Here is a 218,006-nt window from a genome sequence, read left to right on the forward strand (position 1 = left end):
CTGGGGTTTTGAGAGAGCTGTCAGTAAAAGCTTTGTGATGCTTCCTGGGTTGAGTGTTCAAAACCTGTACAGAGTTGATATGATGGGCCAAATTTGATTGGAAATGTTCTCCGCTATCGAGAGAGCATGGCACTGCTTTTGGCATAGCTGCTAGGTTTTGGTGCTTTTTCAGGGTGATACACTCACAGTCATGGTGTAATCTTAGTTCTGGGTGAAAATGGGTACTTAGAGTAGACCCCTAATTAAACCATTTCTTTAAACGTTTTAGCACATTGAATAGCTCCAAGCAGAAGCCAGTGCTGGATGGCTAACAGGTTTTCATTTGCTCTTTAGCAAACCTGTTTGGGATGGTTTATCAAAGCATCTCCTCAAAGCAAGATGGTCTGAGCTCTCTTATAACTGTTCAGCTGCTGATTCCATCAGGATGATCTTGGGTAAACCACTGAATGTTCTGTGCTTCTGCTCACTCTCTGTGAGGTACTTCCTTCAGTATCTTCCTTTGTCATTTACTGTCGTGTGCTGGGAGAAGCCGTGATTCCCCTCTGTTCTCATTCAAGTTCCCCATGAGAAACCAAGTGCTGGGAAAAAAAAACCCACACCAATGCCCGATCTGCCATTCAGAGGAAAGAGTTTTGATGGAAAAAAGGAAATTATTGGATGCCTCTTCCCGCCTCTCATCTCAGTTCGATGTACAGGTAAGTCGCTTGAGCTGCAGTGGGACATGTGTTGGTGCTGAATGCTAAATGGCTTTGTGATCATTATTTAATGAAAACCAGATGTAACGAGTTGTCAGACAAGATGCTTTGTTCTTTGCTGTGGAACGTGGGAAGCAGCCCTTGCAATCTGTGAGCCTGCTGCTGCTGTTTGTCTTTTTGGAAGTAGCTGTATCGGTGACAGTGGGCTCCCGCTAGTCTACATTTAGCAGTTAATGGCTATTGAATTCCTTCAGCATCGGTAATAATAGCTGCAGGCAGAGGTTGACACAGCAGACAGTGATTTGAAAGGAGGGAAAGTCGAAATTAAGTGATGCAGAAGCATTGTGGGTGTACACAAGTGGGACGACATGCTTTCCCTAGCTTTTGCTGGCAAGGGATGCAATTAGTTATAGTCAGACCCACTGCGTTTTGCATTGTTCCTTATCCCACAGGACTGCTGTTTGTTCAGCAGCTTTTCCACTTGTCCTGTCTTTCCAGCTTGAAGAACTGACCATAAATCATGCTGAGATGTTGAGCTGACATAATTTCTATAGCTGGAGACTGAATTCATTTGGGAATCAGGTGACATTCTCTAGCTGTTAAAGTAGGCTGAGCAAACATATGGGATGCACAATCTTTTGGGGGTGCCATCGTGGCCCGACAGGACTTGGAGATGCTGTCATAGAGGAACCCTCTCCTGGCTGTGGGGCCTGCTGGGTATACAGTCCTCTGTGCAAGGGGAAAGGTGTGTAGAGCTCAAAACGTGAGGTGAAGAGGCAGTCCTCCTCCTGGGATTTCCTCAGTCTAGTCCTCTGTAAAAATTCATCTGTGACTCAGACTTGATTGCTCTGGACTTTAATAAGGGCTGCTTGCAGTATCCAAGAACCCTGTACCCCTGTACCCAGTGCTCCCACCAATGTCTATCAAGTGGAAGACCTTTCTGAGGTAATTGAGTTAGGACTAAAAGATGCTTTATATTGCTTGTGAGCACACGTGGAAACTCTCCAAATGTTGGTATTCAGAAGAGCTCACCAGAAAACCCATTGGAGCCAAATACTCTTAATCAGTTCTAGTATCAGAATCATAGAACGGCTTCGGTTGGAAAGGACCCATCCAGTTCCAACTCTGGGCTGTGGGCAGGTTGCCACCCACCTTCCAACCTCTCCTTGAGCACCTCCAGGGATTGGCCCCCACAGCTTCTCTGGGCAGCCTGTGCCAGCACCTCGCTGCCCTGTGAGTAAAGAATTTCTCCTGACATCTAATTTAAATCTCCCCTCTTTTGGTTTAATGCCATTCCCGCTTGTCCTATCTCTATGGAAGTGAAAGGCCAGTGAGAGACGCTGTGTGACAATTTGGCTCTGAAGCCACCCTCTGTTTCCTTGTATCAAAGCTGTCCTCTTGTTGTTGTAGGTAGTAATTGTTGTAGCTGCTGTTCACAAAGAAAGGATTGACATTTTGAAGGACGTGGCTGTTCTCTGATGGAGTGAGCAGTGGGGAGCCACTCGCTTGGCTTCCCACCAGTGACCTGTGCATCCTAAGGAAAGCAGCCCAAAGGGAACCAGTCTTTGAAATGCAATCACCCACTTGAATTGTAGCTAAATGTTCCATAAAGGTTACAGATTTCCCATCTGCCTCCATTTAGGATTTAGCTTGGCTGGGAAAAAAAGACAGCAGGGCCTGCTGCCTTGCTCTGACTTACCTTGCTTACAAGCTGAAAGGACCCAAAGCCTCCTGCTGCCAGGCATGCTATATCTGGCTGAGATGGATGGCCGGCTGTCATCACCCGGGGATGCAATTGCACCCTTTCCCCTCTTGTGAATGAGCTGTAGCTTAAACCAGGAGTAAAAAGTATCCAGAGCTAAGGGTGCTGAGTTTTTTCCTCCGAGGTGGGAGTCATGGATCCAGATTTCATCATGCCACTCCAAGTATGGAGGAGGTAACTGGGGAAATATAACACGGATACAGCTGAAAATGAGATGACAGTGACTTAAATTGGGCTGGAAGTTTGGCTGAAAGTCAGCACCCCGGTCTGGCTGTGGGCATCCCTGTTTGTTGCAGGGCAGTTGGCGTAGATAGCTTTTAAGGGTCTTTTCTAACTCAAACTGTTCTGTAATTGATTCTATAAAGAAGTCAGTGATGGATTATTCTGGTTTTATGAGTATAGCAAGGGTTAAGAGCTCAGCCCTCCTGGCCCTGGATGAGCAAGAGCTGGCTGTGCTGTTCTCAGGTTGTTTTCACATTAATATCAAGCTATTAGCACTTCCTGGATGTGATCATGTCCTTTGAAGCCATTCTCCTTTTCCAGCATGTTCAGAAGATAATTTTAGCTCTGATTAGTGCTATAATTAAATAACCGAGTCTCAGGCTGGAGCAGCAGGTGCCACCACTGCTTTTTCCACCGCTCGTCCTGGGGGGACGTTCCCAAGGATGTGTGTGTTTGTGCACTGCAGCAGTGTCCTGAAAAGCATCTCCCAGAGCCCGGCCTGCCTGACTTCTGCTCTTTATTTGTTGGCTGTTTTCTGATATGTTCGTGATCGTCCCCTCTGCGCTGTGCGGCCTCTCCTCAAGCGCTGGGTGTAGGTTTGGGAACCACAGTACATGGAGGACATGAAACTATCAGAGAGCATCCAAAGGAGGGCTACAAAAACGGGGAAGGGGCTCCATGGGAGGAACCTGAGGTCTGTGATGTGCTGAGCCCAGAGCAGAGCAGGATTTGGTGAGACCTCGTGGAGGCTGCAGCTCCTCACTGGGAGTGGAGAGACAGCACTGAGCTCTGCTCTCTGTGACAGCCACAGGCCCGAGGGAATGGCACGGAGCTGTGTCAGGGGAGGGGCAGCTGGGGGTTAGGGACAGGGTCTGCACCAGAGGGCGGTGGGCATGGAACAGCCTGCCCAGGGCAGTGGGCACAGCCCTGAGCTGCTGGAGCTCAAAAGCTCTCAGACATTGGGTTTGGATATTGGGTGGTCCTTTGTGGAGCCGGGAGTTGGACTCGGTGATCTGTGTCGGTCCCACAAACCTCGGGATATTCTGTTTCAGATGTGATCCAGGGCTCTGGTGTCACTTGAATGCAAACGCTGGAGTTCTTCAAAGGCAGCAGAACCTGTAGGGAGGGGAAGCAGAGGAGCAGGGAATGTCATTTGGGTGTTCTAGTGCCGTTTGGTTTATGACAGGGATGGTGACAATCATCTCCAAAGCACTGCTGTTGCTCAGCACCGGCCTCCGCATAGCGCTGGAGGGAGCAACATCTCCTTAAGCCAAAAGTTCGGGGGAGAAAAGGCCAAAAATGAAAGCAGGGAGGAAATCTGGTGCTCATCGCTGTGCTGGCTTTGAGCCTCTCTCTCTCTGGATTCTAGAGGAATAGTTAGAAATGTGCACGGTTTTTAGCATAATGAGATGTGCCGCAGCTATGTCACATCCCTTTCATTCCTCACAGCTGTTTACAAAAGAGAAATAAATAAATCATCCCAGTGGGATGGGAGCAGCTGCAGTCACTCAGCTGTCAGTGCGGGACAGGCCTCTTTCTGCTCCGCTTTTATTTCCACTTCACTCTGTTCTGCTGCGTGCACTCGGCTCTTCTGTGAATTTGCAGATATGAAGGTTTTTTCCCCAGCTGCCTTTGATCTGTACAGAAAGACTCACCCAGATCTGCTTTGAATCCATTAATGCATCGAGTAGGCATTTTAATTTTCTGTTTCCTGGCTTGTTTCCCTTTGTCGTGTTACTGAACTGACAAGTTCTCCGTACTCTGCCTCACGTTTGGCTTTTTAAGTCTAAAACGTTTCCTCTTTCCTGAAATGCTATGATAATTTTTAGCCAACTTCTCAAGGTGTGTTTTCACTTCTGCAGAAGAAGAAACTGAATTGCTCTCAGCGTTGATTACTAACAAATCAATCCCAAAGCACGTAATTCTTTTTACACTGCGAACAAAGTACATTTTACACCGTCATCTGCAGCGTGAATTGTAGTTTAGAAGCTGACTGAAGCCCTAAAAGCAGCATTTTGTTGGCAGCTTCCATGCCAGTGAACTCACAGCATTAAAGGAATTTCCTGGGCTGGAGCTTTTCCCACACATTCAGCTGTTCTGCAAAGACCCGCTGTCTTTTCCCCCAACAATTGTGAATTTAGCACAATGTACAGGATTCTAGCAAGAACCCTGGTTGCTCAAATGCCCTGAACACGTGGCCAGAAGGATGAGGAGTGGACACGCTTCTTGTTGATCAAGCACAACCATTTCAGTGGAGAGAAAGCACTGCACTCAGTCGGGTCCCTGGGATAGCACTGCCTTTGGGGAGGAGAGGTGTTAGAGGTCACCAAGCTGGGAATCGTGGACTGTTGCAAGCATTGGACCCGTCCGTTTATTTCTAAGTTCCCGTTGTCAAGTGTGGTACAGTGGGGTTGAGAAAGGAATGTATTTTGGCTGACCAAGATGATGAATGTATGATGCTTCATGTTTATTTGTAATGTCCTTTTTATACTTAGAAATTGCCGACATCTGTATCTGTATGTAAATAAACGTTTAATCCTTTCCAGCTGGTGTTTTAAAGTGTCTGATTTGATTGATTTTCTTAGCTTTGATCTGCAAAGATGCCTTTAACATGGACGTGAGACAAACTGCTTCCCTTTAGGATGTGATTTAATTCAGGTCTACAACTGCCAAGGATTCTGCTCGAGTTCAGCACCCCACGGCACTCTCAGCAAGGGCACGAGGTACAGATTTCATCCATGGGAGCAATGTCCCTTTGCATGAGAGCAGCAGAAAGTAATCTATTTACAACTGAAGTGTTCACAGCTACATTGGAAACACCAAAGAAAAGACCACTGCAGTCACTGGAGGGTGGTGTGTTTGGCAGAGGGAACATCTGCACGCAAAGTCATGGACAGCCGGTCCAACTCCTGCCCTAGCAGGGATGCTGGGGTTGTGTGGATGAAGGCCATGTTTGAGTTGCCTTATGCTCATTGGCCTAGTGTTTTGCTTTGTTTATAATGCTAGTTCTTCAGCCTTCACCTTGCCCTTTTCATGCCCACATGATCAGCCTTTTTTAGAATCATAGTCTAGGCCTGGGTTGAAAAGGACGTCAAATATCATCTATTTTCAACCCGCTGCTATAGGCAGGGTCACCAACCACTAGAGCAGGCTGCCCAGAGCCTCATCCAGCCTTGCTTTGAATGCCTCTCCAGGGATGGGGCATGCCATTCTTGAGCAGAGAGAACCCCTGCCAAGCACACCTCCCACTTTTAAGCCTTCAGCCTTTTGGTCAACATGTAAAGTTTGCACTCAGACTCATCCTGGGGATCAGATGTCTCCCTTCTGCTCACACTTACACAGAGAAATGAGCTGTGAAGCCTGAAGTTACCATGTGTCTTTTATTGCCTCTTCCACTGACTTTGAAGGTCTTTCCTTGGTAAATGGCTGGCGTGAGGGCTGGGACATCTGCTCCACATTTCCCCAGGAAGCAATAAAACAGGAAATACAATTTGGAGAGGGAGAAGTTGCTGCGAGCTTCTAGGTAGGAACTGGAAACACTGGAGGAATACAAAGGCTTACAACAACAAGGGAACAACCTGCACAGGGGGAGAAATCCATCTTCACGTGTACAAATCCTTCTTCCAGAGCACCTGGAGCTCTCTGCCCAGGGTCTGACCCACAAGGAGACGTTTTGCCCTCACTGGTGTGCAGCCCTGCTGCATAAAACAGAAGGCTCTGACAGCTCTGCATTCATTTCAGTGGTATCTTAGAGACAGTCCTATCTGAAAATCTAATCTTGATTTATGGCTTTCTAAACTTAGAGATCCAACCATGGACTTGGGTATTGGGTTTTTTTTCCAGTTTTATTACCTTCAGAGTTAAACATGCTGAGTTTCACTTTTCTGGTGTTTTGTTGGGTTTTTTTGCACACAATTAAATCATATCAGCTTGTACCAAAGCTACTGCTTACTGTAGTATGGGGATATATTTACCACTGAAGAAAAAAGACTCGTGCTGGGTGAAACATTGCACACCGTGGTGCTGTCAGGTCCATGAAGCAGAAGTCCTGGCAGTGGTTTAGCACTAGATGCATCAGTTCTGCTGCATTGCTCCACGAAGATCAAACCCCCATGGTACAGTGGGTGTTTGTCCAGTCCATCACGAGCCGAAGATATCATACTCTCATAACATGTGGGAGGCTGTAGCTTTAAGCATATAATCCATTGCTTAGGATACCAGCCTCTTAAAAACCCTTTCAGTGGTGCCTTCCCTGTGCTGAGTGACAGGAGTTAACGATTTTTTTTCTCTTCATTTCTTCTGCATAAGATTTAAATTCATCTGCCATTTCCAGATGGGCTACATTTCCTCACTCCTTTGAGGAAGAGTGGATGCTGAATGTTAAAACACCTACACCTGAACTTGAGCAAAATGAAACTGGGAAATGCTCACACATTTACATGAGTCTTTATTGCATTGTCTAGAGTTAATTTACGATAAAATAAAGTAACTGCAGAATTCTCTTTTCCTCATCTCTGTGGTGCAAAGCTCCACAAATAAATATTATTAATCTTAGGAAGACAGTTGCCAAAAAGCATACAAACAATATAAGTGTTTTTAAACAGCTCTCTCATCCAACCGAGTCCTCCCAAAGACCGTATAAATAATTTACATTAACACAGCACAGAAATACCATCTTTCACAGTTTTGGCTTATGGAAAATAGGGCTCTGTGCTTGGAAGAACAACTCAGGAGACCAGCCTGTTGCCCCTTCCATTATAACCCCTGAATAATTTGCAGATGAGCAGAGATTCTTTCCTTCTGAAGAACAGCTTTCCAGGACCACGTCATTTAAAAACAAAGCCTTGGCAATGCCTGCAGACACAGGAGTTGCAAGAACTGTGGCTGTATTCAGAGGGCTGAACCTCTCACTCCTGAAGCACGCATCTTTATCACTGTTCTCTTCACTTCCAGAAATAGGGCTCTTGTCAGCACGCTCACAGGTCAATCGTGTGTCCCAACGAACTGGTTTTATGCTTAAAGATGCAGCTGGCATAGATCTCTTGTTTGTAGATGGAGAGATCCACTCCTCAAAATTGGCCGGTGACTGGCTGATATGGAACTGCTTTGGAACAGAGCTCCTACCTGCTGTGTCTTCACTGCTGCTCAGCCGCTCACGTTTCACGAGCCTGCCAGTAAGCTGCTGTAACAGAGTGTTCTGAAAGGAAGATCGAGATCGCTTGCACTTGGAATGGATTTTAGTGGGATTTTCAGGGGTGAATAGAGTGACACAAGGGCTGTGCTCCCCAGCAGGCCACGGGTTTTGGAGTGGTTTTGCCACGGGGGTTGACTCTGAATAAGGAACAAAGTCTTGAGCACGAAATGAATTGCAGTCTGAATCACAAAAGGAGTACGTTACTGGCGTGCTGTGCTTACGAAAAGCAAGAGGGGTTCTGTGTAGGGAGGATGTCTGTTTTGAACTGTTACAGGAAACATCTCCAGGAAAAAGCACCAATTTGGGAGTTGTGACCTTTTCTGTTGAAGGATCTTCCTGTATCAAAGAGTTACATGACTTATTCAAGGATTCTACAGTTTTTGCTACCTCACTCGCATTCACACCAAAGAGATCATCAGAAGCATTGTAGCTCCCTTCAGGGCAGCCACCGTTCCACATCACCTCTCTCTTATTTGTACTTTTGAAAGCATTTTCATGTAGCTCTGTCAATGGTTTTAATTCTCTTTCATGTAACCTTCTCATATCGCTGAGAGATGCTGGACAAGGGTCCCATGCTCCTGTGAATGTAAGATCTTTTCTTTGGTTTGGTGTACAAGAAGAATTTTCTTTGTTCTCACTACCAGCTAAACAGCTTTTGTGTGCAGAACGCACACAGGTAGCTCTCTTGCTCCTTTGTAAACAAGTTTCTTCACTTTCAGCAGAACAACGAGGGCTGGTAAAAGAACAGGCTGACTTTGAAACTTCAGCATTTGCTTCTTTGGACTGTCTGCTTCGTTTGGAAGCAGAAGTCTTGGGTGTAACCTGTAGGGACTGTGATGGAGTAAGTAGATGAGGGTGAGGTATAAAGCAAGATGCTCCATGTTCCTCGTCAGCTGAAGATAAAACACTACTGAAACAGTTATGCTGCAACATCTCATCACTTGGAGGATCTGGACTGGCCTTTAGACAAGCAAGTGATATTCTTTCGCAGCTGTCTTTCTCTGCTGGTGGCAAGAACCTCCCTGATACACTCACTTCAGGTAAGGCACCAGCTTCTGGGGTTTGCCTTGGATGAGATCTGTTAAGATTTACACTCAACTTGCTGCTTTCAAGAAGGCCACATTTACTTGCATCAAGATCAGGTGATGACACAAAACTCTCATATTCTATTTTGGCCAAAAATTCATTTAGGCTTTCTGAGAATGGGAGCTCATCCCAAAGCACTGAGTCTGTCTGAGATACTCCAGTTAGATTTACATGATTAGATGGTGAGGTTTGTCTCCTGCAAAAAAGCGACATCGGAGACTTTTCTTGGCAAGAATAAGTTCCACTAATAGTCTTTGGGTAAATGATTTTTACTCCAAAGTCCAAGGGATTTTGTAACAACCTGGAACTGATTTGAAGTGAACACTTGGTCTTTGAAGAAGAAATTCTCTCTAATTTATCAGTGGCAGAGATTCTGTCAGCTTGATTAGGCTGTGAGCTTAATTCATTATCCTCCTCTTTATTCCCTTCCTTCACTGAAGAGCTCCAAAACTGTGAATCCAAAAGAGTCTGATTGTTAAGGTTTTCACTGCATGAATCTGCAGACACAGGGCTCCCCTCTTCTTCATGCTGTTCACTCACCAGCTTTCCCACTTCCAGACTGGGAAAATCTTCTGCTGTTACCCAAGCAACAGATGAAGTCAGGCTGAAGGATTGCTGCCAGGACCCTAGAAAATGTTCTCTGCCACTAGACTGAACAAAATAGGAGTTTCTGCTCAAAACAGACAAACTGCTGAGTTCACTGACAGGTTCATCTACTGGAGCTGAAGACACATCAGGTAAGTATGAGCTACTGTTCCTGAATGTCACAGACTGCAGGAGCCGATGGAAGTAGCTGATAACAGTAAAGCCAGTAACAGCAGCATTTGGCAGGAAGATCTGGCAAGCTATAAGGTTTTTTGTACCTCTATTAATTCTGGAACAGTTTTGGAAGATGCTGCTGGCAGCAGAACACGCTCCATCTTCACTTCCATAACCCTGAGGAAGGAAAGAAAAAAAAATATATATATAGCGCTTTGTTTTAGGACAGAGCAAATAACTAAGGCATGTCTTCTAAGTCAGGCTTAAATGTAGGTCTCCCTTTTAGCCAGAAATGCAGAAAAGGGAAGACCAGTCTGTCAACAAAGCATAACTCCCCAGGAAATAAGCACTGGCAAAAGCTATAAAGGGTACCACAGTAAGAGGTGCTTCCCTCTTTGCAATTATACAGTTTTGGAGCTAGAAAAATGACCAGGAATTCTAAGGAAGGACTTCACAGAAATTTTCTACCTCCTATTAGGGCACTGGGTGCCCCAGGGCTTCCTCCAGTTCAGCTCTGTGCAAGTGGGCAGCTGCCTAATGCTCTTCTTTTATCTAGGAGGCACTGCACAGTACTTGAAGCAAAACATTCTGGTACCAGATACACGACCTGGCAGCTCAGCTATCAAAGCCAGCGAGGTCTTTTCTATGTGCTACCTCTACCCCTTGTGTTCAAGAAACATTCAGATGTTGTACTAAAGGACATGGTTTAGTGGGAAAATCCCAGTGGTGGGTGGGTGCTTGGACCAGATCATCTTGGAGGTCTCTTCCAACTTTGGTGATTCTGTGATTCCATTAAATGGAAAATAAACTACAACCTTATTTTTCCCCTCAGATTTATTTGGAGAAGAGTATTTCAAAGGAGTTTCAGATACAATTCCTTATACCACCTGCTCCACCCTCCAAAGATGTTGTGGGTCGAAAATGACATTTAAACCAGAGAAAATTATCTAATGTTTTGAGAAGAGGATAAAACACCTTTTACCTCTCCCTCGAGGTCTGGCAATGCCAGAGAAGACAAAACCCATCCTAAAATTCAGCCATCCTCCTGAGTCTGCACAGGGTGCAAAGATCGAGGCTGAAGGCTGTTAGCCAAGGACAACACCCTTCTAGCTGTAAGGCTTAAAAGTAAGACTTGTCTTAGAAGTTAATATAAATGAACACTACAACAGTATACTATGTTGTTTCTGAGTTTTATCTGGGAGAGTGCAACTATGTGCACAACACCACCACACAGAAATGTTAGAGCCAAAGGCTGAACAAATGGTCTTAGTGTATGTGTTCAGGCAAACGAACAAGCTTATGTGTGCAATGAGCAGCAACAAGGTTACTGATATGCAGCATGATTTCTCATATCTGTAAGGGCAGCAAGCAGAGATAGGGTGAATGGCTCCAATAAAGAAATTTAATCCAGAAGGTCTTCAAACTTCCACTGCTTATGCACAACAAGAGATAAATCTCAGCTCAGGTACAAGGCTTGCATCTACAGGAGATTAAAAGCACCTGTGCCAGGGAGGATTTATTATATGAACAACTCTCTAGAGCACCACTTGAAGAGAACTTAAAATACAGTTCCCATGCATTATGTAAATATTACTAAGAACTAAGATTTCAAAGTCTGTTAAACACATGGACAAGCCACAGATCATATGTTGAGCAGCTGTACTTCATCAGCATTTTTAAAGACTCTTAAATCCAGAAATGTTAAAATGCTGCAAGGGGATGTGTGCATTTCCCTGTGTTTTAGGAACCAGGAGGCAACGCAGCGTGGAAAAGGTGAGGCAATGCTTACAAATAAGGCTGTTTCATGCTTGAACTGTACATGCTGTTTAGCTTTTTTTTTTAATATTCTGATTCCAAGCTGTTACTGACAAGCACAGGAGCTGGCATTGCTCTGCCTCCCTGAAAAGCAGCCCGACAAGCTGTCAGGCTGACTACTGCCATTCAAGATGACTTTTGAACATGACTCATTTATAATAATACACGAGTCTGAGGAAGAGGATAAGAGTAATTCCCATACCCAGGCCCTACATTTTCTCCTCAGAATAACAGCATTCCAAAAAGATGTCTTGTTTATGACTCTGACTGGATACAAACTAATGAAAAACTCAATACAAGAGAGTTATGGGGATTAAAACTTACCTTCACTCCAAATATAAATCTTTTTCCAATGAAACAGGTTTCAACTGCTTGAATTAACTCTCCTGGAGATTCAGTTTTGTTTGTTTCTTTTGATAGATGATTAAAGTCTTGAATGCATCTTGAGTAAAAACACACAGAGAAGTAATGCACCAGAGGAAGCCTTACCTAGCAGTTCAGCTGTAGTACAGGTGGGACTATAGGTAGCTACTGTGTTAAGAGTCAGCTAAACAGAATGAAAACAGGCAATTGTGAGCCTACAAACTGTTTGCTTCATTTAACTTATTACAATGAAATACAGACAAACTACTCTAAAAGTTAATTAAACATACAACTTTTGCATTTTTCTGTGTCTCTCCAATTTTTTATCAGCACAACTGTACAAAGGGACATGGTTCTGTAGGGAAATATTGGTGGTAGGAGGGCTGTTGGACTGGATGATCTCAGAGGTCTTTTCCAGCCTTGGTGACTCTGTGATTTATATATTACAGTACTGTCATATATGCTGCTATGTCTCATACATCCTTTCTGCCTACATATTTATAGAGATGGAAGCATCTATATTAAGATATGCAAATAGTTTTGGTGCTCATGGTAGCGGGGTGACTTAGTGTAGAATGGAATATTAACGATGTTCATATGAGAATTGAAAAGTATTCATCCATGACCCAATGATAACTCTAGTCAGTGGGAAAGAACATTCAGAAACAAGCAGTGAATGTATGTGAGTATCTTACTGCAGCAGTTTCACATATCAGAAAGTCTTGATAACATGGGAGGTCAGGCTCTAAGGACTAACAGCCTTTCTTAGATACCCCTCATTGCTATAGCAATACCCTAATGTTTTTTTCCTTAATACAACCAGCTTTACACCTTTTTCTTAATCCAAACTGTAAAACAAATAAACAACAAACAAACAACAATAGCAACCCAAAGGCTGTTTACTGTAGGAGTTTTCTTCTGAAATCTTGAGGAAAAATTATATTTATGTCTCTGGAAAAGGCAATTCACTTTTGATGAAGAAAACGCCATCTTCTCAAATTTAGGAGGCAGGACTCAAGCAAGAAGCCCAACCAATCAAACTGTGAAATCTAGCTGTCTTCAAGAGATCAATGCAGGATCATTTATGTAGAAGTAATCCATCTCAAAATATCAAGATTTCAGGAAGAAACCAAACTTGAGCAGTTTCTCAAGATGACTGGTACTAGGAAATGCTGACAGGGAGCACTTTTAGCAGCTTCTTTTACTCACCTCCCCATCATCCAAGCTCATCTTAAATGCTTTTCAGATGAAGAAAAAGCAGCAGCTATATAATTAAAAGCAATTAATTCCTTACCTCTGCAGATTTCCTGCAGTGATGCCAAAGAACGGATCTAAGCAACTTCCAAATACAGTAATGTCAAACAAATCATTAGTGTCAGCAATCTTTAGGGCCAATCTGTATCTGTAGCTTGCATCTTCAGCTTCACCTGTGCAGCCACACTTCAGACAGCTAAACCTGACAGGAGAGAGGAAAAGAATAAAAGAAGACTGAATGCATGAACTTCTGTTTACCACTGCTGAGGTAAGAACTAATCTGCAGTTGTAAGTGCTACTAAAATAACAGGTCAAATATTCCATTTCAAATTTTAGGATTTTTTTCTTCATTCTTGATCCCCTGAGGCATTACTATTGCTATCAGCTCAGTAAGGGGCCTGTGTTACTACAGAATCCCTATAGCTTCTTTTACAGATTTATTAAATGCTAGCCTGATGTCAATTCAGAGATACAGTGGGCTCAGAATGACCTCTGGGAAGAGGGGCGTCACTCTGAATTCCTTAGCACCTGTCTCTGCTTTATCCTCTTCTCGAATTTTCCTTTCTATAGCTTTTAGCATAATACCTAGATTAAAAATAATAATAATAAAAGTTGTATGTTCAACTTCAGCACGTGAAACAACAGATATTCTTACTTTGCAAAGCAGCTCCTTCCATTTTGTGCTGATATTCATTGATTTATTCTCTGTGTGTCATTTATTTGACATAACAGTGGGAGGAAAAATAAAAGCTCATATGTTTCTGGACACAAAATAGGCAGAAGTGTCTTAGGATTGGACAACACATTGAACATACAGAACAACAAGAAATAAAATGTAGAATTTGACTTACAGAGGCTTTCAGCTAATGCTTTCTAACCTAAGAACAGCACAGGATGCAGATGCAAGCTGTTAACACACATCATTCTTATAGGTTCATAGGTTCATAGGTTCACCCTTCAGTATTGCATGGCACTTAACACAATGGAAGCTTTGATGCACAACCATCTCCAAACTGCTACAGGAATGCAAAGAAACCCACATAGCATTAATTTCAGATATTTATCCTACTGAATTCTTTGATTGCTCAGTTATTGGTAACATATTGTTCAGGCCTGAGACAGTTCAGACCTCTGACAGTTAAAAGGACAGATGAGATACAGGACACACCTCCTGGAGTCCAGGATCAGCCTGGACAAGCAGCTCTGACAAGCAGGGTAGATGAAGCAGGAGTTCTGGACAGAGATCACAGAGGCAGCCAAGAGTCGTCTTGCACTACTCATGTGCTCACAGGATCACCTGAAATGGGGAAATCAAAATGGTCCACCCAGTTCTCATGTTCTGAGATGTTAACAAAATGCTTTCAGTTGGGTTTTCCCTATGCTTTGAAAGACATCCCTCAGGAAAGGATGGTCTCTGTGAATGGCAGCCCCATTCAGACACGTACCACTAACTTTAACCCTTTAAAAGAAAACGAGGTGGAGAAATATTATAAGAAGAAGCAAACTTTCATGACATTTGCATTCCGTTTCAGCTGAATCATCAAAATTCCCACTCGTTTTTAGGGAACCTTTATTAGAACACAGCTTGAGCACTGCAGCAAATCTATTTATGACTTTTTTGTTAATATAGAGTGAAGTCACAACATGACTTATAATGTGTTATGTGTGCAGTTCTGCAATCACCTTCAATACAAGTGACTTCGAAAGGAGAGGATGCCCAGAAAACCTCAAAAGGGCTGTGATAGTGATTCCAATTCCCATCCTTTGAACCTTTGAACTCTGCAGTACTGACCACTGGTAAAGAGATCGTGCAGATCTGACAGATACAGAACCATAGAGTCCTGATAGTTGGAAGGAACCTCTGAGGGCCATCTCATCCTACTCCCCTGCAACAAACAGGGACACCACAGGTCGCCCAGGGCCTGATCCAGCCTCACCTTGAAAGCGATACATAAGATGAACTGAAAATTTGTATGAAGAAGTTGTGTGTTCTTATTCATTCCTCTTTTCCTGCAGAATTATGTTGTCTTTACTATCAGCACGTTGTACTAAATACTGACTTCATAAAGTTCCCAAGTTTTAGGGATTTACCTTTTTTCCTCAGCACACGGTAGAAACAAACATTAAAAAGAACAACAAAAACAAATAAAGACCATTTAAAGACCATAAGCCCCATGAAAGAAATGCTACTGAGCTGTTCTGCAGGGGGCTCCTGCTTTAAAGATGTTCTTTAAGGTACTGGCTGAGATGCAGCTCCAGATATGCACAGGACAACGTGGCTTATATAAAAGACTCAAGAGCTGAAAACACAACACAGCTCCCTTTTCTTCTGAGACACCACTCTACAGATATCCTTGGTTTGCTCAGCACCACGGGATAAGCCATGAGATGAGCCCAAAAAACGAAGTCTACTTCTGTTTTTCAAACAAAATACCACTGCTTAAATTAAGGACTTCGGTCAAAACAGCGTACAGTTCACCCAAGACAGCTGAGATCAGCGTACAGATGACTGCATATGCTCACCACGAAGACTGTCTTAGCAACAAGGCCATCGCTCAGGTGACATTAGGGATCCCCTTCAGAGTAGCAGAGCCAACCCCACCGCCAGCGACGCACCCAGCAGCGCCTGCTGCCCTCTGGCGTGCACAAACAAACACGGGGTTGCGGATCTTAGGCTGCCACGTTTACCTTACGGCTTCGTCACCGGAATAGGGGCTGCTCCACCTCCCCGCAGCCCTCGGGGTGGCACAGGAGGCCGGAACGCAACCACCGTGACCGCGCGGCAGCCGCGGACACCGCACACCCACGACCACACCGCACACCCACGGGCTCGGAGGAGAACCCGGAAGGCGGAAGGGGCTAGTTGCTAAGGTCCGTTGCTAGGGGAGGGGCGATGCGGCACTCACCCAATCGCGTCGCACCGCGGAGGCAGGGCTGCCTCTCATCACCAATAAGAAGCGAGGAGCTCATCACGTGCGTCTCGCAGCCAATCGCCGTTTTCTCTACCGTGTCCAAACTTCCCGTGTCGCGCCTTCCACCTCAGCCAACCAACCACGAGAGAGCGCGCGAGTTAACCGCAGCCGGCGACCAATCGGGAGCACGCGTGCGAAGCCACAACCCCTCCCCCTCAGGGCCGCCCCTCAGAGCGCCCCGTGCGGGGCTCGGGCGAGGCACCTCCCCCGGCTGCCGGGCGGGCGGGCGAGGGGCGGGCCGTCTATAAAGCTGCGGGCCGGCGGCCGGCCCCCGTTCAGCCTGGCGATGCTACAGATGTTGTGTGTGCGGTTCCTCCTGCTCCTCCTCTTCGCCGGCTCTCTCGGCGCGCTCCTCGCCCCCCGCCGCCGTCGGGGGCTCTCGCCGCTGCCCGCCCCGTACCTCACGCGGTACCTCACGCAGCAGGTAGGGCCCCGCCTCCCCGCCCCACAGCGATCAGCAGCTCCTTGTGACATGTACAGCGAGCGTCTGCATCTTGATCCCCTGCCTCATCGTTAGGGGAAGTAATTATTATATTGACTGGGAAGCATGTGGAAGGGACGCTTGTAGTTGTGTCTGCCTTTGGCTGGGGGCTTGTGGCCTTGCTTTGAATCTCGCCCCCCTGGGCTAAGTAAGGATTGCTGTGAGTGTTTAATTCAGTTATGTGAAGAAAGCATCCCTTGTTAATTTTACAGGAGGTGACTTCAGTGTGGATGTTTCTTCAGCGTGGAGAAGTGAAAGCTCAGGGGAGACCTCATTGTGGCCTTTGCAGTACTTGAGAGGTGCATATAAACAGAAAGGAAAACAACTTTTTACATGGATGAATAGTGATAGGGCAAGGGAGAATCAGTTCTAATCTAGAAGAGAGTGTATTTAGGTTAGATGTCAGGATTTTTTTCACCAAGAGCTTTAGGGAGGAATAATTGCATGCACCAGTACAGGCTGGGGGATGAGCTGCTGGATAGGAGCTCTGCAGAGGGGGACCTGGATGTCCTGGTGGACAACAGGTTGACCATGAGCCAGCAGTGTGCCCTGGTGGCCAGGAGGGCCAATGGCATTTTGGGACGCATTAAAAAGAGTGTGGCCAGCAGGTCAAGGGAGGTGATCCTTCCCCTCTACTCTGCCCTGGTGAGGCCTCATCTGGAGTACTGTGCCCAGTTCTGGGCTCCCCAGTATAAAAAAGACAGGGATCTCTTGGAAAGAGTCCAGCGCAGGGCCACAAAGATGGTGAAGGGCCTGGAGGATCTCCCCTATGAAGAAAGGCTAAGTGAACTGGGTCTGTTTAGCCTTGAGAAAAGAAGACTGAGAGGGGACCTGATCCAGGTTTATAAATATCTGAGGTGTGGGGGACAAAGAGGTGAGGCCAGACTTTTCAGCAGTGTGTGGAGACAGGACAAGGGGGAACGGCCAGAAACTGCAGCACAGGAGATTCTGCACGAATGTGCGCAAGAACTTCTTTATGGTGAGGGTGACGGAGCACTGGCACAGCTGCACAGGGGGGTTGTGGAATCTCCTTCTCTGGAGATATTCAAGACCCACCTGGATGCCTACCTGTGTGACCTGGTGTAGGGAACCTGCTTTGGCAGGGGGTTGGACTCGATGATCTCTAGAGGTTCCTTCCAACCCCTACGATTCTGTGATTCTCTGATACTGCAGATACCTTCTGCAGTCTGTGTTGGCCAGGATTGATATCACTGATATGTGGTCTGGTAGTAGTGTTGTAACTTAAAGCATGACACATAACTGTAGCATGCTGGTTGTTACCTATTGCTGCCCTAATATTGGCGATTGTCATTCTGTGCTGTGATCTGAACTGCCCTTTGTCCCTGTGCTGCCACACTTCTGTTCTCACCCCCATTCACTTGTGGTGCCACTTGTTTTTTGTCGCCAGGTACTGGTAGAGGCAGCCTGGTTGCTGTCTAGCTGACAACAAAGTCGCAGAACTGCTGTGTGCTTGAGGTCTGTGGATTTATGGATAGATATATGTTGAAAGAAGGGAAGGACGAATGTCAGTGACTTTGTTTTAAAGATGATAGCAGGTCTTGCTCCCTTCGGTCTCTCCCAGGTTTCCTTCCCTTACTGCAAACAGAATCATACTGTATGTGAGTACCTACTGTGGGAAAGAGGGATCCTACTGATAGATCCTGGATGGAGTCTTCACTTTTCTTGTCCGAGTGCTTGGTACTGCAGAATGTGGTTGGAGACATCTGTATATTCATGGCTTGATTTCTGGGTTCTGTTTTAGTGTATTCCTGTGTCAGATATGAATGCAGTTGCCTGTCACTTGAAAGACATAGCGCTAGCATAAGAAGTCTAATCACAGGGTGGGATGTAAGACTTTCTTATCAGTAGCACAACTTGGAGGACCTGTGCTACCTATAGGTCAGGCAACAGCTGAAGGCTGGGGCTGGAAATTCATAATTGCATGATGATTCTGTAATGGAACATAAATGCTGTGATTACTGTATTAAGTAGGGGTGATGATACTTTGCTGCCTCTCAGAGTTGTTGATGTTTAATTGTTTACTTTGAAGTTGCTCAGGGGTTGAATCATCTGCCCCTGTTTTATGCTGCTGTTTCTCCTGAAGCTGAAGTTTCCTCTTGTTTTTCCTGTTGCTGAGTTTAATTTAATTCAGTTGAATTACTTATACAAAGTCATGCACTATAAAAACAATCTGACAGTTCAGCAGAATGTGCTGTAACAAAGGAAACATTTCTTACACCTATTTATATTTAAAACACTTTCTGAACACTATTTAAATATTTAGTAGTTCCACGCTAGACAACTTTGTGAAATATAGATAGTGGCTTGCTTGAATCCTGTTGCTTAAGAAGTTACCCATTGAACACTGTAAATAATTACTTACTGTTGCACTCTGGAGAACAGGATTTCAGAAGCTGAAAGCTTTCATGTAGGATCACAGTGTAAGTGGAACTTCTTGGCATTAAGACCTTTGGCATTGCTTGAAGGCTTAGTGTCAGCACTTCAGAGTTAACTGTTGCATTGGACTTCCTTCGTTTACCATGCCAAGAGTCCAGCATCCCAACAACAGGGTTGAAGTCTAGAATGTGGAGGAAGAAATTAAGCAGTGCCTGTCAGTGTGACTGGGATCTTTGTGTGTGCCCTGTGTGTCCTTAATGATCTTTATTATTTTGTCTTTGGAGTGGGACATTTTTCACTGGTGCCTTTAAGGCCTCTGCTTCTCCAGTGCATGAGTGATATTACCCTGACAGAAAGATTCCTCATGCTGTCACAGATGGGTGTGCAGCTGTTGGATGAGGGGCTGCCATCACCCATATCTTCAGTCAACAAGTTGTATCTGTAGTGGGGAAGCTGATCTCCTGTACAGCTTTGAGGCTAGTGTGACTTCTTTGGGTGAGAGCAGTCTTATGAGTATCTTGCTCACAAACTTGTGGTTGGTGTATTAAATTAGTCCATTTTTAAATGAACTTAACAGAGATGTAAGATGTGTGGAGCTTCAGACAGAAGGCCAATCTGAATGGCCCTTTTGTTGGCAGCTCTGGCTGTGACCACGATGAACAGTCACTGGGAAGACACTGAAGCATTTGAGAGCTATCTCCTCCAAGTAGAGATAATCTCATGATGGGATGATGGGGAAGGTTTGGACTCGGGCAGCTTTTCTGACCTCTGGGGAGCCTTGACTCGTACCTCTGGATTCTTCAGTGCACATACCCACGTATGAGAACTTCTGTTGTGGTAAATGTGGTACTGAGTGGACAACTGCTTGAGTTTAGTGAAATTCAAAGGCTTCTCAGGGATTAAACTGTCCTTCTAGAGGAGTGAATCACAGAGTCATTGAGGTTGGAAAAGATTTTCAAGACCACCCAGTCCAACAGGTCCATGTCTGTTTATCACCAGTACTTCCCCACTAAACCATATCCTTTTATACAATACACAAATGCTTCTTGAACACCTCTAGTGATGGTGACTTTACCACTTCCTTGGGCAGCCTGCATTTCCTAATGCCCAACCTAAATCTCCTCTGGGGAAACTTGAGCCCTTCCCTCTTGTCCTGTCCAACCTGATTTCACCAAGAATCAAGAACTGAGTGCACATGTCCACTTTTCACTCTGTTTGATAGTTGAAGCTGTGTCAGACTTAACGCAGTGGACCCTTCTCCACAATCCCACTTTGTGTGCACATCACTTATTCTGTAAGCAGCTATGAATTGGCCTAAAAACCAACTCAGCAACACTTTCTTTGTACGTGCTCAGCAAATTTCTGTGTCTGTTCCTCCAGTCAGATTCTTTCAAGCAAGACATGCCCACAGTGTGGCCATTGCCAAAAGATTGGATTTGGTAGCATTTAATCACTTTTTAGATTTCATAGCCTAGTAAATGCATGTAAAATCTGTGCTCAAACATATCTGTTTCACGTTGTGTATATGTAAAAGAAAGTTCTTCACATAATGCAGAATTAATGCAGTTGGATCTCTTCTGGCTATATCAGGTTTCTTTAATGGCCCATCCTATGTTACAGACTGAAGTTTTGAGGCATGGAAAATGTAAGCATTGATTGAAAGCACAAACAATTAGCAAACTGTAACCTGTAAAAACAGGAGTGCCAATTTCAAGCAAATAAAATCAGAGGCAGAGTGCAACAGAGGGGAGAAAGTACCTCTCAGAGAAAAGGGAGAAGACTCTTTTGGGAAGTGCAATTAGAGGAAGCCAGTGAATCCTAGAGTTCTCCCACGCTCGACTGTGATACTCAGATTTTCTTAAAGATATTAAAGCAGATTGAAATGAACACTTTTAATTCTGGTTAGCAGCTTTTTGGCTGCCTGTTGTGACTCAGGTTGGTGTCTCAGAATAGTAACAGATGTTGGGAATGGTAAGAAAGGTTTGTTTGGCACGTCTGGCAACACAACACAATAGCACTTTTAACTTCTGGTAAAGGAAAAAACAAGTGATTTTAACATAACTTTTAATTGGTACCAGGGGGCTGTGTCAGTATTCAGAGTAGTGATGCTAATGATTGTTTTTTGAGGAGAATTACTTGGCACATATGTTTTACTCATCAAGTAGTACAAGAGTACTTGGCAGCTCTTACTCTGTGATTTCATAGTGTGATTTAAAACGGGAGCTGTAAGCTATACACCAGGTCTATAAGCAGAAACAATAGCACTCATTCAGGGCACAGGAAAACAGGGAAGTACTTGTTAGAGCTTGTCAGTGAATTTTTATTTTTATGCACTACTTATCTGGGGGTCACAATGCAGACATAATCTGCTCAAATTAAGCAGGAAACACTTAATTTCCTCACAACTTGCAGTCTCTTCAGCCAAGTGAGCAGTTCATACGAAGGGCTACAAAAAGCATTGGTTGCTGCCCTCTCTGAAAATAAGCATTTTTATCTTGAGCTTTAACCATTGAAAAGTGGGACCCTGAAAGATATGTCAGTCCTTTTTTTTTTTTTTTAGTAAAGAAATAAAGTGCTGACTTCTGGAGTTGGTTCAGCCCTTCTGAAAAGGTGTTTGTGGAGTAAGGCCTGGGAAGAAACTCCAGACAAGAGGTGTTCACTGAAAGGCCTGGATGTGTGGGATGCAAGTGTGCAGGGAGCTCAGGTACCTGCCAGGCCTTCTGCCTCTCCCTGTCCATAGGGACACACTCAGTGCTTCTTTCATTTCTGGTGAACTGATTCTGCTTCCAAAGGGAGTACATCTTCTTGCACTGTGAATCGAGTAAAGGACCTGGTAGCTTTCTAAAAGCATCCGCAAAGGGATCGAGTGTGTAGAAGAGGTGTTTGTAGATGGCAATTTCCATGCAGTAACTTCCTGTTAAGACAACAGGAACAGAAAGTGATGGGTATTAGGCCCTCTGACTCCCCAGGACTTGGACTGAGGCCAGACTGAACTCAAGCAAGTGGGTGAAAGCAGAACGAGCACTAACACATCTTTTGATTTATGCCTCAAACCAGCAGCTTGTTTTTCCTTGTTGCCTGACTTCCTGAACATGAGTTCTTCCACAAAACTGCTCAAAACCACGGGCTGCTCTGACAAATGCCTGTCCACCTACAATTGTAGTTTTCAGTCCTTTGAGTCACACTTATGAGGGATGAAATATGGATTTACTATAGCTCTTAAGCAGTGGCTGCTGTCCTACAAGCTAATGGCAAATAGCTTTCTGAAAACGTCTGTGGAGTGGTTCCACCTGTGCCAAACAGAGTAGTTTGTAACCATGTTCCAGCCTGGTTTTAAGTGGGAAGACGGGAAAAATGAAATGTAAATAGAGATGTGTTCTTGAATTAAAATCTAAGGGTCTCTATTTAGAAAGGAAAATGCTGGCTTTGCCATGAGTAGAAAAATGTATTCCATTCTGGGAGATAACTGGATGCACTGGAATCAAGACCCATTGTGTATCCATGTGTTTGCCTCTCAGCCACTGGAGCAGACCTGGATGTTTCTGCTTTACAGCAGAGCAATTGGTAAATACCTTTTTACCTGCGGAGACCAAAAGGTGTTAATTCCCTGAATGCTGCCCATCTTTCCACCTCCCAGTGTCTGGGAGCCCAGCGCTCACAAAGTTGCCCCGCAGTGCTCAGATGTGTTGCAAACTTGTTAGAGGAGTAATTGCTGCCTGATACTGTTGCTATTGCAAAAATGCTCTATGACTAACTGCAGCTTTCAAGCATTGCTTTCCAGAGTATTTCTTCTTCCCCTTGCTCACAGGTGCTCAACAGAATTGGTAGTTATTAAAGAAATGATCCACAGTGGCAAGTGTAAAATCCCTAACACCTCACTGGTCTCAGTTGGAGCTGTTCAAGGCCTTTTAATTCAGTGAATGGTAGCAGCTCAGTGTTTTATGGGGGTTTTTTGGTCAGTGTTTTGTATAATTAGAAGAAGGGCTGGATGGAGAACAGTAGTTTTTCTGCTTATGTGCTCCTCATCTAAGTTTTTCTGTGGATCCCCTGGGTAGTGTGGGATTTGCTGTAGAAAATACTACACAGTAGTGATTGAGCTGCAGCTCAGAGACTAATAGGAGAGCAAGTTTCCTTGCAGCTTTGGAAGTGTGGGAAGTAAGATGCACCTTGAGGTGAACCTCTCAGACAGTGGCGGCTTAGGTTCTTGACCTTTCTGGAGAGGAGTAGAGATTAATTCAACCAAATCAAAAATGTTATCTCTAATTTATTTTGGAAGATTTGTTTTTTAAGAAATTTTTTTAGTTGCATTTGGAGCTGTAGGACACCATGAGCAGAACTGGAATATGTGTTTTATACTGATTAACCTATGATGCATCAAAAGGATGTGTAGATATTTTTCTTTCCTCCTAAAGTTAATCCTCCAGGTTAGTCTGAAAGGCAGATGGAAAAAGTTACATATAACTTGCTGTGGCAGTTATGGATCTGAGAGACCTTTCACAGGAGTGACTTCAGCTCTGCTGGCACTGTGCACGTTGGTGCATTTCAGCTTTATGCTTTGGGCGATGGAGCTTGGACCTGTTTGTTCTGTGCTCCTTACTCTGTACCCTGTCCCTGTGAAGAATTTGGCCAGGATAATAGTGCCTTGACTAGAAGCATCAATGGTGTCAGCTCTAGGTGAGTGGATTGCTTATTTGTTCTAAATTTGTGTAGCTGATTAATTTTCTGCAACACAAGAGCTCTGCTGCTTTGAGCTGAGAGCAGGGTTGCAGGGTTAAGGGGAGCAGGCAGGTAAGGTGGTTGCAGTGGTTCTCATCAGCTGTTTTGCTCACACATTCCCTCCAAAGCTGCAACTTTGCCACCCTGGAGTGTGGGGCTGAAAATGTGGGGAGGGCATGAAACCTCTTGGGTTGTCCTCTTGGATAGCATCCTGTGATTGCTGGAAGGTTCTGCACCTAAGTAGTTGAAGCCTAAATGATTTGTGGAGTTCTTCCTGGTGGGGAGCACCTGGAGTTTCAGCTGTGGTGTGATGCTACTGATTGTTTGTGGAAGTAGAAACTCATTTGTTTGTGATCTCTGTAGTTGCTTTGGTTTCTGAAATAAAAATAACCTGTTTAGGAATGGTTTATTTCTAATGAGGGCTGACCTGAGCAGCCTGGTGCTTTCCTACAGCATATCCTGTAGCTGTTTAAGTGTTCCTTGGTCTTTTTCATCTAAGTGCTTCGTCCAAGCTGTGTGTCACTGGGCAGGGGTAGAGTTCCTGTCTGAAGCTTTCCTCATCACTGCTTTTTAATCACTGAAGTGATAAATGAGTGCCAAAAGCAGACTTCCTTATGTGGTTTCAACCTCCCTAGAGCAGATGACATGGTTCCTGCAGGGCAAAAGAAGCTTCAGTAAAATACACAAAGCGTGACTGGAGTCAAAGGGCAGTGCGTTCACAAGGACAGAGTCACAATGGGGGAGATCCTTCCATTACAAGGATTTTGAAACTCCCAATGCAAATCTGGCTTTGCTCAGCTGGGAGCAAGCTCCAGCAGCTGAAAAACTGCTGTTTTTTCTACATCACAACTAATAAAATGGTTGGAATCCATAGACAAAAAGCTTGTGTATTACATCTGCATGTTTTTATTAAATGGAAAAGATAAATTAGATCTAGTGACAAAAACCTAAATTGTTATAAAACCTCTGAATTATGGGAAGTATAGAAGATTGCAGTGATGCCGAGATTGTCTCTGAATTCCAATTTGTTTTATTTTGAAGTTAGTGGGTCAGTGTAGCCTGATGTAAGAGAGTGCAGTTTCCATCACTGAGCTCTTCCACGGAGAGCATCAGTTGATTAAGTATGTCAGGTCTGGTGCTGATCTTCAGTCTCAGGTGTCCCTTACACAAATAGCAGCCTATGGAGCAGAGGATGCAGAATTCAACTGGTGAGCACTTCATGGAACATCTCATTCTATGTTTTTAAAGTGGAAAAAATAAAGCAGAGCTAATGTGTTTTTTTTTTTTTTTAAGCTTGTTAGGGCAATCTGAGAAACCCATGTCTGAGATGAAACTCAAGGGATGTACTACACAAACATTTACAATAAGAGGAAGTAAAGCAATAAGAATGGTATAGGGGAGACCAATATTTTAATGTTCTATTTAGTTTTGTTTTTGCTTGCATGCAGCCCTAAAGAGGTAGTGTGTGTATTTCTAGTGGTACTCTACTGCTGCAATGGTTTTTAGGAGCTTGGATATTTAATTGCACATCACAGCTCTTGCAGCAAAACTTTGGATTTCCTTGAATATAACTGTACAAGATGGCAGGGCAGTCTCTGCTTTCTTGAACTTCCACCTTTGATTCCTGCATCTCAGATGCTAAGAAGAAACAAAGCCAGGAGTCCCCCATCCTGCCAGGAGTCCCCCATCCTGCCAGGAGTGAAGCTGAGCATAGCAACACGATGGTGAAATCCCAGGGAGGCTGATGCTTGCTGCTGTTCGTACAGGAGGATATCCTCAGCCTATCCTGCATCTTCCTGTCCTCAGGAAATCATTCAGACAGGATGAGCACTCAAAACAACTCCATCAACACTTGGAGAGTGGAGTGTGCCTCTTAATCCTCTGGCTTTACACCAGTGAAACAACTGACTCAGTTTCAGATGACACATCTAAATTTGGAGAAGTAACTCTATCGCGTAGAAAATTGAAGTGAGGCATGACAGGAAGGCTTTGCTTGAATACTCACCAGAGTCTCAGAAGCGTAAAACCATCAGGGTATATATTTTCCATCTTCGGTAATGTTAAATGCTCTTTGTTAGATGCTACTCTACAAATAATGGTCCCTTTTTCCCTAAAGAAAGAGCCTGAGCTTTTTCTTTAGGGCCACAGAGATGTCTGGGGGGGCTGGAGCACCTCTCCTATATGGAAAGCTGGGGTAACTGAGCTTGTTTCTTCTGGAGAAGAGAAGGCTCCAGGGAGACCTCATCATGGCCTTCTGCTACTTGAAGGGAGCTTATAAGCAAGAGTTGGAGGAATAAGACAATTGCAGGAATTGGAAAGCACCTCGAGTCCAAACCCCCTGCAAAGGAAGTTCCCCACTATAGGTTACACAGGTAGGTGTCTGGACAGGTCTTGAGTATCTCCAGAGGAGGATCCTGCACAACCTCTCTGGGTGCTCTGTCACCCTTGCTTTAAAGAAGTTTGTATGGAATTTCTTATGTTCAAGTTTTGCTCCTTGTCCTATCACTACACACCATCTAGAAGAGCCTGGCCTCGTCTGTTTGCTTCCCGCTTCCCTTTAGATATTTATAAACATTAATCAGTTCCCCTTCACTCTTCTTTTCCCCTGGCTGAACAGACCCAGGTTACTCAGCCTTATACAGGAGATGCTCCAGGCCCTTCTTCATCTTTGTGGCCCTCTGCTGGACTCCTTCCAGGAGACGTCTGTCTTTTTTGAACTGGGGTGCCAAGAACTGGACACAGTATTCTAAATGTGGCCTCACCAGGGCAGAGTAGAGGGGGAGAATCACCTCCCCTGATCTGCTGGCCACAGTTCTGTGTGCTCTGATAGCAGTAGGACAAGGGGGAATGGCTTTAAATGGAAAGGGGAGATTTATGTTATGTGTTAGGAAGAAATTCTTTGCTCACAGGACAGTGAGGCCCTGGCACAGGTTGCCCTGAGAAGCTGTGGTGCCCCATCCCTGGAAGTGCTCAGGGCTGGGTTGGATGGGGCCCTGGGGGGCAACTAGCTCACAGCAGTGGCATTGGAACTAGGTGGTGATTGTGTTCCCCTCCAACCCAAGCCACTCTGATTTTGCTCTCACATCTCTCTAGTCATTAATGACCTTAAGGTGCTGTTGAGAAGGAAGTGAGTTGTAGCCCACGTGTCCTGTTTTGCCATTACATTTCACTCGATACCACAGGCTCAGAATACTTTCAGAGTATATTAAGCAAACATCTGTATGACAACTATTGAACATCTGCTGTGCCTTTTTTCCTCTTCCCTGGAGGATGTGTGAGTAGCAGCATGTCTTGTTTTGGAAAGTCCATTTAGAACAAAACAAAAAAGCTTTTTTTAAGAAGTAGTCCTCTTTGAGAGGTCTGCATAAGCACAGGACACGTGCACATCCAAGGTAAGGTCAGAGAGCTGTGCCATGTCCTTTGAGCAGATGGCAGAGAGGTGGAACAAACTGGATATGGCTCCTCATCCTGAGCAGATGAGATGTGCTGGAGGAAGCTTGTTTGAGCTGAAACATCAAAGCTGCTGGCTCAAGCCTTCAGTCTGGAGCTCTGGGACAGAGTGGCCTGAGTGGCTGTGATTTTAATAAACCTGTGTTTTTAATAAACCTCAGTGAGTGCAGTTCTCAGCAGCTGTGGCCGCACTTTGCTCAAGGGGCAGCTGGCTCCAGGTTGCACCCATTTCACTGTGTGTTGTGTATATGTTTATCTTCCCCAAGTGCTTTGCAAGATGCTGGGAAGAAATATGGTGATTTCTTTTTAACTGCATTCCTGGAACTTCCATATGTGGAAATGAAATTCTCTTGTTGCTCACCAAAATATTCTTCTCCCACATATTGCAGGTGACAGAAGCTTGCCTTAAATTTATTTGTGACTTCTTGCTTCCAGTGTTCTTCCTTTCTCTACTGGAAGTCTGTTATCAGAATCTGGTTTAGAGAAATTAAAAGTAACCCTCATGTATGTTAATACCTTAACCACTGTTAGTGTTAACCAGCATTAAGTATTGTACATAGGGGGAGAAAGATGGAAAAAAACCCCAACAAAACAAAGCAGTTTAATGTGCTTGTCTTCGTATGTTCTGTTCTACCTAATTGAGCTTGGTTGCACAAGTCAGCACTTTTGTCTTACTCTCATTGCTGAGGAGTGGAAAAGAAATCTTCTGGTTCGATTTTTTTAATAAAATCTGATGTAGTCTGGGTGTTAGCCTGTGTGTCATGTACAGTTTACATGGAGTTTGACATATTTGCATTTGATACAGGATAGGGAGAGAAATGACCTGCTGAGTGAGAGCAGGCATCCCTGAGCAGTGCTGTGGCTGCACGACAGCTCCATCTGCTGTTTTTTCTCTTCCATTTGTCTGTTTTTTTTTTCACTAAGCTGCCTGCACTGAAGCTAATATTGCAAGTCAGGAAATCTGATATGGTTTGTCTAGCCTTGTAGTTTGTACTCTGGTTTCAGGCAGGAAGGATGGAGAATCAAGCTTTAAGGCAAGATGTGTAATTTTAGATGATCCCATAAAAAGCAGATCGGACTGCTAAGCCTATTTTTCTGATGTGATTTTTTTTTTTAACTATCTAGAGTCACAGAGGAAGAGACCTTGAAGATATCTAGTTCCAACCCCCCACTGTAGGCAGGGACACCTCCCTCTGGACCAGAATGCTCACAGCCACATCCAGCCTGGCCTTGAATACTTCCAGGGAGGGGGCATTCACAGCCTCACTGGGCAACCTGTGCCAGTGTCTCACCACCCTCACAGTAAAGAATTTCTTCCTCACATCTAGTTGTACTTCATAATACTGTTGGAGTTTATTAAACTTCATTTATTTGCTAGATCAGTCTTATTGAATCACTCTTTAATTGCCTCAAGGTCTTAGGATCAAAGATTTTCACTTGACTGAGCTTGTTTGTCTGATCTACAAATCACTCTTGAATATGGCTGATGTAGAAAGTGAACTTAAAATTAACAGTAACTGTGCAAACAAAAAGGGAGCAGGTGAGTTGCTGGCGTAAAATAAGCTCAGTGTATGTTGTTAGTACTGGAATTCAGTGAATCGACCTTAAAGGGTGTCCATGATAACATTACCATGTACTTACATGTGTAAGTAGCAAACTGTAAAGCACAGGAAAAAAAACACATGTGTAACTTAGCTGTATTTCAGTCTGGCAGCAGTCATGAAGTTAGCTTATTTAGGATGAGGCATCTGTCCCTTGTGTCAAGGCAATGCAGTGGTAAGGCACTGGGCTGTAGCACAGCTGTCCTCTTGCTTCAGGCTCACCAAGGTTCTTCCTTAACTTTCAGAGTGGGGAAAATACACTTTGCAGCAGTGTGTATTGTGAATTTCTGTGCTCTCTGTCCCAAAGCATGCACCAATATGTGGTGTGGGGTGGCTGGATCCTGCTGGTCAGGAGTTGGGCAGCCCTTCCTGAGCTGCCAAGGGGAATAAGTGCTTGGATTTGTGCGTGTCTTGCTTTTTAACACTAACTTGAAGGTGCTCTCCAAATGAGATGTGGTTCTGTGAGCATTTGAGGTTTGGCAGAGTTATCAGTATGAAGGCAGGTGGCTGGGCAGAGATTTCAAGCCAGCAGATGTCAGGCTGTTACCACAGGCAGCAGTATGAAAGGGAAGGAACGATGCTTTCTGCTGATGGAAGTCAAATTTGGGAAAGTAGAGATCATCTTCAGCTGATGACTAAAAGTAGTGTTGATTTGGGAATATGTGGAAATTAGACAGCGTAGCTCTGCTGTTTAGTAAAAGCTTGGGTGGGCCTCTTCCTTCCAGAACAATCTGAGAATATAAATTTGTCCTTTATCCTTGTGAAACTCTTCCTTTTCTTTATTTCCCCTCTGAAAGTGACTGTCAGCACTTGCACTGATCAATTCTCTCCTTCTGAAATGGGTGTTATCCCTTATTTTGGCAGATCGATCACTTCGGGTTTGATGAAAATCTTACATTCCAACAGCGATATCTGATAGCAGATCAGCACTGGAAGAAAGACAATGGGCCAATACTGTTTTATACAGGCAATGAAGGAGACATCACGTGGTTCTGCAACAACACAGTATGTACAAAGCAGGTCCTTGATTTTTAAGTTACAGCCCTTCCTTCCAGCAGTGACCTACTGAAAAATAACAAGAGGCCATCAGTCATCTAAAGAGAACTTTACGATAGTGGTTATGAAAGCTTCTGGAGAAAAAGTAAGCTGAAAAAGCATAGGAAAGGTTTTAAGGGATTCAAGGTCCTGTTTGAAGTCCACAGAAGTTAAAGGGAAGCTCTTGCATTAACTTCCTTGAGTCGAGAAGAAAACTTGAGGAAACTCTCTATGATGTCTGAAGCTAAGGATGAAAGAATTTGGGCCAAACAATATCAATCCCATTATTTACAATGCTTCTGAGTAAAATGAGGGAGATTGATTGCTTTGTTTTGTTTTCCTCTAAGAAAATTTAAGAAAAATATTAAGTGAAATGAAGGTGCATAGTAATTAAGAATAGATGCTTGTTCCCTCACTAAATCCTTGGAAGTTTTTACTTCCCTGATAAATAGTAGAATCACTAAGGCTGGAAAAGACCTCCAAGGTCATCCAGTCCAAATGTCCACCTGTCACCAATATTTCTCCACTAAACCATATCCCTCAGTACAACATCTAAACATCACTTGAACACCTCCAGAGATGGTGATTCCACCACTTCCCTGGGCATGCAGAAGGGAGTGTGGGTATTTTTCTCCTACTTCAGTATAAAATCCAGTGGTTCAACAGGAGCAGGGCCTGAAGTATCCAAGGATTACTTATGTACTTTGTTCTGGCGGCTGGTGAGCTGTCTGCCCCTTTCCACAACTTCAGTGATACGTTAAAACCAAATTGCAGTCTGTCTTTTTGGTTGTATTTGATTGTGATGTCTTCCTAATCGAAGACCAAAATTCAAGGTGCAATAGATTAGAAGTAGAGACTTTTAAACAAGGCGAGTCAGTCACTGTCAATGTCTGTTTTTCTCCAACCAGGGTTTTATGTGGGATGTGGCTGAAGAACTTAATGCCATGTTAGTATTTGCTGAACATAGATATTATGGAGAATCCTTGCCCTTTGGAAATGAATCTTTCAGTGTAAGTGTTGTCTTTACTTTCTTCTTTGGATGTGTTCTATAAAAACAAAAAAAAAAAAATCTGCTTATTCTTGTCAGTGCAGTAACTTTTTGGCTGAGTAAGATATGCTAGAAATAAATTACTATCCTATTTTTGTAACTACTAGTTATAAATTTTAATAAAATCTAGGATTTTCTAGCACCTGAAAGGACACTGAAAAGATTACTCAGTTTGTCAGGCACAATTTCATAACTCAATGTGTAGTCTGGGGAGAGAAGACAGATACTGCTGTATAAAATGCTCCTGTGTTCTCTATCTCAGGATTCCAAGCATCTGAATTACCTGACCTCAGAACAAGCTCTGGCAGACTTTGCAGTACTAATTGAGTACTTAAAGGAGACCATTGCAGGAGCCCATCACAGTCCTGTCATAGCCATTGGAGGGTCTTATGGGGGCATGCTGGCAGCCTGGTTTCGGATGAAATACCCCCATGTGGTAGTTGGGTGAGTTTACTGTTCTGCTGTCACCTCTGTGCTATCACTGTTACAGTATACTGTAATTCAAACTGGCTTCATTTCTTCACTATTGGGAGGACAAACTAAAGCACTTGGAATTTGGGAAGAGATACTGTCTACCTCAAAGGTGACTGTCGGTGAGCAGGTACTGGATAACCTACACTTTCACAGATGTCTTATTTCGTGTTGGGTTTTTTTTAAGCCAATAGTTTGAAACATTGTCTCTGCACCTCCTTGGGACAGGAGGCAAGTTTTTGATCTCTTCAGTGCCTTGTTTCCTCTGTAGGATAAACAGTAGTAATTCCGTTACTGTTGCCTGCTAGGGAGTAGTTCTGTGTAAACGCTGTCTTCAGATGATTTTGCAAGTGTTTAGTGAGAGGATTAGTTGCTAGATGATACTTAGCTCACTTTACTATTTGTCAGAATTTCCACTTGATGTATTTACTGATGTCTTTGCACTAGCGTCCAAGACTTGTAATTTTCAACAGCCTTTGCATGCAGACCTACAGAGGAGTTCTGCAACATTATGGGTTAGCTTAGCTAGGGATGGGTTGAATTATAAATGCTGCTTAAATAGTGGCTGTGGCAGAAGTATTGCCCAGAGGGCAGATAATCACATCGCAGGGGTTCAGAATACATGTTTTTCTCCAAGCAGTCTTGGTTTTGTATTCATTTGCAGAGCACTGGCAGCCTCTGCCCCAATCTGGCAGTTTGGTGATTTGGTTCCCTGTGGTGCTTACTTTACCTTAGTAACTAATGATTTCAAAAGGAGTGGGACTGGCTGCTCAGAAAGCATCCGGAATTCCTGGAACGCAATTAACCACCTTTCTTCAACAGGTAAGACTTTACCACTGTGCCTTCAAATGGCTGTCATGTTTAGGATTATGTTATGATATCTTCAATTAGTGTTGTTGCATCACTCCTTTAACGTGGAGATGTATTGTTGCTGGTGGTTAGTTTTTCTTTTTTAATTAATTAAATTAATTCTTGGATGTGTTCAGCATTATTTTTGTAAGTGCTTGTTTTATTGAAGCATGTGCTTTATCTGCACGTGGTTGGATTTGGAATCCAGAGGTAAACAATCAAGATCAAATGTGCTGACAGTCTTTTTTTTTTTTCTTCTTAAAAATAAGTAAAAACTGGTAGGATGAGTTGGCCAATTCACATCAGGAAGGCTGAACTGGAGAGATAAAATAAAGCAAAAACAAGAATTCTGAGGTCACTTTTATACGTTCTATTTTGAGCTAGCTGGATTGAAGTTTTTCATTTGTTGGTAGATAACTGCTTCTTATTTAAAAAAAAAAAAAGTCAAATGTCCTGTCAGTCTTTGCAGATCCATAAGTATAGTATTCAGGTTGCATTTCCCATCAATTTAGCAATGTGGACTAAATTTCAATCTGCTCTTGTATCCCACATACTTGTATGTGAGATAAATTCCCAAATCAGCTACACTAAGGTCAGTTGTGCTGCTACTAAATATTTCACTATGTGATAATGACACAGACATATTAACTGTATTTATACATTTTTTCTTTTTGTGTTAAAGATGCAGGTTTGCAGTGGCTTTCCAGGACGTTTCATTTGTGCAGCCCATTGAGAAGTCCTCAGGATGCCGCTATGTTGAAAAGTTGGCTGAGTGAAACGTGGATAGATTTGGCTATGGTGGACTATCCCTATAAAGCTGACTTCTTACAGCCTCTACCAGCGTGGCCTATACGGGTAATCAAGGACTGGTGCCTTGGAGGAGTGATTAAAGCCTGGGCTTTTAAAGTCATTTCCACCTGGTTTAACTCTTTCTCTCTTGGTTTGACTAACTGCCACAGGTTACATCAAGAGCCAAGAATTTTAATCAGGAATTGTAAAGTTTCAGGTTCTTTGTAATGGCGTAGGCTGTACAAATGGAATGCTCTTTAATGATGATGCTCAGGGTATATAATAACAGAAAAGGATTCTGATAGTATTTTGAATTTACTCTGAAAAGAAAATGATTTCCCATTAGGTATTGTGTGTTTCTTGCAGATTTAGACTCCTATCTCTCCTCTTCGTTGCAGGAAGTCTGCAAGTTCTTAAAGGACCCCAGTCTCCCTGACAAATTGTTGCTGCAGAACGTTTTCCAGGCAATAAACATCTACTACAACTACACAGGAGAAGCCTCCTGCTTTGACATGTCTGAGACTGCAACAAAGAATCTGGGCCAGTTGGGTTGGTACTATCAGGTGTGTGTTCTGTCCTCTTAGAAATGCAACTTAAGTTCTTTATGGGCTAGAGGAGAAGAGAATTCACATAGCTGTTAAGGTATCGGACCAGATATAAATCGATGAAGCTGTGTAAGCACCAGTAAAGACCCTTCTGTTTGTATATTGCTTTAAACCTCGTTCTTCAAAAACAGGGAAAATGAAAGGGATTGTAACAATATTTAATAGACAGTGTCATTTATGATCCATGTTTGGAGAACATCAGAAAACAAAAGCCCAAGCTATATCTCTTTTTCTGTCTGGCTTAGAACTTGAACACTTTCTTATGCACTTTTTTTTAATCATAAACCCTATGAACTTTTGAAGACAGGTAAACAGGAATTAGAGTTAATTGCCACAGTGGGAGCTACATTGGCTTCCAGGCTAAAACTATTTTTCTAAGGTCAGGAAATGTTTTTGCATAAAAGATGAAGCTTTTACTTGATATGTGTTGAGATAGCTTGATGGTAATTGCCAATTAAATCCTGTGTGAGCCTCTTTATTTTAGTACTGCACAAATAGCTCTTGGACAGTCTGTCATTAACACGTCTTGTTGCTCTGTTCTCTCAGGTCTGCACTGAGATGGTGATGCCCATGTGCACAGATGGAGTCCATGATATGTTTGAGCCTCAGAAATGGGACTTTGAGGCACTTTCAGATGAATGTTTCAAGTTGTGGGGAGTGAGGCCTCGCCCCTCTTGGATTCTTTCTATGTATGGAGGGAAAAACATCAGTTCACACAGCAACATCATCTTCAGGTGAGCCTTGCTTGAGTTGTCTTTTACTGGGTTAGTCTGTTAGTGTTCTGTTTGCAGTGTTCCAGCTGAATAAATTGGGTTCTGTCAAATGTGACTTTCTTCCCCTGTGGATTCCTTCTTATCTTATGACCCAAGTCCAGGTTTCCCATACTGGTAAATCTGTAGCTTTTAAGAAGCCTAAGTATTGTATCTTCCACATGAAAGTCTAAAGTTCTAGCTGTAACACAGGATCTTGATCACTAGAATTATTGTGCTGTGTGACAGCCCTGTGGAGTGCTAGTGTGATGTTCCTCTTTAATTTTGATTAAAAAAAAAAATCAGGGAGCTTTCACTTCTAGTTACTGCTGTCTTTTAGTGACAGATAAGCAAATTTCACCAACATCATGTAAGGTCCCAATGTAAAAAACTGTTCCTTTTGTGGGAAGGCATACAAGTAATATAACACAAGTTCATCTAACACAACTTTGTACATGAACAAAATGTAAAAGTGTTTCAGTATACTACAGAATTGTTCATGCTTCTTGCTATTCAGTATTTTCTTATTCCTTTATTTCAAACTCTGCTCAGCTTTCAATAAAGTGAGGTTCCTCTATCTGTACTTGTGCTGTGAAGGGATTCTAGCTCAACACTTGGCTGTTTATAAGGATCTTACGTGGTACAGAGATGTTCAATAAACCCAGCTGAAACCTGTGCCCTCAGGAGCTGTGATTCTGTACTCACTGCCTGTGGCAGGCATCCCTTGGATATACTGCTCTGTGCAGTTCACATTGTGCAAGGCCTTTTCAGGGAGGAAAAAAACCCAACAAAAACAACACTTAAAAATTAGAATTAATGTCTTGGACGTAGTAAACTGTTGTCTTATTTTAAAGTGAAAGTTGTCTTGAATTGGGAGTTCAGCTGTTAACTTTGGTTCATTTGGCTCCAAAAGCCTGTTCATTTCTTTTCATTTGTCTCTTGCTGTTTCTGTCCCAGCAGGATATGTGCTCCAGAGTGAGAAAGTCCACCCTTTTTGGAAAGCTTTCCCTTAAAACAAAAAAAAAGAAAAAGTTGATCTAACTTCATTTTTGTGGTGTTGCTGATTTCCAAGGTTTCACAGATCTGTTCAGTAGAAATTGGTTTTGTAAGTGATAAACGAGCAAACAAATCTAAAGAATTGTTTAAGAATTTTTGCCTACTGAAGGAGATGGAAATGAGAAAAGCTTGAAAGCAACTGCATGAGTGAAGTAGTGCTGTACACACAAAGCTTTGTGTTCAGGCTGGGTTGCCTCTCTGCAAACGAACACATTGTCAATGCTGTATGTTTTATAGAAGAGCTCTTTATCCTCAAACACCAGAGCACTTAATAAAAAATATCCCTATGTCTGCTGGGGGATGTGGCTCCCTGTGGGTTGAGAAGCTTAGTGTTGAGGAACTTGCACAACACTTGTGCACAGGAGGGGAAGAATACTGCATCTAAACAGAACCACCACAGGGTGGGTTTACCCAGCTGTGATTTGGCCAGTGTACTCAGTGTTCGTTGCTGTTCCTCCCTCTGCAAGCAGCACATCACTCTGCAGATCCATGTTACGTTGGACCACTCAGGCACCTTCTAAGAGGTGTCGAATTAAGCTGGGTGGATCATACCTGGGGGTTTCAGGTTCCGAGCTGAGGTACCCATCTATCCAGGTCTGGGTGGCAGGGGGAGGCTGACAGTGAAGGCTCTATATTGAGAGATACTGGAGCTATCTGCAGAAGAAGGCATCACTGGAGGGGGGGGGGGGGGGGAAGGAATAAAAGAAAACAGACCAGAGCAACTACAGAGGATGGGCATGTTAGAAAAGCATGCACAGTTTTGCTGAGAGTATGCAGAAGCCTCTTGTGTTCTGGGTACAGCTGGAGAACTGAAGAGGCTCTAAAGACACGTTAGGGAAGGAAACTGCTTGTGGGATAGGCAGGACCCTATTTGTGCTGTCAGGAAAGTGTGATGAATTAAACTCAGGACTAGTACTGATACTATACATTGAGATAGCTTGTTCTGAAGTCCTACTTGCTTGACTACTGCAGGAAAGAAATTTGTCAACTTTTTTCTAGTTCCATTTGCATCTGCAAGCTGTTCTGTCAGTTGAGCAACTGCTTCCTCGTGTGCTTGCTTAGCTTTAGTGTAGGAATAATCCATTTCTGTTGGCACTCAGTTACCTTCTTCTGAAAGACTCTAAGCCTTAGGACACTTGGTGGTGGTGCTCTGTCCTGCCTCTCCTGGGCAGCTCTCACTTCTCAAACTGTGTCCGTGCCTCTGGTGCCGTCATTTGGCAGGAGCTGCAGAGGATGCAGCCAGCAGCTCCCAGAAAAGCCAGGGATTGTTGTTTCCTCGTGGCATGCTTAGTTTCCATGTGACTGGGAGCCAAAGATCCGAGTCCACGTACATCTTGAGTCTCTCAGCAACTCATCCCCCTGTTGCCAAGGTGCTCTGCTGATTCAGATGACCTTTTAAATCAAATGCTTTTTGCTTATTGGGCAGCTTTGTGTGCTTTTTGTCTTCCAGATGCAAAACGTTCCTCTCCCTTGCAGTCATATTTTAAACCACTGAAAATTAAGAGCTGTGGAGATTGAAGACATTTAGTGTTGGTTTGGGGTTTTTTCTTTTTTTTTAGTGGAGGAACAAATGAAATCATAGTTTCCATCAGACTTTTTCACTGTTATTTCTATACTTTTTCACTTGTTACTGTCTGCGATTTCTGGTGTTGCTGTGTGTTTCGATTCTTTTTCTAGCATGTGTCTCTGTCCCAAGGTGTTTTCAGTCCTTAGATCCTTCTAGAAACTTTCACTGACTTACAGAAGCCAGTCTCTAATGTTTCCTTTTGTGGTTGTAACCACTGAGAGGGGCCCATCTGATGGGAGGTGGGCACAAGGCATAGAGGCAGAATAGAGGACTTTCTCTGTCATACATCTGCCAGCTGGTTGGAAGTCAGTGTGGATATGTTGATGTGAACTGCAGCCTCACTGTGGGAGCCCTAACAGAGCATTAATTCCTTACAGTAATGGCGGCCTGGATCCGTGGTCTGCAGGTGGGGTGACCCAGAACATCACTGATTCCCTCGTGGCCATCGTGATCCCAGATGGAGCTCATCACCTGGACCTACGTAGCCGCAACCCTTGTGATCCCAAATCTGTGCAACAAGCTCGGGCTTTGGAAGTCCACTACATGAAGCAGTGGATTAAAAAGGCCAGGCACCAGCACTGAAGTGGTACTCCACCAACTGTGGCCATGATACCTCTGTTGGCTTTGCAGGGAGCAGGGCCAGGCCTCATCGTGCATGCTGTCAGTGTTCCACTCCTGCTTCCTCATCTGTGTTGCAGCACTTGCTGATGCTTGTGCCCACAAGAAAAGTTGGCAGCACACGGATAACCTTCACTCAAAATGCATGGATTGAGCTGCCTGCTCTGTGTGGCTTTCTCCTTCAGCTTTCTTCCAATGCTGTGCCTTAGGGTAGAGTTCCTGTTCTAGGCTTGATGCCTTCCTTGCTGTGCTAGATGACAGTCCTTACTGGTGGTATATACAATGGATTAAAGGGCAGTACTGTTCATGTTGATGCCAAACTCCCCTGTGTTCAATGGGATTGAATTTCGGAGATCTCTGCCCTTAGCTGGTGTAATTTGTCATAAGGGCACAGAGAATGAGGGAGCAGAAATTGTGTCTTACTGCAATTGGAGAGGTAGGGAAGGCATGGACAGAAACTGGCTGTGCAGTTTGTAGGGAAACTAAATAGCCCCTGTCCTTCAGAATAAATATATCTTTATTTTTTAAACTAGTTTTCTGGAAGTTTATTAATCAAAGCTGCCTTAAATGGCTTTTCCATTCTATTCCACACTGAATGATCAGGGCTGGACCCGGACTCCTTCTGCTGATAACTGTCTGAGCATGCACAGTCTGCATCAGGGATTTTATTTCTTCCTTTACAGTTGATCCTATTCCTGAAATGCCACTGCGATAAGAAAACTCTGGGTGTGTTTTGTGTGTGTATATGTGTGTGTCTCCCACAAACACTTGGCTTTTTTCAAATCAGGAAGCCTTCAAAGCCATTCTTTCGAAGAGAAAGTGTGACACTTGTGCTGGGTAGATCTTACAAAGTGACAAATAATTGGGGCTGTGCCTTGTGTGGGTTCCTCCCTCCCCCCCATTCTGTGTATTGTTCAAATTCTGCATGATCTGTTTGCTGATGGCTCTTCAATAAAAGCCTTTTTACAAAAATTGTTTGCGGGACAAACTATTCAAAACTCAGAATGCAGCTATCCTCTTGGAGCAGGCTGGAGCACGGTGCTGAGCTCAACAAGCCAGGTGCACTGGGCTTTCTGTAAGGCTTCCAAACCAGACAAACTGCCCTGATTCATGAGACAGCATATTTGACATTAATAAATGGCTGGGGCAGTCCCCTCATTTTCCAGCTTTAGCTTCATTCACGCTGAAGCCCTTCTTCAGAAAGGCTTCTTTGCAGTTTAAAGGACAACTGCATTTCAGGAAGGCTCAGGGCAGAGCTCGTTGTCCACAGGCTCCTAAAATTCCAGCTTGGGTGAAAAGTTTTCTCAGCTTGGCTGATAGGCCTGATGGTGCCTTAGGCAAATACTGAACTAAGTGGTCTTTTCTGTTAGCAGTCTCCTCCTGCCCTCAGGGAACAAAGCAAACCCAACGTTGAAATTTCATCTTTTAATACATACCTGTGCATCTTCTTTCCATCGGAGTTCCCAGTGTTGTCTCACCTTACTCTGTGTTCAATCAGCACAAACACTGTGTGAATCTGAATGTCTTGTGCTCTTGTCTTGAGCAAAGCAGTTAGAGAATGTAGAATTACATTAACTGTTTTGAAGAAAATATATTTTAAACCAAAAATGACTCTGTTTTATTCAGTTTCTTTCTAAACCTTGCTGTCTGCTTGGCTTCAGCAGTGAGATTCTTTGGCTCTAGAACACTTTGGATCAGTGTTTTGTGACTTTGACCAGCTTATGAATTAGGTGACTTGCTTTCTGTTATCAGTTGTTCTTTTTTTTTTTCCCTTCAAGTGGCTGAAAACAGGAATATGAATAACATCTTAAGCATTCAGACCTTGTCTTAAATTTTATGTGCACATTAATGTATGCTGGTGAGGAACTGCCTGTGTAACTACCTCATCTAAATATTAGTTCTACTGATTGCTTATGTAGGTGAGAACAAAATAGGCCTTGGGAAATGGCTGACTTCTTTTTCCAGGCGTATAATGATGTACTTCATCTCAAGCCCTTGGTGTGTGTCATGAATGTTTTGGATTTAAAATGTATGTTTGCTGCTGACCGTGGAAGACATTGAAAAGAAGAGAAAAGGGATGAATGACTTACCCAGCACGTGAATCTTACTGCTGCAATTGCAGTTTGTATCAAAAACACATTAAAAATCTGCAATGCAAGTTTCTGGAAGTGAATTTTATTTTGAGAGGACAAATCTGTTTGTGCCTGAGTGGGATGGAGCAGGAAGAGAGCTAGTGAAGGTGATGACACAGCCCCACTCCAGACATTGGGAGCATCTCTGCACTCATTTGGTTGTGTTGCATTTCAGAGTTGTTGCTGCGCAGCGAGGAGCAGATCTGTTCACTGCTCGTTCCCTCTGGGATACAATCCAGTTGCACTGAGGATAAACCATCTTGCTTTTGGAAGCTTATTTCAGTCCCAAGTATTTCTTACGTAGCAGAGACAAAAGTGATTTTAACTGGCAGCAGCGCACAGCACTCCGTGACTGTTGCTGATGGGGGCTGACTGTGCTTCGTGGGGAGTTATCAGGGAGGGCTGAGGCTGCAGCATCTTGGGAAGGCACCAAGTGGGTCCTGCTTGTAGCTTGCTGTACCTGTAGGCAATTTCAGCTTTGCAGACTGTCAAATATTGTATCATCAAAGGAAGCTATAGAAAGAAAAGCCTCCTCTAGGAGCCAGGAATGTGATGTCTAAGTGTGTTGCAATTGGGAACGCAGGGCAAGCTTTGCCTCCCAAACTGTGCCCTGGCTATGATGTCAGTGCTTGAAATAACACATTTTTGTTTGACTTATGTTTCTAAAAAAAATTTAAGAAAGCTGTTTTGTTTTGAGTCTCACCTCTAAATGAGTTGAAAGTAATCATAGATTACCTAGAAGCTTTCTGTGCGTTGAAGACTTTGCATGCTAGATGCATTAGTGCTCTTCCACAACGAGTGGTGGGATCTTTGTCTGTCTGATGGTCAGGAGGAATGGCATCAAAACAGTGAACAACTTTGCTTTGCTGCTCAGGTAACACCACACCAAAAGTTCTGAAATTAGGATGATGTCTGGGATAAATTGATGAAACATGTTAGCATCTACTTGTAGCTTCCACTGCTACCAGTATGCTCGTGCTCCTGTGTCATTTTGATTCCTCAATTTCACTGCCCCACCTCAGCCTGCACTTTGTAAGTGTCCTTTAAATAGTGCAAGTTCAGTAAAGAGTTTGCTTTTTCTAGCATTAATTCTCATGCTGACAGCTCACTGTGCTGCTCATTGGAGCCTAACCACAGTGGGGACCTGCTGTGCCCAGGAACATCAGCTGGCTGCTGGGGTGCTGTGGTTGTAAGGTGTGGGTGTCTCCACAGCGTGCTGGCTCTGGGACTCTGTGTTATCGGGGTGTTTCCTCGGTGGGGAGCAAGTGCTCCTCGGGCCACCATTTGCAAACCACTGACCATTTGCAAACTCTTTTAGCTCAGTCCCCTGGTTTAGAAAGCAGAGGCAGTGCACCCCAAAGAGGGGGGGATAGCAAATCCCTTCCGTTTGTCTTGTTGTTTTCTAATGTATGCGACCTCTCTGGGTGGTTTAAGCGGTTTAGGTACTTTCTATAAAAGGGATCTTTTAATGACAAAACTAATGTGATTATCTTACCGAGTGTGAGAGGCGTATTCAAGGTTTAAAGAAAATCTGTTAGAATAGCTGAATGTATCTGCTTAATCCTTTCTCTAATGTGAGTGGACAATGCTCTGGGAAGCAATTGGTCTTTCTTTCTTGGAGTAAATGCCTGATCTCCAGAGGTAGGAACTGTTTGCAGCTTTTATACCCGTAGGCTTCACCTTCTAGAGAACACAAAGACACAGGAGAGAGGCAGGGAGCTCTGAGAGGCAAAGATTTTCCTCAAATAGCCAGGGGTGTAACCAACCCTGGGCCCATCCTGAAGGCTGCTGAGCACCCACTGCTCCCTTTGACCACGGTGTGAACGAAGGGCCCTCCTTTTGCCAGTGTGCAAAACCTAATCTCTGCAAATCAGAATGCAGAAGGGGTTAATGAGCAGCTGGGGAGGCTGAATTGCATCTAGCATCCAGGTCTGTGTCACAGGGCAGCACTTCCCATGCAAAGCCATTGGCTTTGGGGAATTCTCCAAAGGTCGTGTTTTCCACATCAGCACTTTGGAAAGGTTTGGATGTGTATGGGGTGAAGCTTCTTCAGGGGGAATGTGACTGTGCAGCATGGAGGGGTGATGCTTCAAGGTGCAGAAAGTTTTGGCTGGTACCAACCCAGCATCACTCAGCTGCTCTGTCCTCCATAGGGTTGTGCTTGTGGATCGCTGATCTCCCTACATTCAAAGAGTTTGTTTGCAATCTACAAACTAGGCTGTGTCCTGAAGTGAATTTTCTGAAAGAGGGAAGAGCAATTTGTAAAAAGAGGCCTTGTCATATCCTCAACAGGCTGCTGTGTGATCAGTAACCATATGATGGCTCAGGTTGGAGGTACAGCAGGGCCAGACCAGGCTGCTCAGGCATGTGACCAACTGGCTTCTGAAATCGTACAGGGATGGAGCAGTCTCTGTGGGCAGCCTGCTGCATGTGGTGGAGAAGTTTGACATCCAGTCTGAACCTCTTTGGGCAGCTTGGGTGTCTCATCTTTCCACCACATACCATAGTGATGAACTAGCCCTGTCTCCTTGACAGCCCCTGTAGGTTCCAGGGGCTGCTGCTGGGTGCCTCCAATGCAATGAATTATTCCTTCCCAGGGCAGGACTCTGTGCTTAGTTTGATTGAATTTCCTGAGCTTTTGTTGTCTCTTTCCTTCAAACTGTCTGAACGGAGCCCTTCCTTGAGAGTATTAACTGTTCCCTCCAACTCAGTGTCATGTGCAAGACTAAGAAAAGCTGGAGAATGTGAAACCTGTGAGCAGTGTGTTTTCTTCTCTGTTACAGATGACTGTGGCTTGGACTATTCTTAAAAGCTCTTCCTTTCTGAAGTACTTACAACATAGAAATAAGGCAGAGTGTCATCTTTTCTGTCTAGCTTCAGCTGGTAGGTCAAGCAGGACAGCCCTACACTTCTCCACTCTCAAGACCCCGCTGACCAGAAGTCATAGTGATGAGTGTTAGAAGTGTCATTCAGTCAGCACAGTCTTGGTGTTGTGATGAAAACAAACCCAGTAATTTCTGCAAGGATCTGTGGACCAGCCTTAACAGATAAGAAAAAACACAGAGTGCAGAAGAAAAGCTGCCTGTGTTACCTCCTTTCAGGCAGCTAAGATTTAGTTTTTGAGGATCACAGAGCCGTAGAAATGTTTGGGTTGGAGGGGACCTTGGATATCACCTAGTTCCAACTCCCCCTACAGACAGGGACGTGTCGCACTAGATTAGGATGGTTCATATGTTCAAATGAGTATTTGAGAGAACTGTGCATCACCATTGCTGTGTCACAGGTATAATGCAACCATTTTGAAATTGAGGAGTTTTGGATCAGAATAAGTCCAGAGAGGCCTTGATTTCTTTCCTTCAGGAGGAATACTACATCTTCTTGTGTTCTGTCACTGCCCAAATCCATGAGTGATGCTCCCTGCTCCCAGGGAAGTTACCCAGCACGTCTGGCCTGATGCTGGGGGACTTTCAGGAATGATGACAGACACGGTCCCATGGACCACTGTTTCCAGCACTGGTTCCTCAAGGACCCAGAGCTTTGCTTCCACTCCTGTGTATGCATCAGTTTGATAGGAAGCAGCCCAACCTCTTGCTGTGTGGGATGCCTGCTGGTGTTCCTCCCAGCACCCCACAGACCTCTGCCCAAAGCTTCTCAGCTGAGGCAGGCTCTGGTGGTGTAGAGCCATATCACTTTAGTCCAAGGGCAGAACGGTGCCCTCAGCTTTATGAAATGTTTATGTGTGTGCAACCATGCGTGGGAAAAATACAATTCCTCCCTGAAAAAGAAAGGAGTGACGTTTTCCCTGGCAGCCTGGGAAGACTGAAGACTTGGGGTTGAAGACTGGGGTCCTTGGCTGCCCCTCAGCGTTTCCCTGCATGTCCCAAGAGTGGGAGAGGAAGCGAGGGATGTTATTTCCTTGCAAAGAGCAGTCCCTCGTCTCAATTACCATGAACAGGGCTACTAAAAAGGCCAGGCCCTTCTGGGTCAGGCTAGAGGAGAGCATAGGCTCCTGCTTTTCCTCCCAGCAGATGAAGTCAGCACTTGCTACGCAAACTAGACTAATAAATGTCAGAGCAGCAGGAGGTGAGTGCAATCAAGTGCGAGAGCCTGAGTTATAGCAGTAGCCTGCTGAATTCCAGGGTCACAAAGTAATTTACAGAACAACCCAAATGTCATTCAATAATTATTCAGGCAGCCCGGAGCCCAGGGGGCACAGCCTCCTGCTGGGTGTATTATTAATACCATCAACAAGCAGCAGGATGTTGGTGTGAAGAAAAGAGCCACAACACGAGCGTGTGAACCTGTGGAACAAATGGAAACCACTATTAACAGGATATTGTACTGCTGCCTAACGAGTGAAAAATCTCTCCATCTCGTCCCAGCAAGTTGTTCAGCAAAATCTGAGCCTTTCCACTTCTGACAGTGAAAACTGCTCTTGGTGGTTTGCAGCAGAAGGAAGGAAGATTGGTGTGCTGGTGGCCGCCTGTTTGTATCTCCCGGCCTCTGAGATAGTCTCCATGGAGACTGACAGGGGGAGGTGGTTTCCAAGCACCCCAGAATAATTTAAATTAATATCCAGTGGACAATGTAAACCTTCTCTTTGACGTGGCGTGGGAATAAGCGATCACAACGCTGGAAGTGGGTCAGCTGAGAAGGAAGGTGGTGACCCAGCCCAGGGTGTGATCCAGTGCCAGCTGCTCAACCTCTGCTATCTCCCTCCTTCCCACCCCTGTCCTCCAAAGCCCCCACAGTTGGCTGCAGTGAGGAGATACATGGGCAAAGTCTGAAGTTAACTGAATCTGAATCATAGAATGAAATCATAGAATGACTTGGGGTGGAAGGGAGCACTCCCACCAAACCAGACTGCCCAGGGCTCCATCCATGCACATGGGACAGAGGTTGTCACTGGTGACTGGGAAGTACCCTGGGCATGGAGCACTCCTGGAGCACTGCTGAGGTTCACAGAATTGCAGGGGTTGGAAGGGACCTCCAGAGACCATCCAGTCCAACCCCCTGCCAGAGCAGCTCCCTAGCCCAGGTTGCACAGGTAGGCGTCCAGGTGGGTCTTGAATGTCTCCAGAGAAGGGGACTCCACCACCTCTCTGTGCAGCTGTGCCAGTGCTCCGTCACTGCACTGTGAAGAAGTTCCCACACACATTCGTGCAGAACTTCCCATGCTTCAGTGTGTGGCTATTTCCCCTCGTCCTATCACCACACACTGCTGAGAAGAGTCCACAGCCTCATCCCTTTGCCTCCCGCTCCTTAGATATTTATAGACATGGATCAGATCCCCTCCGAGTCTTCTTTTTTCAAGGCTGAACTGACCCAGGTCTCTCATCTATCTTGTATCCCTCCGCTGGACTCTTTCCAAGAGATCCCTGTCTTTTTTGTTACTGGGGAGCCCAGAACTGGACACAGTACTCCAAGTGAGGCCTCACCAGGGCAGAGTAGAGGGGAAGGATCACCTCCCTCAACCTGCTGGCCACGCTCTTGTTAATGCACCCCAGGATCCCATTGACCTTCTTGGCCACTAGGGCACACTGCTGGCTCATGGCCAGCCTGACATCCACCAGGACACGCAGGTCCCTCTCCTCAGAGCTCCTCTCCAGCAGGTCATAATCATTCATCAGGTTGTTAAAGGAACAGTAGCATCAACACTTTGACTTGGGATACGTGGACTCAGTTGTTATCCTCAGTCCTTCAAAGTGCAGAATGAGTAAATTGTAAAACTGGCACAAGTTGCCCAGAGAGGCTATGGAGCCTTCTCCTTGGAGACCTCCAGAAGCTGCCTGGATATGGCCCTGGGCACAGTGCTCTGAGTGCCCCTCCTGGAGCAGGGGTTGGGCCAGATTGACCCAGAGGTCCCCTCTAACCCCAGCCAGTGTGGGATTCTGTGAAATCTCAACAGAACTGTACAGCAAAAAGAAGCTGGCAACATAGAGCTGCCCACACTGGGCCAGTTCATCCTCCCCCAGGAGGACTTGCAAAGTCACCAGACCAGGGAGCCCCAGAGGTCCATCAGGAAAGCACTGAATGTATTTTGGAGGCACAGGGCTAGGCAGTCCAGGAACATAAGCGGATGGGATCTCTGTCTGGAAACTGGAAGCATGAGAGCTCTATCCTGCAGCCACAGAGAGCAGCCCAGCCTGAGAAGCAGCTCAGCCATACAAACTGTGTCAGTGGGCAGAAGTGGCATTTCTCAATGTTTTCCCATTTTTTGAAGATATTATTTTGCTTTGCTTTTACTCTGCTCATGTGGAGGTGATGTACAGAGGACTCTGATGTTGCTTCTATACTCTAGGTCCTTCACCTCATCCATGGGTAACCAACACATTGCTTATGACATCCATCGCCCTCACACCTCCCTCCTTGACTTCTCCATCCCAACACAGTGCATCCAGAAGTCACTGCTATTTTGTGCCTGTGCTGTTGGTGGGACCCAGGAAGAAGCAGCAAGTGATGTGTTTTTCTGATGTTAGCAGCTAAGAACAAGATCACCAAAAACACTTTGGTTTTCCCTTCTGTGCTCATGCACGGATGTTGCTGCTGATATTCAGAGAATCACAAATTCATATTCTGTGGACCCCACTGGAAAATAAAGTGTTTTATCCTTGTTCCCCAAGTGCCCAATACAAATGCAAATGAGCTCTGGGCGTAGATGTTGGTTTGTTGTTTTTCCTGGCTGCCCATCAGCCTGGTGGGGCTTTTCTCACTTGTTTTGCTCCGCATGTTTGTGGTGAGGGTCAGAGACCTGCTCCATTCCCACACCTCTGCCCTCTTCCTCCTGCTGCTGCTGCTGCCTGGTTAAAGCCCCTCTGGTTATTAACTCTTTAAAAGGTTTCCCCCCTGCAGTGGGGAGAGCTGATGGGCTAAAATCAAACTGGTACCTGCTCAAATTAACTAAAATCACAGAATCATAGAGTATCCTGAGTTGGAAGGATCACTGGGTCCAGCTCCTGGCTCCACACAGAACCACTCTGAACCCAAACCTGACGTGTGAGAGCACTGTCCAATGCTCCCTGAGCTCCGGCAGCTCGGGGCTGTGCCCCCTGCCCTCTGGGGCAGAACCTTTTCCTGATGTCCAATCTGAACCTCGCTGTGGTCAGGTGGGCTACTGAGAACATCAGAGTACTTCGTGTTATTGCTTTGCTGCACCCTTGCCATGCAGGGTTTGGCTCCTGGACTGAATTGGGTAGGAGGCCATGGCAGTGGGTTGCAAGCCAAAGTCTGCATGGAGGAAAGTGGCTGTGAACTTGTCTGTGGCTCTAAATAGGTCAGCACTATTCAGGTAATAAAATAGCTGAATAAGGGACTCCTAAATGCCCCCACAGAGCTGAGAGCAACCAGTGCTTGGCCAAAGCTGGTGTCCAGCCACCTAGTAAATTCACACCCTATTCAGACAGACACAGATTCTCTGTGCTGCTTGGTTTTTTGGAAACAAATGATTTCTAACTGTATTTAAAGCTACAGTTGAAGAGACCCTGATGCTGCAAAGAGAAGTCACACCCAAAGCCAGGCTGCAGCATCCAGACAGCCCCAGTGAAGCAGCCTGGCATAACCTGGTTTGATGGCACCACATCCTCCTGCACTAGAATACTGATGTGTCCCTGCAGTGAGCTCTGGAGGGAAACCCTGGCAGTCGGGCCTGCCCCATCCCACTTTGCAGGGCTCCAGCAGGACGTTCCCACACACTATCTGTCCCTGTGTGATCTGGGGGCTCAGGGTTGCTGCCTGGGATGAAAGGTGAATGCTAGGAGCCACCAGACCCTGTGTGCCACCCTTCATCCCCCGCTCTGCAATGGATGCTGCAGCTTATCTAGCTCCTAAAAAAGACCTCAGAGTTTCAAAATCCATTTGTGTGTGTGCTTCCTCTTTTTTTTTTTTTTCTTTTCATCTTTCCTGCTGCTATTCAGTTAGCATGAAACAACCCTCCAAATCAATCACGAAGAGATTGTTTCAAGCTGTTGCTGTTTTCCTATTGCTAATTGCTGCTCTGAAATCCCATTCGACACTGCAAGGCTAAGTACCTGCCAGGTATTTTCCCCTCACAGGCTTTTATTTCCCTGCAAAAATCAGCCCTGGCTCCTGGTTAGCAGTTAGTGGGACAATAGCATCCCCTCAGTACGTCTTGTTTCCAAAGTAGAGCCATGTTTTGGCAGGAACCGAATGCTGCAGCTTTTCACGGGGCCAATGGCACAGTCTGGGGCTCATGGACCCAGAGATGAAGCAGTTAATTGCCCTACTGGGAAGGAGGAAATTTCTTGTAAAAATCCAGAATCTGGTTAAACAATGTGGCCTTTTATTTTTCAGCCTTGGAATCAAGCCTGGCTGCCCTTGTAAACAAAGAAAGGAAAGAATCACTGAACCAACCCAACCCGACACATAAAAACTGCCCATGTCTGTCTTTGAAGTTCCCTTTATGTTGTTTGGAAAACTTAGGATTATAGAGGTTTCCTTTTTTTTTTTTTTTTTTAAGAAAAAGAGGGATGGGAGCTAAGAGAAACTTTTTTTCTTAAGCAGAGCAGAAGTCATTAATTAAGTATCCCATTCAGCCCTGAGGCACCGGCTCATCAATCAGATTTCTTATTAGCATTCTGATGACCCGTGCGACCCCCGTCTCTGTACTGTCTGCAGGAGGACACGGAGCACCAGACCACACACCAAACTCAGGGGGATTATTCAGTGCTTGTCCCTGCTCCGGGGGTACCAAGCAGGGAAGTGGGATGCTGCCAGATGTTGCTGGTTTGGGTTGAGGCAATCATAACGATAAGTGGTGGCTGGAGGAGGAGCAGCCCTGGGAGCTGGGAGGGGGAAATTGGCAGTGGCATGTGGAGCTGGGACATGGGGATGGTGGCATCACACGGTCCTCCCATGCCTGCTGTGGTCACAGTAAGGCCAGCTAGAGCACAGTGAGGCTGAGCAAGCAGTGACAGTGTGAATCCAGAATGACTCTGAAGGGAGAGATGAGGTGAGGGGACATGACAAGCTCCCCTGTCATGCCCACAGAGATCTCTGTGCAGCCATGTGTTGGAGTGAAGGAACACAACCTGAATGATGTTCCTGTGCCACTATGTTGGTGCTGGGTACAGGACCATGTCCTCCTTTGAGTCTCACAATCCTGCATACCACCACTGTCATAACTCGTCTGAATTTAGGTGATATTCCCTGAGCTACACCAGAAACTGATAGGGATTCAGCACCAATGTTTGGTCCGACATCAAGCAATAAATGTCCCACTAGGCAGGGAATTAAATCTGATCTTCTGCTAATACCCAACAGATAAACGTCCTTCTCTTTGAGGCTCATCCTCAAGGCAGAGAGCTGCTGTCACTGTGTCAGCCAGAGCAGAAGGAGACACTGGGGGATATCCAACAGAGGTCCTTCAGAACGACATGTCTGCTACAGCAGCTTCATGTCCTCTCCTTGGCAGAGTTCAGAAGTCAGCTTTGGGAAGAGCTAGAAGAATTGGACAAGCAGAGTGATGCATGCCCCCTGAGAATCCCCATCCTCCTGCAGTCTGTGCCTTGGGAACCCCTGACTGCACAGCTCTCTGAGCTCTGTGTCCCAGATGGTGCCTTCTGGTCCCGTACAAAAGGTGACTGTAACACAAGAGCTGTTTGAGGCATTTGTCAAAACAATTTTGACTGTGGCCGCAGATATGCCAGTATAAAAGAGAGGGAGGGAATAATGTGGTATATTGGGTAGATAATGCTGTAGAAGAGATCAGATGGGGAGAAACTCGCTACGTGGAAGAACAAAAAATGCCCAGTTTTGAGAAAGAAGGCTCACATCTCTCCAGTGCAGCAAAGGAGGATGTCAGTCTGTTTGGGTGCAAGTTTGGCAGCTGCTGAGCAGGTCCCTGGGCCATCTGATGCAGTGATCAGATGTTGTTTGCAAACACTGCATAAATTAAATTCCATGTACACTGAAAAAAAATTTAAACAGGATCCCTGGTGCCAGCAGCTCCTCTTATCGCTTTGAAGTCTGTTTGCATTCCCTGGCAGATAATCACCATGACTAACAGTTATCTGACACAGCCAATTTTACCAACAAAATCTGTCTTCTGACCTTAACTGACTATTCACTGAAATGACAGTTCCCACCCTCCAACAGCATAAATGCTAGCAACGTTCTCAAGTCTCCCAAGGAAATAGGTGGGCTCGGGGGACACTTGGTCTATTCAGAATAAGATGTAGTGAGTGCTCCAGACAGCTGATGGAGGGGCTGAGTGCCTTTTGCTTCTCTGCCTCCGTTTTCGTGGCAATTTCCTTCGTCTGATTTATGTCTTTTGTCTTTGTGTGGTGCCTCTTCAGATATAGAAAGATTTGTCCCCTAATATAGAAAGATGGAAGCTTCTAATATAGAAACTGATGCCTTTCTCTGCTGTTTTTCATATATTTTTTAATTGTCCCACTCCTTCCCATAAATTCATACCATCCTTCTAAGGAAAATCCACATCTACATAGTGAGTCTGAAGCCGTGTGTTTACTCTGTGGTGGTCCATATCTTATGGTCCTTATGGAGAGCAGAGGGGAGGGCTCAAGACTGCGGAGTCTTGAGGATGGTCCCTCGTGAAAATAATCAGCATCCTCCAAACAAATTGCCTCAGGTACTGGAACAGGCTGGCGAGGGAGGTGGTAGAGACAGCAGGTTTTCAAGAGTAGATGTGACATTGTTTGATGGTACGGTGGTGGTGGGTTGATGGTTGAGCTAGATTGGTCTTAAGTGGTCTCTCCACACGTAACTATTCTTTGATTCTATGAAACCTGGAGTGCACAGTGTTTGCACTCCTGTATCTTGTGCATAAACAGTTACTGCCAGGGAGTTTACCCTCTCAAAATGGAGTGTGGTGATCTCTGGATGGATAAGAAGCGTTTTCAGGACATTTGGGCAACTGTTTTGTGTTGTTTTGATGCCTATAGCTCCAAAGAAAGGCGGGCAGAGTTGGCAGATGCACTGATTGAATAATACGTGAGTGAACGTAGTTAGTTGAGATTGATCCTGGGACTCTCTTCCTAGTAGAGAAAACAGGCAATTACAAAGCAGGATTCAACTTCAAAGCAGACCACTAAATTAGGGCAGAAAAGTTATACTGGAACTGCCTATTCCCCTCCCTCAACAAGAAGAGCTGAGGGTGAAAATCTTACCTGAGGTTCTCTTTGTCAGACATAATCAGTGGTTTTAAGACGTTTTTTTAGTTGCTCATTGGAATCTGTGTTTGGCAACCTGGTGGGTAGCACCTCACGGACTTTCAGAGACAAATGAAGGCTACAGGGGCAGCAGTGCATGTGTGCAGGCTGGAGTAGCTGTGTCCTGCTGCAGCTCTCCATGGAGGGAGCACTGAAGCCCTTGTGTGGGTCGCTCGAGGAGGGCGGGCAGTGCATAAATCATAGACTACAATCAGAGAATCACAGAATCATTGAGGTTGGAAAGGACATCTAAGATCACCTTGTCCAAACCCAGCCCATCCCCGTCGTGCTCACTGAACCACGCTCCGTCAGTGCCACATTTCTATCCTCCAGCCAGGATCCCCTCGGGAGCAGCAAGAACAGCACCAACATGCAAAGAGTGAAAAGCCTGAACATCATGATGGAAACCCAGGCCCCTGCCAAGATCCAGCCAGCGTGTCACACGGATCCCCAGCACGCATGGTGGTTTGGACACACTAAGCAGGAGCAGCCGTGTTCCCACCACCGGGCACGTAGAGATATGCCAGCATGCCAGAGGGGCTGCAGGGGCTGAGGGGGGTAAAACCCCCTGACGTAGAATTTAAAATGTGCTCTAACCTTTTCTGCAAACTGAAAGCAAGAAAAATGCTCATAAAACAACTCTTTGTGCACAGAAAGAAGTCCGTTTTTATACTGTTGCTAAGTTCCTTATTGTTTTCTGGCTGTTTTTTGTGTTTCTGTGGCAGCCTTTTCTGTGGGCCTCTTTCAGTGACTTAGCTATATTGGCCTGCAGATAATTAGATCAGTGCTATCATTTTCACTGTCCTTTTTCCTCTGGGGTGATTTGCATGATAATGGCAGTTTGTGCTACTCTCTCCCTCTCTCTCTCTCTCTCTCTCTCTTTTAACAAGGCACCATTTCTAAACATGAAATAATTCAGGGGACAATCTGTGAGCGGCTCTGTTAAGAAAAGGCTGAAAACATCTGTTTAAGAAAGCATTCCTGGTAACGAAAATGTAACGTTTTTGTCAGCTACAGCTCCCTAAATGAATTCTTTTTTACAGTATTTTCAGACTGTGTGTATTTTCTGTATGCAAACACTACAGAATGCTCCCACTCTTGGTGTGTGTGTGTGTGTATAGTGATTTATTATGTATTTGTTTAGGTATTTTATAGTTACTATGATTTCTGCCTCAAACACTAATGAATACTATGAACACTCAAAAAGTAGCTCCGTGCCACCAAACGGTCTTAAATGCTGTGAATGAAGACTTCTGTCCAGCAAGATATGCTCAAATCCCAGCCTGAGAATAATCCCACTGAAGCCCAGGGGTTAATTCAGGTGGCTGATACTACGTGCTGCCTTGTGTTGTGCTGATCTATGGTCCGGGGCCTTATGGGCAAGAAAGATGATCCAGTAATGCAGATCTCATAGCAATTATAACACACTAGAAAAAAAGAATTTCTTCAGTAAATATGACCATTTTGGTACCTGAGCCCAGAGCCCTAGCACACAGTGCAGCAACAGAGCAGCTCCAGAGGTGCTGGAGGTAGCTACACTTTTGCAGATGCACTGGATGAGCTGTGGCTGTGCCAGGTTTGCTTAAGAGACTAAAAGGACTAAAGATAGCATTGCCATGGGCTCAAATACCTGAGATCATCTCCAAATTAGGGGCTTATCTGCATGGTTGAAGCATCATCTTAGAGACAGCTGGAGCTGGAAGAGCCCCGAGGAAGAAAAAGCTATGCTTAGATCATAGCAACACCAAGGGAAGATGCCACACGTCGTAGGAAGATTTTGGCATGGGGTTTCATGGCTCAAGAAAATCAGTTATTCCCAAATGGAGGACAAAGAGGTTGGGACTCATTGAGTCACTCAGTGACAGTCAATGGGAATGGCTTTACTGGGAGTATGCCTTCCGTTTCAGTGACCACCTGGAAATAAATGAAGGCTATTTTGGAATCATTTCCTAAATCGTCACCTATTGCATTAGGTAGGCTTCAAGGAGCTCCTTTCCCCTCCAAAACCACACAGCACCTTCTGGCAGAGCCTCTCAGGGAGCCATGAGGTCACCTACACTGGTTCCATGAATAATTACGCAAAGTTTAGGTACAAGTCTGATACTTCATAGCTAATTCTCTTCCTGAATGTTCCTGTTTTCAGAAAGTATGAAAAATATATCGACTCTACTAAAGGTAACTTCAGTGATGTCCTGAAAGTTTGCTCTCATAACCTTCACAGTTCTCAAATCAGAGAATTGTAAGGACTGGAAGGGACCTTTAGAAACCATGCAGTCCATCTCCCCTGCTTCCCTACAGTAGGTTGCTCAGGGAAGTGTCCAGGTTGCCTTGATTATCTCCAGACATTATCTCCACAGCCTCTCTTCACACACAGATAATAAATAAAATGTGTAACATGGCCGTGGAGCAGTACCTAGGACTGTTCAGGTGAGAGAGGATGAGATGGCCACCGATTCACCACTAAGCAACCCCAGCTACCTCACTGGAATATGGAATTGCACCCCTAAAACCAGGAGGTGAGTCAGGCCCAGCTGAGCGAGGCACCATTCTAATCATCCAGGGTGATGAGAACACGTGGGCCATGTTTTGTCTGAGTCCTGCACTCCTCACATGGGCAAAACCATCCGGATGTCTTGTATATAACATGATCCCAGAACTGAGCTCTGTGGGACTGGAGCAGAAAAATCCCAAAGAATCCAGAAAATATCATCAGTCAGGAAATGAATTCACTGATACATTTTTGAGCTTGGTTCCAGTGGAAACCTTTGATACATATAGTGAACTGGATGAAGGCCTAAGCAAGCAACTATTTCTTCACCAGAAATATCCCTGCACTGTACTCAGGGAGGAATATATTCCAGAATAATATGAAAAACACAACAAGGTGAAGAAGGGGAAACTGGCAGGGGAATGCAGAGGCTGCAGGAAGGAAACAGGGCTCCGCCTGCAGGGTGCTGGGTCTGTGTTCCCATGTCCACTAATACATTAATTTGAATAGAAGAGCGCCTTACAAAGCTGAGCTTCTATGACATGTAGTGGCTTAAGGCAGATAGGGACTGGGTAAGCCACACCACCTTGTATGTATGCACAGATATTGAATGTAGGTAGGTACAGGCTTATGTGGAATGTGCCCTTCAACCCCACTTCTGATTTTACTGAATATTTTACCATCGGTTTTTCTTTCTTTATCATCAAGGAAGCAAGCTGGTGTGGTTTAACAATTCTCTGACTGTGGTCAGCATAAACTTCCTGAAGATTTTATCCTGTTTGCAGAGATTCGGTGAAATGAAGATTTTTTTAGGTCAACATTTTCTTCTGGCAGACTGAGCCTGAAGTGCACTTTATTTCCCTTTAATTTAACAGCTCCAGCAGCTTTTCCAGTTAAATCGACTGTTCATTATTGAGCCCATTTATGAAGGGCTGTGCAGTGCAGTTTAATGAATCCCTGGCACAAAGCTCCCTTTCAGTGTAGGGAAAGAATAGCAGCCTATTTAGGTCCTGTAGGGCTGTATGTCAAAGGCTGCCTATAATACTTGTCAGGGAAGGGCAGAAATTCCCACTGATATAAGAATGTGCAAGAAATCAACTTGCACAACCAACTTGCAGATTAAGACACGATCAGGAAATGAGACTGTGGGTTTTGGATAGTGACACCTGTTCGGGCAGCGAGACTTTCCCATACCTTCATAACCATGTGGGCCTGCATAAGGGGGCAGGAAAATAAATCCTCCCTCCCCAGCTGCAAAGATGCTCCTGCTTTCACGCTGCCTTCCTGATGCTGCAGTGAAAGTAGTGCTGGAGAGCAGGGGGGCTTGGTTTGCCTTCTGCCAGAGGAGGTTTGGCTGGTGATGGGATAAAGCTTGAGATGCTCCTTGCTCGTGTTCTTGGCATGAGATGTTTCCTTCGGGCTGGACCCCACTGCCCATCCCTGGGTCAGGACTCCACAAGCATCGAGAGGACTTCTGCACGTGCTTGCAAGCCGAGCAAGGCTTGCTGCTTCACTGTGCCCAAGGAAAGCTTTCCTGGCCTGCTCAGTCTGCAGGGGTAACAAACAGTTTCCTCACCAGAGGCAGATTGTGTGGCTGAGAGCTGGACCTGCTGTACCAGCGTGCACCATGCGTCCCTGCCCCTCCCTTCAGCTTGGGCTGTCAGTGTGCTGCTGGCAAAAGCCAGCTCTGCTGCCTGCACAACCTTGGTTTCATCTTCAGAGCGGACTGGAAGCGCCAGGACACCTCCAAGCATCTCCATGTTCGATCCAAGCCTGCAGAGCAAAACTCAGTGCTTGCTGCCATGCTGGGGCTGAGTGAGCCCAGGCAGAAGATGGATTGCTGGCTGTCCTGGCCGCTGGGCACGAGAGCAGTTTTGTGGGAAGAACCAACCCGCTACTTGCTTGGAAGGGACGAGATTTCTGTGCAAGTTGTTACATCATGTGGCTTAGCAAATTTCCCTCCAGGCACTGCCCAACTTGAGGTAATCAGCTCTGCTTGAGAGAACATGGAGAATAAGCATGTTTAATGCAATTATGAAGGCTTTCTAAAGCTCCAGACCTGGTCTAGAATACGTAAATGTGGCCGCCTAGCATGACTGAATGCAAACTTTGCTTTGCACGCCTGGTGATTATTTTAATACTCTCCAATTTTTCATTTATTTATTTATTTTTGGAGGTAATAAAGTTTCCCACTAAGCCATCTCTGAGCTCTCGCAGCTGTTTAATTGAGTGAATTCAGCCTTACAGAAGACGAGGCAGGGCTCTCAGCTCCTTTCTCTGAGCCACCGGATATTCAGCCACTCTGCATACAATGCCACCCCGCCTCATTAGCAAGCCCCTTTAGGGCCGCGATGAAATACTGCTGCAGTAACGCCAAAGCAGCTCGCAGCCTGAGGATGGCTCAGCTGCTGGGTCACGCTGCTCGGGTTAGAAGCGGCCCCGAGCTGGACAGATAGTCACGTCCCATTTTCCAGGCTCCGGCGCGATTTGAAGCGGCCTCAAAGCTGCCCAGAGGAGAATGCAGGGGATGTGTATGTCGTTCTTTACATTTCCCCATCAATAAGGGAGCTCGGAGCAGGCTGCAAAGCTTGACAGGGCTTGACGGGACCCGAGGGTAGCTAATCCGTGTCGGCCGTACTCGAGCTAAGCAGTTAAATCCACCTCTTATGTCGCCATTCTTATATGGAGAGAGATACGTTTCCCATAGCTCGCCCTCTGACGCGGGGATCCCTTTACTCCACGCAGAGATCTTGGCTGCAGCCAAACCGTGTTGGAAGCAGACCCTTGGAAACAGTCTGAGAGCTTTAAGTCTGCGCTGAAACTTGCAGTGAGCAAGGTGCTGCAGTGAGGAACTGCGTGAGAAAATCACCACTTTGGTTTTGTGGAGATACTGAGCCTGTTTTATTTTTTCTCACATGAAGTATGTGATTTCCCCTCTTTTCTCATCCCAATACCTGTTTGCTTCGCATTCAGCCAGGGCTGGAATCCACAGCGGAGTGAACTCGGCGGGACTTCTCCCTTTTCCCACTAAGCACAGCCCGGGGAAGGAGCCCGCTTCCCTTTTCTTCCACAGGGCTTTGCCTTCTGGCTTTTTTGTTCTGCCGCATTTATAATGAATTGGGGCAGATCGAGGAAATTCATTCCAGCCGAAACCAGACACGTCTATTTGGACACACAAACCTGCTCAAAACGAAATCAAGAGCTCAGAGGGCTGAGATGAGCGCTAAAGATCTCCACCTCCCGGCTCTAACCCCAAACCAAAATCCAGCCCGCTGAGCACCCCACGGACCTCAACCGCTCCTCGCACCCCTCGCCCTCACACCCTTCCCCATCCCTACATCCCTCCCGTGCAGGCACCACGCGTGGCCGGACCGCGACCCACCCGCCCCACGCCGCCGCCGTCCCCGCCCGAGCGCTCCGCCCGCCCGACCCCGCGCTGCCGGTGGGAGGCGGGGATGATGCCCGTGCCCGGCCCCGCGCTGGGCCCTCCTCCTCCTCCTCCTCCTCCTCCTCCTCCCCCGCCGCTTTTTCCCCACCGCCGCCGCCGCCGTGCCCGTCCCGGTGCAGCCCTGCGGAGCTCGGCTCATGGCCGTGCCCGCCGCGCTGCTCAGCCCGCACCACCTGCTCTCCTTCTGCTTCCCCGCCGGCGGCCTGCTGGGCTATGCCGACCTGGAGAAGGGCTACGAGGGAGGAGGAGGAGGAGAAGGAGGAGGAGGAGGAGGAGGAGGCGAGGCGGGGGACTTTAAGGAAGCCACCCGGGACCTGCTGAGCTTCATCGACTCCGCGTCCAGCAACATCAAGCTGGCGCTGGACAAGCCGGTGAAGTCCAAGCGGAAGGTGAACCACAGGAAATACCTGCAGAAGCAGATCAAGCGCTGCACCGGCATCATCGCCCCTCCGCCCGCCGCCCCTCCGCCCGCCCCCTGCCCCAAACCGCCGCCTCCGCCGCGCCGGGACGGCTCGCAGGCGGGCAGCAGCTTGCAGAGCCGGAGCCTGGCCGCCCTCTTCGGCTCCCTGCGGCCGGGCCGGGGCTCGGCGGGCTCGGACGGCGGAGGGGCGGCGGGAGGCGGCCCGCGGAAGGTCCCGCTGCGAGACCGCAACCTGCCGCCGTCCTTCTTCACCGAGCCGGGCGCTAAGGAGGCGGAGAAGGCGGGCGGGCAGGAGGCGGCCGACTTCTTGGAGCTGCTGGGGCCCGAGTACGGCGCGCTGCTGCCCGAGCACGCGTGCCCTCCGCGGGACGCCTTCCCCGCCGCCCGCCCGCCCGCCGAGCTGGGGATGGAGCACGGGATGTACGAGGCCGCCCCGCACCCGCTGCTGGGCGGGCTGCCGTACCCCGAGCCGCCCTGGAGCCCGCCCGGGCCCTGCAGCCCGGCCAAGAAGGCTCCGTCCGAAGCGCTGCGCCCGCTGTACCCGGAGCCGTCCGTCGGAGGCGACGCCTTCGGGCCCTTCTTCCCCGAGTGCCCCCTGCAGCTGCCCTACGAGTACGGCGCCGGCTTCCATCGGGCGGCATACACCGGGCTGTAGGGCGGGGCCGGGCCCGGGCACCTCCGCGGCGGACGAAGGGAGGGGGCAGACGGAGCGGCCCGGCCGGTTCGGGACCCGGGGGACCCGCGGGGCGGCGAGGAGAGCCGGGCTCGCCCGATCGGGGCGAGGCGGAGCCGCGGCCGCCGCTGGAAAGGCGCCGGCGTCGGGGATGTCCCCGCGCTCGTCCCGCAGCTCGGCGGACTCGCCAATAAAACTGAACCGTGTGATTCCTCCAGGTGTTTTTTTCTAGCGAGCGTTAGCGTGCGGTAGGGCCGCGTGTTGTAGGCGGGCGGGACGCGGCGGACGCGTCCGGCGTGACATCGCGACGGGCACCGCGCTGGGAGGCGGCCGCGACCGCTTCCGAGCGATTCGGGTTCGGAAGTAAAGCTCGACTCAACCTCCGTGCTGCGGTTTAACGTCGTTCCCGGCCGCCCCGGTGGATTTGCAGCCGAGGACACGAGAACGGGTTGAAAACGAAGCGAAAGCGAACGAACGCAGACGCTGCCGTCAGACCCGGGGTGTCCCGCGAGCTGACGGGGGATCGTGCGAGCAGAATTTAAGTGACAGCGTCGGTTCTGCGTAGCGCGGCCGCCCCGGCTACGCCATCCATCCCCGCGTCCCCTGGAGGTCTTTCAGGAATGTGTCAGAGCTCGGAAAGCGGCGCGGCTCGCTCTCATTGTGTACAGGAGATTTGTTTGATAATCGTTTAAGTTATGTAAAAGAGTCTGCGATAGGCCGTGCAAAAATAAAGCTACGCAGTAGATCTAAGAGCCGTGCTCCTTAGCGCTGCTGAAACGCGGCGCTCCAGTGTTTTTCACCGCGTCTCCGTCCTCTGTAAGGGTTTCTTGGCAGCGGTTAAGACAGGCGGTGCTTATTGTCTTTCCTAAATCTTTTGAAACGCTGTATTTTATCCGCAGCGCCCCGTGCTTGTTTCGCCTTCGTTTGTACCGGCTGTTGCTTTAACTTGCTTGAAAGCGGGGAATGCTAATATGCCACATAAAGCCCGGGGATGGGAATGGTTACAGTTATGAAAACAGCTCGGAATCGCTGCGAGCTTTCCCATTGAGATGCGGGTCTTGGAAGGCGGTCCCGCAGCCTGGCTCCCCGCCAGCCCCGAGCGCCTTGTTTGTTTTTGAGACGGGGTTCACAGACGGATAAGGCCGAGGTTTTCCCCTCGGTGCTGCCGATGGTGAGAGTTACGAGAAAGGTAAAGCTTTCCATTTTTTTTTTTTTTTTCAGCTGGATTTAGGCTCTTAAGACTTAGTTCGGGTCAGGATCTGGAAATAAACCGTTGAGATCGTTTGTTTCTGAAACGGCCTTAGTTTTAAACAGAGAGAACTGCAACCACCCCAGAAGTTGCCCGAGGGGTGTGCAGCTCTGTGGAGATGAACCACGACGGACGAACGCGGTGCTCCTATGTCCACTTTGTTCGCTTCACAAGCCCGGTATGCCAATGTGTATTTCTCAGGGATCTCACCCTGAAGACCTCGTGGCCGTCCTTGTCTGTCAGCTGCCTCGCAGGCTTCAGTGGAATATTGCTCGGATAATGCCTTAGAGGCCTTTGGGAGCGGCCTCAGGGATGCGCCGTGTGGAGGCCGCAAACCTGAATGGTTTGGTTCCCCGCAGGCCTCGCTCCCTCTTTGATTTGAAGTAGCGACCTGATGGAGCTCTAGGTGTCCCTGTTTGTGGCAGGGGACGTGGACTAGATGGCCTCAGAGGGTCCCTTCAGCTCAGGTGATTCTCTGACTCTATGAAGGGGAGATCTGACCAAAGGTGCTTCTTGCTTTTGGGCGCTCTGCTGACGGTGTGGTGACCTGGGCTGCTCTGATGGAGAGCGTCAGCCTTCTTGGGTTGGATCTTGTCCCAAAGCTGTGGGAGAAGCAGCTGTGTGACTGTCAGTGGGGCTGGGCCAGCTTAGAAGCACTCAGAGGTGTTCCTCTCTGTGGACTCGACTGTGCCATACCTGGGCAGCGCTGCACGCTGTGCACCGCACCTCCAGCCCCTTGTTCTCTTTTCGAGTGAGGAAGCTCACCTTGTCTTTAATGGTGTTTGATTGACGAAGGGTTCACAGTGAAAAGCCACTGCTGCAGCTCAGTATTTTGTTACTTAAACATCTTTTTCAAAGCACCTTCAAGAAAAAAGGATTCTCTCATTGTGTTTGGATGGGTTCGCTAACTGAATGACCTGAGTTTAGGATTGCTCGAATACATTGTGACCTCTGATGGTAACAAGTCATAGAATCGTTAAGGTTGGAAAAGCCCACTAAGATCACTTAGTCCAACCTTCGTCCCACCCCCAGCATGCCCACTGACCACATCCCTCATTGCCACATCTCCACAGTTCCTGAACACCTGGTGACTCCGGGGGATGGTGACTCCACCCCATCCCTGGGCAGCATGTGCCCATGCCTCACCACTCTGTCTGAGAAGCAATTTTTCCTACTATCCAACCTGAACCTCCCCTACCACAACTTGAGGCCATTTCTTCTCACCCTATCACTATTATATTGGAGAAAAGGCCGACCCCTACCTCACCACAACCTCTTTTCAGGCAATTATAGAGGGCGATCAGGTCTCCCCTGAGCCTCCTCTTCTCCAGCCCAGACAATCCCAGTTCCCTTAGCTGCTCCCCATAAGATTTGTGCTCCAGTCCCTTCACAACTCCGTTGCCCTTCTCTGGACATGCTTATCTTTGATGAGCTGATGTAGTTGTCCGAACGAGGCTAGTAAAAAAGAAGTTTACTGTAAAGTCTGCTTGTTTTATGTCTTTGTCAATAAACTGCATTTGTCAATGGTGCAAAAAGTGAAGGTCATTCTGTAGCTACTGGCAGCAGGAGGGAAAGAGTAGCTCTGCATTCATGTGCACACAACCAAGGTGGAAACAGGAGCTGTTCATGCCTACCAGCTTGATTTTCTGAAATCGGGGCCAGGAATGTCACTGCACTGGAGAGTTTCAGCCTTTTATGCTTTCAGATCCTCCAGTCGTATATAAGTGTGCTGTTGAAGGCTTGTTTTTCCCAGTCCACAGACCTATGGCTGTCTGTAGGTCACGGCGTCACCACCACTGCATTGGGGCAGAACCTTTCCCTGCCCCCCAGCTGCCCCTCCTCTGTCACAACAGAAAAGTGAAATGCAGTGAAAAGGAGTTTTTAGCATTAGGTGGGCCAAGGGAAGCTCTGCGGTGTTATTCCTAAATGATCCTTAATCTCCTAAATGATCCTTGATCTCCTAAATGATTCTCTTAGATGGGGGTATAATGTTTTATCTGTGATCTCTTTGCTACCCCGCCAGGCAGATTCGGCCCGGCCCTGTCAGCCAGAACTCGGCCAAGCACATGGGTCTGTGTGCTGGGGTTGAGTCACAGGCCGACGACAAGGATACTTAACAGTACCTGGATGTTCTTTTCTTCAAACTGTTAAATCATAGACTCAAAGGATATCCCGTGTTGGAAGGGACCCACAGCGACCATGGAGTCCAACCCCAAGCTCCACACAGGGTCACCCAAAATCCAAACCCAATGTGTGAGAGTGGTGTCCCAGTGCTCCCTGAGCTCCAGCAGCTCGGGGCCGTGCCCACTGGGCATCCTGTTCCATGCCCACCTTTCCCTGACCCCAGCTGCCCCTCCCCCGACACAGCCCCCTACCATTCCCTCTGGTTATACAAACCCAGCCTGGATGGCTGTGAGTCGAGCTGGACAAATCTTGTTTGAATATTACCAGTCAGTGTTGGAATAAGTGTGATCAAATCCCCTCCTTTCCAGCTCCAGCTCCGTGTCATTGGCTCGTGAGCTAAATCTGTTAGCTCTGGAGTAAACATCTCTTTTGTTCTCGATATACAAAGAGCAAAGAGAGGCAAAATTTTGTGTCAATTACGAATAAAAGTGAAATTCCATCCTCCTGCCACCGTTCCTCATCAGCTGGTAACTAATATGGAATCTTTTTTGGCATGGTAACGCTTCACAGTACAACGAGGCTTTGAGGATGAGCGATAATTGCTTCTGTGCACTCAAATAATTGAATATAAATCAATTACCACCATTTTAGGTATTTTAACAGCCGAGTCTGCTCTACAAAGAAAAACCTTTCTCTCTCATCTAACAGCCAGACCTTCAGCTTCTTTGTTTATCCTCCTATCTGGGACAAGTGATTCAAAGTCAGTCATTAATTAGTGATTTTATCAAGATTTTCCTCTCAGGACTGAAAGGTCAGCACACCCTTTAAGTGCCAGCAAAGCGAATGTCTCTGATTTGCACATGAAGTCAAAGCTTGTGAGGACGAAGCCTCATAAAACTGTAAGAACAGAGGTTTCATTTGGGGCAACTGCGCAGGGACATGCCAAGCACCAACGTGCTGGCTAGGTGGCTTCAATTTCAACTCAAAGACTTCAATTCCCATTTCTTTAAGGGTTGGATCAGCCCCACGGGCTCAGAGCCAGCTGACAAACACCGGGCACAAGGTCTGAAGTAAAAGGAGCACCAAAGGAGCACGGCTCTGACCTTGATGTCATTTATTTGTGCGGTATTGTTCGGGGCCCCTTTGCTTGGCTGAGCCGTGGGCTGGCTCCTGGGTGCCGTGGAGCAGCTGCTGCTGGCTCTGAGCTGCGTGCTGGCTTGGCTGATGGATGGCCACTGTGCTGGAAGGAAGAGTTTGTCATCTCACGGGACAAACTATTGCTGTATTATTGCATTTATCCCATCGTTATCCCCGGTTTCAAGTCACCTCATTCATTTTGCAGAGGGGCAGAGGATTTCGGAGCACACACAGCCGGCAGCCTCGAGTCCCGTGGTGCTCAGCTTGTGTTTCTCCCGGACAGATCTGCTGTACCAGTTACTGCATCCCACACAGCAGCCACACAGCGAGCTCAGATGTCAGAGTCACCGCTTAAGCCCCGGACAAAACGTGGAGTACCGCTGCCAGTCCTCTCAGCGAGGAAAACTGCCGTGAGAAGTCCTCTGCGGCCCCCACGTGGTTCCCGGAGCAGTTCAGCTGAATGGGGCGGCTTGCTTCAGAGACAACCGAAATGTCACCCTTCACCTGCGTTTCTCTGTCCTCTGCAGTACTCATTATACCCCACTGCCCACCCGTTACCGTACCGCCATGCATTAACACTGGGTCGTAGCAAACATGCACAAATACTGCAGCTTCTGTGCTATCTGCTTCATAAAAAGAGGGGGCTCAGGAGCAAGACCCCATCTGTAAGAAGAAGCTTCATGACTGAGCCAGGTGCACCATCTTACTCCATCTTACGGTGTGCTGCAGGACAACAGGGGACAGGCACAGGGGAGGTTCAGAGCTGCTAGGAAAGCTTTTCTGCCATGAGGACGGGCCAGCACTGTGTCTGGGCGCCTACAGAGGACATGGGGTCTCTGTCCTTGCAGGTTTTGAAGAGCTGATGGACACAGCCCTGAGCTCCACCCTGGTGTAAGCTGGTCTGATGGCAGTGGGCTGCACGGCAGTGTCTCCCTGTGAGCAGGGATGTGCCTCTTGAGGTTATGCCTGTGCAGAGATCCCTTACACCCTAATGCCAGGATGCCTTTGCTGATACAGATCCTTGGTAAGTGACTGATTTGCTGAGATCACATCTTACACTGATGGTAAGCTTTGTTAGCTTTGCTAAGATCACATATTTGATTGACTGTGCGCATGAAATCCCTTAGACATAAACCCACTGTCACAGCAGGTCCACAAGAGGGCCACGGGGGTGACCAGAGGGCTGGGGAACCTCTCCCATGAGGAAAGATTGAGGGAGCTGGGCTTCTTCAGCCTGGAGAAGAGAAAACCTGGGCAACCTGATCTGGTGGGTGGCAACCAGCCTACAGCAGGGGAATGGAGCTGGATAGGCTTTAAGCTGCCTTCCAACCCAAACCATTCCTATGATTCCGTGATTCTATGACAGGAGGGGGCCTGGCAGGGCACAGGGAAACAGTGCTTTCTGCCACCAGGAGACAGAACTAGGTCATTCTGCACCAGCAGTTATGGACTTCTGCTGGGACAGAGAAGGGTCTTGTTTTCCACTATCACCCCTCTGCTTGTGGCTCTGGCATTTAGGCACGTGGCCTTTGGGGACAGGTCTTGGTCCCCAGGGCTCAGAGACTTGCTGAGAGCTTGGGCAGTGGTAACATCCACGTGTGGTGGGATGGCAGGAGGCGCCTTGAGGGGATGGCTCAGGTTTGGTGTTTGGACAGAATCCTTGCTGTCCCCTGGGCACTTGGGTTAGCAGATTGCTTTGAGCAGTGGAGGAAGAAGCTACAGAGACTTTGTTTTTTTCAAATCAGGCAGGGATTTACCAGGTGAAGGTGCTCACTGAGCAGCTTCTGCTACTCCTAAGGATGGGTTAATGCTAAGGCCAGCAAGCTCTACCAGAGGAAGCTTTCTGCCTGCGCAGCCCAACCATTTGCTGCCTTTACTGACGAGAGGATCCCGTCCTGGCCATGCTCTCACTCAGGGCTGCCCTTCTGCAGAGGCCAAGAATCATGGATTCAGCACATCTGGCAGAAAAGTGCCTTCTCACAGAGTATTTCTGGCTGTGTCATCATCTTTCCCAGTGGCATAGGTTTGGTGCTATGGCCCCTGGCTGGCTGGGATTGGAGGAGATGGAGGGAAAGGTTCCCTCAGACACTCAAGGTACACTATGGAGAAGATGGGAGCATCAGAGGTGAAGGAAGACAATGAGAGAACAGGGAACACGACAGCCTACTCCTGGCTGTGCCTGTACATGCAGCTGTTGCTGTACCTATAGAACTGTCACCTTATCAACCTGCAACTTTTCTCACCATCGATCACCCAGCCAATTCTCTTACCCACCCCACCAAAAGGAAGTGAGCAAGCAGCTTTGTGGGTCATCTTCCTTCTGGGCTTGACTGACCAGTGATAGTGACATTGTTCCTTGCTGACCAAAGTTCTGGAAGATCGCTCTATGTGATTCTTGTTTTTGATAAGAAGTGATCGAGCATCTCTTGTTGAGGAAATGAGCCACATGACTATTTTCTGCTTCTGACTTTCCCTGGAGGATTCTGCTTCCTACTGTATCTGCTGTTGTACAGCCTAAATGTAGTGTTTTCAAATCTGGAGAGGAAACAGTGCAGACTGACTGGGATGGACTGGAAGTATAGCCTCTCTCTCTCCTCAGGGTACTGACTTCCCAGTGTGGACTCTATTTTGTCCCCTGTCGATACGCTCCCACAAAGAAAAAACAGTAGCAAGTAAAAAATGTACTTTGACTCAGTTATTTTTATCATTTCACAAGCCTGAAGTGCATTTATATCAGCAATGATATGGACCATGGGAACTGATGGAAAAAACCAAGAAAGCAGTTCTCACAAAGAGTTATACATCTTGAGTCTGCATGGCTGCAGCAGGCCACGTGTAATCATCCATGACGAAGGAATCGTAGTCAGGACTATACACAAGCTGTTTCACAAAGGCTTCTTTGTCTGCTGGCTCAGGGTACCAAGAAGCAAGACCATGCTTGTAGGCCCAGTTAACAATCTGCAAAAAGATAAGCAACATGAGCTGATGAAATAACACTGACACATTGAGAAGCTGAAACCAACTACAGTTCAGCCCCGATTGCATCGTTCATCTTTTTCTCCCTCAAAATCCTATCCTGTTTTGCTTATTATTTTTCTGACCCCCCAAGCTGTCTGCACTTCATCCACTGGGAATGCAAGCTGCTTGCAGCTCCTGTCTGTTCAGAAACGCACCCTGTGCCCTTGCAGAATGGTTATGTTGTGCAACTGAAGAAGGTGAGCAGCCCTTCAACCACTTCCACTTCTACTCTAAAGCTCCTGAGTTACAGTGTGCATCCCTCAGTAACTCCTCACGGGACAAGGTGATTCTCAATGGGTGTCCCCTGAATGGGAATTACAAATCTGATGTACACAGGGCACAAATCCCATCATTAGATAACAAGCCCCGATCTGAAAGAATATTTAGGTGCTTAGGTCTCTACCAAATTCAAAAGAAGAGGCTCCAAAATAAAAATTTGGAACCTAAAATCTTCTGGCAACTTGCTTTGTGTTTGATGTCAGTCCCAAACCTGATTTTTCAAGTGCTGAGAAGTCACAGCTCCAAGCAAAGAAGCAGAGCTTTGAGAGCTGTGAGGCATCCAGAATCAAGAGGTACTTTTCAAATGTGGGCTTTAATGAAAGAAGAGATCAAAGCAGTAATTCTGGCTGGAAGAATTCCCGAGAACCATTGCTTCAGGCTACAGAATAAGAAGGATTAAAGACAACACAAAACAATAACAATGCCAGGGCAGGTCCTGCCCTCCTTATCACAGAAAGTGAAAATAAATGAGCACTTACTTTGACAGCAATTTTGAAAGACACCTCTCTGATGCTGTTCAAGGGGGGATAGAGTCTTCCTTCTGCAAGATTCTGCTCTGTCACCTCAGCAGCGATGGACTAGAAGCAAGACGAAGGAAGTTTATAGAGATGGTCATTTTTGCTAGGATTATACAACACATGGTTGAAACCTCAGCAGCAACAGTGGAGCTGGGGGGCTAGTTCTTAACACAACCTGCTAAGCTATTCAAAAATGCATGTGTTTATGCACTTCAATGGAGCCAGGATGATGGAGATGCTGTGCCTGGGCAGGTTATAAACAGAATCACAGAATGATTGAGATTGGAAGGGGGATCTGTTGAGGCCATCTGCTCCAACCCCTGCTCCAGCAGGGATACCCAGGGCAGAGTGCCCAGGACCATGTCCCAGTGGCTTTTTGGAGATCTCCAAGGAGGAGACCCCACAGCCTCCCTGGGTAAAACTCCTGACAAGGGGAGTAGCTGTGGTTATGGCATGTGGATGATGGAATGAGAGGAAACTTACTGTCACTCCTGTAGGTGCAAGGAAGCATGAACTTTTTTTTTGAGACTGGGAAAAGCTATGGCTTTTTTCTGATGCTGTGCCATTTCCTCAGGCCAATTTCTTGAATTGCATCAAGTAGGTACACGTGCCCCTTACAGCTTTTTGAAAAAACAGTGGTTATTAGCCAGTTGGAAACCTGTGCTGTGATGAGGAAGATGTCATCAGAGATGTGCCGGACTCCACAGGCTATGACTCCCAGTGCCACTCCTGGGAAGACGTAGGCATTGTTTCCTTGGCCAGGGAAGAAGGTCTGGCCGTTGGGCAGGGTAACCTTTGAGAATGGACTCCCACTGGCAAATATACCCCGGCCCTGATCAGGGAGAGAAAAAGAGGCATGAAAATGCAGGAGAACTATCTTATATTTCTGCTGCTCTTCAGAGATATATTCAAGAAACTCAGGTGATCAGGTAGAGAAATCTTTAACAAAGCCATCCCGTGCCATTGGTACTTCAGGAGGGCCTGGTCCCCAGAGCTACACACGAAGTCATGGACAAGGCCACTGAGTGCCGAGCAGGTCTTTGCACTGCCCAACTCCAAGTGCTTTAAACTTGCTGGAAGACATCTCTCTTCCTATTGCTGTCAACCATCTATGCAGTGTGAAGAGGGACTTATGTATGGGGTGAGGATATGGGGGCTGTGTAACTACCCCAGCTGGCAGAACTGAGAGAAAGAAGCAGCAGGTGGCAATGGGGGACTAGATGATCTTATAGGTCCTTTCCAACCTTATGAACTTATGAACTTATGAGGCAATGCCTTCTCTCTCACCCAAAATCAATTCATGTGACCTTTCTTCAGTGATTTCTTCAGCTATGGAGCATGAGCGGGCTGACATAAACAGATAAGGTGGCAAACTGTAGGGGACAGCAGCCTGGGAGGCTGGGGCATCTCAGTCAGCTTTACAGTCTCACGATGTATAGGCTCACATTGTAATTCAGGCTGCTAGGGACACTAAGGATTTCTCTAGTCCAAACTCCTGCTTGTGGCAGGGTCAGCTGTGAGGTTCTCAGGGCTTTATCCAGTCTGGCCTTGAAAATCCCCAAGGACGTGCCTGGAGCACCCATCCTCCCTACACTGACACCCAGTACCTCGGTGAAGCGATAGCACTGCTCTGCTGTGCACTCTGCTTTACTCGTGGGGTTGCTCAGGGCAAACACAATGGGCCTCTCGTTGAAAGCTGCCATGTCCTTCAAAATCTTCTCCGTGAAAGCTCCTGCAATGGCTGCGACACCTGAAACAACAACAACAGAGTGAGCTGGTGCTTTCTGACATCAGTGCGTTGGACTGATCTCTCCTGAATGCCTCTTATCACCATGGGAGGAAGCCAGGATCCATTTCTGGAGAGGGAGGTGCAGATGTTTCTTCATTACGTTCTGAAGAATGAAAAGCCTGGCTCAAACTGAAAGACCTGCCTGTTGTCCTTGTCCTGCCCTGCTTGCCTGGGCCCCACATCCTGATGCAGTGGCACCTCCATTTGCAGCCTGAATGGAAGGGCTCTTACAGAGAGGAAGACCATCCCACGGCTGAAGGGAATGATGTAGAGAATTCAACTGGCTAAAGGACACTGAGGCCCTGGAGCGTGTTCAGAGAAGGGCAACAAAACTGGTGAGGGGCCTGGAGCACAAGTCTTATGAGGAGCGGCTGAGGGAGTTGGGATTGTTCAGTCTGGAGAAGAGGAGGCTCAGAGGAGACCTTATTGCACTCTACCACTTCCTGAAGGGGGGTTGTGGTGAGGAGGGGGTGGGCCTCTTCTCCCTGATAAGTAATGACAGGACGAGAGGGAATGGCCACAAGTTGCGCCGGGGAAGATTTAGATTAGACCTGAGGAAGCATTTCTTTTCTGAAAGAGTGGTCAGGCACTGGAATGGCCTGCCTAGGGAGGTGGTTGAGGCACCATCCCTAGCGCTGTTCAAGGAGCGTTTAGATGAGGTGCTAAAGGACTTAATTTAGTAGTTGGGTAGAGATAGTGATAGGAGGATGGTTGGACTAGATGATCTTATAGGTCCTTTCTACCTTATGAACTTATGAACTTATGAACTTATGTGGGCAGAAGAAACCCACCAACTCATTGCTCATTGACTCTGAGAACAAAAATAGGTCCTGGAAGAAAGACAGAAACTCTCCTCAAAATAGAATTGACATGGAGAGGTCACGTTAAGGGAACTCCACCTATAATTGCTGTTGGCTTCACTTTCTCCACAACCTCCTCTAGTGTGCTCACACTGGGGTGGTCCTGGGCAAACATCTCTTTCTCATGGTTCAGGTGGCTCCTGCCCTGCGAGAGAAAAGAAGGAATCAAACTTTAGAGTGCTGGCAAAAGGTAGAGACATAATGAAGAAACTCACCAGTTCATTTCCCCTTCCTGCCCTTCTTTTAAGCAGGGATGGGAGCAGATGCCCCAAGGACGTGGGTGAGTGGGCATGGTGGTGATGGGCTGGCAGTTGGATGGGATGATCTTAGCTGTCTTTTCCAACCTTAATGTCTCCCTGAGGTGCCAGGGAGGGCAGAGCAGGGCTGATCCAGGCTGGGTCATCAAGCTGTTGTGATGCCCCACATAAATGACATGCACAACCTCCAGTGCTAATTGAGATCAATGCCACTGAGACAGCAGTGTACCATCGTACCACTTAGAGGCCCAGCCCAAAGTGTTGCCTCTGGGACAGCCAGTGCTGCTGTTCAGTGCTGCTACCATGAGATCCAGCAGGAGCAGCTCTGCTGACACCAGTGACACCACAGCCTTTGTGGTGGGGCTGAGCAGGGTTCAAGGTGTCTGCCTGCTCTGGCCTCTCTTTAGCGTGCAGGAGGTGCTGAGGAAGTGGAGGATAGCTCTGGACACAAATTTACCTTGACTATCAGCCCCTTGGAGTCCACCATCCATATTTTTTTGATGGCATCTTCACGGGAAATTCCTTCCTTTTCCATGGCCATGAGGATGAGATGTGCTATGCCCATCGCAGCCTGAAGTACAGTAAATAAACATTTCAGTGGGGTATCAATGTCTTATGGGGGAAGATCTTAAATGGAAGATGTGTTGGGTCATCCCCCAGCACTGCTTAGAGCAGGGAGAATTTCTGCTGTGTGACTGCACAGGGACACACACTGCCCAAAGGTGGGAAACTGCCGAGCCAGGACGTGGACCAACTCTAGTACACAGTCCAGGCTTTAGGTTTTTCTTCCTTCCCACTCTTTGTGCAAAGCACCAGACAGACACTCTGACTTCTGCTCTGGAGGCAGTGCAACTGACTGCATAAATTGAGGCCATGCTCTCACAGTTCTTTAAGTTTTAAATCCTTTTGACTATGTCATTAAAGAGGGCCTGGTTTACTCTAAATACGAACCCCGAGGGCTCATGCCAGCCTCAGGCCTCCTCATAAGGGAGGTGCTTAAAGCCCTCATGACATGTAGGCAGCCTTGGAGCATCCATGCCACTCAAAGATTGTGTGGCCCACTCCTGACCTGTGACAAAGAACCTGCTTCTGTGCTTTGTGTCTGGGAAGCCAGACCTTGTAGGGTGTTCCCTGGTTGACTTTATTTCTCACTACATTTTAATTTAGATGATATTTAGGAAGAAACTCAAGAACATTCTTACCTCTCCAGCTCCCTGGAAGACAAACTTATGGTCACAGAGCTTGTTCTTTGTGATCCTTAAAGCTGCAAAGAGGCCAGCAACTGCAACAGATGCAGTGCCTGAAAAGAGAAAACACTGTGAGAGGGTTGGCAAAGGGATTCCCCATCCTACTGACAGCTGTAAGAAACCTCGTGGAAGGAACTACGCTCTTAAATCCTTGGGGGTTTGGTGTTATCTTCTATCTGAGACTCAGTGTCTCTTTGGGAAACCAATATTCTCCTGCCTTGCAGATGTCTTCTGAGGATTAGCATTTCCAAATAGTAGTAAAGTTCACATGTAGTGATAATATAATGACCTATCCCGGATGAGGGCACAATGAGAACTCAAGTAAGGCACAGGCTAGGGAGGCTTCAGGCTCTGGTGGTGCCTTTTAGACTAAGAAACCTGATTTCACCAGTTTTCCAGTGTTTCCTATTATTCTGGCCATTTAATCAGGTTTTTAATCAGATTTTTAATCAGCCAGCAGCTTGGGAGCAAAAGCAGAGCAGCTCAGAAGCAAAACATGACCGTGAGCAGTGAAACCAGCAGATGGTGCTGCTACATCTCTTGAGATTCGAGTAAATGAGCTCTACCTGCTCCTTTTCTTTAGTGCCACAGCCACAGCTAAAGCAGAAATCTGCTGGTATGTCATGGCAATGGGCAGTGGTTTTCTCTCTCGCTATTTCCATGCGAACACAACACCTAGTGGGAGCACAGTTATCCTGGAGGAGAAGTAATTTCCACTGTCACGGGTAATTTTGCATAGGGAACCCATTTAAGCTGCAAAGAAAATCAAGAAGTTTTTGTCGGTACCATTATCTCACAGAGCTTTGCTTCTGAAGCTCAGATGAGTTCAGTTCTCCAAAAGAGTTATTGCTGCCACCTGGTTTCTTAAACCTCTGTCACTGAAACTTGCTCTGGCACCAAGGACGAGGTCCTTCTGTTAGCTCAGAAAACGAACACGAGGAAATTTCTCTTGCTTTCCCTGCCTCTTTAAGTTGTATGCACAGTGATACGTTCACCTGGCAAAATGCTGCGCCATCTGATAGAAAGATTGCAGGAGGAGATGGCAAACAGCCAAGGAATTGACAGGGAGAACAGATAATGGCTGAGTTCTTAGATGTTGCTCTTTTTCTGGGTGTCACACAGTGTGCCCATGCGCCTTCTCCAGATTTTGGTGGGTCTGCCATCAGCAGGACTGCCCAGCTTCTTGCCGTGCCACTGCTAGGGATGGGGCTCCTCAGAGAAACACGGACCCATGCTAAAGCAGACACATGAAGTCTGATGAAATTGAGTTGGAAGGGACCCTTAAAGGCCATCCAGTCCAACTCCCCTGCAATAAACAGGGACACCACAGCTTAATCTTGTGCTCAGAGCCCAGTCCACCCTGACCTTGTGTGTCTCCAACCCCCTGCTATAGGCAGGGACATCTCCCTCTAGACCAGGTTACTCACAGCCCCATCCAACCTGACCACAACACTTCCAGGGAGGGAGAATTCCCAGTTGCTCTGGGCAACCTGCTCCAGTGTCTCACCACCCTCACAGCAAAGCATCCTTTTAAAGGTGTTACCTGCAAGGATTTGAGAAGTGAGGTGTACAGGGGTCACTGCTTCAGCCATGCACTGTGCAGAGCAGAGCCTGGTGGGACAGGGTGTGCCTTTGCTTGTCCCCTGTACACGCACTTCAGAGAGACCAACAGCAGGGCTCTCCTCAGTTCTGCTATTCTTAATCCTTCCTTTCTGTCCCCAGTGTGCTTCCAGTCCTTCCACATCTCCCAAACCACATCTCACCCCCATTACTCAAGTAACAAAGTTACGGTACCTTGGCTTCAGCTCAATATTTTTCTTTGATAATTACAATTTCTGAGCATGTAACAATAGAAGCATCTCTCTATGGAGGTGAGTGCACAGCTGGCTTGCATAAGGAGTTGGCTAATCAAAGAGTCATTGAATCATTAAGGTTGGAAAAAGACCAGAAAGATCATCTAGTCCAACCATCAGCCCACCCCCACCATGCCCACTAACCACGTCCCTCAGTGCCACATCTGCATGCTTCTTGAACACCTCCAAGAACGGTGACTCCGTCACCTCTCTGGGCAGCTGTGCCAATGCATCACCACTCTTTCTGAGAGTAAATACTTCCCAGTATCACAGCAATCACAGTGCTTCAGTTCCAAGAAGACCACAAAACGAGATGGGGGAAAAAAAACCCTGTCACTATGAGTTGTGGCAAGAGAAAACCAACTACACACACTCCAGGGCCTCAATGTCCTGTTATGAACTTATGAACTTATGAACTTATGAAAACCAACTACCCTTCAACACATCAGTCATTCACTTTTCCGAAGAGATTCAATGCTGCTATTGCAGAAAACTGCTTCCTTGAGTAATTAGCAAGAGCCAGCTTGGCTGCTCTGTGTGGGAGGTGAGATAGGGAAGGGTGCACAGAGGAAAATGCTCACAAAGCACCCTGTCTGTCTGAAACTCAGTGGATGCTCTGCACTATGTTACAGGTTAGTAGTGAGCAGCCCTCAGATGTGTCTCTGGGGACTCCAGATGAACAGGGCCAGCAAAGGAAAGGGCTATTTGAAACTGAGGTGCATTCAGGAAAACGGTTTTCACAGTAGGAATTAATCTCTGACGCTCAGGCATGCTGAGAATATTGTAAACATTAGAGAACCACTCTCTTGAGGCTGATTTTCTGCTTGTTCTAGTGTAAGGCAGAACTAGACCCATAGATGTCAGTGGAGCTACACTGGAGCAAATTAGAGAGAAAGGATCTGTTCTACAGCTTAGCAGAGATGGAAAAGGCAGAAGCACTCATTCCTGCTGATGTTACCCTGCCTCCAGAGCAGGGGCAGCATAGAGAAGTGGCACAGTGCTGCCCTGTGATGATGCCAAGGCTGTACTGCATATGGCAGCTCCCAGCAGCTAAGCAGGGAACATGTGGGGACACGGGATCCCAAGGATGCGTGGGGATGGGAGTTGCCCCAAGTAGGGGCAGAGCAGAGCAGAACATCACACGCTTGGCCTCTGGGCTGAACCCAGGCCTTCTAACAGAGAAAGTGATCGTAGGATCATAGAATCATAGATTCATTAAGGTTGGAAAAGATCACTAAGGTCGTCTCGTCCAACCATCAACCCATCACCAGCACCATGCCACTAAACCATATCCCTGAGTGACAGCAGCAAGCAGCCACATTGCTGCCCATTTCTCTTTCCAGCATTCGTGTGGATGGAATTACAGTGAGGGAAGGGATGGCCAAATTCAGCCCCATCTTCCCACTTTTACCTTTGCTCTGCCTGCTTACGCTTCTCCCATTAAAACCACGCTAAGGGTTAGGGCCCAGGCAACAGCAAACACCCGTTCAACAGCTCCAGTGAAGGGCAGTCAAGAAAATATATTTAAATTTATGGATGCAGAGGAAGTGTAGAGCTTTTCCAAATCCTGGTTCACATGAACATTCAGCTTGTTATTGGAAAACAGAGCAGAGCTTTCCAGATGCACTCCAAATGCATCATCAAAAATCAAATACAACAAAGCCAAAGCAAAAAGCTGTTGAAGCATTTGCAGCTCAATGCCTCACCCCTCTGTCTGCTGGCTATTGTTATCCTTCCCCCACGGGGCCTCTGTAAGAGATTAAGAAAATAAACCTAGAAATGGCATGGGGCAAGTCATAGAGAACAGCAGTGAAATGCAAAGTATCGGTGCTTGGGGAAATAATTCACTACCTCCATGAATAGATCAGGGACAGTGGAGACCCAGAAGATCTGTGGAGGGAGTGAAAAGCTATAATCCCCGAAATAATGTAACATAAGGGCAGATCTTTAGGGCCCTTCACTACAAAGCCCAAGGTGCTGAAGTCCATTCCTACACAGGACTGTGGACTGTTCTGATCCGGCTTGTTTTGCAGCCAATCAAGTGATTTGGGATGAGAGATAATGGCCTTAGAGCAAGAGGGAATGGCCTTATGTTGCTTCAGGAGAAGTTCAAGTTGGATATTAGGAAAAAAAATTCTCAGCAAGTGGTGAGGTACTGTCACAGGCTGCACAGGGAGGTGGTGGAGTCACCGTCCCTGGAGGTGTTCAAGAACTGTGGAGACGTGGCACTGAGGGACGTGGTCAGTGGGCATGGTGGGCGTGGACTGGATGATCCTAGTGGTCTTTTCCAACCTTCATGATTTTGTGATTTTATGATTTTGTTATTTAGACACAAGTCTTGGCACTGGCCTGTGAATAGTTAATGTAGTAGCAGCAGGGAAAAAATACAGGAGCTTCTTCTGCTGCAGAGCACAGCAGGTCCTAAAGGCCTTGACAGTGGTGAACCCCTAGAGGACTGAGAACATCTTCATGCTTGTCTTCAGGCTGGGTGAACCCCCTTGGGGGGAGCATGCTGCTCAGGAGCTGCCTGGCAGGACACAGCCTGCTTTGTTCTGCAGCAAAACTTCATCCAGCGCTCCCTTCCTATTGTGCTCCCCCCTCCTTAGTTTCCTGTGTTAATTACTGATGCATTTTCCGTGCCAGCTGAAACAACAAAGTAAGATACTGCGACATGTTCATCTGCTGAAGTTTGTCGTTTGCCTCGCCAAAAACTAGCCCAGCTTCTCAAAACATGAGGAAATGTGCAAAATGGGCCCAAATCTTTGAAGTTGCTCAGATTTGCAGTTCTGGAGTCATCCTGTTCCCAACCTCAGCTACGGTAGAGAGCAGTGTTCTTCCAGGCTGAGGCACTGCTGCTTGAAGTGTCCTGGAAGGCTGATGCTACGTGGGGCTTAGTGGGTTAAGAGATATTTGGAGTCACAGATTCATGGCCAGGTTAGATGGGCCCTGGGCAACATCATCTAGCACCTAATTTGGTGGTTGGCAACCCTGCTCAAAGCAGATGGGCTGGAAGTGCATGATCCCTTCCAACCCAAGCCACTCTATTATTCTATGATCCAGTAACAAATAGAATAGAATGGAATAGAATGGAATAGAATAGGATAGTTCAGGAATCTCAGATCTCCATCCATGGAGATACTGTAACTAATTAGACTGGGTGAACCTGACCTGAAGTCAAAGCTTGATCTAACTTTGTGGGGTTGCACTGGGTGATGTCTAGAAGTCCAATCCAAATTAAACTCTTCAACATTTAATTTGTGTGGAGCAGGAAGGCAGAGATGCCTGGCTCAGGGATACACAGGGCTTGACACTTCTATAACCATTTTCAGTTGCCTACTTTCTGGTTGGTGCTGGGCACAATTTAGTGGAGCAAAGTTACAGAAGGAGCACAAAGAGCAGAGTTCAAGGCAGTCATGTCCCTCCAGTTTCACACGTGTTGCACTGCCTGCCCTGGTACCTCACTGGGAAACAGGGAGAAGGGCAATCAATTTTCTCCCACATAGCTGAATTTGAAGCTGTTGTCCCTTGCATGAACCCAGGCAGAGTTGGGAAAGAACTGATGTCATCACCCCACAGAGGAAGGGGAACCTCTTCCTTAATGGGGAGCCCCCATGTGTGGGCACTGCGAACCAGCTCCTGCTAGCTCCCAGGCTCATGGCTTTCAGAATAAGAGCAATCACCTCACCCCCATTTGTGGTACCTGGCAGGTGTCCCAGCCAGCATCAGCGGGCTGGGTTGAGCTGGAAAAGGTCTGAATCACTTTAACTCTGCTGGGTTTTGACAGATTTGGCAATCCAGTCATTTGTGTGACCAAAGTTAAAAAAAAAAATTAGGCGTTAATATTTTAAACTGCTTTCTGTTTGTGTAAGGCCCTGGGGAGGCCTGAGGGAGATGAAGTGGGGTGATTTATCTTTTCTTCCCACGTCTTGCCTCTGTGGGTGCGTTGGCTCACTGCACTCACAAACCAATGGACGAGGACTTTAATTAGTACAGCTCAGGCCAGACACACCTTGTGCTGCTGTGCCTAAGAGATGTTTTTAAGTCAATAAACAGTGCCAGCTCAGAAGCTGGGGTAACTCAGGCTTCAGGAGGTCTGCTCCTGTCTGACTTGAGTAAAATGAATGCAAGGCTTTGCATAATTCTCATTAATCATTTAAAGCACAGTTTGCATTGAAGTCTCTCACTTCTTTTTTTTTTTTTTTTCAGTTGTCAGGTCATGAAACGCCAGCATGTTAGAAAAGAGAGAGCCTGAAGGAAAAACAAAGAACAGGAGGGTGTAAGTGAGAGAAGGCACTTGCTACCCTTCTCCTGTCAGCTAAGGATACAGAGGGGCATATTAGCGTGGGTGAAACAGACTACTCACCCCAAATTCAAGTCCATTAACGTCTGATGTGACTCCAAGACAGAGTTAACTGAGCAGATCCAAGTTGTGTCACCTTCCCAAAGGTCCCCCAAAACTCATTTCTGACCCTGGCTCGGTGTTCCCTTTTCTTTCTGACAGCTCCATAAAAAAGCCTGAAGCAGTGCCTTGCTTCCCTTGACTCGTTGTTTGTGTGCTCAAAGGATCAGCATGACTTCTTTCCGTACCTACTACTGTGAAACCAGTGCCAGATAGATGCTTTATCTGAGAATACAAGGGGCTTTAGTAAGATGCAAAATCCTACTGTTCCCTCAAGAAACCCACAGATCTGTCACATCACCTGGCCTCTTTTCTTTTTAACTGATGAGTTCCCTTCCACCCACACAGAAAGCAACTAATCCAAAATAAGCTTTTGCATTGCCTGCTTCTTATTCTGGGCTTCATCTATTCAGCTCCTAGAAAGTCTGAGTTTTTGGCTCTTCCATTCAAAAATGTATCCCCTGTACTCTTTGTCAGTCCTCCTCTCTCCACTGAAAGCCTTTCTGGGTAGCAAGAACAACTAGCAAGTCTACTTGTACAGGAATATATCTCACCTTCTGTGAAATGCTTAAATTCTGCTTCTAAACCCTGTGAATAGGACCATGCACCCCACTGCACCACGTTCCCACAATCCAGTTTTACTGCTTTTTGTGATATGACAGATATGAGCAGTCTGCTGCACGCACTGCCAAGTGTTAGTAGATGGGTGACAGATGTGGAAATGCTGCTGCAGAGTCTGCTCACAAAAGAGCCATCACTGTGTAAAAACACTGGCATTTGTTTCAGTCTCTCGCAAATACAAGCGAGGAGAAGCCCAAATGACTCAAAATAATTAGTTCAACAAACTGCTGACACATCTACAAGGAGGACTAGACAAAAGAAGAAAAGGTGAAAGAACTTCTTAATCACTTGGGAAGATCCTGTGTCTGTCAAATGGGCAAACACAACTTCCAGTGGTTTGAAGCAAAGTCAGCACCAGGTAGGGATGCCACCAGTGTACCAACTGCATGCTTCTGTGCGTCAGCAATTCTGCTGACAGCAGAGCCTCCCAAGGCCTGAGAGAGATGCTGCTTCTGATCCCAGCTGTGATGGTGTCATTGCTCTTTGGTGCTGGAAGAGCAGTGTAAACCAGTCTAGGGATGTTCTCAGATTACCCTGGTGTTAGCATCCACGGACAGGAAAGAAATTGGTTTTACCTTATCGTTTCTGCACATAATGGGGAGGTTAACAATAGAGGAATGTTGCCAGGATCAGCTAATGACCACCTGGAAACTGAAAGGCTTGTATAACTGTTAGAATGTCAGTATTGTTTTAGATAGCTTATAAGAAAATTAATGGGTCTCTCTACATTATCTTAACAACCTGAAGCACATGATCCATTTTCTCCACAGAACAACACTGCTGCAGAGAACAACTAAATTACCAAAAGCAACCGAGACTCATTTTTCAACTCAGACAGCTGCGATTATCTTTTTTTTTTTAATGCTCATGTGCAAATGCTAAAACTTATCACACATCTGAGTATTGTGTAACAAACACTTGTGTGATCTTAATCACTTTCCTCATGAGAAGGTGAAGTTTTCATTTTTCTACTTACCCTGAATATCATCATTGAACGTACAGTATCTGTTGCGGTATTTGTTGAGGAGACGAAATGCGTTAGCATTGGCAAAGTCTTCAAACTGGATTAGGCAATTCATACCATACCTGCAAGAAAAGGGGTAAAATGCAAAAAGATATTTCCACAACCTAGATTAATACGTATACCTTTAATGAGGACAGTGCAACTAGCAGAAATTCAAGTGCTGAGATGAAAGTACAGCAAGAGAAAGGGACCACAGTAACATCAAACAGGATCACACCCTTTCCAACTTGCACGCACTCAGAAATACAGAACCTCTAACTACAAGTTAGTTGTATTCACAATTTGCCCACTCGAGGGACACAAGGGGCTTCTTAATATGTCTATATATGTCTTTATACATATATATGTACATATGTGCATCTTTGGACTATTGTTATAACAAATTTTCAGTGGTATCATAGGACCATAAGAATCAGTTGAGTTGGGATAGACCCTTAAAGGCCATCCAGTCCAACTCCCCTGCAATGAACAGGGACATCTGCAGCTCCATCAGGTGCTCCATCCAGCCTGACTTTGGGTGTCTGCAGGGACAGGGCACCCACCATCTTTTTGTGCAGTGCCTCTCCACCCTCAATGTAAAAAGACTTTTTCCTTATATGCAATCTAAATCTTCCCTCTTTCAGTTTGAAACCATTTTCCCTTACCACAACAGACTGCTTAAGTCTGCCTCCTTCTTTCTTATATAGCCCCCCCTTTATTATATTTTGGTATATTTACTTTTTATATTTATTTTTGGTATATTTAGTAGTAGTAGTGTAGGAGAACATGGAACTGAGCACGTTGTTGTGTGATTTCATAGTCACGTTTTTGTGCTTTGGAAACACATTTCTCTCCACTGCAAACCAGAACACAGTGAGAGCTAGTCACCTGTGCAGTCCAAAGGCAAGAAATAATTCCAGTCCTGCCATAATTATCCAGTAATAGCAGAGCAAGTGTGTAGTCTCTAAAAACTGGGAAATACTCAGACTGCCACTTATCTACACACTTCCAGCACTTGCATGAAAGCTTTGCTAATGAAATCCAACCAGGCCATAAATACTCTGCTCCTACATAAGCACTGTGAACAGTGGGATAGCAGAGGGAAGGAGCAACACACCAATTAGCGATCCCTGGGCTGCAGCAGAAGGGCTCTCAATCCTGCACTCTGCTGTGGCCCTGAGCCTCTCTGGGACTGACAGCAGTGCAGAGGCAGCATCACCTTACATCCTTCCCATTCAAACTGAACACCTCCAATTAATTCTTCCAGAAGGGCAATCATGCCAGGGCAGGTGCTTTTCTTCCCAGTTAACATGAAATACAGTGCCCAAGGCCAACTTTGACTTATCTCTTGTGAGGTCTGGGGGCTTTCCTAGCACCTGGGTACCACCAGAGATGGGCTGCTATGCTCAGTATGTGGTCTCCCCTCTTCTGAAAGAGATACAGCACAGAGGGGTTAAAAATTGCTTTTGAGATGAGTCTGTGATTATTGTGTGCTCTTATTTTAGGAGGTACATTCTGCAATGTCAGAGTGCAGTGAAACTTCTTTGGACAGGTGGACAAGCACAACTAGTCATACTGGCCAGCAAGGTAGCAGCTTCTTGTCTTGCTGGAAGGAGAAAGAGAGAACCCTGTGCAATGTCCCTCTTGCGGTTACACCCTTTCTCCCTTTGTAAATCAGCAGGATCTAGACACTAAGATGGGGAAATTCCAGCTTGCCATGTGTTAAGATGGAAAAATCCTGGGCTTTGTGCCATTTTGCAAAGGGTCTGCCCAATGGCTCCAATTGGTTTTTTGACTCCGAACAGGACAAGTTCTTTCCTGCACCCCATGACAGATTGTGTTACACAGCTCAAAATCACAGAATCACTGAGGTTGGAAAAGACCTCTCAAATCACCTAGTCCAACTGTCAACCCATCCACACCATGCCCACTAACCGTGTTCCTCAGTGCCACATCTCCATGGTTCCTGAACACCTCCAGGGACGGCGACCACCACCTCCCTGGACAGCCTCACAGCTCTGAAAGATTTTCCCTACTATCCCACCTGAACCTCCCCTGATGCAACTTAAGGCCATTCCCTCTTGTCCTATTGCTGTTACCTGGGCAGAGAAACATCAAGTGGTGCATATTAAAAATTTACATTTCTTTTCATGAGATACTCTTTAATTGCCCACAGCCTCCTGCTAACTACCAGTTACACTGACTATCTGAGCAACAGAGAGTTTATGTGCTTTAAGCCTCCTCACTGCAGATTCTAGAAGCTATTACAAAGTCAACCAGTAGCAAAATTTCTTCTGAAATGCTTGGCGACGCTCTGAATAGCAATGTATGAGGACTCTCAAGTCTCTTTCTCTCCATGACATCTTGGAACTCAAAATGAAGACTTTGAATATCCAAGGATTTTGTGCAAAGAAACAATACAGAAAGGACTCAGAAAGCCAGTTTTCTAGTGGATGGTAACAGGGAGGAGACACACCATATAGAATGTCTGCAGCCATCTCACAAGCAAAGCATTAGCGGATCTTTAAGCAACTTATGTTGCTAGAGGAACTACTTCTCTAATGTCTTATTACACTGAGGAAGTAAAAAAATAGCAGCAGACTTGGTGAATAAAATCAGTGACCTCAGTCAGCATGAATGTGCATATGACAAGCTCTCTGAAGAACCTAAGGGGAGGTGGGTGGGTTGCCCTGACTACTGTCACTTTGATAAGGATATCAATCTGAATATTACTTTCTTTCGAGTAGAGAACTTGCTCCCGACTCCCTGTACCTGGTCTGCAGCATGAGAAAGCACCGTGAATTCTATTTCGTCTTTCATCTTTTTGATGAAGCAGAGCACTGGGAAAGCATGGTGACCCATAAATATTTCTCTTTGTGCCTCTCGGTATGCTGAGACTTGTGCTGGAATGCAGAAACTTTTCATTGAGCTATTTTTTTAAGATTATTTTCTTTTTCTCTGCCACTGAGTTCTTAAAATACAAAACACATTTCTGAGCCTTGTTTTGTAACATGAGATCTCAAGTTTTCATTAATAAAAATTACAAGTTGGTCATGGCACGACCCTGAGACATGATACTTTCAATGAAATTCTCCCAGTTAAATCACATATGAAAACCTAGGGATGATGTTCAAATTCAAGTCCTCAGGGACTACTTATCTTACGTGAGTTTTGAGAGGATTTTAAAGAAATTGTGCTGCTTTGGGTCACTGAAGTTAAACATGAAGTTAACTGAGCTTTGCCTTCAAAATCAACCAGTTCATTCTCATTGCTTTATCCTAACAGTATTTGGGCGGCAATGCTCCTTTCTAGGATGACCTGATCAGCTCAGAGACTAATATAGCAACAAAACAACTGCTGGGGCTGTTTGCAATAACATAACAGACTGAAGCATAGGAAGTTCTGCACAAATGTGCATGGGAACTTCACAGTGCAGTGATGGAGCACTGGCACAGGCTGCACTGAGAGTTACTCTGCACTCTGGAGACATTCAAGACCCACCTGGATGCCTACCTGTGCAACCTGGGCTAGGGAGCTGCTTTGGCAGGGGGGTTGGACTGGATGATTTCTGGAGGTCCCTTCCAACCCCTGCAATTCTGTGATCCTCCTAAGCAGCAACATGGTGAGTCAGTTTTTCTGTCTGTTCTTCATGGCACAGCAACTCAAGGCTTGTGTGACCTGCCTCATCCCACAGGAATTCAGAGTACTCTACCAGGAATATTTGGGTATCATACAAAAGGAAATCGTAGCCAATTTAGGACTGGGGGGTCAGAATTGCTTTAATATACACCAATGTTATAAAACATCCCGTTTGGGAGATAATATGGAGAACAGTTATTACTACAGAGTGAAAGCGTGGTCAGAGAGCTGCTGCTTGCACTGGAATTCAGCCAAGAAAAAGCAGTGCAGATTTCCTTCACTACTTTTACATAGCTAAAAGTTGGCTGAGTAATGCTCAGCTAGATAACTTCTCAATGGAGTGAAAGAGGCACATCCAGTAGCAAGTTGTGGAAGCTGAGAACAATTCTGGAGATGTTTCTTTCTCCACAATGTGAATACATTCTAAAATGACCACCTTAAATTTAGATGTCTAACTTTATTAAACACCTAAATTAGGAGATATAACCCTCACTGTGTTATCTAATCACCACTGCTGGTTTGGAATATGTCATATATTCAACTGTCAACTTCAAATATATGTCATAAAACCTAGGTTTTTATCACATTTTCTACTGCAATGCTTTGGTTTCCTTCAAAGCCTGTCATTACTTTCTATATCTCTAAAGAAATTGCCCTGCTGTATCTTATATGTATGGTTATCCACATGGTGCCCTGACTGGGTACGTGGAAACACTTTGGGGTGGAATGAAGTATCCCAGCCAGACTCCACCAACTGACACATTTTTAAAATGAAAACTGATGAACCTTTGTCAAAGCGTTGCATTTCACTGGGAAAATTGCCCTTTCCATTAAGAAACCCAAATTAATAATTTCTACATGGAGGGATCATTTTAGTGAGGTCTGCTTCCATTAAACCAGCTAAGGAGCTCTGCCCCGTTTACTTTGTGAGTTCTGATCTTGAAGGCAGCCCCACTTGGGACACATCTGTGCACATACAACATGCTCACTGTCCACATGCACAGGATGCTTCTTCACAGAAAAAGCGATTGCAAAATGAATATTTGAACAGGGATTTCTGAAGATCATTTAGCACAGTTAAGGATCCTCAAATGCGGAGCTACAGCTTGGAGTGGTTCTACAGAAAGGTCTCGAGAGCTTCTCTGTGAGGAAGAGGCTCCTCAGGTCAAACTGTTCAGCTTGTTGCCAGCTTTCATAGGTTCTTCCACACTTCTACCAACAACAGCGACTTGTCTCCTAACTTCCAGTTTAAGCCTGGAGAGTCTGAAGCCAAAAGTAGCAGGCCACATCAGGGCTGAATGCCTTCCAGTTAAGGTTGGCTCTCTCCAAGTCTGATCTGGACTCCCGGTGACTCATCCCCTCTAGGGCATCACTTTATCTTGACATCATGGACACTGGTATTCAATCACCCTTTATCAGAAAGGAAAGCATCAATATCAGGATTTCAGACTGACAACATACACTGGAGTACAACAAGTGCCCTCTCCAATGTACTTTCTTCCATCTCCCAGCTCTTTTTCCCCATCTCCAAAAAAGCAAGGTTTTGATTTTTGACCTCCTGATTTTGGATTCAAATCTGTTCCTGCCTGCAGATCCCATGGGATCTCTGCAGTCCTATATATGTCCTTCTGGAACGGAAGCATTCCACTTAGCATGAGTAGTTCTTATCTTTTTTAAAAGGGGAAGCATGGACAGCAAATTCCTGTGCCTCTTTGACATGAAGGAATTCAAACCTACTGGGGACAAAACAATAGATACTATAACAACTAAGTGTTTTATGGGCACATTAATTAGAATTGGAAACAAGAAGAGGTACTTAGTCAGTTGTTCCTCATTAAAAAAATCATCATCACCATCATCGTAAGTCTTTCATGATAAAGGATTCATGCTTTTGTTTATCACTGCACCATTTTGGTACTGCTACGATCCACCTAGAGCTACACTGAATCTCTGAGCTACGTTCAGTCGAAAGATTCTGTTAGTAAAATCTGTATCCCCTACAGTGGATGACACATATCTCTCTTGGATGAGCACAAAGTGTGGAACGAAAGAGCAGAAATACCAGAAGCAGGAGGCAGATGTTTTCCTGAAGACCTTGCTTTTAGCTTCATTATTCAAGAGATTGCCTGAACAATCTCATTATGAAGCTTGTTTCTTCATCCCCATGGGTATGTACCACTTTGAGTTCATCCAGCCTCATAACAAGCCACGAGGTCACAGAGGAAAAAAATTGTGATGCTGCAGCAGTTACAGTTTGAGAAACATTTAAACGAATTGCTCAGGTCAGAACTTGAAGGGTGGCCCGATGACCTGTGCAGACAGTATGAAAAGGGCATTTTTGTTCACTGTGAACAGAGGATACAGTCCAACATGGATACATATATATACATATAAAGTTATTTCTATGAAGCTCCAGTTCATTTCTGGAAAGAATCACACACAAGGCCGTTCCAATCCTTGTCTGAACTTATTTTATAGCATTGCTTTCACTCAGTCATGACATAAGGCATCTGCTTTGATGCAATGCAACTGTTACTCAGTGTTATATAAAACTAGGCAGAAGTGAGCCCAAAGTATCTTTGCCTTTGTCTTTGACATTGTATTACTGCTGCTTGATATACCAGCAACCAAAGTTCTGATTTCCAAGAAAACTAAAACTGTTTGTAAAAAAAGCCCACCATCAAAGAAAATCATGCTTGGGAAGTAATCACAGAATCACAGAATCATGAAGGTTGGAAAGACCACTAAGATCATCCAGAAAACTAAAATTTTGGTGAATTAATGTAAAAGTTGACCTTTTACACCTTTGGAACGAACCAAAAGTTTGTTCTGAAACTCTCAGTCAATACTGAGATGTGATTTAACAGCACATTATATCACTCAGCACATAGTTCTGATTGTTCTAAAAGGAGAGACGAAGAGATACATTAGAAAATACAGACTTATCTGTTATTTTGTTATGAAATGGGACGTGAGTCAGATCTGTGGACGGCCAGGTTAACCACAATGCAGTGAAAGCTGGACCATGTTAAGAGGTCGTTAAGCTGGATCCACACTACGAAGCCATGACTGTTACAGCAGATGAAGCATTTACAACAGTTATCACCGCGAGACAAAAATGTGCTTGATTTTATGCTACAACATGAGCCAACAGATGGCAGTTTGGCAAAATAAGGTCTACTGCAGCCAATATAATGTTTAGAGCTCTAGGTCCTGGGTTTAGAAATTGCACTCCAGGCAGCTGCGTCATGAACACAACAGGAACTATCTTCTTAAGCTGTGCAATACTTCTAACATTAGGTAGAAGTCTCACTAGGTTTCTCTGCCAGCATAAGGACAGCCAGCATACTCCAAGGCGCAGAGCCTGCTGTGGATTCAGTGAGAGCTAAATCAACGGAAGTGACCCTTGAAGCACAAAGATAGCAGGAAATCCCTGAATCTCAGATTACTGGAAGCTGGGGAGTATGCCAAGGATGTACTATTGCATGCATGCCTGCCCTTAGCTGTATCCCTGGGTGCCTGCTATCAGCTACTGTTGGATGCAGAATATGGAGCAAGGCCATGCCAGGCTCAATCACTAAGCTCTTGGAAAGAAAAAACTCTTGACAAATCAAAGTTAACTTTCATTATAATCCTTAATGCAACAAAAAAAAAAAACCAACCCAATGAACTCTTTGTAGAGCAGCACTATGGGCTGCCATGCCACTCCTGTGCTTTTATGCAAAGTGACTTTGTGGTCCTTGCACCAGGTCTAAGAAGAGACTGCAGCTGGAAGCACAGGGCTTCTTGGGAACAGGGTGAGAGCTGGGAAGCAATGGTGTCTGGCAGACCACAAAGAATGGAGCCCAAAGAGATCTTCCCCAGTTTCATCTTTCTAAGCCAGCTGTGGTGAAGCTGGCTTAGGTAAAAGATCACAGGCAGCCTGGGCCAGAGGGCTTTCCAACACCCATAACTGCACTATCCCAAAGGATTTGCAGGAAAGTTATAAAGTTGGTTACAGCAGGGATCCCATAGCAGCGTGTCTCCATCTCAATAGCTGGTCAGAATAGCAAATCAAACTAATAAAATCTAAATATTTTGTGATGCATAGTCCTGGAGAACTGCTCAAATAGATGTGGCCTATTGTGGAGAATGCTCTGCCTGTTGGAGAGCACAAGTGACCTGAGAGTGTGTTTGTGAAGAAAACTACTGGGGAGGGACCGGACAAAAAATATCAGGTATAAAACAAACACAAGGAAAAACTATCTCAGGAGAGCTAGTTTCACTCTTTCTTCTCCCATGTTGAGATGTTGAGTGCTCGATCTCCTGATGTCTTCTGTCCTTGGCAGAGGCTGATAAAAGAGAAAGCTTCAATCTTGTCAGTCAGCCTGTTAATGAGCACTGATGGGAAAGGAAACAGGAGTGAAGTTAAGACAGCTTAATGAGGCTTCTGGAGTATGGTGCCTCTCAGCCTCAGCCTACATGCTCTGCATCCAAAATGGAGCCAGGAACTGGGGACAGGACGTCTGTCACCACCTCCTGCCACTCGGAGCCATCAAGCTGCCCTGCTCCTGTATGATGGGATTGCAGGAGTGACTGGAGTATGCCCCAGCACAGCAGCATCTCCCACAGAATACTGATTTAGACCTTAACTTGCTCATATGTCATAGAATCATAGTGTTGTTTGAGCTGGAAGGGATCCTTAAAGGCCATCCAGTCCAACCCTCCTGCGAGGAACAGAGACACCTACAGCTCCATCAGGTGCTCAGAGCCCCATCCAGCCTGACCTTGAGTGTCTCCAGGGATGGGGCAGCCACCATCTCTCTGGGCAATGTGTGCCAGTGCCTCACCACCCCTGCCATAAAAAATTTCTTCCTTATAGCCAATCTAAATCTCCCCTCTTTCAGTTGGAAACCTTTTTCCCTTGTCCTGTCACAACAGAATCTGCAATATGTCTGTTCCCTTCTTTCTCACAGCTGCCCTTTAGATACTGAATGGCTGCTCTCAGGTCTCCCTGCAGCTTTCTCTTCTCCACGCTGAACAGCCCCAGCTCTCTCAGCCCGTCCTTGTAGCAGAGGTGCCCCATCCCTTGGGTCATTTTTGTGTGCCTCCTCTGGATGCACTCCAGCAGCTCCATGTTTTTCCTGTACTGGGGACTCCACATCTGGACACAGTACTCCCGGTGAGGTCTCACAGCAGAGCAGAGGGGCAGGATCACCTCCCTTGCCCTGCTGGCCATGCTTCTTTTGGTGCCTCCCAGGATACAGTTGGCTTTCTGGGCTGCAAGGGCACATTGCTGGCTCATGCCCAGCTGCCACCCATCAGTACCTCCAATGCCTTTTTGGCAGGGCTGTGCTCCATCCTTACATCCCCCAGCCTGTACTGAACTGGGGGTTGCTGTGACCCAGGTGCAAGACCTTGCACTTGGAATTGCTGAACCTCATATATGGAGGCCTCAGAAATTCTATGGCTTACTCTGATGTAATCCTTGGACACTATGGGTGAACAGCTATTCCATCCTACAAAAATGCTCCAGTTCAAGAATGAGTCTGAGTTACCCTTTACCATGGTAACTGAGAACTGGAAAACAGAAGCAGTGTATATTCTCTTACGAAGCCCATTAGTCGTTGTGAGAGATCAGCAAATTGCCACGCTGTTTCTAGGCTCAATGGGCCAAAGTTTGCATGTGCTTGCCTCCCAAGTGGGGCAAAATGCACAGTTTGGAGCTGTTATTAGAGAGCTCAGTCATTTTCTGCATTTTAAGTGAAACAGTAATGAATGGAGATTTAGGTACCGTGCAGAAATTTTTCCAGGTGTTTCAGAAAGCGCTTTTCTTTCTAAAATTGCCCAGAAGCCAAACTTTATTTCAATATACTGTGAGTGCTAATTCTGAAGCCTCCAAAACACTCCTGGTTTCATTATAAAGTGGCTGTAATGAGACCAGGAGTTCTTTCTGCTTACTGTAGGGTCTCCAGCTCTAGAAATTTGACATCTGCTTAATGTTATTATTCTGTTAGGACAGTAAATCTTCAATCCCCTGGCTTTCTTGTGGGCTCGGACACATTCCACATCAGTGACAAACGTCCCTTGAGCCAGCAGTGATTTGGCAGTGTGGGAGGCACTCCTGCAAAGGAACTGACAGATGGTTTCTGTGAGAAGAAGCACCCTCAGGAAACAGTCAGGATTTCTTCGTGAACATCAAGCTGCAAAGGAGACTTCCAGATTGCAAGAGGTTTGTGGCAATCCAAAAGAGAAGGAGGAAGGATAAACTGGATCCCCGAACAACTGAACTTGTGTGTGGTATCACTGACTTGCACGTGCAGTCAGAGCAGACTGAAGATCACAGCAGTTCATACTCACATTTCCTTGCACACAGAAGCAGGCTACAATAAAACAGAGGCCCCACGAATTTGATTGCCAGTATTTGGATGAAAGGATTAGACATGACATCACCTTACAAGAGAGGAGCTCGCTGTTTTGTGGCTGTCTTCTCCTTTCAGCGTGGAGATTAGCTCTTATAAAACAAATGTAGGAAAATAACAGCTCTTCCTTCTCCTCCATCAGCAAGCACAGAAAAGGCAAACTGTCTGTCTGTCCCCAACATCACAGCAGTGGGTGCAATCAGCACATAACATCCCCACTGTAAATCTCATCTGAATTTATGATGGCTGAGACCACAACCTGGGTCCTCATTCCATCATTCCATCACCAGCAATGACACTGCAACACCCCTGTGGCCTCCTGGGCAAAAGAAGTGTGTGGTTTCCCTGATGGATCAGTTAGTGATTACAACTGAAACAGAAAAAAAAAAAAAAGCAAAAAACAACAAGACAGAAATAAGGAAAAAAAAATAAGGAACACAACTCAGCCCTGACAACTCCTGCAAGTTTCCTACTTTTACAGTCTCCTGTGATTTCTCAATTGCTTTTCACCAGTTTTTGAGCCTCCAAGAATTCATTCCCCTGGAAAATGTTGAAGTTTCTGATGTAAAACCACACTGCATTGAACTGACATTTAACTCAAGCTATCTTATCAAATACAAGCAACAAAATGGAGTACAGTACACAGCATTCTCTCCACTGCAGTCATCCTCAGGCATTGTGAAAGCAACGGACAGGGCTGCGTGGCTGTGTTTATATTCACAGCTATATCACAGGCTGAGGGGAAGCATTTTTGCACAGGCTGTGGGCAGTGTGGCTGGGAGGGGTGACATACTGGCCTGTCATCATAAGGGACACATATACATCATGCTGTTAAGCAGCAAAGGAGATGCTCCCATCCTAGCAAAGGAGATGCTCCCATCCTAGCTGCAGCACTGCACCTGCACAGTATGCAGCAAAATGCTGCATGGAGTGACCACATCACAATGCCAGAATTCTCCGTGAGACACTCATCTCCTAAAATTTGGTTTATCAGCCCTACATCACTCCAGCTGGGCGGTCAGATCATACGTGGAGATGTGCTTCTCACTAGATGGGACAGGGCTGTCATTAGACACTGGACATTCTGCCTCCTACTCCAAGGGAGGCCTGATGACCCACGTGCTGATGACACATGTACCACCACTCCCCTGCATTTGTGCAGGAACACACACACGCAGCCAACTGGAAAGACAGAACGAGGGAAGATCAAACATTTCTCCTTTGGTTGTAAATGAAAGACCCTACAACACATCTACAACACACAGACGTGCAGCAGCCCATGAATCAGGCACAGATTCAGCTCTCTGCCACTCCTGACCAGTGTGTCCTCTGCAGCTTTAGGAAGGGCAGAAGCTGCTCAGGAGCCTTGTGCTTTCTGGTTATTATCATTTTCTTCTTAAAGAGCTGTTCTCACTTTCTTCCATATGGCAACCTCTCCAGAAAGTCATGCAGATTTTAATGTATTCTCTCTTTTTCCAGGAGGGAATCAGTGCAGTGCCAGAGGTGCACATACAGCACTGAGGAGTGGCTCTGCTCCTTCCACATCCGACTCCCTGGTGCACAGAAACCCCATATCCCTGTGAGACAGTAGAAATGGAAACATGCATGCAGTCTGTCCCAACATGAGAAAGGCAGTGCTCAAAACCTGGCCTCATCACGCCAGCAGAGAAGGTGCTATTTTTGCTAAGAGACAGACAGGCTGTCTGCAGCTCACACAGCAGCACGCCATTTCCAATTAGCAGATCTCCGTTAACAGTGAGAGCTAGAAACTTCCTGTAACAGAAGCAAAGCAAAGTTTAGATTCTGCCTATGCTGAATGAGTCTCATAAATGCATGATGGAGACCAGATACAGCCCACGGGGCATATGTTTGACACCTCTGGCCTATATGGACAGGAAATGGTTATAAATAGTCCCGTTTCAGCTCTCTGAAGACATAAATAATTTGGACGCAGAGTGCTGAAGCACAAAGAGTCATTTGTAGGCCACCCAGGAGACCTGCATTTAAATGACCCTTCTTTGCCTGCACGATCCATTACGCTAATGTTTATTTCAAGAGTTGCAACATTTGTTCTTAAATGGAAGCAGCTCAGTGGAGCCATGTATGTAACACCACTTACTTGTTGGTAACTGCCTCCATGAACTCATCAATCAGCTCGTCGTATTGTTTCCCACGGACCCTCTTGTGTTTCAGTCCAATATAGAGTGGATCACTCAGGAGAGCCTAGGACACAAAGCAATCCTGTTGACAGCATCTCATCCGTGGCTGGGTGGAGATTTATTGCCCAGCCTACCCAAGAAAGTTTGTCAGTTGTGGTCAAATTAAACGTTACTCACTTTCCTGTGAATGCTCATGTTGCTTTCTGTGAGTAGAAAGCATTTCTGTGCGAAGTCAGCTCAGCTACAGAGTGCTTTTTTTCTGGGAATAAAGTCGGAGGGGTGTGATGCTTCTTAACTGCAGTGGGCAATGGGGCTCAGTATCCCCCCAGCAGCTCCACCAAGACTCCCTGCTGATGTACCTCGTTCCGAGTGAATAAAGCTGACCTTGTGAGAAGAGTATTTACTGTTCCATTACCACTTGACTTTGCACTGGAGGTTACTGGGAAAGATGTTGTGGCCATAAACAGCAGTGTGAGCAATGAAAGTCATCAGAAGCAATGACTGATCCAGAACAACAAGGCTCTGGGCAACCTGATCTAGCTGTGGATTCCCTGTTCATCGCAGGGGAGTTGGACTGGATGATCTTTAAAGGTCCATTCCAACTCTAAGGATTTTCTGGCAAGAGTAATTGGAGCTTTTGGGTGCTAGCCCAGAGCTGACCAGATCCTGCGACCAGATGCTGAGGTGTGCCCAAGCCCCTCAACTAGCAAGCACTCCTCTCCAGCTGTCTGCAGGTGTCAAGGCACGTGGGATTTTCATACCAGATTCATTCATTTTTCAGTGCTTGTTGTGAATATAAAAGCAGGCTGCTCCTCCTGAGCAGTCCACCAGGTGGTAGATGAGGATCCTCAAGCCTCCTGAAAAGGACTGGCTCAGTGTGGAAATGACAGATATTTTGGGGGAAATCACAGGGCAAACAGTGGCAGGACACAGGTGGGCCAGCAGCTCAGTAAGTCACTTGCAAAGCAACCCAACTTCCCTTCTGATTTCAGGAACTGAATCATCAATATTAGAAGGGGACAAGCCACTGCAAACTTATTGTCCTGCAGTCATATGGACCCCAAATATTGGTAGGTGGGCTAAAATTAGATCTGCTTTTACTGCCACAGATGTTTTCCTTTAGAAGGAAAGATGAGAGAGGTTTTCCTGTGAGTTTGATACTTAAACTCTTCGGGGTCATGAAGCAGAGCAGGACCCATTTGCACTGTTTTGCTGATTGTTCTTTTAGGACAATGGTGTTCATGGAGTATAGCCTTCCCTCAATAGCAAGCTGAGAAAGACTGATTTGCTGAGAGTATAAGAAGTATTACAGACTGTCAGAAAGACAAGCTGGAAACTGTTGCTAAAAGCACAGTGTGTCTGATGTACTTACTCATTATATCTGAAGTGCCCCAGGCTCACTGTATAGCAATAGGCAGAGAAGAACAGGATGAATGCCTACAGGAAGTAAACTGATTAACGAGTTTGATTGCGGGGCAGGATGTTACTAGAACGTAGTTAGGGTTGGGCTAGGCTGGGTTTATGAGAAAGCTGTGAAATCAATAAATTATTTTTATTGCAAATAAATACATTGATAATATTGCTGCAAAGCAGTAACTCCTATATTGTAATCCCAGCTGTGAAAACTGCTTCCACAGAGAAGATCCTGGACACGTAAGCTAAACTTGGTCTTAGGCAGAATGAAAGCGATCGACAGAGTGATTCTGGATGTCCCTTTCTCTGACACCAGCTGACTTCTGGAGATGCCTAAAAGAAATCAGTGGTGTCACTTAGAATTTTAGTGTCCCTCAGTGGGTGCTAAGATTGAAACAGATTGCCATGTGTGGCCAGAAGCTTCCCATGGGTGGGGAGGCACTTATACCCGTGTCCATCTGGAGGGGAGCTCGGAGTGTGCAGCACTCAGTGGTGTGAAAAGAAGAAGGGAGGAGAAGGAAGAGATAAAAGAATCACGCTGAAGTGCACTGCTTTATGGATTGGAACTGCCAGAAAGTGAGGAGAGTCCTGCTTAAGCCTCAGAAGGTCCAAACTCAGAGATCCCAGTTTTCAGGAAAGACTGTGTGTGGATCAGGCTGAGATGGGGTACACCCTATGTTCTACCAGTCTGTGACAGATTGCTATGCCAGAGGGATAAAACAGCCCTGGGACTGAGATAAAAAAACTAATTGTCAGTCTCAACCTAGATGTCATCTCTGGCCACTGATTTTGCTGTCTTTCTGATCAAATTCCAGTGAGCACTTCTGAAAACATCATGCACTCATGGTAGCATAATGGTACCATCTGACTTCATACACAAGTTTAAAGCTTTTACACCCCAGATTTCTATTTCTCGCAAGAAACGTGTTTGGTTTCCTGAGTCAGGTGAGGCCCAAGTACAACTTACATCAGCGGAGAAAGCCTGGCCACCACAAATAATGACAGTATATTCCTTTTGAAAAAGACATCCTCACTGATGTCCGTTCTGGCATTGCTAAAATGTGTCACTTTCTGAGCCAGAGTCATAAAGCAAAAAATCTGCCAACAGATGTAGCCCTCCTGTCTGGTTATCACGTGTAGCCAAGTGTGCACCCTGACAGAACATTGCCATTAATCATTCCCAAAACAGCCTGCAGGGATTCCCTGTTTTTGGGAATGCCACCACCTCCATGCAGACAGGGGTATCTGTTTTCTCACAGTTACCACAGGAGGAATAATTGTAGATCTTCCCGTCTGAAATCTTTCAACTCACATCACCACGCTGAAAGGTGGAGCTGATCCTTCAGCTCCAAACGGCAACACTCTTCTCTCCAGGGGACCACGAGGCTGCTCAGTGTTCACTTCAGTTTCCAATAAGAGCAAAAGTTTCATGAGCATCAAACAGGAATGCCACCTGGTCACTTCCCTGCAGTGCTGGTCTAGCCATCATCTCATCGTGGATGTCTCTGACTTTACTACCACATTTAGGGAACAGGCTTCAGCTGAGCATTAATCTCAATTCCTCCTCCCCCGTGGCAGGTTTATGAAAAACTCTAGGTCTTACCTCGTTGTCTGTGCCAACATCCAGCAGGACAGGGAGACACTGCTGCGGGTGCACTCCTCCACAAGCTGTGTACAAAGCAAGCTTCCCCACTGGGATACCCATACCATAACTTCCCAGATCTCCTAAACCGAGAATCCTCTCTCCGTCTGTCACCACGATAGCCTGGGAGGACCAAAAGAGAGCACTGAAAGGAGCAGCCAAGGCTTGAACAACAAAACCAGCACTGCTGCCTTCACATCAGTGCCATTTTGCAGTTGTATTGTGCAGAGGATATTTGTTCCTTCTACATAACACATTATATGTATGACAAAAGGTAATGGTCTACAGGACGAGTAGTAATAGTCTTAAATCACACCAGGGGAGGTCCAGGATGGATGTTAAAAAAATTTCTTCTCAGAAAGAGTGGTGATGCATTGGCACAGACTGCTCAGGGAAATGGTGGAGTCACTGTCCCTGGAGGTATTCAAGAGCCACGGAGATGTGGCACTGAGGAACACGGTTAGTGGGCACAGTGGGGATGGGTTGGGGTTGGACTAGTTGTTCTTACAGGTCTTTTCCAACCTTCATGGTTCTGTGATTCTTAGCTGTTAGTGTTACAGGGCTGCTCATTTTGGGCTGGAGATAACATGGCTGATGGGTAACTGCTCTCAGCGTGGGAGAGCAGCAGCTCTGCTTGCCAACACTTCAGCTTACACGTGGCAGAACCCAATGGGATGGCTTTGTGCATCCCTGCCTGCATAACCAGCAGCTGCACAGAAGAGATCTGGCTTTGACTTTCTGTGCAAAAGTGCTTGTTCTTATGAAATGCCCCTTGGAAGTAACAAGTTCATGCCTACCCACTCTTCAAGACTTGCTGTGGAGTAGCCAGCAGAAGAAAACTAATGCAAAACTCATTATAGCTGTGTCTCTTTGTCTCTGGTATGCCTAACTCCAAGATAGTAGACACAAGGATGGGCAAGAGGGGCTCCCACACTGCATATTTAACACCAGATATTTTTGCCACCCAGGTGTGGGTTGAATGATTGCCATTTACAATCTTCTCTTTTTTTCATTATTGTACCACTTCTTTGTGACAAGAAGGAGATAATAAAGATAAGAATAAAAGCATGCTTAATGAGGTTCAAATCAGAAGTCCAAATCTGACCTATTCAACCCATCCTGTACAGCACTGGGACCTTAGGAAGTAAAGGACCAAGCAGGTTTCACCAAGCTTTATAACTTCTAGGCTAAGACTGCAAAGAAGTTTTTTTATTTGAAGATATGCAAAGTTAATGTTAAACTGAAGACACATGTGTGTGCTTTAATAAGAACTGGGAGAATGGAGCATTAGTTGCCATCTCAACAGATGGACTTCATTTTTGGGTGGGGATAATACAGATGTGTCGGTTTAACTCTGGGAGAGCAAAGCATTTCCTTGTTTGGGAATGGAATAAACCTTTTGCTGCACTTCTGTATTTCAGGAAGATGCATACTGGTTTCTTTCAGTGTCCTTTCCCTGCATATTTCAGATGATTAAAGGGGGAAGCCACGGAAGGACTTTAAGTTATGCACAATGAACAATCATGCTCTTATTCAACGTAAACTATGCACACCTCCCAAGGCTATTTTCTCCCTCAACCTAAACCAATGTCTGTAACAGAGCAGAATTTTACATTACACACTTCAGGAATAAGCCTAACGATAAACTAAAAATACACAGGAAACATCTATTCTGCCTTTTACATCTATTTTGCCCTTAAGCAAAAAAAGCCACTCCGTTTCAGGGTGGTACTGTGCATGACACATTCCAGGGTTGTAATGCACACAGGAACAGTGACAACCCCTGTGTAATAAGGATTATTTTGAAATCCTACATACAGAATATTTGTTGTTGTCTTGTTGCTAGTCCACTGTCAATAGGAGTTAGAGATAGAGTAATTGAAAATGCAGTGAAAAGACCATTAAAACGACCAAAAACCAATTAGGCCAGAGGCTGAATGAGCCCTGCCATGGGAAATTCACCATCACGACAGCAATTCACACATTTACCCCATTTGAGGATGTTTTCCTATTTGTTTTTCCTTCTGAGTCAATGTGAAGTGTTAGTCAGTGATGGGAAAGGCTCTTTTTGGGTGGGCTCCATCTGTTTCTGGGTGTGCACTCACTCCTTCACCGCACCCTGGACGCAACTGGGACCTGAGGGCTGTATGGGGAATAGGGAAAGCAGCAAGCACATGCACTGCTGCAGGTTGATCCAGAAACTGATGCAAATTATATGAAAAAGAGACAAAATTCTGACTGTGCAGATAAAGCCTAAAAACATTAACACTGCAGTTACATGCTTGTGAAACAGAGAACACTTCTTCTGTCTTAGATGTTCTATACACTGTGTGTACCAAAGATCTCCAAAGTAACACTGCAAAATGCAGGAGAACGGAAAATACAGCACAGAACACTTTCAGTGCTGCCTGTATCACCCAGAGTAAACCAGCTTCATGTTCGTGCTGAGGGAGCACCTTATGGAAGGAGAGACAAAGGGAAGGAAGGTAGTGAGGTTGGTCAAGTAGCTTGCAGCCTGCACACCTGTCTGGGAAAGGAAATTTTCTGTACTATGCTCAGTTTGAGTGATTTCATAGGATCACAGAATCGGTGAGAGGCCCATTAAGATCATCTAATCCAACCATCAAAGTCGGTTTCAGTCCATAGCTGCTGTAACACCCTACCACAACACTATCCTGTTCAATTCTCTGCATTCCTCCTGCTCTAGCTGAGCCATCCTGCAGAAAAGGGTACAAGCTTAAGGAACCAGAAAGAAAACTAACAAAGGGCTGCCCACATTTTATCTAGTGCTTCCTCATGGACAGATTCATTAACAGTCCTGGAAGAGACACAGAAGTCCCACTCTCCTGAATGAACGCGCTCTGAAATCACTTCTTGCTCATTCTGCTTCTGGCACTTTGGTTCCTTCAGAGCAACCCAGGTGGGGCAGATACTTCAGAGCTTGGCTGAGGCTTTGCTAAACTCAGCAGAGTGCTCTTCCAGCCCTTCCAGAGGACAAAAGCACACAACTTAACATTTTCCATCACCACAGTAAACGCTGTTGCCCTAAACCTCTAAGTGGGTAATACCTCTAGATGTTTCACCACTGCCTTTTGAAGGGACTTGGTGTTATTAGTGTTCAGTGTGGTCTGAGCCTGTTCAAACTACTGGGTCCCTCCAGCGACTTAGGTACAGCTCAGGTGTATCAAAATCTCAGGTGTGTAGATGCCTACCAGTTCAGGTGTGGCAAAAGTGTGTGTACAAACACATAAGGAACCCTGCAGTCCAGAACAGATACTGATTACTACCTTCATAGTCTGGAAAATCCAGAAAGCAGAGTGTCTGAATCTCCTTCATGGACCACTGCTCTTCCTATAGTCTGTTTTGGGTGCCAGAGAAGGATGTTTCAACAAGAGTCTAATCTCTCTGTGCCAGTTTCCCCATCTGCAAAAACATACCTGTTGCCCAGAATGAGCTCTGCTCACAACCGTGATCAGAAACAAATGGAAATACTGAGATGTTTGGACAGAGTCTGGATAAAACATCTAGTTTGCATTTGTTCTCCACGGTTCCAAAGCTAAGGAATAGGATTACGTTTTCTGGAAACATTTTAAATCTGCCCCCTAGTTTTTTTCCTTAAAAATGGAAAATGCTTGCAAGCTTTTCACGGCTTCCCAATCTCTGTTCCTGAAAGAAACAGCAGACTGATAGAGAACAGAAGCCCTGTCAATAATCATGGAAACTCTCAGGCATGTATACTTTCACAGTGATGGAAGAAAGTGATTGACATGACCTGTCATAAGTGTTGACTATACTTTGTGCCAGGGACTTGCCCAGCCCTGAGCCTTACTGAAAAACACCTCAAAAGATTACTTTCTGGGTGGGGTGTCTGTAATTTCTTCAGCTGCTGGATATCAAATGCTACTTGCACAGTTGGCAGTGTTCTGAACGCTGCATGACTCATTGGGGTTGGGAAGGAGTCCTACAAGCAACTCAGTTACAGAGATATCCTAAAGAGTTTTGGTACATCTAACAAGTTGTAGGTGAGTCACAGCATACTTCAACACTCAGATGTTACATCTTCACTAACACCTTTCTGAATTAATTTATTATCATGCATACTCTTTTTATTGACCAAGGTCCTGCTATCTTTAATAAAGACGTTCTTGATTGCATATATGCATGACAGATTGTCTCAGGTTCAGCCACTAGCCTGGAAACTTTCTGAGACCGGGAATACTTCTTAATTGTCTTCTTAAATAGGCAGACCCAAAGAGTTCCATTCAACATCCCATTTTACATCCAACTCCTTCTAAAATCCCAGCCCAAAGAAGACATGACACATACCTTAATATTTTCCTCAGGCCAAGAGTTTAGCATTGTTGCAATATGGCCCTTGTCATGGATGGTGATAAACAACCCCCTAGGAAAGAAAAAGGTTCGTATTAAAATAGAAAAAATAGAACAGGTGAAATTCAAAAATTCAAAGAAATAAGCGAGTGAGCACAAGAACAGAGTATTCACTTGCATGGAAATGAGACCTCAAGGGACTGCTAATATCAAGTTCTGTTCTCATTCCAAAAGCCAAAGGCTCAAGATCCTTAATGCAAGTTCACTCTACAGCCACAAGTGTTGCACATTTCAGCCTCGTCAAATGTCTTTGATTGGAGAGTAAACTCTGCCTTAATCTAGACGACCTCTCTTGTTAAAATAATTTTGGTAACTGCAAGGGAGGCTGACAGTTTTACCTCAAGCCTTGTTACACGTCCTTTGATGAGCAGCTAATTGCTGGCAGTTCAAGCAGTGAAAAGTGTGATCCTTCTCAACCAGCTACCAGTGTCAACAATCATAGAATCAGAGAATACCCTGAGTTGGAAGGGACCCATGAGGATCACTGAGTCCATCTGCTGTTGAACAACAATCTTGATGGCTACTGCAGAATTAGATATTTCGAGTCCCCTTTCTAGTCAATGGAATTCTAAAAACATGGAAACTCTTCTGGAGCTTGATCTACACGAGAGATGGATCCAGGATGGCGCTGAATTGTGTTCCAGAAATGCCCGTATCCATAGACTACATCAGGAATCCAAACAACATCTTATGGTATGAACAGCTCTGCTGTAAACAACTAAGTTAGACCCAACCTGAAGCACAGGGCACCCCTCTGGGCCTGGGGTTCTCATCAACCCCTGCCACATGATGCCAGGTGACCTCAAAGAAGTTTGCTTTGCTCCTAGCAGCTGTATCCCCTTTTGCTCTATGTCTCAAGGGACTGTAAAAGTGGCAAGGGAAGCTTGGCTTGCTCTGCTTATCTAGCCTGAGCTTGTACATAGCTCTAAGGCTACATCTGCAAATACCTTTGAAAAGGGATCATATTTAAGAAGTGGAAATATTGGCTGTCTTAAAACATGAGCTGTATATGCTTCACTGTGTAACTCAGTGCTGTTCCTCCACTGTCACTGTGAGATCAGTGGTCACAGTGAATCCATGCAATGTGAACAAACTGGTCAGTATATGCCACGGTGATTGCCTTGACAAGTCACTTAGCCTTGCAGCACTTTATTTTTCTTGAATATCTGACCCTGTCTTTTTCCACTTGCATTCAAGAAATGCAAAACAGAAGAATGAGAAAATTATGAGAAACACAATAGGAAGTTACATGCTTGGATGAATTCTTAGTATGAAGTATCTGCCACGGCAATTGTGTACTTCACTGCACTAAACACTTCTCAACAGAAGTTCACCACTGTCTAAATTACAACGTCTTCTTTTAAATAAAATTAGGAACTTGAAGGCAGCATTCTAGGAACATATTTTTAGACTTGTGGCTTATCTTCCTCCTCTTTGATGTCAATACCGAAACCAGGATTGACATTGACTGATCTCTGCTTGGATATTTTGAGACTTTTTGATGCTCCTTTTTAGCATCACTAACCCCTGAGAAGCATTCTCTTCCATATGTCTCAGGGTAAATTGCTTATGTTGCTCATAGTATCCCCTAAGCAGCACAAATCAGGGACTCTAACTTGATTACTCCTCTTGGCAGGCTGAAGCATACATTTTCTTTGCCTTGTTATCTACTCACAAAAGCATGAGTTGTACTACTGGTTAGCACTGCTTCTGGAACAATGGAGAAATACATTACTGCTGCTTACATGTCCCTACTACTGCTCAGCCCCTAAAAGTTCAGATTAGGTCGCAGTTTGGGGTTGGTGAAATATTAGCTAGAAAAAGTCGTATTTTTAGAGGAGATTGGAAACAACTTCCATTGTTCATCCACATGAGTGATGAATAAACAAACATAATTGGGCTGCTCTCTCTGGCAAAGACTTCTCTCATACATCTCTTTTGGGAGGGCAGATATCTTCCCACAGTCTACTGTGGGAATCCGAATGAAGAGAAGGATTACTTTGAAGGGAAGAAAAATAAAAGTGCTGACTTCAACACTGATCGAGATGCAATCACACAAAAAGATCAGAAATGAAAAAAGAAAAAAAATAAAAGAAGGAAAGTAATGGTTCATTTATTCACTGTAATTCTTTAAAACTGTGCCCAGTAACCAATGAGCTAATCACATACACGCAGCCAATCTCAAAAGCATTATTCACAGATGTTAAGTTCATAAAAAAGGGGTGCTGCATTGCTGCCATCCACATTTAGAAAGGAGTTATTAACCACGACTTGAAAGCACTAATTAGTAACATCGTTGCAGATACTCCAAGTTATGACATGCTTGTAAAAAGAATGGCATTGTTTCAATGCAGCACTTGCTGTAAATAATAGACACCTCTTCTTTCATTGTCTAGTTGTGTGCTTCATACGTTCAGATCCCATTGGTGCTGAAGGGAGTCCACCAGCTATTTCATCTTAGAAAAACACTCACTGCTTGCAGCTGAACCTGAAACCCAATTGCCTCCCCACCACCAGTCTGCTGCTGCTGCATATGAAGTGGAGAGGGCAGTGGGATAATTTCCAGTCTCCAGATCTGGGAGAAGAGAGTCTAGGTCTTCTGAAATCTCCTGACTGCTCTCATTGCTTGGGAGTAGTGCCCTCAGTGCTATCACCATGGCATGTTCTGCCTGAGGAAAGGCTGGCATCAGTAGTAGGGTTGGTGTCTGAGAACCAGGCAGGGAGAGGCACCCCTCTCAGAATTTGCATTCCCTTTCTCAACAGCAAGTTTAAGCAGGGTCTTCCATGGTGACTTCCACGGATCCTTTTCTGGAAATTAAATGTCTATGGCAAACACTGACTCTGCATCCAGGTTACGTCAGTGTACAACGGTTTCTAGTTATAGCTGCTTTTCCCTGCAGTCACATGCAGGGAGCAATTCAGATGAAGAATTGCTCCTTATTTTACTCCAGATTAAATTGGATAGCTTGATTTAGACTAAGAATTAATGGCTTTGAAAGGGAAACCTCCAGGAGCATAAAGGGCCATGGATCTGGGTAAGGTGACACCTCTTGCTGACACAGCCACGTGAGGAATTGGGCACATACTTAATCAGGACTCGTATTCCCTCAGTGCTGAATCAGAAAGCCAAGGGCCAAGTTTCAATAAAACACAAAACTTTCCAATGCCTCGAAGCACCCACCTGGACCTGAACCTGGTCCAGGATCTCCAGACTTCGTGAAGGTGTCAGACTTTAGGCAAAAAGTAAAAAGTAACTGACCCTACTGCACTTAGGAGTCCCATGTCAGTCCCCATTCAGAGAGGTCCCCATGAGAGTTGTGCTCTCCCAGCTGGCAGCAGTGGTTACCCACAGAGATGCACTGGCCAGCTTTACCCACTGAAATAAGATGCTTAAAATTGGCTGAGGGTAAATCTTTCATAAAATCCCTTCAACAAGCCAGGCAGAAGGGAAAAATGAGCTCTGCAAACTGAGCTCAGCAAAAGCTTTGCTGATGACTGAACAGGAAAGATTAGCAGCCAAGTTTCTTTCAAGGGCAGACAGCTTGCAGGAGAGGTAAAAGCTTATTTGTACTTTGAAGGACAGCAGGTAGAACTCTGAATACTGAGAAATACAGGCCAGCAGTAAATAAGAAACATCCGAGTGGCAGTAAAATCAATTAACTTGATCTTTTTCTGGGGGAAAAGATGCAGACTAAGCATTCTGAAGAAAGAATGCAATGTAAGCAACAAATTCTGCCTTTATCACCATGCCTTCTCCATCTCTCTTGGGATTGTGTTTGATGAATTGCTTCAGAGAACAAAAAGACAGTGAGGCTGTTTAAGTGAGCACGCTCGGGACTCAATAAAAATGATCTGATTAAAATAAAATGCTAAAAATGTAAGTGGTTTCGATCACGTTCCATAACATGGGCACTGTGTGAGGCAAACACACAGAAAACTCACCTGCCATTCACCTGTACACCGCCTGTACAGCAACCTGCCATTCTGCATTTAGCTGTTCTATATCTTTATCTCCCACAGAGCTATGTACACAGCTAGCTGGAAACCAGGCACACGTGGAAAGGAGTAAAAACACAAGAAATAGAGCATGCTAAAAATCAACTGTCCCAGAAATGTCAATCCAGAACACATGCATTGTACCTCTATTACTGGTTAAACCTTTGTGAAGCTGTTACCTTTGTGGAGATAATTCAGAACTGGGAGTGCTCCACTCTACGTTAGGGTTTCAGGGCTCCCTTAACATCTCTGGTTTCACTATAGCTGCCTTCAGTTATGGTGAAAATCAGACTAGATTTTATTGTGCCACTGAGTATGTCTGTCAGGTTGCAGGAAAACTCAAGGAATGTAACAACTTCTTACTTTGTCACTAGGACAGTATTTCAGGATGAATTTCAGCAAGTCAAGCCAAGCTGTCTGAACTGCACTGCAGGATCTTGCAGGCTTCAGGACCCAAAGGGGTTGGATATGCTCACCTAACACCATGCAACACCTTTTCTCATCCCTAAGTCAGTGACATTTCTTTTTCCTTTCTTGTTGTGAGTTCATGGAAGTGCTCCAGGAATTATAAAGCTACACAGCTTACCATGTGCACCAGTGGAAGGATCCCACTGTGGACCTCTCTACTGGCTACATCCTGGCCATACTAACGGTGCTATGAGAGACCCACAGTGAAGGCAATCCCAGAGCTGCAAAACTCATTTTAGAAATAGTTCAGGGACTAATGAAACAGGAGAGAATTGATCTGAGGAAGTCAGATCAGGAATGCCAGATGGTGATGATAGATTTTCAGAATAAAAACTGAATCATAGACTCACTAAGGTTGGAAAAGACCACTGAGAACATCTAGTCCAACCACTAGCCCATCCCCACCATGCGCACTGACCATCTCTCCCAGTGCCACGTGTACATGTTTCATGTTTCTTCAACAACTCCAGGAAAAAAAAATCGTTTATTTTAGACATATGGGAAGGAATAAGTGTGAGCATGTCTCAGGTATCAGGAAACAAAAATACTCTGTAATGCTTTCAGCCAATGAGAGGTTACTTCAAAAAGGCAAAGTGGCATTTCTGTTCCTCACCTGTGAGGTTAGCAGTGCTTCCTTGTGAGGTATTTCCTCTTAGATGAAACAACATATGGAGGAGCCAGGAGTGTAACCTCTGCAGCACTACTGTTTATTAACAGGCAATTTGCAAAGCTTCATTTCACAAAACACAGAAGGGAGAAAAAAATATGCAAAATCTTTCCTCAGTGCTCCAAATCTCACTTCGTTTCTGCCTAAAAGTCTCTCTCTCCCTAATTGCTTTTCCTTGGCAAGCACCAGTGCTTCTGTGGTTGTGCCTGCAACCCTTCTGGTATTGTTCTTCCCTTTTTTTTCCCAACCTACTGCTGCCTCTGACATGCAATCAAACAGAAATCAAGTGCAATCAATGCCTTAGCTTTGGCAAGCTCCATGTAACACCTCTTTGAATGACCAGCATCAATTCCATCCACCAACTTCACCATCCTGGTCACAGCAGAACACACGATGGATCTGACTGACTGATTTGTATACTGGCATGAACTTCCCTAACTAGCTGAGAGACGACCATGTATATGTTGTAAATAGGTTGTTGTGGAGGGAAAAAAAAGAAACACCTCTAAAAGGATTTCAAAAGCTCCTAAGTTTACATAAGTTGAAAAACACAAAAACCCCCACTTCAACCAATGCAACTTAATCCTTTTCCTCTCTCACTCCTTTCCTCCCTCAGTCCTTTAAGAGGGACTGTTTAAAAAAGACAAAGATATTTGCTTAGTAAGAGAGGTATGTATCTGCAGAGTACTATCCATTTTTTACTGGTACTACAATGGCTAGGGCTGCTCAGGATTTGGTATCTTAGCAGAAAGAACACAAAAACTCAACTGCAGATTGCTTTATGCACAGCAAGCCATTCATCGATCTTGTTTACTGGATCCCAGAAAAGAAATATCAAAGATGTTTTGTTTAATTGTGTACCAGCTTTCATCTCCTATAAGTAATTGCTCTGAGAAGAGGGCTTGATGGAGGGACACAGATCAAAATAGAAGCTGAGGTCCCTGTTTGACACACTGCTTGTTGTCCAGGACAAGAGAAAGATGCCTGCAAGCAGTCCTATTCCTTCTGTGCATGCTGTTGCACCAGTGCCTGATGAATTGCACAGCTAAATCATGAATATAGCAACAAAAATCAAGATTTTCTTTCATTTTCTTAACTTGATCTAGTCTGGGTGCTATGGGGAGAACTCGCTCCACAGATAAGGAGAGGATAAAGACAACCAGGAGGGTTGGCATCAAGAAAACAGACAGAATAGTTAGGTCAGGCAGGCAGGCATCATAATTCAGTGCCTCCATCAAGACAGGAAAAGCTCATTCTCAGAACAAAAAATGCTCATGGTCTAATGTTAAACATCTCTGCTCAAAACCTGAAGGTCATGAAACCCTGCCCACGTTAAAGACCCCGACTGTTTTGACTTAGTAGGGCCTGGGCTTCCTTCAAAATGGGTAGGAAGTCCATGGGAAGCCATTACTTAAAAAAGCAACAAACAAAAGGGATGAGTCAGATCTCTGCTAACACTGCATGAGAACACTGCTGAACGGCAATGTGGAAGTTGAGATGTTACTCAGAAATGCATACCAAGATACCACACACTGTAAAGGGCTTTGGTTTGGAAGAGACCTTTGATGATCATCTAAAGCTCACCCTTGACAGAGATACTCTTCTGAGTTTGGCTACATTATGCCTCAGGCCCAGATGACTGGTTGGTATTTTGGGTGCTCAGTGCTGCACCAGCGACAGACACGAGGGAGCAGTTGATGGCCTTGGCTTCTGTTGCATGCCAACCACAGCAAATTGCCTCCACTCTGCCAGAACACATTAGAGGATCCACACTGTGGATTCAAGGCCTGTTTGTGTCAGAGATGTGGTAAAATGTTCTACTGAAGCCCTACATTTGGGTTTGTTTATTTACACTTTGAAGACCAAATCAACAGCTTGAGCAAGGTGAGCTTCTAGAGATACTTCCACCAGCTGCACTCCTACTGCTGATTTTTTGACCCAGGTCTCTGTCAGAACAGGAGAAGAGCGTTCAGGAATAACAAACCTTGACATTGCTTGGCTTTTTTAGGGAGCTTGAGATTATAGCTGCCTGTGGGATATAGGCTTTGGAGAAACTGCGTTAGCATGCACTGATTTGTCTAAATGCAGTACAATTAACCACCACATTGGACAAAATCTACATGGTGATTCATCAGTTATTTTTACAGATTTGTTTATAATAAAAGCCAGAAATTTTCTGTTGTTTTAAGGTAATTCTCTTTGCAAACTGAAGGACACTGAACAGTACGCTGAGGTCTCAATGAAAACATAATCAAAACAAAGCACAATCAACTATTAATGAAACCTACACAGGGAGTTATAAGGCAAAATCCTATAATTAATGTATGTTATGAGATTTAATTTAGAATAATCATAATCTGTGAGGTGAATGGTTGCATCAGCGTTACAAAGTGTTCCTAGAGTTATCATCAGATGTTCTAGGCAGGAAAACCAGAATTCAGAGTGGGAGCCAGAAGATGCAGGCTCCAAGGTACAGCAGTGGAAGAATCACTATCCATAACAGTCCCCTAAACCCACAAAGGGATTTCTCCATGATCCCAAGGGGTGGCAAAGAGCTTAAACTGCAGGAAACTGCTGAGTATCAGGTCTCAAAGATGTTTGCTCTGACACCGTTTTATGGAAATAGTTGTTGATATAAAGGAAAAAGATAATGAGGTTTGTGCCCCCACCTCTCTGGGGAGGGGAACACAGACCTTTCTCTGACAATTATTCTGACATCTCACCACAAAGATAGCAGCCAGACACAACATGTGTTGCTTCACACCTCATTCCTGCTGAGCCTTCACTAGCCCAGCCCTGACAAAGAGGAGAAAAAGCTTCCTGTAGGAGAAAGCAAATGAAAAAAAGAGGATGGGTACAGGGGTCTCAGGATCAAAAATGCATTGATAGGGAAAGAGAAAGGACAGCAAGCAGAGAACCTAATCTGTGCCAGCTGCTCCCTGGAAAATTGGTGAGGGAAGGTGAGAAGCATGAGCTGGTGTGGGTGGCTACAGTAGAGCACAGGTGGATATGGAGAAAGGATGAAGGGGATGTGGAAGGGAACAGAAGGCACTGCACATAGGAAGTGTATGAGGATAGCAGACAGGGGTTGAGAGGGATCCTAGATTCGTTGGTTTTGTTCAGAAACATCCTGAAGAATAAACAGTTCTGTCTTTTACTCCATGGGACAATGACTGAGAAAGATCAGGAAAGAAACGACTGACACCACTACACAGCAGTTTGAAAATGCGGAAGGTTGGCATGCAGTCCTGTTCATAAACCAGGGCTGAGGAGGTGAACAGACCCAGACTGCTTCTGGCTCATCTCAAACTGCTCGTTCCTTCTGGATTCTCAAGACAAAAGGGTTTAACCAGAGGACTGTCATGTCATAGTATAACTCAACATTAAGTCCTGTTTGTCTTTCAAAACTTCAGAGTCTGATTACTTCCATGTCATTTTCAGAAGTACTGTTTCAGCACTGGTATTTCAGAGGAGCTCTGAGAAGCTCTGTGTAAGGATTCAGCTCCTGGATCCAGGGCTGTGTAAAGACCAGGATTTGAGGTGAGAGAAAAGATCCCACCATCCAAGGATCCTAGACACCAGCAGTGTGAGCAAATCTCAAACACAGTATCCTTCACTCCATTTAAGCTCATCATGCTCAAGTGTCTTGAGACACAGCTGTAGAATGGCTTCAAATATAAGGAAGGAAAATCTGACTCAGCCCTGATTTTTTTCTGCCTTTTTGTAGACTGAGTTCTAAACTGGCCTGTGTGTTGGATCCTGGCAGAATCTTAGTAATTCAGAAGAGGGTTGCAAAGAGAGCCATGTTGAAGTGAGCAATCACTGCTGTTGCCCAGAAATGTTGACCAAGGAACTCTTATCTGTTTTAACTGCTAAGCTCATAATGTATTCTATTTTACATTGTAGTCCAGAGGTTAAGGTGGGATCAAAACTCCATGGGAAGCTAAATTAAATCCTACTCTCATAACATTTCCTTCCTGTGCTGTGAAAATTCTTCCAAGACCCACACTTTGGCTTTCAGAGTACACTGCAGGGAACCCCAAGACTGAACACAAAGTTAGGACAAAGTTTGACAAAGAAAAAAGGTATTATTTTGACAGTACCACAGCAATCAGATAAAATAAAATCTGCCTCTTGATTTCTCTTTCAGATGTGGATGCCCTGCTGTGAGGGGATGAGGATGCTCGCTCTGGCGTGGCCGTGACACAGCAACGTGTCAGATGTCTTACAGCTGCTTTGTGGCATGGCATATAATAAAAACTCAATAAAAAATCTGTCAGAAAAATGTATCATTTTTATATATAAATATTCCATAAACTAATGAGGTAAAGAAGTGTTTCTCCTCACACATAATGTCCTCAGGTCTTCAGGAGGCCGCTCCATAGCTCAATAAACACTTCTGTCTGAGAATTTCATGCTGGCTGGTGTTATTTCCCCTCCAATTTACATCCTGGTATTCATTATTCTAAATAACCCTGCTCCCTCCTCCTTGTCTGGGACATTTTCTGTTTAAGGTGCGGTTGTTCCTCGTGGCAGCCGCACAGATTTATGCCAGATTAAATGTGAACATATCCTCTTGAATTTCCTCCTCCACGTCACCCTCTTCTGGCCAGCTCTGCCTCTTCCTCTGAACTTCTGCTAAACCAGGGAATTTCAACAAACTCAAGCCATCTCTGACAGCAGAGGTATCTAGTTAGGCTGAGCCGCCCTCAGCAGCCCTGGGCTCCCTCTCTGCTTGCTGGTTTCTCTTCACCTTCTCTAGCCATGCTCTTCTTGCTTCATGCTTTGGCCCCATACTTAGGACTGCCTCTCAGCTGTAAGCTCTTCCAGCCTCTCAAGGCTTTTTGCATGCTGTCCTATGACACCTTTCACAGATCCCTCTCTTTAACCTACTATGAGACCAGTCCGCTCTCAGTGATGTTACCTATGCAGGGATTATAAAACACATTCAGCTTCTATGCTGCTTTCAGCAGCTCCTGGAAGAAGGCTGAACCTTGCTGCTGGCAAGAAGAGATGTTATGACATTTGTGTGTTTTTGCAGGAATTACAGATCACCTTAAAGGATTTCAGAGCACAACTTTCTGGACAATTCAAAACCCAATCTTCCCATTCACCTTTGGTCTGCGTCAGTTTACAGAAGAGAGAGCACAAACAATTCATAAGTTCATAAGTTCATAAGTTCATAAGGTTGGAAAGGACCTATAAGATCATCTAGTCCAACCATCCTCCTATCACTATCTCTACCCAACTACTAAATTAAGTCCTTTAGCACCTCATCTAAACGCTTCTTGAACAGCGCTAGGGATGGTGCCTCAACCACCTCCCTAGGCAGGCCATTCCAGGGCCTGACCACTCTTTCAGAAAAGAAATGCTTCCTCAGGTCTAATCTAAATCTTCCCTGGCGCAACTTGTGACCATTCCCTCTCGTCCTGTCATTACTTATCAGGGAGAAGAGGCCTACCCCCTCCTCACCACAACCCCCCTTCAGGAAGTGGTAGAGTGCAATAAGGTCTCCTCTGAGCCTCCTCTTCTCCAGACTGAACAATCCCAGCTCCCTCAGCCGCTCCTCATAAGACTTGTGCTCCAGGCCCCTCACCAGTTTTGTTGCCCTTCTCTGAACACGCTCCAGGGCCTCAATGTCCTTCTTGTAGTGAGGGGCCCAAAACTGAACACAGTACTCGAGGTGCGGCCGTACCAGAGCTGAGTACAGGGGGATGATCACCTCCCTGCTCCTGCTGGCTACACTATTTCTAATACAGGCCAGGATGCTGTTGGCCTTCTTGGCCACCTGGGCACACTGCCGGCTCATGTTGAGCCGAGCATCAACCAACACCCCCAGGTCCTTTTCCTCTCTACATTCTTCAAGCCATTCTGCCCCAAGCCTATAGCATTGCATGGGGTTATTGTGGCCAAAGTGCAGGACCCGGCACTTGGTCTTATTGAACCTCATCCCATTGAGCTCAGCCCAGCTGTTCAGCCTATCCAAATCCCTCTGAAGGGCCTCCCTACCCTCAGGCAGTTTGACACATCCTCCCAGCTTTGTGTCATCTGCAAACTTACTGAGCATACACTCAATTCCCTCGTCTAGGTCATCAATAAAGATATTAAACAAGATGGGCCCCAAAACTGACCCTTGGGGGACACCACTCGTTACAGGACGCCAGCTGGACTTAACTCCATTAACCACTACCCTCTGGGCACGGCCCTCCAGCCAGTTCTCCACCCAGAGAAGAGTGAACCTGTCCACACCACGGGCTGCCAGTTTCCTCAGGAGAATACTGTGGGAGACCGTGTCAAAGGCCTTGCTGAAGTCCAGGTAGACTACATCAACAGCCTTTCCCTCATCTACCTGTCTGGTCACCCAGTCATAGAAGGAGATGAGGTTGGACAAGCACGACCTGCCCCTGGTGAACCCGTGCTGGCTGGGTCTGATCCCTTTATTGCCATGCACGTGTCGTGTGATCTCCCTCAATATCATCTGTTCCATAACTTTCCCTGATACCGAGGTCAGGCTGACAGGCCTGTAGTTCCCCGGGTCTTCCTTACGGCCTTTCTTGAAGATGGGAGTCACATCGGCAAGCCTCCAATCTTGTGGGACCTCTCCAGATAACCAGGAATGCTGATAGATGGCAGAAAGTGGCTCGGCAATCACCTCTGCTAGCTCCCTCAGCACCCTTGGGTGGATCCCATCTGGCCCCATGGACTTGTGGCAGTTCAGATGGAGGAGAAGATCTCTGACCGTCTCTGCTTGAATCACAGGGGGTGCATTATGCACCCCGTCCCGGACTTCCAGGTCAGGGCAAGTACCATGTGGATAACTGTCCTGTCTATTAAAGACAGATGTGAAGAAGGCATTGAGAACCTCAGCCTTTTCCTTATCATCATTCAGTGACTAGTGACAGGTCTATGGGATTTACTCTTTACATTCTAACTTTCATTTGGTTTCATAGAAGCATAGATTGACTTAGGTTGGAAGGGACCTTAAAATTAATCTTGTTCTATCCCCTACCATGGGCTGGTTGCCCTCCACCAGCTCAGGCTGCCCAGGGCCACATCCAACCTGGCCTTGAGCACCTCCAGGGATGGGGAACCACAGCTCCTCTGGGTAGCCTGTGCCAGGGCCTCACTGCCCTCTCAGTGAAAAATGTCCTTCTGAAATATGTCTAGAAATGGCAGGTAGATTTCTTTCCTATTGCTCTGATTGAACAGCAGTTCAAAAAGAAGCTCTCTGTTGACAATTCTGGGGACTGACTGATATTTTACTTGCTCACTTTTCATCAGGACAAAGATCGTTATTCTGTCAGGCTTAATTTTAGCACCATCTGCATCCTGTTAACTTTTATTCTCTGGGTTCCACTTCATCTCAACACGCTTTGCATTGCTGTGCAACCAGTTCTTAAGGATATTCACATCTTCTCAAAAGAAGAATGAACCTAAGCAAGTTTTACCTGTGCCTGTGGCTTTCCCCTGGTGGTGATGCACCAACATCTTCCAGTCCTGCTCTCAGGATGCCAAAAGCTTTAGCAGAGCAGCTGACAGCTATACATTTTCAAATACTAGAATGCTCAGGAAATATCCAGTACCTTGAGAGGCTGTGGGCTTATGCCACTATAACAAAGTGTTCCTCGCTGTTACATTTTTATTATGCCCAGAGAAGTTATGGATGCTCTGTCCCTGGAGGTGTTCAAAATCAGGTTGGGTGGGGCCCTGGGAAACTGTCTAGAGACAGATCTGGAGGGTGGTGGCCCTGCCAGGGGTCCAACCCTGCAAGGGGGTTGGAACTTGATGATCCTTGGGGTCCCTTCCAACCCAAGCCACTCTATGATTCTGTGATTACACAAGAATTAAAACTCTGATACAATCCTCTGAGATAAGTTCCCTTCTCTGCTTTCTCTTTGTGAAAAGCTATGGAGTCTCTTTTCAGAGATATTGTCATGATTAAAATAAAATCCTCCAAGCTAAAAAAATACCTATTTACCTGCAATGCAGATATTCAGCTCTGTGCTGCATAAGGGCACCCACAATACTCACTGTGCACATTTTACATTGGAAAAGAATGAAAAAGCAAAAGAGGAAAAGTTCGTGGTATTACTATGCACTTTTCTGCACAGAGGACTTTGTCTCTTCAATCTAAAGTCACAAACCACAGTCTGAAAGCTTTCAGGCTGGTGGAAGCATTTTCTAGAACAACTGTGACTCTGTTAATAGGATCAACTTACTGGCACTCCTCCCTTTCCTTGTTTAGTGTCTCAGGAGGTTGCAGGCTCTGCTCTGTTACATTTCATTCCGTCCCCCTACCAATCTTTTGATGAGGATAAAGGAACCCCAGGCTTTCAAAAGCAAACACTTCCAAGGCCCACGTTCCTTAGTTCTGAAGGTAGCATCTCCCTTCCATCCAGCTATAGAAGGGCATCACAGCTGCTGAACATTAGCAAATCTGCCCCCTTTGAGCCTTCAGCAGCTTGTTCCAGCTTCTGCACATCCCTTTTTCCCCTGCCAGAACAACTCCTGATTGGATAATCAGGCTTGGATGGGTGGCATTGCTTCCTTCAGGTCCTGTGATGGGCTGGCACATTGGTGACCAGCACACTGTGCTTGGGCCTTGACAATGGCCTTGACAATTTCAATGTGTGTGCCTCCCCTCACAATCTTTCCAGAACGTGAGAAGACAAATGTGACTGCAGATTTCCCTAATACAACTACGACCTCAAGACCCTGGAACACCAGCTTATAATTACAGAATGGCTTGGATCTCAAAGATCATCTAGTCCCAACCCCCAGCTGTAGGCAGGGTTGCCAACCACTAAATTAGGCACCAGCTCAGGCTGCACACAGCCCCATCCAACCTGGCCTTGAAAGGCTATCCACAGTTTTTTGGTCTCTTTTCTACTGGTAAGCAGAGAAAATATGGTTTTCAGACTATCGGCTCAATGGATTTTCAAAAGGAAGGAACAGCAAGTGCCAGATCCCATGTGGAGCAGGTGAGTGTGCTGACACCCGCACAGGATGCTGAGTGCTGATGTGGGAAGAGAGCTCCAAACAACAGCCCCATGGATGCACAGGTGAAAAAAGCTGATGCACGGAGACCAGGAAAGGTAAAAGAGGCACTGAGTTGCAACAGCAGTATGCAGCACACAACATCTGCAGCTGTGCCAACACTGATAAATGCATCCTGATGAGAGAAGCCCCGCTGAACCTCGTAGAAATAATCTGAGATGCTCTTGTACAAGATTTGCCTTGTAAGCAAGTTACTTACGCTTTAATGTTACCACGCTCAGCCTTGAAATATAAAATCAAGCACTAATGGGGCTAACAGAGATCTCAACACAGGGAAGAGGCTTATTGCATTCACGGGTCACTAATTTCTGCTGCTGAGGCTGCAGACAGACTGCATAATATTCTGCAGACCTCCCTCCTCCCCATAAGCTTGCTGTATACAAGTCAAGCCACGCTGGTGCACCATGGGATATTTTAAGCTGAAATATCTCTCATCTCCCCTGCCTGATCAAGAGCATTAAATGTGACGGTTTGGATGAAAAGGTAATTGCTACAGCAAACATTCCAAATTTCCTAAGAGTTGAGCTGGGAGGTTTAGAAGATTTTGATTCACTGAAGAGGTGATCCAAAACCAACAAGACAAAGTTCCCAGCAGGACACAGAGCAAGGAGAAACGCACAGTTATAAAGCTGCGTAACTCTGGTGGAGTAATTGTACCAAAGAAAGGATTTAGAGCGTGTGCTTCAGGAAGAACAGAGCCAAAGGGGAGATGATCTGGGCAAGGCAGCAACAGTCCCAAGCAAGAAAACCACCGGGCTGAACACCGTTCCAGTTTCTGCCATGAAAAGGCTATCGTAGAGAGGACTGCATCTGCAGAGATCATTTAGGTTAGAGATTAGGGATAAAACACTGTCTGCTCATACAAGAGCTGAATATTGGAATGGTTTATGTAGAAATGCATTATTATTGATTTAAAATAAGGTGTAATCAGCTAACAAACAGGATTATGATGAAGCTTCCTGCAACAGCAGAGCAAAACTGAGCAGCTTGGAAATTCTCCTCAGTTTAAGGTTAGATATAACAGTGAGAATGGTGAGGCTCTGGAACAGGTTGCCCAGCGATGTGGTTGATGCTCTGACCCAGGAGACTTCCAAGGTGAGGCTGGATCAGGCCCTGGGCAAGAAGGTCTAGCTCTGGTATCCCTGTTCACTGCAGAGGAGTTGGACTAGATGGTCTTTAAAGGGCCCTTCCAACTCTAAGGATTCTATGATCTTACACTGTGCACTTCCTAGAACAACTGAGATATATTAGGATGTAAGGTTTATGTGGTTATCATTTTGTTTAAAAACCTTCTGATGAAAATAAAATTGGGTGAGAAGAATTGCCTTCACAGGCAATCAGTGCAGCGTAGGGGAACTAATATGTGAAGAGCTAGAAATTCAAACTTCTCTTAATAATTCCTGAGCTCCCCAGATCTGCAGGTCCCAATGATTTGACCAGGAGGTGTTGGCATCCTACCCTGTACTAAATGTCATTCAGGCAAGCTCCTGATATACATTATGCACTCCAGGAAGGAAAGTATTTACTGCAAGACAATAAGACACAGCTACAAAATAAGCACGCATGAATGCTTCTTGTTTTAATCTCATCACTTTGCACGATATGATAGCTCTTTTCTTTTTGGAGCAAAACCTTTAGCTTGCTAAAAGAAAAAACGTTTGATTAAAACCATATCTGATGCTAGGCTGAAATTTACTTGCAGGAGAAAACTACTTGCCATAGGAAATTATTAAGGGCATGATAGTCTGCACTTTACTGCAGAAGCCATGGGCTGCAATCCAGAGCACCTCCAAGCCCAAATTCAGCAGTAAAACTGCCAGACTGTGAGAACTTCTTACTGCACTGGTGAAATAATGTGGGTTGAAAACATGAGAAAGAAGTGAGTTAGAGAAAGGGTAATTCCCCAGTAGCAACAAATGCAGAAGGCTTCAAGCATACAAAAAGACACCTCTCCAGGATAACATCATGGCTGGGGAGGAAAAGAAGCAAAAGCCTCAATTTTTTTTGCAAGGTAAAGGCAGACTGATGTCAGAAATGATGTCTCAATGATCTCTTGAGGTCCTTTCCGACCCCAGTGATCCTGTGCTTCGCTGAAACAGAATGTCTGTGCATGGAACTGGGGGTAAGAGACTGGCTGCTATTTGTCTTGGTTGGCCATCTTATCCATACTGTGTTATTCATCACCTGTCTAACAGCCTTCACATCTTCAACACTGGACTCATGGTCCCGACTGTGACCACGTGCCATTCAGTAGAACTTGCCTCAGTTTCCCCATCTATGCCAATACTTTTCACTGAAACCACAGTTAAACCTCATGCTTTTAAAACTGTATTATTCCACTCCTTCACTATGTATATACTATATATATATATGTATGTATATATATATGTATATATATATGTATATATGTATGTATATATATATGTATACTCTCTCTATATATATATACATAGTATATAGCACAAGCGAAAGTGTTTATCTGCCTACTGCTGCATTTCAAGGATGAAAAATAAAGAGCTTGCAAAGAAAACTGAAACTTCCTGCTGAATTTTCAGGATAGACCTAAGTGTTTTTCAGAATGCTAATGAGAGGCTTATCTAAACAATAATCATTAAAAGCAATTATGCAGAGCAGGGCCCTCCAACGCAGAGCACAGCATTTAATGTTGCATCAGTTACTCAGGAACTGTTTGGAGCAGTGAGGAAGGCACTGATGCGGAGCAGCATCTCCTTTGAAAATGATTTTTGTGAGGTGGTTTGTGGGAAGTGCATTGAGGAAATAAAAAACAGCACAGTGTATCCCAAATCCAACAATGACTCAAAAGCCAGCACTGCAGAAGGAGCTCTGTGCTCCCAAGACAGGAGCTAGGGAGGGGTGCAACCATAAGTTCAGAGAGATATTCGGAACTGAGCTACAGACTGTGCAGTACTGTTTGAGAACAAAACCACTCTGTTCACTGTTTATAAGAAGGCAGAGCTATTCTCAACTCCCCAGCTCATCATCAAACATCCACATGAAGCTGCTTGATAGCCCATCTTTTCATTAGGGATGAAGTTTTAGGTGTTTCAAGCCACCCACATAAAGATGGGCTGTCGGCACAAAAGAAATGTTCACATGAAAAAAAGGGGCAAGAGCAGTCTTTTCACTCACCGTGGTCTCCTGAAGGCCAACCCATACTGCTGACATGCCAGGCCAACTGTTGGGGTGTAAACAATGGGCATGAACCTCTCGATGTCGGAGGTCAGGACTCGGTAAAACAGCTTCTCATTCCTGTCTTGTAATGTCATAAGAACAATATACCTTGAAAGTAAAATGAAACAGATATATATCAGTACTTACAGATGTTGGCAGTTTCATAAAGAGAAACAGTTGGCTCCCTCTGCATGTACTCAGTTCTGAAAACCCTCCGACCCTCCTAAGTGCTACAGCACAAACAGTGCTACATCATCCCATGATTCTGTGATCATGAACTTGGGGCAGAATTTCCCAGAGGACCTGACTGGCTCCACTGACAGTTTACGGGGTCGACAGAGCTGGAAATCAGACCTATGCATACCAGCAGAATTTTTCTGTGTTAGAAAACATGCAATGGAAACAGAGTGAGACATAATCTTGTTCATCAAAACCTACTACGCAATCTGTAAGACTGCATATACCCACAGGCAAATGTAAACATGCACATATCAAACTACCATCCTTCCAAAAGCATTTCTGCAAAACCTCTCTGCATTATCCTACATCCTCAATCATGAACCACAGGATGATGGCTAAATTCAGCATTCCAAAAAATAAAAAAAACCTAACACAAAAGCAATAGCAATGCTATTTTGTGACAGGGATGGCATGTAACCGACAGCAGCCTTATGAGCAGACAGGCTGAAATAAACATTAAACACTACTGATGAGTGAAAAAAGAGTGACTCTGAAGGAAACCTCTGTGCTTCGAAACAGGATCCTCAATTTTTCCGAAAGATGTTAAAGAACCATGAATTAAATGGGAAGGAAGGAGGAAATGAGATGTTTCTGACATACTTGTCTAGATCATTCGTTTTGTTCTCGTAGTTTTTCATGACACGGAGAACCTGAACATCTTGGCTCAGGAAGCAGGGAGGTAGGAGGCCATGAATTCCCAGCTGCAGCCTCTCTTTAAGTGTGAAAGCCATTCCCTGGGGAGAAAAGGGGGAGGCAGGATCAGTCAGTAAAATACACACTGGCAGATGGACTCCAAGGAGAAAAGAAGGGATCTGCAGAAGGTGTCCACATACTGTCAAAATGCCCACTGCCACACAGTGATTCCCTGTATGATGGCAGACAGCTCCATACAGGTGCAGGTATGTCCTCCAGGGATGTCTGCTCCCCGGGAACACCATGGCTCCTGAACTACCAACAACACATACTATGGCATATTAGGAGCATGGAAGACAGATGTGATGTGTAGGATGCTTTCTCAGTGCCAGTCTCATTGTTCACCAGCTCGCTTTTTCAAGGAGCAAGCAGGGTGTCTATATAGAGTCTATATCATCCCATAAGGAAGCTCGTTCTGCCCACTGCTGAAGATCAAACTATAGATTGCATGGGAAATCCCTGCACTTAAGGGACAATTTGACCTTTCTTAAGCAGAAGTGTGAGTGTATCCCACTCCCACGTGTGGGTTCAGAGGAGCAGCAGCATCCTGCAGCAGGCTCAGTCCACCGAATAGCAGTGGTAAACGCGTTCTGCAGTCTGGGAAGAAGATTATAAAAGCTCTTAGTCCTTAATTAATAGGATTTCTGCTATTCTTATACCAAATTAGACAGCAGGATAGAAGGAAACGTTTTCAGAAGTCTGAAGAGTTTTAATCCTAATGAAAACTTCACCCATAACTAACCGACCGATTTGTATCTTGATGAGTTGGCAGTAAATTATTCAAAATCAGTAATTATTGTTACGTCTCCTCAAGCAAACAGAGAAATGCTTGAAAAAATCCTAATGAGCAGCTTTATGTGTATATAGCTATTAAACTGCTATTTTCCTCAGGGCTCTGGTGTTAATCTACAGCAAATAGCTGTTACGAGTGCAGCACAAGACAAACCGAGGATATATCTGGATGAAGTTGTTTCTGGCAACCTTCCACCGCCTCCTGTTGCTTGTTCCTGTCCCTGTGCCACCCCAGCGCGTGTGCCAGCACAAGCATTTGTGGGGTCACATGGTTAATGAGGGAGAGGAAGGAGCGGGATTAAAAATAACCAGGTCATTGAGCTGAGAGCAGCACCCCGGGATGACACACACTGCCGGCAGTCAGTCGTGGGAATGGCTGCTGTCCACTTGTCCATGGCATGGCTGCTGCTGAGAACGTGTGCCAGGCCATCAGTAGGGACACAGCAAGCTGGCAGAGACTACACAGCGATAGAGGAAAGGTCCAGAACCTAGTATCTGTATTGCCAGATCCATGGCTTGCACGTTGTCTCACTTCTCCTACTGCTAAATTGTTTTAGTAGCACAAGTTAAGAAAAGTCCTTATGGATTTCACAGAATCATAGAATAGAACTGTAGAATCATTAAGGCTGTGAAAGACCACTAAGATCACCACGTCCAACTGTCTACCTAGCACCAGTATTTCCCCCTAAACCATGTGCATCAATAATACATCTGCCCTTTCCTTAAACACACCCAGAAATGGTGACTCCACCATGCCATGGGCAGCCTGTCTGGTGCCTCACCACTCTGAATGAGAATAATTTTTCCTAAAATCCAACCTGAACCTCCCCGGGTGCAACTTGAGGACATTCCCTCTCACCCTATTGCTAGTTACACGGGAAAAGAGGCCGACCTCACCTCCCCACAACCTCCTTTCAGGCAGTTGTAGAGAGCAGTAAAGTCTCCCCTGAGCCTCCTCTTCTCTAAACTGGACAATCCCAGTTCCCTCAGCTGCTCCCCTTATGACTTGTGCTCCAGAGCACTCAGAGCTTCGTTGCCCTTTTGAGGACACACTCCAGGACCTTGATGTCTTGCAGTGAGGGGCCCAGAATGGAACACAGCACTCGAGGTGCAGCCTCACCAATGCCAAGCACAGGAACATTCAGCCTCCAGGACATCTAAGAAGAAAAGTTCTTTATGTCACAAGCCTTTTCTTAATCTTTCTGCTCCGTATCAAGCCACAACCAAGCACTTCCCAAATCTTTTGATGCAGGAACACGACAGAAAGGAATCATTCCTGTTGGCCGAGCAGCACCAGCAGATTCCTGGAGGTGAGTGCTCAGCATTTCCCTGCCAAACTCAGGAGCAACTCCATGAGCCCTGTGGTGGTAGATGGATGTTGCAAAAGGACGTGGCTGGTTTTGCTGCAGAGTCTGACAATTTTTGATGCAAATTTCCTTCCCGGACCTGAGAAGCCTTTCCCCTGATGAGTTTCCCAGCAGAACTGGTATGTTCCCACAAGATAAAGCTTGAGTTTTTATGAGTCATCTTTTTTTTTTTTTTTTTTTAATTAGAGAAAAACATTCTCATCAGAAAATTTGCATTCATTTCTATTCTCCAGAACAGAGATTTCTGAAATACCAGACCAAGATCAACACTGGACATCATCTCTAAGGCACTGCTTGGCTTTGAGCTGACACTATTGTATCACAGCAGGGAAAACACAGCTACTGTGAATGTCAAAGTTTATCTGCAATGAATAGGAAAAAAAAAAAGATAATCCCAATTTTAAACTGTTTACTTCCTGTAACCTTTGAACCTGGAGGACAGATAAGGGGAGACAAATATTTGGCACTAATACTCCACTTGCTTGCCCAGAGTCACGTCACAGGCGGACCCAGCCACAGACTGACCCTGGGGCAGCAATGAATCACAGAATCTCAGAATTGTAGGGGTTGGAAGGGACCTCCAGAGATCACCAAGTCCAACCCCTCCACCAAAGCAGCTCCCTAGACCAGGTTGCATGGTAGGAGTCCTGACAGGTCTTGAATGTCTCCAGAGAAGGAGACTCCACCAGCTCTCTGTGCAGCTGTGCCAGTGCTCCGTCACTGCACTGTGAAGAAGTTCCCACACACATTTGTGCAGAACTTCCTATGCTTCAGTTTGTGGCCATTTCCCCTCGTCCTATCGCCACACACTGCTAAGAGTCCGGCCTCATCCCTTTGCCTCCCACACCATAGATATTTATAGGCATTAATCAGATCCCCTCTGAGTTTTCTCAGGGTTGAAGAGAGAGATGTAACACAGAGATGGGTGATGAAGCACAGCAAACCTGTGCTGCTCACTCTTCCAAGGGAGAAAGGGATAGAAGAGGTAGAAACACAGCATCCTAGGTATGTCTGACCTTGACCACTAAAGATCATCCTGTAGCACTTTTTCATAAGATATCAAAAGGCCTTTTAGTTATTTTCCACCTATTAAAATAGCGAAAAGTTTCAATATTTCAACAAATGTTCACACACTTAATGCACAAAGTTTTCTTCCCAATTAATCCTAGCACATTTCCTGTTCAAAACAATGCTAAGATCCCTTACAGAAGCAGCAGTGCATGCCTACCCATACCCTTTTTGAAAATTTACTGTATTTTTCACAATTATTTGGGCTCTGCCTGAACACCCCCTCCAAGTCCCCACAGTCAGAAGCATCCAGAGCTCCTTATCCAGGGGTGAATGTGAGAGCTGCCATCAGTGTGCAGGTGCCATGAAGGTAGGGCATGCATCACAGGACGGCTCTGTGGCAGGGAGCATTGCTCTCAGGTCCAGGAGCAGGACCCCTGGCTGAAGCCTTACATTCATTGGAACAGCACAGCGTGAAATGAATTTGGAAACACACTCTGCCTCAGATCAAAAGCTGGAATTCACGGAGCTCTTGCTATGTTTAAGATTAAAGCTTTTGGGGTTGGATTTCTTTTCTTTTCTTTTTTTTTTTTTTCAGACTGCCAGAAAGCCATATTGTACCACTCCTTTTCTGGTCCTGAAAGGTTTAATGATTAGAAGGTGAGCCACTGGCCTGCAGAGCTGAAGGCAGGTGCTGCAGTTCATTTATAAATGTGTAGGAAATGAGTTGTCATGGAGAGGGCAGATGCTATGTCACTAACCAACAACAAAGGCCAAAATATCAGCTGCTTGCCAGGCTTCATGCTCTGTGGAGGCAGAGTAAGGGGTTTTATGGTGGAAAAGAGCCTCAGATGCTTCTGGTTCCTTCTCTCTGACAGCACCAAGCCCACAGGTGGCAGCTCTCTCTTTGCAGCTCAGATCCATTGAAAGCCACTTATTTCAGAACCTAAAGGCAGAGCCAATTCTCAGACAGTGATTAACGACATCACCACTTGCCCTCTCCAGCAGTGAAAGGGGTTGAGCACAAACAGGAGAGATGCAAGCCCTGCTTAGCTTTGTCATTTACTCATTGTCGATTGTACTTCCATCAGTGGGTACAAAGACACAACACAGTAGTTACTAGTGCACCGGGAAACTGTAGTGGAGGTGGTGAGGGCTCAGGGAACGTAGAGATTCTGGAGGAGCATGGCAGAGCCAACAGGTCCTCGTGCTTCTTTCTAAGTCTTGTCCTGAGAGGTGTTTCCACTTTGGAAAAGCAGGATTGAAAATATTTGCATAACGAGGAAGGGAAGGAGGTACACTGGAAGGGCAAACCTTTATCTTCTCATTTCAAACGTCGCGTTGCTTCTTACTACCTTTAATTTGCATGTGTGTGTGCTCTTATGCTTGGAAAAGAACCAAACCCACAGTGCTTTGGGGAGATGGAAGACATCACCGTGTCTTATCTGAAACCTGGGAAGATTTCTCCCTGTGCCTTCTGTGCAGTTACTGCTGAGCAAGTCTTCTGTTGACCACAATTTACAAAGTCTTCCTATAGGGCCAAGGCCTCTTCATGGGTTCAAAGTCACAAGCTGAAAAATCCCATGCTTCTGGCCATCTCCTTTGTTACAAAGTGATACAATCACAGATTTCTAATCCTTTCATATCCTTGTTCCTTCCTCTCCCACAGAGCTGGAGAATGCTAAAAAAACCCCTTCAAGACAGAGATAATTAAGCAACTGAATTCCGTGTTTGTTCAGTTCCTGGAGAAGCACCTACCATGGAAACTGTCCCTACTATTAAAGAGATTTCACCAGTAAATGCTTTGCTTCCTTTCAATTGGTTACAGCAGTATATTTCCATTCCTGTTCTCATCTTCATCTCATCCTGCAACAGTGCCTTTTGTAAGAGTGACCAGAACATAACGCTTTCCCCAGAGACGTGGTGGATGCTCCGTCCCTGGAGACACTCAAGGTCAGGCTGATGGGGCTGTGAGCACTGGATGGAGCTGTAGGTGTCCTTGTTCATTGCAGGGAGGTTGGACCAGATGGCCTTTAAGGGTCCTTTCCAACTCAAACGATTTCATTATTGTATGATCCTATACCAAAATCCACATGCCAAATCCCTTACTGCTCAGGGACCTGACAGCTGCGGTGGGCAGGCTCACAGACAAGAAGCAGCAGAGCTACGGTGTTCCCACATGTTAATAGAGGTTTATCTTAATGAGTAAATCTCATGAGCAGAATGTCTTCAGGGCTTTATTTGTTAATTCATAGGAGCAATGTCAGCACGAAGCCCCACGCCATGTTTTCAGACAGCAGGAGTACAGCTCTAGACTGAATTTAGCTGAGAGCTCATTACTCTTCCCACAGTTTGCCAGCCTCCAGGGCACCAATTTTTCTTCCATGGAAAACAAAACAAAACAAAAATCCATACACTAGAAATTATGTGTGTTTTGTCTGCAAACAAGAATCTGTTGCTCTGAGTGAAAGATTTTCTAACTGAGCTGGACAAACTTCCCCAAAGAGCAGCTGGTTTGGCTGAGTGATTTTGTGAAAGGTCTGTAATTTCATAGATAGTTAAAAATCACCTTGTTTTCTTCTTATCAGGAAAGATGGAGATAGAAAACTAATACCAAGTAAGAGGTGACATGGTACAGCTGTTATACACACATATATATATATTTAATAAGAAACTCAAATCTGAGGCTAAACTCAATGCCTTGTTTTCTTTCCACAAGAGAAAAATCAAGACCTCACAGACTGCCCGAAGAATACTTCTTTGCCTTAAGTGAGAAACAGATTAAGATGACTTCTTTTTTTCTTTTATTACTAGCTTTGAACATGTCTTTACAAGTATGAAGTGTAACCTGCAAGTCCACTGGTAAGGGAGAAGAATAAAATCAGTGCATGGAGGATAGGTAGGACCACCATGCTACAGAAGGACTCGGTGTTAAGGGGTGATATACAGGACCTGCACACATTCAGGTAGCAGAGTAAAATGAGTATGGATGTATGGATGAGTGTAAAACCTCAAATGCCCACTATCTGCCCCTTCCTTTGTATTAAATGCTTGATAGAGAAAGGAGAACTGATGGAGCAAGTAGTAGTGATTTTTGTGCTGCAGACAAGCACATGGGCAGATTCCTGAGGCACAGACCAAATTTTCGGCCTCCTATCAAAATAACCCATGTGACTTTGGCATCCAGATCACAGTGGGTTGGCTTTCTCAACTTCCAAGGAAAGGAAAACATCCTGGTAACAACTTCACGATTCCCAGCCTCCCTGTGCAATTCCTCATCTGTTTCACACATACCACTGTCACACCTTTTTAGTGCTAGTCAGTGAGTGCAGTGAGCTAGTCCAGTACAGCTTTGTGGCTTTTGGGCTTCTCATTTCTGTCTCAGCTGTGGGGGCTGCTGTTCTTTCACTGCTGGCAGAGAAGGAGCAGGGTAACATCAGTTTCTGTAAGAGCCTCCCCAAGCACAAACCACAATATTTCTGTCAGAGTATGGCAGTTCCTATGATGCTGCAGACACACATTTCTCTCAGTTTTGATGTTTTCCCTAGACAGGAGGAATTCTGCATAAAAACACTTGCATTCCTAAGTCTATGAAAAACAGCCCTCATCCTCAACTTGGACAAGCAAATACTCTGAGAACAAAGATCAAGGCGATTTGAAGGTTGAAAATGTGATCCAGAACACTGAAATAATACATCTTAAAAAGCCAGTTTTACAATGTCTGGAAACTTCTCCCATCATTTACACACACAGATGGTCATGTGAACCATGGTTTGGGTTCAGTGCTATAGTGAGAACCAACTTTCTTCTGGGGTTGCAGTAAATTACACAAAATGAGACTGGTGCTCTTACTGCTCACAAACCGCTTTGTGCTGTGATTTTGGAGGATGGGAATCTCTCTGCAGCTTACATCTCCTTTGCTGTTACACCTCCAGGACGAGTTCCTCCAAACCTTGAGGTTGCTCCAGAGGTGTGTTGGAGCGTGATGACCGCTCATGGGTGATTGCTGATGGCTGCATTTGGTTGAACACCACTGGCACGCACTGCCTAAGCCGTACAGCTGGCTGTTTCAGAAGATCACTTCACAAATACAGCAGAAAAATGAGCAGTAAGATCTCCTCCACTTATATAACCACCACCAGACGACAACTGAATGTGCAGGTAAACACAGTGCATCCCACAGGAAAACTGTGTGAGCCTCCATTTCCTGCTTGAGGCCCCAGGCCACTTGTTTTCCCCTTGTCACTTCCACAGTCCATCTCACAGTGAGAACTCTGCTGGACTCCAACACCAGCATCTAACGCTGGGCTTGGCAGAGAAATGGCCACTGTCATGACATGTGGGAGGCCCACAGAATCAGTAAGACGGGAAAATACCACTAAGACCATCTAGTTCAACCATCAACCCATCACAAGGCTCAAGGCATATGTGCCCAATGGCACTGCAGTGCACCAGTGAAGAGGCAGACCTGCCTCTAATCATGTATGGCCTATGATAAGGTGATACAGTAATACCATGTTGGGCTTTTTTGGGGGCATGCTCTCTGTCTGTCCCTGATTAATGTGAATCAGGGCCCACAGCTGCTCCCAGTGAGGCTCACACTGGCTTTGTGACCAGAATCAGTCCCTACTCCTGGAACAAATTCCTGTGTACAGCTATCTTCAGGAGGCACAAGAAGGCCTTCATGCTGCTGTAATAGGACAAAAGGGAATGGTTTCAAACTAAAAGTGGGAAGATTTAGATTAGATATAAGGAAAAACTTTTTTTATGATCAGACTGGAATAGAGCAGAGAGGTGGTGGATGTCCCATCCCTGTTGATACTCAAGGTCAGCTGGACAGGGCTCTGAGCAACCTGATCCAGCTGTAGGTGCCCCTGTTCATTGTAGGGGAGTTGTCCTTTAAGGGTTTCTTCCAACAGAGACGATTCTATGATTCTGTGATACGCAGCACAAATGCGTGCCCTTTTCCAGCCCAGCCTCCATCCGACCCCACAATGATCTCCTCGCTGACCCCAGGGGCTGCTGTTTTGCCAAGCACATGTTTTGCTTTAGTGCTGAGATCAGTCATTCCACTGTCCAAATGGCTTTTGGCATCACTAAGGAAAGTAGCTCGCCTACCGTGACTACCTCTGACCCGACCCCTCATCCTCTTCCTTATCTGAATATTTTACTTCATTTTTTTTCCTTCCTTTTTAGTGCAGAGAAGAGGGAAGATGCATGAAGTACTCATATACGTGTGAGCTGACCTTTTGGGTCTACAGCTCTCAACACCTCTGCGTGCACTCTGCCTGCTATCTTGGTCTGTTGTCAACCTGATGTGAGTTGTCTCTCAATAACACACACTCGGCATTTCTGGCCCTGATTCTGGAGCATCTGGATTGCAATTTGTACAATAATACAAATAGAAAATGATACATCCTTTCTATCAAACTTCCCCCCCAGGACTTCTAAATATTCTTCCAGTGATATAGTCCTTTTATTTCTTACTTTCTTTGCTCCTCAAAAGTTCAGTTCTATTCTTTCCATATGGCGCGAGCAGAACTATGTCCAAATAGTCCAGGTGACAAAACACTGCTAATTTCATACACGCTTTAATACTTTTTTCATTTTCTTGAGATTGAGCTTAACCACTTCCAATGTCAAAAGTACTCGATGCACTGGAAAGATATTTACAGTAGACTATAAATCAAATAAAGTTCCTGAGATTTTTCCAAAAAAAGTTCAAAAATGAAAACTCCCATCCTCCTCTTCCAACTGTTTTTAATCAAGGGCAGTACAAAATAAGTTATACAAGTCCAGAATGGAGAAAAGAAAAAAAGAAACACAAACACTTTGAGATGAAATTTAAAGATTAAAAACCTTTTGATTTCATGAGCTGTTTGACAAACTTTTCTACGGAACAGGAACTACAGCAAGATGCAATAAAACATTTCTGTCAGTTTGCAACATGCGTGACCACACGTTGGTCAAGACAGCTGACCTGCTCATTATGACTAGGAAGCTGTACATCATCCTGCTGGCAAACCTTCAAATGAGTTTACAAAAAAAAAAAAAAAAAAAAGGTTCAGTTCTTGATTCCATTAGATGCTGTAACTTCACATGCAAAAATATTGTTCTTGGCATGGCTGCTGCCTGTCCACCTCAGCACAGCTCACCCAGCCTCTCCTAGCTCGGATGAATGTTGGCCAAGGCCAGTGCTGCGGCTTCCTTCCTCCAGCAGAACATCTATTAATTGATAATCGAAACAATGGGGCTAAATGGTGCATGGATGAAGCATGACTTTGCCTGCTATCTGGATGATGGGGAAAAGACAATCACTAAAGCATCAGCACCTGAATTTGTTAGGAGATGCCTGCTTTGATACATCAAAACTTCAGGTTGCTCTTCAAAGCCAGGTTTCAGCTGTGTAATTCCTGCCTTGGTTACAGATCCTGGTATACTGCTAGGGGCAGAGTCAAAGCCCAGCATGGTCTGGGAAAGCTGGGAAGGCTGCAGTGATTTTCACTTATGATCTGCTGTGAAAAACCTGTATGCAGTACAGCACAATGATCACTGATTTTGTTTTCTCCAAAACTAGGCACATCTTTGGGAATGGATCCCTGAAGTTCAGGTTTCAGATTGGGATTTTGATTCTCCTCTGTCTGGCACCACAGTCATGTAACAGCAGAAGTGTAAGGTGATCTGGAACATGTTTAGTGTTAGAAATAACTGAACCGAACAGCTCGGTCCTGGACATTCACAGATGAAAAACTAGATGTAAATTCTGGGGAAAACAAACTTCACACACCTTGCCCTCCAGATGCTTTTCCATCTTTGTAGCCCTCCTTTGGATGCTCTCTAACAGTAACATGTCCTGCTTATATTGTGATGCCCAAAAATAATCAGGGTGGCAAGAGGAGCACCCGAGTTCAGGTCCCCAGCAGCTTTTAACGCTATCGTGCCTTACACTCAATAACTGCACATGGTCAGATCCTGCATGCTGAATGCCAGCAGAAACAGCACACTAACAGTGCCAAGTGAGTCCAGCCAGCTGGGTAAGAAACAAGCTTGACAGACTAATCCTTTTTGTCAAAACCAATGTGACAAAAAAAAGCGGCATGGGATGGGTAAGGAGCAAATGAACAGTCAATGGGTTTTGCACCGTGTATCTTTCATGATATCCTGTGGCAGCTGGGAGGGAACATCCCAGCCCCCTGGCATGGCCACGCGCTGCCCTGAAAGTTGGTACTACTCCTGGGCCCAAGGGGAGCTCTCGGGGAAAGTCTTGGTGGTTGGACTAGATGATCTCTAGATGCCCCTTCCAACTCCTACCATTCTGCGATTAGGCACTTCCAAATTCCATCAGATTTTTATTATTAAAGGATTCCTATTACTTTAGTACAATAAAAACGGTTCATTCCATCCCATGTGTCCTTCTCTTCTGATTCTCTTTCACAAAAAAACCCACTAAGAAGTTAAGTGGCACAGCTTCACGCTGAAGTTGCTATTTCCAGGATGTATCACTGGGAGCTTCCAAGAACGTCAGTGAACATTTTGTATGGGCTGCAGCACAATAACACAGTGTTATTGCATTTCATCTGATGATTTCCTGAAGCAAAGTTGTTGTGGTTTTTTTTTTTCCTAGTTGTTATTAGACGTGCGTGTGTCAGAACCTAAGGAAATGGATATTACTAGTGCCAAATCTGTAGGATGACCCTTCCTCACACTTTCCCACTTTATAATAAAGAAAACTTGCCACTAGAATGTGTTTATTTTCAGCTATTTGCAACTTGGCTGCTTTCATGAAGATGTTCTGTGCACTGATAACATCAGCAAAAAGCACACAGGGATCCTCCAAGCACACACCCTGTGGCGGTCAACACAGTTGCTGCTCTGGGCTGTGTCAGCACCAATTCGAAGACAGCAAAATAACTCTGCTTAGCACAGAGTGGATGCCTGCTTCATTTGGGATAGCTGTGGGCCTTGTATTTAACCGTATACACTTGTTTCCACGCTGCTTCTGCTGCGATGCTCAATCTTAGGTCTTGCTGGGTTTTTTGTTTTGTTTTGTTTTGTTTGTTTTTTAAAGAGATCAATGGATGGAGCCCTCAGATACACAGAATGAATTTTGATAGAGATGTTATCTCAGAACTGCTGCAGTGTCCAGCCCTCAGAGACAATACCAAATCCGAGGGCAAGATGTGTGTGAGCTGCATATGAGCTATAAGGGCCTTCCAGCTCTGGAAGAAACCTTCAGAGACAGTCAAGTCGATCCAGGGTCTGACCTCCTGGGAATGGCCCAACGCCTTTCCTTTCAACAAACCAACCCTTCACAATTCAAAACAACCCTTTATTCCTAGAGCTCTGAAAACTTGGCCCTTCCCAAACACAAAGCACAGAGAAGAGCTGAAGTGCAAGGAGCCCACACTCCTTGAAGGAAGGAGGGCAGGTCTCCACGGCTGAGCCCCAGGTGAAATTCAGTGGTGCACAGCACAAGGGTGAGCAAGTAGAGCCTGTAACCCAAAGGGCTGAGCCAGTTCTTCTGGAATAACTTTCATACAGGAGAACTTTAAAGCCAGCTCTATGAGATGCTCTGAAAATGATCTCTTCTACCCAAGCCTTGCAGTTTTGCTCTGAGCTCGATGCAGGCCTTTGTTCAGCAGTGGGAAATGGTGGAAATTATGAAGCTGGCATTGAGACCATGCAAAACCACGTCCTGCATATATCAAAAGGGAAAGCAAAGTGGGCTGAGTTTTCTTTGTTCCTTAACTGGAAGGTTTGTCGTACTCCTCAGCTCAACCCATCTTTCTAGCCTAAGACAACTTGGATTCCAATGCAAAAACACCAGGTCCAGAAAATTAAATGGCAAAACTGTTTTCAAAGCAGATGAGATATGATAAGCCTTTGGGATTTGTCTGCTAGACAAAAACATAAATGCAAGTTATGACAATTATAATGTTATTATTTAAAAATAAATCCTTCCATAAGTGAAAATTGAAGGGATGGCAAAACATAGTGAGGCTTAATCATATTACAGACTTGAGGCTTTAAAAATAAATAGAACCTCTTTAACAATAAAAATACTACATTATTAAGCTACTTTTCTTGGAAGGAAATACGAGGCTTTTTAATATACACAGAATTGACAAAGTCTGGTATTAGAGACTATATGTAACAAATGCCAACAAAGCACATTCTTCCAAACATAAATTCTTCTATTTCTACTTGTCTGAAGTGTCTCACCTTATTGTCTTTGGATGTGAGTTTAGCTAGCAGATACAGTACTTTTTTATGTACTTGGGCTACCCATGCAAAAAAAAAAAAAAAACAACTCATTTTCCTTTTCCAATCTCTAATAAAAAACAGCATTAAGGATCAAATCTACTCATTCAAAATGAAAACTGAATTATAAATTAATGAAAACAGAGCCATTATTTCCAGGGGCCCTTATAGACGCAGAAAGGTATCTACTGAAATCATCAAACAAGTGTTCGTAGGATGGTTCTCTAGTACACACTGAGTTCAGGTCCCAGAGATTTAATTCTGCAGTGGCTAAATACATTCACAGCTATGATCAAAAACGGAACAAGATTCTTTAGTGCGACCTACTCTAGGGAACCTGCTTTAGCAGGCAGTTGGACTTCATGATCTCCAGAGGTCCCTCCCAACCCTTGTGATCCTGTGATCCTGTGATATGCATTCAGACTGCCAGACAAGGAGAAAAAAACCTTTGGGAAAATAGAGAAGATACAAAATCAGTTTTCCTGCCTGTTAATGTAGTCAGCTCAGCTTACCCCAGTGAGCCACTTAGTCCAACTGGAAGCTGCATTATGCTGTAACCAAGGAGCTGCTCCCACTAAAGGGCTTTGGTTCATCCAGAGGGCTCAGTGGAGTTGGTGGATGCACAGCCTGGTGGATAACCAAGGTCCTCACCCTCAGACTTTGAGAGCTCAGTCCAACCCAGTACTGGGAAGGCCTCTAGCAGTCAATTTCTTCTCTTTAACAATGACTGGGAAAAGGAAAAAACTGAAATACATAACACAACTTTCACACGGAGCCCTGTGAATGCATTTTTGCCATCAAAGAAACACAGACATTAAGGTGCACTGTAGAGATACTCTAGAGAGCGTGGGTTTTGTCAGCAACTGTTTGGTTACTTGGGGCTTGCTCTGAGCCTGGAGCAGAGCCAGGTAGTGCCTACTGATGGCACTGAAAGAAGACAGCACAGGGGAGGTCAGTAACCAAAAGAGACCTTTCTGCTTCCACACTGCCAAGCTGCCTGACGAGACGGCCGATGGAAACAGCTTCTTTTCAGCAATTACAATGCAGTTCTTTCAGGCTTTGTCTCATCTCAGAATCACTGTCTGCACTGTACACAGACTGGGGCTGAGTTCTGTAACGAAGTCACCATAGAAATCACACGACGAGCATGCACTGCCCTCCTGGCTGCATCTCCTTGTCCTAAAATAAATTTGAGCTCAGTTATTATGGTGTTTCTGATTTAATAATTGGCTCTGGGGAGACACTCGAATGCTTCAAATGGAACCATTCCTTAGATTAAAGCCCTGCGTCTTTTGTAGCCTACCGGAATTTTGCCATCAGACTTTCATGAGACAACAATTTGGCCATTAATCCATGAAAATTTGCTACTGTAGTACAGTACATTGCACTCCCATTTAGGAGCCCGTAGTTCAATTCACTCTGGATCAGTGTGTTTTCACTTTAAAGAGAATTGCACAGACTGCAGAATAATTCAAACAACAAATTCTGCAATAACTGCATTAACTATAGGACTGCTGGACGGACACTGCCATACCAATTGCAGTTCACTCCCCTAACTGTAAACAGTTACTGTGTCAATGAAAGCACTGAAGAGGTGTGGTCCCTCTCATTTCAGTAACGGGAAGGACTTTCTGTGCAGCACAGCCTAAGACTATTAAGGCCTTTCGCTTTCAAGAGAAGGAGCTGGTTCTCAGGGAACATGAAGAACCAAATTCTGCTCTCGATGCGAGTTGAGGATCACAGGAGTGTGCCTTCTGAATTTGATAGGACAAAAAGGAATGGCCTCAAGTTGTGCCAGGGGAGGTTCAGTTTGGATATTATGAAATTTCTTCTCACAAAGTGTGGTGAGGCATTGGCTGCTCAGGGAGCTGGTGGAGTCACTGCTCCTGGAGGTGTTCAAGAACTGAAGAGAATGGGCACGGAGAGACACGGTCAGTGGGATGGGCTGACGGTTGGACTGTATGACCATAGAGGTCTTTTCCAACCTTAATGACTCTACAATGCTAAATTACCACTTCACATTGTGGATGACATTTGTAAGATTATCTATCATAGAACGCCACATTTTTTGGGGTGGTATTTATTGATCTGTAGGTTGCTGAAGGTTTTCCAGCATGGGGCAAATGATTTTTTTTTGGAAATGAAATGCCAAACACATCATTTGCTGTATAACATACAGGCACTTGGGCACCCAGGGTTCACATGTTGAATACCACTGGTACAGATGATACAGCAGCATTTCAGAGGCCATCAAAGTCAGGGTAACTCCCGTTCATTTTGTCTGTTAGCTGACTTTTCCTACCATGGCCAGTGACTATTGATCTCATTCATTTGAAGTTATACTCCTGGACTTCATACCTACAATGTTTTGCAGCACCTGGAGAATAGTTTTATGACTAAAACGGCAGATTTTTCTATGTGCAAGGGAGTTAAATAAGATATACAGGTTTCTATGTGTCTGGTTAATAAAACATAAAATTTCTCTCCTCTTGCCTCTCACTGAACCTGTTTAAGTGACCTGGCACAATCTGGAAATACACAACAAGGACTCCATTATGTACTTGCACTAGGTATAGCAGGTTTCACTGGACTGTAACTGATTTGTTTCAGATGAAGGAATACTGTTAAACACCACTGCAAATATAATTGCTTGGTTGATTTCCACATTCTTGTCATTGTTGGCCTGGCTACTGCAAGAACAAGCTGGTGAGGAATTCCCTTATGCTGGATAAAAAAGGAAGAAAAGTCATCTTTGGATCAAACCAGGAGTTCATCCAGGCATGCCTGTACCTGAGGGACAAATGGCAATGTGAATACTCTATTTCACACTTCTCCTTTATATCAAAATCAACTCCAAGAGGAGAAAACTGCCAAGTAAAGGCAGAAAGGGAACTTCACAGATGGTCCGAATTCTGAGCTGCCACCTCCAAACAAGCCCTGCACATCTGATTCCTCCTGTCACACGTGGTAAGGGGCTTGAAAGGCGGTGCGGAGAATTCATAGGGTAACCCCCACATTCCACCTGAGGGCAGAGCTGTGTGCTCCCACCACAACAAAAGAAAAGCCACGGTTAAATCATCACACTGGAACTTGCCAGTGGTGAATGCAGTTCCCACTCTGACATTGACTGAGAGAAGAATATTTTCAGTTTGGACTCTGGTAGCACTTGTGAGCCACTACAAAAACACAGAATCATGACGGTTGAAAAAGCCTACTACGATCATCTAGTCCAACCATCAACCCATCCCCACCACGCCCACTGACCATGTCCCTCAGCGCCATATCTCCACCGATCCTGAACACCTCCAGGGATGGTGACCCCACCCTGGACAGCCCGTGCTATCCTGGACATGCATTACCACTCATGTATATACCTCTTGTATATACATATGGAATACTTACATTCTGGTTTAAAGCTTGTTGAGCTCTACAGAATTGAAATATTATGGCAATGTTTTTTTACAAAGGCATAATTGGAGAAGTCTGATAGGAACTAGGTATCAACATACCCTTAGCATATCTCTACTGCTGTTTCAAATTACATTTCTAATCCTACTTTTTTGTTGGTTGCTTTGTTCTGTTTTTATACCTTGAATGAAGAGATAGTTTTTTTCCCATTGTTTTTATCACTACATGTCTGAGACTTCTTCACGGTCATTTTCTTTCTTGCTTGTGGAAAACTCTCCTCCTCTGACTTCATTCTTTTCCAGACACCAGCAATGAAGGCCTCCTGACCTCACAAAGGTTTTTTGCATTTGACACACTATGTCATCCATACACATAATTCTTTAGAGAACGAGTCCTGTGCTTCCTTTCTTGTGTTTTAATTCACTCTTTGTGAATCTCCCTTTGTTCACTCTTTAATTCCCTTTGTTCACTCTTTAATCTCCCTTTAATTCACTCTTTTTTAATCTCCCTTTGTTATTTATTCTCTAAATCTGAGGTGTACTACGCTATTCATTTCTCAGGAGAACTTTCCTTTGAAAACATGGAAGAAACGGCATGGTTTATAGCATTTTTAATATTTTACTTGCTTTAAGTAATTAATCAACATAAACTCTCCTTATGAAAGATGTCAGTGGTGAGACAACCTTTTATAGGAGCAGCTTGGCAGCATTTTGTATAGAAGACCTTATGAGTATGGCTTAACAGCAGCATGATCAAATGAGCTTGAAGCACTGCAGATCGTCAGGTGTGGACAAAATAGAAAAATAGGAGCATCTTCTTTTTTGTTAACCATGTTTTGTTCTGGATTTTGAACAAGCTATCAAAAATATTTATTTTAGAGTGGATCCTGTCACACACCACAGCCCTGTAAAAGAAGGAAATCAAACCAAACCAACCAACATTAGTCTCTGTCCCAAGGAAACAAGTGGTAACAAGAGGCAGGAGACACAAGAGAGCAATATTGATGAGCACAACGACTTTCATCCTCGCCACAAGCTTGCAGTATTCTCAGCAGCCAAGCTGGTAAGTCAGCCCAAAAATATTTGTTATGTTAAAGCAATACTTCTGTGCAAGTAGTTTTCCTCAAGGATGACATTCATCTCAGAGCTAAAACACAGAGGATCTTTAGCTGAATTCTTATTGTGAGTGACTCAGAGAAAACACCCTTGGTCCAGGACACTGATTTATTGCCTATGGCTCCATTGAAATGTCTGCAGAGAAAATCAGGCTGCTCCCAGCGGGCTGCGTAACTCCCACCTGAGCATGTGGTGCAAATTAGAGAAGCTCACAGTGCCAGCACTGGCAGTAAGTGGGCCTGCTGGGGAACAGTGTAGGAATATCAACACACAGAGTAACAGACAGCCAAGGAATGCTTCCTCAGAGGAACATCTATCAAACAGACACCATGGATCTGTAAAGCAGAGGGGAAAAGACTGCATGATGTTCTTTGTAAAAGCAAGAAACGCCATGTAAGAAGTGCTCTGAGCTTTTGCCTTGCTTCACATAATTGGGATGCAGTACCAGCAGCAGGATGTATGTAATTAGCATAAATTACTTGATCATTAGCTACCTCATATGCAACAGTAGCCCTCAGAATTAATAGTCCAAAACCCAGCAGGGCAGAATAAAAGGAGAGCTGACAATAACACAATACGATGTTCCTTTTCATGCTGTTTATCTAACAGGAGGGCATAATGGTGTGATGCTAACAGTGATGTGGTGCCAATGATTCTCCACGCTAAGACCCCTGAAATTAGAATTACACTATTGGTATAAAAAGGGGAAAGCCCTGAAGAGGAAACTGGGGATGTAGGAAGAGCTTGTGTTTCTTTGCTGGACACATCATCACATGTCTAGAAAGCAATTTCACGCCATTTACCTGTAATAGGCACATTTCCCCTCAACATTTGTTATATATATAGATTTTTGGCTAACCAGACATAGCTAGTTACAGCAGTACATATGTTATTCTATCTACTATACTAGCATGAAATAGAAATAAAGACAGACATTGAAAACAAAAGTCTAAACAAGTGCTAAGAGATAGGTAATTTGTATGCTCAGAAATCAGATATTTGAATCCCTAAAGATTTTACTTTTTTTTTTCTCTTATTCATTTCTAAAAGTATAAAAAATAAAAAATCAGCAATATGTCATTTCTTATGCAGTGATCCTTCTTAGATCTCAAAGAAACTCTGACTTCTGCTGTCTGGTATAACTTGTATAAAGTTTTATGGTGGTGATGGGTTGATGGTAGGACTTGAAGATCTTAGCGGTCATTTCCAACTTGAATGATCCTGTTTAAAAAAGACATCTTTTGTAAGAGGGAGATTCCTTCCCCATATTCTCCTGTCTGGGGGCTGGGGCTCAGTCTAGTTTAATGTCTCCCACCCCATCACACTGGGATTGCCTCATCAAGTATTAATCCTGCACAGGAGATGTTTTGGAATGGCACTGTACCAAGGAGTACAGGTGGCTCCTAGCAGTACTCCATCTCCAGGGAGGTTGTACTTCAGTGCTACTACACTCATTCACAAAATTTGTGAACACATCACGATCCTACAGATCTGACATGTAGTGAATAATAAGTTCAATATGATCTAAATTCCCCCAACAGCTCACTTTCCATATACATTTTACTGCAACACAAAGATACTTCAGCTTTCCAACGCTGCAGCCATGCAAAGTTCACAAGCTGAATTTCATGGTCTTTGGCTGAAGCACGCAAAATGAGTTTTCCATTTTACTGCACCAAAGGGAAGTATTTTCCAGACTGCAGAGGAACTGCAGCCAGATATGGATGTTTAGTTCTGCCTTGCAGGAAGGACTGAGAAGCACGCACAGAGCATGCTTCTGCCAGCACAGCTCATTAGGGAGGTCAGAGGCTAAAGGTTTACAGCACTTTCCCTAAAATGAGAGAGGAATCAGTTCATTGTTTCCATGCTGGACAAAAGGTTAAATAAAGCCTCCCAAAAGTCAGGGCTCAGAGGTACACAGGTGGAGCCTACCAAATAATCTGCAAACTTCCTTCTCTTCTCAAATTCCAAGAGCACCTGAGGGTATCAGCTGGTGAGGAGAGAGTTGTCCTGGAGGTGGTACCAACAGAGCAAGTACATGCCCCAAATAGCTTCTAAAACATAAAAAGTGATGACTGGTGCAGACCTGCAGGAAAGCACAAATATGTATCTGCAAGAGAAGTAATGAGTTTGATGTATCAATAGGCTGGGAGATAGTTTTTGAGGTCACTGATAAAGCAGCTTTTGTGATTCTCAAAGTTTTTCCCAATGTAGGGAGAACAAGAGGAGAAAACAGAAAATGTAAGAAGGGAATGACTGAGGCTCATGTTGCAGGCTGCTTTGAGCTGGGAGTCAACCCCTTGATAACAAAATAAAAAGACCCATGCAATGATCATCAACTGTGAATTAGTCTTACAGCAAAGACTGCATTGATTCACTACAGAAAAATTGAGAAATAATAGCAGCACTCAGAAATGCACTAAACAAAGCTGAAATGCTTTGGGTTAATTCAAATACAGAACAATAAAAAGCCTGGATGAAATGACAGCCGTGTGAAAATCGTAGCATAAGAACTGTAAAACCATACAATCACCAAGGTTGGAAAAGACCTCCAAGATCATCTAGTCACCGTCCATCTGCCACCAATATTTCCCCACTAAACCACATCCCTTCGTACAACATCTAAAAAAGAAAGACTACACATTAGAGATGTTATGCAAAAAAAAACAGTTGATGACATGCAGACAAACTGAGTGCAACCTGTGGAAAGATCCAAGGTTCAGGTCAAGCATCAGGAAGGAGGAACAAATGACAGAAGTTCTTCCACCAGTAAGTCAACTGGTAAATCAGAGGGGAGGCAATTCGCCACAGAAGGCAAAGGATGTCAGGACTTAAGACAAAAAATGTTATGGACTTTGTTTAAGGTGGTTGTCAATGAGATAAAGTGTGCAAAATGCTGACTTTAAACTTTTCCTAAGCAGAGTTCATTATAAATATTGCTCCTACCATTAGTACACAGCAAGTATCACACAGCTATTCAGAGCACAGATAAATGATACGTTTGAATTGTATTAAACTTGGAGAAACTTTCACACTGTCAGACCTGGTTAACTATCTTTCAATTCCTAGTGACACAGCCATGCTGTGTGCAAAAAAACTGTGATGTGTAGGATTTATGACTTTCCTTAGAGCACAGCTCAGCTGCAAATTGGAGATAGGGGCAAATGTGGAGGCAAATCACAGCAAAACCACAGAAATTGTGCCAGGAAGCCAATGGAATAAAAATTCACCAGGAGTGCCAGATTTGTCACACAGAAACAGGCTGAATGCTTTAATGCCAACAGCCTGTATCAGCCTTGAAACAGAGACTTGTGTAGTCTCTTTCTCTCTGAGTTCCACTCTTTAATAGTAAATTCTTTGCCTTCACAAGCCCTGCTGAAGAATGTGCCCTGCCCAAAGGCTGCAGGTCTCTGCACTGGTCTCCAAATGAGGCAACACAACTCTTGGTATCAGTGCCAGGATGCTCGGGCAGGGACTGGAGCAAGGGCATCAACTCAGTCGGCAGTCCAATGCAGCTCACATCTCAGCAGAAGACACCCATCAAGAGGAGATTCTCTGCAGTATGAGTCTTTCTCCCTTTTTCTCTTTGGATTCCTTCTGAATCCTGTGCATCTCATCACTGCAATACTTAGATCCATAGCCAAAGCAATTTGAAAGCTCATAACATGCAAGTTATTGAACACTTCTCCCAATAGCAAACATTATTCTTTACAGCCCCCTTGACTAACATTGGCCCTTCCCAATTCCCAGCCTATCGGACTGAATATTTGGAAAGGGTATTCATTTTGAATAAAAAAGGCAGGTCTTAACTGTAGCCAGATGTCAACGAAACTCTGCAAAAAGCTTCTTCTACCAGTGCCACTTGGCTTACTCTTACATCTGTTGAGTAGCTCAGGAATTAGTAGAATGTAAAACGTTTTATAAATTCCCTCCACTCTCACTCAGTGTTAATGTATTCAACATGCTTTTTAAAAACACATGCAGGCACGCACATGCACACTTTTTCCCATTTACTTTATTTGCATAACTTAACTCCCAAAGCAAACCTGGAAAATTCACAGAAATGAAAGAAAAGTTCCACCCACCTATATAAAAGTTCAGCCTATTTCTAGTTTTAGGGAGGATCATTTCCATGGGGTGAAATCTGACTTTACTGAAGTTAGTGGCAAAACTTGGAGGGGCTTCATTAAAAAGCAGTTTGGCTCAAAATGATCCCCATGACTCTTCCCTCATCCCTTTTATTCATGGTTAAGGCACACTATCCTTTTTATATGAACATGTCTGAACTAGTATTTGGGAGTTTAAAGCTCCCTGGACTGTGCTCAAGCCTATACACACCATGATGGCATCGTGTTGGAATTATCAGCATCACTTTCTTTTCCCCTGGACATTTATTTTTTTTGTCTGAGACTGAAATTTCCAATTTGTTCTCTCTCTTTCAATCCCAGGAAGCAAGCACAGGTGTCTTATCTGCCAAAATAAGTCCCCAAACATCTTTGTCTTTTTTTTTTTTTTTGGAAATGAGCAAGAGAAAAATGACACTGTGCAATTACCATCATACTCCCTGCTGTGCAAAGCCCAAATTGCTTCATATTCTGCATAAATAGCAAGTTTTTTTTTAATTGCTAAAGTAAACTGTGACCTGTTTCCAATTTTCTCCTTGGTTAAAAATGTTGCTGTTTGTTGCGTGGAAGGACAGAGAAAGCAAGTGCTCAGAGCTGCTTATACAGCCCAGACTTGACAAGAAGGGCTATGGCAATAACTGAAGAGGAATTTACTCCTCTGGGTGCTAAACTTCCATCTTTCTGATCTCAGTCTGTGTTTGTAGTGTGAGCATAAATCCACAGATAGCAGCAAATCCTATAGTTCCAACGGAACGTGCTGCTTTTATGAAAGCAAATCCCTTTTGCAGCTACCCCAGCTGAATGCTTCAAGGAGCAAATCCAGCAGTTCTCTTCTTGCAGAACCCACATTATGTCATTGCATGGTGGGACAGGGTAGGAAATACAACTGGAGGGAGATCTCTGGACACTTTTGCAACCATGAGACAATTATATTTTGTCTAATTCTGCTTGCCTGAACTAGTTCTTCAGAAGTGGGGAGAAGGATTATTGATCTACCCAAAGAGATCACACTCCCCATCACATTGCCTTGGGAGAGGTTTCATTTCCTTCCAACTCACTTAGGCCTCCATTCAAGCTACCCCTGTTTATTGCAGGGGAGCTGGACTAGATGACCTTTAAAAGTCCCTTCCAACTTTGATTCCATTAAAATATCTCATTGCCACTCTTGGGGTCTAAGGCCCACTCAGATGCAAAATTACTATTCTTCAGTCCCAGAATCAGAAGAGAGAACAAGGGGGCTAAAAGGGGCATGAAAAGGTCATTTTGTTCAATCCCCTACCACGAGATGAACTACACTGTCTCTTGGACAGACCTTTGCTTTACTCCTAACATTCTCCTACAATACAAATTATGTATTGGACACTCGGTTCATTCCAGAATGACTTTCCCTTCATCCAACACCGCAGTGATGCTCATTACTTCCACTCATGCCTCCCACACCTACCAAATACAATTTATCCCACTATGTTATTACATTTTATTTATACGAAAACCAATGTCATGTCATCCTTACTCTTCAACTGAATGACCACATCATTCTACAAACACAGTGCCCTGTATAGAATCATAAAATGGCTTCAGTTGGAATGGACCTTACAGCCCACCCAGCCCCAACCCCATGCTGTGGGCTGGCTGCCACCCCAGCTCCGGCTGCCCAGGGCCCATCCAGCCTGGCCTTGAGCACCACCAGGGATGGGACACTGACAGCTCCTCTGGGCAGCCGTGCCAGGGCCTCACCACCTTCAGAGAAAAGAATTTCTTCCCAACATCTAACCTAAATCTCCTCTCTTTGAGTTTAAAGCCATTCAGCTCCTTATGGGCTCTGACCCCCAGCTCAACCACAGAGGAAAAAGACAGGAGGTTTACTAAACATGTCTTGGAAATGACACCACAGCCTATACATCCCAGTATGAGGACTGCTTTCTTTCACAATAGTATGACATTGTTGTCTTTGTTTGGTTTGAGATCCATCATAACCTCCCCTGCTCTGTTCTTGCAGAACTGCTCTCTAATTGTGTTTCTCCCCTCATCCTCTGCTCAAACTGCTAATTACCACAAAATCAACACTGCACATACACTTTTCTACATAATTTCTCCAGATTAAGCAGTTTATCATGAATTCTAGTTCTGCCCTCTGATGCGTCCACAAGCCCTCCAAAACTCATTGCCTTCAGCAAGTATAATGAGCAAATGCAACATTCTGTTGCTTAAATTTCAAAATAACAGCTAACTCTGAGCCTAAAACATTCAGGAAGCATTTAAAAGGACCTCTCTAAATACCACTGCTAACATCTGAATCTCTAACAGCCAGCTTGAAGGAACGATTTCTCAGATTCTGTCTTCTAACATGGCAAAATGTATGAGAGTGTGATGGAAGGTTTATCCAATTTCAGTATACTCTGGAAGGGGAATCACTGCTTTCAGCACCAACAGCAGCATCCACCAGTGTCAGATAAATACAGATTGCTTAACTCCCCCCAGACTTGGGAGACCTGGGGAGAGGGGTGAATAATGTCAGTGGGGAGGCAGCACATGAATGAAATCACTGTATCACTGCTGTATACTACATTCAAAATGTGCAAAGCACAAACTGTTCAGGTCAGCTGTCACTATCAGAAATCTTGGCTACACTTCACATGTTGAGAGCCCTGAAACTTAACTGCATCTTTCACATAGAACAGGCAGCCCAGAGGAGCTGTGGACGCCCCATTCCTGCAGGCATTCAAGACCAGGTTGGATGGGATGTGGGCAGCCTGAGCTGGTGAATGGCAACCTGCTCAGGAGGCTGGATCTCGAGATCTTTAAGGTCTTTTCCTACCTAAACCATTCTGTGCTTCTATGATTCTATGAAATAGCAGCAGGTCTCCATCACAAGGAGAATTAACTCAAGGACAGTTACCTCTGTGCTGCACTTCTTGGGAGGAACAAGAACAAGAAAAGGGAAAATGGAAGAAGTATTTTGCTTTACTATGTGGGTTAAGATCATTAAAAAAGTCTAAAAAACGCATGGAAAAATATCTCTAAAATCATGAAACAAAGCAAACATGAGTTAAGGGAAGGCAATCAGTGAACATGTTTTTTTTAGTACATCTTCTCTGCCTCCTTGACCCTCCATTCCTTTAAGCTTAGGTACAGCTGTTAGCACAGACTCAGAATCCTCTCAGTTGGAAGGGATCCTTAAAGATCATCCTTTGCCTTGGGAGAGTCCAACCCCATTGCACTGAACAGGGACACCTACATCAGGTGCTCAGAGCACTGTCCAGCTTGACCTTGAGTGTCTCCAGGGATAAGGCACTCACCACATCCCTGGGCAACCTATGCCAGAGCTTCACTAGTTTTATTGTAAAAAACTTATATATATATATCCTTATATCTGAATTTCCCCTCTTTAAGTTGGAAACCATTTCCCCTTGTTTATCACAACAGACTCTGCTGAAGATCCTGAAGAGGACTTTTTGCTCGTTGCAGAGTCCCATCACAACTACCAATACTCCACGTGTCTGACAGCTCCCTTGCAAATCTGTTCCTCCTCTGGAAGCAGAACTTAAAAGATCTGTAGTTTTTATTGCAATGCAGCAATGCCCTGAAGCTTTCCGTAGCCAAATCTCACTTGAGGAAATGAGTGACGTCCCCCAGTTCAGTGCTTCATTACACCTCCTTTTCCATGTAGGGGCTGTCACTGCTGTGTTTAGCACAGCTCAGACACATCAGCACTGGCATCAGCTCTGTCCTGTGAAAGCAAAGCTCTGTGCTATGCTGTGATTCAAGCAGAGGGTATCATACTTCTCCCTGGAATCATGCCTTACTACCCTGTCACTTTCCAAACCCATCTCAGGGAACTCTAAATACTTATTTCATTCATTCTTGTATTCAACATTAGCTTTAATCATGTTTGGGGTTTCACGGGTTTTATAAACAACACAGTGTTTACAATTCTGACACTGTCACAAAGAGAAAAGGCACCAACAGTATGTTTGGAAGCCTTACTTTATGATGGGGAGCAAAATGATTTTTACATCAGCAAAGCAAGAGATATGGGCTAAAACATCTTAATACTTCAGGTTTCGGTGTGCAGTAACACAGGAAGGAATTTGCAAGCAAATCGGGTACCTTCCCCAACAAAAGCCTGAGATGGGTCAGGGCAGGTCAAACAGCTAAACCTAGTTTTTCAGGCCAAATCTGAATTCAAATCAATGATGTCCAGTTCTGTAATTTACAGCTTAGTAGCATCTCCCTCTGGAATGTCAGAACAACAAGTCAATGCGTAGTCCAGTGCTTTCACATTTCCCTAATGGAGCTATTCACATGTCGAACAAAGTCTGAAAGGAGGCAGGGTAGGGGGGGAAATACAGGGATCTCACTAAACATTCAGTATTTAAAATGCAGGTCAGAGAACACAATTGAGTTTAATTGGAAAAATAAAATAGGGTCTTGCATGTTAATGCACTTGCTTACTGCTTGGGCTCATTTCAAAGTGTTCTCATTTGACTGTCCTTGGAGACATTTGTGTTTGTATCTAACAAAGGAGATAAAAAATGACAGGAAATGTTTGTTCTGGGTGTATCTGTGTAAATCTGCTTGCAAGAACGATGTTACTGCAGTCCTGTGCTACAGCACTGAGTTCGTGAAGTAATAATGGTTGGACACCCATCACTGTGCCAATGATCTTCCCTGGGAAAGCCCTTACCAGCCTGGAAATATTAGCAAAATTAACTTCCCAGGGCACTGAATTTGGCTTTTACAATGTTGGGAAAGTGTGGCAAGGATTTTTTCATACCCTCTAGAGCTTCTCACTCTGCTTTTCAAAAATTGTCACATGACATAAGCCACGCTTTATATCTATATAGCTTGATTTAATACATTTTCTGTAATAAAAAAAGAATATGTTACGCTTCTGTTTCCTTCAATTTCTAAATTGTCTGGAAACAACAACAACAACAAAACATGGGGCAGAAATCACAGCTGAATTAAACACCATTAAATGTATTCAGTACACAGTTTAGGCTATTTAAGCCTGGATGTATTAGGAGGGAAGATATCAAGGGTTGATTCCTAGTGTCTGTACAACATTCTGCTCCCCTTCCTTGATTACAGAGACATTATAATATACCTATATGGTCCGAGTAAAAGAAATGAAATTATGACTTGAGGCACACAATGCCTAAGTTTGCAACTAACCAGAAATAGCCCAACAGAAAGGTGTTTTCAGTCTATGTTTGTTTTCCTTTATGCCTTCAAAAGTTTCAATGATAAAGTAGTGCACTGCTTCTCCACATGTAGAGATCTCCTCATCAAGACCTCTCTTGGTTGTCTTCTGCCCTGCTGGCTAAAAGATCAAAGACATAGGATTTGACCAAAGCACAATTATTCTTGCCATCGTCTTCCCCTCATTCTCTTTTGTGGTCACAAATCCTATGGCCATACAGGGAGCCAGCTTGGACACCGTAAGGTAAATCCCAAGCAGATTTGCCTAGCTGCTTCCCAGGATGGAGTCTCAGAGCTGAGACACCTCTCCAGGCACTCTCATCAGCACCCAGTGCTCTTCAGAGAATCACACAATCATTAAGGTTGGAAGAGACCACTAAGATCATTTAGTCCAACCATCAGCATCATGAGCACCAACCCACATCCCTCAGTGCTACATCTCCACATTTCTTAACACCTCCAGGGACGGTGACTCCACCCCCCCGGGCATCCTGTGCCAGTGCCTCACCACTCTTCTGAAGATGAATTTTTTTCATATATCCAGCCTGAATTTCCCCCTCTCTTCAGAGAAGCAGGCCTGACCTGATAGACAGGTCAATCATTTCATTTGAGTTGAGCCTTATCCAAGGTTACTGGCCCAAAGAAAATCAGAATCTACCTTTATATACCTGTCCTCCTCGTTTACGCCTAAGAACTGTATCTCATTTGCAGATAACTGTGTGCTTCTACTCCATGTAAGTTCCTCTGCCTGCCCTACTGATGTACAGCTGTGGTTCAGGACAGATTTCACTCACCAGCAGCACAGCAGGAATTTGAGGGATGTATTTTTAATTTCCCAAACTGGAGACAGACTACCAACTCTTTTTGCTGCTCTCAACCTAGCAGACAAACTGAGTAAAATAAAACTCATTACTTGGGACATATTTTACCTCCTGCAAAGGGTGAAACAGGCCAAGTGCAGAGATGATTTAAAGAAAAAAAAAAAGAAGAAAAAAAGCAGAAAAAAATCCAACCACCTTTCTCCTGCAAACTCAGCGAAGCCTGAAGCATTACCCAGCGTTTCCAGAGCTCTCCCACTGTGGGGAGCTATAGACCACAGTGCCCTGGGCTCACCCAGCCCAAAAGCAAACAGAGGGGCTTTATTACAGCAGGTAGGAGGTGGATGTCAAGATACCTCCTGGAGAATGCATAACAAATGCTGTGGTGAAAGGGGAGTCAAAGAGATGCAAACCCATAAGCCAGAGTTGAACTGGTCCCTGAACAGGCTTCTGGTATGTCTGCTGTTGCATGCTATCCAGAGAGCTGCAGGTAGCTGGTGCCCTGAAGGAATGCCAGCTTTTCCCTTCTTCAGAAACGCTCATAGCTCTTTGTGTGCTGCTCTTGATAGAGAAATTCTCTTCCTGACCCTCAGCAGGCGATCGGTTTAGGCATGTGCCCTGAATGGGAGCCTGCTATTCCAGCCCAAACAGGCTTCTTTAAATCATTCACATTGACACCAGGTTGTGAGTGACTGTTAAGAAAAAAATCTGCTTGTTTAAAAGTACTGCCATGGTCGAAAAACTCATGGATATAAACAGATGACCCTTATTCACCTGGCAGAGAACACTGAGAAAAAATAAATATCAGTCAGAAGAACACTTGAATGAAGTGAGACAAAATAGCACAAAGACTTCAACATGAGATGAATGCAGTCCAGACGAACTCCGACACAAGCTGCTGGGTCCCAACAAAAAGCCTTCACAGAGAGGGGGGATGGTGTAACACAGAAAGCAACAGAGGAGCAGCAGCAAGTCAGCCAGAAGCAGAAGAGATGTTGCTCCCTCGGATACCTCCAGGGCTGATGTGTTTGGAGATGTATCTGAAATACTTGCTCACCTACAAGACTCAAGGGCGCATGAAGACGCTGACCTCTCAAAAGGTCGAATTCTTAATAAGCAGCAGAGTGAAGAAAGCACAAGAAACAGCTTGTTTCTCAAATTCCAGACAAATCCAGCCCTGTAAGCATCAGTGCCATGCTCAGTCCCACTTGTGTTGGCTGCTGGGCCTAATTGGATCCAGGCAGTTCCAGGCAGGTTGGTTTGGTTCGTACCCTCACTCACAAACTGTTGATATTTTTCCAACTTTCGGTCTAATAATAGTAATAAAAAAAGACCTGGTACAAAGAACATAGGCCAGATAAATGGAAGTTGCACCATCTGATAAGGATACTAATGAGACAGGCCTTGCTTTCTGCTAGGAGGGTTGACTTGAGTTCACTCACAAAGCTGTTTAGTTTAAGTCGGTTTGTTTAGGTTCAGGATACAGGCGATGAAGTGTACAAAAAGCATACAAATGCAGCAGTGACAGAATTATGATCCCCATGGCTTACTAGGTTGAACTAGCAAGTACTTTCGTTATACAAGTATGAAATCTTTCTTTCCTTTTTTACTGTTTCTGAAGTATTTTCACACGTGATGAATGCATAATTTGTTGCATATGTGGTTCAGCACAAGCACCAGTAACACGTGGCACATATAAAACAAGGCTGAATTTATATCAGTTCTCTCTCCCATCTGCCTCTCATGTCTATCACCAACTCCTCTATGTCAAAACTTCTCTCCCTCTCTCTGCAGCTGATTTTGGTAGATTATCTGGAGGAATCAATTTTTGGTACTTTTAGGAGATTCAGTTCATCCAAATGACAGAAATGTGAGGGCTGGATATTAGGAGAAAACTTCTTCTCTGAAAGAGTGGTCAAGCACTGGCACAGGCTGACCAGGGAGGTGGTGGAGTCATCGTCCCTGCAGGTGTTCAAGAACATGGAGATGTGGTACTTAGGGACACGGTTTAGCGGGCAGCGTTGGTGGTAGGCAGATGGTTGGACTAGGTGATCTTTGAGATCTTTTCCAATCTTAATGATTCTATGATTCTGCGACCAAACAACGAAGAATAAAGTGTCAGCTCATTACTTCAGAGGGAGTGAGCACCGGACAGCAAAGAGACTTCTTCCAAACACCTGCAGAACTCGGTGGGCCACAGCACTGCAGCTCAATGCTCCCTCACCCACTGTGGGAACAGCCCAGAGCTTTATTGAGTTCATACAGCCTAAATTAGGATAACTGCATTCCTGGCAATAGCTGAAGAGTTCTTAAGTAAACAGTTTCAAGGAAAAGTTGATGAAAAGGGACAACAAATGCATATTTCAAATCTCTGAACACTGTTGTCTGTGCTTATACAAGCTGCAGCAATTTCTTTTTTATTCTTCTCCCATCACTTCTTCCACAGCCCCATGTTCAGTGTCACTGGCTATATTAGCAGCACCAAAAGGTGCAGTAGATATTTATCTGCAGGATGACACCAAAGTCAGAAAATGTATGCATAAAAGCATGCACTAGCATCCCATTAATATCACTAGAATTGAAATCATACTGACATGAGGCCACAGTTTATGTCTTGTTCTGGTTCTAGCTAGTGCAAGTAGTCTTTCTTTCATAATTGTACAGAGGCACACACACACAGCCATGGAAGTAGATGTAACAGGAAATGTATTAGCTGCAAAACTCTTTAAGAGTTAGAAATCTCTCAATGGCAGTAGGTATTTTAGCAAGATACATGCCAACGTGTTAGATGAAAACAAAGAATATGAAGACATTGAAGGTTCATCACTTCTAGATCTTTTGTTGTTAAAGGAGTTAAATTTTCTGTGTCCTATAATTAGAAAACGCCCTACATTTTCATATCACAGTGGATGAAAAATGAAGTGGCAGCTCACAGATGAGATAGTCCAGACAGCAGAGTAACACTGAATCTTCTAGGTTGTAAGTTTCCCTGTAGAAATTGCCTTTCTGGACAATCTGAGTGTTATTCTAATATAAATGCAACATTTGCAGCACATAACAAACCTCCATTTTCATCAGCAAAAGGAAACAAACTGTGGAATTGGCAGAACATAATCTGCTTATGCCTTGAGGAGAGCACACTCAGATGCAAGAAAACAATCGGTGGTTGCTGTAACAGCAAAATTCCCAAAGGAATACAAAGGGAGGGTGGGCAGATGGGGGGAATAAATGAGGGTGGGACTCAATGCCAGAGCTGTTGGATATGTTACTGTACTGTGTGTTAAGTATGAAATGTTTGCAGCAAGCTCCACATGGTAAATCCAGTGAGATATGAGTGCATTTAAACATCCTGAGTCTTCTGAAGGCTGTAAACAGGAAAAATGTGCTTAAGGCCAGAAAAGATAGGGTAACAGAGAAACACATGTTGTGTAAGTTACACAAGGTCAGCAAGGGTTGGAGGAGCCCAGTCTAGAAGCAGTGTGGAGGAACAGTACCCTCCCACAGTCCAGATGCAAAGGGATGAAAAGATAGACAAATTTCAATCTATATTTAGTGCAAATCCTAAAGTAGAATTCTATTCAGAAGACTGAAGCAAGAAGCCTAAAGTGACAGAGAAAGAAGGAAACATCATCCTATCTACAGAAGACACGTCTCACCCCGAGTGACTGCATGGTCCCACAGCTATCCCAGGTAACGCAAAGAAGTGACTGCTGTTGGCAAACCAGCCAGGACAGTGGCTTTGAGCCAGGGCATGGGCACTGGAAAGGAAGGATGTCTGCTAACTGCCCTCTGCATTTTCTTATGATCTTCTTTTGTAGATACTCAAAGTAGTGAAATTGCTAACAATGATAATATGTATACCAGTCAAAGACATCCCTGCCCATGGCATGGAGGTTAGATGAGATGATCTTCAAAGGTTCCTTCCAACACAAACCATTCTATTACTCTATGAGGAATCTAATCTTTCCAAATTTAATTCTCACCCTTTATTTTTGTTTGGTAAGAAAGCAATTTCCCAATGATGTGACAGTCACAGGGCACCTTTGGGAGCAGCAATTCATTAAACAGAGTGAAATGACAAATACTCTCAGACATCAATTAACTAGCTCTTTAAAACCAGAGATAAGCTTCACGCCTTCCTGCCAACAGCTGTTTTAAGGGCTGGTGGGACGAGAGACAAACTTCAGGTCTCTTTAGTGGGTGATAAACCACTGCCTGAAGGCAGTGTGAAATTAGCTACTGACCCTGAAAGCACTGTCTCATTCCATCATTCAGAAATTAATATGGTTAATCTAAATGTACTGGGAAGAAATAAGTCATTGGAAGGACACAATTTTAAAAGGATGGTTTGGGCATTCCGAACTTTGGGGTGTTATTTAAACTATTTGCTGGGTGTGTTGTAAAAATACGTACTCCTATGACTGTGCAACAGAGGTAGTGCATGACTGAGTCAAGAAGTTACTATGTGCTTCAGACCTAAGTCTCCTCAAGAGTCGTTATAAGCATTGATTACAAATGCTCTGGGACAAGGCAAACATTTATTTGCCAAATGCAACCGACCTTCACATTCTGACAGCAAAATTTCATCTTTTTGGTATTTTTGTGGTCTTCCAACAAACATTTGTAATCATTGTATTGCCTACATCAACACTTTAATGCATAATTTAATTACTTAAGCTCAGGATCTTGACTAGCAGCATTTCCTGTTCAGTGATTTGCATCAGTGTGGGCTGAGCCTCACTGGAATGCCTGAATCTTTAATTGGACATGAATGCAACAGGATCTTGGGTTCAAGACAGTGATTTAACATCCACTCCCCTTTAATGAAGTGAGTCTTTTAAGGGATCCATGGAGAAAAAGTTAACAGAACTAATACTTTGGACTATATGGCTTATGGGAGTCCCTTTAGTGATCAGCATAAACCCTGATACTTCTGCAAGAACTCTCAGAGCAAATAACATCAGCAACAGTTGGGCTCATTTGGAAATGCGTTCTGCCTTCCTCTGGTGATAGCTAAGGGAACATTTTTCCTCAAAACAATGTGCCTAGCTCTCATTAACAGTCTGATTTTCATATCGCCTACCAGCAACATCTGGAGCAACTCTACTGACATTAGTAACAACCAAGTTGTATCAGGAGAAACAGACATATAGACCCAGAACCACAGGTACTGAAAGCTTTGTGTCTATTTATAGAAGATTCAGGCTTGGCCTGGTTGATCTGACTTTCATGAGTATCCATGAAAAACAAGTATGTATAATGCAGGGAGTGAATACTGTCATCTTAAAGAGAATGCACACTGAAATATTTCTGGCTGCTTGCAGTCTCCTCGTCTCTTATTTACCATGTGAATGCAAATTGTTTTAATATTTTTCCCTCAGTGTAAACTTGAAAATGCCTTTACCCACTTAAGCATTTACCTCTTTTCTGCCAGTCTTACATCACCCTTCAGAAGAACACAAGCAATCATCAAGTTGTACCATATGCCTGCACAGAATCATAGACTCAGAATCGTTTTGAGTTGGAAGGGATCCTTTAAAGTCATTTAGTCCAATCACCCCACGATGAACAGGGACACCTACAGCTCCATCATGTGCTCAGAGCCCCATCCAGCCTGACCTTGAGTGTCTCCAGGGATAGGGCATTCACCACATCTCTGAGCAACCTATGCCAGAGCTTCACTAGTTTAATTGTAAAAAACTTTTTCCTTATATCCAGTCTGAATCTCCCTTCTTTTAGATGGAAACCATTTCGCCTTAACTGTCACAACAGATTCTGCTACAGAGTCCATCCCCTTTCTTTCTCACTTTAGACACTGAAAAGCTGCTCTCAGGTCACCTTGGAGTCTTCTCCAGGCAGAACAGCCCCAGCTTTCTCATCCTGTCCTTGTAGGGGAGGAGTTCCATCCCTTGGATTATTTCTATGACCCGCCTCTGGATGTGCTCCAACAAGTCCACCTCTTGTGTACTGAGAACTCCACATCCAGATGCAGTACTCCAGGTGAGATCTCAATCTCAACCAGAGCACAGTGCAGGGGCAGGATTACCTCCCTTGCCCTGCTGGCCAGGCAGTCACTTGTGAAGACTGAGGCAAAACAGCTGCTGAGTAGCTCGTCCCTCTCCTTGTCCGTTTTACCAGCCTGCCTGTATTGCTCACTGGGGGAGTACGACCTCCTGTACTTTCCTTTTCCAGTTGATGGAAGTCCCACCTTATGGCAGTCCCACCAATTTCTTCCATTGTGAACAGCAATGCAAAAACTTAATTTGGTGTCTATTTAGTGGAGTGCCTAGCAACTCCAACAGCTCCTTTTTATACGGTGATGATCAAAAACCCTACACACCCTCTGGCTAGTTCTTATTCATCATATGTTTGAAGAATTCAGGTCTAGTTTTGAAACCTTCAGTTAGTTGTTCCTTCTGATTTTTATTTTTATTTTATTTTTGCTGTATTTTTCTAAGTATTCTGCACAAGATTAGGAGTATTCCCATTTCCATCCTTTCAGCTTCCCACAGACTGCCTACCCATCTTTTCACAACCTATCTCACCTTGCTATTTAACCATTTCTAATGCCTTTGGCCATTTTCCCAGCACTCCCCAAGTGGTGATATATACTAGTGATTCCAGTTTCAGTGTTCAGCATCTCCATAATTCCTATAAGAACTTAATTAAAAGGGTTGTTGGGGTTTTTTTGACATCTTTTTTTCTTCACACACATAGTTTATCTTATACAAGCTGACACAACTGTGGTAGATGTTTGGTTTTTTGATAAAATGGGACACTGTAGGGACATTGGACCTAAAACATCTTGTAGCCTCTGACACTGAGCAACACTTAAAAACTCAACATTTTCAACCAAATCTGGCACATTCTTTAATGCTGTGTCAAGAGCCATATTTTCTTTTGTGAACTACTTTGATCAGCAGCTGCATGATAGAAACACTGGTTAGTATCTTTGTATTTCATCTCTGGACAAATATTAGACAATACATGAAACAACTGGAATGCTGATAACAGGATTCTTCAGAGAAAAATAGCATTTTGTTCCCCTGTGATCTCTGTATATGCATTCTCTGTCACAGTCCTCGTGCAGGAGACAATTACAGGAGCACCAAATTATATTTTTCACATTTAAATTTCAATCCAGATTGTTTGGAGTCCCTGGCAAATCTTACTACCTAACCTGATTTTTAAAATGGTGTGGGGTTGGGTTTTCTTTGAGTGAGCTCAAGCACCACAAATCCACGTTCAGACATCATGAATTAAAGCCTTTCCAGTGGCAAGTGGTATCCAAGTACTGTTCTTCTGCACTCTCCTATGTCTAAAACAAGCTACTGATGACTTAAGCTTACTGATGACCTTTAAAAAAAACCTGGCTATCTATGTACAAAACATTTTAGAGCAGAAACAACTCTGAAAAACTGCTGCAAAATCTGGATTAAGTTTGTTGTCAAACTGCTATCTATAAGTATTTTAACCGTGTGCATGTGAGAAATGAAATGGCAGCAGCAGTCTGTCAACCTGACTTTCACACAAACAAAGCAATGCCAGGAGATGCTGTTCTCAGAACACATCAATCCCACACAGACTCTCATCTTAACTGGTGACCCAGATATATGTGGTGGAAAGCAGGTCAAGCACTGGTTCAAATTCTAAATGATTCAGAGATGTTGGTGCATGAAAATAAGTTGTTAAAGTACTTCATGCTGTTCAAGAGCATACAACCTGTGAAGATCTAGCTATAAGAGTGATGACTTTGCTTCTCTTTGCTTCTCTCTCTAATGTTAAATACACAGGTTTTTTAATTCTGAGAGCTCTGTATTTAAGGGATAGAGAAAGAGAAATGAATCAACAATTCTCCTTGGCACAGGTTTATTAAAAAATATGTCTTCTGCCAAAAGTTGTAGTTTAATTTTGGTCTCACTTGAAAAATAAACATCACAGGACATTAAAATCCTACATTTATATCCCTTAAGCAGCAAAGTATCAATGTCAAACTAAATAAGAAGAAACAAACTTTCTAAATACTTAGAGTTCAATCTGCAGAAATCAGAGTCCTCAACCGCTTGAGCTCATAGATTCAAACACAGGCCATATTTGCTCTTAGAATCATAGAATAGTTTGGATTGGAAGTGACATTAAAGCCCACCCAGTTCCAATTCCACTGCCATGGGCTGGCTGCCCCTCACCAGCTCAGGCTGCCCAGAGCCCCATCCAACCTGGCCTTGAGCACCTCCAGGGGTGGACCACCACATCTCCTCTGGACAGCCTGTACAAGGACCTCGCTGCCCTCTAGGTAAAGAATTTCATCCTGACATCTGATCTAGATCTCCCCTCTTTTAGTTTAAAGCTATTGCCCTTTGTCCTATTGATATCAGACAGTATAAAAAGTCGGTACCCCTCCTGCTTATAAGCTCATTTCAAGTACTGGAAGACTGCAATGAAGTCTCCCCAGAGCCTTCTCTTCTCCAAGCTAAACAAGCCCAGCTTCCTCAACCATTTTTCACAGGAGATGTGCTCCAACCCTCTGATAATCTTCGCGGCCCTCCTCTGAACTCACTCCAACAGCTCCACATCCTTTATGTGCTGGGGGCCCCAGGCCTGGATGGCTCCAGATGGGGCTTCAGGAGGGCAGAACAGATGGGGACAATCACCACCCTTGCACTTGACCATCTTTCTCCTTAGGTTAACGTAGGCCCACTTTTCAAGCTTGTCCAGTTCCCTTTGGATGGCATCCCTTCTTTCTATCATATCAGCTGTTCTGTTTGTCTGGGGCAGCAGGTGTGGCACTGCCCCAAATACCACAGTGCAGTTCACTGAAGCGGAATCTCCCTTAGTTGTATCAGTGTGTGATGGAAACACAGATTAAGTAGAAGAGGTCCTCTGGAGGCCATCTACCCTCTGCTCAGAGCAGGTTGGCTGGCTCAGGATCATTCAAATAAACTTTTGTGGCTCTTCATTTTTGTTGTTGTTGTTGGTTTTTTTTTTTTTTTGTTGCTGTTGTTTGTTTAAGTAACAAAATGCCCAACACCAGAACAACAAAACATGTACTGTTACCCAGACCTGGCAGGCTCTGCAAGGTGACCTGAACCAGGCACTCCAGCTTCTCTCATCCTGACGAAGCTCTGTGCTGACCCTTGCTGCTCGCGGCTCTGCATCTTTGTTCAGCTGCCTGACAGAACCAAAGCCAAGCACTGCCCAGTGCTCCCTCTCCCATCTCCTGCTGCTCGCTTGCTGCAGAGGACAGTGAAACAATGTCTGTATGTGAATTAACCGTAATTATCACAATGGGACTCCCAGGTCACATGTGCTAGACAGTATAATTATGGAAGAAATTTTCCATTTGCGTATTCCCCTTTTGTCTCACTTTTCCTCAAATTACTAAGAAGTTCAGTTGGTTGGGTTCAGTGAGTTTATGTTTACCCATATATCCCTTGGAGAAGGTTGGATTTTTTATTTAAACTTTATTCCCTGCACTCTCGTTCTTTCTAAAAATATATAAACACATGGGTTGCTTCCTTCTTCCACATTTTAAACCCTTTTTCATTATTCTAGATTGTTAATTTTGAGCTATTCAAATAAAAATCCCGCACTGTGGCAACAGGAAGGAGAGCAGAAAACAGCAGGTAGCAGGGTTTTTACTGTACTTAGTGACTGAAAGTAAAACTTTCTGAAAAAGATGAGAAAATGAAACAAAGACTAGGGAGCTCAATAGTTTCAGCTTGACCAAAAGTTGTAAATGCGTCAACAAAAAAAGTCTCAATGAAAAGCCTTGAAAGAGATTTTATTTGAAGGAAAATATTTCAAACAGTGAAATAAATAAGTGAGACCCCCAGTTCAGTTCTCACCTTGGAACTGAAGGGGCATTTTTAGCTGTTTCTATTCACAAAGGCATTGGCTTGTCCTACTGGAAAAGCTGATGAACATTCCCAGCCAGCTTCAGGACAAACTTGAGTTCTTGTGCTCTGCCACAAATCAGCTGAGACCCACAAAAAGAATTCCGGATTGAGTTCCCTTGGCTGCAAATGGAGTCAATTATGGCAACCATAACACAGGCACCAACTACCGTCTGGAAGACAAAAAAAACCACACAAAAACCCAGAAGACCACAGGGACAAACAGCCAAGAGAGATGAAACCACTCACAGCCTGAGGGCTTTGTGGATGAAGAAGCTGGGAAGCACACAGTGGGGGCTGCTGAGTCATCTAGGATGGAAAACTTGACAAACTGAGGAAACAAATTGTAGAATCATAGGATCACCACGGTTGGAAAAGACCTACAAGATCATTCAGTCCAACTGTCCACTTGTCACTAATAGTTCTTATTAAAGCATGTCCCTCAACACAACGTCTAAACATTCCTTAAAAGTATTTTAGAGTCAAAGCTGTTGGACGCTTTACCAGGGCTGCATCTCTTCAGACTTCAGGCAAGCTCTGCTGGTCATACTGGTTCTCACTGGTGTCTTCACAGACACTGTTACGATAAGGAAAATGCTGAAAACTATCATCATAGCCAACCCAACTCCACTGCAGTGCTCTGGTCACTCTCACATGTCATCTCCACCATTTACAAGGTGTAAACTTCCTCACAATGCTCAACGAAGGGACAGAGCTTTCCATCCCTGTATTCCCAAACCAGCATTGTTTTATCCTTGCTTCTAGCTTCCCATTTTATTTTCTTTCACATTCAAATCAAAGTCAAACTGAGAGGGTTCAGAGATACTCCTCAGCAAATCCTGACAGCAAAGAAGCACTCCGTAAGATTAAGTGCAAGCACTGGGAGCACAGATGTTAAGCTAAATGAGAGGCAATTTAGGTTAGCTATTAGGAGGTAATTCTTTACTCAGAAGGTGGTGAGGACCTGGCACAGGCTGCCCAAAGGAGCTGTGGTGCTCCATCCCTGGAAGTGCTCAAGGTCAGGTTGGATGGGGCCTGGGCAGCCTGAGTTGGTGGGCACAACCAGCCCACAGCAGAAAGCTGGAGTTCGATGATCTTTAAGCTCCCTTCCAATCCAAACTATTCAGAGGTTCTGTGAGTTCTTGGGCTTGCACCCACAGCTATGCAGGAGTAGCATCATATGGAGCAATAAGCTGAGGCTGTAAGGTGATCTGCTGGCCTCACAGCCGTTCTCACCAGCTGATAATGAGCCCTCAGAGCCTGCTGGGAAGGAGAGGGCTTCAAAATATATGGAAACTTCAAGCTCGGGCTGTGACAACATAACTATTTATTCACATTAAATTAAATCCAGGCTCACGGAAAATAGACATGCACCATCTCCTTCGGAAAACAACAAAAAAATTTACACAGATTTATTTATTTACTTTTAATTTAAACATACAAATATTACTGAAAAGACCCTGAAGGCTTATCTAACAGTTTTGCCGCCACGGTATTGTTTACTTTTTCAAAGAGCTATTTGTATGGAAATTCTATGATATCAATTTATTAAATATGTTTTGAAGTTGTGGTACTCTTGAAGTTACAGCTTTGGCATATAAAAGTAATTTCCATTGCAGAGTTGTGCTGTACACATTAATTTAGAACTCTTATTTTCTTATGAAGTGAGAAAATTGAATTCATAGAGCAGCACAGTTCAAACTCATTTTCTAGCTCTACTTCATCACACTGGGGCTTTTAGTATCAATTCTCCATTCTCTATATTAATAAACTTCTTATTCATTTACCACGAGAATTTGAGCAACTGGTTGAAAATCAATTACTTTTAAGAAGTCACTGACTTTAGATGCACTAATTTTTCATGATCATCCTGTGTGGAGAAGCTGTTTTTCAGTTGACTCAGTTTGACTAGGAGGTTGAACTAGATGATCTGTTGTGGTCCCTTCCAACCCCTGTAATTCTGTGACTCAATATTTGTCAGTTTCAAAGGGAATCCACATCTCCTAACTGCATTGTTCTCTCCCCACACACACTGGAAAAAATGGTTTTGCCATTCATAGGATCTTGAACACTTCCTCATTACAAATATAATGCAGAAAGCAGAAAACTGGATAATAAAAGAGATTTCCACCCTATTTAGCTAGATCCAGTAATCAGTCCTTTGTCTCCACAATTCCCTGAAAGGAGATTGTGGCAAGGTGGAGGTCGGCCTCTTCTCCCAGGTAACAGCGATTACCTGGGAGATTACCTGCGAGAGAGAATGATCTTAAGTTGCACCAGGGAAGGTTCAGGTTGGAAAAAATTCTTCTCAAGAGTGGTAATGCACTGGAAGAGGCTGCCCAGGGATGTGGAGTCACCATCCCTGGAGGTATCCAAGAACTGTGGAGATGTGGCGCTGAGGGACATGGTTAATGGGCAAGGTGGGGATGGGCTGATGGTTGGACTAAATGACCTGAGTGGTCTTGTCCCAACTGTAATGATTCTATGAACTTATGAGGGGAAGGAGAGGGAAGGGGAAGAAATCTTTTTTCTATTAAGTACAATGATGCCAACTTTAAGCTAGGTGGTCCCTGAGCTGCTGGAGACAGCAAGCAATGCATGCTGGCCTGTCCCCAGTTTCCTGCATGCAGCTGCTGTAGACTCCTCTAAGCACAGGATGCTAGAAGTAATTCACAACACGCAGACATATCCAAGTGGCAACACTGCCCAACTACCTGAGACACAAAAGAAGGCAGGATACAAAGAGCCATTTCATTGGCAGAACAGGAAGAAGCCCCAATTCAGTTCAAGTTTCCCATGTTTCATTCATATTGTTTCTCGCTGTGGGGCTCTCCACAGGCATCTTTGGTGCTGATGCTCCCAGGCCAATTCACTGCAGACCCAAGACATGTGCCAAGGGATCTTACCACAAAGCTTGTGCAGTAACTGGAATTCTGTAAGTATCCAATAACAGCTTGTAACCAGATCCCCTAAAAAGGCAAAAGTATGTTCTAGTAGTTCATAAAGCATTGAAACAGGATTGGGAATGACTCAAGCAGCTGCACATCATGAAATTGATGCTTAAAACCAACAAGCTTGTGCTTTCTCTACAGTAAACTTTGCACTGAAGTGCTCATTACGTGGAGAGAATTGGACTTACTAAAGGCAGAGCACTGGGAATGAAGTAGTGGAATCTCTGAGATTTCTTCACTTTCAGATTTTTTGTTTCCAAGCTGTGGAATGGGGGAAAGCAAATCTGAGGGTGGGTGGAGGGAGAACATAACAGAGTCAGCTTGACCAGCCAAGCTCTGCTGATGGAGCCAAGCAACATCTAGCAATCAGATATTGGCCAAAATTCCCTGTACTGACTTAAGCATGTAACTGAGATGCATAGAGCTCCAGCAACAACAGATAGCCAAGGGAATCAGCTTGAGCATGGTGCAGGTAGCACAATGGGAACAGCACCCTGAGCACAGGGACACACATATATGAATGGTGGGAACTCTTCAACCAGCAAAGGATTTTACAAAAAGGGGCTCTGTGAACTGTCACTGAGAAGACCGGCAAGGCACAAGCACCGTGGAAAAAACAACATAAAACCCATCACATCCTGCACTACCAACATGTTTATATGAAGCCAGCTAACAGCACTTACAGGATTTATGCATGCTTCCCTCATATAAACAGTCAAAACTGATGTCTTACAAACCCTACAAGGTAGAAACTAAAATGCAGTGCCTCTTGAAGAATGCTTAATGCTTCTAAGAACTGAATGCCTCTCTGAAGTGCTAAAGTTAAATACAGAAAAAGTGTTCATTCCCATGCCAGATATGTCTGAACCCCACCCCAGACACCTGATAATGCTTCTGAACTGAGTCTTGCTAAGCATAGGAGCTGGCTTCTCTTGGGGGTTTAATGAATGTGATGTGACTCCAGAAATGTCCCAAAACTTTCTATTCAGTTTTTATATAGAAACATTCCTTTGTAGAAAGGAGACTTGATGGCACTCACCAAACTAGCAGTGACCAGGACTCATAGATGCCAAAAATTCTATGGTGTTCACACAGAGCCTAAATCAGCAAAGTCCACTGATGAAGACAACGTTCTGAAGCAACAGGGAGCTAATTTTCAAATTCTCAGAACTTGGGTCATTAACTTCACAATATCCATTACCTCATTATTGAGCACAACCCACGATATTTCCTTTGACAAGGACCATTTTTTTGGAAGGAAGATGAACAATTATTACAGGTCTACTTTTTGGAGGTCCATCACACTAATTGCCTTGGATTTGGGATTTCTTCCACCACTTTCCATTGCTTGTGATGTTCCCCAGGGGTTGGAACTGGGTTCAGTCTTGTTTGCTGTCTTCATAAGCAACCTGGATAAAAGGATAGAGTGAACCCTCAGCAAGTTTGCTGATGATAAAAAGGTGCGAGGAGTGGCTGACACAATAGAAGGCTGTGCTGCCATTCAACAAGACATGGACAGAGTGGAGAGCTGAGTGGAGATGAACCTAAGTAGGTTCAAGAAGAGCAACTATAGAGTTCTAAACCTGGGGAGGTATAACTTCATGCACCAGTACAGGTACAGCCTCCAGGCTGACCTGGAGAGGAGCTCTGCAGAGGTGGATCTGGGTGTCCTGGTGGAGCACAGGTTGGCCGTGAGTCAGCAGTGGCCCTGTGGCCAAGAAGGCTAATGGAATCCTGGGGTGCATTAAAATAACACGTCCAGAAGGTTGAAGAAGGTGATCCTTTCCCTCTGCTCTGCCTTGGTGAGTCCTTACCTGGAGTACTGTTTTCAGTTCTGAGCTCCCTGGTTCAAAAGGGACAGAGATCTCCTAGAAGGAGTCCAGCGGAGGACCACAGAGATGATAAATGGCCTGGAGCATATCCAATATGAGGAAAGACTGAGTAACCTGGGTCTGTTCAGCCTGGAGAAGACTGAGAGAGGATCTCATCACTGTTTATAAATATCTAAAGTGCAGGAGTCAAGTGGATGAGGCCAGGCTCTATTCAGTGGCGCAGAGACAGACAAGGGGCAGTGGACAAAAACTGGAACACAAAAAGTTCCATACAAACACAAAGAAGAACGTCTTTACTATGAGGGTGACAGAGCATTGAAACGGGATGCCTAGAGAGGTTGTGGACAGAATCTCCTTCCCTGGTATTCAAAACTTCCCTGGATGCTTTCCTATGTGACCTACTGTAGGGAACCTGGTTTAGCAGGGGTTGGACTCGAGGATCACCAGTGGTCCTTCCAACCCCTGCAATTCTGTGGTTCTGTGAATTTTAAATAATAAATTTTGAAAATGAAAAAGATCAGTACAAATGAATAAAGTCATCTGCAATTACCTCCTCAGTGGTTATTATGAGAGCTGAAAAACACCAGTCCAAAGGAACAACCTCCACTTGCAGGTACTCAGCAAATGCATTAAGCATTTCTGCATTACCCATATGTGTTGGTGCTCTAAGCATCAGAATTACAAGCTCCTGGCATGTGTCAGTCATTCCAGTTGAGTTTTACTATGCCAATCAATACACTCAGAATAAAAATGAATAAGCTTTCAGAGTTACAAATTGTTCTTCAAATACTGGAATTTTTTGCTGATTCTAGACCATTCAACCAAGCTTTAATTTGTGGCTGTAATTCCTTATGATTCACCACTGCTGAGATAGCCCACAAGAAATATAATTTTTAAACATTTCCTTAAAAATTTGCGGGTGGGAAATCCCCGTTTGTTACATGTGGGCTTTTCAAATGTGACTCAGCTTTAGACTAGTGTGAAACTCAGCAAGCAGCTGTCATGCAGACCACACAAAAGGTGCAGATACAGAGGTTTGGGGAAGTGGAGTTGTACTTACACAGAATCACAGATTTGTAGGGGTTGGAAGGGACCTCTAGAGATCACAGAGTCCAACCCCCTGCCAAAGCAGCTCCCTAGCCCAGGTTGCACAGGTAGGTGTCCAGGTGGGTCTTGAACATCTCCAGAGAAGGAGACTCCACCACCTCTCTGTGCAGCTGTGCCAGTGCTCCGTCACCCTCACTGTGAAAAAGTTCCCATGCACATTTATGTGGAACTTCCTATGCATCATTTTGTGGCCATTTCCCTCTGTTTTATCTCCACGCACTGCTGAGAAGAGTCCAGCCTCATCACTCAAAGGGATCAAAGCACTTCTCAATATTCTAAATTTTTAGCTATCATCGTGTAAGCCTTCCTAAAGCAAGGCACTGTAACACAAAAAATGAAGAGGAAGCAAGTAATTTGATTTAATTTGTACATCCTCTTCCAAAATAACAGAAATAGATGTATAAGCATGACCCAGTACATTATAAGGGACAGTGAGGCAATTTGAAATGCATTTGCATTTTTGGATTTTAAAAATAGAATTAGATATAGGTTTTGAAGAAATTTTATTTCTATCCTGAAGCAGTTGATGCTGGGATTCATGCACTAGTCACTAACCAAGAAGCTCGCAACAGAAGAAATGAGCATCAAGGGTCATCAAAGTAAAAAACCAAAAATGACAGAATGAAGCTTCCTAGCTGAAAAACTGAAATAGTAATGAAAGTAGTGAAAGAAACAAAAGACTACAGGCAACGGGTAAATCATTCACAGGATTAAAACCCTAGTCTGCGTTTTGAGATTAAAGAGATCTATGTTAATGAGAACAAAACTGTGCTTCTGTTAATACTAAAAGTAGAACTGCAGTTTTCATACTAAATTTATTAAAGACAGCTGTGAGGGAATAATTAAAAACATGTACAACAGCTGCTAATTATTAAACATAGTAACTACCCATACAACATTTTAACTGAAAGCCCATGATGCCTCCCAAAAATACAACCTAAGCTTTTGTAGCAGTCATCTGTTGTATTGGTGACACTTGGCCATTTGGGAACTGTGACAAGCTGTGCTGGAGAGGAAGAATTTAGCTACCTGGCCTTGTGGCAAAATGGTCTTGGATACATTGAGTTTGTTAGTACAGATGCTGCCCACGTGTATTTTATTTGGGGTTTCTAGATATTCTACCTGAGCAGGAAGCTAGTATAACACAACATTCAAAGCAGAGTCATCCACAGAAAGTGTTGACTGAATCATTACAAAGAGACAGGAATGAACTTATTCTACAAAGGCTGTATGAAGAGACTGTAACCAGATTGTGCATGCAAGCATTTAATTATGTCAGCGAGAGTAGCTCAAACAGCAAAGCAGGCCATCAGCTGTGCTTTTAAATGAATGTCAGGATGTGTTTGTCAATTAATATCATTAGCAAGGCTGCCAGTGGTCACCAAACAGTAGAGATCTGATAGATACCTGCATGTTGAGGTAAGCAATACATCATATTTGATTTTGATTGTAGAGATCAAGCCTAAAACCTTTGTAGGCATTACACACAGAAACCACTAACCACTTTCAAAGGGCTTATGGCCATCTTTTCCCCAAGAGCTTTTACATTATTATTCTCAAATAACTGTCAAAAAGTTCCAAACATCTCTTCTATCACAGTGCCACCAGAACTTGATGTCAAGTTCTGACAAACAGAAGACAAACAAATATTTCCAAGGGAAAATCCTCAATTCAAATCAGGCATGTCCTCATGTTTTTCTAGACGTACTGGAAGGCTTGGTAAATTGTGAACAATTACATCACTGTTATGTTGAGATCCAGTGAATGAGCTGAGTTGTGGCAAGAAACATCTGGATTAAAAAGCATTTCTCTTTCTCTCTTGCAAAGTGAAATGGTTGCCAGATGAATAGAAAGTCTCTAAAACCTTGAACATAACTGTAAATTCCCACCACATTTTAAGTTCTCAGAGGGAAAGAAGGAGTGTGCACTGCTGGGATCTCATCTGTGATTTCACCTCCCCGTGTTCATCATCACACCAGCTACTGCCATGGGACCCAACCAAATCTCCTCTGTAAGGGAGACTATGGAACAACAGACCCATTTATTCTCAAGTGATTCTTTAGCACGTGTTAATCCAAGATAAATTAATTTTAACCAGGAGGACAGAAACCAGAACACTATCAGCATTAGCAGACAGTCTCCTTTTCAATGCTGAATTGAAAGAAATAGCTGTGCTAAATCCATCAGGTACCATATGTTAAGGTATTGACCAAATATTTAAGTAATCCCATGATTAGTCTGGAGTTCTGACTTTCTGAAAATGTCAAGGGGCAGCACTCAGCAATTACAGTATTTGCCCACACTTTTGCTAGACTCCAGAATACCTTCTAAAGACACAAAGAGTTGTGACCAGAAATTTAACCCTTGGTATTTTCATATACATGGAGAATATCCCAATTCTAGTTTTTAGGGCTCTGGTTCTGCTGCTCAGCAACTTGGGCAGACTGCATAGCCTTACTGAATGTGTAGTGAAGGCGGATCATTTCTAGATCTTGATAATGATCAAGAAAATTGAAGGAAAAGAGAAGAAATACACCTAATAATTGTCTAAAATTACATTTTATAATCACAGAATGGTTTGGGTTGGAAGGCACCTTGAAGATCTTCTTGTTTCAAGCCCTCTCCCATGGGCTGGTTGCCACCCACCAGCTCAGGCTGCTCAGGGCCCCATCCAACCTGACCTTTAACACCTCCAGGGATGGGGCACCTACAGCCTCTCTGGACAGCCTGTGCCAGGGCCTCACTGCCCTCTGAGCAAAGAACTTCTTCCTAACATTTGATTGAAATCTTCCCTCTTAATTCAAAGCCATTCCTCTTTGCCCTATCACTACCAGACCATGAAGTCACTCTCCCTCTTGCTTATAAACTCTCCGTATGTACTGGAAGGCTGCAGTGAGGTCTCCCCGAAGCCTTCTCCAAGCTAAATAATCCCAACTCAACCTATCTTCACATGAGAAGTGCTCCAGCCTTCTGATCATCTGCAAAGCTTTCTTCTGGACTTTTTCCAACAGCTCCACATCCTAGCTGTATACTGAGGGCTCCAGACCTGGATGCAGTACTCCATATAGGGCCTCATAAGGGCAGAGCAGAGTAGCACAGACCCCTCCCTTGCACTGCTGCACACCTCTGCTGATGCAGCCCAGGATACTGTTGGCCTTCCGGGCTGTGGAAGAGCGCTGCTAGCTCTCATTGAACTCTTTGTCTGTCAGGACCTCCAGGTCCTTCTCTGCAGGCCTGCTCTCACCGAGTACTTCTCCCAGACTGTACACATATCTGAGATTGCCCTGACCGATGTGTAACAGCTTGCAATTGGCCTTATTTCTCACTAGGCTCACATGGGCCTGCTTTATGCATCGTTGCAAGCATTTATTCTCATAATTATATTCTAATGTATTGCTCATTAAATTTATAACAAAATGACTACTAGAGGCACTAGAGCCTCTAGCCGGACCAGGTGTATTCATTCCACTTCTGCTCTCTGCAATATATAAGTAAAGCATAAGAGAATGAGCCTCTTCTTGACTTCAGGTTGGCACATGATACCTGTAAAAATCTGCTGCAAAGGGCTATGGCCACAGAATGGGTCATCTTTGAGCCAACAAAGTGCACTGCACTGCAGCTACGGGGTATTTTACACCTGAAAACTAGGCAGAGTTCACTCCCATCTCCAATGTAGAGCATCACTGTATCTTTTCATCATTCTGAGAGGTTCCATTTGCTTTATAGATGTATAGCAGTAAATAAATAAAAGAAAATAAATTTTATATATGAGATTTCAGAAATTGAAATACCACTGACTTCTACAGTCTTTTCTAAGTGCTGCCATAAAGCTGGGTTCAAGGCTTGCTTACTGACTGTCCTAAAGACCCCTAGGAAAGGTTTATAGGGTGATCAGGCTGCTGGGACTGCAGAAAGCTACCACAAATAGTCAGAGCTTCACAGGAAACTCTTACATGCATATCTGCTGCGGGCTTTTCCCTCAACCATTTTTCCAGAGACACACATCTAATGCCAACAGACAAGGCAGCACAGGTTTCTTCCCAAAAGGGTCTGCTGAAGGTCATTAGAATTTCAGGAATAATCTGAAGTTGGGCTGTTTACCAGAGTAAGTGTACAGAGAGAACCAGGCCCTAGGAATGCTTAAAGCCAGCTCAGGTACAATATAAATACAAGCACTACACCAAATTGCTTTTGGTATTATCCTTTTCATTTTATTAGAAGACAAGGTTTTAAATTCCCACCTCCTTATCTTGTACTCCTGCTGGTAAGATAAATAAATAAATAATGAATCCAACTGTTATCTTCAAATTCTTTTCTGACAAGCATCTCATATTCAAAATAAGACTGCATTAACGACATGAAATATTTCCGATTTCTCAGAAGTATTACAAATTACCCACAGAAGGCATAGTCAGGCTTAAAGCTATGAATGCATTTCCCTAAGCCTTTCCACTCGTGATCTACATTCAACACGTGTAAAAGAAAATGGCTGTGCAAACACATCCAGGATGTACTGTTTGAAACTCAGCATTTGAAAGCACTATTGCTTGACAGAGATGTTTTTAATTGTACAACATAGAGGTACACGAAATAATTGTTTAATACACAAATGGGTTAGCAGACAAACATTATTTTTCCTCTGGCAGAATACTAGGAAAAGAACATGGACTAATGGCTGATAAGAAACACCATAAATTAACTGATGCCAAGAGAGTGGATTGGTTATATGACAAGACTTCAGTTTCTTAACCTCTAGGTTTAATGGAAGATAAGAATATGCCTTTGAATGTTCCTTAAAACTCATGAGTACTGAGAGGTGAGAGGAATTTTAGTGAGATGCAGAATATGCTGATGTTTTGCAGATGGCAGTAGGAATACCTCTTCCTGCAAGAGAATCAGAAGGTTTTAATTTCAGAGAACAGCAGGGGTGAATTAGGGCTCAGCATAAAGAGGCCAGAATCTGCCAGAAATCATCGTCTAGGCACACTCATGTGCTTGCTCATGAAACAAAGCAGTTTCAGGGAAATATCATGTAAAGTTCAACTTTGATGAGTAACCAAGTTATACTAAAACTGTCCAAATCCCGTTGGAGTGGTATAATTTGTACTTTTCAAAATCTTACTGCAGATTACAGCATTGTGATGTGTTATAGTGCACCAGAACAACTGCTTTTAAATTAACTTTCTATTAAATGCAAGACTACAGAATCAGTTACCCTTCCATTCCATTTATGCAGTTCTCCATAAAAACTTGTGTATGCGTTGCCCTGATGCATCTTTCTGTAGTAGAAAGCAGCTCTGCAAAGTTTACCCAAGTAACTTGAATTAAAAATTACTTTTTTCTCCAAAAGCCACCAATTTCTAAACTACATTTGTCTTAAAAGAGGCCTAGCATGAGGCAAACATTCTGAGCTTATTTTTCCTCACAGAAAATCCACGCCTTTGAGTATTTCCATGCAAACCAGGTCATACACCTTCCTTTATCCCAGTTCCTGGCTGTAAGTACTGCACTTAAATTCCTGAAGGATCAAAAAACAGACACACTTGCATCAATCTCAACTTTTTTTCATCAAGGAATGCACAGCCTTACTAGCTCAGCATCTCAAAATGAGTGTGAGTCTGCCACAGTTGCAGGGTTTTAATTCCTTTTGTTATATCGTGCAGACAACTCTTACTTACCATGTTCCTTGTTACTGCTTCATTTGGACTGGTTCCCCCAACTTCCCAAACCAAAGAGCAAGGGAAATGGACCAAGATAAGTAGAAACCAGAATGGCAAATGTATATTAAGTTTTGCACCAAGACAAGATGAATCAAAACTTAACATCTAATGATTTCAGGGTTATTGCACATCTACATGAGGAGAAAATGTCTGATTCTTTGGGTAGACCCCAGCTCCAGACACCCTCAGTCATACCTCAGACTCAGTTACATCAGAGGACAGCTCAAACTCCTATGCTAGTATTAGAGAATGCAGGATAGGACCAACGAGGATCAGTCATAACATCTCAGGTCTGAGTTATGACTTTTCTTTCATCTATTATATTTTTGAATTAAAAGGAGAAAGTGAATCAATGAAAAAAAATCATTCCATGTCAAGACTTATTGAGACTAAATTTGTAGCACTTAAATGCTTTAGCACCTGAAGAGACTGTGTCACTTGGTAGACTATTTATTACTTGTTTTTCGTTTTATTTATTCAGTAAAGCAAATGTCAACTGGAGACAGTGTAAGTTGTCTGAACCTCATTCTACAAGTCTACTTAGTTTTTACAGTTGTTTTTCTTCTGTCTGCCACTCAATGATATAGCAGCGTTATAGTTTCTTTATTTTTCTCTTCCCTCTGAATGCAGAGCACAAGTGCATTGCCCTTACTTTACAACCCAGCTGTGCTCCTGTAATGCCACTTCTCAGACAGACTTTGGCCAGAAGACACTCAAGTACGTAGACTTACAGCAGAGGGATACTAAATCAAAAACATATGCCCTGCTTCAGCGAAGCACTTTCTTAAACACTATGAAGCCAATAAGACAACAACTTTGAATACTTTACTGCAAAGGGCTGCAATTACTCATTTGTTTCCCATCAAACTGAATCTGCTTTGGATCTAGTCCTAGATGCTCAATGGAAGGTGCCATTAAATAAAATGAGAGGAAAATGAGGCCAATAATCTCTTGATTTCTAAGAAATCACTGGCTGCAGCATCTGCCCAGTAAGATGGTTAAGCAGCAGGAAGAGCAATTGCACTCAGCTCTCTGTCCCACTAGCTTAAGGCATGAGCATTCACCTCACCTTATTTCTCCTTGAACTGTTACATTAGTAATGCAAAGTAATTACCTCAAATGCATGGGGGGTTGTAACATACACAGTGTAAACTGTCCCAGAATAAAGACAGAAGTGTTAAATGATTAACTAGGCATACTAATGAGAAAAAAAAAAGTAAGTTCTAGGAATATTTTTAAATTTTATTCAGCTGAACTGCTGCTTGCCAGCAGCCTTTTCTACACTTCGCTTTTGGGAAATGCTTAACAAAACGCTTTTCATTTCATAAAACGTTGTCTATTTGATGGGAGGTATGGGACATAGCAGCTGGTAAGGCTGAGATCACTGCTGGCAGAGATAAGAAGGGCTATGATATGGCAGTGGACCAACCAGCTCTGCAGGATGAATGGTTAAGGAAGTGACCTGGAGTGAAAAAGTGCTGTTTCCACTTCAGGCATAACTTACAGAAAATTATCAATGTAAGTGATGCACCTATAAAATAGTGATGTTTCTTAATTTATGGAGCAATAATATCTTTAAAACTTGTAGTGCCTTGTTCTTTCATCAAGTATTCGTGTACCACCAAGCACATAGATTTGCTCTCTAAAGGATGAAATTTCCTATCTACTCTCCCTCGCAGCAGCATTTCAAGGCATGCTCATCATTTCCACCTAGATCATTTATTAGGGATAAAAATCTATGGGCTTTGCCCATTGCTCCATGAATGTCCAAAAGCTGCTTCAGAGCTACAGCCTTCGTGCAATTAATCTGTGAGTGGACAGTAAATCCAGTGCATCCAGAGGATGTTCACCAACTCTGTGTATGCACAGATTATATGCAAAGCAGATGCAATGTGCCTGGCAATTCCAGATGTGGCCATAGTGCACATGTGAATCAGCTCCATCGTTTCCAGATGCAAGTTCGTCTCAACATCTACCCAAGTCAGACCCTCCACATATGCACTGCCCAGCGGTAGCAGAAGTGTGCTGCAGAAACTTGGAAGGGCACAGTGAGCCCAGCACAGGCTCAGCACATGAGTCTCTCCAAGGAAGTACTTCACATCTCAGAGAAATCTTGCTTGCAATCCTAAGAACCTTGTAAATAAACACCAACTCCTGATAGGAGAACGTAAGCTCTTGGTATATAAAATATTTTACATATTGCTTGCCAGCACCTTAAATTATACATTTTATAGTGAAGTTAGAAGTGTCTCAGAAAGATTTCTGATGTCTCCCTTCTGTGTTTGCGTACTATCTGTCACCACAATGCAAACATAGTGCCCTGAGAAATGAATGGCATGCAAATAGGAGATGCTTTCAACCAGCTCTGAATGTGAAGCCAGCACTGTGCTATTAGGTGCTAATATCACCTGCATCGAGATGGTGTCACTACATCAGTGACATCCTTCAGATTCAGCCTTAGAAGCACAACTGCCTCAGGGTAAGGCTATATGAAAAGAATTATTAATAGATTTTTTTCAGATCGGTCTCAATTCTTTTCAGCACTTCTGGGGGGACCTGGTTTACCTGTCCTTCCCTCTCAGTCACTGTGATAGAACTCTCAGTGCACAGCATGCATAAACCAAAGAAAAGAGACTTAAATGTTATTCTCAGCCACAAACTTTTAGTACTTCTGTGCTAAAATAAGCAAGTTTTTGTACGGAAAAACTACTACTGAGCACTGTAACAGAGCCTGAGTAACTCCAGTCTTCCGCTCTGCAGTTCTGTTGCAGCAGGGAGAAGCAGAAAATAAAGGTGAAAAAGAAATATTTTCTTCACAGTGCAGTGACAGAGCACTAGCACAGGCTGCACAGCGAGTTGGTGGAGTCTCCTTCCCTGGAGATGTTCAAGACCCGCCTGGACTCTTACCTATGCAACCTGGGCTAGGGAGCTGCTTTGGCAGGGGGGTGGACTCAATGACCTCTAGAGGTCCCTTCCAACCCCTACAATTCCATGATTCTGTGATTATAAGACAGTTTGTACTATTACAAATCAGACCACAGCTGATCAGGACTTGGGATATGGGGACCACTTTATGAAAGAGGCAAAGTGTCCATTGCACATGAAGAGGTGATATTCATGCCTGGAAACATGCATCTCTATTTCCAATATGTCAAGTCTGAAGAAGACAAAGATGGCAGAAGGTGCAATTTGTCCCATTCACCCCCCACCCCAGATGGCATTTGAAACAGTATCTGACTTACATCCCTTAGTTTCAGAAAACAACCTTACTGCTGTCAAAACCCACAGACATTCCAGGCTAGAACCCCAATCCTCCATCCCACCTTTCCCACTGCCATACAGTAATGAGCTAGCAGAAGTTTGCTGTGGAAAAGCCCTTTGGGACAGTCTGAAACCTGGGCAATCAAACAGGTGTGGCAGCCAACACCACTATCCACCTGTCACCAAAGTAAACCACACATCTGCATTTATCTGAAACCTGCACCAAATCTTCAGAGGGCTGAAGAGACTTCGGCATGTATTTGATAGGGCAGTACATCCTGGACCCAAACAAGTTAAGCACTTCAAAAGTGTACTTGTAAACAGAAACTTCAAGATCAGTTTCAACAGCAATAATTTGTCTATAAGCACAATCAAACATATTTATACTAGACATGAAACAGAGCTGGGATTTTAGAGAATGCCAGTTGGGGGTGGGGGGGCTTTTGTGGCAATCACAGAATGGCTTTGGTTGGAAAGGGCCTTAAAGCTCACCCAGTTCTAACTTTCTAACTCTGTGCTTTGGACTGGTTCCCCCCCCCCACCAGCTCAGGCTGCCCAGAGCCCATCTGACCTGGCCTTGAGCACCTTCAGGGATGGGGGACCACAGCTCCCTGGGCAGCTGTGCCAGGGCCTCACTGTTGAGTAAAGAATTTCTTCCTAACATCTAAATGATGCTGTCTCAAAACTAATCTTAAAGAAGCGCCAAGAATTTCCCCTTATGCTGAAATTATTGAGATACTACATGACCAAGAAGCTGAAAGAGGAGAGGCTCACACGACTTCAGGTAGATCTGGTTTGGGCCCCAGATCAGCATTCATCGCAACTAGCTCAGACCTTAGTGCAGCCTGGTAACACAAGGAAAATTAAAACCAGCAGTGGACTGAGTGAGTGACTGTTTTATCAACAAGACTGAGGTTTATGCCTCCCACAAGCACGCACAGTCCAGTGCCACAGGTCAGAGATTAAATAACAGTGAAGCCAAACAAAGACATTGAGAAAGATGTGAAATGTTTTAGCTGCTCCCCGCTTCTTCAGTTGGTGACCACACTCGCTGCTCTTCTTCCCTTCACCAACACTATCAAACATTTAGGGCCCTGTGCACTGCTTCACTCCTTCTCTGAGAAAAACAAAAGGTTGAAAGCACCCACTTCACTGAATTTGCTGTTCCTTGGGAAATACTAATTAAACAATTCTGCTCTGCATTACAAATTGCAGTGCAAGTGTTACGGTTCTGTAAGTCAAACAAGATTAATATCCTTTTTTCCCTGCTGGAAATCCTAATAAATGCTATGAGGGTTTTCAGCTTTGCAGATAGTGAAAATGCTGGACTCTCATATACTTTTTATATTTCGCTCCAGTAGGAAACTTATTTTGCAGCCCCACCAAACACCAGTTACACTCCTACCAGCAGAGCAGTACAGCTGCCAGTCAACGGGACATTTGACCTTGCACAGCAACCTGAAAGGCACTGGTACAAAACAACGAGATCTGATTACAGTTGCTCTCTCACTGCCAAACCCATTAAAGCTTATCTTTAAAATGCAATTAAGTTTTAATAAGTGGCCAGCACACCAGAGGTATTTTCCAGCAGCAGCCAGGCTCTTGCTGCTCCTTTCCAGCACTTTTGCATCACTTCTATTTATATGACAAATGGTTTAGTTAACTGTATTTGAAGTCGTAACACGTTAAACCCAAAACACCTACTTGCCTTTAGGGAGTGCAACCCAGCTTTGGTATCAGGCATGCATTCATTCTGGTTTCAAAATTCCAGTTACCCTTAACAATGGATATTTGGAAGGACATGATTCAAAGGCACTTAGGTAACTCTGAAGCTGCTACAAGGACTCTGCAGGACAGCCCCAAGCTCTCTGTGGTGTCTCACTTACTGCACTCATTTCTTGTCCAGCACCTCTCGTGAAGAAGTCCAGCTCTCCTTGCCCGTGTGCTGGAGAATGACTTTTGGCTTTGGAAAGGCAACAAAACACTTGTTGCTTGTAAGGAAGATGAGCTTGGGCAGACAAAGCTAAGACAGAGTATAACAAAGTGGAATTTCACACTATACTCTCCTTAATCTTATCCTTCTGTGACCAAACAATCTCCCACTCCTCAATTTTAGCAAGGCTCGATGCAAAGCTAAGTGAAGCCAGTGGAAAGCCCTCCAATGGGTTAAGCCTACGCTGCCACTTAGAAACCAAACAGCAGTGTTCAGGGAGATCTCTGTGTGATACCAAACATTTTTTTCCCTGTCCATAAGCTCATAAAAGCTGCTGGCATCAGCACATGAAGTGAAAGGCATGTCACACACATCTCCTTCTAATAAATACCGCTGCACATCACAACCTAGGCAGTGTATCAAACTTAAGAGGAATCTGTTGCACATGTGAAATGAGAAACAAGTCCCACTGGTACGTGCACTGAAAATGCTCCAATCTTAAAGGCAAAAAAAAAAAAAAAAAAAAAAAAAACCCACAACTTTTATTATTCTTTGAGCAAATGAGTTTGTGTTTGAACATGGTGTACTTGAGAAGTGTGTAAGATGCCAAGGTCAGCAAATTCCCTAGTAAGTATAAAGTAGCAGGCTCTGCGTAAGGCAAGCCATCAGCACTGGGATCAGCATTAACTTCTGCTTAGAAAAGACCTCCATAGACACACGGTTGATCCTCATTCATTGCTTCCCATCACTTTTGCCCATCAAGCCAAGCCCTCTGCTAGAGGCAGACACAAGAGCTTTCAATTCTTCTTTTCCATGTCATGATCACTTTGTTAAGGTCCTTATGCAAAATCCCCACCTCTCTCCTAGAAGCCACTGAAACTGCCAAACTATTCTGGTGGAACTATGAGTGTTTCTCATGTCCCTGCAGCTCTGCTGAAATCATTCCTGCAGGGAGAGCCTATACATTACTAGATAATACTTAGCTTTTCACATCACTCAGACTTACACTGTATCTAGCAACCATTGTCATTTGGTTCATTTTATGGCCACGTTTAGATACCTTCATGAAAAGGAAAAGAAGTGGCCCTTGTCCCTCCAGCAACTGTGATACAGGGATCTGATTCACAGAAGATGTGGTTTTATATCAGCAATTAGCTATGGATACAAATGGCAACATGAACACACCCAGTTACCTGTAGGGTAGGGTAGGAAATGGCTCACCAGAAAAAGAGGGGTTTTTTTATATGGTTGAGGGTTTTTTGCCTCTAAATTGAACCGACTGATCTGATGTAGTTGGAGATAAGAAAAAATAAAGAGTTGCTGAAAGAGGGGCTATGAACATCAAAATCCCTTTGTTTACCTTCTTCCCCCCCATCTAAATCAGCTGGCTTACTAACATACATGCCCCTCCATCCAGCCCCTGCTCTTGCTAAGACCATCCTGACAACAGACACTTCGACAAGATTTTGCACTATTTCATGTGCAGCCAACCACAGTTAAGATTACCTGTAGTTTTAACATTGAACACTTGAAATGAAGATTAAACAGAGCTTAATAGCTTTTATAATGAATTTAACCACCCGGAGAAGTGACAAATCCATTTGCTAAGCCAAAAGGTTAAAGTTCAAGATGCCTTGTCCAGAACATAACACTGCTGTATGTGAAATAACTAACTTCTTCCTCTGTTGCAAAACACAGTACAGCCCTAGCTGCATGTTTTATGAGGCTGAACAGAGTTAATCCATATGGACATATTACAAAACAGATTCATCACTTTATAAGCTGGACACATAGAAAAGAAATGCTGACCTTTTATACACAATACAGAAATTCACTGAAAATCTGTATGGGTGCCATAGAACACTGACCCTTTTTCAACATATGTAAACAAGAGCTGCAAAGGGAAGCAAAGCAGAGAAGGCAGATTTACAGGTGACTTCAGTGTCAGTGTTATTTTCTTTGTCAGAACCAGGTTGGCTCAGTTTATGGCCAAGCTTTGTGTTTGCTAACTGCAGAAATATAAAAAGCATTCCCACTGAAAAAAAAAAATTAAGGGAGAAGATACTATATTAAGCTGAAAATATCTAAGTCATTCATCAAAGTGTCATGTTGTCTGGGCAGAGAGATAGCAAGTGTCCAGGCCTCAAGAGGAGGCTAAAAATCAGAAGCATGCTCATGTTGTACTGAAGGACGTGGTTCAGTGGGGAATCCTGGAGATAGGTGGACAGTTGGACTGGATGATCTTGGAGGTCTTTTCCAACCACAGTGATTCTATCATTGCAAACCCCCAGGGCAGTTAAAACAGCCATTTGTCAATTCACTCCTGTGACATGGATTAAAACCAGCACAGTGACACAAAGAAGTGTCAATAGAATATCAGTGGAGAGCAGTGGCTTGTTTTAAGTTCACGGACTAAACCGTGGTTATACCAGTTGCCATCGCTCACACTGGGCTCAAACTGGGTCTGCAGACAGATGTACAGAGCCTAGGCATTCTCCGACACAAGGCACATATCTTTAGATGTCACTGTGGAATAGCATGGGGCCACAAGACCAGCAGCAGTGTGCCTTCTGAATGGCAACATGACTTACATTCCAGTTTATTTTCTTATTAAAGGGAAAAGACCTAAGAATTATTTACAGATGTGAGGAGGGGAGCACGAAGGGATAAACAGTATGGCAAAAATATTACTGCTGTGCATAAATATGAAAAACTGTTTTTATTGTGTTGAATCCCATTTATTGCACTCTAAATTTCAAAATACGCTGCACCGTTTGTAATTCTTACATCTGGTGACATGCTGCACACAAGCTGATTTACAGGAATTGTGGACTGCACTTGGTTGTGTCCGCAGATGAAATAGAACAGAAACAAAGCGTATGTAACTAGACAGAGTAAACTAAAGGTCAAACTATGCAACTCAGGTCATTCTGTGAATTTATAAAATGAGCTTCCCTACCCAAGTCCACCCCAAACCTAACGAAACCCACTTCTGACCCTCACTAATTTCAGTATATGTTCAAAATCAAGTAAGATTGAATTTGGTCCAAGTCAACCTCTGACACAAAACACTACAAATCTGCCAGGATCATTCTCTGTTAGGACGCAACTGCACAGCAAATACATCCTAAATCAAAACCAAGCCACCACATTTTACTCTTTGCTTCATCTTGTGAGCGAGCCTGGCCTGCCAGCACCCTCAGCTAGCTCACATCAGTTTGCTCCAATTCAGATTCATCTCCATGTACTGCAGCACACAATTTCTAATGTCAGTGGCATATAATTTCCTGCTACTCATGCAGGGAAAAGCTTGGAAGCAGTGGAGTGAAACCTGCTTACAGGAGCACCCCCACACCTAACTTACTCCTACCTCCAACATCCAGACTGCTTCCAAAGCAATCAGCTGGAGGTTTGCCACACATTTTCACTGGATGCAATAAATGGGAATGCTGAACAAGCTGTAACATTCAGCCTGGATCCATTTTAACTGCACCAATATCAGTTTTCATAGTATTGGCTGAAGAGGTCGTTACTTAAATGCAATTCTTATTCAAGTGTCTAAAAAGTTCAGCCCACCCAATGAAACACGAGGTGTGCTCAGCCTTGGCTCTGCCCTTACACCAAAACACAAGGGACCCATAAGAATTAAGGCTTCTCTTAGAAAAACCACAAGGTAGAAGGAAAGCAGCACAGGCAGCTGCCAAACTAACAGAATTCCACAACTTAAAGGCAATTTTAAAGGCATTTTTATGATATAAGCTGCTCAGTGAACAAGTACTTTGGTCCAAGTCACATTTTATTCCCATTAGAGTCTTATGATGGCCATAAGCATAAACCCAGAATGTATAAAACCTACCTGAGAGATACTCCCAAGCCCCTCATGACATTTACAGGTGCCAAAGGCAAAACAAGCACTGATGTTTGCAGGGCTGGTGAACCCGTGAACACAGGCAGACACACTCCTCTCACCTTGACAGCATTAGGCTTCCTCCACTCTTCCAAACTTTTCAAATGTTAGCTCCACAGTAAAGCACTGACAGGATCCCAAAGGAGAGAGCAACTGTGTTGGCAGGAGATACACAAGGGGACAGGAAGGCAGATGGCTGCCTGGTGCTGCAATAAGAGAGGGGCTGTGCTCCACGATGGGGAAGCAAAAGGACTTCTGCACGCTGCTGCCAATATTGGGAGCACACCAGCAGGCTTACTGTGGGCTCAATTTGATGACAATTACTATCTCATAGTCCCAAACTGGAAGGCACCTACAAGAATTGCTAAGTCCAGCTCCTGGCTCCACATAAGACCACCCAAAATCCAATTGAGAGTGTTGTCCAAATGCTCGCTGAACTCCAGCAGCTTGGGGCCATGTCAGGTCCAGGACAATGACTTTGCAGAGAACTTCATCTCCTATGATTTTATTAAGGATGGACAGCACTTCAAAGATAAGACCATTACTTGTCAGTAATGCCTTGAATTTTTCTTAGCATATTTCATCTATAGATCATGAAACATTTTATGCCTTGTCTCTATTTTTTAAGCACAGACAGTGACGAACCTGGGAAGGAGAGTGGGAATGTACTGAATCTGTTCACTTGAAGTCACAGTTTAAACCAGAGCAACGTGCTGCAGACCTCCTGCTTGAGATGGGGTTGGACCAGACGGACCCAGAGGTCCCTTCCAACCTCGAGTACTCTGTGTTTCTGTGACTACATAGCACAGGTAAGCAATACACTTTCCCCTGCACTCTCCCACTTTCATTATTTTCTGTGTGGGAACTCTTCAAGCCAAGTGTGGTTTCAGTGTATTTAAAGAACCCATAGCATTCTTAAATAAAGAAACAAATCCCAAAAACACAACCACAAAGAAGACCACAACAAAAACAACAACAAATAATGTTTGGTCTCCTCTAAACTTTGCTCAAACACAGACACCTGAAAAATAAAAAATAAGAGGACAGCCTCTAAATTCTGCCCATCTCATGCTCTTACACTGTAGAACATGAACAGATGGGAAGTCAACAAATGCAGGGAGTCACACAGTCACTCAGAATCCCTGTGCCCACCACAGTGGTTAAATGTCTACTGAGATTGCTAGCCAGTCATCAGGAAACTCTAGTTCTAAGGATGTAACTATGTGGGTTTAGATAAAAGATTTAATAATTTGAAAGAAAAATCATCTTTGATTTGACCTTACCAACAGACATTTCAGATGCACTGCCCTTGAACTAGTTGCTAATTTTGCTTAAATGCAATCACTTCATTAATCCAGCTAATTTTAGGCTGATTTCATCCATGTGCAAGACTGTGTTAACTCGTCTCAGCTGCAATGGCAAATTACTGATGCCATGTTCAAAAAACCCTTGATTTGCTTAATTCTGATCCCCACAAAGCTGAAGGACAAACAAACCTTCTGCATCTCAGTGATGTGTGCTGCAGTAGATTTCAGCGCTCACTGCAGAAACCCAGAGCAGTCCTTCTTCATTCTTACAGAAGCAGAGTGGTAATTCTGCTTTGATAACTCACTCTGATGCTTTGTGGGAAATCAAGAATACAGAATGCATTAAAAAAATTAAGAAGTGGATAAGACACGTCTCATCTTTCCTCCCAGAATCTGAGTGCTAAGATAAATCTCCTCGAGGCTGAAGAGAGGCTTGTGTCCCAGTGGATCCAGTACTGCTGCTGCCCTGGCCCATGGCCAAAGCTTTCAATAGATCCTCTGGAGCCAGCATGCACTTGGAATGGTCCCACCAGTTCCCTGTGCAAGACATTTTCAAAAATGTTTAGGATTTCCAATTTTGCAGCATTCAAAGGCAGGAAAAGAACTACATGATTTAAGCTACATGATTTCCTTGCACATGGCTTCCCCAGTGTTGCAAAGGAGATCTTTGACATAACTGATAACTGAACCAAGTCCCAGGGAAGGAACCCATTTTTGCCTTAAGTGAAAGTCAATTTTGTCCTCTAAATTTTCCCCAGAGCATTCTAGTCAAGAAAGATCTTATGCACAATGCAGACTGGCCAAATAATTCATGAACGTTTTGCTATCCCTGCTTACTATAGTGCTCATATCCCTTACAGCACAAATCTAGCTAAGTACAGAGTAAACAATGAGCAAAGAAAAGAAAACAACTGCAAACTGATGTCCATCACCAGTTTTTTCCTTTTCTCAGGTAGGTTTGGAAAACAGATGAGCTTCTCAGAAGACAGTTTGCTTTTACAGATACTGAGCATGAAATTAGAGAGGACCTGGCAGCAGTGACTTCAAAGTCTAAATGGTTTCCACAAAGCAGCTTTGACATAGCAGTCAAGCAAAGACTTGGATCAATAACTTTACAATGTCAATCCATCTGTGATTCTGCTGGAGGGATGCAGTCAACTTCGTTGAATAAACCACCACATAGTTCATAGCTTTAGACTGACCCTTGAAACTTCACACAAAAGCCATAAAGCAGCCAGTGCACTGAACAGAGCAGCAAAACACTTGCTGCCCTGTGTCTTTTTCCAAAAAAAAATTTCAGAGGCTCTCAGGGAGAAGTGAGGAGTAGCCCCTACAGAGCAGCTTTCAGATGAAAACTTAGATAAAAGCAAGGTCCGCTTCAGACAAATGGCAGTGACCCCCAGCAGCCAGAGACATAACCAGTAACTGCTGTGCGATGAGACTACAACAGTTGAAAACCTATCAAGATCCCTAATTCTGATTTAACAGCACTGCAGCAAGGCAGAACAAATGGTCATCAATCATAGCTTGACCGCCTACAAACTGGTTGAAGAATCCTATTTCAGCTGAAGCTTTTGGAGTGTCCCTCTGTGGAAGCCAGATCAATTTAAGAAATGTGTTAGACTCCCATAGTTGTATGTTATCATTTCATTATGTGCATGGGAATTTCTTCACAGTGCAGTGACGGAGCACTGGCACAGCTGCACAGAGAGGTGGTGGAGTCTCCTTCTCTGGAGACATTCAAGACCCACCTGGATGCCTACCTGTGCAACCTGGGCTAGGGAGCTGCTTTGGCAGGGGGGTTGGACTGGATGGTCTCTGGAGGTCCCTTCCAATCCCTACAATTCTGTGATTACGTTGAGAAATGGTCTAAGTATTAATGTTTCAGTTAAAACTGTTACATGTAATGCTACTATAAACATTAGCTATGTTATTCTCTACAATTAAACAGTAAAGAAAACAAGGCAGACACTCAAGATAAGCCCTGCAAACCACGTAAGAAACAGTAACTCATCAGCATTGAGAGACAGTTGGCAATTCCTCTTCTCTTCAGCCTCGCAGACATTTATTGTATAATGATTCAAGCAGACGGCCTATAAAGTAGTTCCATATTCTATAAAATCCTGTGTCATTGTGCACCTCTGTCCTCTGGGAATGCAGCCATGGCACTCAGAGATACCAACTACACAAAGTAGAAGCTGTGATCCAGTCTACAGCAGAGAGGATGACACGGGAGGCAGATCAGTCGTCGCAGCCCCAGCAACTATCAACACCATGCTTACTAGCTGCAGATTTTAAAGATTATTAACATATTGGTATTTATTTATAACAACATGAAGTAGAACCAAACATTCTTGAATTATATATTTGTATAAACCCAAAGTTCACACTCAATTGATTCTCAGATCATGGAAAGTGATGGAAAAGTAGCGTGAGGCTAAATTATGGGATTCATTTTATACAACTTATGGATGTCATTGAAAACTCTCCTCCTAAAGCTTTTAGTTTTATAAAAAGCAAACAAACAAAAACCGACACTGAGCTTTCAGCAACACTGAGAATAAATTTATCTTCATCCCTCTAGAACACACTACTTTGGTAGTGGAGTTCTAACTGCTGTAGGCACGCTAAGGCAAGAAGCATTAACACAAGAAGAACCAAAACTGGCATTGGGTTTTTCGAAGTGCTCTCTCCTGACCTTTTCTCCCTCCGTTCACTGGGTGACTGAAACAAATGCCAAAGGCACTCCTGGCCATCCCAGGCTCTTCCAGTGCTACCACCACCACGATGGCAGCAGATGGAGAGAAGCGAGGTGACCAGCTACGAAGGACAAAGTCAGTGCCTGTTTAGGAGGCAACCACTTGCAACTTGCCTTGAGTACTGTCAAGTTTAATGCTCTGTAACAGGTACTCCTGCGTCCCTTGAGCATTTCCCAAGGGTTGGGTCTTGACGATGGACACAGATGGAAATATGGATGGCTCAGGGCATCCGCTACCCAAGCCAAGTGCCTTCTGCCAACAGCCCACTGAATAGTCACCAGCGCATCACATAGAGTATCTCAAGTTGGAAAGGACCCACAGGCATCACTGAACCCAACTCCTGGCTCTGCAAATCCACTCCTGTGTGGGAGTGCCCATACCCTGGGCAGCCTGCTCCATGCCTACCGCCCTTTGGGGCAGAGCCTTTCCCTCACCCCCACCCGTCCCTCCCTCGACGCAGGCCGTTCCCTACCCAAAGCCCGCATCACAGGGTGACACCGCAGCCGGCACAGGGCCGTGCCAAGCGGCACCTACCTTGTTGAGGTGCGGGTTCCTGGTGATGTCGTAGCCTCTCTTTTTGACGGCCAAAGCCTCGCTCCGGACAGCCGGGCTCCCTCCGGCCGGGTCCCCGCTGCCCCGGGCTGCGCTGAGCAGCAGCCGCCTCCGCCCGGCCCCGGCCCCGGCCCCGACCGCCCGCAGCAGCCGCCCCGCCGCCCCGCAGCACAGCGGCCCCATGGCTCGGACCTGCGGACACAGAGCCAGCGGACACGGGGATGGAGGGCGCGGACACGGGGCGGACCCCGCGCCCAACCCGGCCCAGCCCAGCCCGGCCCGGCCCAGCCCGGCCCAGCCCGGCCGCGCCGGTCCCGCTCCCCGCGATGCCCCCGCTGAAGCGAAAGGAAACCCAGGAAGCAGATCCCGGCCCGACCCCGCTGCGGCCGCCCCTCCTCCGTTACCTGTTAAGGGCTGTGCCGGCGGTGGGGGAGGAACGGGGGCTGCCCGCCTGGGCTCCGCCTCCGCCGGCTGCCCGAGGGCCCAAAAAATGAACGTATGGAAGGAAAGAAATCATCATCCCACACGTTCATTTCTCGGGCGTTCTCGCCTGATGCTGCCCCGCCAGGTGCCTTTGTTGGAACAGCGTTTTCTGAGCTCCCTGAGCGCTCACCCGCGCCAGAACAAAGAATGGAGCTCGCTCTCCGTTTGGATCTGGATGCTCTACGTTAGTCTTAATAAGGAGCATCATAAGAAAGAAACCAGACCTGCAGTGTGGTGTGTGGTGGCCCTACAAACCTCGCTCCCTTTTAGCGTCCATCTTATCCCCGGAACTGAGATACCCAAACCTATTTCGTCTTGCAGACCCTTCCCTATAAGCATTCCTGAAACACCCTGGCGTCATTGTGCCAGCGGGAGCATCAAAAACACAGGAAAAAAAGCAGAAGATATAAACAGATCTTACTTTCTAAGGCAGGCAGAAATGAAGCACGCAGTTCACTGCGTCAGTTCTTCCATGACAAGAATGGTGGTGTCATATTCACAACCGCTCCATTCTGTCCTCATGTAGGTGCTACTCCATTCTTGTGGAATCTCAGGCCTGCTGTAGGCGGAGGACACTCCTGATTCTCTTTCCGTTTGTGTTCACAGAATCATGGGGAAAATCATACATCTATAGGCAGCCCAGCTCTAAAATCTGAAGGCCTGCTAAGCCCAAAATGTTTTTGTGGGAAAAGTCATAGAATCACAGAATCATGAAGGTTGGAAAAGACCACTCAGGTCATTTAGTTCAACCATCAGCCCATCCCCACCATGCCCACTAACCAGTGTCCCTCAGTGCCACATATCTACCGTTCTTGAACACCTCCAGGGATGGTGACTCCACCACCTCAATGGGCAGCTGTGCCAATGCGTTTCCACTCCGCATGAGGAGAAATTGTTACTGCAGAGGAGAAAGTGCCAGATCGAGAATAATGATGGGCATCCACCTTCAGGCTCAAAGAAAATACATTTACAGTGTCTTGGAGACAGAAGTTAGAAGTTAGTCTTGAAGTTAGAAGAGCTCTTCCGACCAAATTCTGCAATCTAGAGCTCTCTAGGGAAAAGAGATAGCACCAAAAATAAGTTTGAAGAAAAGAACCTCAGCTCACTTGTGAAATACTGTGTGCTCTTCCTGGAAAATGTGTGCTCTTCCCACCATTTCGTGTTTAAGATCTCCAAGGACATAACTTTGTATAAGTCTGAGTGTTACCACAAACTGTTATACAACACACAGGTCTGATTGAGGACCATGGGCTCATCAGCTCTGCTATGAACTCCACAGAGTGCCAGTGAGTTTGTTTAACCTGGTTCATTAATTAATTTATCTCGAATTGCCCGGAGTCAAACCCACCATGAATTATGGCGTGATGAAGAGAGATGGAGGTGATGCGTGGACTTTGCTGCTGCCTCTGTCGTACAGCGATGATACAGAGACAAGATTTGCAAACAAGCTATGGAGAATGGAGTGAGAAAAAGAATTTCATGGCTGGGTAAATTCTCTTGTTCTGTCAATGTAACCAGATGGAATAAATAAGACCCATGTGGACGTCTACCTGTGCAACCTGGCCTAGGGAGCTGCTTTGTCAGGGGGTTGGACTCGATGATCTCTGGAGGTCCCTTCCAACCCCTACAATTCTGTGACTCCGTGATAAGGTGGAAGGATTCCAGACCTGCAATGGACTACGTTTCCAATTTGTTGGAAACACAGAAAGCTGTAAAAGCATAAAATATTAAGTGTGAATATGCTATAGTGAAAAGAACATTTTTCTGTTACAATTATGTGTTTTTAATGAGGAAAGTGAGCATTGTCATGGAATGTCTTCATTTCTACATAAATAGACCAATTTTTCAGCAAATACAAAATAATCAATTTTGGTTAAAAAAAATAATCAGTTATAAGAATGTGGTTTACCAAGAACGTATTTTTTAAGAATCTTTTACACAGTTTATTTCCTTTTGTGTTTGATTCACTACATATAATACATTGTAGAAAAAAAAAACAGTTTCATCTGAAATATATTAACATTTTAGATCAGCCCATAGGAGTCATTCTTATTGGCTCTTTTGCTGAACAGATTGCTGAGATTTATTCATCTGAAGTAAATACTGATGAAATAGTACCTCCCATTTTTTGGGAAAAGAGCAGGGCATTGCTGGTTTCTACATCTACAGACTGTGTAGTGTCCCAGTCCTCTGCACCTTCTGGTAGACACTGCTTCATTTTGTATCAGAGAAGAAATAGAAGAAATGGGAGTTTTCATTTCCTGATGTTGGAACTGAGTGAGGGAAAATAAGTGGGACGCCATATTAGGATGGGCTCCAGTTTTCTAATCACTACAGGAATTTTGTTCTTATTCTTCACATTCCTTAAGATGCCTTCTCAGAATTAGGGAGCTACAGCTTGTTGTGTGAGTGTGGGCAGAGCACAAAGTACCCATGAGCTAGCATACAGTGAGCTTAACTGAATGAACTCACTATGATGGAAAGGACTGGAGTTTTTTACTCAAAATTAATCAGCTCCTGCCTAATACTGTTACAAAGAACAACAAAATAAAGAGGCTTCTTATCTTGCATTGAAGAAGATTGGACAAAAACTTTTACTGTATCCCTGGGACAGAGCTGCCACATAAATGTGGGCTTTGTACATCCATCTTCTGCCCACTGGTGCTGGATTGAGGGTCATGACAAAACCATAAAGCTGCGTGCAAACTGTCAGATGAGACATTTTCTTGGTTCTGAATTGACATTATTATTTTGACTCAAAGTGTGCCTGGAGATATGTCAGGGCCTTACACAGTATGCTCTCCGTGCAAGAGGGACAAATGTAGGCAGGGAAATGGAGACATCACTTGCTCTGGGCTACACAGCAGGTCAAATGGCAAAGACGGACGTTGCCCTACTGTGGCAGAAAGCTCAAGATGGGAAGGGAAGAAGGGCTGTGTCTTGATGTCTCATTTCTTAATGGATTAAAAAAATGGCTGCTGGTAGGATCTCCCACTGCTGGCCACCAAGGAGGTAGGACAGGGGTTTTAGACAATTATTTTTAGCAAGCTTGCAGCATTTTGTGTGCATTTAGCCATGTAGACACACATACACTGCCACAGGAAAAGAGAGCATATGTACATAGAGGCTTTTGACTCTTGCTATTGTATGGACCCTTTCACTTATTTCCTTCATTTTATATTTCTAGCTTATATACCTCTTGCAGAAGGGATATATTGTTTCTTTACAAAAGCAAAAATAAGGCTTTCTCTGCAGCCTCTGTCTCCCTACTGCCATGCAGACACTTGCCAAGAAGCTTCTCCTCTTTTACCTCCTGTTGGCTGACAACAGCCCTCAAACTGTTTTTCATCTCAGTGAGAAACAATTACATGCACTGTGTTTCCAAAATTCACCTGGCACGGCACAACAAAGCTTGAGTCTGATTGAGGTGCTTTATCTCCACAGATGTGCAGTGCTCACTGTCAGATGCACATGAATGCACTTTGTATAACATGAAGCCTCTCATGAATGCAAATTTGATTGAAGCAAGTGTTAAATTCTTTATTAAGAAAATTTAAAAAAAAAGCTATAAAAAAGCCATAAGAGCAATGAATTGCACACATATTCAGCATTAAACTTCTAGGATTTTATTCAAGCTATTTTTCAGCAGCAGGAAGGAGACGTTGGTTTGTGGAATGGGATTCTATATACACTTGGGGACTTGCTTTTTTGCTACAGAATGCAATTGAAATTTCAAAGCATGTTATAAGCACTAGTCTATCCCCTCAGTAATTTAAGAAATTTCTTCGTGCTGCAGCCTTGCGTTTACCAGTTTGACACCAAGAAGAATGCCAATGAAATAGACTTCCTAACGGATGAATGCCTGCCATATAAAGAGGGACCTTATAGTGTCTATTCTTCTACAGCATTATCTCTCAGGAAATGAACTGAGCTGCAGCTATAAACTTACACTGCAGTGTTTTTCAAACCACACGCCTTGACAATTCTTGGCATTGTGCAGCTGGCTTGTTTGATCTGCACAGACTGTACACTAGCAATCCATGCAGACTTTTCATTTAAAGTCATCGTGACACAGGAAGGCTTCCCACAATAGGGGCTGTGAATTTGATCGAGACCTTTCTCTACTACAAACAGCAGCAAGAAAAACTAAGTGTTGTAGAAGATTCTGGAGCCCAATTGACCATATAAACCTATGGTGAGCTCCTCGTATATAAGGCAACAATATCTTCATGGGCTGTAGTATTCTTGTTCATGTTGCTGAATGAAACATATATAAAGATGCGTATATATACAGAGAGGGTATCTGTAGTGTAATGCTTATTATAGTAAAGTACATGCATTCTAAAACATTTATTCAAAGCAGAAGTTCTGGGCCTGTTCAGCTTGGAGAAGAGAAGGCTCTGGAGAGACCTCATTGCAGCCTTCCTGTACTTAAAGGAGCTCATAAGCAGGAGAGGGACTGGCTTTTTTACACAGTTGGATAGTGAGAGGACAAGGGGGAATGGCTTTAAGCTAAGAGAAGGGAGATTTAAATGTTAGGAAGAAATTATTCAGTGGTGAGGCTCTGGCACAGGCTGCCCAGAGAAGCTGTGGATGCCCCATTCCTGGAGGTGCTCAAGGCCAGGTTGGGTAGGGCCCTGGGCATCCTGAGCTGGTGGTTGGCAACCAGCCCATGGCAGGGGGTTGGAACTGGACGTTCTTTAAGGTCTCTTCCATCCCAATAAATTCTATGATTCTAGGAACTTATGGGTTCAGTGTATATGGTGTACAAAGGAAGGCAGACTGGGTTAGACCAAGGGGTTTGAAGGCTCTACAAGGATCACAGAATCATATAATCATATCATGGTCTGGTTTGGAAGAGACCTTTAAGATCAAGTTCCAACCTGCTGCTTTAGGCAGGGACACCTCCCACCAGACCTCAAAGCCCCATCCAGCCTGATCTTGAACAATTCCAGGGAGGGGGCATCATGCCAAGCCTTCCCAACTACAAAAAATGGTATACTTGAACATCAGATCACGAAGATTTGCATGTCAATTCCAGACACAGCAGCCACAGAATTCTTCTATTCACCTCTAACAAATACAACACATCAGGTGACTGACCAATAGCCACAGATGATCTCAAGACCAATTCCTGCATGGTCTTAAAAATCCTTATATTGCAGTCTGCCCCACGAGGCAAATTTCAAAGTCTTTTTCTGGAATGCTAACCTGCTCCTGTGCTAACTCCATATGGTCTGATGGACATTACAGACATGGGGACATGCACAGACTTCTTGTTCATGGTCACATACTCAGACAGTGATGGAGCTGAGAACTGGATCCATATGCCCTGGCTGTCAATCCCTTGCTCACTTGGTCATCTATCACTGGCTCTCTTCATCACAGTTTATTCCCTGACTTATGCTCTCATGATGTTATTCTCCAGCAGTGAGGGATTTATCCATCATCAAGACAAAACCCATCTGCATTGTGCAGCTGAAGCCTTAGTCAGACCTTCAAACCTTTTTCCTGGCTTTGGTTGGCTCTAAATGATAATGATGATGGTTTATACATACGCCTCTTAAAATGAAAAATGGACATGAAGATAAAGACACTTCAGACAATAAATTCTCCTGTCCTGTCTAACATAAATGTTGGTTGTTGTTTTTTTTTTCCTGTTTTCCGTTTTCTTGCCATCTTACTACTGATGGGCTGAGCGTGACATCAACCCTAAAATTCGTGTGCATGACCTTCAGTGTCTAAATTCCTGAAGAGAAATGGACAGTACAGAAAGGAAAACACATTGTTTGACTTCTAGAAATCTTGATTTCTATTAGTCAGAATCAATTTATAATGAAACATGTGCTTGTAATTTGGATTTATTTCAAATGGAATTGTTTGTATGCATAGGTTTTGATCTCTTCTAGAAGGTGTTACGGGTTTTACAGTTAGCTTCAGTAGGACTGGAATACTGTTGTGGTACATTTCAGGCATTTTTAATGCAAAAATAGTTTTCAATACAGTGCAAGAGTACATTTTTACATTTAGCATGATGAATGTAGGTGGATAATCTTTTCCTTAGAAGTCAGATTGTCATTTGAAGAAGCACAATTGACCTTCCCTCTGGCAATGTGCCACAAACCTGACCTGATCCCTTATTTCTGCTGGGAAACTCTGTGCCACTGAAAGATTCTGTTAACAATATGAATTAATAAAAATGGTGCTGAGTGAGACTTTGCAACCCACCAATGATGAAATATCCTGATAATGCCTTGTGATATTAAAGAAGTCAAAAAAGCGATCAAAGACACAGACCATGAACCAAAGCCATTACACAGGTTACTGAGGGGTAAAATGACTGTGCCAGCCAATCCATCCATACACACCCTCAGTCACTGCTGCTCTGAAGGCAGTTTGAGGCAGCTTAATTACAAGTGAAAATATGCTGCAGCGATCTGAGTTACGTTAAGGTGAGCAGGCAGTTGGCTTAAACCACTTCACTCTTAACACTTGCATCTGCCTTGGCAATGGGAACATGCACGTGTACAGCTGCTGTGCAACAAATATCACATTTTATGGTAACCAGAGTTTTAATGGTCCCTTCCAGCTCTAAGCCAGTAAAATATTTACTGTTATACCAGTATTTGTAGAAGAGTTTGGCCAAAGGAAGGTTTGGCAATGATTTGCTGCCACAAAAGTAAGCATAATGTGTTCCTCGAGCAGTCTTCTTTGTACAAGATTGCAATTAACACTTTATCACTGGAATTATTTTGTCATGTTCTGACATTGGTGCATCTTCTAGGACAACATGAGTCTATATGATGAAGGGATAAAGCCAGGTGAAAAGCAGGATGAAGGACGATCATTAATACTTCATATTCATTGCCTTCTTAGCCAAAGTGATTTTTAAGGTTTCACTTAGATGTGTGAAAAGGTGAGTTTAAAAAAGTACTATTTCTAAATACTACAACATGAGACAAAAACACCACATTACACAGAGAACATATGTTCACCCTGCTCTCTGTGACCAACAGTTGTCATCCCTTCCATTCCTAGAAGGCAAGCTTTATGAATGCCAAGTGGAGCATTTTCCACGTACTATATTTATGTATGACTCTGTACTCACCCTGATCCCAAAGATTATCTTCCTAACAGCCAAGCCTCTAACGTGAACTGTAGTAAGAGTAATCACAGAACCACGCAATCACAGATTGGCTTAGGTTGGAAGGGTCCTTAAAGAGCATCTAGTTCCAACTGCACTGCCATGGGCAGGGCTGCCACCCGTTAGATCAGGCTGCCCAAGGCCCCATCCAACCTGGAGTGGAAAAATTCAGTGCTGAGATTTTTCAGGCTCTCAGAATAACTGGTGTCTGTATGGCATGAGGCTGTTTCGGGAATTACCTTAAACTCATCTGTCTGTAGTATAATGATAGCAGTTCTATGATTAGAAATTAGCAGCTATGATAGGAAATGGCAGGCACCACCTCCTCGTAAAATCACCTGGATCAGCAAGATTGCCATTTTTAAACTCTTTGACAATGGGTAAATGACTGCAGCCACCTTCTGTTAGAAAATAACAGTTCACAGAGGGCTGCAGCCTCCTCCCTAACTCCCGTGCACCCTGTTTGGTGCTGTGGACCTTTCCAGGGGTGTATTGACAAAGGTCAGGGCTGATAAAGAAAGCAAACAAATGGAAAGTGAGAAGTGGCAGGAAAGGTCGGCAGCAGGGCAGGGCCTGATGGCATCACTGGGGATGGCCACTGGCCTGCAGCAAAACCACGTGCAACATCAGTCAGCTACAAGGCTTTGTGTCCTATGCAGTAATAAAAGAAAAAAAAAGGTGAGATTTCGCACACTGTGGACCATAAAAGCACACTCTTTATATAACTACAGCTGAAAATGTTGCTGGTTTTCTCATGAAACAACCTTTTTTTGGCAATGCTTTTTTATTAAGTACCCTTTTCTTAGCAGTACGAAAGTCTGCAGTGCTTCCATCTGTTCTTCAAGTCTTCAATCAGTTAAAACCTACAACGTAATCTTGCAAAAACCTTTGGGTTTGATGTTAGGACACTTTCAGTCTCTTATACTTATTAAAATAAAAGAGGACAACCATTTTTGAGGTCAGTGGGTCTTGGGAGTTAGCTTAGATGATCTCTAGAGATCCCTTCCAACCCCTTCAATTCTGTGATTCAATGGAAAAAAGCCAACTTAACCTAGGTATTCTGCTGAGACATCCCTCAGATATGCTGGTAGAGGCTGGGGATAACAGTTAGGGCAGTGCACAGTCTTCACACATTACCCAGCTGTAGGACTGGAGCGAAGGAATGTTAATCAATGTGATCATTTACTAATCAGAGCTGCTGCCTATCATTAAAAAGTCGTGGCCAGACAAGTTCCAGCTGAAGCTGGGCTTTGCCCTGAGATGACGGGGGACTGGGCGTGTGTTCCCTTCTGCTGACTCTGCTCTGGGAAATGAATTTTTGGCAAAGGGAATGGACAGCTGGCTCTGGTAGCATCTGAACTTCTACAGCACACGTTGTCAGAGCTTGTGTCAGATCATAGGGAGGGTTATTTATTTATTTATTTGTTTGTTAAAGAAGGGGAGAAAACAGCAGTCCTAACACTGTACCAAACAGAGATTAGGGCTTTTTTTTATCAGATAGAAATCCTTCAGGTCACAGTGGGGATTTCTGACATGGCAAAGGGGATGTATAAAGGAGAAGGCATTATCAGAACAGCCATCACTTGTAGCTGTAACACGTAATGGCTGCCAGCACATCAGCACAAGCCAGAGGAGCCATGCAGAGTCCTGGAGGCTTCCAGTGACATTCTCAACCCGTGGAGAATGCTGCATGGGAAAATCAATGCTTTATCAATTGCCATTTACTGTTTGGGAAAAGAATAGATTATTGTAAATGGTGCATCGTGCAAAATGGCTGATTGGCATCAATGATGAACCTTCAAAGATGAACTAATTTGAGTAACTTATAGCGTGGGAGGGAAGGATGCAGCAATGCAAAGGCCCATCCCTAGGGAGCTCATACTACCACCATTAACATTTATTGGCACATGGAATGCTGATGAATATGTTCATTTTCCAGGGCTGAGCAAGGCAATTCATCACGTCACAGAGAAATCTGCAAGCAGCAAAGACTGAAGGGATTGCTGCTTCAACAAGGAGACACTCCCTTGGAATCTTAAAAGCTCTGTGGCCAAAGCTGATAGCACAAGAGATATATCCCAGGAACGCTGCAGCCAGCAGTAGAGTAGCTGGGAAAAAAAAGAGGTACAAACTGGATGGTTGGACTAGAATCCTGCAGACAGATCAGCTCTAAAATCTGAAGACCAGCTAAGGCCAAAATATTTTTGTGGGAAAAATCATTGAATCACAGAATCAAGAAGGTTGGAAAAGATTGCTGAGATCATCCACTCCAAGCAGCAGCCCATCCCCACCATGCCCACTGACCCTCAGTGCCACAATCCCCACAGTTCTTGAACACCTCCAGGGCTGGTGACTCCACCACCTCCCTGGGCAGCTGTGCCAATGCCTCACCACTCTTTCTGGGAAGAATTTGTTCCTAATTCCAGCCTGAAATCACGCATGGAAAAGTGGTGTGTGGGTGGTGTGTCTATTTGTATTGTGCAACGTTGGATATTTCACTGAATCTGAGCTGTGAAGGCAAGCACATCTAATAGATACACTCCTCTTCTTTGGTGATTGATGAGCAGTGTCTATAAGGGTTCAGCACACACCCAAGCGTCATGGGAACAAATCTGGCCCAAACAAGAGGAGAGTGATATCCTCCACCCCAAGACAAACTGTCACCTGTCCAAGTGTCCAATTGCTGATGCAGTGTAACAACATTTTGTGTGGCAGAAGAAAATGAATGAATGATTTCCCCAAAGTTGTGGTGAGTCTGGTGTGAGAGCCTCGCTCGTTCCACTTCAGGCACTGAGACACGGAGAAGCTCACTTGGCTCTTGTGGAAGCTGCCTGCCTCCTTCTGTGCAGATTTAAATCAGTATTTCCACGCAGCCAGAGAAGGGCTTCAGCCAACAGCCAGCTCCTCCTTAGGTGCCCTATCTCTAGCAGGGAGATCTTTAAAGCTTCAGAGTTAAATCAGGTTAAGAATGAGGTGCAGTGCGTGCGCTGCCAGGAGGGTGGAAAAGAAGACGACGCACACATGAGCAAAGTGCCCATAGAGAACTCAATGTGCTGTCACTACCACGGCAGCTGCATACCAGCAGCCATCACTGGAGCACAGAGTACTCTCCATCCTGCCAGCTGCCTGCGAGCACAGCTAAACACAGGACACGGCCCTCCTGTCCCACTCAGACCCCAGATCCCTGCCTGCACAGTGACACGAGCTCAGCTGCCTTGTGGACGCTGTGAGTCATCTGGAGACAGCTTCTGACTCACTGCTGAGCAATAGCTGAGGAATCGGGAGCTCTGGGGCTCCTGTGTCCACGATCCTTGTGCTAGCTGCAGATGGTTTTCCTGGGAACCCTCCGAGTCCTCTCTCTCTTTTCCTACGTATTTATTTACGAATGTATGGATTTATATTTATTTATTTTCCTGCAGGGTTCATGGACAGGGTGTTCCCTCTTTCCGGGTTATTTTGTTACCCTTGGGTGAAGAAGTGGACAAACTCTGCAAGAAAACGGATTTTCTTCATTGTGGGAAAGTGAGTGTGTGTGCAGGGGGAAAAAATGTGTTCCACATTCTCTCCACATGATGAATTTCAGATTCATGTGGAGATCAACCAAAAATACCCATGAAAGGGCATGGGTTTTTTGCATTTCCTTTCCACGGGAGATTCCCAGAGTTGTTTGTTTGAAATAAACAACATAAAAGGAGACCCTCTGCCCGCTGTCTGATGGGAAGTAAATAACGGCTGGGTCAGCATTTCCACTCTTCATTCTGCTTTTCATATGGTTTGTTTTAAAAATTTGCTCCAGACATGAACCTAACATGTAGCAATGCTTCGCATTCGGGGAAGCCTTTCATCTGAGCAGCTCAAAGTGCTTTGAAAGTATTACTCAATTAGGACTCCCAGCATCGTGAGAGATGCGAGCATTCTTTCAAAGAGAAAATGAGTCATTCGTAGTCGCATACCATGGTGACATTTTGCCCAGCAATGTGACAGATTTCTCTTCATTAGTTTTGCTGGTCATTTGAATCCATCACTGTTTCCATGCTCCATTTAAGGACGTCTTTCTTATTTTTTCATACTGTAAACAAATATGAAAAAGTTCTGTAGCTAGAAGTCTTATGTAGCCAGATGCAGCTTAATTATATAGCAGCAATTAATAATAAAAAGGACCCTGTGGTCTGTAGGGTTATCCCAAACAATTGTAACAGATCTCATTAGTGAAACAGTGGGAGTCACCCGCTGTGATTTGCAGCAGGCTTATGGATGTTGAGCATCAAATATTAACGGCACACTACAGCTGCACTGCAGCAGAATTTAAAGCAGATCACACAAATGGAAGAGAAACTGGAAACTGTCCTTACCTGTGGCAGAACTGGATGTCAACCCTGTGAATATCAAGTCTGGGTGGGGCTCAGTCTGGGTAACTTAGGTGACTAACTTACACTTTGAATTTCCAAAAGCTCATATTGGGCCAAGGATCCTGTGGAGTCAATGGGCTGAGCTGAGGGATGGTGAATGCCTCCAGTGGAGAAAGTTCACAACACAACATGACCAAACTCTGGGAGAAAGCCTTACCTTTACGGGACAAAAGGTGACAGTCTCAGTGTTTATTCTTCTCATTCATTCTGCTCCTGCTCGAGTGCAACAGCTGCTGAGATGCACTGGCTGCAGCAGGGAAGATAGCCCAACCCAACTCTGTATAGTGGGAGACTGGGACTAAGCTTGTGGGTGTATTATGAGAATGATAGAGGCTCAGAAGTGAATACTGTCCTGTTCCAGTCTTGCCATAACGTGTGGAAAATTGCTGAAGGTGGTTGTAAGAAGCAAGCAGAAGGAACTGAGGAGGGAAAATTGAGTTAATAGGAAACCACATGGCCCTGATGAATGCACAGTTGGGAGGTTTAAAACCAAAAGCCAAGTAATTACAAAAGTATTCCTGACATAAAATAAGCATAAAATCAGTGACAGTGATGTGAGAGGTCTCTCCTGACCATTCGCCCACTGCGAGCAGTTGGGATTCTCAGTCAGCATCAAGGAACAGCGTGGCACAAAAGTAGCATCAGGTGTGGGACAAGCCAACAGACCCAGTGGAACAGCCAAAACTGGGCTGTTGAGGTCTGATCTCCCGTGAGGGTGAACCACTCCTGTTTGCCTTGTGATGGCACAACTGTGCCCGAAGAGTATTGGTATTTACCTCCAATCCAATTAATTTAAGCTTCTTACTGCATACTGTTGAAATGCCCCAAATGACTGTGAAGTCGAAATCTGCATACAAGCCCCGATCCCTGTCCTTTATCAGAAGAACATTATTTCAACTTAAACTGTGGAGAGACACGAGGAAAGAGTATACTCAATTGCTAACGAGCTCAGAACAAATGAGGTGTTGGAAATATTGCAGAGCCATGTGCTCCTGTAAGGGCTTGTATGGGGAGTGACAGCCCAGCTACACAGTGCACTGATCACCAAAACAGCTGACAAAAAAACAAAAAACCAACACAACAACAAAAGCCAACAATGAAATAATAAATGCACATTGCAATTGATCCTTTCGCATAGTTTCTGGAGTTTATAAGTGAGCAATCTGAGGCATGTGAAATGATCTTGTTTGTGTTATTGGTGTGTTCCTCCCAGGGAGCTGTCTGTAAGCCAGACCAGCTGCCCAGACAGGTGGTGGAGTCACAGTCCCTGGAGGTGTTGAAAAGCCATGGAGATGTGGCACTGAGGGACGTGGTCAGTGGATGTGGTGGGGATGGGTTGGACTAGGTGATCTCAGTGGTCTTTTCTAACGGTAACGAGAATGAAATTCCTCTGTTTCCATTTTTTCTGCAGGGGATCTGCACCATAACTGAACAGTGACTTTGTTAGAGTCTGTGCTAAAACAGAGGAGTTTCCCCTGTCTAGCATACTACACCGAATCTGTTCAGATCTTTTATAGGCCCTTGTGTGTCTGGATTCATCCAGAGCCATTGTTAGTGGCTCAAACATCCTTATGATGGAGGGCATGGGGCATTCCCCAGTGTAATCAAGGCCAGCACGTTTGTCACTAAATAGCGCTCCCTTTAATCCCCGGAGGTGGATGACGTTCTGCATTTTACAATGTGTCAAATGCATCTGGCAATGCTCAGATATGGGTTATGAGAAAGGAACGTATTCAAACATATAAAGCTGCTCTGAGCAAGGTCAGAGCAATTCACAGTCCGTACTTTGGCTCAGCTTGCAGATCTTCTGCAAAATCTGTGTGCAGAAAATAGTGAGCAAGACTAATAAAGAATTTAATGAGCCTTGACCAGCAAGAATAGTTTATTATGATTTGCTTTAGTAGTCCTTTCACTGCTCTTCCCTCATGCCAATAAATATCTGCCATTACCTGCACACAGATGTCTTTATGGGGGATGTGAATCATGCTGCAGAATGGGCACTGCATGGGAGGTGTGTTTGTGTAGACACTGTGGGCAGATTTGGCAACGCCCAGAATAGTTGCCTTGATGTCATTTGTGTAAAAAGCTAACTTCAAAACACCGTCTGATTTATAATGGCCAGGGCCTTAAAAAAACTGAATGCCTTTGGTTTGTTTTACCTATTAGCAAAGTTACTTTGTTTGTCTGCTGAAAGTCTCACTCCAACACTTGAGACTTTCGGAATCAGAGAATCAGGGAATGGTTTGGGTTGGGTCATCGAGCTCCAACCCCCTGCCATGGGATGGTTGCCCCCACCAGCTCAGGCTGCCCAGGGCCCCATCCAACATGGCCTAGAGCACCTCCAGGGATGGAGCACCCATGGCAACCTGTGTCAGTGCTGGGGAGCACAATAACAGGATACAGTTTCATCAGCACTGACTGAGGAGTTTTGTTAATGGTGAACTCTAACAGTCCAGCCCTCCCGTGGCAGCAGCCCCTCATACGCTTCATCCCCAGGTGCTGGGGAAGGAGCCTGCTGGGGTCCCCTCATGTTTCCCACGGAAGACAAGCAGGCAATGTAGTGGTTCCCAGGGCAGATATCTGTGAACTTGTTTCCCAACCAGTCCTCATCCGCCTCGGTCATGGAATGAATCCCCAGGCACTCACAGCATCATCATAGGATAACAAGGACCATTTAGCATGAGATGGAGAATGCTTTCAGCATGCACAAGCTTTTGGATGTTGACAGTGGGTGGGAGCAACAGCCATACCAGTGGGTGGGCTTTCAGATTAGCTTTGAAGGAAGAGGAGGGAGGACTCTTGGAGTGTAGAAAGCCTGAAGTGTCACTATATGTGATTTTTCTTCTCTGAATAACAAAGCTGTGACCACAGGATCTGCCCAGCCTGAGTCTCTGGGATACTGGAGGGAAATGATGAATGACTATGAACAGCTGTAATATCGCTTTTCAACCCCCATTAATTAACCCTGAAGCAATTCCACTGTCCTCCTTGCTTCCTTTAGCAGGAAACTTTCTTTCCACCAGCTGAATGCTGAAGACATTTTTTTTTTGTTACTGTCGTACATCAGTAAGTTGTTTGGAAATCCATTTCTCAGATTGCCCTGCATGATGCGACACCTACTGAATCAACCTGCAAATGTGAAGAGCAGCCACAAAGCATTGAACAAATCACTCCACCTATAGGAAACAACTTGTAGTGCATAAGCATCCCCTTGGGCAGATCCCATCTGGTTGCCAGTGTTGGACATGGTGGGGCACCATGGCTGGGTGACAGTGTTGGATCCCCAGCAGGATGGTGGCACGGGCTGTCCCCACGACTGGCTTTAGCAAGTCTTCCACAGCTAGAGATGAGAAGCAGCCTTTGAAGAGGTGCCATCAAGGAGATTTTTCCTAACCCTAAAGTGCTGTTAAGTCTGCAGCTCTGTGGCTATTGATTCTATCAGTACCAGTGCACAGGTAAGACAGAGCTTAGTACACCTAGGATACTGTGTGCTGAAAACTGCAACAATTCAAAACCCTCATCTGCGAAATAAGGAGGCAGGAATGCACATGAAATAGGTGTTAATCATGGTATTTTCAATCTGCACATCACTGACTCATTCCTTCCATTTTAACAGGCTACATCTAGAAAAACAGCAGTAGTTGGTGGCTGTGCATTGCCTGTGCCCTGACAAGGACAGCAGGGTGGATCACACCTCTTTTTATAGGTGTAAAAAGGCCAAAAGTAGAGGCATGGGGTTGGTGTAGCTCACCTGCCACCTGTCAGCTCAGCTTGTTTCTAGAATCATTGAATGAAAGAATCAAAGGAATCACAGAATCATGGATTCATAGAATATCCCGAGTTGGAAGGGATTTTCTTTTCTTATTAAGTGATCAAAGCCTGAATTTCACACATCTGTATGTGCCTTTGTGCTATTGCTTCATGCAATGGAACAGAAAGGAGCACAAACATCTCTCACAGATCTCAGAACCTGACCACGCTCAGTCCCAGCTCCCCCCACAGTGTGCTGCACTGCTTGTTTGTACCTGTGGAAGAGATGGGAGAGCACACACAGATGCCAGATGGAATATACATTGCATAACACATCACTGGAAAACAGCACAGGAGCGAATGAATGGAACAGGAATGGATAATACAAAAGAAATAACAACGAAACACACAAATACAAAATAAATCAAACAACTCTCATGCAAGATGGACTGCTGGGCTGGGAAATTGTTACCTATAAGGACCAGAGGAAACTCCATCTCTTCTCAGACCCTCAACCAGACTGGACAGGCCACTAACATATACTCAGTGGGAATACTACTTGTAGATCTGGATCACTTCCACATCCTCTGGTAATTAAAAAATTACAAAATCTTTTATGATGGATTCAATTCACATACAAATGCACTAGCTTTTGATTTAGTAAGATAACTTGTCAGAAGGAAACTCCCTTACTTATTTCCTTGAAGGCTTTTCTAATGCTGGATAAGAAGTAATAAAGCATGGACCTTTTGCATCTTACTGAAGAAAAAAACTTTACTCTAGAATGATTGCTCCAATTGCTTCCAAACACTGGAACTCATTGCAAAATATGCTTACAATTAATCTCTTGGTGTACTTTGATACACATTTGTCCAGACTGCCAGCCCCAGCTCGGAGCCCTATGCTATGACAGCATTTCTCAATTCTTATAGGAGAATTTTCTTCTAGGAAAACTCCTAAGAGACTTCAGGCCAAGGGAACCTGCAGTACTGAGACTGCATTTAAACAGCCAGAGTTGGGGGTTATGCCAGGAGGAGCACAGTACATTGTATGGTTTAAACCACAGACATGATTTCCAAAAACTGCTCTGTGCAGAATCTCTTGGCAGCGCCACTGACATTCATTGCTTGTTTTCCTTACCTCTACTTTGCTCCATGCCTTGCTCCTTCCTACTGTTTCCCAGCTTCCCCACGACTATCTGAGTAAGCCATGGAACAAGCACACCAAGTGTGAGCCCATTTCCTATAGAAATACTGGTGAGATTTTAAAAATCATTACTGTGTTCTCCTTGCATCTACTTTGCCCTGGTGAGGCCTCATCTGGAGTACTGTGTCCATTTCTGGGCTCCTTGGTACAAAGAAGACAGTGGTCTCCCCAAAAGAGTGCAGCGGAGGGCTACAAAGATGATAAAGGACATGGAGCACCTCTCTTACGAGGAAAGGCTGAGAGACCTGGGTCTGCTCAGCCTTGAGAAAGAAGACTCAGAGGGGGTCTGATCCACGACTATAAATATCTAAGGAGCAGGAGGCAAAGGGATGAGGCTGGACTCTTCTCAGCAGTGTGTGGTGATAGGACGAGGGGAAATGGCCACAAACTGAAGCATGGGAAGTTCTGCACAGATGTGTGTGGGAACTTCTTCCCAGTGCAGTGACGGAGCACTGGCACAGCTGCACAGAGAGGTGGTGGAGTCTCCTTCTCTAGAGATGTACAAGACCCATCTGGACTCCTACCTGTGCAACCTGGGCTAGGGAGCTGCTTTGGCAGGGGGGTTTGACTCGATGATCTCTGGAGGTCCCTTCCAACCCCTACAATTCTGTGATTCTGTGTGAAACACTAAAGATGCAGGACACCCACTTGCCCAGCACTCAGCCTTCTCGTGGCTTTGTGTTTACACCAGCATCTGGTTTAGTGTGCATGATGGTGATGGGCTGATGATTAGACTAGGCGATCTTATGGCCTTTTCCAACCTTAATGATGCTATGATTCTGTTTTCCCAATGTTTGATCCTTACTTCTTTGAAAGCCAGTTGCTTCCAATACTAACTAGGCTGCCAGACACAATGGATAGTGTGTCAAAACACAACAGAAGATGGGTAAACTCTACACACATAAATACCATGTGTGGCATAAGTATCCGTAAAGAGTGTATCTGAGGCGTATCTCTGCTTAAATAGTGATTTTCCATGCTCTGAATACCATACCCTGGAATGAACTTTCCCTTAGAGCAAAAGTGTAGTGTTTTTTTTTCTGTACTCATAAGTTTTTTTTCCCATAAAAATATTTTAATGATTTTAGTCCCATAAGCCCAAGAGCTCCAGATGCATTTTTTAGTTGTTTGTCATGAGGACTACCCAATGTAAAAAATAACCATGCTTTCAGCCAGAATGAGTTTGCACAACGCTTACTATGAAATTGAAGTCAAAACTTTTTTCATTATAGTGAAATTAGTCTTCATGAAAGTGCCATTTGTTAAGCTCTAAAATCAACAGTGGTAAATTAAGCTTTAACTGGTGTCTAGAATATGAACATTGGTTCCTATCAAAGACAATAACAATCTCTTAATTGATTTCAGCAGTTCTTAGTTTTTATGTAGAGATTCAGCTTTCAGATTTTGACTTTCTGAAGTCTTAATTTATTTCCATCCTACCAATATCTCTTTTACCTATCATACATTAACCAAAATATTCTGCAAGGTTAAGTTAATTAAGTCAGACATTTTCGCTGTGATCCTGATACATTAAATAAGCACTGATATTTCCAGAGGGTCATACGACAATGCTCTCCCGACTGACTTTTTCTTAGATTGACAAGACATGGACATACAAATCCAGATTCATATTCCTTGTCTTGGGAGCATCCAACCACTCTGACAGGGCTTGGATTTGTGCACAACAGAGGAATGGATTTGCGTGACTGTATGGAAATATATGCTCATACTTAAGACCAAACTGAAACTGCACTGATTTCAGGAGGCAAAAGTCACTGCAGTGTTACCAAGAGCATGATTTAGATGTCTCTCTTCCAAATATACTTATTTACACCTCTTTGGGGAGAGTAGTTGCAGAGGGATGTGCAGGCTGTTTCAATCAGACGTGCCTAACAGAACATCCATCTCTCCTCTCTGTAAGACAATGTCATCAGTTATCTAATTCTTTTTCAGACTTCTTATCTTTCACTCTTTGTTAATGATTTTCCCATAAGCATCACTGTTTGTTTCTGGAATTACTCGAGTAATGCCCACTTAATTGTCTTCTGGCTGTTTCACCTTGGAATGAACTCAGATAGGAACAGCAATTTACCTAAAAGGAAAAGTTCTTTCAGCTTTCAGTTAAATATTTACTTATGCCTTTTTCAGCTTGCCTTGGTGACTTATTCCCATGCCCTTTGAGACATCACTATCAATTCCCACTGACTTTATAGACACTTCTCTGCTCACTCAGAGTTACTCAATATTGTTTGCACTCATTTTCTACTACTTGACTGCAAATATTCTCATATTTATGTTACAAAGGCCAGAAGAGACCTTGTGAAGTACTTCCTCCCTAACCACATCAACAAGAGGTTAGGATTCAGACGTTTCAAACTGGGTTCAGACTGGACTGTAAAACTGGAACAGGATTAAAGTAGAACTCAGGGTGATTAAGAAATTACAGATTGAAGGATCTATGTCACACTTCCCTCATCACGGCACACTTACTATCAGAAAACTGAAGACCAGTGCTGAGGTACCTAGAAACTTCTTGACTTTCCATAAGATCATAGGATGTAGGATGCAAAAGGCTTTATTCATGCACTAAAATATTGCTTCTTAAGCATTAATGAAGACTGTTCCTACAGTGTTAGGCATCACCTAACACGGCTCCAAAACTTTCTAATATTAAACCTAGGTAAGGAGTTTGGTGCCTCAAGTCTGCTATGAACCTTGACTTTAATACCTGTAGTCCAGAAAAGCATTTTTTGCATATTCCTAGCCTTTCAGTGTAGCTAAACAGAGGAGCTTTTCTGAGTTTTCCTCTTTCCCAACAAGGATCCTTCCATATCCATTCCGTTTTAGATGAAGGCTCAAGATCTCTGCAGGAGCTGGAGTTCAGTAAGAGTTGATGGCTCAGTCAGCTTTCTGCAGAGACTTCACCTCCCCAAATGATTTAGCATCACCACAACAGCTCATTTGTAGAAGCAAACGCCCAAGCTTTCTGAAATGCAATGTGTATAATTTCTCCTTGCCCCTTGTCTATGAACGACATTTATATGGCAAACATACAATAATGAGACGAAACAGCAATATTACAAAATTGTGTCTAAAATGTTTATGAGTTTTATCTGGTGTATTAAATATGACATCTTTACCAAATCCACTACAGCACGTTTTGACCTCAGTATTTCATTTTACAAACCATGGTGATGCTGTTTTGCCTTTTGGCCTTTTACTACCTTGACCCTTAGATACCCACACGCCTAGCCTATACCCACAGATTTCCAGGTTTGGTGGCATTCAACATGTGAAACAAAAGGGAATAAAGAATGCTGGCAAGAAGTGGAGTTCCTAAGTCGATCCCTTCCAGCATATAAATTCCTTACACAAATGGCTCACAGGGGCAAAAAGGTATCCTTTGCCCCTGAGAAAATATCTGTGCACTGTCAGTCTGAAGCCCTGCTGGCTGGTCTAGGTAATCCAAGCCTTCCCATATGATTACTCACATAAGAGTGCCTCAGGTTAGGAGATATTTTTGTTTTGCTTGAAGATAACAACTGATCAGGTTCAAGACAAGCTGGCTTGAACAGGCCTTGTACATGCCCACAGGCATGGAAAGGTATTTGGGAGGGACAGTGCTAAGCCTTCAATGTGCACGTTTAATCTTTGGTTGCTGATAAAGTTTGGGAAGTGTGAGAAAAACCTCAGGGCACAGCCTGTGCTTTGACAGAACACCAACATGTGGAAATGTTCTGTTCTTCCACTAAAGGGGATTGAGGCAGCAGCTTCACGACTGTGGGCTTTCCTCGGGAGGTAGCCAGCACTGCTTTTCACAGGTTGGTTAATTGGTCCATGGAGCTTGTTATTAAAAAGCCCACTGGCTACATCTGTCATACTAACTGCAACAGACCAGTGATTGCTGTCTGGCTAGAAGCCAGAGGGCATGTTATGACTCATATCCACATGACTAAACTCTTTTCTCCCTAAAAACAGGGCGGCCACACCCGGGCTGCCTATTGGGAATGGCCCCAGGAATGTGTGGTTCCCTGTGCTGGGCTCAGGTGTTGTCTGCTAGCTGGAGCTAACTCATGTCAGGAGACCATTAAACAATAACAGATGACCACATGCCAGTCCTAGAGCTAGTGTCATAGTGCTGTTTAACTTACTAGTCTAGACATAGCCATTAATATCAAGAGTTGAGCAAGACTCTTGAAAGGGACAGTGTATTTATATAGCTAATAAGAATAGCCGGAGGAACAGGAAAAAATACTTCAAAAGGAAAAACCAAAACCAGATCAGTTTATTTTTATTTATTTTTATTTATTTTTTGGGGGTGGGGTGGGGTAATGAGTTTGAAGTTCCATGGTCTAAGTTCCTAGAAAAAGCTTTCTTTTCGGATTAATTCATTAATTCCTTTGCTTCTGGTACAGCTGAATACTTTGGTTCTCACCTGTCCAAAGCTCAGTGGCTGAGGACCTTTTTATACAAGTATCTGTTCCTTTGTATGCCACACAGATATTGAAATAATACTGAAGAATCACACAAATGTGGAGGAATCTAGGTTGGAAGGGTCCTCTTGAGGATCATCTTGTCCAAAGCTCTGCTTAAAGCTGGGTTGACTGGACCAGGTTGCCAAGAGCTTCCCCAGCTGGGTTTGAGTATCTCCAAGGATGGATATTCCATTCATTGAACTGATCTCTAGGTTAGACTTTTTCCTGTGTTTCCTTATTTTAATGCAAATAAACAAAGTCATGTTGTCTCTCACAAGGAGACATACCACAGCTTGCCTCCTGAGGCCCTTCTTTTACCTCCAGGATGCAATGCAGGATCTTGCTCCGAACACAGCTGTTGGTGTGATAAGTTTGAGACTTCAAACAGCTTCCACTTATGAAATCACTCCAGAGCACCCAGAGCCAAAATGACTCACGGGACACCACTTCCTTTAGATGAGTGGCTCTACGTTTAATGAGTGGTAATTGGTATGTGGGTATTTTATGCACTGTGTCTATTTACACTGAAGAATTATTACCATAGACAGTATATCCATATGCCCCTTTCAACACAAAGAAAGTTCATAAGTTCATAAGTTCATAAGGTTGGAAAGGACCTATAAGATCATCTAGTCCAACCATCCTCCTATCACTATCTCTACCCAACTACTAAATTAAGTCCTTTAGCACCTCATCTAAACGCTTCTTGAACAGCGCTAGGGATGGTGCCTCAACCACCTCCCTAGGCAGGCCATTCCAGTGCCTGACCACTCTTTCAGAAAAGAAATTTGGGTCTGATGAAAGGTTTCATGTATGAGGTGAAGTTGGAAGCCACATCCTATATCTCCCACCGACTCCAAATTCCCATCAGAAAAGGGCTGTGGAAATACAGAATCAGACCCAAATGCAGTTTATTCTCTCTTGTGAATGACATTCAGGACGTTACTAAGATTAGCACAAAGCCCAGCCGACACTTAAGCCCCTCGGCAGGTTTAAGTGGCATCTAAGCTTTGTGTAGGGTCTCTGCACTAGCATGCATTTCTACCAGCAGGGAGAACTCACTCTGGGTTTGTCACACTGACTCAGGTCAGGCTAAGAGCAAGTCCTGGATGCTCAGATTCCTCTTATCCTTATTCTAGATACACACAGCACTCTGCAGCACAGAGGCTGGTAGGGACTTCAGTGAGAAACACTCCCATTGCAAACATACTGACATAAAAGTGATGAGGGAGAAGTATTTTACCAAGAAGGCCTATAGATGCCAGATTGGGAAGGGGAAGATGGGAACAACAGTCAGTAACCAGCCAACAGCAACACTGCGTAACTCAGAAGAGCATGGGGAGGAACCCTGACCTAGTAACTGCTGAGAATGTGATCTTGTTTGACTCCAGAAGGTCCTGAGCACAGGACTGCCAGAACAGCATGGGCTTAACCACTGAGCTTAAATCGATGAATAAATAGCTGCCTTTCAAGAGCACTGAGCACCTAAATGAGATTCTCTTGAGTTCCTGTGAAGTATTTGGTTACATAGACTTACCTTGTCAACTTGGGTGTTGGGCTGTCCATCCTTTTTGATGAGTAGGGCTGTCACATGGCTATCGGGTGTCCCTCATACAGCCAAGCTGTGCTAGCACATCCCAGACAACTTCAGGCACTTTTCTCAGGCATCACCTTTGCCTCCACTAATAAGCAGACCAAAGAATGCTACTGGGCACAAAGACTTCAGCTGCTGTTATGCTGTCAGAAAGGTCCCTGACATTGGTGTAGTAGTGGGTACCAACCCTGTCCCAACAATATCTTGACATGAAAAAATAGAGGGAGTGGCTGACTAATCAGAGAGTGATGCTATCCAGAGCCACCTTGACAGGCTGGAGAGTTGGGCTGACAGAAACCACTGAGTACAGAGTCCTGGAAAGCAGCTCTGCAGAGAAGGACCTGGCCATACCGAACAGAGTCCAGCCTAGGCCACCAAGATGGTGAAGGGCCTGGAGCACCTCTACTATGAGGATGGGCCGAAAGAGCTGGGACTTGAACAGAACTGAACAACTGGAGAAGAGGAGTTCCAGTCAATGTCCATAAATACCTGACAGGGTGTGCAAAGAGGAGGGGGCCAGGCTCTTGTCACTGGTGCCCAGTGCCAGGACAGTGGGCACAAACTGGAACACGGGAGTTCCCTCTAAACAGCAGGATACACTTCTATTCTGTGCTGGTGACGGAGCAGTGGTACAGGTTGCCCAGAGAGGCTGTGGAGTCTCCTCCTTGGAGGTGCCCAAAAGCCACCTGGACATGGCCCTGGGCACCCTGCTCTGTGTGTCCCTGCTGGAGCAGGGGTTGGAGCAGACCCAGAGTACCCTGCTAACATAACTATTCTTTGATTCCGTGATGACTTGGGCAGGATTGGCTCCCATCTGTGGTCCCCACAGAGACATCTTGATCTGGAGAACAGCTTCATTGGATGGTAGCTGCTCTGTACCATCTGACCTCAGGGTTGGAACTTGGATGCATTTTATTTGCTAACAGAGACAAAGCCTAATAATCTGGAAATATACAGATGCTTCCAGAGACTGAGTCAGCCCCCCACAGGATCTGTATCACTCCTGGAGATGTCTGTCTGTCTATCTGCATTGGAAAATGAAGGTGTTATCTTCCTTTGCAACTGCCTCAGCTGCAGGCGCAGTCAGGTCAGACAGCCTACAGTATCCAAGGAATATGGGATTAGACATGAGGAATGTATTTTCCCTTGTAATTCACTGGATGAGATGCTAGCTAAATGATTGTTATTGTTTAATACTTCTACCATAGGTCTTTAGGAGCTGGAATCATAACCTGTAATGCTTTGACAGATCCTCTGGATGCTTTTAGAATAAGAATGTCAAGCTTTGCATTCACCCAAGGTCACAGAACGCTGAATTGTAATTCATTTCCATAATGTTCTTCAATAGCACTCTTGAGTAGTAGTGCCCCCACTTGATGAATGTATAAACTGAGGTTTGGAGAGCTGAGAGGATTTTTTATCCTGTTTCCCACATAGTTACTCAGAGATGAAGCTGGAATAGTAACCCCTGGGTCTTGATTCCTCATCTCCCAAACCTGCCAGCTGAGGATGTGTCTCACTTTATTTTAACGAAGCTCTGTTTGCTGTTTCATTTTACAGGCTGTTAGTCCAGAATAATGGAACATGGGTACCCTGATGGATGACAGGAAGCTTCTGCAATTTGCTGAAGTACAACTAATAGTTGGCAAGCTGAAGATCAACTCTGCCTGTAAATAAAGTTTGGGCCAAACAGAGTCACTTCAAGGTTTCTGTCCTTGTGTCAGCTGCAGCTCAGGCTGGAGGTTGAAGTCAGAAGTGCAGACACAATCCTGACCCTGTAGCCGGCTTATAAAAGATATCCCAGGCCTCCAAGACCATGAATCTTTCACATCTGGTCAGAATAAAGTCAGAGAGACAGGCAGCAAGGGGTGAGGTCTGATTTCTGTCTCATATTGAGTTTTGCTGTCCTCAAGCCCTTCTCCGAGGTGAATGTTCTTGCCAGACATTATCAGCTTCAGTGGTTTGGCTGAGGGTTTTGCTCCAGACTCTTTTGTTCTGATGACTTTTGGATCAACTCTGCACTGGCTCTGTTTTGAAAGTTGTTTTACCCATATTAATGTTTAACTTAAACAAGTATCGAATCATAAGTCTTAACATGAAAATGTTTTAGTCTCTGGACAGTTCCTTTGCTTGTTGCTTTTGAGCCGTACATGAGCACAGCTTCACTTGCCAGGATTTCTTCTGTTTGGTGCTGGTCTCGTGACACTGTTATTACTGCTGTTTTAATGCAGTGGAAAATAAAACCAAACCAATCAAAACCCAAAACCACTATTATATTGTAGGCAATGCTGTGGGCTCCTGTGAATCAGAGTGGCCCAATGGTGAGGGATGTAAGCCTGAAACTCATTTTTTTCCCTACATTATTTCCACAGAGAATGTTTTGGGGCTGGAGACTTGATGGTAGATCTGAAGGACCTGTAAGGAAGGAAAATACCTCTTACTGCTGTCATATACCTCTTCTGATCGTGGTCTGACCATTTGAAGTCAGTATCAATAGCATTGGCAGAGAATCATAGAATCAGAATCATCAGGGCTGGAAAAGACATACAAGATCATTCAGTCCAACTGTCCACCTGTCACCAATAGTTCTCACTAAACCATGTTCCTCAACACAGTATCTAAGTGCTCCTTGAATACCACTAGGGTCGGTGACTTCACCTCCTCTCCGGGCAGCTCATTCCAGTGCCTGACCACTCTTTCAGAGAAGAAGTATTTCCTAACATCCCTGAATCTCCTGTGGGGCAACTCGGAGCCATTCCCTCTTGTCCTATCACTAGAGAGAAGAGGCTGATGCCCAGCTCACTACAACCTCCTTTTAGGCAGTTATAGAGAGCAGTAAGGTCCCCTGAGCCTTCTCTTCTCCATGCTGAACAATCCCAGATTCCTCAGCCATTCCTCATAAGGCCTGTGCACCAGACCCCTCACCAAAACTGAACACAGTATTCAAGGTACGGCCTCATCAGTGCTGAGTACAGGGGTCAATTTCTTCCCTGCTCAAAAGGAGGGAAGAGAAAAACAGATAAAGGTGTTTTCAGGACAGTATTGCGATGAAGAATGACTTAACTTCACATACTGGTACCTACTTTGGTCCAAGTTCCTAGGGAACATGCTGACCCCAGTGCCTTTGGTTGCTTTTCAGATCCCAAAGAGGGACTTCTAAAGGCTTAATATAATCCATAGCATGCATCTACCACTTCTCTTTTCCAATGTTACTTTGTTCCACACCCTCACTTTGTCTGTATCACTCTCTGCAGAAGATCAATACATAGTGGGGGAGGAGGCGCTGCTAAAATGCAGCTAAAATGTTAAAATTCTCCTTTTCCTACCACATATTAAGTTCTTGCAGACAAAGAGAACTATGAATACAAAGCAATTGCTGAGCCTGGCTGTTGCCTGTTTTTTTTTTCTCACAGGTAGCAGTGCCACCAGCTCACACTGCTTCAGCTTTCTCCTGCCATGTTTCAGCTGGGATTCATTTCGAAGGAAATGCTACCATTGCTCTCAGCCAAAGAAAAGCAGAGCAGCCACGGAGCACAGAGTGGAGCTTCATGCAGTAGTCCTAGCTGATCAAGTCAGGGTGATAGGTGTGTGTCCAGCTGGCACTGTCAAAGCAGTGCAGATAAGTACATTGTGATTAGATTGGAATTTATCTACGGCTCGGAATTTCGCAGCTCTGTTTTGCAAAGTTTGCAGGGTCCTTAGGGTGCATGGGTGGTTTGGTCCTCATATTTCACCCTCTTCTTCCAGCAGTACATGTGCTGTAATGTACAAGGGATGCAAAACAAAAGTCACTTTCAACGATGACTGGGAGGCTTTCTTGGAGCCTGTCTACCCCCTCCTGATTTCTGCTGCTGCTGACTGGAGCAGATCACAGTCTGAGGGTAACTTTGGTATCTCTGCCTGGTTTCACAAAACAGAGCCAAAAGCCAGCAGCATGAGTAAGGCAGGATCCCATGTGACAACATAACCACTGCTTTGCTTGGGAAGATATTTCTCATATTAGACAGTCCAGCGAGTGGGAGGGAGAACTCTATAGCAGTCATTTGGCTTGGGACTGTGGAAAAGAGATGTGATGCAAGCTTAATCCTGGCCTCTCTCACCTTTACTTGGCACGGAAAAACTCTCTTCTTTCCACTGGCAAAGGTTGTGCAAAAGGCTATCTGATAAAAGGAGCTGGAGCTCTGTGCTCCTTGCTGTGATTTGTATTTTACTAAATGTAACAACTCAAAAAACTTTTGCTTTGTCAGTGCCTGTACATAAAATGCCTGGGCAGAATCTGTCCTCCGACACAGATGAGGTGGAAGGTCACCCAGTGAACCAGAGGGGTGCTAAGAGGAGCTGAGCTCCTGGCTCCACCCAGCTAACTGAGCGAGCTTGCCAGCCTCCCTCATCAATACTGACGCATTCCATTTTTTTTCTCCCCATTACACGTGAAGTTTAAATTAATCATAGCAGCAAACAGAGACAGAATCTCTATTGAGTGATTTTGGATGGTAGTACGTTTTCTGAGCCTCAACCAAATTTTTCATGGAGGTTCAGATCATTTTATGATACAAGCATGTCTCTGTTTTTATGAGAAGACAGCTGGGTTGTACAAAACAGGTGTGAGTTCATGCTCCTAAACTTCGAGTCTATATTAAAATAATAAAAGGGATATATACGAGGGAAGCTTTTCTCCCCTTCTGTGAAATTGCTGCTATCAGAGCTAGCTGAAACCTTAAGTTTCCATTCCACAAGAAATGCCAGCATTTTAATTCCAGTTCTGTTACGGTCCAAACAAAGGATGCCATTCTGGCTTTAGCTTTTTGGAGTATTAATATAATGCAATATAGAACAAAATATGTCTGGGGACAAAAAGTCATTGTGAAATGAAAAGTCAGTTAAAGTAGTTAAACCAAAAATATCATCAAAGTCAGCACTGTTACAGAGAGTTTCCAATGTAGATGAATCAGAAAGGGAAAATGTGTTGTCAGAATATTTCCATGCAGTTGTGGATGCAAGTGATGCATTATTTTACAGGTAGACAAGGATGAAATTCAATATGCCTCTTTTCCTCTTACAAAATCCAGACACTAAGTTCAGATGTCCTTTGGTATCCTTACACATAGTGCTGACAGAGTTAGTGAGAGCTGCAGCAGTCATACAGCAGAGGAGTTGGTACAATTCAGCAAATGGGTTTTATCTACTCATTATTTTCCATTTATTTATCTTCTCATTTCCAGGAAATTGCATTTCTGGGAACAAGGCGAGAAGAATTTCAGCAAGGAACTCTCCAGCTTTGAGAAGACAGCAGCATTACTTCCTAGGATGGAAGAATGAGCTTCCAGAATTTTCTAGGGTTTTCTTAGAGGTGACCGCAGAGGCAGCTGCTGTCCTCATTAGCACTGCCCAGAGCTCATCTCTGGATGAGACAGGCTGTGTATCTGTCTCCTCAGTTGATATTAGCCCTGCAAATACCTTCACCCTTGCCTCGTGTTCAACAGGTTTACAGGGATATATACATAAGGCACGCACCCCGTGGAGCTGCCAGGCTTTGAAACACCTGTTTCCATCAGAGGGATATTTTCAGGCTGCCTGACCCAGAAAAGATAACGTGTCTGAGCCACAGAGCAAGAGAAATGCTGACATTTCAGAGCAGTTGGCACGAACCCCTGCCTGGCCACTGGCTCCTTGTCCTTGACACATTTCAAGTTCACCAGGGACATGGATTTGATCGCCCTACTTTGGCAGTTCCTTCCTGCCTTGCAGAACCAACTGCATCTCTCAGCTGCAGGTAGCTCAGTCCCTCACAGTGGTGCTGAGCATCCTCCTGAGCTGGCGTGGCCTCTTTCCTTCATGTGATGGTCTGGATCCTACTGTGGGGAGCCAGAGGAGGCAGAAATACCTACTCATATCTCATTTAGTCATTCATTTACTGCCATTCTCTTTATTCTCCTGGTGCTGGAGTAGTGCTTGGATCTGTAACTCCGTGAGGTTGAGGTTGGCTGTAGTCAGCTTGTTGGAGAAATCTCTTCTGTATTGGAAAAAAAAAAAAAAAGCTATGATCTTGCCCATAGCAGGACTCCATAGTGCTAATATACAGTTATTCCCAACTAAACGCCAAACAACCTCTTCCTTGGAAATCACTGGAAAACACTACTGCAGGATTAAGGATATAGAATCATAGAATTGTACAATCATAGAACTGTATGATTGGTTGGAAGGGACCTTAAAGCCCATTCACTTCCAGCCCCCTACAGTGGGCTGGCTGCCTCCCACCAGCTCCGGCTGCCCAGGGCCCATCCAACCTGACCTTGAGCACCTCCAGGGATGGGGCACCCATGGCTCCTCTGGGCAACACTATCAGGGCTGGAACACAAGTAACACAGAGGACAATGGAACTACCAAAAGCAGTAAGGCACAGTACCGCATACCTTTAAAACACAGACTAATAAAATAAGTAGCTGCTTCTATCACTGAACACCAGATTTTCACCTGCTGTAAATTAACATAATTGAATAGGCAAAGTGGTTGGTCAGAACCACTTCTTACAGACCTTAAAAGGCTTTTCTGCTTCTTATAATTTGCAGTAGTAAAAGTCTGCTTGTACTGTAGAAAACCTGCCCTGCTTCCTCTCCATCAATTAACCAATGTAATTTCATAGGCTGCCCTGTTTTCCTCTACAGATGCAACACTACTGAGAAGCAATTGGATGTAAGTCTACCAAAACACAAACTAATTACTGACTGATATTCCTAGACACAAGTGTTTTTTTCATCAGGGGATACCAGGAACTCGTCTTCTTGGCAGTGTCTTTGTAATTCCAGCTTTATCACTGATTTCAGCGGGTGTCCAGGAGGAAACAAATTATGTAGCAGAACGCAGGGGGAATGAACTGTGACAACGGAGAATGGAAAATGCAGGCTGGCCTCCTGATGAGAGGTCTGTGAGGCTGAAGGATAGTCCTCCATGGGAAATGCGTTGTTTGGGACTGAGGAGAAGTTTTGTTTCTAAAAGAGCTCTCCCACCCTCCCCGTCTTTCCTAAAAAGTGAGTGCAGATCTATGGCAGCTCCATCTGAGTGCATCTGTGCCCTCCAGCCATGTCAGCGTCCCACCACGTTGCCATAAGTCAGTGCTGGTGTAGCTCTGCAGCTGCTGAGACCTCCAGCTCCTGTTTGTCTCTCATGGAGTGCAGGAAGGATGCAGAGCTGCTGGAGCTGGTCCAGAGGAGGGCCACAAAGATGCTCAGTGGGATGGAGCACCTATTCTATGAAGAAGGGTTGAAGGAGCTGGGCTTGTTCAATCTGGAGAAGACTCTGGAGAGACTTCATTGTGGCCTTCCAATACTTGAAGGGAGCTTATATCAAGAGAGGCAATGACTTTTTACACAGTCTAATAGTGATAGGACAAGGGGAGAATGGCTTTAAACTAAAAGAGGGGAAAAATTCAGGCTAGAAGTTAGGAAGAAATCCTTCACTCAGAGGGTGGTGAGAGTCCAGCACTGGTTGTCCAGAGAATCTGTGGATATCCCATCCCTGGAGGTGCCCAAGGCCAGGTTGGATGGGGCCCTGAGCAGCCTGAGCTGGTGGGGGGCAACCAGCCCATGGCAGGGGTTGGAACTGGGTGGGTTTTCAACCACTTGCAACCCAAACCATTCTGTGACTGTATGGAGGCTTATTCCTACCCACACATAGATTTATCTCCAATTTTATCTCAGCAGTTCAGAAGAGACAGCCCTTGGAGGATTTTGACAGGGTTCCTTTTTGTCACGCACTCAAACCTGCTCCAAGGCAGCAGCAGCCAGAGTTAGGCAGCTGGCACTTGGGGGCTGTAATCTAAATCCAGTCTTCCAGTGGCACCGCTTTCTGTCACGTTTATCAGCAGAAAGGCCAGAGACTAAGTGAGGAAGTCCCCTTAGCTCCGTTTGAATGGAGCAGTCTGCTGGTGTGAGAGATAGCTCAGGTCCTGCGGCACCGCCTATCCCAAAGGAATCCCCATAGCTGTTGCCTAAACCAGGAGTATCCTAATTCCCAAGCAGAAGGTCTCTGTCAAACTAGGAAAGGAATTGGCCAGCATGAGGAAATAAACAGCTCCTGGGACAGCTTTCTAAAAGAGACCTCAAGTGCTGCTGTTTTTGCAGCTCTGCATTTCTTTTCCTTTCTGTTCCTCAAACATTTCCTGGAAGAAGGACAATCAGTCCCACACATTTATTTCTATCTCTTCGAACACATTAAGGACAAATTAACATTTCTGTCCTTCAGTGGATGTCCCATGGGGTTTTGTTATGGGAGCTCTGTCAGCCTCCTGAAGCTGCTATAGGAATGTGAACTATGAAAGAGTATGGAATTTAAAGGCAAGTTAAGCTCTAAGGTTAGGGGAGTAGCTGAGGAGTAGAACTGAATGGAAGCAATGGTGCCTTCTGGTCTGGGTTTCAGGGAACCTCAGCTTTATTCCAGGTGCATGTGCAAACAATGCAATGTGCAAACACAGGCAGATAATCTTTCTTCTAATTTAATTGCAAAACAGGGCAAGAAAATGTTCTTTGTTATTATTATTATTTTTAATAATGCACTCCAACCTGAATTAGACTTGTGGATTCTGAGGAAATACGAATAATACATGTAGTGATAAAACACAGCACTGTCCTTAAGCAGACAGAGCTCCCATTTATTTCAAGGAGAATACTGCCCACAGGATCAGGTCGTCAGGTCCTAATTAAGGCTGACTCATCTGTCAGCTTCCCCTGCCCAGCTCAGAACAGGGAGCTCAGCCTCATCTCACCATCCTTGTGCTGTGTGTCACCCTCACAACAGAAACCCCATATTCACATTCAGAACCAAGAGCATTCACGATGCACTGATTTAATTCTGACCAGGCCTGGCATTTCTCTGGCTTTGTTCATGTCTGGGCTTACTTGGGTGCTGTCCTTTATTGTAAGCCTAATAAGTACATAAAGGGTGAGGAATGGGGATCCGGGCAGGCTCACAGCAATGAGCTCTGAGGAGTTTGTTTGCCCGGGCAGACAGACTGGGTAAACAATTAGCTCCAGCTCAAACGTGCGGGCCCTGTGGAAGAATTGGATGCTTGGCACCAGCCACTCTCCATGACATTCAAAATTTGGCTCTCCTCCAATCTAATATTTAAACATTTGCGATGGTTTGTCCAGCCGCGCAGGAATTTCTGCTGCATTCTATTTTTGTAAATGGGAGATCTGGCTGATGTTTACCAAGAACTTTAAAAACGGAGCTTAGCTTTACAGCAAGGGTGAAAGAGAGTTTGTTTGAAAGTCATAGAATGGAACGGGTCAGCAGCTACCAGCATAATACTATAAGCAACGTACACTTAGACAAGTGCAACCTGGAGTGTTGCTGTCACAGACCCTTCTATGCTCACTGACAGTAGCAACCAGATGGCTTTTCATGAAACATAATAGAGAATTTGTTATTTTAAAGCTGCCTTTCTATTTCTAATCATGCCCGTTGCAGTACAATGGAGGATTGTATCCTTATTCCTTTGTGCCAGCAATGCAGGAAATATTCAGCAAGTGCTCAACAAGTACTTGTTTTAAAGTATGTTAACAGAGTGTCTCCAGATCAGTGAAGTTAGTGCACTTTGAGTCATGCACACATGTTGTACCTTCTGAGTCGGGACATCGTATTTATTATAACTCATGCCCTTCATAACTTCAGACTGATAAGGATGTACCCATAACCTAAGCTGTGTACCACAAAGCCTGCGTTTCACCCTACCTGACTTCATTAAACCCTACTCTTTAGAGTAGGAGACTTAAGTTCCCAGGAAAGTGTTCTGCTGTGTGCCATGGCTCTGGCAGCTCAGCTTCAGCACAAGTAGATGAATAAGAAAGTCTGGTAAGCAACAGATAAAAGAATATTGAGAAAATACTTTTGTTAAAATACATTTGAAGTAAATGGGGAAAAAGGATTGACTGTGATTTTGTTATTGTTTCCTTGAGAACAGAAGAGCCATTCTTTCACACAGCCACTGAGCTCGCTATGTATTGTTCTCTTCAGCCACGTATGTACAAAACGTTTTAAAAGAGCAGAAGGCTGCATGGGGCAGACAGATGCAGATCTCTCAGCCTGCAAAGCTGCACACATTTCCACAAAGAACACTCATCCGGCTCAAAGCTCACCCAGTTCCAGCCCCCTGCCATGGGCTGGTTGCCCCCCAGTAGCTCAGGCTGCCCAGGGCCCATCCAACGTGGCCTTGAGCACCTCCAGGGATGGGGCACCTACAGCTCGCCAGGCAATCTCAGCAGCTACAACGGCTGTTTAAGTGATTGTGAAGAACTGGTACAAACTGGGCAGAAGCTAGCTGGCAGCTAGCTAAATAGCACAAGTTCAAAGCCTTGACAAATGTTGGACTATTTTTTCCTTGTTAAAAGGCAACAGTTTATATGACCTCTGAGAAAGGCTTATAGACTTCTCTGGAAGCAGGCTGTGATATTAAGCTAATGGGAGCAGAGAAGAGGGAAAAGGTAGAGCAAAAATGCATGCATTAGCATAAAATTAAACATTAAATAAATGAACACAGCAACCAAGAGAATTAGAAAGAAGAAAACATCTCATTTTAGGCTAATACTCCGAGTCTGGATAATAAGCAAGAGGAACTTGCCTGTTCATTAATAAGATAAGTTTGACTTAGCTGATATTACTGAATTTAGTTGTAGTATTCCCATGATCAGACAGTCAAAATCACTTGTTATAACTAAGCCAGCAAGTAATGGTCTCAAAATAGCAGAACTGGTATTGTGTGTCAAAAATGGCTTAGCCTCTTTCTGTCACTGATAAGGGAAACCATTGATCTCAAATGTTTCTGAACCACAGGATAAACACCTGCTTAAATCACCTCTCTACAATACACAGAGCAAGAGACTTAGGATGATGTGTTCCGAATTTCTCGCAGTGTCAGTGGGATTTTCTAAAAATTGCTTATGACAGTTTCCTATATTGACAATCCACACTAAAAATATATACTGCCCTTGCCAGCTAACAGAGGTATCATTTCAAGAGTTAAATATCATTGCTTAGAGCAGTTACTAAAATTAGATATTTTAAAAGGAGTTTTAAAGAGCTTGCCTGGAAGGTGTCTTGACCATTACTGACAGCTTTCAGTTAGCCCTAAAGCAGAAGGGAGAACTGCAGAGCTCTGGGAGGAAGGCAATACAAATATTTGAATGGGTTGTATAGAACTATGCAGAAAACTGTGGGTTTGTCTGCTTGATTCAGATCTCAGATTAAATCATCTGATAGACGAAACATTTCATAAAGGATTAAATGAGTACAGTTAAGATTTATGGAAATGGCTTCTGTCAAAGAATAATATTGTTTTTGATGCAATTGTAGGTTTAAGAATAACAATAATGATACTGATACAGAATACTTCTAAGTGCCCATGGACCAATGCTGTTGCCTACATAGGACATTGTCAACACACTGGAGGGAAGGGAAGCAATCCAGAGGGAGCTGGACAGGCTGGAGAAGTGGGCCCGTGTAAACCCAATGAGGTTCAACAAGGCCAAGTGCTGCACTTGGGCCAAGGCAATCCCCATTACTGATACAGACTGGGGGAGGAACTTCCACAGAGCAGCCCTGTGGAGAAAGGCTTGGGGGTCCTGGTGGACAAGAAGCTGGACATGAGTCAGCACTGTGAGCTTGGAGCCAACAATATCCTGGGCTGCATTAAAAAAAGGGGAGGCCAGAAGGGAGAGGGAGGTGAGGAGGAGATTGTCCCCCTCTACTCAGCTCTTGTGAGGCCTCATCTGGAGTACTGCATCCAGTCCTGGGGCCCCCAGCACAAGAAAGACACAGAGCTCTTGGAACGGTCCAGAGGAGGGCCACTAAAATGATCAGAGGTCTGGAGCACCTCTCCTATGAGGAAAGGTTGAGGGAACTTGGCTTGTTTAGCCTGGAGAAGAGAAAGCTCTGGGGAGACCTCATTGTGGCCTTCCAATACTTAAAGGGATCATATAAGCAAGAGGGGGAACAACTGTTTACACGGATTGACAGTGATAGGACAAGGGGGAATGGTTTCAAACTAAGACAGCAGAGATTTAGGTTGGATGTTAGGAGGAAGTTTTTCACTCAGAGGGTGGTGATGCACTGGAACAGGTTGCCCAGGGAGGTTGTGGATGCCCCATCCCTGAAGGCATTCAAGGACAGGCAAGATGTGTACCTGGGCAGCCTGCTCTAGTGGTTGGCAACCCTGCCCATGGCAGGGGAGTTGAAACTGAATGATCTTTGAGGTCCTTTTCAACCCAGGCCATTCTATGATTCTGTGATTCTATGATAAACACAAGGAGATATCTATCTCTGCTCGTCTTGTTCACATTTTCAGTGTGGAGCCAGGAGTTGGACTTGATCTTTGTCGGTCCTTCCAACTCAGGATATTCTGTTAAATTCTAAATGTCTTATACAGGTTAATGCATCACTTAGCCCTTGATACCAAGGTCCTGCTCCCAAGTCTGTAGTACCCACGAATTCATATGATTTGGCTTCTGCGAGGCTGCGCACTCATCAGGAAGAATTAAATTTATCCACTTAAATCTTTCTTTTTGGCTTTGAAAGAAATTCAAGTTAACTGAAAGAATGTAGACCAAGTGCGTGGATTTGGCACTTAGGAAACAGACTGTTTTGCTGAGTACATCTGAGAATATTTTCGGAGCACATTTGAGAAAAATATCTCAGGATCACCAGTAGGTACCTGGTACACAGCACACCGTGGCACGAAGTTATTTTTAGACAGTCGTCTCTGAGTTTTGAAATACACTGGTGTAGGAAATAAATTACAAGTAACCCAGGCTTGCTCTAAGTATTCCTTATGGGATCCATCTCTGTGAAACATATTAACAAATGATTTTCCTATGTGCTAGGCTTTGATCTGTGGATTGCAGCAATTATTGCTAACAAAGACCTAATGGATGACCTAAACTGCTAGAGGACACTCAGGATTGTTCACTTTCCTGATGTTATGCTTCACACTGTTTATACATCCTTTAGAACAAGAAAATCCCGTGCGATAGTATTTCACAACCATTTTGCATGCTCATTTTTTTCCTGTGACACTTAGCTCAGATATGTCTTTTCTTATCGTGTTGCTTTATACTCATCATTATTTAGTGCTGTGAGAAATAATTCCTCCTTAGGGCTCTGTATATTCTACGATACAAGGATAGGTTAATAGATTTCTCTCTTGCCAAACTATAAAAATATCCATTAGACAGATCATACCTTTTCTTTTTTTTTTCCTTCTTAACTGCCTCCATTTGTCTGTGTCTCACATGGAACTAGGTAGCCAAAACTGCACAGAGTACTGCAGCTGTAGTTACAGCTGAGATGCATAAAAGAGCAATTATTACCTTGCAAATGTAAGATGTCATCTGCCAAAGGGAAGGAAAAGGAGCATAGGTTAGCGAAACAGGGTGCCTATTCGGGAGGAAAATCTCCTTCTCTGTTTTTATAGCTGGATACACAAGATTTGGAAAACAAGCCAAGCTCATCTTAGCAAGATGTGAAGAAGAGATTTCCAAAAGCAATTCTCTGGTGAGGAGTATTTAACTTTGAACAGTGTGTTGCTATCTCACTTTAAAAAACAAATGTTCTCTCCTCATGAACTACCTAGACTTCTTCTACTGACACCCCTGAGAAAGTTACTGCCGAGTGCAGTCCACCCCGTAATACCTGCAGCACCCGACCTGCGTGCAATGGATCACCCTCTGGAGGTGCCTCTTCTCCAATTTAAAGATGACCTTGCTCAGGGTACTGGCATCATTTTTAGATGGCTAAAATTAGCTGAGGTCAATTTTGTTTACTCGTTCCCAAGCTAATCATAACTGACCTCTCCTGCTTCCAATAGGACTCCTCTTCGTGTGTCAGACCGTGGGCCCCTATCACACCATCCTATGTGCTGGCCAGAACTGCTACACAGCCTTCTTCATGCTAGAGGAAGGTGTCCCTGCCCATAGCGAGTGGTTGGAACTACATGTCCTTACAGGTCCCTTCCAACCTAACCATTCAATGATTCTAGGCTCCAGGCCCTTACATTTGTTCCCCTTGGGAGTACTAATTCATAAGTCTTATGTGGACTCACTGCAATTCTACCTGAAAAAGCTGACTGACTGAGAAATAAATGTGAAAGAGTTCATTAAAATAGTCCCTGCCTGTTTTACCTTTATTTTTTTTTGCCATTCTGTAAAAGCCAAAGAGATCCACCTGCTTCAGGCATCCCCACAGTCCTATGTCCATCCCAGGATGCTCTTGCCAGCAGCAGAACCTTCAGCCCTTGTTCCCCCTTACAGAAGCTTGAACTACCTAGGCTCTGTCTGCACTGCACGACCCAAAATAACTAGAACACAGCCTGAAATAGGATGGGGTCCCTCATGAGTCACACTGCTAAACTTGGGGTGCCCAGGCATCACAAATCCCATCAGCTTTGCTGCCAAGAGCACTAGGAAAGGCCTTTCATGACACTGCTGCAAAGTTGTCAGGCTGGTGATGAAAGGTTTGAGCCCAGAATTGTGGGCTCTCACGTGGGGTGACAGATCCAGCCTTCTCCTTTGCTGTGTGCACTGAACATGAGCTTCTCTATAAAGGAGCTGGGCACAAGGTGAGCATGATCTCAAAGAGCTGCTGAAAAGCAATCTATTAATACCTTCCATGGTGTTTGAACTATACAGTAACCTCACGGTCACATAAAGCACTTATAAAGTATTATAGCTCACTATTCTTAGATGAGTACACTGTGGATTCAAAACTGCCAGAGCACTGAAACCTACAGCAGAATCTAAACCCAGCAGAAAGACACAGGCTAGCATGGAGATAAAAACAGCAATGATGAATGTGATCCAGCTTTGCACAACGCTGAAGATTCCCTTCTGCAGAAAATTCCTGAGGGTCTCTGTGACTGCAGTTGCAGTGAATGTTTTATTTTTAAGGTGTTATTTTGGGATTACTTCACTGTATTGATATGCTGTTTATCCAAATGGTGAAGACGTAGTGTCTTACAAGAACCTCAGCTTGCTGGAGTGAATCCAGGTGCCTGCTTTATTTCAGCTTCTTTTCACTATGATGAAGTTAAAGGGGCACTGTTAGTCTAAATATCACTTGTCATAAATGTTTTCAGTAACACGATTACCAGTTACTCCCAAAATCTGTAAAGTTTAGAGCATATGTGATACATACAGTTGTGAACTCTGAACCAAGCTGAATTAAAAGTGTTTCTCCTTGTTTTCTTCTGTTAGTTTATGTATCTCACAGCTTGATCAAAATTTCTGTATAACAGACTCTACTTCAAGCACGTATTTAGCGGATCTGTCAGACAGATATAGATAATCCCAAAGAGCTTTTCAGTTGAGATTGCTGACCTCTCCCTGCCCCCCTCCTCCCCAATAAATGAATAAATAAACACTTTACAGAAATATTCCTAAATGTATTGATTGTCCTTCACTGTATATTCAATCCAGTGTCACCTCTTGTGCTTTGCATGTAGTAGTATGCTACTTTGCCAGCAATTTTAGAAACTTTCTGTAAAGCTTGGGTCATCTTGGGCAATGGCACTTATTTACAGTTACGTCTGCAGATGAAACTGTGCAATTGAAACCTTCCCGTTAGTGAAATTTGCTGCTCAAATTATTCCCATTAACCCAGAAAGAAGATAGACATGCTGAGTGAAGCTGACCTCATGTAACTGTAGGCATCTGCAGTTTAACATCTCCAACCAGACAATGGAAGGAAATGAGCATTTACAAAGGACAACTGTCTGGGCTACCTTAGGATGTAATAAATCACCCTCTGAAGTAGCCCTGAAGGCCTGCAAAGGGAAACCAGAGCGGTCATGCTAGCTTTTAGTTGTTCTTATTTGGGCAGAGGAATCCTCTCTAAGGGTACAGAGATCCACTGCATTATGCTGTTGGCAACATTTCTGCCAAGATAAGGATATTGTGTACATTCAGCTGTCAGTTCTCCTGGTTGGAAATCTTTTTCATATGATGAACAACTGAGTTTGACTCCTCATATGTTTCCTTTAAAAGCTGATAGTGAAAGCATCTTTCCTCTGAGAACGGGGACTGTGTACCTCCCCCCTGCATCCTTGTGTCCAGTCTCAGAAAACTAAACATTCTCTCTGGGTGATCTCATCTTATGGTGTAACACTGCTGAGGCCAGTGTGTAGCCTTCTCCTTCCTTTCATCACAGCTCTGAGTCATGGGACAATTACTGTATTATTGTCACACGCTACAGTGAGATTGAATGTGCTCTCACACTTGTTGCACAGATTGGGGACCAAGACAGCCAAGAGCTTTCCTGAAGTGCTGCAGAGAGTAGGGGCAGAGATGGGGACAGAACTTGCTTCTCCAAAGTCATTGCTCACGCCCTCATTACTCCATCATTCCTGCCTTCAAAACAGTCTGTCTT

The 218,006-nt window shown here is 44.5% G+C and overlaps 4 protein-coding genes across 4 annotated transcripts; 2 read left to right on the plus strand and 2 right to left on the minus strand.

Moving 5' to 3' along the window:
• Positions 1-7,109: 7,109 nt before the first annotated feature.
• Positions 7,110-15,903, minus strand: DDIAS (DNA damage induced apoptosis suppressor). The gene is made up of 5 exons (XM_065729946.1): positions 15,839-15,903; positions 14,319-14,447; positions 13,191-13,352; positions 11,858-11,975; positions 7,110-9,895 (listed from the first exon to the last, which is right to left on the minus strand). Exons 2-5 carry the CDS (start codon positions 14,429-14,431, stop codon positions 7,358-7,360), a joined length of 2,931 nt encoding a protein of 976 aa, XP_065586018.1. The 5' UTR covers positions 14,432-14,447; positions 15,839-15,903; the 3' UTR covers positions 7,110-7,357.
• Positions 15,904-16,421: 518 nt separating this feature from the next.
• On the plus strand, positions 16,422-37,642 carry PRCP (prolylcarboxypeptidase). Its single transcript, XM_065729941.1, has 9 exons — positions 16,422-16,546; positions 29,632-29,772; positions 30,711-30,812; positions 31,113-31,294; positions 31,986-32,143; positions 32,853-33,025; positions 33,358-33,522; positions 34,111-34,298; positions 37,314-37,642. The coding sequence occupies exons 3-9, from the start codon at positions 30,717-30,719 to the stop codon at positions 37,516-37,518; spliced, it is 1,167 nt and encodes a 388-aa protein (XP_065586013.1). The 5' UTR covers positions 16,422-16,546; positions 29,632-29,772; positions 30,711-30,716; the 3' UTR covers positions 37,519-37,642.
• A 19,240-nt stretch (positions 37,643-56,882) lies between these two features.
• FAM181B (family with sequence similarity 181 member B) lies at positions 56,883-58,187 on the plus strand. The gene has a single exon (XM_065730330.1). The coding sequence runs from the start codon at positions 56,949-56,951 to the stop codon at positions 57,885-57,887; it is 939 nt and encodes a 312-aa protein (XP_065586402.1). The 5' UTR covers positions 56,883-56,948; the 3' UTR covers positions 57,888-58,187.
• A 6,908-nt stretch (positions 58,188-65,095) lies between these two features.
• On the minus strand, positions 65,096-178,756 carry ME3 (malic enzyme 3). The gene is made up of 14 exons (XM_065729957.1): positions 178,518-178,756; positions 116,123-116,256; positions 115,241-115,390; positions 97,840-97,915; positions 93,475-93,636; positions 90,419-90,522; positions 78,233-78,342; positions 70,339-70,436; positions 69,594-69,707; positions 68,919-69,024; positions 67,838-67,980; positions 66,889-67,062; positions 66,192-66,290; positions 65,096-65,373 (listed from the first exon to the last, which is right to left on the minus strand). Exons 1-14 carry the CDS (start codon positions 178,716-178,718, stop codon positions 65,212-65,214), a joined length of 1,833 nt encoding a protein of 610 aa, XP_065586029.1. The 5' UTR covers positions 178,719-178,756; the 3' UTR covers positions 65,096-65,211.
• Between the last annotated feature and the right edge of the window lie 39,250 nt (positions 178,757-218,006).

This window comes from Cyrtonyx montezumae, unplaced genomic scaffold (assembly GCF_038088225.1).
Source record: "Cyrtonyx montezumae isolate F1298 unplaced genomic scaffold, pur_monq_1.0 scaffold_12, whole genome shotgun sequence".
NCBI classification, from domain to species: Eukaryota; Metazoa; Chordata; class Aves; order Galliformes; family Odontophoridae; genus Cyrtonyx; species Cyrtonyx montezumae.

What these genes read in the sequence shown, in the direction of transcription:
- DDIAS (XM_065729946.1), bottom strand. Translation starts at nt 14,431, where the DNA reads ATGAGTAGTGCAAGACGACTCTTGGCTGCCTCTGTGATCTCTGTCCAG. An exon ending in CTGATCCTGGACTCCAGGAG is followed by an intron (nt 13,353 to 14,318) that starts GTGTGTCCTGTA and finishes CTCTCCTGTCAG; the next exon opens with GTTTAGCTGTCTGAAGTGTG. An exon ending in ACTGCAGGAAATCTGCAGAG is followed by an intron (nt 11,976 to 13,190) that starts GTAAGGAATTAA and finishes TTTTTACTCAAG; the next exon opens with ATGCATTCAAGACTTTAATC.
- PRCP (XM_065729941.1), top strand. Translation starts at nt 30,717, where the DNA reads ATGTGGGATGTGGCTGAAGAACTTAATGCCATGTTAGTATTTGCTGAA. An exon ending in TACCCCCATGTGGTAGTTGG is followed by an intron (nt 31,295 to 31,985) that starts GTGAGTTTACTG and finishes ATTCATTTGCAG; the next exon opens with AGCACTGGCAGCCTCTGCCC. An exon ending in AGTTGGGTTGGTACTATCAG is followed by an intron (nt 33,523 to 34,110) that starts GTGTGTGTTCTG and finishes CTGTTCTCTCAG; the next exon opens with GTCTGCACTGAGATGGTGAT.
- FAM181B (XM_065730330.1), top strand. Translation starts at nt 56,949, where the DNA reads ATGGCCGTGCCCGCCGCGCTGCTCAGCCCGCACCACCTGCTCTCCTTC.
- ME3 (XM_065729957.1), bottom strand. Translation starts at nt 178,718, where the DNA reads ATGGGGCCGCTGTGCTGCGGGGCGGCGGGGCGGCTGCTGCGGGCGGTC. An exon ending in TTGGCCTTCAGGAGACCACG is followed by an intron (nt 97,916 to 115,240) that starts GTGAGTGAAAAG and finishes TTTCTTTCCTAG; the next exon opens with GGGGTTGTTTATCACCATCC. An exon ending in GGCCTGAGGAAAATATTAAG is followed by an intron (nt 93,637 to 97,839) that starts GTATGTGTCATG and finishes TGGTCCTCCCAG; the next exon opens with GCTATCGTGGTGACAGACGG.